Source organism: Anomaloglossus baeobatrachus, chromosome 4 (assembly GCF_048569485.1).
Source record: "Anomaloglossus baeobatrachus isolate aAnoBae1 chromosome 4, aAnoBae1.hap1, whole genome shotgun sequence".
NCBI classification, from domain to species: Eukaryota; Metazoa; Chordata; class Amphibia; order Anura; family Aromobatidae; genus Anomaloglossus; species Anomaloglossus baeobatrachus.
The window spans coordinates 451282420-451526938 of NC_134356.1; the positions used below are offsets into that span (position 1 = coordinate 451282420).

At 45.4% G+C, this 244519-nt stretch overlaps 2 protein-coding genes across 2 annotated transcripts in view; both read right to left on the bottom strand.

The window, feature by feature from the left end:
• Positions 1–395: 395 nt before the first annotated feature.
• Positions 396–143039, bottom strand: LMAN1L (lectin, mannose binding 1 like). Its single transcript, XM_075343580.1, has 13 exons — positions 142748–143039; positions 140442–140596; positions 138614–138721; positions 137578–137639; positions 128863–128962; positions 116764–116887; positions 115512–115567; positions 114854–114971; positions 112819–113006; positions 96334–96401; positions 70872–71013; positions 50356–50474; positions 396–1921 (listed from the first exon to the last, which is right to left on the bottom strand). Exons 1-13 carry the CDS (start codon positions 143037–143039, stop codon positions 1885–1887), a joined length of 1569 nt encoding a protein of 522 aa, XP_075199695.1. The 3' UTR covers positions 396–1884.
• A 35265-nt stretch (positions 143040–178304) lies between these two features.
• The window catches only part of CSK (C-terminal Src kinase), a 163758-nt gene continuing 97543 nt past the window's right edge, over positions 178305–244519 (bottom strand). The window contains exons 5-13 of the mRNA XM_075345604.1: positions 231637–231856; positions 218978–219071; positions 217803–217868; positions 212025–212124; positions 191026–191116; positions 190829–190902; positions 185161–185356; positions 183605–183691; positions 178305–181578 (exon numbers count right to left, since the gene is read on the bottom strand). Of these exons, the coding sequence (XP_075201719.1) occupies positions 181396–181578; positions 183605–183691; positions 185161–185356; positions 190829–190902; positions 191026–191116; positions 212025–212124; positions 217803–217868; positions 218978–219071; positions 231637–231856 (1111 nt within the window). The 3' untranslated portion in view covers positions 178305–181395. The remainder of the gene's footprint in view (positions 181579–183604; positions 183692–185160; positions 185357–190828; positions 190903–191025; positions 191117–212024; positions 212125–217802; positions 217869–218977; positions 219072–231636; positions 231857–244519) is intronic.

Sequence of the window (244519 nt, forward strand, 5' to 3'; positions counted from 1 at the left end):
GTGCTCTATACAGAGAAGCTGTTTCACTTGAGTCATTTTTTTCAGGAGACATTCCACATTATGTACTTAAACTTCATGGGTGCCAATAATGATGGGCAGGACCGTATCTGCACTCTGCAATGGTGATTCCGGCACTGATTAGGCCTCTGATCTAAATACACATGTTGTGGCATCATAAAATGCATCACCAAAACCTAATCCAAAATATTCTGCTACTTTCCTGATTGGTTCATATTGTTTTAGCAGTGAAATAGAGGACACATTGAAGTCTCTTTGAACCTCATATTGAGAGTTTCCATGAACAGTTACTAAATGAAAATTCAACACATGGAATTAACTCCAGAGCATTTATTTCCTTAATGTGTCATGAAATAATGAGGTACAAGACCGCAGTCACATGTTTTGTTCTAGACCCATAGTAGAAGTGTACAGAGGCTTAAACTTGGAGTTTAGTCACTGTCCAAATACTTCTGACCTTGATTCCCAATGTTTCCAGATATAGAAAAAAATAGAAGCTGGAAAAAAGAACCAGATAAAATGTGTGTTCTTGGATGTATCCAAAGTAACTAGTTGACTAATTGTCTAAACTTAACTCTGGTGCCCAGTAACAATCTCTGTACAGTACTACAGAATATGTTAGTACTAAATAAACAATGGAAAATAAAATGAAATAACTTCAGAGTGACTGACTGCAGTCCTAACTTCTTATTTCTTATTGATAAAGGAGAACCAGATCTGAGCATAAACCGTATGTCAAATCCTACAGAAATAATTTTCAATGCCCCACAATGCACTGAAAATAGAAACCTTTCACCATTTTAATATTGACTTATGTTTACAGGATATGTTCCTAGATTAACTTATAATTGATATGAATAACCACATTTTTTATGGTGTTTCTTAGTATTTCCCCCATGTTGATCTCCACTTTATAAAATTATTAAATAATATATTTGTTACATGGAGAAAGGAGGAATGGAGAGTGTTGTAAGACATGTTTCTATTAGAGCGGCATGTAAATGCTTGGACACCCCTGGTCAAAATTACTGTTATTGTGAACGGTTAAGCTAGTTGAAGATGAAATGATCTCTAAAAGCTATAAAGTTGAAGATGACACATTTCCTTAAAAAATGACTTTCATCTTTTACATTTTACAATTAACAAAAAGGGAAAATAGGCCGATGCAAATGTTTGGGCACTCTTCATGGTTAGTTCCTAATAGTCCCCTTATCTTCAGAGTGCTAGGCAGTTGCTTAGAAGAACCCATGGTTGTTGTTTTTTAGCACAAGGTTAGAGGAGGCTAATTTTTTTTGAAGCTGTGCAATTTGCATCACCTGGCCTTTCCTAATGAGGACAGTGAAGAAACCATAACCCAAATGGGCTACTTAAGGTCTGAAACCTTGGTCAAAGTTATCTGAGCACACAAATCTCCAAGGGTGTCCAAAGGTTTGCATCGGCTCATTTTCCTTTTTTGTTAATTTTAAAATGTAAAAGATGAAAATATATATATATATATATATATATTTTGCCTAAACTGCAAAGGAAATGTATCATCGTTAAAGTTTTAGAGATGATTTCATCTTAAAATTGCATAACTGTTCACAAAAACAATAATTCTCCACAAGGGTGCCACAACTTTTACATGCCACTGTATAATGGATTTAGATAATAGGGTTTCAACCATACATTAAAAACATGCAGTAAAGTAACAACAAGGTGCTCAATATGGGGTCAGTGGTTCATTTCTTGTAGCTCCATAAATTTCTGTTTTGCAGGGAAGGATCTTGGAAATGATTTCTTCCCTTCTAGTAGTCCTGTTTCAGGAAAGCCTTTCCTTCATTCGAGGAGCACAAATCCAGATGCTGCATTTCTTTGCTTCTATCTTCAGTAGAATTTCTTAGTGGCTGTTTTCGTTTGGCTTCTAATGAAGAATCAAAAACACATATTAAAGGGAGTACCACCATCACGCTCAAGCTCCACTTATGGAGTCTCTTCATCTGACTGTAGTTATAGCCTGTTTACTGTACAGTTAATTTTTCACTTCACTACTCGTTCATCATAGATTTTCCATTGACTAATTTCTCCATCATTGGCCAGTGTAAATTCTTACCTTAATACCTTACTTACCATAATTTTTTTGTTTATATAAAATATACAAATACTGTAGCCTTATCCAGGTCCATTGGCTTTAATATCGTTATTGCTTATAACAGCATTGCATCTATTCTCGTTCTTGATTATACAGTGTGTCCACCCATATCCTGTCCACCGCCATTAACTTGAGAACGGCGGCAGCTAAAGGCATAGAAGTGGTGTCTAGGTATAGTAAAGAATCCATGCGCTACACAATGAAACCACCTATAGCGCCACCTGGTAGAAAACAACGGAGTTAGCATTTTTATCTCAAAAACGGAACGAGATAGAGAAAAAAAGTGAATTACAAAGTTGTAGGGAATCAACAATTCAATACGAATCGACACCTTGCATACAGAAATGCTATGATATGAACCCCCCCCCCCAAAACATTGAATGCTGGTCACGCATATGGCGTTCATTTAACTTTGATGCTCAAAGTGGCCACTGTCAGCTACAATGCACATCTGGACTCTGGACATCATACTGTATCTTGCTTCTCATTGTACAATATGGTAGGTGACACATTTGCACAAGCATCTGTAATACGTCGTCGTAGGTCCTGCAATGTTGGTGGAGGGGTCGCATACATCTGCTGTTTGATGTGACCTCACAGAAAGAATTCCAATGGGGTCAGGTCAGGTGAGTGTGGAGGCCACTCCACGCAGCCACCATACCCAATGACTTGTAGGAAGGTCTCCATGAGGTATTGCTGGTATCGCTTCACGTCCACAGTCTTGTGAGTTTTACACATTCTAATTATAGCATTTCTGTATGCAAGGTTTCGATTCGTATTGAATTGATGATGCTCTACAACTTTGTAATTCACTTTTTTTCTCATTCCGTTTTCAAGATAAAAATGCTAACTCCATTGTTTTCCACCAGATGGCGATATAGATGGTTTCATTGCATAGCACATGGATACTTTACTATACCTAGACACCACTTCTACGCATATAGCTGCCGCCATACTCAAGTTAATGGCGGTGGACAGGATATGGGTTTACACACTGTATACTTTCTACCTGTGCACTATGATCAGGCCAGTCAACATACAGTCATATGAAAAAGTTTGGGCACCCCTATTAATGTTAACCTTTTTTCTTTATAACAATTCGGGGTTTTGCAACAGCTATTTCAGTTTCATATATCTAATAACTGATGGACTGAGTAATATTTCTGGATTGAAATGAGGTACTAACAGAAAATGTGCAATCCGCATTTAAACAAAATTTGACCGGTGCAAAAGTATGGGCACCCTTATCAATTTCTTGATTTAAACACTCCTAACTACTTTTTACTGACTTACTAAAGCACTAAATTGGTTTTGTAACCTCATTGAGCTTCGAACTTCATAGGCAGGTGTATCCAATCATGAGAAAAGGTATTTAAGGTGGCCACTTGCAAGTTGTTCTCCTATTTCAATCTCCTATGAAGAGTGGCATCATGGGCTCCTCAAAACAACTCTCAAATGATCTGAAAAAAAAAAAGATTATTCAACATAGTTGTTCAGGGGAAGGATACAAAAAGTTGTCTCAGAGATTTAAACTGTCAGTTTCCACTGTGAGGAACATAGTAAGGAAATGGAAGAACACAGGTACAGTTCCTGTTAAGCCCAGAAGTGGCAGGCCAAGAAAAATATCAGAAAGGCAGAGAAGAAGAATGGTGAGAACAGTCAAGGACAATCCACAGACCACCTCCAAAGACCTGCAGCATTATCTTGCTGCAGATGGTGTTAATGTGCATCGGTCAACAATACAGCGCACGTTGCACAAGGAGAAGCTGTATGGGAGAGTGATGCGAAAGAAGCCGTTTCTGCAAGCACGCCACAAACAGTCGCCTGAGGTATGGAAAAGCACATTTGGACAAGCCAGTTACATTTTGGAAGAAGGTCCTGTGGACTGATGAAACAAAGATTGAGTTGTTTGGTCATACAAAAAGGCGTTATGCATGGAGGCAAAAAAACACGGCATTCCAAGAAAAGCACTTGCAACCCACAGTAAAATTTGGTGGAGGTTCCATCATGCTTTGGGGCTGTGTGGCCAATGCCGGCACCGGGAATCTTGTTAAAGTTGAGGGTCGCATGGATTCAACTCAGTATCAGCAGAATCTTGACAATAATGTGCAAGAATCAGTGACGAAGGTGAAGTTACGCAGGGGATGGATATTTCAGCAAGACAATGATCCAAAACACCACTCCAAATCTACTCAGGCATTCATGCAGAGGAACAATTACAATGTTCTGGAATGGCCATCCCAGTCCCCAGACCTGAATATCATTGAACATCTGTGGGATGATGTGAAGCGTGCTGTCCATGCTCGGCGACCATCAAACTTAACTGAACTGGAATTGTTTTGTAAACAGGAATGGTCAAATATACCTTCATCCAGGATCCAGGAACTCATTAAAAGCTACAGGAAGTGACTAGAGGCTGTTATTTTTGCAAAAGGAGGATCTACAAAATATTAATGTCACTTTTATGTTGAGGTGCCCATACTTTTGCACCGGTCAAATTTTGTTTAAATGCAGATTGCACATTTTCTGTTAGTACAATAAACCTCATTTCAATCCAGAAATATTACTCAGTCCATCAGTTATTAGATATAAGAAACTGAAATAGCTGTTGTAAAAACCCAAATTGTTAGAAAGAAAACAGGTTAACATTAATAGGGGTGCCCAAACTTTTTCATATGACTGTACATGTATCATCTATACTTAAATTAAAACTTTTTCAGTTCTTGTCGCCAATTCTTTGTAATTGTTATTTTTATGATTACTATTCTGCTTATTTTCCTATACCATATGTAGATTTTTGTTGTGCCTATATTTTTTCTACTTAATTGTGACAGGTTTCTCTGTAACGCTATGCAATTATTTTGGTTTCTCATCAATTCCGTATTATCTTAGTAATATACAGGTGCATCTCAATAAATTGGGATATCATCAAAAAGTTAATTTATTTCAGTAATTCAATACAAAAAGGGAAACGCATATATTATATAGAGTCATTACACATAGAGTGATCTATTTCAGGTGTTTAGTTCTGTTAATGTTGATGATTATGGCTTACAGCCAATGAAAACCCAAAAGTCATTATCTCAGAAAATTAGCAGGCAAGTAATTGAATTTGAGTGAAGGAGAGATCATAAGTTATGCAATAAAGGTTTTTCCATTTGGTGATCACAGTTATCTGGCATACGTCTAATAATGTTTTCTGCATATTAAAGGGCAGTTATTACATAGCATTTTTGCCAGGTAATCTGAGAGTACCATAATATTAGAGCAGAGTCCTTGATTACAGATACCAGTTATGTGTCACTTTCTGGGCTATGTTTTGCTGTTTCAATACAATCTGCTTTCGGTCAGCAGATTATCATTACAGGGCACTTTCAGGGTAGTCCATCCCCACTCTCAGCACTTATCACCAGCTCTCTGTCACTGTACAATGTACACAGAGAGCTGTGGTGTTGGGCAGAGTTATAGAGCTCAATAACTCATCTCTGCTACATCTGCAGCAGAGAAAACTGTGACTCTATAATAACTACAGCACCCAGTATACTGACACATCGCTGGAATCAGGGTGTCTGTCCCTAGCTCATCGTGCTATCAGGTCACATAGCAAAAACATGCTGACAGATTCCCTTTAAGGAATTGTCAATTCTGTATCACAAAACAGATATCTATGAACATTAAAGACATATTCACATGTACTGTACAATAGCATATTCATGTCCAACTGATGTAGCTCCTATCTCTGGGACTTGTGTCTGTCTCAAAAAAGGGGCCATATAGCATAACCTTGCTAGTGAAGAGGGGGTCACACATGTGGGTCTCTCTCAGTTCAGTTGTATGGGAGCTCTGAAAATTGCAAACCTTACAGTATCCTGAGAATATGCCTCAACTGTCCTACATGGGACACTTAGTGTAAGACAAATGTTTATATCAGTCCATCGTCTGGCTACTTTATTCTCCTTTCCCACTATGGTAACAATAAGATATGCTATCACTTACTGATTAGTGAAGATGTGACTGCCGAACCCTCCACTAATTTAAGAGGTGGTATCACTATGTGGTTCCGTCAGTAATTTTCCCTGCTCTACGATGCTCCTGGGCAATCCACTGTTCATGAGAGTACAAAACAGCATATTCATGGGAATAGTCTCTGTGTTGCAGTAGCCTACACAATGGGTGGCCATGAGTGACACTGTGCAGGGAAAAACTTTAAAGGGGTTGTTCACTACTTGGACAATCCCTTCTCAATCCATATGTCTCCAGGAAAATAACACTTATACTCACCTGCAGTGCTGATGCTATTCCATGCAATCCCTGCTGTCAATCAGCGCTGGCAGGAAGAGCTGTGGCTGCTCTCTTACTTTGTCCAAATATCTATTTTATCCATAGGAGAGGAGAGTGAAGCCAGCACTATTTGGCCAAAGGGATCATGTGACATAACAATGTCACACGGTCCTCGGGAGACCAAGTGCCAACACTGCTAGAACAGCATAAGCACCGGAGGTGAGTATAAGTGTAATACTGGGGAAAACGCAGGGATTGAAAAAGGGTTGCCTGAGTCCAGAACAACCCTTTTAAGGTTTATTTGCGCTTTTTTTTTTTTTTTTTAATTAGTGGCTGTCCAAGAAATGGACCCCCACTGATCATGATGATATCACATATACAAGTAATATCTAGATAAGTTAATGCAACACACAAAATTCAAAATGTGGTTTGTGCTGTTGTTTTTATACAATGATATCAATATTCATGTACTAAAATATAGGGATTTTATTGTTTTTTTCAGATAGTTTTATATTTCTATACAAATTACAGGCATAACCAATTTTGGGGGGGGGGAATTACGGTAACTATGGGTATATGTTAGTGTGTTCAAATTTAACTGGTGGCACAACTGATTTGTGTGGTTATTGCTGTAATACTATATTACCATTTACTATATACAATATATAGTCACATACATTTGTTGTATGCTTCCATGAAGATTACATTTTTGTTTAACATGCATGTATAAAGCGTATCAGTGACTTATCTGGGGGTGGCGGTACCATGGGACAGTACCAAGATTTTTCACCTCAATTACCTCCCTCTGTTGGAACGCACTATGAGAGATCTTAAACAAATCGATAGACAGAAACTGTCCTGGTTTGGACGTATTAATGTCATCAAGATGAATGTTCTCCCTCGTTTTCCATATATCTTTCAAACTGCCCCTATAGCACTACCATCGTTTTTCTTCACCAGAATACAGTCAATTATTAACAAATTTGTGTGGGGAGGGAGGAGCTCTCGGGTGGGGAGGAGAGTGTTGAGTAGAGGTAAGGGAGAGGGGGGGACAGGGTTGCCAGACTTTAAAAAGTACCACAAGGCGTCTCTTCTGCTGAGACTAATGGATTGGCAATTTAATAGGAGCACTAAACAATGGGTGAGTCTGGAGCAGGTTTGGTCCGAAACGCCCCTGCGGTTCCTCCCATGGATCACACTGCTGCGCAGGGGACGGATAGATGGAGAGGTGGAGTTTCTCAGGGCATCCCTGAGGGTCTGGGACGTTAAGTGCAGGCGGGGATCTCTCTCAAGGGGTCCTGGTCCACTCTCACCGCTTTACTCTAACCCGGAGTTCCCCCCAGGGATGGGAGTCGAGCGTTTCTTAGGTTGGAGGAGGGGTGAGGACACACGGATAGCCCAGACTTTGCACAGTTTGGAAGTACCCCCCTTTTCGGCCCTTTTGCTCCCAGAGGGTCGGCATCCAACGGCTTGGCTGGAATACCTTCAACTTAGGTCCTTCTTGATGGTTGACAACAGACTTGGGCTTTTTGCGGCTCAGCCTACAAAATTTGAACAATTGTTTTTGCGAGAGGATTCTCCTGGGCATCTCTTGTCTCTGGTTTACTCCTTCCTGATTACAGAGGCGGACATGGGAGACCTTAAATATATCGAGAAGTGGAATAGAGATTTGGGGACTTTCATTCCTGAGGAGGACTGGAAAAAGTCCTTTATCCTCACTCATAAATTTTCCATCGCCTGTGCAGCACAGGAAAAAAATTATAAGATTCTGACCCGTTGGTACAGGTGCCCGGATACTCTACACGCAATATTTCCCGGGGTCTCAGATAGCTGCTGGAGGTGCGGAAGGGGAAGGGGGACAATGCTGCATATCTGGTGGGACTGCCCATTGATACAACCTTTCTGGAGGTCCGTGTTCAAAGCATACGCTGTGATTTGCGGAGAGCAGTTGGTGGGTTCCCCTCAGCTGGCGCTGCTTTCAATTCTCCCGGGATCGCTTAAATCACAGAAAGCGGGCCTTCTGAGATACTGTCTTACGGCGGCACGCATGGTGATCCCGAGATACTGGAAATCGACTGGGGTGCCATCTGTGAGGGAGTGGTTTGCGGAGATGGCCATCATCCACAGGATGGAGTCCCTAACGGCAGAAACCAATGACTCAGTGGATACATTTCTTAGGATCTGGACCCCCTGGACCCTGGCTCTTGATTCTCTACCATTTCAGAACCTTATTGGTAACGCATGACGCGTGTTACGTTAGTCCAATGTAGCGGCCCGAGTACTGGGGAGGTAATCCCTACCATGCCTTCCTCCCTCTCTTTCTGTTGCTCTTCTCTCCCCCTTTTCCTTCTCTTCTTTTCCTTATCTTTCCCCCTTGCTACTTTTCTTTCTCTCTAGTTCTCGTTAAAACTTCAAATTTTTTCCTTTTCTTTTTTGTTTTCGGCAGTAGCCTCACTTTGTTTGAGGTGTCGTTCTCAATTGGAAGGAGATTGTATTATAAAAGGTGGTTACATGTCATATGCGTGCCTTATGATAGTAAGAGAAGAGGTGTTAGTTAGGATGTGGCTTATACTCTTCTCTGTAAGTTGACATGAAGTAATCACGTATTTGAATTTTCTTTTTTTTTTCTTCCTGTAAATTCTCTTGTTTACTTTAACAAAGAAAGACTAAACATAAAACGTATCAGTGGTTATGTCTTACTCTCATAAAAAAAGCAATTCCTAAAATATATTTACATTTTTTATTTCATATCCATATTTTCATGAAACTGTCTATATTTGTATATTCTATTTTTCATATACAGTATTCTAGTTTATTTACTGTCCTATAGGGAATAGGCATCTTATCACTGATATGAGTTATGAAAAGCAGCCAAAATATATGCTTTAGTCAAATAAAACTCTGACTGCTACAGAACAGTGCTCTGGGAATGCTCTGTGACCTGTGCAGAGGTTATTGTGCAGGGAAAGTCAGCTGTAACCACCACCTATAGTAAATGGTGTGATCCTGTATTATCAGTTTATAGCTTTATAATAAATGTGTTATTTTTCATTGTAAGCCTGCCTGTGATGATAATGAGAAGAATGCTGAAAAGTGAACTCCAAACAGCATGAAGTGTCAGTCAATTAAAATGCTGAGTGGTCAGTGTAAAAAACTGATGTAAGTCTAAACTTTGTTTTTAAATATTGTTCCTAGAAAAGAAAATACCAAAAAGGAACAACAAAAATGTGAACAAAAATCTCTTTTTTCTCTTGAATATAAATTAATATCAAGCCTAAAAAACAAAGAAAACACCCAGCAATGTCAGTGTTACCTCCCAATAGAGCAGCCATTCACGCCTCCTTGCCTCCCTCCTTTCAGTGGTGCTGTGCACTGCTCTGAGACACTGACTATGTTTGGTAACCCCCATATAGGTAGAGAGCACAGCACATTTACGGCAACCTATAATTCATAGAGGCGCAAGATGGAGCTCTTCGTTATGCTTATATGCAGAATCCAAGGAAATAAGCTTCCTAGCCCAAGATACCTCATTAAAACTGATAATTTCACAGACACACGTAATAGTCATTTGACAAGTTGTTGAGATTCTCTTTGTCACAGGGTGTGACAGGATCACTAGGAACAAGGGAGACTAAACTGGCCCTCAAGCTAGGGGAACTCTTTCTGACCCTAATCCCAAAGATATGGCTGAAGGTGGCAATATTTGGGCCACCTTCCTAATCCTAGCTCCTGAACAACCTTGGTCTATGGTCCCCCTCCCTCCACCCAGGAGAGGGCCGGGACAAGAGTTATTATTCCCACACAAATAAACAGACGGGGGGAAAAGTAAAACTGAAACTCACAGCAATCATTCACAGAGGTATAGACAATACATGATCAGGAGGAAACTAAAGGAAGGGAGGAAATAATCAGACACCAAGAGTATTTCCGCAACACACCAAACAGTACACAGAAGTTCACCAGCAAATGGACCAGGATCGCATAAGCTATCAACGGCATAGGAGACCACGCTCCACCATAATAAAAAAAGGCAGAGAGGACTGTGATAGGTCTCCTTCAACATGTGACTCAAGCAGTAATCCACAGACTAGCAGAAACTACCTCCTGCAAGCCCGGTTTCTACAAGAGCACAGCTGTCAATGCCCGAGCCTGTCTGTGCAACTCAAAAGCAGTATCATGTAGAGTGTCTGTCTCTGGTGTGTGAACAGCATCAGAAGTAGTCCTGACACTCGGTGTGTTGAGAGATGGACACTGTATATCATGTGTGATAAGATCCTTAGTTCAGGCTAGCCCCTGTGATCCTCCCTCTCAGTCTTCTAGTTATTTTATTCAATGTCCTCCTTGCTTTGCTGAAGTATGTTTACTAACTGTACACCTGCAAATAACAACACATTTCAGGTCTCGAATTGGTCTTGTTATCTCATTATAAATTTATAAATTGATATACCTCTCTATTTATCTCCTATGCCTGCCCCAGCTTGTCATGGTTTGCATATCTGATAAAGATTCTTAAAATGCATCCAATCATCAGGATTTTCCTATACAGTTAGGTCCAGAAATATTTGGACAGTGACACAAGTTTTGTTATTTTAGCTGTTTACAAAAACATGTTCAGAAATACAATTATATATATAATATGGGCTGAAAGTGCACACTCCCAGCTGCAATATGAGAGTTTTCACATCCAAATCGGAGAAAGGGTTTAGGAATCATAGCTCTGTAATGCATAGCCTCCTCTTTTTCAAGGGACCAAAAGTAATTGGACAAGGGACTCTAAGGGCTGCAATTAACTCTGAAGGCGTCTCCCTCGTTAACCTGTAATCAATGAAGTAGTTAAAAGGTCTGGGGTTGATTACAGGTGTGTGGTTTTGCATTTGGAAGCTGTTGCTGTGACCAGACAACATGCGGTCTAAGGAACTCTCAATTGAGGTGAAGCAGAACATCCTGAGGCTGAATAAAAAGAAAAAATCCATCAGAGAGATAGCAGACATGCTTGGAGTAGCAAAATCAACAGTCGGGTACATTCTGAGAAAAAAGGAATTGACCGGTGAGCTTGGGAATTTAAAAAGGCCTGGGCGTCCACAGATGACAACAGTGGTGGATGATCGCCGCATACTTTCTTTGGTGAAGAAGAACCCGTTCACAACATCAACTGAAGTCCAGAACACTGTCAGTGAAGTAGGTGTATCTGTCTCTAAGTCAACAGTAAAGAGAAGACTCCATGAAAGTAAATACAAAGGGTTGACATCTAGATGCAAACCATTCATCAATTCCAAAAATAGACAGGCCAGAGTTAAATTTGCTGAAAAACACCTCATGAAGCCAGCTCAGTTCTGGAAAAGTATTCTATGGACAGATAAGACAAAGATCAACCTGTACCAGAATGATGGGAAGAAAAAAGTTTGGAGAAGAAAGGGAACGGCACATGATCCAAGGCACACCACATCCTCTGTAAAACATGGTGGAGGCAACGTGATGGCATGGGCATGCATGGCTTTCAATGGCACTGGGTCACTTGTGTTTATTGATGACATAACAGCAGACAAGAGTAGCCGGATGAATTCTGAAGTGTACCGGGATATACTTTCAGCCCAGATTCAGCCAAATGCCGCAAATTTGATCGGACGGCGCTTCATAGTACAGATGGACAATGACCCCAAGCATACAGCCAAAGCTACCCAGGAGTTCATGAGTGCAAAAAAGTGGAACATTCTGCAATGGCCAAGTCAATCACCAGATCTTAACCCAATTGAGCATGCATTTCACTTGCTCAAATCCAGACTTAAGACGGAAAGACCCACAAACAAGCAAGACCTGAAGGCTGCGGCTGTAAAGGCCTGGCAAAGCATTAAGAAGGAGGAAACCCAGCGTTTGGTGATGTCCATGGGTTCCAGACTTAAGGCAGTGATTGCCTCCAAAGGATTCGCAACAAAATATTGAAAATAAAAATATTTTGTTTGGGTTTGGTTTATTTGTCCAATTACTTTTGACCTCCTAAAATGTGGAGTGTTTGTAAAGAAATGTGTACAATTCCTACAATTTCTATCAGATATTTTTGTTCAAACCTTCAAATTAAACGTTACAATCTGCACTTGAATTCTGTTGTAGAGGTTTCATTTCAAATGCAATGTGGTGGCATGCAGAGCCCAACTCGCGAAAATTGTGTCACTGTCCAAATATTTCTGAACCTAACTGTATAACCTAAAGCCAGTGCTATACTGGCACTATCATGCTGATTCTATACATAAATTTAGTGGTCAGCTAGAATGTATAGGTTTTGAAACACAAGCAAGTTTATAAAATGAGCAGTTTTTTGAGTAACAGCAGCTGCCGATCAGCTGATAGTTGGGGTGGGTATTCATAGTGTTTCCCCCTCCCTGCCTGTTGTTCCTCCCCTATTATTTATGCTAATTCTAGTAGAGAATCGTTTTACTATCTGACTAGAAGGACCTGTGCTGATGTCATACCCATGTGACCAGAAGGGGTGGGGCCTCAGAAAAATAGCTAATACCAGGAAACATTATTTTTCTGTTTGCTGAGGCCCCGTCCTCTCTGGTCACATGGGTATGAAATCAGCACAGGTCCTTCTAGCACTTAGTAAAACAATTCTATAATAGAATTAGTATAAATAACAGGGGGAGGATAGGCAGGCAGGGGGCGGTAATCACTATGAATACCCACCCCAGCTATCAGCTGATTTTTAGCTGCTGTCATTCAAAAAGCTGCTCATTTTACAAACTTCACTTGCTTGTGTTTCAAAACCTATACATCCTAGCTGACAACTAAAGATATGTATAGAATCAGCCTGATAGTGCCAGTGAAGCACTGGATTTAAGTTATATAGGAAAACCTGGTGATTGGTGCGCTTTATTGTTTTGCAGAACGTTCCTATTAATTTTGATTGATATCCTGAAAACTTCCTAATTGTCAATGATGGTAACCAAGCTATTTAAAAAAAATCAGGAAGTCCAATTTGGTTTGTCAGAGTGGCCTCACACTTAGGGGTACTTTACACGCTGCGACATCGCTATCATTGGCTATTATCGCTACGGCAGCGCCACACGCACATACCTGCTCTGCGAAATCACTGTGACCGGCAAACCGCCTCCTTTCTAAGGGGGCAATTCGTTCAGTGTCACAGCAGCGTCACTGAACCGCCGCCCAATAGAAAAGGAGGGGAGGAGATGAGCAGCTGGAACATGCCGCCCACCTCCTTCCTTCCTCCTTTTCTGGTGGACGGAGGTAAGGAGATGTTTGTCATTCCAGCGGCGTCACACATAGCGATGTGTGCTACCGCAGGAACGACAAACAACATCGTACCTGCGGCAGCACCGATATTATGGAAATCAACAACTTGTCAACGAGCAATGTTTTTGCGCTCGTTGATCGTCGCTCATTTGTTTTACACGCTGCGATGTCGCTACCGGCGCCCGATGTGCGTCACTAACGACGTGACCCGACGATATATCGGCAGCGATGTCGCAGCTTGTAATGTACCCCTTATTCTTTAAAATCCCATACAAATTGAAATACCCAAGAAATATATTCTTAATATATATAAATATATTTTTATTTAATAAATTGCAAAAATATAATCCAGCAAGAATATATTATATATATATATATATATATATATTTATTTATATATATAAAGGTAGTTCACATTCGGTGCATACCGCTACCTTAAATGGACATTGTAAGAACAAGACGCCTGCACACCTGTACGTTTCGAGGATAACCACCCACTTCTTCAAGCAATGCTTGAAACATCACACATGTGTGGGCATCTTGTTCCTCCCTGCAGAGTCCCAGCAGGTAGGTGCTTCTCCTGTGGATCTACAGCAATGTCTAGTTTAAGGTAACAGTATGCACCGAAACTGAACTACTTTTTGTATATGGCCAAGCTGTTTAATACATGTGACTGATACAAAAGTTGTCACCAGGAGCTGCCACGAAATTGACAGAAGAAGAAAGGTGTTATGGCATGGATACATTTTCTAGTTTTTGACCTAGATTTATGAAGACTATCATTTTGTACACTAGTCCTGATAATGCATTGTCTTGAAGTTGGCGCATCATCTAGCTGCTGTGCGCCAATGTGCTGGCTGCACTTCACTATCCCCCCGTCATAACAAAGGTCCACCAAACGTTTGAAATAATTAGCAGAGATTGCCAGGACTGGCATACCAGGTAGAAACTGCTTGATGAAATGGATCCATGGTCTGTGTAGATTAGGTTTACACCATGGTTTCCAGTTATCGAAACTAAATCATTGTTACTCAACTAACCACTGGAAACACTTTCTCCATTCGTTGCGAGTTCCTCTTTATTTGCCCCACTGTTTTATAACAGGCCTATTCAGAGAAGAGTAGTGGGAATGAAGGAAACTCTTGAAGGTTTTTTGTCACCCTTATGCCAGGATCTGATTCTCCTGCTGAATAGACAGCTGTCCCATACAACCTCCCATCTGAATAAACCCTTGGTAGCTGCTAACATTAGATGCTGTTATTAATCAGCATGGATCATGTACTTTCTAGTCTGTAAATGTGTAGGCTGTCCTGATCCTCATTTGATAAAAGGTGTGATATGCTTGAATCACTTCATGACAATCTTTGCTCTTAAATATCAAGTCACATCTGCGAAAGTCATTATGTCTACTCAACTTGTTATTCCAGGACCATCTGCCACATTGTGTCATATGCAGTCCCATAAATACATTACTTACATCAAGTTGTTCCTTTCTTCTTGTTATTTCTCTATAGTTGAGTAATGACTGTAACGCTGGACTTATTAAATAGTTAATTTGCACTCAATTCACATCACAGGTTAAGGGAACCACACAGCTCAGTGGCTCCAGCTCTATATTTTGGATTTTACGTCATGGGAACATGTGTCACCTTTTCTCACTTAAGCTATTACACATATTTCTAACACCTAGAATTCTTAGCTCCTGCTAAACTGAAATTTCTCACCAATCTATTTCCTCCTGTATTTATCCCAACCTTAATCACCACTTTCAGTGATTAAACAAAATGCTGCCAATATAAGCTACTAAGCCCACAGGAGTGCGGATCCAGTAACCATTCATGCAATATCTTATCTGAATATGTTGTAAAAAAATTATGTAAAACCATATCTACACTCTAGTCACTCTGTATAGCCAAACTAAAAAATGCAAATAAAACTACCTGTAATATTAAAGTACTGATTTTCGAAAATCATTGTCTATTTTAGACAAACTGTTTAAAGAAAAACGCCTCAGTTGTAGTAAAGATGAATTTCACTATTACAATCTGTTTCTTATGTTTTCTCTTCTGTACATCACATAATATAGGCATTTATGAATGTTTCATAGGTGGAGTCCAACATCAAGTACCTCCAGCTATTGGATGAATAGGGTCGATACCACCAGGTAAGTAGACAAGAAGCAGTAGGTGGCACAGTAGGTGTGCATCTTTCTCAATTTACAGGCAAATCTGTCTGATGTAGGGGCGGATTCCAGCAATGTATCACTTACTGGGCTGTTTACTGCAGTTTTCTTAAAATCACTTTTATACAAAAAGTATATATTTATATTTTTACTACAGCTCTACCAGATCTCTGAATGCTGAACTTGCTATAACCCCACCTAAACTATTGATGGCAGCTTCTTGACTATACAAATTGTACACAGAAAGCTCTCAGTTAGGGCTGAGCGGACCAGGACTCAAAGTCCAGATCTGCACGGTTTCAAAGATGCCCAGGTGCCAGACCCGGGCCCGGGTGTACGATCCGGATTTGGCACTGGGGAAATTAAAGGAAAAATAAAGAAAACAAGAATTAAGAGAGTGCTTCATACTTATGGAGACTCGGTGTCATGGCGGCAAACTGCTTCTGGGTCGTGCATTTGTGACGCCCCTGGACTATCAGGTCGTCACAGAGTACTGCACAAGCTGCCCTTCTGTGCAGTATTCCGCCTCCCTCTTGGTTCTGGGTCCCTACTTAAGTGGTGTTGCCTTCAACAGCAAATCAAATCCTAAAACCACACCCACCTGGACACACCAGTGGACGACTTGAGTGGAATAGAGTCGCCCATCTCGGGGGTCAGAGTGGGGAGGTGAGGAGTGTTGTGGGTCTGTCTGTGAGTAGAGAATGAGTTGGAAGTAGCCCTCGAGCTGAGAGGAGCTCAGAGGAGGTCGGGAGTGGTGACTCCTGAAGTAACTGCCTAGGTTGCAGATGGTGGTCTGGGCCTAGAGGAGCACGACCGGCAGCCTAGCCCTATCACTGGTCTGGGACGAAGGCATGACAGGGTACATGGACCCTAAGTCGGGGAGTAGCTTCAGGCAACCCATCAATTCACCTGAGGAGAACTGAGCCTTTACGATCCGTTCCCACCCACTCCAGAATCGGGGCATTAGCGCAATGAGGGGGATAAGACTTTCCAACCAAAATGGTCCAGAAAATCCAAAGCGTGAGCTCTGAGAGCAAGCTCCCATACTTAGCCATGGTAGGGAGCGGGGCCCGGCTAGTTCCATGCTACCGGGCCATCAAGTTGAAGTCAAACTAAGTGCCAGGAGGCAGGTCACAGATCACCAGGCAGCACCACTTGGGGATGGGACCCGGACGAGCTCCCCTCAGCGGCAGCGGTACCCAGAGACTTGGTTTACCCGGTTATCAGTGTCTGCCTATGAACTGACTGAGTACGAGAGTGACCCCTGCATCCCCATGGCATCCCCTCACCGAGTCCCGGGTCACCCCCTACCCGTGGAGGGTTACAACACCTTGCTGCCCCCGCTCCATCATCCCCAGGTACTCCCAACGGCAGCGGTGGTATTCCCAATTACCACACACCACGGGTGGCGTCACGAACTATAACTCCCCTGTAAATACCCCCTTTTCATTCGAGTGGCCGCACGACCCCTGGGTCTGGAGACCCTCGAGCCACAGCAAACCCAGATCCGAGCAGCTTGGCTGCTTCAACGGGGGCGGTACACATTCACTTCCTGTACTGCACAATTGCATACACACAGGGTTGTGGCTAAATCCCAGTGGGTAGAATGACCTTGGGCATGGCTGGCTTTGTTGATGGGCATGGCCGGCTTGGCTGGTGGGCGTGACAATGTTTCCTCCCATCCACTACACTCATGCAAGGGGGGGCTTCTTACCCCAGATCCCCACTTCTGTTATAATCAACTCCGTGCCCACGTAAACTTAGAAAAATAATTTATCTTTCTGGTATCAGCTATGTTGGTGGAGGCCCCGCCCCTTCTGGTCACATGGGCATGACGTCAGCAGAGGTCCCTCTGTCCACTGGGATTTAGACATTAGCATACACACAGCTTTCCATGCTTTCCCCGCCCACCGACCGTCCTGACATCTGTGATTGGTTGCAGTCAGATGCACCCCAGCCTGTGACAGTATCTGCATGCAGTCTTTGCTCATCGTGGCTCAGTCATTGTCTGCACTCACAGCCAGCAATCTTGTTTTATGGCCGCTCGCTGTCAGATGTAGCAGAGCTGGAAGCAGCGTGGGACCTCGTGTGGATTATGCCGGACCTGGAGGGGTGTTTAGGGTTAAAAAGTGGTGAAAGAGGGTGTTTTTTTGTATTTTATTTTAAATAAAAGATTTTTTCTCTGTGTTTGTACTTATTTACTTTCATTTACAGGTTTGTGATGCAGGTATCTCATAGATGCCCGTGCCATCACTAACCTAGGGTTTAGTAGCAGCTGTGCGCTATTATTAACCCCTGCTATTACCCCAATTGCCACCGCACTAGGGCAACGGGAAGACCCGGTAATGCACCGGGATTGTCACATCTAATGGATGTGGCAATACCGGGCGGCTGCGGACTGAGAATACCAGCCTCCAGGCTGGGTATCAAAATGGTTTTTTTTTATTATTTATTTAAATAAGAAAAGCTGGTTTCTTTTAGACCGGAGTCACACTTGCGAGAGACTCACTCGAGTTTCGCGTTGCATCACCCAGCACAGCCGCACACTCTTCTGACAGGAGCGGGTCGGCCGCATGCGTTTCTATGTACCTGCACGCTCATGTTCGGAGAGCGGCAGGCCGTGTCGGGTGATGTCATGCCAGACTTGCATGATTCTCGCATCGCATCACCCGTCACAGTCGTACATTCTCCTGACAGGAGCTGGTCGGCCGCATGTGTTTTTATGTACCTGCACGCTCATGATCGAAGAGCGGTTGGCCGTGCTGGGTAATGTGATGCAAGTCCCCCGCACGTGTGACTCTGGTCTTAGTTTCATACACAGGACAGATAAAGCCCGACAGCTGGAGCCTGCAGCCGTGGACTTTATCTGTGCTGGTATAAAAATACGGGGACCCTGCGCCGATTGTTTTTTTATTCATTTATTTTTATACCACCATACTGACCCGCAGACACTCGAACTGCTTTCCCTGCCCACTGGCTGTCCTGGCGCCTGTGATTGGTTGCAGTCAGCTGACAGGCTGCCACTCAGGGTGAGGGCGCGTTTAACTGCAACCAATTACACGCACCGGTGGGTGGGCAAAGCAGTGAATATTCAATGAGGGTTAATTGTCGGCTCCAGAAGGGAATGCATGACCTGGAAGCAGCTTGACACAGCCTCGGTGAGTACAGCGCGCACACTCCTACCCCCCTATCCCTTCCAACGTTTTTAATCTCCAGATTCTGGTCCCCATAGACTTATATGGGTAACAGATTCCAGACCGGATCTGTTTTTTGTTGTTTTTTTTTTTTTAAATTAGCAGGGTTTTTTGCGAGTTCGACCAGCTCTACTCTCAATCCATGGTGGGCATGGGGTATATATACAAGTACATCTCAATAAATTAGAATAGCATCAAAAAGTTAAATTATTTCAGTAATTCAATACAAAAATGAAAACACATGTATTACATAGTCATTACAAACAGAGTTGTACACCCTCACTTCCCTCTTTTAATTGTGCTCTCTGGAATCCACGGTCCGTATGTAACAAGCTTCCTTACATCCACAACTACTTTCTCAATAACTCTCTTAACCTGCTAGCCCTCACTGAAACCTGGATTTGGGATTCTGACACTACTTCCCCTGCTGCCATTTCTCACGGTGGTTTACACTTTCCCATTCACTCAGGGGCACTTTGCACACAACGACATCGCAAGCCGATGCTTGCGATGCCAAGCGCGATAGTCCCCGCCCCCGTCGCAGGTGCGATATCATGTGATTGCTGCCGTAGCGAACATTATCGCTACGGCAGCTTCACATGCACTCACCCGCCCTGCGACGTCGCACTGGCTGGCGAACCGCCTCCTTCCTAAGGGGGCGGGTCGTGTGGCGTCACTGCGACGTCACACAGCAGGCGACCAATAGGAGCGGAGGGGCGGAGATGAGCGGGACGTAAACATCCCGCCCACCTCCTTCCTTCTCATTGCAGCCGGGACGCAGGTAAGGTGATGTTCCTCGCTCATGCGGCTTCATACACAGCGATGTGTGCTGTCGCAGGAACGAGGAACAACATCTTACCTGTCGTTGCAACGTAATTATGGATTTCCCCAGACACTACACCTATGATACGATTACGACGATTTTGCGCTCGTTAATCGTATCATCTAGGATTTACACACTACAATGTCGAGTGTGATGCTGGATGTGCGTCACTTTCGATTTGACCCCTCCAACATCGCACGTGCGATGTCGTAGTGTGCAAAGTGCCCCTAAGACCTAAAAACAGACATGGTGGTGGAGTCGGTTTACTCCTGTCCCCACAGAGTACTTTCCAAGTCATCCCCCCAGCTTCATCACTCTCATTCCCATCCTTTGAGGTCCACACTATTAGGCTTTTCCATCCCCTCTCCCTCAAAGTAGCTGTCATATACTGTCCCCCAGGCTTACCCACCCAGTTCCTTGACCACTTTTCAGCCTGGCTGCCGCACTTCATGTCCTCAGAATTACCAACCCTCATCCTAGGAGACTTTAACATACTCATGAACAGCCCCTCCTCCCCAATCTGCATCCCAGCTTCTATCTCTCACCACCTCCATTGTCTTCTCACACCTATCATCCTCTGAGACACATGAAGATGGTAACACCCTTGATCCTCTCCTTCAAGCTCACAATCCCTCGTCCAACCCAGCATACTCCACCCTATCACACATTCAGAAACCTACAGGCCATTGACTCTCAGACCCTTACAAACTCTTTACACTCATCGCTGTCCCCTATCTCCTCACTTTCCTGTCCTGATCTGGCTGTAAAGCACTACAATGACACACTCAGAAGAACCCTAGACCAAGCAGCACCCCTCACCCTCAGAACCTCCAAACACAGAGTAAAACAGCCTTGGCTCACATCCCAAACTCTATTTCTCCGGCGATGCTCTAGGAGTGCCAAACGCCTATGGAAGAAAACCAGCACACCAGAAAACTTCATCCACTACAAGTTCATCTTAAGGACCTACAACTCTTCCCTTCATCTCGCCAAACAGACCTACTTCACCACCCTTATTTCCTCACTATCCAACAATTCAAAAAAGCTCTTTAAAACCTTTCACTCCCTCCTCAGTCCCAAAGCACAGACCCCCATCACAGACCTTCATGCTAATGACCTGGTCTCGTATTTCACAGAGAAAATAGAAAACATCCGCCGACAGATCAGCTGTCAGCCACCAAGCGTTGTGAATCCCATCCCTCCCCATATCCCATCCAGCTCACTTTCCACATTTCACCCAGTCACAGAGGAGGAAGTCTCCAGGCTCCTCTCTTCTTCTCGTCCTACCACTTGCCCTACTGATCCCTTTCCCTCACACCTACTCCAGTCCCTCTCTCCGGTTGTCACCACTCACCTAACTAAAATCTTCAATCTATCTCTCTCTTCTAGTATCTTCCCCTCCTCCCTCAAACACTCTATCATTACTCCATTATTAAAAAAACCTTCACTTGATCCGTCCTGTACAAGCAACTACAGACCAGTCTCCAATCTCCCCTTCATCTCCAAACTCTTGGAGCGCCTGGTCTACTCTCGCCTCACCCCCTACCTTTCCACTCACCCTCTTCTAGATCTTTACAGTCTGGCTTCCGCCCTTTACACTCAGCAGAAACTGGCCTTGTCAAAGTGACCAATTACCTATTGACAGCAAAACGTAATGGTGACCACTCTCTGCTTATCCTTTTTGACCTCTCTGCCGCCTTCTACACTGTTGACCACCATCTCCTTCTCTCTATGCTCCATTTTGTTGGCCTAAAGGACATTGTGCTTTCCTGGTTCTCTTCCTATCTTTCTGGATGTTCATTCAGTGTATCACTTGCTGGCTCCACATCTTCTCCTCTTCCTCTCACTGTTGGGGTCTCTCAACGTTCAGTCCTTGGCCCTCTTCTTTTCTCCCTCTACACTGTCCCAATTGGAATGACCATCAGCAGATTTGGCTTTGAGTACCATTTGTATGCTGATGACACACAGCTATACACCTCATCCCCTGAGCTCACCCCCGCTGTACTACAGAACACAAGTGATTGCCTGACTGCAGTTTGCAACATCATGTCTGCTCTCTATCTGAAACTTAACCTTTCCAAAACTGAACTTCTTCTTTTCCCTCCGTCTTCCAACCTTCCTAAACCTGACATCTCCCTCTCTGTGTGTGGCACAATGATAAGTCCTAGGCAGCAAGCCCGCTGTCTGGGTGTTATACTTGACCGTGATCTTGCCTTCACCTCCTACATACAATCTCTTGCCTGCTCCTGCCGCTTGCACGTCAAGAACATCTGAATCCGCCCCTTTCTCACAATGGAAATGACAAAAACCCTCACCATGGCCCTGAACCACTCTCGCCTTGACTACTGTAACGCTCTATTAATTGGTCTCCCCCTAACTAGACTCTCTCCTCTACAGTCCATCCTTAATGCAGCAGCCAGGGTCACCTATCTGGCTAACCGCTACTCAGATGCCTCTGCTCTGTTCCACTGTGCCATTCATTGCACTGGCTGCCCTAACCGCTACTCAGATGCCTCTGCTCTGTGCCATTCATTGCACTGGCTGCCCATATATCACAGGATCCAATTCAAACTGCTTGTTCTCACCCACAAAGCTCTCCACAGTGCGGTACCTCCCTACATCTCCACCCCCTCTCTATCTATCACCCCACCCGTTCTCTACATTCTGCAAATGACTTTTGACTAACATCCACACTAATTCGAACCTCCCACTCCCGGATCCAAGACTTCTTCCGAGCTGCACCAATCCTCTGGAATGCTGTACCCCAAAAACTTAGGATGAGTCACAACGTACTCAGCTTCAGACGCACTCTAAAAACACATCTTTTTAGGGTGGCCTATCACACTCCCTAATCAAATTCAATTCACATAGTCCCTCTACAATGTCTCACAACATAACCCCACATCAAACTACATGGCACCCAAATGCATCTCAAGGTTCTGGCCAACTGGTCCAGGAAGCCATTATCTATCCCCCATTTCCTTGAGATGTCTGGATTGTTTTTGTAAATAAGCACTTGTACCTTGCCCCCCCCCATATCTCATTGTAGATTGTAAGCTCTCACGAGCAGGGTTATCTTTTTCCCTCTAAATATTGTATTTTCTATAACTGTTACTTGTTTGTATATGATCCTCCTGAATTGTAAAGCGCTGCATAATATGTTGGCGCTATAGATATAAAGATTATTATTATGATTTATTTAAAGTGTGTATTTCTGTTAATGTTGATGATTATGGCTTACAGCCAATGAAAATCCATAAATCATTATCTCAGAAAATTAGAATAATTACTACAAAACACCTACAGAGGCTTCATGCTTCCCTCTGCCGACAAGCTTTTTGGAGATAGAAATTGGGACTTGGCACCTGTCCACACTGCCAAAATTACAAATACCTGGTTTAATAACCACATTATCACTGTGCTTGATTAGCCAGCAAACTCGCCTGACCTAAACCCCATAGAGAATCTATGGGGTATTGTCAAGAGGAAGATGACAGACACCAACAATGCAGATGAGCTGAAGGCTGCTATCAAAGCAACCTGGGCTTCCATAACACCTCAGCAGTGCCACAGGCTGATCGCCTCCATGCCATGCCGCATTGATGCAGTAATTCATGCAAAAGAAGCCCTGACCAAGTGTCGAGTGCATTTACTGTACATACTTTCAGTAGGCAAACATTTCTGAGTTTAAAATCATTTTATGATTTTATATCATCACTATTATAGGACTTAGTGGCTGTTCTGGGCTGCCTTTAACTCCTTATTACCCTGATTGTCACTGCACCAGGGCAATTGGGAAAGCCTTGTAAATTCTAATGGATGCGGCAATCCTGGGTGGCAGCAAGTTGCTATTTTTAGGCTGGAGGGCAATCAATAACCATTCTCCCCAGGCTGAGAATACCAGCCCTCAGTTCTCAAGCTTTATCTTGGCTGGGTATCAAAACTGGTTTTGATTATTTAAATCATTTTTAAAAAATCCGCATGCGGTTCCTCTTATTTTGATACACAGCCAAGATAAGCACACGGCTGGGAGCTACAGCATATAGCCGAGGGCTTTATCTGTACTGAGTATCATAATATGGGGGACCCTACACCAATTTATTTATTTTTACTGTACAGGTAAAGTCACACTGCGTATGACGCGCACAAGTGTAATGTGAGAAAATCCTGCATTGCACTCGGTTCCATGTAAGACAATGCTGCAACTCACATCTGGGAGTTTTTCCTCAGCCCTTATGGACTGAGGAAAAAAATTACAGCAAGCTACGATTGTCTGAGTCTCCTATCTCTCGCACCCATAGAAGTCTACGGGTACAAGAAAAACATCGGACTGCACTGGGATGACAATCAAGTGCAGTGCAATATTAAAACAGGCTGACACTGGAGGAGATGGGGGAATTAATCTCTTCCTCTCCTCCGCAGCTGTGATACGACTGCAGGATTAGATTACAGTCACATGACACTCGACTTACACTCGCAGCAGAGCCTGAGCCGAGGGTCATTAGAATATCGTATCCGATGCTCTCGCATCGGATGCCATACACCAGTGTGGCCCCAGCCTACAATATAGACATGTAAAGCGCCTGTGAATGGAAGCAGTCAACGGACATGCTGACACGCTGTCATTCCATGTGGGGGCACGACTGACCGCATCCAGTCACAGGTGCCAGTGGGTGTGGAAAGCAGTACATATTCAATGATTGTTAATTAGCTTCTCCGGAAGTAAGTGCGGTAACTGAAAGCAGCATACTACCATGACAGAGGCTCTGTAGGTACACCGCATGTGTAGCGCCCCTGAGACCCTCAGGGCACTACAGGGAACTGCATCCTCTTGGGGATGCAGAACCTACTCCCTGGGACCTGGAGTACCAGTGCTGATTCCATCAAAACGTGACCAAAATCCTAGTTCTCTACTCCACACTGGGCATAGAGGGTTAACCATGTAAGGGAATGGTCGCCATGGGAACGAATTCCTGGGTATAGCCAGCCTGGTGGGAGGGGTCAGTCAGTCTGTAATGAGTAAAGACTCGAGTAGCACACAGGAGAAGTATGCGGACGTGCCTGAGCCATGTCCGTGTAACGGTGACCCTGGGGCAAAGGAGAGAGGTTGCCAGGACGAGTACTGAAGATACCGCTAGGAGCAGAGCATGCACGGGGCACAGGGCCCTAGGTCAACGTCAGTTTCAAACGGTTTGAGAAATACCTGCCCGGTGAGGATACCTTCACGAACTTCACGAACCAAATAATCCAGGTGCATCAGCAGTAAACTAGGATCGGGGTTCGGACACTTACCTCCCCGCAGGGTCCGCACTGCCCACCGTATGGAGGAGACGGTACCCCAAAGGGACAGTCGGGGCCCAAACGCTCCACGCTACGGGGACCCAATCAACTGAAAGTGCCGGGGACAGAGCAACCTGGGTCACTACATTGGCAGTGGTCCTCCAAGGAACCTGAACCAGCAACTCGAGTCCACAGTGAGTAGAGACTGTTAAAGACAACTTGGTGTCATCTCCCAGTCACAGCCCTACCTGCGGAGGGCCTACCATCACAGCTACTACTACCACCAGCCATGGGAGTACCCACATTCAACAGCGGCGGTTCTCCATCCATAACCACAACCCGCAAGTGGCGTCACATGACAAAATCTCTTAACTCCCCTGTAAATACCCCCCATTACAAAAGGGGCCCAGGGCACGGAACCGGACAATGGCTACCAGAGAGATTTTCCCATTTGTTACTGCCCGGGACCGAGTACCCCATATCCCTGGGCGCTACACATGCGCTCCTATCCCTTCCACCACCATTTTTAATCTCTGGTTTCTGATCCCCATAGACTTATATGGGGACCGGATTTTGGACAGAACCGGATTTTAAAAAAAAGATAACAGGGACCCGCCGGTCCCGGTTATCTGCAAATCTGCTTATCTCTAATTGTTACCCATTTGCTTGTCACTGTTGCTCATGAATATGGAGGACTAAATGGGAACAGATTTACTAGTCCTCTAGTAATAATCTCCAGGATATGGCTGATTATTTGAAACCACAAGAACTCATCTTCTGGGGCTAAACGTTTTGATTATGGTCTTCCAAGAAACATGACTATACTTATTAAAACTAGTGTCCAGTAATTTTCCAAACTTTACAAAATATTGTAGTGATTTGAATAACTATCAGTTGCTTAAAAAAATGTTTCATGATTAAGAGTGGATGCACACCAGAAACGCGTTGATGTACACATTACTATAGCATTATGTTTGTAAATACCTGATGTCTCGTGTACAAGAATTTTTCAAGTAATAAAGAAGTTGTCCATTTGAGCCGGACTATTTTGTTTCTCTTAAAAAAATGTTTCTTACTGTAATCACATCATTAGAAGTGGACAAGGTCTAATAAAAGTCAGAAAAGGTTAGATCAAGGTGAATAGGATAATATAAAGGGAGAAGTAATATTTCTAACAGCTACACACATTACTAATGTTAAACAACTCATTAGTAATTACCATCTATGTCATTATTTTGCATATTGTAAAGGTGGAGTTTTACTTTAATTACTGTTAATTGTGTAAAAGGGAAGTAGTTAACATAGACTCTCAAATTAAAATGGGATGGATGAAAGGGAGGGAGCAGGAAATCTTCTCTCTCCAGATGGAACCCCTAAATAAAACACCATCTGTGACCAGAATATATTACTAACAGCTCTGGCAGGTGTTTATGCTAAGCAGTCGCTAACTTATCATTTTGTACAGATTGTTTCAGGGATCCAACAAGATGTGTGTTATTGACAGGGCTATACCACGATCTTTCTGGCCAACAGACAGTAACATTTCCTGTGCGGCATCACAGAATGGTATAGAATGGAACAGTCTGTCATCAGGAGAAAAACACGAGCATGTGGTATGATAAAGAAAACGTAGCTTTGATCGCAATGGCTTATTCTGCATGATGACCTATAGCAGATGGGTGCAGAACTGACGAAGGGCCTGATCTCTGACTGTTTTCTCCTAAAATGGAGAAAGACAAAACTTGCCCTGTAATCTAATTTAATGACTAATGAAATAACATTACAGATAGCACAATAAACATACTATATATAATACATTGATACACATTGCCTATATAGCAGAATATCCGACACACAGCAGTAGTATTTTGAACATCTACATTGCCATCACATAGTGCACTGTTCCAATATAGCAGTACCACATAAAATCTTGTCGGCATTAGGGATAATCGAATATCACAAATATTCGGCAATATTCAGCTTCGCGAATATTCGACGAATAGGTCGCCACTATGCGAATATTCGATGTGCAATGTTAGTTTATGGGAAGCCCGAATAGTTAGTATTTGGCAGCTACTTGGGTTTCCCATAGACGTACATTGCACATCGAATATTCGCAAAATTGTCGAACAGCGGCGACCTATTCGTCGAATATGGGCATAGCCGAATATTTGTGGTATTCGATCATCCCTAGTCGGCATACATTAGCAACTCTGTTATCTGGGCTATGTAATTTCAGGATTATACCACAAGTTTATAGTACCTGAGTGTTGTTAAGTGATATTTACAAAATAAGTAATAATTCACTAAGGTATTAATTTTGCCCAGGTGCCCCCAAGATTATCTTGCTCCTGCATTCACACTACAAGCAGGTTCTGTGCCCACTGTCCTGTTTTGGACCATAACCACACCAGTTAAGGAAGGCATCCAGCTGACTAATAATAATAATAGCTTACCCAGCCCAATTTCTATCTACACAACATTCATTTATGGAACATTGGAATAATTTAGGCCATCAGATTGTTTCTCATTCCTCCTAAGGAGCAAGAGGAAAGATGGAAACACACAACTATCCAAACTAAGGAAAGAGTGCAGTGGTTGACAAAAACCCAAAGTGAGTAACCATATAACAAGAGCACAAGTGGACAAAGGAGAAATAAAAATACAAGCAAGGGAAACATATAACCAACCTAATAGAAAATAGAAGGAAGGTGAAGAAAAGGCAAATGAAGATCTCAAAAGATCCCAAAAAGATCTCTGTCAATCAGCAGTCAAAATCCCTAGGTGTAAAAGTGGATCTCCTTAGAACTGTTCACACATAAATATACCCAGCACTGAATGCTGAAAACAGGAAATTATTTAAAGCCATACCCAGAATGTGATTGCAAAGACCAAATGAGCAAGTCATAACACTTGTGACCGCAAACCAAACAAAGAGAAACAAATGTAGAAGTAATAGACCTTCAGCATTGGGACAAGGACAAACTAATCTATGGCTCAAAAGAAAAGAGAAGGAAACAAACTCTGGAGGAGAAGGTCACCGAATCAAATCCAGAGGCAGGACAATGGCTTCTAAATATTATTGTCCTACTTCTCCATTTGCATAACCAGACCTCATCTGAATTGGAGTGAAAAGTGAACAAGGCATAGCTCGCAATTAAAACCTTGAGTGGGAAAGATGGGTGATAAGCGTGCTGAGCTCTGGTGGGGGCCACACCCCTGATATGTTCTACAACAAGGAAAGATGCTCATATAATCTTTTATTACACCACTTTTATTTCTAGTGAGGGGATCTGACTGTAAAAAACCTTCTCAATCTCTTATCTTTCTATTAGTAAAATCTGTTGAAACTAAAAATAAATTCAACTTAAATAGTACGGAAAATAGCATTTTCTTTATTGTCAGCAAACTTATTCTAAATCTTCAGCTTCAAGCTCAAACTGAAAAGCATTTGAAACTTCATGCATAAATTTCCTGTAAAAACAGGAAACAAACTACAACCTTTTAGATCTACTGAAACTGTAAGGTTGCACTGGTCTATGTTATAAAAAAATAACTCTTCACTGCCTGCACTTTAAAAATAAATAAATAAGTAAATAAATAAACAAATTTGAAGAAAACTCTCCATAACACAGACCTGGGCACAGTCCAGTCCCTGGACCACACTTGGTTCTTTGGCTGTTACCCTCTGGACTGTGAACCAAGACAGTCTGAGGGCTGAAACCAGTGGCCCACAATCAGCACTATGCGGCCGCCCTTCCACGCCTGGCATTTTGATTTTACTACTATCTGCACCCTGAGGATGCACACAGCAGTGAACACAATGGCAGAGGATGATGCCATTGTCGCCTTCTATCATCATTCAGCATGTACATTGGAAACAGCAGACGCAATGGCATCACTATATTGTATCTATTGTGTGAGCCATCATACTGTGTGGGGGGCTTTGGTGGCCATCATATTGAGTAGTGTACTTTGTGGGGCTTTGGAGGATAACACTGTATTTAGGGTGCCTGTGAGAACCATCATCTATGTGTGGAGGGCTCATGTGTAAGAGAGTAAATTCAAGTAAACATTGCCATCTACTGGCTGATGTTAATAAGACCAAACAGGAACTAAAGAAGTCAGTGTGTGTTTCATAGAGGGAATAGTTTAGAAAACATGTCAGGTGACAGTCGTGTCACAGTGACTAAATATAAAAGGCCTGACTGGGCCAAAAGGAGCAGGAATCAGCATCTAATGATTCAATGTTTCAACGATTGATGGAAAAGTGTCTTGGAGACTTGAAGTTTGAGGCGACGCTAATATACCTCAACGACATCATACCTAATCCACCACATTTAAGAAGCACAGTGTTAGACTTGGGCAGGTGTTAAAGAGGTTTCAGTAAAATAGGCTAAAAATAAAGCCTTACACGTGTCATCTGTTCTAGAAGTAAACTGAATTCCTGGGACATACAGTCTCCAGCCAGGAAGTGTACTTGGCCAAAGAAAAAATGGCCACTGTGCATAAGTGGCTACGCCTGCAACATTGAGAGAATTAAAAGCATTCCTTGGCCTGTCAGGGTTTCATAGAAGGTTCATTAAGGACTTCATAAATACCAGAGGACCACTGCATGAGCTATGGAGGGGAACATCAGGAGATTCCAAGAGTCAGCCGATCCAAGGGGGGCCAAGACAACAAGAGCCCTTCAAAGCACTGAAACTCACATTGACAAATGCTCCTTTCCTGGCCTATGCAGACTTCTCTCAACCCTTTGTGCTATACACAGATGGGGATCTCTATGGTCCTGGAGTGGTGCTAGCCCATGAACGAGTGATTGCCTATCCTAGCCGTTCCTTATGAGACTGAGAGGAATCCCAAGAATTACAGCGCATTCAAGCTGGAGTTGCTAACCCTGGTGTGGGCTGTGACTGAGAAGTTTGCAGAGTATCTGTTGGAGTCGGAAGTCAATTTGCTTGCACATCTGGAAAATGTGAAGTTGGGAGTGTTGAAACAACAAAGGATTGCAAGAATGTCTAAGTACTATCAGATATCTTACCAGTTAAAGACTGAAAATACGCATGCGGAGGCACTATCCAGACTAACCCATGACCGACCGACTCAGGATGTTGATGAAGAGTTGGAGGGAAATGAGACCCCAGACTTCCGACTGTTTGTGACAGGTCTTGTGGCCTCTTAAGAGTCAGGAGAAGAATATTAACCAAGTCCTGAATAGCTGAATGGGTATAATTGCAACAGTCCAATCTAGAGCTGGCAGAGCTGCAAAAGTGGGTGACCCCAGGCCAGAAACCTAACAGAGAATAAAGGGGAGCCCCCCGTGCTTTGCAGACACTAGGCCAATGGGAGCAGCTCTGTATGAAGAATGACCTGTTATACAGGTGGATACAGTTGCCCAGAGAATCTGGAACTACGTGGCAAGCAGTGATTCCAGAAGGGATGATGTGGAGCCTAGAGAAGGAGGCGCATGGGAGGAGCATGCACTTTGGAGCAGAAAAAACCTTCCATTGGTTGCAGTGGCTCGTGTACTGGTCTCAACCAAGTCATGTGGTAGTAAAAGTCTGTTGAAAAATACCGGCAATGTGAGCTAACTAAGCATCCAGAACAGACATCTGAATCACTCGAGGTTTACTATCCCATGATCGGCCCATCTCATAACAGTTGCGAATATTGTCTGGTGATGACAGACCACTTTCCAAAGTTCGCGGTTGTGACTCCAACCTGAGACCATACAGTCGAGTCAGCAGCCCGAACCATCTACCGAGACTTCATTTGTGTGTATGAGTGCCGGAAGAGGATCTATTCCGACCAGGGTGCATACTTCCAGGAAACAGTCATGAAAGAATTACATCGACTCTACAGTATCGGGAAGCCTCGTACAACACCCTACCACCCTCTGGGACCTGGAGCCTGCAAACGCTTCAATACATTGTTACTAAAGACGCTTAGAACACTGGAGAAAGATCAGAAAATGAAGTGGCCCAATTATGTTCCAGAGTTGGTGTGGGTGTATAACAACCGAGTGCACGCCACAAGTGGTTGCACGCCAAACACCCTGCTATTTGGCCATACCAGCCATGAAAGCACAGAATTGGAACTCAATACAGATGAAGATTGCATCAGTATAAGCACATCTACATGGGTGTGAAGACATCAGTACAGGCTGCAGACATTGAAGCGGTTTGTTAAACAAAAGTTCAAGGAAATGAGCCATTCAAACGTGACCCTAAAGCAGGAGACACCATTGCAACTTGGTCATTGAGTGCTCTGGGGGCAAATTAGATTACAGATTGGAGGCAACTCCTCACCGAGTGACAAGAAGAGTACACCCTTACAATCCAGTGAATCAATTCCGACCTGAAGGAGAGGAAGAGGTCCTGGGAAGTGTACTACACTGTAACATGCTCTGTCCCTATGTGTCTGCAAAGGAGAGCAAAGAAATACTGCTCGAGGAAGATGTCCAAATACCAGAGATGAATAGTGGGTAGTACCAGCAGTGTTAAAGGGGTTATCCGGCTTAATTTGCTTTTTTTTATTATTTCCCTATTGGGCTACATTGGGGCAGGTAAGTAGATAGAGACAACTTACCTGCCCAGCTGTCAGCCCCTCTCCCCCGGCTCAGAGCGGTCATGTGACCGCTCCTGATGCAATTTTGCTGCTTCCAGTCATTTCATGTCAACATGGGCAGGGCCATGTTGACATGCAAATGTGGAAACAGCATGTCGCCTCCCTGCTGGGCGGCTTCAGTGCGGTGAGCCCCGCCCCCCTTCCCTGCACCCTCCCACGCATTCCCCCGCACCCCGTACTCTGCCGACAACCTCCCCCTGCACTGCTGTGGGACCCGTGACCTGGGAGAGGGGCCTGGCGGCAGCTGCAGCGGTGTCAGCGCCAGCAACGGGCCCCCTGCTCAGGATCACACATTCAAATATACCGGCATCACAGATCACAGATGCCGGTATATTTGAAAGTGCTGATGAGAAGGAGCGTTGCGCTGCTTCTCATCACTGCACGCTGTCTGTGCTCTCTTCAGCACAGCGGTGACGTCACTACTGTGCTAATATGTCCAGAGCACAGACAGTGCGCGAACGTGCAGGAGTGGCGGGGACCGAGGACGGGTGAGTATGTACTCCCTATGGGGGGGGGGGAGTCGGTGCACAGCCCGATGTGTGTGTGTGTGTGTATATATGCGGTACACAGCCTGATGTGTGTGTGTGTGTGTGTGTATGCGGTACACAGCCCGATTGTGTGTGTGTGTGCGGTATACAGCCTGATGTGTGTGTGTGTGTGTGTGTGTATGCGGTGCACAGCCCAATGTGTGTGTGTGTGTGTGTATGCGGTGCACAGCCTGATGTGTGTGTGTATGTGTGTGTATGTGTGTGTGTGTATGCGGTACACAGCCTGATGTGTGTGTGTGTATGCGGTACACAGCCCGATGTGTGTGTGTGTGTGTATGCGGTACACAGCCTGATGTGTGTGTGTGTGTGTATGCGGTACACAGCCTGATGTGTGTATGTGTGTGTATGCGGTACACAGCCCGATGTGTGTGTGTATGTATGTGTGTGTGTGTGTATGCGGTGCACAGCCTGATTGTGTGTGTGTGTATGCGGTACACAGCCTGGTGTGTGTGTGTGTGTGTGTGTATGCGGTGCACAGCCTGATGTGTGTGTGTATGCGGTACACAGCCTGATGTGTGTGTGTGTGTGTATGCGGTGCACAGCCTGGTGTGTGTGTGTGTGTATGCGGTGCACAGCCTGGTGTGTGTGTGTGTGTGCGGTGCACAGCCTGGTGTGTGTGTGTGCGGTGCGGTGCACAGCCTGATGTGTGTGTGTGTGTGTGTGTGTGCGGTGCACAGCCTGATGTGTGTGTATGCGGTACACAGCCTGATGTGTGTGTATGCGGTGCACAGCCTGATGTGTGTGTGTATGCGGTACACAGCCTGATGTGTGTGTGTATGCGGTACACAGCCTGATGTGTGTGTGTGTGTATGCGGTGCGCAGCCTGGTGTGTGTGTGTGTGTATGCGGTGCACAGCCTGGTGTGTGTGTGTGGTACACAGCCCGATGTGTGTGTGTATGTATGTGTGTGTGTGTATGCGGTACACAGCCTGATGTGTGTGTGTGTATGCGGTACACAGCCCGATGTGTCTGTGTGTATGTATGTGTGTGTGTGTATGCGGTGCACAGCCTGATTGTGTGTGTGTGTATGCAGTACACAGCCTGGTGTGTGTGTGTGTGTGTATGCGGTGCACAGCCTGATGTGTGTGTGTGTGTGTATGCAGTACACAGCCTGATGTGTGTGTGTGTGTGTATGCGGTGCACAGCTTGGTGTGTGTGTGTGTGTGTGCGGTGCACAGCCTGGTGTGTTTGTGTGCGGTGCGGTGCACAGCCTGATGTGTGTGTGTGTGTGCGGTGCACAGCCTGATGTGTGTGTATGCGGTGCACAGCCTGATGTGTGTGTGTATGCGGTACACAGCCTGGTGTGTGTGTGTGTGTGTGTGTGTGTGTATGCGGTGCACAGCCTGGTGTGTGTGTGTGTGTGTGTGTGTGCGGTGCGGTGCACAGCCTGATGTGTGTGTGTGTGTGTGCGGTGCACAGCCTGATGTGTGTGTGTGTGTGTGTGTGTGTGTGTGTGTGTGTGTGCGGTGCACAGCCTGATGTGTGTGTGTGTGCGGTGCACAGCCTGATGTGTGTGTGTGTGTATGCGGTGCACAGCCTGATGTGTGTGTATGCGGTGCACAGCCTGATGTGTGTGTATGCGGTGCACAGCCTGATGTGTGTGTATGCGGTGCAGAGCCCGATGTGGTGTGGGGTGCAGAGCCCGATGTGGTGTGGGGTGCAGAGCCCGATGTGGTATGAGGTGCAGAGCCCGATGTGGTGTGGGGTGCAGAGCCCGATGTGGTGTGGGGTGCAGAGCCCGATGTGGTGTGGGGTGCAGAGCCCGATGTGGTGTGGGGTGCAGAGCCCGATGTGGTGTGGGGTATAGAGACCGATGTGGGGCTGTTATTTGCAATGCTGTAGTGATAACAGGTCAGGTGCTGGGGCAGAATATACTGACAGGGAATATGTGTGCAGGAGCGGGCAGAGGGTGGGGCTGGACACTGAGGCCGGGCGGTGCCAGTTCTGACTGAGGTTTTGCACAGGAAGTGGTCAGTTTGCTGGAGCTGAATGTAAACAAGAAGCTGCAGAGAATAAAGGGTGAATTCAAGAGGAACAAAAGTTAGAAAACAAAAAATAACAATGTAGGGGTGTTTAATATGACAATACAGCACAGATTAGCTTAAACTCAAACATTTTTGTTATGTCGGACAACCCCTTTAAGAGAAGCACCACCACAACTTCAGACTGAAGCAGAGCCACACCCAAGTGTAGTGCTGGACGATCTGAGTGTTCCTGATGAGACAAATCAAGAGGAGCTTCATAGAACTGAGCGCGCCACTGCTGGTGCCCCACCCACGGGTATGCAGAAGATGACTTTATCTGGCAGCATATAATACAAAAGATGCAAGAATGTGAACAACTGCTGGCCACATTGGGCTCAGTTATGAAGAACATCAAAGTATGGAATTACTTTTCTCGCCCAAGGACTAGCAAGCTTAAAGAGAGGAGGAATGTAAAGGGATGCAAAAGTAAATGCAAGTAAACATCAGCTGGCCGAAGGTAAAAAGAGAAAATAAGAACTAAAGAGCTCAGTGTGTGTTTCCTAGAGGGAAGAGTTTAGAAGACATGCCAGTTCAGGTGACAGTTGTGTTGCAGTGACTAAATATAAAAGGCCTGGCCTAGCCAAGAGGTGCAGGAGTCTGAATCTAGATTTGGTAGAGAACAGTTGTGTGAGCAGCGGAGTAGGCTTGCAGCCGAACATCCGTGACCTGAGCAGAGTGAAAGATTCGTTACCTGAGTTGAGAGGAAGATCCGCGACCTGAGCTGGGTAAAAGAACCGTTATCAAAGCTAGTGGAAGCCTGTGACCCACACCAGTAGAAGTCCTTGATTAAGACCAGACTACACCAGTCAAGGTACTGAGCCTCGACTTCGTGGTCAATCTGCAGACTGCACTTATCATGGTAAACAGCATCAACTTCGTGATCAAGCTGTGGAGTACGCAGATCAAGAACTGGGATGTTGCTTCCTGACCAAAGATATGGTATTAAGTGGCAACTGAGGTTGCACTCAGAGAATGAAGGCGGCAACCTGGTAAAGTGTGTGCAGAGATCCCAAGTTTTGGACTTGCACCCTAGCGAGTAGCGTCTCTGACCCCGCTAGGGCCTCTAAACTGTAGAGTATTGTTAAGTTAAGCAGACTACAGTAACAAAGTTTCACTGACGTTTCCCTGCTAGAAGAATCTAGAGTACGATAACGCCGACAGTGATCGTTAGTTAGTGATAGGAGTAATATCGTATGAATGATACTGTGATTATATTCCGGATATCTGTGTTTCTGAGTTATCCTATGTGAAGTACTGTGATTTACCACTGTTACTTGTGTCATATCATTATCTCTCATATAATCCTCAATTTGTATAAAGTGAATAAAACTGTTGGTTCGTTTACCACTGACTCCTCATTCTCTGAGCCGCTGCATCTGATCACCTGCTTTACACATGTGGCCCATGCGGAAAATTAATTGCCCACCCCTACTCCATAGTAATTCAGTGCAAGGCCCTACACACATGAGGCAGTTTTCTGGGTCCAGCATACCATATCTTTTTGTAGCAGATATTCGGACAATGAACATTTGCTTGGCTTAGATTACATAATCAAAACACACATTTGTATTTTGAGATCATTCTGTTATGCCGTCTGTTCTCGCTAAACTCATGGTTGAGATTATTTTCAGCGGATATAAAAAAAGAAAATATTAATAGAGAGAGGTAAGAGATAAACCGCACATTTGTGTTCTTGGTTATAGATATTAGGAAAAAATGTGCATTCACAAATGAAAGGTGATAAACGGTCTTTTTATCATACACGTCAATGAGCAATCTGTTACACTTTTTATCAAAAGATAATCTGTTCATACACATGCGAAAACTGTCAACTGAAGAACTAATTCTCCTGACCCCACTATACACATGCACACCCATTTCAGCTGAGCGTGCATGTTTATCTCAATATAGATCAGTGAATAAGCAACTGCAGGATCCTTTGGACAGTGGCTTAACTTATTTGGGAAGAAAAACATGGATATTTTAATATGTGCCATCATTCCTTTGTTGTAAGGGGACTACAATATTTACACCTGTGGTTGATAAAGGACATAACACCTTTAAAGGCCACGTCTCACTAAGCAACATCGCTAGCAACATTGCTGCTGAGGCATGACTTTTGTGACGTAGCAGCGATGTTGCTAGTGATGTCGCTGTGTGTGACATCCAGCAACAACCTGGCCCCTGCTGTGAGGTCGTTGGTTGTTGCTGAATGTCCTGGACCATTTTTTAGTTGTTTCTCTCCCGCTGTGAAGCACACATCGCTGTGTGTGACAGCGACAGAGCAACAACTAAATGTGCAGGCAGCAGGAGCCGGCTTCTGCGGAGGCTGGTAACCACGGTAAACATCGGGTAACCAAGAAGCCCTTCCCTTGGTTACCCGCTATTTACCTTCGTTACCAGCGTCCGCCGCTCTCACACTGCCAGTGCCGGCTCCCTGCTCTCTGCACATGTAGCAGAGTACACATCGGGTAATTAACCCCATGTGTACTGTGGCTAGGTGTGCAGGGAACAGGGATCCAGCACTGGCAGTGTGAGAGCGGCGGACACTGGTAACGAAGGTAAATATCGGGTAACCAAGGTAAGGGCCTCTTGGTTACCCGATGTTTACCGTGGTTACCAGCGTTCGCAAAAGCTGGCTCCCTGCTGCCTGCACACATAGCAGAGTACTCATCGGGTAATTAACCCGATGTGTACTGTGGGTAGGTGTGCAGGGAGCCAGCGCTAAGCAGTGTGCGCTGGTAACTAAGGTAAATATCGGGTTGGTTACCCGATATTTACCTTAGTTACCAAGCGCAGCATCACTTCCACGCGTCGCTGCTGGCTGGGGGCTGGTCACTGGTTGCTGGTGAGATCTGCCTGTGTGACAGCTCACCAGCAACCCATGTAGCGACGCTCCAGCGATCCCTGCCAGGTCAGGTTGCTGGTGGGATCGCTGGAGCGTCGCTTAGTGTGACGGTACCTTAAGTGTCAACCTCTCTAGGCTCTTGATAATTCGTTATTGTTTACAGTTAACATCAATGCTGATGAAGTGCCATGAGACCAACAAGGATTCATACACACACTGGATTATTTACTGTGGGGCAAGAGAGTTGTATAATGGAGATACTTAGGTGCTAATTCATTAATACAGTGATATAACTGACAACCAGCATGGATTCATGGAAGATAAGTCATGTCTAACCATAATGTTAGGGTTCTATGAGGAGGTAAGTGCAAATCTGGAAATTGGTAATGCAGCTGATGTGCTTTATCTGGACTTTGTAAAGACATTTGCTGCTGAACCACATAACAGTCTAGGTACACTCTTTAAATGGGCTATTGGCAGCAGTTTAAAAGCAATGCAGTGCAGGCGAGGGTTTTGCATCTCAGAAACAAGTTTCCACAAATAAGCTAGGCCAAGATCAAGGATGGAATTTTCGTGGGGCCTCAAATAAGGTAAATTATTAAAGACACTGATTTTGACAAAAGCTACGCAAGACTGAGGCAGTGGCATGAGAGTCGTTTAAAGATGTAAAAATGTAGCGTGAACTTACTTGGCAATCATAAAGCACCAAACTATAGAAATGTTGTGACTGAGTTATTACAATGCTACAATACAGTTAGTGATGGGCGGACTCGCAGATAACCAAGACTGGTGAGTCTCTGTTATCTGGTTTTTAAAATCGGGTTCCGGGACAGATGACGGTCCCCATATAAGTCTATGAGGACCAGAATCCTCAAAATATTGGTAGAAGGGATAGGGGGATGGGAGCAAGCATGCAGTACTTACCGAGGCTCCGTTGCGGCTGTACACTGCTCTCGCGGGTGCTCATTCACTTCCGCGGCCGCGCATTATCGTTCATGCAAATGCACTGTTTTCCCCACCCACTGACATCTTTGGTTGCAATCAGACGCACCCCCACCCTGAGCATTTTTTTAAATTATTTATTTAAATAATTAAAAAAAAAGTTGCTTGCAGTTCCTCCTATTTTGATACCAAGCCAAGATAAGTGCACAGCTGGGTCTGCAGCCTGTAGCCGAGGGCTTTATCTGTGCTGGGTATCATAATATGGGGGGAACCTATGCCAAATATTTTCTGTATTTCTTTATTTTTACTGTACGATATAGACCCGCAGACAGCGCCTGTAATTGGTTGCAGGCAGACGCTGTCATACAGGCTGGGGGCACGTCTGACTGCAAGCAATCACAGACGGCAGAACGGCCAGTTGGCAGGGAGAGCACTGCATATCTAATGGAGGTAATGAGAGGCACTGGAGGTGAATGGGCGGCCACGGGAGCAGTTACAGCTTCACCGGAGCCTCGGTAAGTATGAAGCGTGTGCTTCATTTTTATTTTCTTTATTTTTCCTTTATTTTTTTATTTCCTTAGTTACCTGATATGGATCAACACCCGCAATCCCAGACCGAGGTCCAGCACTCTGGTAAGTTTGAAACCGCGGTGATCTGGACTTTTACCATCCGTGTCCATCCATTACTAGATATAATATGTCTCTCAAGATACATTTCTTGGAATCAAGATAAGACTTTTTCTCCAATAAGGAGATATCAGTGACCAGCACGTGGAGTGGTTTCTGCATGACATCGCACTACTTAAAGGCCGTTATAAAGGGAAATGGAGCCCAAAAATTCTCATAGACTACTGTTGGGGACTAAAACGTGGCGCACCTGGAGCTAAATATTCAAGAAAACTTAAACACATTTTTTAAAAATAATAAAAAAAAACAACTAAAATTTATAGTAAGTAATTTCTGTTACAAATAAAAATTCTCAAAAATGTAAACACATTACTCAAAATTCCTGCCAGATAGAAAAATTCTGAAAGCAGATTTCGAATCAGGGGACGGATTACCATAAGAAACAGCCTATTTCAAGCATTTAACACAAAAAAAAAAATTCTAAGTCAGTGTTATTAAATGAAATAGTTAGACATATACGGTAGTATAAAATTCACTAAGTTTCAGACCTTGAATGAATGGACTCGCTAGAGTATGATTCGCCAAACTCATTAAAGGGAACCTGTCAGGTGCAATATGCACCCAGAACCACGAGCAGGTCTGGGTGTGTGGCGCCCTGGACAAGCCAGGTCGTCACAGGTACTGCAACAACACACCCCACACCCCGGTTAGGCACATCAGCCGCACACACAAATCCTTGTTGCCTCCCTCCAGGGGCTGATGTCCCCACCAGGTGGGGTGGAGCCAGGCGGTTGGCCCCACCCACTGAGGAGTTCACAGTCCTGGAGGCGGAAAAGGAAGTCAGTGCAGAGTGCAGTTAGGGAGAGTGAAGTGGTAGTGGAGCAGACTGACCGTGTCCGGGTACATGGCCCGGGCACCTAAGAGCAAGGTTGGCAGACGGTGGTGACCGTCTGCAGGAGAGGCCGATCGACGCGGAACCGTAGGACCGTGGTCGGGCGGTGGCCCGCCGGTACCGAACCGGGGAGCGAAGAGAAGCCAGCACCATTCGGCAGGGCCTACGGACCCCGACCAAGCTTGGAGTCGCCGTTAAACCGGGGTTTCCCAGCAGCAAAGACCCGACTGAAGGCAACCGTCCAAACCGAAAAGGGAAATACAGCTACCGCCAAGGCTAGAATTCCCTAAACCAGAGCCTGCGGGCAAAGGGAGCTCCTCCGGCGCCTATCCAAGCTGGGGTGGGAAGCCATCGGAACCGAAGGAACTTTACAGGTGCAGGGAAAGGCAGTCACCGCCAACCGACCGGGAGTGACCACCGCAGCCGGCTGCGGGACCCGTCTATCCAGCCATTTGTTTTACCAGAGACTCCGTATACGTTATTGGCTGAGTGAGTACCACCGTGCCCTCTGGCACTGCGCTGCCCCCGCGACCCTGCACCTCACCGTCCCTGCACATCCCCGTCACCTCACCGGGCCCCGGGACCACCAACCCACGGAGGGGAGAGAAACATCTCGGCTGCTCCCTGTCATCGCTTCCGGGATCCCCGTCCAGAGCAGCGGTGGTGTTCCAACCTCACCACAAACCGTGGGTGGTGTCACGAACCGACTTCCCAAACCCCAAAAACTATCCCCTTTCACTCACGGGCGAGGAGCACCACTCGAGTCTCCGGGTCCGGTCCACCGCCCACCCGAGCGTGGTGAGCGCAGTGCCCTCCCCGCCCGCGACAGGTGCATATCAGTGATTCCTGCCTAACCGTCCCTGTATCTAGTAGAATAGATAAAGGAATCTTTAGAAAAAGTATTTCTAAAGATCGTATATTATATGCTAATAATCACGGGGACTAGTCCCGAGGACGTTTGTTCCCTTAGCTAGTTGGTCACATAGCATGGTAGCACACCCCTGTGGGCTTACTAACATGCTAATGAGTATGCAGTGACGCGTACATACCTCACTGTTTATGGCAGCCGGGGGAGGATGGATGTGCCATGCGCATGATCCGGAGTACCCAGGACTTCCGGTCATGCGCACTGTACCTCACTGAAGCCGGGAAGCCTACACCCGGTATCAGTTTAGTGCTCATGATCGGAAGTCCTGGGTACTACAGATTATGTGCAGAGCGCATCCATCCTCCACTGGCTGCCATTAAGAGTGAGGTATGTGCACGTCGCTGTGCATTTATTAGCATATTAGTACGCTCACAGGGGTGTGCTACCATGCTATGCGGGCCGGCTAGCTAAAGGAACAAACACCCTCTGGACAAGTCCCCGCGCTCATTAGTATATAATAAACGATCTTTAGAAATATTTTTTCTAAAGTTCTCTTTATCTATGGTACTGTATACGGGGATGGTTAGGCAGGAATCACTAATATGCACCCAGAACTGCTTGTGGTTCCCATTAAGAGGTGCATGCCTGTTTCTTATAAAAAAGTTGTCTTTTGACCCTACCATGACAAGGTCCGGGATCAGGGATTACTAGTTAGGCTTCTGCTTATTATTTTAATGATACACTTAAAGGTACAGAGCTGTGGACCAATAAAAAATTTTGGGGGAGTCACTAAGTATCACATTTATTATCTAAATCCAGACACATAACATTTAATCACACTAGGCTTACAACGCTGTGCTCCTATTCAGAAAGCAATGACCTTTAAGGGGAACCTGTCTTTTAAACATTTTACTAACCTGCAGGTTTTTGGTTAATCTACAGGTTAATAGCATTCTAAAGCCATGCAGGAGCCATATTGAAAACCTGGCTTCTGGGTTTCAGTCAAAGAAATGCAGTCAACGTGGCATCAGTCATGGCTCAGTACATTGTGAGCGGCAGCTGTAACTACACCCCTACACTGACTAACAGCCGTCTCAGCAGAGCTTCAGTACAGAGCCGGCTGTCAGTTAGTGCCAGGGTGTGGTTATAGCTGCCACTCACTATCACAGAGCAGTGACTTAGGCTAGTTTCACACATTCAGCTTTTCGCCGGATTCGGCGGACTCTAGTACAGTGTATACAGTACAATGGCAGCGCGACAAGCTCCGGTCACATGCTGTCATGTGACCGGAGCATGTGACACGGAAGTTGCCGCGCTGCCATTGTACTATATTACACTGTACTGGAGTCCGCTGAATCCGGCGAAAAGTCGGATGTGTGAAACTAGCCTAAATCATTTCTTGTGTGATTTTCTTTATTAATTATTCAATACAGTTACATTCTGAAATATGAGAATTTACTCTCAGACCACGTTCACACCTTCAGGATTGTATCAGCATTTCGGCATGTGTTACACATCTACATCCCGACAGAATCTTCTAGCAATGTATGTGTGGTGCACAACACGGTAATCATTGCAGAGGATTCTGCACAAAGAAAAGCTGCAGATTGCAGATACAAAAGCATTGGCTTTGGTCCTTAAATTACAAAAAAGTTGATCCAGGTCCAGATCTGCTGATAAATTTGAATAAAAAAAATCCCAATTTCAGCTAGCGACATTCTGACAGCTCTATGGCAGATTTGCCAAGGACAAATTTTGGGCCTTATGATTATGACCATGACCTAAAGGGCACTTTACATGCAACGACATCGCTAACGAGATGTCGTTGGGGTCACGGAATTCGTGACGCACATCCGGCCTCGTTAGCGACGTCGTTGTGTGTGAAACGTAAGAACAACCTCTAATGATCAAAAATACTCACCTAATCGTTGATCGTTGACACGTCATTCTACTGTAATCCCAAATATCGTTGCTGCTTTTGGACGCAGGTTGTTCGTCTCTCCTGAGGCAGCACACATCTCTGTGTGTGACACCCCAGGAACGATGAACAACACCGTACCTGCGTCCTCTGGCAACGAGGTGGGCGTGTCTTTCCTTCGGCTGCTCTACGCCCCTCCGCTTCCATTGGCCGCCTGCCGTGTGACGTCGCTGTGACGCCGCTCAAACCACCCCCTTACAAAAAAGGCAGTTCGCCGGCCACAGCGACGTCGCTAGAAAGGTAAGTATGTGTGACGGAAACTAACGATATTGTGCGCCACGGGCAGCGATTTGCCCGTGACGCACAAACGATGGGGGCGGGTGCGATCGGCAGCGACATTGCTAGCGATGTCGCTGTGTGTAAAGTGGGCTTAAGACTTAAACAAAATTGATGTCACCAAGACCAAATAAATCAACACTTATAATTTATGTATTGACTTCTTAGCTGACAGCAGGAATAGATGTAGGTAATCTGCTTCTGAGTAGAAGTGAGAATATTTTCTTACACTGACACAAACTGATCTTGAAGTTACAATAACTGTTAACGGGAAGAAAAAATGTATAACTTTTCATTTTTAGTAATTAATCTTTGCGTAAAACATTAAAAGCCATAGTGCTGATTTATTAAAGGGGTTTTACAAGGTTATTGAAAACTATTTATATTGCGTGTGTGGTCATATAGTCCAAAATCCTAATATTCTCATTTCATAAATCATCTTTTTATGCTTTTACAGTACCGCTTTGTTAAACAATATATGAGGGACTGCTAATAAGTCTTTGGCTTTGTGATCTTTTGTTTCTATGGTAATGAATGTTACATCACATGAAAGCTTTGTGTCTAATATATGTTTTCAAAATTTTGTGTTTGTTGCTTATAGCAACAGTGCTCTACGCATGCGGGAAAACAAAATGGCGAGTCTAATGCGATATTCACAGCAACTAATAGCAGAGGAGTGATAATATTCTTGTTTCTGCAAGGAAAGTCCACAAAGGATATTCATGGTGAGATGTCGCAGACATTGGGGGATCTATTCCCTTCATATTCCACAGTTAAGAACTGGGTTGACAAATTTAAAATGCGCCACTTCAGCAGCAATGATGAGGAACGTCGTGGATGACAGAGTGATTGTTGTTCCGGAGATCGTCGATGCTGTGCACAACCTCATACTGGAGAATCAACGAATTTCAGCTAAAGGAATAGCAGACATCATGGGGATTTCCCATGAACGTGTTTGTGTCGTTATCCATGAACATTTGGACATGAGTAAGCATCAAAGTGGGTCCCCAAATGTTTGACAACAGATCAGAGAAGCATGCGAGTGAAAACTTCCCGGTCCATTTGTCAGCGTTTCCAGACTGATAATAACTTCCTGGATCGACTGGCCACCATGGATGAGACTTGGATTTATTTGTATGACCCTGAAAAAAAGGAGTATTCAAAAGAGTGGAGGCACAGTGGTTCTCCTCGTCCAAAGAAGTTCAGGGTGCAAAAATCAGCCACTAAGGTGATGGCGTCTGTGTTCTGGGATAAGGAGGACATGCTGCTAGTCGACTACCATCAATGTAAGGTATTACATAGAACTTTTGGAACAATTGAAGGCAGCTCTGAAGGTCAAAATGCACGGCAAGCTGTCCAAAGGAATCTTGTTCCTGGAAGGCAACGACTCCACCCACACTGCACAAGCGACCACAGCAAAACTGGCATAGCTGGGCTTCCAGCTGGTTGACCACCTACCTTATTCATCAAATATAGCTCCCTCCGACTATTATGTGTTTCCAAACCTAAAAAAACACCTCAAGGGTACCCAATTTCACACCATTTCTGATGCCATGGCTGCTACGTATGCCTGGTTTGAGGCAGAACCAAAATCCTTCTTTCTGCTAGGCTAATGTGGCGCCCTGGACTAGCCAGGTCGTCACAGGTACTACAACACAACACCCCCACCCCGAGATAGGCACATCAGTCAGACACAAATCCTTGTTGCCTCCCTCCAGGGGCTGATGTCCACACCAGGTGGGGTGGAGCCAGGCGGTTAGCCCCACCCACTGAGGAGTTCACAGTCCTGGAGGTGGGAAAGGAAGTTAGTGAGAGTTCAGTTAGGGAAAGAGTGAAGAAGTGGTAGTAGAGGAGCAAACGGACTGTGTCCGGGTACATGGCCCGGGCACCGAGAGCAAGGTTGGCAGACGGTGGTGGCCGTCTGCAGGAGAGGCAGATCAACGCGGAACCGTAGGACCGGGGACGGGCGGTGGCCCGCCGGTACCGAACTGGGGAGCAAAGTGAAGCCAGCACAAACCGGCAGGGCCTGCGGACCCCGACCAGGCTTGGAGTCGCCGTTAAACAGGTCAAATCCGTTAGTGACCGGAACCCCAGGGGTTTCCAAACAGCCAAGACCCGATTAAAGGCAACCGTCCAAACAGCGAAAGGGAAATACAGCTACCGCCACAGCTAGAGTTCCCAGGGCCAGAGCCTGCGGGCAAAAGGGCTCCTCCGGCACATATCCACGCTGGGGAGCGGGTTACCGGTGGGAAGCCATCGGGACCGAAGATACACAAAAAGTGCAGGGAAAGGCAGCCACCCCCAACCGTCCGTGAGAAATCACAGCAGCCGGCTGTGGGACCCGTCCATCCAACCGTTTACCAGAGACTTGCATCCATTTGTGGCTGAGTGAGTACTACCGTGCCGTCCGGCACCGCGCTGTGCAGTCCAAGCGCCCCCTGCACCTTGCCCGACCCTGCCTCCCCGTCACCTCTCCGGGCCCAGGGACCACCAACCCCACTACCCACGGAGGGGAGAGAAACATCCCAGCTGCTCCTTGTCATCGCTCCCGGGATCCCCGTCAACAGCAGCGGTGGTGCTCCAACCTCACCACAAACCGTGGGTGGCGTCACGGACCAAATCCTCCAAACCAAACTACTCCCCTTTCACTCACGGGCGAGGAGCGCCGCTCGACTACCCGGATCCAGCCCACCGCTCGAGCCGCCGAGCAGCAGTGCCGGACCCGAGCGTGGTGAGCGCAGCGCCCTCCCCGCCCGCGACACTAACAGAACTTGGAATACTGATGTAAGAAGTGTGTTGAGAGTGGATAGTATGTAGAATAAATGTAAAGTTTCATCATCCTATCTCGTTTTTTAGTGGGCAAAGCCAAAGACTCATTAGCAGCCCCTCGTAATCTATTAGCACAATTAGTGCTGTGCTATCAGTTTATTTTCGTTTTTGTTAAAGGTAACCTGTCACTAGATTTTTGAGGTATAAACCAAAACTAGCACCTTAAGCAGTGTGTTGTGCTTCATTCCATAAAGATGCATGTCATCCCCTGACTTCCCCTGTACAGCTCATAAATACCTTTTAAAAAGCTCCCTCGCTGTATGTAAATCTTTGGGTCCTTGAATGTGGCTCCTGTCCCTCCACTCCGAGCTGATGGCAGTCCTCTTGTGATGATTGACTTAGATGACACTTCCTGTGCCATCCACGTCGCCATGCAAAATCTTGAGCCTGGCAGAGACAATGGCGGCTCATGCAGGCGCACTTCGCTATGCCCTAAAGAGGGCAGAGTAAAATTCATAGGTGCGCATGCGCGAATTGACGAGGTCTCATTTTGACATGTATTTTCTTAAAAAGTACACCAGCCTTAGCAGATTTAAGAGAAATATTTAGTAATGTATGCATTTTGTATTGTACAGGACAGAATCCAAAGTGTACAAGCTGAGATGACTAGGTCTGGTGACCTGCTCAGCATTTTAGTGGGATGGTTGGGCAAGATTAGGACATGAAGGTTTGACAATCTTGTCATCTATTCTTGGGAATTCAGGGATGCCATATATAACTATCATTGGATCCCTTTCTGGAGGATTAATAGACAATGTACCCGTGGAACGCAACATATCGATAGCCTCCTGATGAACCCCAAATATCGTTGAATTAAAAGGGGGAAAACGCGCTGAGGAAGAGGTGGAAGAATTTTATACCCTGGGTGACCTGATAGCGGAGTGCTCTTAATAAATGGGAGTAATTACACCTCATATAAGTTTTATGTGCACTGGAAACCCATTTAGGTCAAATATTGGCGAATGTGAATCTATATTAATTGAACTATGGAGTCTCGTTGAAACTGTGTGATATTAAGATCTGCTGACACAGATGGGTAAATATCCAAAAATCAAGAAACTATCAATGGACTATATGACCGCTTATTGGATTAGGTCTGTCTTGTCTGGATAAGTGTTGCTATAAATGGCTTGCTCCCTGCTTTGCGCCTAATATATCTTTTTTTTTTCTTCTACCCCTGGGGGGCCATTGTCCTAATACCTATTCTATTTCTGTAGACTATCAGCCGAGGGGCCTACGTTTAGGGATAGGTAGGGTTTGAATAAGTACAACCTACGTTTCTCGGGGACACCAATAACGTAGGGTGTTCCTCCGTGGGTAGGTAGCATATTACATGGGATGCTAGCAGAGGCAACTAGCATAGTGCATTGTATTTAGTACTAATTTTATAGTAATACTAGCTGTACTACCTGGCTTCACCCGGGTTTATAACTGCTGTTAACAAAATAGAATGTATTAACAAAAATGTATTCTGCACACAAAAACCACAAAACAAATAGATATAAATGTAATTATAATGTCTGTCTCCCCCTCTGTATATATCTCTCTGTCTCTCTCTCTCTCTTTGTCTGTCTGTCTCTTTCCCTGTCTGTCTCTGTCTCTTTTTCCATCTGTCTCAATCTCATTCCCTGTCTGTCTATCTCTGTCACTTTCCGTTTGTCTCTTTCAGTGTCTGTCTCTTTCCCTCTGTCTGTCTCTTTCCCTCTGTCTGTCTCTTTCCCTCTGTCTGTCTCTTTCCCTCTGTCTGTCTCTTTCCCTCTGTCTGTCTCTTTCCCTCTGTCTGTCTCTTTCCCTCTGTCTGTCTCTTTCCTTCTGTCTGTCTCTTTGTCTGTCTCTTTGTCTGTCTCTTTACCTGTCTTTGTCTGTCTCTTACCCTGTCTGTCTCTTTCCCTTTCTTTCCCTGTCTGTTTCCCTGTGTCTGTCTGTGTCTCTTTGTCCGTGTCTGTCTCTTAACCTCTCTCTTTCCCTGTCAGTTTGTCTCTTTGTCTGTGTCTGTCTCTTTGCGTCTGTCTCTTACCCTGTCTATGTCTGCCTCTTACCCTGTCTGTGTCTGCCTCTTTCCCTGTCTGTGTCTGTCTATTTCCCAGGCTGCATTGTGACATGCCAACATTCCATTTAAGGGCATGGCTGTGCATTCTTCTGAAGTTCTGGCTGCACTGTGGCTATCAGCTCCATTCGCTTTAATGGAGGCAGGTTTTTGGTGAATAACTGTAAAGCGCAGGGTTAAAAATTTCCCCTCAAAACATAGCCTATGACACTCTCGGGGTCCAGAAGTGTGAGTGTGCAAAACTTTGTGGCTGTAGCTGCGATGGTGCAGATGCCAATCCCGGACATACACACACACACACGCATACACACACACACACACACTTAATAATTGCTGTTAACAAAATAGAATGTATTAACAAAAATGTATCCTGCACACAAAAAACACAAAACAAATAGATATAAATGTAATTATAATGTCTATCTCCCCCTCTGTATATATCTCTTGGTCTCTCTCTCTCTTTGTCTGTCTGTCTCTTTCCCTGTCTGTCTCTGTCTCTTTCTCCGTCTGTCTCAATCTCTTTCCCTGTCTGTCTATCTATCTCTTTCCCTGTCTGTCTATCTATCTCTGTCACTTTCCCTGTCTGTCTCTTTCCCTCTCTTTCCCTCCTCAATCTCTTTCCCTGTCTGTCTATCTATCTCTGTCACTTTCCCTGTCTGTCTCTTTCCCTCTCTTTTTAATGTCTGTCTCTTTCCCTCTCTTTCCCTGTCTGTTTCCCTGTGTCTGTCTCTGTCTCTTTACCTGTCTGTGTCTGTCTCTTAACCTGTCTCTCGCTTTCCCTCTCTTTCCCTGTCTGTCTCTTTGTCTGTGTCTGTCTCTTACCCTGGCTGCATTGTGACATGCCAACATTCCATATAAGGGCGTGGCTGCGCATTCTTCTGAAGTTCTGGCTGCACTGTGGCTATCAGCTCCATTCGCTTTAATGGAGGCAGGTTTTTTGGTGAATAACTGTAAAGAGCGGGGTTAAAATTTCCCCTCAAAACATAGCCTATGACGCTCTCGGGGTCCAGAAGTGTGAGTGTGCAAAATTTTGTGGCTGTAGCTGCGACGGTGCGGATGCCAATCCCGGACATACACACACACACACACACACACACACACACACACACACACATACACACACACACACATTCAGCTTTATATATTAGATTGTATTACTCCATTGTTATATATTTTGTATTGTCTTTTGGGTATAATTTTTTAATTATATTAGAATAAAGTAATTTTTAAAAACAATTAGGCTATCAATATATTTGTAGTCTGTTAAGGACCCTAGTTAAATAATCCAAAAATGTTTGGGTACTGTATAGTTTGGTGACAGATCAGTTTTAAATTCAAAGTGGACACCTACTTTAAGACATGCAGTAGTTATTTTAGATACTATGAAATATTTAAGGCTTTGGGCACATCTTTTAAATTCCATGTGTGCCGTCCCCGTGCCAGCAGCCGTGCTGCTCGGATCCGGATCTGCGGTATGGCTCGAGGGACTCTACCGGACCCGGGGGTCGCGCGGACACTTTGAATAAAAAGGGGACGTATTTGTACGGATGTTGTTGAAAACTATCTATTTGTGACGCCACCCACGGTGTGTGGTGAGGTGTAGCACCACCGCTGCTGTTGTGGGGCTCCCGGGGGCGATGGGCTGGCAGCTGGATGTTAACCCCTCCGTGGGTAGGGATGGATGCCCCTGGGCCCAATGTCTCTGTGCAGGGGATGGTAATGGCAGGGGCCGGCGTACCCGGTCAGACCGGGGATGTTACTCACGGTTGAATAAATCACACAAGTCCTTTGGTAAACCAAGGTGATGGTGGCCGGCTGCCGCGGCTGGGGGTGTATTTCTGGTCCCACACCGTGCCGGTGGTCAATGTCCCTTTCCTCTGCACTTTGTGTTTTCTGTGATGGATTTCCCGGTGTGTAACACAGGAGTCTGCTCCCGGTCCTTTGGTTGGGAGCCGTGCTCGTCTGACGCTGACCCGTGGGATCTACCGGGCCCTGGCGGATGCCCTACCCCTCTCGGTGGGTGGTTGTCTACTTTTCAGGAGTTAGGTTGGGACAGGACCTAAAATCGTGCCCTCAATTGGTTAATTAGCTAGGCCGTTGGTGCCGGTCCTGGCCTGGCTTCAGGGTCCAAGTACCCCCTTTGTGTATGGCTTCTGGGTCGGTTCTCCAGTGTCGGTACCAGTGGGCTACAACCCTGCCCCGGTCCACCTCGGATCTTTGGCAGTCATCTTCCAGTCTCCTGCTGGCACTGACCACTGTCTGCCAACCTAGCCAGTACGCCGGGGCTCCATCCCCGACGCCTGTCAACTTGAACCCTCACTTCAACTGACTGAGCTTAACTCCTCCACTAACTCCAAACTCTAAAACTCTTCTCTCTCCTTTTCCCGCCCCGGGTTCTCCAGACCCCTAGGTGGGCGTTCTCCTTCTGCCTGGTCCCGCCCACTGGTGTGTCTGTCCTTCCCTGAGGGGGTGAGTAGGGTTTTGTCGGCTGGTTTAACCCTGTGTGGGAGAGGTGTTATGCGGGGGCCTGTACTGTGTGACTACCTGGTTTTGCCAGGGCGTCACACATGTACTAATGCATCAATTAAGACCATCCATGTAAAAAATAATAGCTAGGAATGTGTGGTGCAAATTAAAAAAAACTAAAATAACAAATTTATTTAGGTATTTTACTAAAATAAAAAAACCCTCACCTGTAGAACATGAAAGCCACTGTGCACACACTTTGAAGAAAGAGAAAAGTCAGGAAAATTCCACTTGACAAACAAGAAGAGTCAGTAGTGCTTGAAGGACATGATGTATGTAAACTTGCCTAGAAGAAAAAAAAAGTTATTGGTCTCAATGGAACACTATACAATCATTGATCTATGAGCTATAGCTAGGGAGAGATCCTTTAATCATAATGAGTAAATGGAGGGAAAGCCAGTGGGGAGCAACCAGGTAGTCAGCTCTCCGACAAATAGAACTGGCCACAAATGTTTAAGCTGTTTTCTCATACAATGCTTTCTGGTAAAACATAGCTTTATATGTTGGGGACATCTGTTACTAAGTCATGCTGCTCGTGTATAGGACAGCATAAATGCCAGGTTAGTTTAAAGGTAGTCTGTTGATCCCAAACTGAAATTGAACTATTTAGTCCTTCATATACTGGGCTTAGCTCCTTATAAAAACTATATTGGTACTGTAGATTTTAGTAAATGTGTTTTAGAAAAAAACAACTGCCTGACATGTAGTTAAGGGTTCATGGCGTGACAAAAGGCTTTCTGCAACTGTTCACCAGCTCAATTACAACTCTCTACTACCCCCACATTCACTGTGTGCAGAATTATTAGGCAAGTTATTTACACTCACAGATAATCTTATTACATCTGGACAAACGGCCTACACCTTGTGCAGAATTATTAGGCAAATTGTATTTTAGAGGATTTTTTTATTATTGATCAACAACTATGTTCTCAATCAACCCAAAAGACTCATAAATTATCAAAGCTTCATATTTTTGGAAGTTGGAGGGGTTTTTTTTAGATTTGGCTATCTTAGGAGGATATCTGTTTGTGCAGGTAACTATTACTGTGCAGAATTTTTAGGCAACTTAATAAAAACCAAATATATTCCCATCTCACTTGTTTAATTTCATTTATAACAGCACAAAATTTAGAAATAAACATTAAACATATCTGACATGCAAAAACAAAACCCAAAAAAATTAGTGACCAATATAGCCACCTTTTTTTATGATGGACACTCAACAGCCTACCATCCATAGATACTGTCAGTTGCTTGATCTGTTTACATTGCGTGCAGCAGCCACCACAGCCTCCCAGACACTGTTCCGAGAGGTGTACTGTTTTCCCTCCCTGTAGACCTTACATTTATGAGGGACCACAGCTTCTCTATGGGGTTCATATTAGGTGAAAAAGAGGGCGATGTCATTATTTTTTCATCTTTTAGACCTTTACTGGCCAGCCATGCCGTGCAGTAGTTGGATGCATGTGATGGAGCATTGTCCTGCATGAAAATCATGTTTTTCTTGAACGATACTGACTTCTTCCTGTACCACTGCTTGAAGAAGTTGTCTTCCAGAAACTGGCAGTAGGTCTGGGAGTTGAGCTTCACTCCATCCTCAACCCGAAAAGGTCCCACAAGTTCATCTTTGATGATACCAGCCCATACCAGTACCCCACCTCCACCTTGCTGGCGTCTGAGTCGGAGTAGAGCTCTCTGCCCTTTACTGATCCAGCCTCTGGCCCATCCATCTGGACCATCAAGAGTCACTCTCAATTCATCAGTCCATAAAACCTTTGAAAAATCAGTCTGAAGATATTTCTTGGCCCAGTCTTGACGTTTTCTCTTATGTTTCTTGTTCAAAGGTGGTCGTTTTTCAGCCTTTCTTACCTTGGCCATGTCCCTGAGTATGGCACACTTTGTGCTTTTTGATACTCCAGTAACGTTGCAGCTCTGAAATATGGCCAAACTGGTGGCAAATGGCATCTTGGCAGCTTCACGCTTGATTTTCCTCAATTCATGGGCAGTTATTTTGTGCTTTTTTTGCCCAACACGCTTCTTGCGACCCTGTTGGCTATTTGCCATGAAACGCTTTATTGTTTGGTGATCACACTTCAAAAGTTTGGCAATTTCAAAACTGCTGCATCCCTCTGCAAGACATCTCACAATTTTGGACTTTTCAGAGCCCATCAAATCTCTCTTCTGACCCATTTTGCCAAAGGAAAGGAAGTAGCCTAATAATTAAGAACATCTTATATAGGGTGTTGATGTCATTACACCACACCCCTCCTCATTACAGAGATGCACATAACCTGATTTACTAAATTGGTAGTTGGCTCTGAAGACTATACAGCTTGGAGTAGGACAACATGTATAAAAGGTATCATGTGATCAAAATACTCATTTGCCTAATAATTCTACACACAGTGTAGTAATTAGGAATGCGCATGCACTGCCACTATGCATGTTGGTGGTCGGCCGCACCAGTGTCACTATGTGTATGGCTGTGAAATTAGATCAGGAAGCGCTCCAAATCATGCACTGAGAACCACAAATAGGGGTGAGGTAGAGTATTGTAATTGATGGGGTGGAAAGGTTCACTGAGCCTTTGTTCATGCCAAGGGTGCACTGAAGACACCTCATCTACATATGTAATAAAATTGTTTTTTTTTCTAAAACTCATTTTCTAAAATCTACAGTACCAGCATGATTTGTATCCCCTATATAAAGGACTAAATCTTTCATTTTCAGTTTTCAGAGTGACACACTTCCTTTGGCTACAGGAATAAAACTGTATTTTCACCAAAAACTGAAAGTTTTTCATACATCAGTTACTCCCTACATCAGATTTTCAGAACTTACAACTCTACAATAAGATTGTTTTATAGATCAGTAAAAACATTGTCTAGTGTAAATTACTTGATATTGAAATTAGATGGCTTCAAAGACAAGGGACTTGGTCTTCTAAGACTTCCCACTGGTTCAAGATACCATCATTGGTTACTTGACATGTAACAATATGATTTCCAAGGGTCTTTGTAAGAAGTACAATAATGGGCGTAAATGTGTCAGAAAGAGGATTTTTTGCAGTTATCATAAAATCTCTTCCTCTTAAGCCTTCATTGGTGCACACTGGAAACCATGGATGAAATACCACCCCGATAACCAAAACGCAAACACATGCTTAATGGGGTAAATAAGAGAGAGAGCTGTGTCCCACAATGAAGGTTAAGAGATTTTACTGGGAGTACCAGAAATCTTCTGTTCCCTGGTGCATCATTGCGGGTTCCAGGAAACCATTGGACATCCTATAGAAGTCCTTGGGGTGGTAATTAAACCTAATAAAAGTTGTAAAGGGGAGTGTTTTTATATGCATATATGTATGGGGATACACCTATAGCTATATACTGGAAATATACACCGATGAGCAAAAAGGTAAGAATGTTTTCAACTTTTGACTTTCAGGTTCCATATCTTACCATCCACTACAGCTTTAAGCGTGAGACTACCTTCATTTCATAGATAATCATCTTGGCTACCTCATACATAAATTTGAATATTTAGCATATGATTAGTTATGCAGATTCTTGTCATGTCATGATTCCTTATTCCTCTCCTATCCTAAACCCCAAGGTTTATTTCCTCTGTATTCACTCTTTCCCCTTGCATTAATCCCTTTCTCTCCAGCCTATTATCCCATCCTACACTTCTCCTATATCCCTCTTCTGATAACTGTATCCTTATATTCTCCTCTAGAGTTAGGCGGCCTTTGCACACTACGACATCGCAGGTGCGATGTCGGTGGGGTCAAATAAAAAATGACGCACATCCGGCATCGCATGCGACATAGTAGTGTGTAAAGGCTCGATGATACGATTAACGAGCGCAAAAGCGTCGTAATCGTATCATCGGTGCAGCGTCGGCGTAATCCATAATTACGCTGATGCGACGGTCCGATGTTGCTCCTCGCTCCTGCGGCAGCACACATCGCTGTGTGTGAAGCCGCAGGAGCGAGGAACATCTCCTACCGGCGTCACAGCGGCTTCCGTAGAATATGCGGAAAGAAGGAGGTGGGCGGGATGTTTACATCCCACTCATCTCCGCCCCTCCGCTAAGATTGGCCGCCTGCCGTGTGACGCCGCAGTGACGCCGCACGACCCGCCCCCTTAATAAGGAGGCGGGTCGCCGGCCAGAGCGACGGTCGCAGGACAGGTGAGTCCATGTGAAGCTGCCGTAGCGATAATGTTCGCTACGGCAGCTATCACAAGGATATCGCTGCTGCGACGGGGGCGGGGACTATCGTGCTCGGCATCGCAGCATCGGCCTGCGATGTCGCAGCGTGCAAAGTACCCCTTAGGCTAGGTTCACATTTCCGTTGTTTTGCATCAGTGACATGCGTTGCTTGACGCTTGTGACTGATGCGTTATACAACGGATGACAAGAATAAGAATTCATTGTCGGACTACATTGTAAAACGTGAGAGAGAGAGAGCGATCAGCTGATCGCTCTCATTAGCCGGCCGCCGGCTTTTGAGAGCGAACAGATGATATCCCGGCAGCCGGCTAATGAGAGCGATCAGTTGATCGCTCTCATTAGCCGGCCGCCGGGTGATCAGCTAATTGCTCATAGCAGCCGGCCGCCGGGTGATCAGCCGATCGCTCACAGAAGCCGGCCACCGGGTGATCAGCTGATCGCTCACAGAAGCCGGCCGCCGAGCGATCAGCTGATCGTTCGGCCGCAGAGAGAGCATACGCAGTGCAATCAAAAAGATTACGCTGCTCAAAAAAACGCTACATGCTGCGTTCCTGCCGCCCGACGGTCAGTCGTTCCACGACTGATCAGTCGGGCGGAGGATGCAACGCAGCATCATCAGTCCCAATCTGCTGCTCATACAAGCATATGCGAACAACGGAATCCGCCAAACGGATTCCGTTGTTTACCAGAGCCGCGGATTGTGACTGATACAAATTGACGGAAATGTGGACCTAGCCCTAGGGATAGTTCTGCAGTGTCACAAGGTAGAAGTAGGGACGTGTGTATGTATATGTGTGTTTGCGGGCATTGGGATGTGGGCGGTTAAAGTGTTTCTAATGGGATGGTGGAGGTTTTATAATCATGCATGATTTTTTGCCACTATAGTACTGTATGTAATAAAAAACTTGTTTAACTTCACCTGCACAAAGTGTGAATCGCCGCGCACATTAAATAGGGTAAAGGAACAGTAACATTTATACATAGGAAAAAGGAGAGAAACTAAACAGTATATTAGAGTTTATTATTAGAATATGAATTTCGGATAACTCTATTACCCTTTTACAACAGTGTTGCAAAAGAAAAATTAACAGTCCCTCATTAACAGTCCCTCAAGCTGCAATCCAAGTAATTGCTGCTTGCAGAACCTTTCTGCCAAGACATGCATCAGCCAACACAAAGGTATGAACGTTGTAAAACTTTGAATAAGTATGGACTGATGATCAAGTTATGGCATCACACAGTTGTAAAACAGATGTCTGTTGACATATGGCCCAAGAGGTTCCCAACGACTTGTCGTAGTGAGTCCTAATGTGTCAAGTAGGAACTGCACAGATAATCTAAAATCATCCAGCAACTGTGGAGTTAAAGCTTCCCTAGCAGACAGGAAATATCCAGCACAGACCCAAGATGATGCTGGGAAGCAGTGAGTGTGTATTAGGGTTGGGCATTCTGGCTCTTTTTGGTGATCAGGTTCCCATAGCTCCGCTCATCAAAAAGATTGGCTCCCTATGAAATGATGAAACCCCGCCCACCCATGGCAAAACCCCGCCCACTTACAAGGGACCAATTAACTATTCAGTGGGCAGGGTTTAGCTGCGGGTGAGCGGGGTTTCAGCGGCGAAAACAGCCGTTTGGAGAATTTAGTGGCTCTCACTGGGGATCCGGCTCCTGTCGGTCACAGCAGGGAGCCGGAGCTCTGTGTGGGATCGTTCGCGAGGGACCGACACATCACTAGTGTGTATTTGCCTCTGCAAAGGAAAGAAGTGTCTGTTTGTCTCTCTGCAAAGGACCAGTGCTAAGGATAGTGTAGTGTAATGTAGTGTGTGTATCCTGAGAAAAGACTAACACTACAGATGCCAGCCAGTTCAGGACAGAGACTGCCAGGAATGGAGAACAGCTCAGGACAATTCAAACTCAAACTGTTGTGCAGGATAGAAGAATGACTCGCCCTTCCCCCTCACATCACTGCATAAGGTACAGTGTTCTGCTCTGTGTACATCCACTGTGTAAAGCTACTATCAAATCAGCAGTATTGTGCCGAAATGCCGGATCTGTCAGAAATGCGGTACAGGTTAATACAGTTAAATGGAATTGCGGCAAGATAAGGTCACATGCATCCAAACGCATGTAAAGTGCGGTGACATGTAGTGCTGTACACCCCTGACAACATTCAGCTTGTGTAAGGACATCTCAGAGGGATAAGAGGTCAAAAAGTAGAAGGAAAGAAGGAAATTATGCTCACTAAAGTAAAGGGCGGAAACCACCTTTTTGGGAGAAAAGAGGATATTAGACGCAAGACCACCTTATCTTAGTAAAGGTCAAGAAACAGAGACGGACAGGAGTGAGCTCTTCGTACTGAGACTTGCCTGATGGAAGTGATCACTATCAATAAGGCTTCCTTACAAAAAAGCCAGAGAGGTCCCATGGATCCAAGGAGCGGCACTATGGCAGCATCAAATGCACCACACACAGAAGGAAAATCTTGGATTGAAGCTTGGCAGCCAGGTTCTTCTGAAAAAGAATTATCAAAGCTGATACCTGGCCCATGAGGTAACAGAGCCAATACAGACTCAAGACTGGACTGCAACAAAGAGAGAAGAACCAGAAGGGAGAATGACAAAGGAGCAACATGGTTGAATTAACACCAATGAAGAAAGGTCATTCAGGTTCAATGGTAGATACACTTTGAATCATGGTCATTGTTTGAATGACCTGATTGGAGAGGCCTGAAGACGTCAGATGACTTGGAGATCAAGTGGCAGTGAAGGCTGAGCACATGGCCAAGCCTTTCACTTTGAAGGTGGACTTGGCCAAGGACTTGACATGTTTGTCCATAGAGTCCTTTAAAGACGCCACCTCTGAGAGGGAAAGGGCTGTGGTTCTTAATATTCGAGAGACCCTATAATCCAAAGTGGGCTGGAAAAGGTCCCCTCAGGCTCTACTGGAAAGGGTATGATATCGATATCTCCATGCACTTTAGGATGTGGAAACTTTCCTCTGGGTGCTCCCACACTTTATTTAGCACCTCAACAAACTCCTCATGGTTGGAGAAACATTTAATAGCATGTCTGAGTCTCCTGAAGAGCCTTGATGACATTAAGGGGTACTTTGCACGCTGCGACATCGCAAGCTGATTGTAGCGATGCCGAGCACGATAGTCCCCGCCCCCGTCGCAGATGCGATATCTTGTGATAGCTGCCGTAGCGAACATTATTGCTACAGCAGCTTCACACGGACTTACCTGCCCTGCGACATCGCTCTGGCCGGCGACCCGCCTCCTTCCTAAGGGGGCGGGTCGTGCGGCGTCACAGCGACGTCACACGGCAGGCGGCCAATAGAAGTGGAGGGGCGGAGATGAGCAGTACGTAAACATCCCACCCACCTCCTTCCTTCCTCACTGCAGGCGGGACGTAGGTAGGGAGATGTTCCTCGCTCCTGCAGCTTCATACACAGCGATGTGTCCTGCCGCAGGAACGAGGAACAACATCGTACCTGTCGCTGCAGCGAAATTATGGAAATGACCGACACTACACAGATCACCAATTTTCGACGCTTTTGCAATCGTTTATCGGTGCTTCTAGGCCTTACACGTTGCGACGTCGTTACCGGCGCCGGATGTGCGTCACTTTCGATTTGACCCCGACGAGATCGCAGTAGCGATGTCGCAACGTGCAAAGTACCCCTTAGGGATTGGTTGACTGCCTAAACAAGACTATCAACAATTTATTTTATCCTCATCATCTCGTCAGAGTCCAAATTAAAGGGGTGGTTCACCCATTTTTTTTTTTTCCCCCAATGATTATCACTTACCATTGTATGCATCTTCTCCATTGTCTTCTGTTTCCAGTTCTGGCACTGAGCGGCGCTATCCTGCATGCTCAGTGCCTGTCACATGACCCCCTGGTGCTGTGGCCGCCGGCATCCTCTGATGTCCCGGCATTTCCGGGCTCTCAAACTAGACGGGTACGTCACAGGATGCCGGCGCCACTCACACTGATTAACTGGGCTGTGGGCGGTGACTACCGCACGTCACAGCACAACATCAAGGGGAGGATCCGGAGGATGCCAGTGTGGAGCGGTGAAGGCAGAGTGTGCTCTTACCCTCCGTCAGCTGTGGGAAGTACGGGCTCCAGTGTGGAGTACAGGGGGGGTTTCCTCCACTGAAATCCCCCCTGTCACGCAAGTATGTGATCACACTGTCCACCCGCCCGCTGTGCTCAGCTGTCAGGAGAGCGGGCGGTGTCGGCAGTGTGATCATATACTCCCACCAGCAGCACAGGTGACCGGACGCTGCATGGGACCAATCTGCTCCACTCTGTCACCTACACAACAAGTCCCACAGTGGAGACAGTTAGTGACATGTAGCATCCGGTCACCTGCACAACAAGTCCCAGAGTGGATACAGTGACATGCAGCACACTATGTGTCAGAGCAGAGCATGTCACCAACTTGCTCTGCTCTGTCACCTGCGGTGCTGCATGTCACGTTTTTGCCGCGATTTGGTGCGTTTTTTGCTGAGTTTTTGCTCACTGCGTTTTTAATCAGTGCACAATGCCATTAAAGATTGTTGATGAAAAAAAAAAAAGGTCTGATGTCATTTCCTTATTCAAAATGTTCATTGTATGCAGGAGAGCAGACAGCAGCTGCAGAACTAGTGTATGCAGGAGGTCAGACAGCAGCTGCAGAACTACAAGACTCAGCATCCTCCATTCACTAGTGTATGCAGGAGAGCAGACAGCAGCTGCAGAACTACAAGGCTCAGCATCCTCCATCCAGGACTGTATGTAGTTTTTTACCCAAAAAGAAAAAAAAATGACATGGGCTTCGCCATATTTTTGTATGCTAGCCGGGTACAGCAGGCAGGTACGGGCTGCCCCCAACCCCCAACTGCCTATTTGTACCCGGCTGGGAACCAAAAATATAGAGAAGCCCTTTTTTTTTTTAATTATTTCATGAATTTCATGAAATAATTAAAAAAAAAAAAAAACGACGTGAGCTTCGCCTAATTTTGGTGTCCAGCCGGGTACAAGTAGGCAGCTGGGGATTGGAATCCACAGTGCAGGGTGCCCATGCTTTCTGGGCACCCCCACTGCGAATTGCAGTCCGCAGCCACCCCAGAAAATGGTGCTTTCATAGAAGCGCCATCTTCTGGCGCTGTATCCAACTCTTCCAGCTGCCCTGATGCCGGGTGGCTAGCTGGGTAATAATGGAGTTAGGGCTAGCTGTATATTATCAGCTAGCCCTAAGCCCGAAATTCATGGTGTCACGCCAATATTAGACATGGCCACCATGAATTTCTAGTAATGATAAAAAAAAAAACACAACACACAGAAAAATATTTTTATTAGAAATAAAACACAACACAATTAGTGACTCCATCTTTATTGAAATAAACCCCCCTCCGCAGTAATCCTGGGTTAGGGTCCCGCGCCGTCCAATCCGGATCCAATATCATCTGATCGGTTTTCTGGAAGGCAAGGCGATCAGATGATGTGTCAGGTTAAACTACGTGAATCGCATCACACAGCAGCTGATTGTATAAAAGCCGATTATACAATCAGCTGATGTATCAGTAGAAAAAAAAAATAAATAAATAAATACTCACGTCTGTGCTGATTACCGGCAGCTACTGCAGCGGAGTCTGATCCTGGCCCATCACTGCAGGAGCTGCCGGTAATCAGCTGATGAAGTCCCCTGACGGCAGGATCAGCTGATAGCCGGCCGGGTGCGAAAAAGCCGGCGACACCGCGAGAATCGATCAGCTGATGCGTCAGGTGACTGTATCAGGTGATCCACCGCCAGGTCCTGCAAGCTTCGTACGTGCCCCGGGGAGACTGCACACAGCCAGAGCGGCGGTACCGAGACAGGGGCTGGAAGCAGGCATGGCACCGGGACCCTGCAGACAGGTGAGTATGACATACACACACACATACACACTCACACACACACTGTATATACACACACGCACACACACTGTATATACGCACACACTGTATATACACACACACTGTATATATGCACACACACTGTATATATGCACACACACTGTATATACACACACACACTGTATATACGCGCACACATATACTGTATATACGCGCACACACACTTTCTTCCCCTGGCTGTGTAGAGCTGCTGCTGTCTCTGTGTGATTGCTCTCAGTGCATCAACTGGGAAGAGGCAGGGAGGAGGGTTTGGTCGGAGAGCAGAGTGGGTGTATTAGACACAATGGGTGTGTTAGATAAGCCAGACACCGCCCTAGAGCCACAAAGAATTCTGGGACTTGTAGGAACTGAACACAGGAAGTCAGAGGAGAGATTAACCCCATCAGAGCTGGAGCCAGCAATGAGCATGTGCTGCTAGTGCACAATAAAAGGTAATTTTGCTGAAAAAACATAATAGATGTGTTGAGGGGCACATATTAGCAAGATTTATCAGAAAAAAAAAATTCAGTTTTGGTAACTGGACAACTTCTTTAAAGTTCGAGTTGGAGCTAGGCTCTGACTTCTGTTGAAACTGGACCTTAGAGAATGGGGAACCAAATAGAGATTGGATCTATAGAGATGTGGAGACAGGGAGACCTGGAAGATTAACTCTTCTGAGGCTGCTTAGACTGCTTATGCATCAAAGTTTAGAGTGCACACACCTAGAGGAGGTGCAAGTGAAACGTGGAGTGGAGTCTCAGGATAGTAGAGAATATTCAATTCATGCAGAAGAGATAAGTTTATTTAAATAGTGCAACTAACAATGAAGAATTTGGCACGGTGGCTCAGTGGTTAGCATTGCAGTCTTGCCGCGCTTGGGTCCTGGGTTCAAATCCCACCAAGCACAACATCTGCAAGGAATTTGTATGTTGTCTCTGTGTTTGCGTGGGACTCCTCCGGGTACTCTGGTTTCCTTCCACACTGCAAAGACATACTGATAGGGACTTTAGATTGTGGGACCCAATGGGGACAGTGTTGCCAATGTATGTAAAGCGCTGTAGAATTAATGGTGGTATATAAGTGAATAAATATTTATATTATTATTATTGTGTTCCTTCATTGAGACTGTTGTGATGTTTCGATTTGACAAAATCTTTTTCAAACCGTCGCTTTATGAAGGGCACTGTAGATAAAAATTAATATATGTGTAAAGCGCTTTGTGGCAGTATATAGTGCCCCATAACATTAATCCATATATTCATCTATATCCAGTGTTCTCCATACAGCCCCGGTTTGAAAAAGATTTTGTCAATCGAAATATCGCAACGATCGCAATCAAGGAACACAATCAAATTCTTCATTGTTAACTGCACTATTTAAATAAACTTTACACTTATGTTTGAATTGAGTCTGCAGTGAATATTCTCTACTAGACTGCTTATGCAATCTGCAATGCTGATACGGAGTAGTTAGTGGGTCTGAGCCACTCTGGGCAGTGGTTAGAGTACCAGGGATGGGAGCGGCGTTTGGCAGTTGTGCTCTATGTGGGCCATGGGTGGGCTCTTGAGCAGGCATCAGTTGAGACAATGAGCAGTTGCAAGCAATGCAGATAGCTATTGGTTGGCTCGAAGGAAGTTTGCATGAGAAGCATGCAAAATAAGGAACCAGGGCAGGCTGGGCAGTCAAGCCTGAGCAATCTTCTCTGAGTTTTGTCAAGATAGGAGATAGAGAAGGCAAACAGGTAAAGAAAACAAAAGAAATAGCCAATGCATTAAAAAATGAGAGAGAGCTGCAGGGGTAACTATAGTGTCAGTCCCCTGGTAGGCACACAGCCTACCCGGTCCTGAAAAGGTGTCCATGCTCTGATGGGGGTGTCTGAAAATGCAGAGCTGAGCTGCTGGTGATATGTGGTGGGGAAGGCAGTATGCAGTGTAGTAGGTTTCTTCCCCTGAGAGCACTTTCCATAGAGCATGAACATGAGAGTGTCCATAGAAAAGGGGAAGGGGTAAAAACTAGCCAAAGGACAGAAGGAAAGCCTACTCAAGCCTGGGACGTGGCCTGCCATGAGCTGACTAGGTCACAATTGAAGCCATGGATTAAATTAGAATCCCAACCCCGCAGGAGAAGCAGGAGTGCTGTAGGCTGTGATGGGCTGAAACAGGAGGAATGATGCCAAACAAGCAATAGAGGCTTGAGTTGGGTTATTGGACCCAGCTGAAGAGGATGTTGACGGGCAATGAGAAACTCAGAGAATGAGCAGTGCAACCCAAGAGGCAATGGCCATGCCACAGGGGTACAGACAAGCAACAGTAAATCGGAAACTGGTGTGGGCAGCAAAAGAGAAGTGTGACGATTGAGGTGTCACAAGGAGCAGTCATAGGGAAGACACTAGCACAATCCAGCACTGGTGTGTGGCACCTATTTAACTATCCTGAAGATGCTTGATCCTGTGGGCCTGGGAGCCCTGAATCCAACTTCTCCTTCTCCTGAATCCAACTTTTCCCCACCATGCTCTGGGGGGAAAAGGGGCCGTTAGAAGTCAAAAGGCAAAGTACTATATGCTTAAGTACATGATTATTGACTACATCAAGGTACTATAGTCCTGCTATCCAAATGAGAGCAGGTACAAAGTGATCACTACAGGCTGTTCTCTCCATCCCTAGTGGAGTGAACACAGTGGCAATTCCTGCAGATTTACCCAAACCTGAAGAACAAAGGAGAGAGAGGTTAGAACAATACAGTCAAATCATAGGTTTACACAGGTATGGATCCCAGATCTGTGTCTGCCGCCTATGGGACACTAAGCTAAAAATTGATTTAATAGTCCAGTTGTAGCCTACTGAAGAGAAAGTCATGTTCTTATGCGGGCGTCACACGGTACGATCTATCGTGCGATCGCACGAGCGATCGTACCCGCCCCCGTCGTTTGAGCGTCACGGGCAAATCGCTGCCCATGTCGCACAAAGTCATTAAACCACCGCAACACGTACTTACCTGCTGAGCTACCTCGCTGTGGGCGGCGAACATCCTCTTCCTGAAGGGGGAGGGACGTTTAGCGTCAGAGACGTCACACAGCCGCCGGCCAATAGAAGCGGAGGGGCGGAGATGAGCGGGACGTAAACATCCCGCCCACCTCCTTCCGTCCGCATAGCTGGTGGGTGCCGCGGGACGCAGGTAAGCTGTGTTCATCGTTCCCGGGGTGTCACACGGAGCGATGTGTGCTGCCCCGGGTACGATGAACAACCGACGCCATGAAAAATAAACGATTTTTTAAAAATAAGCGACATGTACACGACTCACGATTTGTGACCGATTCAGCGTCGCTCGGAGGTGTCACATGAAACGACGTCGCAAAGGATGCCGGATGTGCGTCACGAAAACCGTGACCCCGACAATGCATCGCACGATAGCTCGTCTCCTGTGACACCAGCATTAGTGTCAGCATTTTAGTGACAGTAGATGCCACTCATGGTTTCCTGTGCCCCACAATGAGTTGCATGAGAAAAAGCAATTTTAGCAAGCATAAGCAATGTCAGGGGAAAATAATTTTGTAAACTGATCTAAAAATTAAGACTTTATCGGCAAAGAGTTAATAGCACATATTGGATAACTGCTACTTTGTTTTTGGACTTGATAATAGCATAATCTCCCACCATGTGTTATAATTGAGGAATAACTACATACCTGGAGGTGGGAGACACAAAATACTACAGTATAGTTGGTTTCCAATACAGTGGAACCTTGCTTAACGAGAACAATCCGTTCTGGGACTGTGCTTGTTAACCAAGTTACTCGTTCAGCAGAGCAAGATTTCCCATAGGAAATCATTGCAATGCAGACAATTCGTTCCACAACTTATTAAATGTCCCATCCTGGTCCTCTATTCTATCATTCCACACATGCACAAATGCACAAAAACACGTACAAACACACACAAACTCACACAAACACACAAACACAGAAGCAGGCACGCACGCACACGCACATATATGCTCACCTTACCTTCCGTTCCATTGCCGGTCTCCTGGGACTTGCTGTTCTCTGGTACGGGGCCGGGCTGTGTATCGGGTTACCATGACGACGAGGGAGGAACTTCTGCGGGCAGAGTGCTTGCCTCTGATTGGCTAGCGCGCTGCCTTTGAGTAGCGGTGACAGGAAGTTCCTGCTTTGTCGCTATGGATGCCGATGCACAGCCTGGAGTGGAGCGGCGAACTACAGGACCCAGGAGGCCGGCGATGAAACAGAAGGTACACATATTATATGCTCACCTTACCTTCCGTTCCACCGCCGGCCTCATGGTACTTGTAGTTCGCCGTGAGGACATCCCGATGTACCCGGGAACTACAAGAACCATGAGGCCGGCGGTGGAACGGAAGGTAAGGTGAGCATAATACTGTATGTGTGTGCGTGCATGTGCGTTTGTGTGTGTTTTGTGCGTACATGTGTGTGTTTGTGTGGACTGCAAGTGCGGGTTAGAGCGCGGTGGATGTACGGAACCGGAAGTTTGTACGGTGAGGATTTTGCTCGTCCAGCAAAGCTTTCTCGTAAACCGGGTTACAAATTTACAGAAAGCTTTGCTTGTTAAGCGAAATTCTCGTTAAGTGGGTTACTCGTTAAGCGAGGTTCCACTGTAATTAGTTTTGTCTCTATACTTCTTCTCAAACAGTAAAAAATGACATCTAACTGGATATAGGCACTGCCTAGCTAGTTTACGGTATGTGACGTGTGTAATTGGATCAAAAGTGCCTAATTATCAAGTGGGCGAACTGTGGCAGATAGGCTGCATGTGTTGAGTGAGGTGTTGAGATTGGCGGAGTTTTTCATTACACTTTGCATCTTATTTTAAACACATAGCATTAGTATCTACCACTGGGTGCCAAGAAGCAGGATGTCATATGTTATTATATAAGGCTTGATAAAAAAAAAAACGGATTGTCCCATAAATAATTATCACCTATTCATAGTATGAATGATAAATGTATGATCGCTAAGGATCCAGCTGCTGAAACCCCCACTCATCCAAAAAATAGAGCCCCTAAGTCCATTGTGTTAGTGGAGTGTTAGGCAGCAAATGCAACCACCACACCTAAATAGAGTGAATGGAGCAGTGCTTGCATATGCTCACTACCACTGCATGCACACAGGGACTTGGGTAGCTCTGTTCTACTATTCCAGTGATAGGTGACTGTCACAAGTGATCATCTATATATATAATTGCCTTATTCTGTCTGTCTGTCTGTCTGTCTGTCATGCTCCGAAATTGTGTCCTTACGGTGACACAAAGCTGATTGGCCGCTGGGCTCGACATGGCCCCGCCCCCCCACACGGATTGGCCTCTCTCCCCGGCTCTCTGCAGGCCCCGCCCCCCTCACGCAATGCACGCTCGCTCTGGCCCAACTGACACGGAGCCGCGACTCCCAGGTGAGTACACACACACGCATCAGATCACACTCACTCTCACACTCACTCTCACACACACCTCCCACATCACAACATGCTGGGATATCACTTGCTTCTACACCGGCTCCGTCAGGATCCCGGCAGCGCCAGACATAACCTTGCGATGCTGGGATCTTGACGGAGGCCGTGAAAGCTGGTAACCATTATAAACATCGGGTAACTAAGGTCCCTTAGTTACCCGATGTGTATCATAGTTACCAGTGTACACCGGCTCACACTCACACACACATCACACACACATCACATCGCATCCACAAATCAAGGTCCTGCAGCGGCGGAAAATACAGACACATAACAGCACACACACATAACAGCACACACATACACACAAATCAGATCACACTCACACACACCTCACACATCACATCGCATCCAAATACTCACAACATCCTGGGATATCGCTTGCTTCTCGGCGGCGGTACTGTGCTGTTAGCTTCCAGGACCTGCGGGAGGATCACATGGCCAGAAGCATGTGATACCTCCGGATGTTGTGAGTATAAGCGCGTATGTGCGATATCGTCAGTGTCTGTGTGTGTGAGTGGATGCGATCGGGTGTGTGTGAGTGGATGCGATCGGGTGTGTGTGAGTGGATGCGATCGGGTGTGTGTGAGTGGATGCGATCGGGTGTGTGTGAGTGGATGCGATCGGGTGTGTGAGTGTCGGCAGAGGAGCACGGCGTGCTGGAGGAGGCTGGGAGCAGAGAGGCTGATCATGGGGAAGGCTGGGAGGAGAGAGGCTGATGCTGGGGGAGGCTGGGAGGGGGAGGCTGGGACGAGGGAGGCTGATGCTGGTGGAGGCTGATGCTTGGGGAGGCTGATGCTGGGGGAGGCTGGAAGGAGAGAGGCTAATGCTGGTGGAGGCTAATGCTGGTGGAGGCTGATGCTTGGGGAGGCTGATGCTGGGGGAGACTGGGAGGGGAAGGCTGATGCTGAGGGAGGCTGGGAGGAAGGAGGCTGGGAGGAGAGAGGATGATCCTGGGGAAGGCTGGGAACGGGAGGCTGATGCTGAGGGAGGCTGGAAGGAGAGAGGCTGATGCTGGGGGAGGCTGGAAGGAGAGAGGCTGATGCTGGTGGAGGCTGATGCTTGGGGAGGCTGATGCTGGGGGAGACTGGGAGCGGAAGGCTGATGCTGAGGGAGGCTGGGAGGGGGAGGCTGGGAGGAAGGAGGCTGGGAGGAGAGAGGCTGATCCTGGGGAAGGCTGGGAAGGGGAGGCTGATGCTGGGGGAGGCTGGAAGGAGAGAGGCTGATGCATGGGGAGGCTGATGCTGGGGGAGACTGGGAGCGGAAGGCTGATGCTGAGGGAGGCTGGGAGGGGGAGGCTGGGAGGAAGGAGGCTGGGAGGAGAGAGGCTGATCCTGGGGAAGGCTGGGAAGGGGAGGCTGATGCTGAGGGAAGCTGGAAGGAGAGAGGCTGATGCTGGGGGAGGCTGAAAGGAGAGAGGCTGAGGCTGGGAGGAGAGAGGCTGATGCTGGGGAAGGCTGATGCTGAGGGAGGCTGGGAGGGGAAAGCTGATGCTGGGGAAGGCTGGGAGGACGGAGGCTGGGAGGAGAGAGGCTGATCCTGGGGAAGGCTGGGAGAGGGAGGCTGATGCTGGAGGAGGCTGGAAGGAGAGAGGCTGATGCTGGCGGAGGCTGATGCTGGGGGAGGCTGGAAGGAGAGAGGCTGATGCTGGTGGAGGCTGATGCTTGGGGAGGCTGGGAGAGGGAGGCTGATGCTGAGGGAGGCTGGGAGGAGGGAGGCTGGGAGAGGTAGGCTGAGAGAAGAGAGGCTGATGCACACACACACACACACACACACACACACACGCGCGCGCACTGCACAACACACCACACACACACACACACACACTGGGAACCACAAACAACTGCCCTACACAGACACCCACACATACAGACAACGCTGCACACACACAACACCCAACACACAAACACCGCGGCACACACAAATATACGCACATACCGCACAACACACACATTGCACAAAACATACCTCCCCCCAAAACACACCACACACACACAAACCGCGCAACACACACACACAACGCTACAGACACACAGCGCTCCACAAACAACACAACACACGCAACACACATACAACACCGCTCTCACCCCCCGCCACACCCAGACAACACCCAGAACATGTACAGCGCCTACACAAACACTTGGTAACTACACACAACAACATCCCTATATATATATATATATATATATATATAACAAAAATCATACATGAACTACACAATACGTAAATTCTAGAATACCCGATGCGTAGAATCGGGCCACCTTCTAGTCTATATATATAATTGCCTTATTCTGTCTGTCTGTCTGTCTGTCTTGCTCCAAAATTGTGTCCTTACGGTGACACAAAGCGGATTGGCCGCTGGCCTCGCCATGGCCCCGCCCCCCACACGGATTGGTCGCTCGCCCTGGCTCCCCCCCCACACGGATTGGCCGGCAGCTCGCACAGGCTCCGCCCCCCACACGGATTGGCCTCTCGCCCCGGCACCCTGCACGTATTGGCAACTCGGCCACGCCACGTCCCCCCACGCAATGCACACTCGCTCTGGCCCCGCCCCCCGCACGCAATCCCCTGAACTGACACGGAGACACGACTCCCAGGTGAGTACTGTACCCCCGGGAGCCCACACTAGCATACGCCGCCAACCCAGCCGACACAAACCCTCGCATTGCTGGGGTTTGCCGCCGTATGCTGGTGTGGGCTCCCGTGCGAGTGGGGGACGGGATGCGCTGCTAACCATGGTAGCATAGTTACCAGCGCATCAAGGTCCTGCAGCGGCGGAACATCCACACACACACACACACACACACACACACACATCAGATCACACTCACTCTCACACACACCAGATCGCATCCACACACTCACAGCATCCGGAGATATCGCTTGCTTCTCGGCCGCGATACTGTGCTGTGAGCTTCCAGGACCTGCCGGAGGATCACATGGCCGGAAGCATGTGGTATCTCCGGATGTTGTGAGTGAGCGAGTATGTGCAATATCGTCAATGTGTGTGTGTGTGTGAGTGTATGCGATTGGGTGTGTGTGAGTGTATGCGATCGGGTGTGTGTGAGTGTATGCGATCGGGTGGGTGTGAGTGTATGCGATCGGGTGGGTGTGAGTGTCGGCAGAGGAGCACGGCGTGCTGGAGGAGGCTGGGAGGAGAGAGCCTGATCCTGGGGAAGGCTGGGAGGGGGAGGCTGATGTTGGGGGAGGCTGGGAGGGTGTAGGCTGATGCTGGGGAAGGCTGATGCTGGGGGAGGCTGGGAGGAGAGAGGCTGATGCTGGGGGAGGCTGATGCTGGGGGTGGCTGGGATGAGAGAGGCTGATGCTGGGGGAGGCTGATGCTGGGGGAGGCTGGAAGGAGAGAGGCTGATGCTGGGGGAGGCTGATGCTGGGGGAGGCTGGGAGGGGGAGGCTGATGCTAGGGGAGGCTGGGAGGAGAGAGGCTGATGCTGGAGGAGGCTGGGAGGAGAGAGGCTGATGCTGGGGAGGCTGGGAGGAGAGAGGCTGATGCTGGGGGAGGCTGGGAGGCGGAGGCTGATGCTGGGGGAGGCTGGGAGGCGGAGGCTGATGCTGGGGGAGGCTGGGAGGCGGAGGCTGATGCTGGGGGAGGCTGATGCTGGGGGAGGCTGGAAGGAGAGAGGCTGATGCTGGGGGAGGCTGATGCTGGAGGAGGCTGGGAGGGGGAGGCTGATGCTGGGGGAGGCTGGGAGGAGGGAGGCTGGGAGGAGAGAGGCTGATGCTGGGGGAGGCTGGAAGGAGAGAGGCTGATGCTGGGGGAGGCTGATGCTGGGGGAGGCTGGAAGGACAGAGGCTGATGCTGGGGGAGGCTGATGCTGAGGGAGGCTGGGAGGTGGAGGCTGATGCTGGGGAAGGCTGGGAAGAGGGAGGCTGGGAGGAGAGAGGCTGATCCTGGGGAAGGCTGGGAGGAGGGAGGCTGGGAGGAGAGAGGCTTATGCTGGGGGAGGCTGATGCTGGGGGAGGCTGGAAGGAGAGAGGCTGATGCTGGGGGAGGCTGGGAGGAGGGAGGCTGGGAGGGGGGAGGCTGAGAGAAGAGAGGTTGATGCTGGGGGAGGCTGAGGCTGGGAGGAGAGAGGCTGATGCTGGGGACAGAGAGGCTGATGCTGAGAGGAGAGAGGCTGATGCTGGGAGGAGAGAGGCTGATGCTGGGGGCAGAGAGGCTGATGCTGGTGCAGCATGGGGGATGGAGCACGATGGGGAGTGCGCAGCATGGGGGATAGAGCACGTTTGGGAGTGCGCAGCATGGCGGATGGAGCACGTTTGGGACTGCGCAGCATGGCGGATGGACCACGTTTGGGAGTGCGCAGCATGGCGGATGGAGCACGTTTGGGAGTGCGCAGCATGGCGGATGGAGTACGTTTAGGAGTGCGCAGCATGGCGGATGGAGCACGATGGGGGGTGCGCAGCATGGGGGATGGAGCACGATGGGAGGTGCACACCTCCCCCCCAACATACACACAACACACCACACACACACTGGGAACAACACACACTGCCCTACACAGACACCCACACACACAGACAACGCTGCACACACACAACATCCAACACACAAACACCGCGGCATACATAAATATACGCACATACCGCACAACACACACACATTGCACAAAACATACCTCCCCCAAAACACACCACACCCACACAAACCGCGCAACACACACAACGCTACAGACACACAGCGCTCCACAAACAACGCAACACACATACAACACCGCTCTCACCCCCCGCCACACCTAGACAACACCCAGAACATGTACAGCCCCTACACAAACACTTGGTAACTACACACAACAACATCTATATATATATATATATATATATATATATAAAACAAAATTCATACATTAACTACACAATACGTAAATTCTAGAATACCCGATGCGTAGAATCGGGCCACCTTCTAGTGTATTTATATGTACATAAAAATCTAACCTTTGTACAATTTAGTGATAAATCTTGCAAACTGAGAGGTTTCACCTTGCTCATAAAAGTATAGTATCGACATTATTTGAAACACGTCTTACCGGACTTTTCACAAGACTCTGCAGGCTTTTCCTCATATTGCGGAAATCATCCTTCACCTCACTGATATTCTTTGAACTAGTGGGGGTGTTAACTGACCCCTTAGATGAAGATAGGTCTTTGGCCATTTTTTTAATGTCATTTCTGCAAATATATTAAATGTAATACATGTGAATATAGTACATGGATGATATAGAACATGTAAAGAAGAATGTTTCATGATTGCATCCTTTAGTTATAATAATGATAATTGCAGGGACTACTGCTACTTTTTATTTGTCTAGTGTGGTGCATATTAAAGGCTCTCTTTGTCATTAACCTGCCAAACTCACAATGGTCTATATACCGTATTTTTCCAAAAATAAGATCTCCCCCAAAAATAAGCCCTAGCAGGGATTTTCAGCATTTTAGGGCAAGGCTTAAATATAAGCCCTAGTTGCGGTTCAATAATAAAGTGTCCATGCAACTAAAAAAGTTAAAGTTACTGCAGCACACTTCATTATAGACAGCGGACACCCCACAATCATTCTCCCAGATGCCGAGCAGGAGCTCTTGCAGTGGATCGCACACCTACACACACATCAGATCTCATACCCACACACATCAGATCACACACACACTCACCACATCCAGCGATACCGATTTCTTCTGTCCAGCAGAATCATGATACACAGAGAGGTGGAACGCAAGGATCCGCGGCTGCGGATGGAATGCTTACAGGACCTGTGATGCATAACTTCCTCCCACCTTTCCCTGCAGCCAGAGGCATTTTGTACCTCCGGATGTAGTGAGTGACTAGTGAATGTGTGTATGTGCGATCTGATTGGTGATTGTATGAGTGTGTGTGTGTACGATCTGATGTATGTGAGTGTCTTGGCCAGAAGCAGGGGAGGACAGCATGCAGCATAGCTGCTGAGAGCGCCCGCCGGAGAACATAGGGAGGACCTGGGAGCCAAGCAGACGTCCGGAGTCTGGTAAGTATGAGTCTCCTGGGAAGGGGGTGAGGGTCTGCTTTTTTGGGGGGTAAACTTACCCCCAATCATATTTCTCCAAGAATAAGACCTACTCCAAAAATAAGTCCTAGCGCTTTTTTTGGGGGGGGGGGAAAGTATAAGACAGTGTCTTATTTTTGGAAAAACACAGTAGTATTTTTTTTACCCAAGGATGCAATAAATGTAAATAGATGTATTGGAGACCACAAGACAGGATTTTCAATTCTTTCAGTCAGTTAAAACTAAGAAATTATCACGTGAAATTTACTGGTATTAAGACGGTAATTATTGTTTGTAGCCCTGTAATGACTGAATTTGCACAGAATGATGGTACAATAGAATAGGCTGTATAAATATAATGTTCCACAAGGTCAACACTAAAGTCATTTTTGTTTGTATTGGTTTGTTTTGTTTCTTGCTGCCAAGACCCTAGTTTGTTCCACTCTCCTTCATCCTTTAATGACTCAGGTTGGGCGAGTCACTTTTTGTGAAAGATACGGTCCTATTACAAATCGCATCGCAGTACTGAGACTTATTATATCCTTTATGATGTTTTCATGTTTAGTGAAACAGTACTTCTTTTTTTCTCTTATTTAGATTTTCTACAGATATATGGCTTCCCAATTAAGATATACACTACTCACAAAACGTTAAGAATATTTGGATTTTGGGTGAAATATATGGAAAACTTAAAAAGTTCATGCTACAGTGATATTTTATAAAGAAAGTAGGGAATTTAAGTAGAAGCACCCAACGGTGATTTACTTATCCAAACTTAAATTATTTACCTGTTACAATACTGGTGGAACACAGCTGGAATTCAATGGACAGGGGGGGGGCATGAGTAGAGAACAGCTGGCTGCAGGGCCTTCATCGGGGCATGACAACCATGACTGGTGTATGGGGCCCAGTGAAGAAAGGGGCCCGGCCGGGGCCTGAGGTAATTACTTAGGGTTATTAAGCCCCAGGACCCCCTCTTCACTGGGCCCCAGTTACAGCCGCAGCAGAGGTGGCCAACCATATCACTTCAGCGACTACACATGGCTAATTTGCATGCAAAGCGCTTCAGGTGCATCACATGTAATAGCCATGTGGTGGAGGCAAGCTCAGTGGAGCAGAGCAGGTGTGGAAACCCTTTGAGAAAAACTGTGAAACTTGATAGAAATTAAGCAATGAGAGTCCATGTTTCCTTTTTTTTAACTATATTTTTATTCAAATTTTTAAATAACATATAACACTGGCATAAACGAATTCAGCATTGAAAATTCAATTCAAAAACATTACAACGTCCTGTTTGATCATCATAAATTCCATAACAAAGTTTTAGATTCAATAACCATAACATGGCAAGCCAAAGCAAAGGGAAGGCAGCGACCCCTTAACCTAACATTCTTATCCCCTCTCCCTATTTAACCCTTATGAACATGGTAAAGACATAGAATAAAGAAGTCCCACTCAAAATCGGTTATTCCTCCTCGCCCAACTTGGTTCCTTTTAGTCACCTTTCGGCTTTTCCTCCCCCACCTCCAAGCCATCCAATGTATCCTTCAATTTTTCGGTATGATACCAGACTGTGTCCTTGAAAGGTGACATAATCCTTACTATCTCCTCTCGAGTACAATAGGCCAATATGAATTTCTTCCATTTGTTAAAATGTTCTCTTATTCTATCCGCCCTCCTTTCTGCATCCAGTCCTTCTACTTCAAGAAGATGCATGAGCTGACCAAAGATCTCCTTAAACGCGGGGACGCTAGACTCCAACCATTTGTTAAGTATCGCTCTCTTGACTGCCAGAAGTATCACATGTATAATTTGGGGTGGGTTAGTCATCTTCCCTTTAATATCGTTCCCCTCCTCCCAATGGTGAAAAAGAGCGAACCCATGTGAGAGCCGGACTTCAAGGCTCCACACCTTTCGTATACAACTTGTGATTTGTGACCATAAAGGACTCAAATGGGAGCAGGACCACAACCCATGAAGGAAATCACTTCCACTACTCTTACATTTAGGACAAAAAGTAAGCCTGTCTGGCTTCATTGCTGGTGGAGGGAGATTGAAACCATAAATTGCCTTATGCCTTCCACCCTGCCCTAATCTTTACCCCCATTGACAAGTCCTCAAGCTGTTTCTCCAAAGATTTAAAAAAAAAAACAAAAAACCTCCGGGTCCTGCACTATTAGTAGATCACGCATGGCTCCAGAAAGGGAGGAGATAGATGATGAAGTTATTGAGTTCTTTACCAAACAATCAAAAGAGTTAAATACTACCTCCTGCGTCACATCATGCAACTGAGTCATAATATTACAGTATATCTCACTTGGTCAAATTGGATTAGCTGGTTAGGCCCCAAGCTATACTGCGCTGTAATTTCGTCTCTACTCAACCATCTAGGTTCTGAGGTGTGTAAGAGATTAGCAATAGTCTTTATACCCCTCACCTTCCACTCTTCAAACAGCTTATTGCTTGTCCCTTGTACAAACTGTAGATTTCCCCAAATAGGCAAGTATTTGGATGTTTTATGGGGAAGTTTGTAATTTTTCCTCAACGCCTTCCACGTTACAATCATGTCTTTAAATAAGGAGGAGTGCTTGATTTTCACTGGGAGATTGGCCTGTTTAGTATGATGTAACGACACCAGATCCCAAGGTTGTGCATAGTCTCTCTCAAGCTCCAACGCTGAATAATGTCTAGAGCCTTTAATCCAATCCAATATATATCTAGTCAACAGGCTATATTGTAACCCTGAATGTTCGGCAAACTCAGACCTCCATGAACCTTAGATGCCATCAACTTCTTAAGCCCTATGAAGCATCAAATGAAGTGTGAAAAACCTCTATTTAGCTGGACAATATCTTTATGCTTGAGAAGCAGGGGAAGCGTTTGAAGATGAGAGATTCATTTTGATATCGACATCATCTTAATTAGGTGAACTCTACCAATTAGGTTCAATGGAAGGTCGTGCCATCTTTTAAGATCTTGCTCTATTTGGCTCAGAAGGGATGGATAGTTTAGACTATATAGGGTTGCCGGAACCTTACCTATTTTAACTCCAAATTATGTGATATATGACTTAGCCAATGTAATTCCTTTGAAAGGGTTCTGCTCCCGTGTTTGAACATTTGTCCCTCCCAGGTATAGAAGCTTGCACTTTGACGCATTAATCTTGAAGCCTGAGTACGCTCCAAACTCTCTCAAAATATGTAAAATCTGGGGGACCTGCTGAACTGGATTCAAAAGGAAAAGCAAAATACCATCTGCAAAAAAAGCTGACTGAATTTGTCTTTTATATACAGAAATACCCTGAAAAGTGCTATGTTCAGACAACAATCTTACCAATGGTTCCAGAGCCAGATTAAAAGTAACGGGGTAAGGGGGCAACCATGCCTGGTTCCTTTCAGTAACGGAAAAGGGACTGACAAATATCCTGGAATGTATACTTGAGCCTTCGGATTTGTGTAAATTTCTCTGATGTAAGTAGTAAGTATAAAATGACCCCGAAAAAAGCATTTCATCTAGAACTTTTTAAAGCCATGCCCACTCAATATTATCAAAGGCTTTCTCAGCATCTATTGTAAGCAAAGCAGGAGATTCTCCTTTCAGAGGCCGAAGGTTTACCCTATCCAGGACAAGAAGAATTTCCTAATATTTAGTGTCCCTGATCTTTTCTGAATGAAGCCGGCCTGTGTCGGGGAAATCAGTTGGGGAAGAATTATAGCTAGACGATTTGCCATAATTTTTGACATTATCTTCATATCTAGGTTGATAAGTGATATGGGTCTGTACGAACCAGCATCCTTCGGGTCCATCCCCTGTTTCGGGATCAAATGTTTTCTTTTTAAATGTTGAGTGCAATTGAGGAGATTGAATGGATGACGGCATTCCCTAGAGTCGTTGATTCAGATGAGACTTCATTTGAAAAGTTGGGATCCGCTACCACTGCCACTGTTTTACGTAGTCGAGAAGTGAGGAAGTGATCAGACTTGCCACAATAGACACTGATTTTCTCAAAGCCTCCATTCTCTTCTCTAGGCTCTTTATAGGCAGGCAACCTGCATGGGTTCAGCTTCAGATATATGAGGACTCTTTATTACAAAGTCTCTTGGACTGGTGGTTGAAGCAGGTGTATAAGGGTTACGGGACCAGGTGGAACTCCACTTCTCCAGTCTTCTCTCTGATAACCGGATGTCGATTCGAATGCAATGGTGAATGAAGTCATCAAGATTTGTAGGAGCATCTGTCTATACTAATTAATCTTTAAGTGTGCTGGAGAGTCCATTCTTAAAAAAAGATAATTTTACAGCATTATTCCAATCACCCACCTTCTGAATCCTGTGGCGTACTCTGTAACAGAGCACTTATAGAGCTGAAGCTGTAGCACTATGATTAGGGTCATCAAACACCTGGCCCATAGCTGCTAGAAAGGCCTCCTAGTCATCAAGCTTGGAATCATGAGTTTCAATAAGAGGGCTGTCCCAGTCCAAAGCATTAGGTGTTAGATGCATAATGATACACAGCACTTTTGATCCGTCAGTAGTGAAGTGAGCAGAGTGTACACCGAAGTATAATCTGAACTGGTTGATATATCTGCAATTTGTCACAGTCTCCACTGAACCTGAAAGGTGGGAGCGGGGGAGGGGGGGGGGGGGTTGAGGGGCCAAAGCCGTACTTTGCTTTTTTCGCTGAGGGATCTGCTCTGCCTGCTGAGCAACAACGTTCTGCAGATCCTGTAGAGTTTGTACAAAAACTTAAATATTATGGGATGTCTGTTTCAAATGCTGTGTATTTTGACTTCAATATTTGCATGTCTGCATGAATGTTAGTAAACAAACAGTTTGTTTAAAGGGAACCACATCTGTCACCACATTTGACCAGACCGCCCCTTAAGTGAGTATTATAACAGTGATTTTTATATTATACAGAGCGGCCTGGGCACTTATATGCAGCATTGCAGAATGCTATATATAAGAGCCTACTGGTGGTGGCCGCAGCTTATAGTCGCCAAATCTGGTGACAGGTTCCCTTTAAGATCTGTTTTTTAATCACAATTACATTAAGAAAATGCAATAATATCCATATCTACCTTCCCATTGATAGGTATTCTTAAGTCACAAGGCCTGCAAGGTCTCATAACAGCCCTGTACACATACTTGTACATGCTTGCATTAGTTATTGGTTGTACTTCAATGAAGATGAAAGAAAAGTGGGAGCTCCTTATTCCCACTATTAGTGGGGAGGACTGGGAGGAGTTCTTGGAATCACTCCTTTATATCTCCCCTTCAGGGAACAATAAAAGGACTCAATTATACTTTATTCATCAAGCCTGCCTAACCCCATCAAGGTTGTACGAAATGGGTAGATTACCCTCTTCTGAATGTTTGTGGTGTCACACCTTAAACGCAGATTTCTGGCACATGGTTTTGGCTTGTCCAGTTATCCTCTCTGTCTGGAAGAGTACAGTTACCTTTTAATCTTCCTTGATATCAATTACTGTTCCACTAGATCAGATCGTAAAATATGTTTATTTGGTCTACTAGAGGAAGAAATATGGAGCCATCATACCAGAATCTTTCTGAGAGAAGCTTTATGTCTTGCCAGGAAATTGATAGCTACAAGATGGATGGGTAACTCTCCATCAATGTTAAAGGAGTTGTCCGACATAAACTCAAACATTTTTGTTAAGCTAATCTGTGCTGTATTGTCATATAAATCACACCTACATTGTTATTTTTTGTTTTCTAACTTTTCTTCCTCTTGAATTATCCCTTTATTCTCTGCAGCTCTTTGTTTACATTCAGCTCTAGCAAACTGACCACTTCCTGTGCAAAACCTCAGTCACAGCTGGCACCACCCACCCCAGTGTCCAGCCTTGCCCCCTGCACACACATTCCCTGTCAGTATATTCTGCCCCAGCACCTGACCTGGTATCACTACAGCATTGCAAATAACAGCCCCACATCGGGCTGTGCACCGCACACATATGGCTCTGCACCGCCCACATATGGCTCTGTACCGCACACGCACACATATGGCTCTGTACCGCACACGCACACATATGGCTCTGCACCGCACACGCACACATATGGCTCTGTACTGCACACGCACACATATGGCTCTGTACCGCACACATATGGCTCTGCACCGCACACGCACACATATGGCTCTGTACCGCACACGCACACATATGGCTCTGCACCGCACACGCACACATATGGCTCTGCACCGCACACGCACACATATGGCTCTGCACTGTACACGCACACATATGGCTCTGCACCGCACACATATGGCTCTGCACCGCACACATATGGCTCTGCACACGCACACATATGGCTCTGCACACATATGGCTCTGTACCGCACACGCACACATATGGCTCTGCACCGCACACATATGGCTCTGTACCGCACACATATGGCTCTGCACATGCACACATATGGCTCTGCACACATATGGCTCTGCACACGCACACATATGGCTCTGCACACGCACACATATGGCTCTGCACCGCCCGCCCCCCATCCCCATCCCCATCCCCATCGGGAACACATGTAAGGAATACATACTCACCCGTCCTCGGTCCCCGCCGCTCCTGCACGTTCGCGCGCTGTCTGTGCTCTGACGTCACCACTGTGCTGAAGAGAGCTCAGAGAGCGGGAGGGACAGTGATGAGAAGCAGCGCTGCGCTGCTTCTTATCAGCACTTTCAAATGTACCGGCATCTGTGATGCCGGTACATTTGAATGTGTGATCCTGAGCTGGGGCCCGGTGCTGGAGCTGACAGCACGGCAGCTGCCGCCAGGCCCCGCCCCCAGGTCACGGACCCCACAGCAGTGCAGGGGGAGGTTACTGGAGAGTAATAGAGGTGCGGGGGAATGTGTGGGAGGGTGCAGGAAAGGGGGCAGGGCTCATCGCACTGTACCCGCCCAGCAGGGAGGTGACATGCTGTTCCACATTTGCATGTCAACATGGCCCTGCCCATGTTGACATGAAATGACCGGAAGCAGCAAAATCGCGGCAGGAGCGGTCACATGACCGCTCTGAGCCGGGGGAGGGGGGCTGACAGCAGGGCAGGTAAGTGGTCACTATCTACTTACCTGCCCCAATGTAGCCCCATAGGGTAATAAAAAAAAAAAAAAAGTCAAAGAAGCCGGATAACCCCTTTAAGGGGCCTGAGTTGATTTCATAAACATAATAATCACATATGAGAAAACAGTTTATCATAATAGAGGATGCATTCAGATGTTTGATAAGGTATGGGACATATAGAACTCATCGGTGCAGACGGTCTTTCATAATTGAGGTATTTTTTACACTACAGTTCAAAAGTTTAGGGTCATTTAGATATTTCCTTCTTTTTGAAAGAAAAGCACATTTTTTTTCAATGAAGCTAACATTAAATTAAACAGAAATACACTCTATACATTGTTAATGTGGCAAATGACTATTCTAGCTTCAAACGTCTGTTTTTTTTGTTTTTTTAATGCAACATCTGCATAGGTGTATAGAGGCCCATTTCCAACAACCACCACTCCAGTGTTCTAATGATACATTGTGTTTTGTAACTGTGTTAGAAGGCTAATGGATGTTTAGCAATCCCTTGAAAACCTTTGTCCAAGTATGTTAGCACAGCTGAAAACAGTATTGCTGATTAGAAAAGCTATAAAACTGACCTTCCTTTGAGCTAGTTGAGAATCTGGAGCATTACATTTGTTGGTTCCATTAAACTCTCAAAATGGCCAGAAAAAGAGAACTTTCATGTGAAACTCGACAGTCTATTCTTGTTCTTAGAAATGAAGGATATTCCATGTGTAAAATTGCTAAGAAACTGAAGATTTCTTACAACGGTATGTAGTACTCCCTTCAGAGGAGAGCACAAACAGTCTCTAACCAGAGTAGAAAGAAAAGTAGGAGGCCCCGCTGCATAACTGGCCAACAAGACAAGTACATTAGAATCTCTAGTTTGAGAAGTCGACGCCTCACAGGTCATCAAATGGCAGCTTCATTAAAAAGTACCCACAAAACGCCAGTGTCAACATCTACAGTGAAGAGACGACTCTGGGATGCTGGCCTTCAGGGCAGAGTGGCAAAGAAAAGCCATATCTGAGACTGGCAAATAAAAGGAAAAGATTAATATGGGCAAATGAACACAGACATTGGACAGAAGATGATTGGAAAAAAGTGTTATGGACAGACTAATCGAAGTTTGAGGTGTTTGGATCACACAGAACATTTGTGAGACGCAGAACAACTGAAAAGATGCTGGAAGAGTGCCTGACGCCATCTGTGAAGCATGGTGGAGGTAATGTGATGGTCTGGGGTTGCTCTGGTGCTGGTAAAGTGGGAGATTTGTACAAGGTAAAAGGGATTTTGAATAAGGAAGACTATCACTCCATTTTGCAACGCCATACCCTGTGGACAGCGCTTTATTGAAGCCAATTTAATCTTACAACAGGACAATGACGCAAAGCACACCACCAAATTATGCATGAACTATTTAGGGAACAAGCAGGCAGCTGGTATTCTATCTGTAATGGAGTGGCCAGCCCCGTCACCAGATATCAACCCTATTGAGCTGTTGAGGGAACAGCTTGACCGTATGGTACACAAAAAGTGCCCATCAAGCCAATCCACCTTGTGGGAGGGGCTTCTGGAAGCATGGGGTGAAATATCTCCAGATTACTTCAGCAAATTAACAGCTAGAATGCCAAATGTCTGCAAAGCTGGAATTGCAGCAAAGGAGCATTCTGTGACGAAAGCAAAGTTTGCCGGAGAAAATTATTTCAAGTAAAAAAAAATCATTATTTCTAATCTAGTCAATGTCTGCACTATATTTTCTATTCATTATGCAACTCATTTGATAAATAAAAGTATGATTTTTCATGGAAAAGATAAAATTGGGTGACCCCAAACTTTTGCACTGTAGTATACAGTTAGGTCCAGAAATATTTGGACAGTGACACAATTTTCGCGAGTTGGGCTCTGCATGCCACCACATTGGATTTGAAATGAAACCTCTATAACAGAATTCAAGTGCAGATTGTAACGTTTAATTTGAAGGTTTGAACAAAAATATCTGATAGAAATTGTAGGAATTGTACACATTTCTTTACAATCACTCCACATTTTAGGAGGTCAAAAGTAATTGGACAAATAAACCAAACCCAAACAAAATATTTTTATTTTCAATATTTTGTTGCGAATCCTTTGGAGGCAATCACTGCCTTAAGTCTGGAACCCATGGACATCACCAAACGCTGGGTTTCCTCCTTCTTAATGCTTTCCTAGGCCTTTACAGCCGCAGCCTTCAGGTCTTGCTTGTTTGTGGGTCTTTCCGTCTTAAGTCTGGATTTGAGCAAGTGAAATGCATGCTCAATTGGGTTAAGATCTGGTGATTGACTTGGCCATTGCAGAATGTTCCACTTTTTTGCACTCATGAACTCCTGGGTAGCTTTGGCTGTATGCTTGGGGTAATTGTCCATCTGTACTATGAAGCGCCGTCCGATCAACTTTGCGGCATTTGGCTGAATCTGGGCTGAAAGTATATCCCTGTACACTTCAGAATTCATCCGGCTACTCTTGTCTGCTGTTATGTCATCAATAAACACAAGTGACCCAGTGCCATTGAAAGCCATGCATGCCCATTCCATCACGTTGCCTCCACCATGTTTTACAGAGGATGTGGTGTGCCTTGGATCATGTGCCGTTCCCTTTCTTCTCCTAACTTTTTTCTTCCTATCATTCTGGTACAGGTTGATCTTTGTCTCATCTGTCCATAGAATACTTTTCCAGAACTGAGCTGGCTTCATGAGGTGTTTTTCAGCAAATTTAACTCTGGCCTGTCTATTTTTGGAATTGATGAATGGTTTGCATCTAGATGTGAACCCTTTGTATTTACTTTCATGGAGTCTTCTCTTTACTGTTGACTTAGAGACAGATACACCTACTTCACTGAGAGTGTTCTGGACTTCAGTTGATGTTGTGAACGGGTTCTTCTTCACCAAAGAAAGTATGCGGCGATCATCCACCACTGTTGTCATCCGTGGACGCCCAAGGCCTTTTTGAGTTCCCAAGCTCACCAGTCAATTCCTATTTTCTCAGAATGTACCCGACTGTTGATTTTGCTACTCCAAGCATGTCTGCTATCTCTCTGATGGATTTTTTCTTTTTTTTCAGCCTCAGGATGTTCTGCTTCACCTCAATTGAGAGTTCCTTAGACCGCATGTTGTCTGGTCACAGCAACAGCTTCCAAATGCAAAACCACACACCTGTAATCAACCCCAGACCTTTTAACTACTTCATTGATTACAGGTTAACGAGGGAGACGCCTTCAGAGTTAATTGCAGCCCTTAGAGTCCCTTGTCCAATTACTTTTGGTATGCATTACAGAGCTATGATTCCTAAACTCTTTCTCCGATTTGGATGTGAAAACTCTCATATTGCAGCTGGGAGTGTGCACTTTCAGCCCATATTATATATATAATTGTATTTCTGAACATGTTTTTGTAAACAGCTAAAATAACAAAACTTGTGTCACTGTCCAAATATTTCTGGACCTAACTGTATATTACAAATTAAAGGTTACATATAGTTTGGAAATCTAGGTGTGAATTTTACAGTAGGCAGCAAAATTATTGTTATTGTTAGATTGGAACAATTTACATTTTGAGCCTTCTTCAGGTTTGATAATAGAAGAGTAACATGTTTTTTGTTTTAATGCTTCTTCAACACAGTTTGGGTTTTAATTGATTTGCTATTATCAAACTATGCATTGATACGTAGTACCTGAGCAAGTCCGTTATATATACACCATTGGAAGAACAATGCTTATTACTGTATTATAGTTTCCTACTTATGAATAAGTTTTTTAGAATATTTTTTATATATTTATTAATAATAAACAGTATTTTATATATATTTTAGAACATGTATTGTTGTGTAACAGTTTTCAATAAACAAATTTAAAAGAAAAAAAAAGTAATTTTTCAATTCACTTGTGATTCTCCCCTAAGCCCTGATGTGTAGATTCATTAGTAAGAATTATTTCTACAAAACAAACCATAGATCTGATTACACACATCTAGTCACTGAGGCCTGTGGGTCAAATAATGCCCAGATACTTGGAAAGGGCAATCCAGTATATGCCAAGACAACGCTAGGGGAAAAGTCAGCGACCCAAGCAATACTATGTCAAAACACATTATACAGATATTGCCACCAAAGCATTATTAAAAGACTAACATTGTTTTTTCTTCGGGCTTATGAAACCCATGCAGATTATATTTTCATATATAATTGGGTGTCTACATTCATACATATTGTTCTGCTCTCTAAATGAACCATAGGATACTGTGCTGCAAGTAAAAGCAAGCCAGAAGGCAAAACACTATGATAATTGTGTCTTATGAGTAACTACAATAAATACTAATGTATGCAGCACACAGAAGAGACACATAATGGTACATAGCAAACAGAATGGTGTCTAGTCTACATAATGAACGATACTTAACAGGCATTTCACTGATGGCCCTAGAGTCAAAATTCTAATAGTAAAAAGGAATGTGATATCAGTAAATTAAATGCTGACGATTAGTGTGATGCTAGTCACTACTGAAGTGTTAGCTGTGAGGCTGGGTAGTCAAGAGGTTCGGGGTCAGATACCAGGAGGGCTCGTAATAAAAAAAGGGGTGAGATGAAGGCATAGTCAGGTCACAGTCTGAGGTCATATTTCCGGATAGGTAGAGGCTCATGACAAAGGGGCTAGGCATATGTGACACGTCCCACTAGGGCCGTGGGGCACGCGGAGCGGGACCGGTTCTGTTCTTTTAGGGAGGTCACGGTGGCAGGGCCTGACTCCGTGACCCTGGTGCTGTCGTTGATTAAATTGGGTGAGTTATTTACAGGGGATAATGATTCGTGACGCCACCTGTGGTCTTCAGCCAGGTATGACCGATGCTGCTTAGACAGGATCTCTGGGGAAGATAGTACAGCTCCCCACAGGTGAAGCGGGGACCCCAGGGCAACCATAGACAGTTTTTAGCCAGTAGGATGTTTACACAGCGCGGGGCCGGCGGTGTAGGCAATGAGTCCAGGACACAGCAGGATGCAATCACAAGTTCTTTACTCCCAGTTGTCAGTTCCAAATTATCACGTCCGGACGGTCAAATGCTACCCTTGTAGTGCTGAGTCCTGCGGTGATGGGATCCAGCTGATTTCCAGGTAATTCGGAGGCACAAGACCAGTGTACCTTTCTGTGTCCCTTTCCTGGTCATCTTCCTACGCTGGCTTCGCCCTCCTGCCTGCATCTCACACACAGTGCCCTGAGCCTATGTCCGCGGACCCTGTTTTGGGAGGCTCTTCTGCCTAATCCCCTGGCCCTCTGTGGTCACCTTTTCTGTGGATTTGCGTGTGCTTGTGGCTTCGGCACATGAAGTTGCCTCAACCTCCATTTTTGCTAGCTGAGCCTGGTTGTTCTCCACTAGTCTAGGGGCCGTACCCCTGTACCGCCCCTGCAGCAGTTGGACTGCTTAGATCCGGGGTTGCTGTGGCTCGAGGGTCTCCGGACCTGGGGGCTTACGGCCACTCGAAAAAAAGGGGGACTATTTACAGACTATTTAGTGTTCGTGACGCCACCCGTGGTTCGCGATAAGGGGAGTACCGACGCTGCCAATGGGAGTACCCGGGGAGATGGAGCGGGGCAACCAGATGACGTTCCCTCCACGGGTAGGGGAGGCCCCGGGACTCTGGATGGTGGAGGTGTAGGGGAGCATGGTGCAGGCCAGGCGGGCAGACTCAGGGAAGAGCAGCGTACTCACTTGGGACATGTGGATGTTGGTGTGACCATTAAGCAGACTCTGACGCAGGAGTAAACCAAGTCTCTGGGTGCCGCTGCCACTCAGGGGAGCTCGTCCGGGAATCCGTCCCCTTTGGTATTGCTGATGGTTCTGGACCTGCCTCCATGCAAAATGTTTAGACGTTTCTGAGTGACCCCTTGGCCTGAAGCTTTCGGGGTCCCGCTCCCTATGATTAAATAGAGGAGCTGTGCTGTCGATGGCTGACACTTGGGATTTCTGTGGGCCGCATAAGCTGGAAAGCCCTATCCCCCTTGTTGTGTTGGTGCCTTTGATCTCTGCGCTTTTGGGGAAAGTTCATAAAGAGACTAACCTCCACAGGTTAATTATCAGGTTGCGAGAAGCTACTCCCTGATGGCGGGTCCAGTGCCCCGCCATGCATGGTACCAGTCCGGTTACTAGATTTTCCGGTGCCGACTGTTCTCCAAAACTAAGTCTGGGCACCCTTCTCCAATACCCTGCGACCGGGTCTCCGACTCCTTTGGTCCCAAGAGCACCATCTGCGACCTAGCCAAAGTGTCCCAGGGAGCTACAACTCCCTCAGCTACTACTCAACTGACTATGTCCCTCCCACCCGTCTGTCTGACCCCTAGGCAGGTGGCCCTTTTCCAGCTAGACCACCCACTGGTGTGCCAGACAGGGTGTGGTTTGAGGTGTGGCTAGGATTTGAATGCTGATGGAAGAAATACCAATAGTTAGGATCCCAGAACCATGGAGGGTGAGTTCTGCACCATAAGGAAAAGGAGTGCAGCTCCCTGTGACACCCTGATAAGATCAGGGGAGTCACACCCTTTCTTCCTTTTCACACTAACATGAGCTCCTTCAGCTTCAGTACCCAGGAGCTATCCCCTCTGCTTCCTACTTCGTTCTGCACTCCATTCTAAGTGTCCACTAACTAACCCCACCTCCAGACTGGCTCAGGGACTGTGCTCTCCCTATGGAGCAACTCGCCCTAACCACGGCTTGATGGAGTGTAGCTATTCTAAGAGCGTTTGTGCGCAATATTCTGTGACCAGGGAATGGGGTATCACACCTCTGGTTAAGGTGCAGTACTGCTGTGGCAACTGGACCCTCAGGGGCACCACATATGGATCTTCAGAAGCTAGGTCCAAAGTTAGATAAACAATAGCTTAAACTGAGCACAGGAAGAACAGGCACGTAGACACCACCAAGCTAAGCCTGTGACTGGCAGTAATTAAAGGCAAATACCAAGGTAACCACTCTAAAAAGGAGATATATAGAGGAAACCTCACATGCCCCAGTTCTGATTGGATGACGGAGGTGTATATCACTACACTGACAGCTCAGCATGCGTCTGCTCAAGATTGGACAGCTGAACTGTCACTTACTTTGTCTAGGTACACCACTAGGAGGCATCCTAACACCACCATGTCCATTTCAGCCTTGGGAAAAGGACTGGAGTGCATATACAGCCTCCACAGTAAATGGCAACTACAGGAGTTATGTTAGATTCAAAATATTGAATACAGGCCACACCTGGTTGGATTTGTTCCAGGAACTGGTGCATTGAGAACACTGTGAAGGACAATGAAGACTGCGATGGTGATGACACAGGGGAATGAAACTGCATGCAAGATCAAGGATCCAGTGGCAGTCTGCAATCAACAACCCAGTCCCAAGCAGTCTGAATCTGGGAGTTGTTGGCCATATTTGGGGTCAAAGCCTCAAGTGAGGAGAGGGCTTATGTTCTGGAATCAGTTTTGGAAGTTTCAGTTCTCCTACGACTAGCTACTCGAGCAGTACCCAGTATCCCACTACCCAGCAAAAGCCCCACCAGGTCAAAGGTTTACAAACAGGGCTTCTGACTTGGCCAATTCACTGTGCTTTAATACATGTGGGCGCCTTGGACATATAGACAAAGATTGTCTCCAAAGTCGGGGCCCCATGCCTGGAGCCCATCTGCCGGCTTATTCAGTCAATGTCTGAAGAGACGAGCTATCGAGGTCTGAGGGATGCTATGGCAGAGATACACTAGCAGTGGAGGAAGAGATATACCCTGTCGAAAACCCTAGCCAAGCCAATCTCCATCACCCTATCCAGTCTGTCAAGGTCAGTGACATACAGGCCCAGGGACTTCGAGACACTTGGTCTTCCATCACCCTGGTCAGCCCAGATATTGTTCTCCCAGATATCCTTTATCGGGCTACCAAGTGACCATCTCCCTGGCAGCCAGCGCTCAGATACCCCTTTGGCACGTGTACAGTTGGACAGGGAAACCAACCAAGGAAAGGCTGAAGTGGGGCTCATGGATATTTTGTCACACCTGTTATTTTGGGGAAAGACCTAGGACTATCCAGTCAGTTTGTCACAGCCATCACCAGCAACCAAGTTAAGCAGCACCTTGATGCGGATCCTTTTGCCACCTCTTCCGAGGATAACACACATCCCCAGCCTACATCACCCTTCTTTGAGCCAACGATAGTGAGTACACTTAACCAGACTGTGGCTATTGACTGGGGGGAGAGAGATTATAAGGAGTTTGGGGAATCCCAACTCATGGACCCCACCTTAAAGTTTCTCCTCAGTGCGGCTGCCTGACCTAGGGAGATAATCACAGGGAGGTGTATAGATGGGAGCCTCTGTTGCTGATCTCATCACCATAGAGGCAAAGACTATAGAAGTGCCAGCGGACCATCCCGAGAAGAGGACAGGTATGATCGAGGCCTATCACATCTGGCTGCCCTGTCAACAGGGACACTCACCAGGCAAGGATCTAGCAGTTTTCCGGGGCTAAATAAGAAGGGGGAGGGATATGATGACTCAGCCTTTGGCCACTTGTGTGGGGGGTGAAAGGTCCCTTATTAGGCCAGAAGTATAGTTCTTTTATATGTTAAATCAAGAGAAACTTAGCTATTGTCTCATGCCAGACTGGTTGGAGCCCTATTGTCTGTTAAATGCATACTGTCTGTTAAATGTGTATTGCCAAAAAAAAATGATTGGATGTTGACCAAGTAGAAAGTAGAAATTCTAAGAAGAGATGAAAGGCTTAACCTTAAAAAAATGGGTGTCAAATAAAATTGTTGTATATATAAAATATTGTATTAAAAATTAAAGAAAATGGTAGAGAAGCCTTGTCTGTCAAAGACTGGTAAAACAAATGCAATGAAATTGAGAAATTTCAACTGCTGGAAGAATGCTGTGCTTGGTAGTTGTTAGAGGGAGCTGAATACAAAAAGTTGATGTAACTAAAGATATACAATAGTAAGTAAATAGATAAACATTAGGGCAAGTGTATCCTATAAGTAAGGATGCTGGTGAATATAGTAAGTTAAAATAGAATGACTGTCAATCCTTGTCTTAAGGTAAAAGATGAACTTGTCCCATGTAGCTGTGATGAATGTGCTATGGAATAGTCCTAAGTGAAGATGCTGTTTGGCTGCTTGTCCCAGGTGCCTTGTAGCTATGGAACGAAAATTAGAATTCTCATTATCCTATGTGTCATTTCATATTCAATATTTAATCTAAATACCGTCCTGCAAAATACAACCAGAAAGACAAAAAATAACACTTTTCAAAAACATTCTGTTTGATTAAAAATCTTTCCATATATCTTTATTCGAACATCTAAATTATATACCGTACATAATAGCCATACAAAAGGTGCCTCCAATGCAATAGCTGAGTTAGCTGACTGTATTTACTAAAGCCCTGTCAGTATTTGTATAAATACTCTATCCCCTTCTGATCAATACCACATAATACTATATATTCTAAGGTCTTTTCCCACTATGAATAGTAGAAGGTAACCTCAGTTAAATGAAAATTACATGTCCCTTATTGATCTAATGTAAACAAGGAATTTCTATTAGTTTTAATGTAACATACCAGTATTACAGGGTGTCTAGTCAATGTCTCTCCAGCCGTGATGTGCACTTTAATGTCACTTCCTCAGGGGAAGTGATGTATGAGGAAGTGACGTTAAAACATGCGTCGGGGCTGGAGGGACGCTGATTAGACACCCTGTAATACTGATATGCTGCATTAAGGCTAATAGAAATTCCTTGTTCACCATAAATCAATAAGGAACATTTAATTTTCATAATTTTCATATAACTAAGGTTATCTTACCTCCTTCCTACTATTCATAGTGGAGAAGGACCTTAGAATATATAGTATTATATGGTATTGATCAGGAGTGGATAGGATATTTCTACAAATAATGATAGGGCTTTAGTAAATATAGTAAGCTACCTCACCTGTTGCATTGGAGCTACCTTTTGTAAAGTGTCATTTTTTATCTTCCTGGTTGTATTTTACAGGAAGGTATTTAGATGAAATCTTGTAGCTCTGGAGTCTAAAGGTGGTGTCACACACAGCGACGACGACAACGATGTCGCTGCTACGTCACCATTTTCTGTGACGTTGCAGCGACGTCCCGTCGCTGTCGCTGTGTATGACATCCAGCAACGAGCTGGCCCCTGCTGTGAGGTCGTTGCTCGTTGCTGAATGTCCTGCTTCATTTTTTCATCGTCGCTCTCCCGCTGTGAAGCACAAATCGCTGTGTGTGACAGCGAGAGAGCGACGAAATGAAGCGAGCAGGGAGCAGGAGCCGGCGTCTGGCAGCTGTGAAAAGCTGTAACCACTGTAAACATCGGGTAACCAAGGGAAGACCTTTCCCTGGTTACCCGATATTTACCTTCGTTAGCAGCCTCCGCCGCTCTTGCTGCTAGTGCCGGCTCTTGCTCTGTGCACATGTAGCTGCAGTACGCATCGGGTAATTAACCCTATGTGTACTGTAGCTAGGAGAGCAAGGAGCCAGCGCTGAGCAGTGTGCGCGGCTCCCTGCTCTCTGCACTGTGACATGTAGCTGCAGTACACATTGGGTTAATTAACCCGATGTGTACTGTAGCTAGGAGAGCAAGGAGCCAGCGCTAAGCAGTGTGCGCGGCTCCCTGCTCTCTGCACATGTAGCGACGTTATGATCGCTGCTGCGTCGCTGTGTTTGACAGCTAAGCAGCGATCATAACAGCGACTTACAAGGTCGCTGTTACGTCACAGAAAATGGTGACGTAACAGCGACGTCGCTGTCGCTTAGTGTGAACCCAGCTTAAGATAAGACAATGGATCAAGTACCACATAACACAGGGGTGGGCAATTAATTTTCCCATGGGGCCGCATAAGAAATTGGGATGGTTTTAGAGGGTCGGACTAATATAATTAACTCAGTTTTACCCAATACTGTATATAGTATATACACTATCCGTTCATAAACAAACATTAAGTTACTCACTGTGTGACCCCCTCGTGGCCCTACACGCACATACGCAGACATGTCCATTTTTTCTCCGGCAGCACGGGTGTCACACGGATCGCACACTGATGTGATCCGTGTGACATCAGTGTGACAAGTACCAGAGAAAACACGTGTCTTTTTAATAAAAAGATTTTCTATCTTTACCTCTCTCCAGCTCTGCTGTCTCTGGCTCTGATGCCTCCCGCTCCTTATCAGCGCTCATTATACTCACTGAATATTCACTGCAGTGAGCAGCTAGAAGCAGGGACAGCGCTGGGGACCGCATCGCTGGGTGAGTATACAGGTGTGTGTGTGTGTGTGTGTGTGTGTCTGTGTGTGTGTTGAGAACCTGGAAGCCAGAGCATCTCGGGGACTCGTCACAGTTCCCAATGAACTCTGATAAACCCGTGAAGCTGTAGCGTGGCTGTCGCAGGCGGGTCATCCATTGGAAACTCCGATGACCTCCTGGATGTCAATGTGCTTGCAGAATACTCAACTGTCCCCGCGGTGATGTCCTCAGCGGTGCTGTGCTCGGCGCTGTCACCGCGATGCTCCGGCTTCCAGGTAAATATGGAAAATCTTTTTATTTCACAGACTCGTGTTTTCTCCGGTACCTGTCACATGTACGCAAACAGGTACCAGAGAAATGCAATCAGGCCCTGTAATGGCGGCACGCCGCTGCAGGGGGCGGGGAGAGAGCGCGTGGTACCCGATGTAACCCCAGTACCATTCGCAGTTACGGGCTTTTCTCTGCGCTGATTCTAGGTACCAGACCCGCACTAGTTATGTTTGAGCTCCACACGGAGCTAATGCCGGGAGCACCACAATCAAGTATCTGCTCTCAACAGCAGTGGAGGACACTGACAGCTTGGGGCCCCTGTGCAATTAATTGTATCTGGCCCCCCTTTCTATGGCGACAAAGCTGCATATAGTATAAATACACACACACATATATATATATATATATATATATATATATATATATATATATATATATATATATACATATACAGTTAGGTCCAGAAATATTTGGACAGTGACACAAGTTTTGTTATTTTAGCGGTTTACAAAAACATGTTCAGAAATACAATTATATATATAATATGGGCTGAAAGTGCACACTCCAGCTGCAATATGAGAGTTTTCACATCCAAATCGGAGAAAGGGTTTAGGAATCATAGCTCTGTAATGCATAGCCTCCTCTTTTTCAAGGGACCAAAAGTAATTGGACAAGGGACTCTAAGGGCTGCAATTAACTCTGAAGACGTCTCCCTCGCTAACCTGTAATCAATGAAGTAGTTAAAAGGTCTGGGGTTGATTACAGGTGTGTGGTTTTGCATTTGGAAGCTGTTGCTGTGACCAGACAACATGCGGTCTAAGGAACTCTCAATTGAGGTGAAGCAGAACATCCTGAGGCTGAAAAAAAAGAAAAAATCCATCAGAGAGATAGCAGACATGCTTGGAGTAGCAAAATCAACAGTCGGGTACATTCTGAGAAAAAAGGAATTGACTGGTGAGCTTGGGAACTCAAAAAGGCCTGGGCGTCCACGGATGACAACAGTGGTGGATGATCGCCGCATACTTTCTTTGGTGAAGAAGAACCCGTTCACAACATCAACTGAAGTCCAGAACACTCTCAGTGAAGTAGGTGTATCTGTCTCTAAGTCAACAGTAAAGAGAAGACTCCATGAAAGTAAATACAAAGGGTTCACATCTAGATGCAAACCATTCATCAATTCCAAAAATAGACAGGCCAGAGTTAAATTTGCTGAAAAATACCTCATGAAGCCAGCTCAGTTCTGGAAAAGTATTCTATGGACAGATGAGACCAAGATCAACCTGTACCAGAATGATGGGAAGAAAAAAGTTTGGAGAAGAAAGGGAACGGCACATGATCCAAGGCACACCACATCCACTTGTGTTTATTGACGACATAACAGCAGACAAGAGTAGGCGGATGAATTCTGAAGTGTACCGGGATATACTTTCAGCCCAGATTCAGCCAAATGCCGCAAAGTTGATCGGACGGCGCTTCATAGTACAGATGGACAATTACCCCAAGCATACAGCCAAAGCTACCCAGGAGTTCATGAGTGCAAAAAAGTGGAACATTCTGCAATGGCCAAGTCAATCACCAGATCTTAACCCAATTGAGCATGCATTTCACTTGCTCAAATCCAGACTTAAGACGGAAAGACCCACAAACAAGCAAGACCTGAAGGCTGCGGCTGTAAAGGCCTGGCAAAGCATTAAGAAGGAGGAAACCCAGCGTTTGGTGATGTCCATGGGTTCCAGACTTAAGGCAGTGATTGCCTCCAAATGATTCGCAACAAACTATTGAAAATAAAAATATTTTGTTTGGGTTTGGTTTATTTGTCCAATTACTTTTGACCTCCTAAAATGTGGAGTGTTTGTAAAGAAATGTGTACAATTCCTACAATTTCTATCAGATATTTTTGTTCAAACCTTCAAATTAAACGTTACAATCTGCACTTGAATTCTGTTGTAGAGGTTTCATTTCAAATCCAATGTGGTGGCATGCAGAGCCCAACTCGCGAAAATTGTGTCACTGTCCAAATATTTCTGGACCTAACTGTATATATATATATATATATATATACACACATACATACATACAAATACACACATATATACTGTGTACGTACACACACACACACATATATATATATATATATATATATATATATATAGATAGATAGATAGATAGATATACACACATATACATACGTATACACACACACGCACTATATACATATATACACAAACAATCCCCATATACTACATCACTACACCCCTATATACTACACCTGTAATATACATCACTACACCCCAATATACATCACTACACCCCTTTATACTACACCTGTAAAACTACATTCCCATATACTACATCACTACACCCAAATATTAGTCACCAGTTACCCCCCCCCCCATTGTCTGGTTACTAGTCACCACTCACCTCTCCCTCCTCAGGCACCTCCGTACGGGCCCCCGCCGAGATGCTCCTTCTCTTGTACGGGCCCCCGCCGCTGCTGTTCTTGTACGGGCCCCCGCCATTGCTTCTCTCCGTACGGGCCCTGGCTGCTGCAGCTTCTTCTTCTGCCGGGCAGGAACTTTTCAAATTACACATACACGTGCCGTACTGACGACATCAGGGCGCGCGTGTGTCACAGAGAAAAGTGCCGGGCAGGGAACAGAGGACAGATTCCTGCGTTCCACTGCCGACACTGTGCGGCGCTACAGGTTCTGTCCTCTGCTCCCTGCCCGGCAAGCAGCATGTGATGAGGGCAATCTGACCACGGGCCTCCCGGAGCCTGGAGTTCCGGACAACAGGTCAGATTTGCTCTCATCACTGATCGGCCAGCAAGGACGCCCTTAACCAGGCGGGCCGGTCATAGAGAGTAGGCAGGCCGGATGTGGCCCGCGGGCCACCCCTTGCCCAGGTCTGTCATAACAGAATAAAATAGAACTTAGCATAAGGGAGGGACTTGCCTGCCTGTTAATAGCTGCTGTAGGAGACTCATCCGGCACGGAAAGCTGGAGAACAGGGCTGAGTCTCCTACAGCAGCAATTAACAGGCAAGTTCCTCCCTTACACTAAGTTCTATTTTATTCTGCCACATGATCCTTGATCCATTGTTTATGAATCTTGAAGCAGTTCTGTGATCCTACAGCTGGAACTGTAGATCCTAGGCTAAAGTCTTGTAGAATATCAACCTGGTGACAGAAGCAAGGCCCTAATCAAAGGGGTTTAGGCAATACACGTTTAACAGACAACATGCATTTAATAGACAATACGGCTCCAATCAGTCTGACATGAGACAATGGCTAACTTCTCTTGATTTAACAAACAAAGGAACCATACTTCTCGCCTAATTAAGAACAGTTCACCCCCCACGGAAGTGCCCAAATGCTGATTCATCAAATTCCTCACCATTATTAATTAGCCCTGAAAAAATGATCTTGGTGAGGGTCGCTGTTGATGGGGTGGCCAGATGTGATAGACCTCTGATCATCCCTGTCCTCTTCTCGGGATGGTCCACTGGCATCTCCTTATGGGTGCTTTACACGCTGCGACATCGCTAATGATATATCGTCAGGGTCACGTCGTTAGTGACGCACATCCAGCGCCGTTAGCGACATCGCAGCGTGTGACACCAAAGAGTGACGATCAATGAGCGCAAAAACGTGAAAAATAGTTGCTTGTTGACATGTGCTCCTTTCCCAAATATCGTTGCTGCTGCAGGTACACTGTTGTCCGTCGTTCCTGCGGCAGCACACATCGCTATGTGTGACACCACAGGAACGAGGAATATCTCCTTACCTGCGTCCACCGGCAATGCGGAAGGAAGGAGGTGGGCGGGATGTTACGTCCCACTCATCTCCGCCGCTCCGCTTCTATTGGCTGGCCGCTTAGTGATGCCGCAGTGACATCGCTATGATGCCGAACACACCTCCCCCTTGAGGGAGGGATTATTTGGCGGTCACAGTGGCGTCGCTGACAAGGTATATTCATGTGACGCTGCCGTAGCGATAACGTTCGCTACGGCAGCGAGCACCAAATGTCGCACGAGCGACGGGGGCGGGTGCTGTAGTGCTCGACATCGCTAGCAATCGCTAGCGATGTCGCAGCGTGTTAAGTACCCTTTAGTCTTTGACTTTTTGGTGGTGAGGTTAGCAACAGAGGCTCCCATCTATACACCTCTCTATGATTTCCTTTTTGTAAATTTTACTGGAAAAATTAGGAAATCCTGATAATCTTTAAACCCTTCTAACTTTCTAAAGTAGACATGTAGTAAATGTTATTTAACTATTTTTTGTAACATAACTCTGTGGTTAAGGGCAAAAAAATTCAAAATTTGAAAATTCCAATATTTTCATAAATAAACGAAAAAAATATAATTCTAAATTTAGCACTATCATGAAGTACAATATGTCTCAAAAAAAGCAATCTCAGAATCACTGGGATCTGTTGAAACGTTCCAGAGTTATTACCTCAGAAAGTGACACTGGTCAGAATTTTAAAAAATGGCCTAGTCAGGAAGGTGAAAACCAGGCTCAAGAGTGAAGTGGTTAAAATAAAGTATATTGTGAAAGGTCTTCCTTCAATGTACTCTTTAAAAACAAATAGCATTTTTCTGATATATGTAAAAAAAAATAAATTACAGAGAGTAAAGGAGGAAGGTGTTCACTTGCTGCGCCAAAGAGATCACTCCAGCAGATGTTCAGATTAATGTCACTTTATTAATCATATGGGTCAACGCGTTTCCGGAGCCTCTGCCCCCTTCATCAGGACCATCAAGAACAAGAAACATCAAATCTTTGATTTGATGTTTCTTGTTCTTGATGGTCCTGATGAAGGGGGCAGAGGCTCCGGAAACGCGTTGACCCATATGATTAATAAAGTGACATTAATCTGAACATCTGCTGGAGTGATCTTTTGGCGCACCAAGTGAACACCTTCCTCCTTTACTCTCTGTGATCTGCTGTCTGCTGGTGGCTGCTGCCTGGGATCCGCAATACATGCGTTTATAGTAGTTGTGACTCTCACAACTACATTTGGTGAGTATTCTTACTCCCCCCTCCCCACCCCTTACATATTGGGGTAAAACCCTATTTGCGCTTGGTTTTTCCACAGTCCTCTCCACGTGGTAAAAAAAATAAATTGAAATTTTCCAATTTTCACTCTACTCACTGGAGATTTTTTTAGAGTCTAACTTCCTATTGTTTCAGGAAACCACACATGTATGTAGGGACAATGAAAAGGCTCAGACATTTGTTATTGAAGCATGTAACGAGAGCATGCAAAGGTAATTGTGAAGGGAGGGAAAGCAGGGGCAGCTGTGACCTTACATATTGTGATTGGTGGATCATTGGTTATTAGTAGTGTATAGAGGTGTTACCTGTCATTGCTATCCTGCCTCTGCTGATAAGTTGCCTGCTGAAAATTATTCCTAAAAGAACCGGTAGTGTGAGTCTAAAATTGCCCAAATGGACACTTTTAAAACTGCAAGATTACCAAGTTTTGTGGGGGTTTTTTTACTAAAAAAAATGTGTGTAACATACAAACTTAACTTAAACAATAGATGGTTTTCTAACAACACATTCCGCTTTAAACATTTGTAATGTAGTACAAAAAAAGATCAACTCAACCTCCATTAAAAACATTAACGCTTTTCGGAAGCATGAAAATGACATTCTGTTACGATTCACCAATGTTATTACAAGGTGGTGAGTGATACGATCATACATATGACAACCAAAATCCACTTTGATCCCTACACAATCATAGTCTAATGCAAGTAATAGGTTCTAAAAATGGTCGAATCTGCCCGAGTTGACATTACTCACTTGAGATCCTTTATCATGGAGAGAAGATCTGGCATACCATTCATGACGGTTTCAAGACTATTGTGCGCCTGCGAAACATGAGAGAATCTTACATCACTTTATAGCCTTTATAATACACTGAAAGGCTTCCTGTTTATAGAATATGCTTTAGGTGCTTCAACTGTGTTTATTTTTGCCACTGAAATCTTAAGCCCACTTTACACGTTGCAATTAGTTGTACAATCGCATTTGCGATGTGACACGCCCAGGTTGCATACGGGATCTATGAGATTTCACGTTGGTCGTTCATTTGCTGTCACACGAGCGTTAGTAGTCTATGTTAAATTGGTCAATTGTGTGTGCGATCCTTTAGATCATGTGTTCTGTGACGTATGCATTGGGCACCTTTTTTTTTTTTTTATTTATTGACTTGCCAAGCGTGTGTAATGCGTGTGTAATGTGGGATGCGTTTTTACTATGTCATCTGCCATTCAGCTCTGCTACATGGCCGCTAACAGCAGACACAGACAGCCATGTAGCAGAGCTGAATGGCAGATGACAGCTGACACAGACAGAGCCGCACTGTCAGAATGAACTCGGGTGAACTTCACCCGACTTCATTGTGATGCTGCGGCTCTGTCTGTGTCGCGTCCTGATTAGCGGTCACCAGTGAAGACTCACCGGTGACCGCTAATCTCCTGAGTAACTGAAGTTACCAGCCCTCTCTCATATACTCACCAATCCCCGATCCCCGGCGCTGCACGGCTTTCTCACTGCTCCGGCGGCTTTTACTGTTTTGAAAAAGCCGGCCGCCCATTAAACAATTTCGTATTCCCTGCTTTCCCCGCCCACCGGCGCCTATGATTGGTTACAGTGAGACATGCCCCCACTCTGAGTGACAGGTGTCACACTGCACCCAATCACAGCAGCCGGTGGGCGTGTCTATACTGTGTAGTGAAATAAATAATTAAATAATTAAAAAAAACGGCGTGCGGTTCCCCCCATTTTTAAAACCAGCCAGATAAAGCCATACGGCTGAAGGCTGGTATTCTCAGGATGGGGAGCTCCACGTTATGGGGAGCCCCCCACCCTAACAATATCAGCCAACAGCCGCCCAGAATTGCCGCATACATTAGATGCGACAGTTCTGGGACTGTACCCGGCTCTTCCCGATTTACCCTGGTGCGTTGGCAAATCGGGGTAATAAGGAGTTATTGGCAGCCCATAGCTGCCAATAAGTCCTAGATTAATCATGTCAGGCGTCTATGAGACACCTTCCATGATTAATCTGTAAGTTACAGTAAATAAACACACACCCGAAAAAATCCTTTATTAGAAATAAAAACACACACATATACCCTGGTTCACCACTTTAATCAGCCCCAAAAAGCCCTCCTTGTCCGGCGTAATCCAGGATGATCCAGCGTCGCTTCCACCGCAGCTGCATGGAGGTGACCGGAGCCGCAGCAGACACAGCCGCTCCTGTCACCTCCACACAGCTAATGAACACAGCCGCGCGATCAGCTGCTGTCACTGAGGTTACCCGCGGCCACCGCTGCATCCACCGGTGGCCGCGGGTAACCTCAGTGACAGCAGCTGATCGCACGGCTGTGTTCATTTGCTGCATGGAGGTGACCGGAGCGGCTGTGTCTGCTGCGGCTCCGGTCACCTCCATGCAGCTGCGGTGGAAGCGACGCTGGATCATCCTGGATTACGCCGGACAAGGAGGGCTTTTTGGGGCTGATTAAAGTGGTGAACCAGGGTATATGTGTGTGTTTTTATTTCTAATAAAGGATTTTTTCGGGTGTGTGTTTATTTACTGTAACTTACAGATTAATCATGGAAGGTGTCTCATAGACGCCTGACATGATTAATCTAGGACTTATTGGCAGCTATGGGCTGCCAATAACTCCTTATTACCCCGATTTGCCAACGCACCAGGGTAAATCGGGAAGAGCCGTGTACAGTCCCAGAACTGTCGCATCTAATGTATGCGGCAATTCTGGGCGGCTGTTGGCTGATATTGTTAGGGTGGGGGGCTCCCCATAACGTGGAGCTCCCCATCCTGAGAATACCAGCCTTCAGCCGTATGGCTTTATCTGGCTGGTTTTAAAAATGGGGGGAACCGCACGCCGTTTTTTTTAATTATTTAATTATTTATTTCACTACACAGTATAGACACGCCCACCGGCTGCTGTGATTGGGTGCAGTGTGACACCTGTCACTCAGAGTGGGGGCGTGTCTCACTGTAACCAATCATAGGCGCTGGTGGGCGGGGAAAGCAGGGAATAGGAGATTGTTTAATGGGCGGCCGGCTTTTTCAAAACAGTAAAAGCCGCCGGAGCAGTGTGAATGCGGTGCAGCGCCAGGGATCGGGGATCGGTGAGTATATGAGAGAGGGGGATAGACTGACATGGACAGAGAGTGAGGGACAGAGATAGTGACCGACTGACAGAGATTAGTGCATGACAGACATTGTGAGGCGCTTCAGAACGCAGCTTTTCAGCTGCGCTCTGAAGCAGACCTTTTTTACGCTGCGGTGCAGAGCGCACACCTGCGCACATAGCATCAGACAACAAAATCGTATGAGGGATGTCACACGTTACAATTGACTAGGTTCTTGCAACAAAACGCTCAATTCTAGAGAATGATACGATGTGTTTGCGATCAACGGCTTTGCGTTCAATCCTGATCACATGTAGCTGTCACACGCAGATACGTCACAAACGATGCCGGATGTGCGTCACTTACAACTTGACCCCAACGACGGATTGTGAGATATATTGAAGCGTGTGTAGCGGGCTTTAGATGAGGCATATTGTGTAGTGAAAAAGTACAAAAAAAAATTGCTGTTTTTTTCTTCATTTTACCAGTTGGACAGGAAAAACGAGAGCTTGATGTGAAGGGGATCATGAAAATACTAATGATATAAACTAGGTGTGTGAGTGTTATTTCTAGCTTTCTATCTGGACAAATTAATGAAAATATGTATAAAATTCCTTTAAATATGATTCTAAAAATATTTATACTAATCAATTATGGCCGCCCTTGTAGTTGAAGGGAACCTGTCAGAAGAAATTTTCCAATAAACCTAAAAGATTCCCCCTCTGCAGCTCCTGGGCTGCATTCTGGAAAGGTTCCTGTTTCTACTGTGCCCCTTTTGAGACCAAAATAAAGACTTTATAAAGTCTTACCTTTTTGTATGCAAATCTTTTTTTATGTACACAGGGGCGGGCTCTGTTAGTCGCCCTCCTGCCGCTTTACGCCATCCCCCATTGCTCAGTTCCATAACTGAGGACACCGCCCAGTGCTTCCAAGGTCTCGCGCATGCGCCGTGCCACTCTTGCGAGACTGAGCACTGTGCACAGTGTGACCGCTGGTGACATGATTGTGCAGGCGTGAGATTATGGCCGGCGCTGTGATTGTCATCAGCAAGTACCCACCCATAATCTCGTGCCCGCGCTTTCCCCTCTGCCTCCACCGTGCTGCGCAAGCGCTGGCCAGATGAACCCACTTCACCTCTTACCCATCTTTCCCTGGAGCAGGAAATAGATGGGTGGAGCGAAGCAGCAGAACGGTGGAGGCAGAGTGAAAAGCGCGGGCACAAGATTATGGGCGGCTACTTGCTGATGACAATCACAGCGCCGCCCATAATCTCACGCCTGCGCAACACGTCACCAGGGGTCACACTGCACAGTGCTGAATCCCGCGAGAGTGGCACTGGGCATGCGCGGAGACCTTTGGAGCACTGGGCGGCGTCCTCAGTTATGGAAATGAGCGATGGGGGACGGCGTAAAGCGTCAGGAGGGCGACTAACAGACGCAAGACAGCCCGCCCCCGTGTACATAAAAAAAATTAGCATACAAAAAAGTAAGACTTTATAAAGTATTTATTTTGGTCTAAAAGGGGGCACAATAACAACAGGAACTTTGCTAGAATGCAGCCCAGGAGCTGCAGAGGGGGAATCTTTTAGGTTTATTGCAAAATTTCTGCTGACAGGTTCCCTTTAATATATAGGATTGGATCAAAAAAGTCCCGGGAATATTACAGTTTGACAAGGTAAACAAATATTCCCAATATTTAATAAATTTTATTACAATAAAAATTCCACACCACAGTGTAAAGCAAACATATGACCATAAGGTCATGTACATATAAATAATGTTAAATGACAGATTCAAAATAGGAAGGTAGCAGTGGTTCACAATCAAATTAGAGCATAGGACTTATCTTGTAGGCTGTATTTAATTATTTGTTCAGCACCAAAGAATTTGGGGCATAGCAGTCCATACAGTCCAAGCAGTTATATGCTATTGCTCTTCAAGGGTCCTTATAATAGGAGTGAACCATCAGCCTTCATAATTCCATAAAATAATTCCACCTCAGTAACTCCACCTCGACGCGTTTCCCCACACAGAGAGTGTGGTTCATCAGGAGGCTGTGAGGTAAATACATTATATCAACATGGAGATACATATAAAGTGCGCAGTTTGAAAACATTATCACAATGGCATGAAAAAATGAGAGGAAAATAATGATTAGTACTTGCCCAGAATGATATGGAAGTCAGGTGTGGAGGTCCATGGCGTCAGGTAACAGGATCAGCGATGGTACAGATAATACTGTGCAGATGACCACCACAGTCCAAGTGATCACCATGGATCTGCACAGCCATGTGTGGTATATATATACCCCACATCATTCAAGACACCTGAGGGCAAACAGGGCGGACGCCGTCAGAATACCCGGTGCGCATACCCGATATGGCGCGCGCTTCACGCACGCGCCAGACGGGGGCCTATGAGGATCAAAATTACTACAGGCCGGCTCAACTAGCACCCTCTGGGTTCAGACCGCGCATGCCCGGTATCGCGCGCGCTCTGCGCACGCGCCAGACGGGATCCCACAGGAGTCAAACCTATTGGCAAGGGGTAAAGAGCCACTGCGCATGTGCGTGGTCTCCATAGATGCGGCGCCAGCGTCATTAAGAATGCAGATCACATGACACAATAAGGAAAATGTGGGCACGCATGCGCAGTGCCATAAAATTTGGACTTAGATGGATTCTTCATTCACAAGAGTCAGTTTATAACCGCTGATAAGATTCACTAATAAACAGCGGTGTAAAATAACGCAATTTTACACCGCTGTTTATTACTGAATCTTATCAGCGCGTGAAGCGCGCGCCATATCGGGTATGCGCACCGGGTATTCTGACGGCGTCCGCCCTGTTTGCCCTCAGGTGTCTTGAATGATGTGGGGTATATATATACCACACATGGCTGTGCAGATCCATGGAGATCACTTGGACTGTGGTGGTCATCTGCACAGTATTATCTGTACCATCGCTGATCCTGTTACCTGACGCCATGGACCTCCACACCTGACTTCCATATCATTCTGGGCAAGTACTAATCATTATTTTCCTCTCATTTTTTCATGCCATTGTGATAATGTTTTTAAACTGTGCACTTTATATGTATCTCCATGTTGATATAATGTATTTACCTCACAGCCTCCTGATGAACCACACTCTCTGTGTGGGGAAACGCGTCGAGGTGGAGTTACTGAGGTGGAATTATTTTATGGAATTATGAAGGCTGATGGTTCACTCCTATTATAAGGACCCTTGAAGAGCAATAGCATATAACTGCTTGGACTGTATGGACTGCTATGCCCCAAATTCTTTGGTGCTGAACAAATAATTAAATACAGCCTACAAGATAAGTCCTATGCTCTAATTTGATTGTGAACCACTGCTACCTTCCTATTTTGAATCTGTCATTTGACATTATTTATATGTACATGACCTTATGGTCATATGTTTGCTTTACACTGTGGTGTGGAATTTTTATTGTAATAAAATTTGTTAAATATTGGGAATATTTGTTTACCTTGTCGACAGGTTCCCTTTAACAAGAAACCAAAGGCATGCTTATTGTCATGTACAGTGGGGAAAAAAGTATTTATCAGCCACCAATTGTGCAAGTTCTCTCACTTTAAAAGACGAGAGAGGCCTGTAATTAAAATCATAGGTAGACCAGAACTATGAGAGACAAAATGAGAAAACAAATCCAGAAAATCACTTTGTCTAACTTGGCAAGATTATTTTTGCAAATTATGGTGGAAAATAAGCATTTGGTCAATAGCAAAAGTTCATCTTAATATTTTGTTATATTTCTTTTGTTGGCAATGACAGAGGTCAAACGTTTTCAGTAAGTCTTCATAAGGTTGGCACACACTGTTGATGGTATGTTGACCCATTCCTCCATGCAACTCTAGAACAGTGATGTTTTGGGCCTGTCGATGGGCAACATGGACTTTCAACTCCCTCCAAAGGTTTTCCATGTGGTTGAGATCTGGAGACTGGCTAGACCACTCCAGGACCTTCATATGCTTCTTACGAAGCCACTCCTTTGTTGCCCTGGCGGTGTGCTTGGGATCATTATTATGCTGAAAGACCCAGCCACGTTTCATCTTCAATGTCCTTGCTAATGGAAGAAGGTTTGCACTCAAAATCTCACGATACATGGCCCCATTTATTCTTTCATGTACACAGATCAGTCGTCCTAGTCCCTTTGCAGAGAAACAGCCCCAAAGCATGATGTTGCCACCCCCATGCGTCACAGTAGGTATGATGTGCTTTGGATGCAACTCAGCATTCTGTCTCCATCAAACACGACAAGTTGTGTTTCTACCAAACAGTTCCACTTTGGTTTCATCAGACCATATGACATTCTCCTAATACTCTTCTGGATAATCCAAATGCTCTCTAGCAAAATTCAGACAAGCCCGGACATGTACTGGCAGATCGGAGTCTCTGGCGGCGTAGTCTGATACTGATGGTAGCCTTTGTTACGGTGGTCTCAGCTCTATGCAGGTCATTCACTAGGTCCTCTCATGTGGTTCTGGGATTTTTGCTCACCGTTCTTGTGATCATTTTGATCCCACGGGTGAGATCTTGCGTGGAGCCCCAGATCGAGGGAGATTATCAGTGGTCCTGTATGTCTTCCATTTTCTTATTATTGCTCCCACAGTTGATTTTATCACACCAAGCTGCTTGCCTATTGCAGATTCAGTCTTCTCAGCCTGGTGCAGGACTACAATTTTGTTTCTGATGTCCTTCGACAGCTCTTTGTTCTTCACCATAGTGGAGTTTGGAGTGTGACTGTTTGAGGTTGTGGACAGATGTCTTTTATACTGATAAGTTCAAACAGGTGCCATTACTACAGGTAGTAAGTGGAGGACAGAGGAGAAGAAGTTATAGGTCTGTGAGAGACAGAAATCTTGCATGTTTTTAGGTGACTAAATACTAATTTTTCACCATAATTTGCAAATAAAATCTTGCCAAATCAGACAAGGTTATTTCCTGGATCTTTTTGCCTCATTTTGTCTCTCATAGTTGTGGTCTACATATGATGGCAATTACAGGCCTCTCTCATCTTTTTAAGTGGGAAAACTTTCACAATTGGTGGATGACTAAATACTTTTTTTCCCCCACTGTACATGAGCAAGGCCTCATTCAGACATGAATAAAAAACACGGACTGATTTTCAACAGTGTTTCTGAACCATTTTTGTTTTGTATGTCCATGTCTGCCATCAGTGTGTCATTAATTTTTCTCAAATGTGGAGAAAAAAATTCTACATTTCTTTTAACCATTGAACAGTAAAAAACAGAGATGACGTCCACAGTAGAGCATCCCCCCCTTTTTTTTTTATTAGACTTATTCACTTGAATGGGCACATGTGATCCTCAAACCCATTAAAAACAGTCATGTGAACCCTTCCATAGACTATAATGAGTATATATTCTAGCACAGATAAAACACATACGTGAAACATGCAGCTAGCCAACATGTCATACAAAATTTCCCTTATATGACTAGCTGAAACTTGGCATGGGGACAACGGCATATGGATGGCAATTTCTGAAGCTGAACAACTGGCGATCAGCTGCTTCAATATAAAAATGGATTGTCATATTGTCCCAACTTAATTATTGATATTATTAAATATTGTGCATGACTTCATGAAATCAGTAGTTAAAAATAAAATTAATTCATCATTGGTCTCGTAGCTAAACAAATACCTACAGCCTGTTCATAGCTTTTTTTCATTTACATGATCTGTATATTGGCCTAAGGTTACACTTTTACAGTATGTACAGTTAGGTCCAGAAATATTTGGACAATGACACAAGTTTTGTTATTTTAGCGGTTTACAAAAACATGTTCAGAAATACAATTATATATATAATATGGGCTGAAAGTGCACACTCCCAGCTACAATATGAGAGTTTTCACATCCAAATCGGAGAAAGGGTTTAGGAATCACAGCTCTGTAATGCATAGCCTCCTCTTTTTCAAGGGACCAAAAGTAATTGGACAAGGGACTCTAAGGGCTGCAATTAACTCTGAAGGCGTCTCCCTCGTTAACCTGTAATCAATGAAGTAGTTAAAAGGTCTGGGGTTGATTACAGGTGTGTGGTTTTGCATTTGGAAGCTGTTGCTGTGACCAGACAACATGCGGTCTAAGGAACTCTCAATTGAGGTGAAGCAGAACATCCTGAGGCTGAAAAAAAAGAAAAAATCCATCAGAGAGATAGCAGACATGCTTGGAGTAGCAAAATCAACAGTCGGGTACATTCTGAGAAAAAAGGAATTGACTGGTGAGCTTGGGAACTCAAAAAGGCCTGGGCGTCCACGGTTGAGAACAGTGGTGGATGATCGCCGCATTGTTTCTTTGGTGAAGAAGAACCTGTTCACAACATCAACTGAAGTCCAGAACACTCTCAGTGAAGTAGGTGTATCTGTCTCTAAGTCAACAGTAAAGAGAAGACTCCATGAAAGTAAATACAAAGGGTTCACATCTAGATGCAAACCATTCATCAATTCCAAAAATAGACAGGCCAGAGTTAAATTTCCTGAAAAACACCTCATGAAGCCAGCTCAGATCTGGAAAAGTATTCTATGGACAGATGAGACAAAGATCAACCTGTACCAGAATGATGGGAAGAAAAAAGAAAGGGAACGGCACATGATCCAAGGCACACCACATCCTCTGTAAAACATGGTTGAGGCAATGTGATGGCATGGGCATGCATGGTATTCAATGGCACTGGGTCACTTGTGTTTATTGATGACATAACAGCAGACAAGAGTAGCCAGATGAATTCTGAAGTGTACCGGGATATACTTTCAGCCCAGATTCAGGAAAATGCCGCAAAGTTGATCGGACGGCGCTTCATAGTACAGATGGACAATGACCCCAAGCATACAGCCAAAGCTACCCAGGAGTTCTTGAGTGCAAAAAAGTGGAACATTCTGCAATGGCCAAGTCAATCACCAGATCTTAACCCAATTGAGCATGCATTTCATTTGCTCAAATCCAGACTTAAGACGGAAAGACCCACAAACAAGCAAGACCTGAAGGCTGCGGCTGTAAAGGCCTGGCAAAGCATTAAGAAGGAGGAAACCCAGCATTTGGTGATGTCCATGGGTTCCAGACTTAAGGCAGTGATTGCCTCCAAAGGATTCGCAACAAAATATTGAAAATAAAAATATTTTGTTTGGGTTTGGTTTATTTGTCCAATTACTTTTGACCTCCTAAAATGTGGAGTGTTTGTAAAGAAATGTGTACAATTCCTACAATTTCTATCAGATATTTTTGTTCAAACCTTCAAATTAAACGTTACAATCTGCACTTGAATTCTGTTGTAGAGGCTTCATTTCAAATCCAATGTGGTGGCATGCAGAGCCCAACTCGCGAAAATTGTGTCACTGTCCATATATTTCTGGACCTAACTGTATAAGCTTTTGAAATCCATAACATAATCTTTGTGTGGTAATACAGTATATGTAATAACATGGAATTGCAATATTTCCATCTATGTGCATGCATGTGTTTGCAGATAAGCACATTGCAAAAATATCCACAAAATACTCATGTTATGCCCCCTAATAGCATATGAAATACTGATGAAATTATAAGCATTAAGAATAAGGAAAAAAAACACTATACTTCAATATATACAGTGCTGTGCAAAAGTTTTAGGCAGATTTGGGAAAAAATGCTGCAAATTAAGAATGCTTTAAAAAATACAAATGGTAATAGCTTATTACAGGCAGATATTTATCCATAAAGCAATACCATCAAGGGTGTCGTCTGATTGGCTTTAAATTTAAAATGAGGAAACTGACAGCACTTCCTAACAGACAAATGTGAACAGGTGCAAAACTGAACAAGAAATATATGTAACAAACATACAGCTTCACTCAGAGACACTAAGGTATGCAAACAGTGAATAAAGGAATTTGGACATGCATTACTGCTAAGGGAATAAATATACAAATTGAGACAACTAGCTCATAAAAGGCCAGTTTTATGTGAGTCCAGCAGCCAGTGTCAAGGCGTATCTCTTATACTGGGTCCCTACCTAAACTGCTCTACTCAGGCTGAACAGCCTACAATTTTATGGGCAGGCAGGGACCTGCTAAAAGGAAATTAAAAATGGCCTTAAGCTGGTGGTAAGGAGTACTTATTCAGAATACATGACTCAAAAATCTGAAATTATAAAACTGACAGTACTTCCTAACAGACAAATGTGAACAGATGCAAAATTAAACATGAAATATACTCTTACAAATATACAGCTGCACTCTGAGACGCTAAGGTATGCAAACATTGAATGCAGGAATTTAGACATGCATTACTGCTAAGGATATAGATAAAAAAAATTGAGACACATAGCTCATAAACAAGGGTGGAGGCATTTAGGTAGGGACTAGTATTGAGCCACCCCCCTAGTGTTCGAGTTCGGTTCGTCGAACGGCGGGTTAGTTTGGCGAACGTTCGACGAACATCTTCGAACCCCATTGAAAACAATGGCAGGCAAACACAAACACATACAAACACATTATACATATACCCATACAGTTAAATAAACATTGCCATTATACTTACAGGTCCCCGCGACGCGTCCTGCACTCTGTCTCCCGCCGCTTTTCCTTCCGATCATCGCTGCTCCCTACCGGTAACCAGCACTGATGGTAAGACCTTCCGTGACGTCGTCATAGCATGTGACCAGTCACGTGTCTATTATCTCATTGGCTACAGACTGGTCACATGGCTAGACATCATGCTAGGTCCTGTCAGTGCATCTCTCCGGTACGTGGTGCTCGTTTGAGCATCTCCGTGTACCGGTGATATGCTTGGGCACATGCTTGGCATGTCAGCGCTCTTTTTTCAGAGTCAGCCCACATGCAGGAACTGGATCCCACAGCCGGTGAATAGCGGCACCGGGAATCAGGTGATCGGAGATCACCGTTGCTATAGTAACCCGCCTGTCAGATTACTATAGCAACAGTGGCAGCGGTGACGTCACCGCTTACAACCCGCAGCCTCTGCTCACTCACTGAGTGATTAGACTGCACGGGAGAAGCAGCATCTTCCTCCCATGCAGTGCTGTCTGATGTAGCAGAGCTGCATGGGTTGAAGGAGAAAGAAGACATAAGACCAGGATCGTGGAGGGGAGAGAGGGAGTAATAAACATGGAGTCTCTAAGTGTGTCTGTGTATTTATTTCTATTAAAGTATTTTTTCTCTGTGTAGTGTCTTTTTTTTAACCCTTTATTGGAGATTCTTAATGGCCGGGTCAAATGTGCCTGACATTAAGAATCTTCGGCTTAATACTAGCTAGTAAAACAAAGCTAGTATTAACCCATTATTACCCAGCGAGCCACCCGTCACCAGGGCAGCTGGAAGAGTTGGATACAGCGCCAGATGATGGCGCTTCCATGAAAGCGCCATTTTCTGGGGTGGCTACGGACTGCAATTCGCAGCAGAGGGGCCCAGAAAGCTCGGGCCAATCTGTGCTGCGGATTACAATCCCCAGCTGTCTAGTTGTACCTGGCTGGACACAAAAATGGGGCGAAGCTCATGTCGTTTTTTTTTTTTTTTAATTATTTCATGAAATAATTTAAAAAAGGGCTTCCCTATATTTTTAGTTCCCAGCCGGGTACAATAGGCAGCTGGGGGTTGGGGGCAGCCGTACCTGCCTGCTGTACCTGGCTAGCATACAAAAATATGGCGAAGCCCACGTCATTTTTTTGGTAGTCAAAAAACTCCTGCATACAGTCCTGGATGGAGTATGCTGAGCCTTGTAGTTCTGCAGCTGCTGTCTGCTCTCCTGCATACACTAGTGAATGGAGCATGCTGAGCCTTGTAGTTCTGCTCCCCCTGTCTCTTCCTCCAGCATACAGTCCTGGATGGAGGATACTGAGCCTTGTAGTTCTGCAGCTGCTGTCTGCTCTCCTCCATACAGACAGACAGCAGCTGCAGAACTACAAGGCTCAGCATACTCCATCCAGGACTGTTTTCAAGAGTTTTTTGCCCCCCCCAAAAAATTACGTGGGCTTCTCCATGTTTTTGTATGCTAGCCAGGTACAACAGGCAGCTACGGGTTGCCTGCTCTACCTGGCTATTACTGACTCCATCTTTATTGAAATAAAGAACCCCCTCTGAAGTAATCCTGCGTCAAGGGTCCTGTGCCGTCTAATCCGGATCAAATATCATCTGATCGGTTTGCTGGAAGGCAAAGCGATCAGATGATGTGTCAGGTTCAAGGGCCTGAATTACATGACACAGCAGCTGATTGTATAAACGGCTTTTATACAATCAGCTGATGCATCAGTGTAAAAAAAACAAAAACAAACTACACACTTCTGTGCAGACTCCTGTCCGACAGCAGCAGCTGATAGTTTAGCCGGCCGGGCGGTAAAAAGCCGGCCTCACCGCTCGACTTAGTGTCAGCTGATTCCGTCAGGTGACCGCATCAGCTGATCATCACCAGGTCAGAAAGAGAGAAAAGACAGAGAAAAGAGAAGCGAGAGAGGGAGAGAGAGACAAAAGAGAGAAGAGAGCGAAGAGAGAGAAGAGAAAAAAGGAGAAAAGAGAGAGGAGAGAGAGAAGAGAGAGAGGAGAGAGCAATGCAGCCTTTTTCCGTGAACTGCTCCGATTTTAGAGGTGTGTCCCGCAGCTCACAGCTGATGTCCGGCTCCTCCCCTCAGTGCATAATTAAATTAAATTATAATTATAAATAAATAATAATTATAATTTAAAATTAAAAATAAATTAAATTCTTTACCGGGATGGCTGGGACTTGAACTCGTGAACTAATTCTCCTTAGGCAGTAGCTCTACCCATTGAGCCACTGCCTGTAATGAAAAGCATAGGAAGATTTTGTAATCTTGACCTCTGTATTGCAGTAGAGAATCCAGAAGTGGATTATTCAGCTACAAAGAGAAGAGAGAGAGGGAAAAAGAGAGACGAAGAGAGAGAGAGAAAAAGAGAGTGAAAAAGAGAAAAAGAGAGAGTGAAAAAGAGAAAAAAAGTGAGAGAAAAAGAGTGAGAGAAAGAGAAAGAAAGAAAGAGAGAAAAGAGAGAGAAAAGAGAGAGAGAAAAGAGAAAGGAGAGAGAGAGAGAGAGAGATCACACGCAGGCACTACCTGAGTGAAGTCTCCGGTGACAGCGCGGCTCACTTCAGTTGCTGCGTGGAGCTGACACAGAGCACTCGTGTTCTATGGCGCTCTCTGTCAGCTTCATGTAGCAGAGCTGAAAGCGTTGTGTGGATTACTTCGGACCTGGATTGTTGTTTGGGGATTAATAAAGTGGTAAATGAGGGGTTTTTTTGTCTTTTATTCCAAATAAAGGATTTTTTGTTGTGTGTGTTTATTTACTTTCACTTACACGTTAATCATGGAAGGTATCTCGGGGAGACGCCTGTCATAATTAACCTAACCTTATTACCCCGATTGCCACCGCACTAGGGCAATTCGGGATGAGCCCGGTAGAGTCCCAGGACTGTCGCATTTAATGGATGCGGCAATTACGGGTGGCTGCTGGCTGATATTGTTAGGGTGGTGGGATCCCCATAACGTGGCACTCCCCATCCTGACAATACCAGCCTCCAGCCATGTGGCTTTATCTTGGCTAGTATCAAAATTGGGGGGGACCGCAGGTTTTTTTTTTTTTTGTAATTATTTATTTATTTATTTTACTGCATGATATAGACCAACCCGCCGGCAGCTGTGATTGGTTGCAGTGAGACAGCTGTCACTCAGCGTGGGGGCGTGTCTGACTGCAACCAATCATGGGCGTCAGTGGGCGGGGAAAGCAGGGAACACCAGATTGAATAATGAGCGGCAGCCATTTTCAAAAGAGGAAAAGCCGCCGGAGCTTTGTGACAGCCATGCAGCTGATCGGTGAGTAGGAAAGAGAGAGGGATTGTGCTGGGGACGCAAAACGCATGCAAATACACAAAGTGCGCACATAGCCTTATGCGGGCGTCACACGGGACGATAAATCGTGCGATCGCATAAGCGATCGCACCCGCCCCCGTCGTTTGTGCGTCACGGGCAATTTGTTGCCCTTGTCACATAAAGTCGTTTAACCCCGTCACACGTACTTACTTGCCGGACGACTTCGCTGTCGGCGGCGAACATTCTCTTCCTGAAGGGGGAGAAACGTTCAGCATCACAGCGACGTCATACAGCCGCCGGCCAATAGAAGCGGAGGGGCGGAGATGAGCGGGACGTAAAAATCCCGCCCACCTCCTTCCTTCCGCATTGCCGGCGGGACGCACGTAAGCTGTGTTCGTCATTCCCGTGGTGTCACACGGAGCGACGTGTGCTGCCATGGGAACGACGAACAACCGGAGCACTGAAGAAGGAACGACTTTTTGAAAAGGAATGACGTGTCAACGAGTAACGATAAGGTAAGTATTTTTACTTGTTCACAGTCGTTCCGAGGTGTCACACGGCACGATATGTCTGACGATGCCGGATGTGCGTCACTAACGACGTGACCCCGACGACATATCGCCCGATATATTGTACCGTGTGACACCCGCATTACTGTGAAAAGTCACGCTTTTGGTGATCGAACAGTTATCGAACGGTAACTCGAAGCGCCAAACTTGAAGCAAAACGTTCGAGTTCGTCGAACAACTCGAACACCGCCCAAAATCACTCGAATTTGAAATTGGCGAACGGTTCAAATCGAACATCAATCATTTCTAGTAGGGACCCAGAATAAGCGATATGCCTTGACACTGGCTGTTTGGCTCACATAAAACTTGCCTTTCTTTATGCGCTGTGTCTCAATTTTTAAATTAATCTTTAGCATTAATGCATGTCCAAATGCTTATATTCATTGTTCACACACCTTAGCATCTCAGAGTGCAGCTGTATATTTGTTAGAGTATATATTATGTTCACTTTTGCACATGTTCACATTTGTCTATTAGGAAGTGCTGTCAGTTTTCTCATTTCAGAATATAGGGTCATGTCTTGTGAGCACTTCTATCCACTCAGAAAATTGTAGGCTGCTCAGCCCAAGTAGAGGCATTTACGTAGGGACCCAGTATAAGAGATACACCTTGATGCTGGCTGCTGGGTTCACAAAAAACTGGCCTTTTATGCGCTGTCTCAATTTTTCTATTTCTTAAGCAGTAATGCATGTCCAAATTCCTATATATTGATTGCATTCCTTAGCGTCTCAGAGTGCAGCTGTATATTTGTATAAATGTATTCTGCAGCAGGACAATGGCCGCAAACATACTGCCAATGTTATTAAAAGGGTTGCCCCCTACTGGAACAACTCCTTCTGATTACACGTTTCCCCAGGTAAAATAATAAAGCATATACTCACCTCCTGTATCAGCATAAAACTAACTGCCTAAAACTTTGCACACTACTGTATGTGTCACGGGTATAATAGTTTAGCGACTATTGTTCCATCAATACACTGCTTTGGATGAGTTGCATGTATCACTCAGAACAATGCAGGGAAATGATTACACTCAAAAACATTTATCCTGCTAAAAAAAAAACAGGAACAAAAACAGAAAACCCTTTCTCTAAGCTCTTAATCCTTGAAATCATAAGCGGCTTAAGACCACAGCATCTAAGTAAATGAATGAATGAATAAGTGAATAGGAGGGGGCAGCTCATAAGCCAGTTGCAAGGAGTTTTCCCTTGCACGCAGTCTGTTGTTCTGTGCTTAAATGATCACCTCTATACACACTGTCCATATGAAATTAAAGGGAACCTGTCACGTCGTACCCGCAGTCCAATCTGTGTACGGCATGGTATAGAGAAGCTGAGCAGAATAATATATAAATTTGGGGGAAATGATTATTATAAATTATAATTTGTTCATTGAAATCACTAATGTAAGTGTGCTCATGAGTCCAGTGGGCGGTTCTATAGAGTCATTGACAACAATCACTGCATGCACATTCATACAAGGAAGACTGTCAATCACTGTGTAAGACCGCCCACTGGACTAATACAAACAACAGGGATTTCAATAAGTAAAATGCAAGTTTTACAGAAACTTCTCCCACAAAAATGTACAGTTCCTCCTGCTGTATAACATCCTGTCTGCAAATCATATGCCATTTACAATATGACAGGTTCCCATCCAGAGTGTTGCCTTATACTTACATGTTCCATGTTTATAGTGGTGGTCTCATTGGCTTTAGAGCTGCTTAATATGCCTCGGTGTTTGATCTGGTCCTCTAGAGTCATGTTGAGTCTTGCTTTCAGTATTCTCACCTCCTCGAGCAGCCGAGTCTGTCCAAAAATTATCATCTCTAGTTCCCGTTGACTGTCTGATTCAAACTGATCCTCATCTGACCATGATGAACAACAATAAGATGTGAGGTTATGGATAAGGAGGCACAGAAGTAAGCAGTAAAAAGACAGTATTCTAGTGTTTTTCATGGAGAAATTTAATGGAATTCTGCAGGTCTAACGGCACCGCACAGGGCAAAAGGAAGCCTGGCTAAGCAGCGCCTAAATAATGCCCATAATCTTAGAATACCATCTCTTTATATCTTCAGATCGGCACCTGAGTGCATGCCTTCAGGTTTCTAATGTGGATATAAAAATTAAATGTTCTATACAATGGAGAAAATTGAAGCTCGTAGGCCCTAATGCAAAAATTCCAACACGGCACCTAACTATGGGGGGAATTTAAAGGGGTTGTCCACTACTTTTACATTGATGGCGTATCCTTAAGAAAGGTCATCAATGTCTGATCTATCGGGTTCCAACACCCTGCACCCTCGCCAATCAGCTGTGCTCAGTCCCGGTGGTGGCAGCAGGCAGCCGGAAATGCTCAGTTCCGGAGCTGCTCCGTCTTCTGATAGTAGCCACGGCCGGGTACTGCATATCCACCTCCCATTCCAATCAATAGGAGGTGGATGTGCAGTACCCGGCTGCGGACGCTAGCAGAAGACGGAGCAGCTCCAGAATTTAGCATTTCCGGCTGCCTGCTGCCGTCGTTGGGAATGAGAATATTGGATCGGTGGGGGCAGGGTGTCAGACCCCGGCCGATTAGACATTGATGACCTTTCCTAAAGCGGGCTTTACACGAGACGATAGATTGTGCGATATGTCGTTGGGGTCACGGTTTTCGTGATGCACATCCGGCATACCGCACAACGTCGTCTCGTGTGACACCTCCTAGCAATGCAGTATCGCTCACAAATCGTGAGTTGTGTACTCGTCACTAGGTTTCATATAATTGTTTAATTAAAATGGCGGAGGTTGTTCATCGTTTCCGTGGCATCACACGTTGCTCCATGTGACACCACGGGAACGATGAACAGCAGCTTTACCTGCCTCCCGCGGAACCCGACGGCTTAATGGAAGGAAGGAGGTGGGCGGGATGTTTATATCCCGCTCATCTACGCCCCTCCGCTTCTCTTGGCCGCCTGCCGTGTGACGGCTCTGTGACGCCGAATGTCCCGCCCACTCCAGGAAGTGGACGTTCGTCGCCCACAGCGAGGTCGTCCAGAAGGTAAGTACGTGTGACGGGGGGTAAACGAGTTTGTGCGCCATGGGCAACTAATTGCCCGTGACGCAAAAACGGCGGGGGCGGGTACGATCGATTGTGCTATCGCACAATCTATCGTCTCGTGTAAAGCAGGCTTAAGGATAGGCCATCAATTTAAAAGTAGTGGACAACCCCTTTAATAATATTGGTCGTCTCATATCAGTTAGAAGGACTTTTTGAGCCCTTCTAGACTCCAGGGCCGGGGTGTGACTGCAACCCATGGTTCTATAGTATTTGATAGCTTCATCATATTGCAATCTTCGTGGTTTGTTAGTTTGGGTCAATATAGAAGAAGTATTAAAAGATAATTCACATGATTCAAAGTAATCACCTATCCAAAAGGTGGGGACTTGATTGCTTAGATGCGAGAAATTCCTAAAACTAGGCTCTGAAATGCTCCGTCGGCTATTCCAATGGGACATTTCTGTACTCCTTTTGGCATTGCTGGGGATATTAGAGGTCGGACCTTACTTTTTGAATAGATAATTTTTCAATGATGTGAATAACCAATTAAGGCTGCTTCTGCCCTGTCCCAAATGAACAGATTGCGGACTGCAATATGATGAAGCCACCAGCAGTTGAGTCACCACTGATCCTGAGAGAATGTGACAAAGTAATGGTGAATACTGAAATTCTAACCTTGTACAGGATTTTTCTTCTGGAAGTCTTCCATGCTCTCTTCCAGTGCCTTCTGAAATTCCTCATATTCTTTCTCATACCTTTCCCTTTCGTCCTTTGGGATCTGAGCTCCGGGTGACTTTAATGCAAAACATACAGTTTGCACAGACTACTTGTAGATGTAACAGCTGCCAAAATGACGGCTGCCATGTTATATTAATAGCGTAGTGTGCCGCAGCTGTCACGTTGGAGGATGATACTTCAGTTTATGAAATTGGTCCTATTAATCAGAAATTCCGATAAACCAGTACATTTCCAACACAGAATATGTTCCTAGTAACATTTTATTTTGTGATGCCTTCAGTGCTCTTTACCTTATATGCTATTTTCTATATCGTTTTTAAATAATAAAGCCGCCGGAGCGATAAGAGGCTCAGATGTAGGATGGGTTTAATTTAGGCGGTAAATTACATTAGTTGAGAATGATCAGACTGACACTTTGACACTGACTATGCTAATGACACAATGACAGGTCTTTGATAAGATATCTTACAAAGTTTCTTATTTTCATGCATATTGTTGCTTTAGTGAAAAAAAACCCATGGGTACTCTTTAAATTCAGAGAAGAAAACTAGGATTAAATAATAAATGAGTGATATACAGAAAAATATAATGTTACCTCTTCCCAGGTTGCGCTTAGACTGTATACCATAAAGGAGAAAACATCATGGTCATCTGAAAGCGATAAGAGAGCAATCGAACTAATATTATGCCAGAAAATCTTAATCCCCAACTACTAAAATAAGGCATTAGTAACGTAATAATACATCCATAATTACCAGTCTTTATACACCACCCTATTCAGTGTACTAAACACATTAGTTTTAAGAGTAACAGCGCCACCAAGTGCCACAAATATCAAGATGCTGAAAAGTCACTGTAAGCAGCCGCTTCGTAAATCGAACAATATAAAGTAGATGTTAAAAATTACATAGAAAATAAAATAATTTTTTTCAGTAATATTACCTATATAATTTTGTACAAATATAGCTACAATTTTGTCCTTAGTGCTGAAAATTCTATAACACTACAAGAATGTCTTCACAGTGCCCATTAGAATACTAAGTATAGTAAACCAATAAATGTAGTTATAAATTCTGGACACATAACATTAAAGGCATTATCCGAGACTATTTTTTTTTTTTTTTTTAACAATGTGCCTAGGAATTAATAGGCAGGTAGTTGCTAACTACCTACATGTGGTGCCTTGTTCCGATCTCTGCTGGCGATCAGTGTCTTCCCCCGACATCATATTGACAGAATAGAGGCTTTCCTTCCACACTACTCTAGTGAAGGAGTGTGACTGCCGACGTCATGCCTATTGACAGCCGCCTCCCCGTTGCCTAACCATGGGGAGTCAGCTATCAATCAGTATGTTGGCAGTCGCACCCCTTCGACAGAGTAGAGCGGAAGAAGAAGAGCTGAACTGTTGACATGGAGCAGCTGATTTATTGGCAGGAGCGGTCCGTGATCGCTCTGTGACAGCAGAGATCGGCGCCAGGTACAACAGGTAGGTAGGTAGCGCTCCCTGCCTGTTAGTTTTTAGGCTCATAGTAAGAAAAAAGTCCTGTACAACAACATTAATACTGATAACCTTTATGATATAACTATGTAAAGCCATACTGCTCATAATAATTATTTTGTTTCCTCCATGTACAGGTCCTGTATAGGGTGCTTCACCTTATACCCAGATAATGGTGCAGTACAAGTACTAATATTATACCTAGCACTAGTGGGGCAGGTTGTGTCTGAAGACAAGGACAGTGGCTTGTAAATGTGGACATCTTACATTTTTAAATACATTAATTATAATAACCCTTTAAAAATGACATATACTGTAAGCTTAAAGCAAACAAATATAAAGGTGTCACCTGCTAGTGCGGATGTAGCTGCGGAGATGCCGAAATATCCAGTAGATGGGATCACCATATTGGGTACCTCTACACACTGCGTATATGAAGTATTCCTGGGAGAAAAGCCAACCTGCACAAAGATCTGAACAAATAAAAATCAGATATCAGTAAGCACTGAGTATATTTGGAAACTATTGTTCAATTACCAATGTAAGTAATACAAGTTTATAACTAGTGGACAGACCATATACTAAGATACAAGTGTGTAAAGGGGGCTTTACACGCTACGATATCGTTAATGTTTTATCGTCGGGGTCACGTTGTTAGTGACGCACATCCGGCGTCATTAACAATCTCGCAGCGTGTGATACTTACCAGCGACCTTAAGCGACCTCAAAAATGGGGAAAATCGTTCACCATGGAGAGGTTGTCCCAAAACCAAAAATCGGTAATGATTGATTATCGATATTGTTCGTCGCTCCTGCGGCAGCACACATCGCTGTGTGTGACACCGCAGGAGCGAGGAACGTCTCCTTACCTGCCGCCATCCGCAATGTGGAAGGAAGAAGGTGGGCAGGATGTTACGTCCCGCTCATCTCCGCCCCTCCGCTTTGATTGGCCGGCCGCTTAGTGACGTCGCGGTGACGTCGCTGTGATGCCGAACGTCCCTCCCCCTTGAGAGAGGGATTGTTCGGCAGTCACAGCGACGACGACGACCAGGTAAGTGCGTGTGACGCTGCCGTAGCGATAATGTTCGCTGCGGCAGCGATCATGCGAAATCGCATGCACGACGGGGGCGGGGGCTTTTGGTAGCAATATCGTAGTGTGTAAAGCCTGCTTTTCTCTTTTGTTGGTTAAGCCATAAGGAGCAATATAGTTTAGGGGTTTGTTGGGGACTTTTTATTTTTTTTTGGGCTAAGAACTGACAGGTAGTTGCTAACCATCTGCCTAATCTGCCTGGTGCAGGCTCAGAGCGATCATAGACTGTTCCTGCCATCGATTCTGCTGCTTCACCTTAACAGAGCAGCTCTTTCTCGTCTGGGCTGCTCTATTGACAGGGTGTGACTTCCGATGTCATGCTGATTAACAGTCGGTTCCCTTAAGTTACGCATCGGGGAGCCAACGGTCAAGTAAGCATGACCTCGACAGTGATGTCTTATTGACAGAACACTACGAAAGAGAAACAGCTGCTTTGTCGATGAGACTTCGACAAAAGTCGCAGAATCGCCAGCAGGAGCGGTCTCTGTGACATGCAGGATAGGCAGGATGTTAGCAGCTACCTGCCTGTCAGTTCTCAGCACTATGAAAAAAAAATTGTCCCAGAAAACAACTTTAATTATCATTTTCTTTCACAATGGTCATACATAACTGTTTACCTCATTCGCCACTAGGTGGCAGGATGTGGTAGCATTGATGGTAGTAATAATTCCATCAGGAATAAAAGAGCCAGGCAGTATGGTTTGTGTTTAGCAAACTATCAACACATCTATATTGCTCAGTTATGTAACACAATACTGCCGCATTACACGAGCAACATTGCTTCTTAGAAAGCTTCAACATCTATATAAAACGTTAGACACATAAACTAAAGGTAACATACAGAGCAGCAATAACAGTAATTCTGGAGACTGTGTGTGTTCAGTACATACAGACCTGTCTATGTAAGAAGGCTCAGAGAGGGCGTAGATGAAACACTAAACAAAAGCTGCCCAAACTGCAGCCGGAAGGCATCATATTAGGCTCCTACAAGGTACCCAGTTATTAGACAATTTGTATTTTTAAAGCTCTTATAGACCGGGCGATTTTCTGTTTTTTCCACCCCTTATTCCAAGAGGCATAACTTTTATTTTTCCATCAATACAACAGAGCTGTGTGACGGCTTGTGTTTTAGCTGGATGAGTTGTACTTTTGAATGACACCATCCATTTTATCATATGATGCAATGGTAAACAGGGAAAAAATTCCAAGTGTGGCAAAATAGCAAAAGTGAAATTCTGCAATTGTTTTTTGGCTTCATTACTATAAAACTGATCTGGCAGTATGATTCTCCAGGTCACTACAATGACCTAGATACCAAATATGTATAGTTTTTGTTTTAATTGGTGAAAAAAAAATCTAGCTTGAGTCATGATTTTCCAAGAGCCTTAATGTTTTTAGTTTTTGGGATATGGTCTGGAGCTTTGTGATGGCTTGTTTCTTGCACCCCGTGCTGATGTTTTTATTGCTATTATTTGGGGGTATATATGATGCTTTGATCGCCTATATTACATTATTTTCTATTGTTGCAGCGGCCGAAAAACTGAAATTCTGGTATTTTGATTTTTTTTCCCCTCATTATCCTGTTTACCGATTCGATTAATTTATTTTATATTTTGATAGATCAGAATTTTTATGAACACCCGATACCAAATTTGTATTTTTTTTTAATTTCCTAATTTTTTATGTGGTAAAAAGGGGGTGATTTGAACTTTTATATTAAAAAAAAAAAATCTACTTTGTACTATATTTAATAGTCTCCTTAAGGGACTTGAACCTGCAATAGTTTGATCACTTGTTCTATATACAGCAGTTCCACAGCATCACTATATATGGAAGTAATCACAGTCTCCTATGAACGCTGGCCACGGGCTGGTTTTCACAAGAGTGCTATGATGTCAGACATGGGGGTCATCAGCTGACCCCTGGCTGTCATGGCAACTCATCGATGTCCCGCAATCATGTCATGGGCATGCCGATGAGGGCCTCCCTGCCACCGCAAATTAAATAACATTGTCAGAGATTGACAGCAGCATTTAACAGGTTAACAGTAGACTGAGCAGTTGTTAGAGGCAGATGAAGGACGAATGATTCAGCCTTCATCTGCAGGGAAAGGGATAAATGTGGGCTCAGGGTACAACTCTGCATCAAAGGCAGGGAAACAACTTTTGAAGTGTATAGCATGTCATTAGTCATAAAGGGGGTAATTTTATTATTGAACAATTACATTGCTGTTGGTCAATCCAAAACTTTAATAAACCTGAAATCTCAATATTTAGGTAAGTAAAGGTGAGGTTTTGTCTTTCTTAGGAAAATATCTATGTGTGTAGAATAATTGGGCAATTCTTAGTGTGCTGAATTCTTATCTAAATAACATTTTCCCATCACAATTGTTTATTTTCATCTGTTAAAGTGATGATAATAACTAAACAACCCAAAATATACAAAAATATATCTCTGACATCTCAAGAAAATATCAATGACTAATATAGCCGCCCTTCTTTTCAATAATAGGCATAATTCCTCCATTCATGGAGGCCAACAGTTCCTTAATTTGTTGGCATTCAACTTTTCTGGGCAGCACCAACTGCAGCCTCCAAGACACAGTTCAGAGAATGACGGATTTCCTTTTATTTACACCTTCCATTTAAGAAGGACCCACAAGTTCTCAATAGGGTTTAGGTCAGGTGAGAAATGGGCTTGGTCATTATTCTTGCATCTATAACCCCTTCACCACCCAATGATTTTCCGGTTTCATTTTTTCCTTCCCTTCTTCCAAGAGCCATAACTTTTTTAATTTTCCATCAATATAGCCATATGAGGGCTTCTCTTTTGTGGGACGAGTTGTACTTTTGAATTAATTCTGCCACATATTGTACTAGAAAACGGGGAAAAAAATTCCAAGTGCAGTGAAATTCCCCAAAAAATGCAACTTCATAATGTTTTTTTGAGTTTTTTATTTATCATGTTAACTATATGGTAAAACTGACCTAGAATTATGATTCCCCAGGTCAGTGTGAGTTTGTAGATACCAAACATGTATAGCTTTACTTTATAAGTGGTGAACAAATTAAATAAATTTCTGAAAAAAAATATTGCACTTTTGTCGTCATTTTCAAAGATTCGTAATGTTCTCATTTTTCGGGATCTGGGACTCAGTGACAGGTTATATTTTGCATCTTGAACTGACATTTTTAATTATGCCATTTTTGGTTAGATACAATGTTTTGATCGGCTGTTATTGCATATTATAGCAATGTTGCCAAAAAAATGTAATTCTGGCGTTTTGATTTTTTTTTTCTCTCTACGCCATTTAGCCCTTTATCAGGTTAATTGATTTTATATTTTGATAGATCGGACATTTCTGAAAGTAACGATACCAAATATGTGTATTTTTTATTGTTTTTATGTTCAAAGGGGCAAAAAGGGGGTGATTTAAACTTTTTTTTCATATTTAAAAAAAAAAAAAAAATTATTACCCTTTTTCTTGTTTTTACTAGCACCCTTAGGAGACTTGAAACTGATGTAGTCTGATCACTTCTGTTTTACAGAGCGATGCTTCAGCACCGATCTCCTGTGAATGCTGGAACTACGTCATGTCAATGATAGGATCATCAGCTGACCCCTAGCTGTCATGAAACCCACCAGCACCCTGTGATCATGTCACGGAGTCACTGATGGGAGAAAGAAATGATTCGCTCCCTGCCAGCATGCGTTAAATCTCGCTGTACGAAATTGACAGCAGGATTTAACGAAGTTAACAAAAATTTGGGAAGAAAATGAGGGGTGTGCTTTACAATCCAAAAGTAGGTTACCGGGGGTGGTGGAGAGGGGTCACAGGAGGCAGGGGAGGTGCTGCGGGCCTTCCGCGCTGTGCTGCGGACTTACCACGGGCAGCGGGCTGTGCTAGCCGCTGTGTGGGGCGCTGTGGCAGGGGCCACCATTCTGAAAATATTGGTGGTTCGGGGTTCAAATAATGGAGTCTGGAGTCAGCGTGTGCACAGATGGAGCTCTCAGGTCAAGATCTCATCTGTTCATACACTGCCTCCAGCCCACTGATTCCCTGTAGCGGACTTAAGGAAAATGGTGCCTGGAAGTGGCGCATGCGCAGATGAGATCTTGGCACGCGATATCTTTGAAGCCCACACTGCCGACAGCTTCTGGATGCTTCTCCTGCCTCACAGTGCCCGCAGCGAGCATCTGGGACACCTGATGCACTGCCTGCAGCGAGCATCTGGGACACCTGATGCACTGCCCGCAGCATCGCCCTTCTCCAAAACCGCCCCTCCTGTGACCCTACTCCACCACCATTGCCGCCAACCCTCCTTTAAGACAGCACATTTTTCTCTAAATTTTGGGTGCGTTTTATAATCCGGTGCATCTTATAAAACGAAAAATCCAGTTGTTCAATACAAAAAAGGAAACACATTATATAGAGTCATTACAGAGTTATCTATTTCAAGTGTTCTGTTAAGTTAATGTTGATAATTATGGCTTACAGCCAATAAAAACTCAAAAGTCAATATCTCAGAAAATTAGAATATTATATAAGACCAACTGAAAAAATGATTTTAAACTCAGAAATGTTGGCCTACTGAAAAGTCTGTATAGTAAATGCACTCAATACTTGGTCGGGGCTCATTTTGCATGAATTACTGCATGAATGCGACTTGCTATGGAGGCGATCAGCCTGTGGCACTGCTGAGGTGTTATGGAAGCCCAGGTTGCTTTGATAGATGAAGGACACAATGATGCAGTGGCAGAGTGCCAAGTGATGGAAGAACGAGCGTTTTGCTGGGTCCAACAACCGCTTCGTCAGGGGGAGCATCATTGTGGCCTCAGCATTTTTCCTCACCATTTAGGTATGTTTGACCTCACTTGGTAATTACCTTTTTTGATATTTGGCATTGCACCTCTTTGGTGATTAAGTTCTACCCAATGGGCCTTATGAGAGGTCTCTCCCCTTATACAAATGAGGACTAAACCTGTCTTCTGGCATAGGACAATTGCATTTTTTAAGTGCACTATGACACTTTAAAAATGCATTTGGATACTTTTTAAAATCAGGATTTTCTGACTGGTTTGATAAATAGGTTATTGATCTCTCACAATATTAACCTGTGTGGCATGCTTTATACTTCCAAATGATACTATTATATATATTACTCTTTACATGAATAGCAATTTACTGCTCCCAATCCTTGCTCCTTTTTTCTTCCCTGTTTTTAATGTTTATTGTCTTTTCATGATATAATAAAGTTTGTTTGATTTTCCACATTAATACTCCTTGTCCTCCTCCATTTCTTTTCCCAAATTATTATTTATCCATTAGCAACCTAAAAGAGTTAAACCTTAGGTGATTAACCTGATTTTAGCACCACGAGATTAATGTTAACGAGTAACTGACCAATGGTATTTCTAGAGAGGACTAGGTAAGGTATCATTAAAAAAAAATAATAATAATAAGAAATGGAAGATCTATTAGACACTACAGACTGCCATAAGCTACAACACATGATTTAGGGTTCATTCAGACAACAGTTCTGTCCGTCCTGTTTAGTTCCTGGATTTTTGAGGACCTACTGGCAGGACCATCTTTTCAATGTCTTGTGTAGGATCGGATGGCACAGGGAAACACTTCCGTGTGCATTAGTTCCTACATAAAAAAAACACCGAATGCCGTATGTCCGTTCCGTTATTATGGAACATGTCCTATTCTGTTCCGTAATTGCAGACCGTGACTCAATACAACTCAATGGGTCCACAAAATCCCTAGAAGCCACACGGAAGCACTTCCATGTGACCTTCATCGGGTGCCCCTGCAGTCTGTGTCCCGCTCCCCGCCAGCCCCACAGCCTCTCACACTGCAGCGTGTCAGCATTTACCCGCACAGTAGTGTCAGCAGCTGCAGGGATGACGAGCGCCGAAATCAGGAGGTTAGCAAAGTTCATTACCTAGAAACCATAGTAAAAGTTTAATCAATCTGCGACTTTTTTTTCTGGCTGTATTTATGCACTTTTTCTACAATAAAAAGCAGCTTAAAAGAAAACTATATGGCATGTTTATTTTCCCATCAATTACCTTATATTTACACCGTCAATTACCACTATATTTCTATGGTTTCTCATTAATGTCCTTATGGGGTTAAGGTATTATCATGAGATCTAATTGTCTTGGTAATTTTTTCAAAGTTTATTACCTGTGGTGATGAAGTCTGCTGCACTCCTGACATCTGCGCTCGTCACTGACTTCCATGCCCTCCGTGTTGTCACATCAAGTCTCACGGGTGGCCCGAGTCTGTGACTAGCAGTGATGTCACAGCCCGCTCACGATACTTTGCTTGTGAACGCAGCTGACGTCAGGAGTGCAGCGGCGTTCATCACCCAAGTAATGAACCTAGCTAACCTCCTGAAGTCAGTGCCCGTCATCCCATGCGGTGACCTTGGCTGACCTGATGATGTTAGCTCAGGTCACTGCACTGCTCTCCCAGCCAATGGGGAACATTCTGTTCTTCACTGACTAGGACTGTGAGAATGGATGGTCGTGGGACCCCCTTATTGGATTACACCGAACCCAGATTTGTTTTTTCTTTCCAATAAAGAGGGAATGTGTTGGGGAGTGATTTTTCAAATAAAAATTTGTTAGTTGTGCATTTTTTTTTTTTATTATTACTGACTGGGTTAGTGATGTCAGGTATCTGACAGACGCCGTGACATCACTTCTGCCAGGGCTTGATTGCAGGTGATATTACACAGCTGGTATCAACCCCATATATTACCCCGTTTGTCACCGCACCAGGGAATTCGGGATGAGCTGAGGAAAGCTCCGGGTCTGTCGCATCTAATGGATGCGGCAAATCCAGACGACTGTTGGCTGATATTTTGAGGCTGGGGGCTCCCAATAACATGAGATTACCCAAGCCTGAGAATACCAGCCAGCAGCTGAGGCTTTATCTTGGCTGGTATCAAAATTGGGGGGGACCACACGCTGTTTTATTAAATTATTTATTTATTTATTGTACTGTACGATATATACCTGCCCACCGGTGGTTGTGATCGGTTGCAGTCAGACAGCTGTCACTCAGCGTGGGGGCGTGTCTGACTGCAACCAATCACAGACCACGGTGAGCAGGGACGCAGTGAATATGAAATGAGCCTAATGAGCGGCCGGCTTCAGAAAAACAAAGAGCTGCCACGGGAGCAGTGTGACAGCCGACCCGGTGATCGGTGACTATGTAGCGCTTGCTCCTACCTCTTTGCGCCGGATTCTGGTCCCCATAGACCTTATATGGGGATCAGCATCTGGCCAGATACCCTGGACTGTATAGAACTCTCATTCTGGGTTTTTTTGCGATCCGCATAAAAAACAGAAGTCACACAGATGACACACGGACCGTATATGGAATGGAACGGGATGAATGTGGTTGTCACATGGATGCCACAAAGATGCATCTGTGTGGAAAAACAGAACCGTTTTTGAAGACTGCGTGTGAATGTAGCATTAGAGACAACGAGTTTAATACAAACACAAACCCTATTCAGCTACCAATACAGAAATTCAAACAGAGTAATTTACTGCTCAACTGCTATACCACCCATGATTTACAAAATAATTTCAGAAATACATAAACCGGGCTGCAAAAAAAAATTTTGGATATAGGTGGCAGTTCAATTATACATCATAGACAATAAGTTATTAGAATAAGAGATCATGAGGAAAAAGAAGGAAAATTTCCCTGAAGAGCAACACTACCAAGATGAATACACGCAATTCAAGGGATAAAAAAAATTCTTTAAAAAACTGTGCTAAGGTCACGAAAAAAATTCAATAAAAGCTAGTATATATTAACACTCATGACCACAGGATGGTGCTATAACAGCACAAACATCTCATGTTAGGGTCTGCTAAGTAAAGTGCATGTGCTAATACCAGTGGCCACCGGGTGGTGTTAGAAGCGCACACAAATACATATCACTCATTTGCGTAGCTTAAGTTACAAAAGCAATTATTACTGCTGCTGATAAGCCTAACATACATGCATTACTGAAATCTGGACTCACCCATAAAGTGCACTAGTGCCTGGACGTTTTGAAAAGCCCCAACACGTGTTTCGCGTCTGGCTTCCTCGGGGGGCCGCCAATAAGCTGTTTATGGATTTTGATATTACAAAGTATCATTTTTGTACGTTTGCACCCTCTAACCACACTGATTTACTGTTATAATGGGAAGTAATACACATACACACAGGGTGAATTTGAACATTTTAGCATCTATACATTTGATTTTATCATGAATCTAGAATTAGTTCACATATGCAGACAAGCAATAAAGTACATAGCACTGTTCGGTAGTGACTGGCGGACTGTAAATGTCTGGATCCATGCAGTTTTAAAGGTACCTGAGTGCTGGACCCGGGCCAGGAATTCCGGGTGTTGATCCAGATCGAGCACTCGGGAAATTAAAAATTAATAAAGGAAAAGTAAAGAAAATAAGAATGAAACAAGCGCATCATACTTACAGACGCTCCAACGTGGCTGTACACTGCTCCTGTGGCCTCTCCTTCACTTCCTGGCTCGCTCATTATTGCTCATCCATATGCACTGCTTTCCCCGCCCACCAGCCGTCCTGGCATCTGTGATTGGTTGCAGTCAGACGTGTCCCCCAGCCTGTGTGTCAGTGTATGCCTGCAACCAATCACAAATGCCAGGACGGCTGGTTTGGCGGGGAAAGCACTGTCTGCGGGTCAGTATCGTGGTCTAAAAATAAATAAATAAATAAAATATTTGGCATGGTGTCCCTCCATATTATGATACCCAGCACAGATAAAGAATATGGCTACAGGCTGTAGCCCTCAGCCATGCGCTTATCTTGGGTGTGTATCAAAATAGGAGGAACTGCATGCAACTTTTTAATTATTTAAATAAATAATTTTTTAAAAAAACGGCTTGCAGTCACCTCCAATTTTGATACCCAGCCATGAAATTTCAGCACCAAATCTGCATCTCTTGGCAAAAAACAAACAAACACGGTTTTCTGCCAGGAGATGCAGATCTGTGAACCTGAGTTTAGTGAGTTCAACTGAGGTCCCCTAAAGTCAGTTACCTGCGGTCACAGGTAGAGGACCGTGGGAATCTCCCGCTGTGACCGCAAATAATCTGAGTGACATCACCGCTGATTGCGCGACTCATTCATTCTTTGCCTGAAACTCACAGTGTTTGGATATGTGGACTATGTTGGACCTGCAGGGGTGTTGTGTGGGTAATAAATTGGTGAAAGAGGGTGTTCTTTTGTATTTTATTTCAAATTAAGGATTTTTTCGGTGTTTGTGTTTATTTCTTTTCACTTAATGACTAGTAATAGGCGAGGTCTCATAGATGCCTCCCATTACTAATCTAGGGTTTAGTGGCAGCTGTGGGCTGCCATTAACCTCTTATATTACTCCGATTACCACCGCACCACAGCAATCGGGAAGAGCCGGGTAAAGAGCCAAGATTGTCGCATCTAATGATTGCGACAATCCTGGGTGGCTGCAGGCTTCTATTTTTAGGCTGGGTAGCGGCCTAATAACCATGGGCCTCCCCAGTCTGAGAATATCAGCCCCCAGCTTTCAGGCTTTACCTTGGATGGTTATCAATATTGGGGGGACCAGAGGTCATTTTTTAAAATTATTTATTTAAATAATTTAAACTAAAGAAAGCAACATGCGGTTTCTCCTATTTTGATACACAGCCAAGATAAGTGCACGGCTGGGAACTGCAGATTGTAGCCTTATGCTTTATCTGTGCTGGATATCACAATATGGGTGACCATACACCAAATAAATCATTTATTTTTATACCATGATAGATGCACATAGCATCTGTGATTGCAAGCGTCAGACACAGTGTCACTCAGGGTGGGGAGCGCATCTGACAGCAACCAATCACAGACGCTGGTGGGCGGGGAAAGCAGTGCATATGCAATGAATGTAATAGGCGGCCACGGGAGCAGTGTACAGCCACTCTGGAGCCTCAGTAAGTACAGTGCACTTGCTCCTATCCCCCTATCCTTTCTACCAACATTTTTAATCGCCAGATTCTGGTCCCCATAGACTTATATGGGGACCGAAATTCGGCCTGTGGCACCCCTGAATACATCAGGGTGCCACAGGGAACTGCATCCTTACCCAGGGTGCAGGGCCTACCCCCCCTTCATGGTTTCAGGTACCCAAGAAACCGGTGTCACTCCCATCTGCACCTCAAATCTCAATCACCTCACATCAGACACTGTCAGACACACCAGTAGGTTGGTCTAGCTGGAAAATGGGCCACCCACCTAGGGGTCAAGCAGACTGTAAGTGGGAGATAGACAGGGACAGAAGAAGTAGGCTCCAAAGAGTGAAGAGCTGGGAGAGTGAGCTCCTGGGGAGCTAGGGAAACTGATGGGTCGCAAGCAGTGACTCGGTTCCAGAGGAGTCGGGGACCAGTAGCAGGGACGTTGGAAAGGGGTGTGACTGACGTAGTCTTGGAGGGAGGGACTGCCGGCACCAGAAGGGACCAACAGAACTGACCGGTATCGAGCAAGACGGGGTACAGGACCCTAGGTCAGGAGCCAATTTAACGTCCTGACAATTCACCAGAGAGGGAGAGGATCTTCAAGGACTTCCCTAGATGCTCAGAGATTGAGGGCATCAGCATAACGAGGGGGACAGGGTTTTCCAGACACAGCGACCCATTGAAGTCCCAAGTGCCAGCCCTTAAGAACATGGCTACACTACACATAGTGAGAAGGGCCCCCAATAGCTTCAAGCGACGGGGACCATCAACGTACTATAAATTGTGCATGGAGGCAGGCTCCGAATCACTAAGTGACACTGGTGGGACTGGGTACTTGGACAGGCTCCTGGCAGCGGCAGCTGTACGCAGAGCCTTTGGTTTACCTACAGTATGTGTGTCTCCTTTCTAAACCTCATCCAGCACCACGACTACCCGCAGTGAGTACCCTGATCCCTGCACCCTGTCCTCCCAAATCTACCAACCCCTGAGCCCGGGGCCTTCCCAACCTGCGAAGGGACTGACACCTTGCTGCTTCACACCATCTGCCCCGATTCTCTCTCCAGCAGCGGCGGTACTCCCATTATCGCAACCCGCAGTTGGCGTTACAAACTTTTCCTGTGTAAATATCCCACTTTTACAGATCAAAGTGTCCACCAAGCCGGGTCTGGACCCCTCGAGCCATGACGATCCCGGATCCGAGTAGGCCAACTAACACCGGGGCGGCACACACAGGCCCACAACTGGATTTTAAAAACCGGATCTCCGGTATTCGTCGGTTCCGGGTATCTGTGAGTCCACCCATCACTACGGTGCTTGGGACACTTACTCTTAGTGTTCTTTTATAATAGGTTATCTTTGTTTTGAATGGACGAATTGTGTTCCTGAAATGTTCCACGCAGGTGCCGAGTGCTTGACTCGCTCCATCCCTAAAAAAAAAACAAAGAAAAACATTTTTGACTAGACTTTTTTTTGTCTTGTGGTATGCATTGCATTTTTTTACCAAATTCTTCAAAGTGATGACAATGGGTTTATGAATTTTGCACAAAAAAAAAGACATATTTTGTAATGCAACATTTCGAAAAGTCGCAATTGATGGATTAAGAAAATGAAAACAATGCCCATAATGAGGAATAACAAAAAAAAATACTAAACCAAGTAAAGGGAACTTAAAGGGATTGGCCCCAACTTTATAAGTCCCTTTCATGGGAACAAACTACCATAAATAAGCATTTCACTAAATATTTTGCTTTGTCAAATCCTGCTGTATCCTAATCTGCTCTTCAGGTCACATTACTATTATTATGATTATGATTATTATTATTATTATTATTATTATGATTTCTGGCTGATAATCTCCTGCTTCTTATTATGTCAGGTCAGATTGGCCATCACTTCCAGGCTGTGTAAACTGACATGTGGGTGGAGCTTGCTGTGCCCTGATGGGTGGGGCTTGCTGTTTGGGTGAGCGAGGTTGCATTCAGCAGAGAGACTTATGTACATATTCTGAGCTGCAGACCCAGCTGTCCCTGCAAACATAGCTCTGTCTTCTAGCTATATATATACAGCAGGGTGTATACACATAATTCTGGATATCCTGTGCACCGTCTATACACACTGCATTATTCCCTTTATGATATGAATGTGTGACGCCCTGGGCAAGCCAGGGGTCACAGGTCATGACACCACCACACCCTACACCCCAGATAGGTACATCAAAGCTACACAAAAATCCTTGTTGCCTTCCTCCAGGGGCTGATGTCCACACCAGGGGGTGGGCCAGGCGGTTGGCTCCGCCCACCGAGGAGTTCACAGCCCTGGAGGCGGGAGAACCAGACAGATTAAGTTGAGAGTTCAAAGTGAAAGGAAGGAGCAGGAGGACAGTGAGAGTAGTGACAGAAAAAGTGACAGTTGAAAGCCTGAAGTTGGTCCGGGTGTGTGCCCCGGACTGAGACAGCAAGGTCAGCAGACGGCGGTGACTGTCTGCAGGAGAGGCTGCTTGGAGGTTGCCGAAAGGACCGTGGACGGGTGGTGGCCCGGCGGTACCGGAGCGGTATACGAAGAGCAGTCAGCACCATTGGCAGGTGCCTTTCGGATCCCGGCAAGGGTAGGAGTCGCCGTGAATTTGCCAAATCCGTCAGTGAAGGGGACCTCTGGGTCTCCCAACAACCAAGTCCCGATTGAAGGCAACAGTCCAACCGTAGGAGAGAGACACCGCCACCGCCAAGGCACCAGTTTCTCAGGGCCAGCGCCTGCGGGCAAAGTAGGGCTCCTCCGGCCCATATCCAAGTCGGGGAGCGGGTTACCGGTGGGAACCCATCGCTACCATCATCATCTTAGGTGCAGGAAAAGGGACCGTCACCGTCAACTACTGGGGAAAAGCAACTGCAGCCGTCCGTGGGAACAGTCTTTCCAGCCGTGTGTTTTACCGAGAACTGTGTCCCGTCTCAGGCTGAGTGAGTACCACAGTGCCGTGAGGCACAGCGCTGCCCCCGCATCCCGGAACCCCACCAAGCCCTGTACCGGCCCCGCCATCCCTCATCACCCACCTCATCACTGGGCCCCGGGACAACAACCCCCCTACCCATGGAGGGGAGAACCAACAACTTTGCTGCTCCCTGTCACCGCTCCCGGGATTCCCATACAGAGCAGCGGTGGTGTCCACACAATCACCACAACCGTGGGTGGCGTCACGGACAATAAACAATCCCAAAAACCATCCCCTTTTCACTCACGGGCGAGGAGCGCCGCTCGAGTCCCCGGGATCCGGCCCATCGCTCGAGCCACCGAGCAGCAGCAGGCCGCAGCAGCAGCGGCAGCCGGACCCGAGCAGTGGGAGAGCGTGGCGTCCCCTCCTCCACCCGCGACAACTTGGCGTCACGAACAGGATCTTACCGCTCTGCCGTTGGGTAGAGGTGCGCCTTGTGACTGCCGGAGGTGTCCGGCCGGAAAATTTCGGAAGCCGCCATCTTTGGCGCGAAAAGTTCCCGCTCGAGCTTCTTCTCGAGTAGCGGAGGCGCGAAGGCCAAAACCCCGCCCCGATAGAGGAGGGGTCGGAAAGAGGCTAAGGGGGACGAAATGGCGACTGGTCGCATGTAGCCGCGGCTATAAAAGCAGGGACGCCAGGACTCTGCAGACATCTTGTTCCTGGGAGAAGCCGCCAGCGACATGTGGATGCCGTCCCGCAGCACCGTAGCCCCCGCGCCTGGAACCGCGGCGTGGGTGGAGATCCGGACCGCGCAGCTCTACCAGAGGCTGCAGGTCAAAATGCAGCTCCTCATGGAGGAGTGGGAGACAGACATGGCGGATGTCATAGCGACCGTGCGGAGACGCGAGGAGGAAGCGGAGGAAGGGAGGGTGAGTGACCCACGCCCCGATGCCGTTGATTGGCCGGTCATCGCGGCTGCGGGACCCGGTCTAAACCCTCTCGCCCTGCTGCCTCCCTCGCCACCCGTCTCGGAAGTCGTGACCCCGCCACTAGGCCCGCTACCACCGCAACCGGTAGCGATACCCAGCATGCCCGCCCCGGCGGGCTGACCTGTAGCCGGAGCCCGTAGTCGACCGGAGGTGCTGCCATGGAAAGCCCCGAAAACCGAACCGGAGGCGTCGCCCGAGAAAGTCCCCGAGCCGGAGCCGACAGCCCGCTCCATGCCGAAGGCCCAGCCGCGGAAAGCCCCTGTGCCCGTCCCCCACACCTCGGCTGAGGTTGCGCCGGGTTGCCGATGCAAGGCAGCGTCTAAGGCCAAGTCACCGCGGGACCTGTCGCCCACAGTACCAGCAGTGGGCAATGTCCAACAGGTCTTGCGGGGCCCGACCCGTGCGCCGGAGCTCGCAGCAGCGCCGTACTGGGACAGGGAGCCGGTACCGCTGGGCCTGGAAATCGGTGAAAGAGAGAGAAAGAAGGCGGAGATGGTGGCCCGTACGATCCGGGAGAAGGAGAGCCTGAGACAAGCTACCTTCCGGGTCCGGGGCCCGCTGTATGAAGGGCAGGTGAGGCGGTTTGATGTCCGCCGGGGCTATGGATTTATTTATGAACCGGACCTGGAGGCCGAAGTGTTTATAGCCCGGCGGGATGTGAATGCTCACCTACCAGAAGAGCACCCCGGTCGTAACCTGATGCCGGGCGACATAGTCCAATACATCCGGCACTGTGGGGAGAGGGGGTGGTTCGCGCTGGATGCTAAGTTGAGGGGCAGCCAGGAGTCCCGTGTGAGCGCTGCGCCCCCTCCCTCAGGTGATGTCGAGGACTCTGAATGATGGCAGCGGAGCACCGTTGCACCGTCCCGGTAGGGACCACCAGTATGTTGAAAGTTAAAAGTTTGAAAAGTTTTGAAGAAAATGAGAATAATAACCGAAGATTGACCTGATTAGCTATGTGATTGAAACCGGCGGTCGTTGCCGGCATTGTTGTCCCCGTGGGGACCATCTAGCTGCATAGAAACTTCTATGGACAAGCCCGTGAACTTGCAGGGCAACCAGAAACTTAGTGGCTTGTAACTAAAATCTGTTGTTGCAGCTAACCGTTACCACCTCCGGAGAGGCAGGTTGGAGGGAGGGCCCGCAGTGGAGCAGGCTGGGGCCCAGCCACCACAGGAACCGGTGGCTACCCTCTGGAGGGGAAGGACAGATCCCGCTCGGGTAACTGGTTCAGGACTGGGGTCAAGGGGTGCTGCCTGGGTTTTAGGAGCAGCATCAGGGCCAGGTTACTTGGGTGGGAGAGAGCGGCAGCCGCAACCATTTAAAATGTTAGTAACGTTTAAGAAATGAGCCTCCCGATGTGGGATGAAGTTATTTAACTTGTATGTGTTATTTTTATATCTTTTCAGAAAATAAAACCGGTGTTGGACGGGCAGCCCGCGGACGGTCTGCATTTTGCTAAGGGGGAATGTGACGCCCTGGGCAAGCCAGGGGTCACAGGTCATGACACCACCACACCCTACACCCCAGATAGGTACATCAAAGCTACACAAAAATCCTTGTTGCCTTCCTCCAGGGGCTGATGTCCACACCAGGGGGTGGGCCAGGCGGTTGGCTCCGCCCACCGAGGAGTTCACAGCCCTGGAGGCGGGAGAACCAGACAGATTAAGTTGAGAGTTCAAAGTGAAAGGAAGGAGCAGGAGGACAGTGAGAGTAGTGACAGAAAAAGTGACAGTTGAAAGCCTGAAGTTGGTCCGGGTGTGTGCCCCGGACTGAGACAGCAAGGTCAGCAGACGGCGGTGACTGTCTGCAGGAGAGGCTGCTTGGAGGTTGCCGAAAGGACCGTGGACGGGTGGTGGCCCGGCGGTACCGGAGCGGTATACGAAGAACAGTCAGCACCATTGGCAGGGGCCTTTCGGATCCCGGCAAGGCAAGGAGTCGGCGTGAATTTGCCAAATCCGTCAGTGAAGGGGACCTCTGGGTCTCCCAACAACCAAGTCCCGATTGAAGGCAACAGTCCAACCGTTAGAGAGAGACACCGCCACCGCCAAGGCACCAGTTTCTCAGGGCCAGCGCCTGTGGGCAAAGTAGGGCTCCTCCGGCCCATATCCAAGTCGGGGAGCGGGTTACCGGTGGGAACCCATCGCTACCATCATCATCTTAAGTGCAGAAAAAGGGACCGTCACCATCAACTACTGGGGAAAAGCAACTGCAGCCGTCCGTGGGAACAGTCTTTCCAGCCGTGTGTTTTACCGAGAACTGTGTCCCGTCTCAGGCCGAGTGAGTACCACAGTGCCGTGAGGCACAGCGCTGCCCCCGTGTCCCTGCACCAGCCCCGCCATCCCTCATCACCCTCCTCATCACTGGGCCCCGGGACAACAACCCCCCTACCCACGGAGGGGAGAACCAACAACTTTGCTGCTCCCTGTCACCGCTCCCGGGATTCCCATACAGAGCAGCTGTGGTGTCCACACAATCACCACAACCGTGGGTGGCGTCACGGACAATAAACAATCCCAAAAACCATCCCCTTTTCACTCACGGGCGAGGAGCGCCGCTCGAGTCCCCGGGATCCGGCCCATCGCTCGAGCCACCGAGCAGCAGCAGGCCGCAGCAGCAGCGGCAGCCGGACCCGAGCAGTGGGAGAGCGCGGCGTCCCCTCCTCCGCCCGCGACAAATGCATTCAGGTCTCTCCCCATCCATTGTTCCTTGTCAGTGAGGGGGAGTAGGTAATAATTATGTATTACTACTATTCTCTATACCACTGTCCACAACATATTGTGCTGGGCTGTGTGCGATGCTGGGGGAGGAGTGGGAGCGGTGTAGGCGGAGTTACAGGTCTTTGCTCACTGCTGGCTTGTAGTCAAGCACAAAGGAATGATGGGAAATGTAGTAAGAATGGAACAGAGGATACTGAACAGGAAGCAATCACTATGACAACAAACCTGGTGCCAGGGCAAAGGAAGCAAACCAAAAAGGTATAAAAAAAAACGTGAAATTTGGTAGGAAAGGTATATGGGGTTATTTGGGAGCATTATCCTTAAGTATTTATAGTACTGGACAATCTCTTTAAATTAAAAAATGAATAAGGCGTAAACATAAAAGTCACTGTTAGAACCAATTTTGCTCAGAAAAAGCACCAAGACCATGATAAATCAGAGCCTTAAGGCCACTTTACACACCGCGACATCGCTAGCGATGTCGCTGGTGAAAGCACCCACCCCCGTCTGTTGTGCGTCACGGGCAAATCGCTGCCGGTGGCGCACAACATTGCTCGGACCCGTCAAACTACTTATCCCGCCCACCTCCTTCCTTCCTCATTGCCGGCGGCCTGCAGGTACGATGTTGTTCCTCGTTCCTGCGGTGTCACACATAGCGATGTGTGCTGCCGCAGGAACGACATTAAACGATCTTAACTTATTAAACGATCTAAAAACTAAAGCAGCAAACAAAATTTGTATCAGTGTCAATACTTTTGCATGCTTTCCAAATGTTTAGTGACCACATCCATCCTGATGATGGAGAGAGCACCTTTTGCGTTCTGAGCCAGACTACTCCTCACATTTGCTTCCCCGTCCCTTTTACAGTAGGATATCTCAGACATCGAGAAGCTGCAGCCACCTATTGGCTATTGCTGAATACATATTTTCTTTTGTTTGTGAGGGGTTTTGTGAGTGTCCACACAGAACAATTGGACTTAAGGGGGCTTTACACGCTACGACATCGCTAATGCGAAGTCATTGGGGTCACGGAATTGGTGACGCACATCTGGCCGCATTAGAGATGCCGTTGCGTGTGACACCGATGAGCGATTTTGCATCGTCACAAAAACGTGTAAAATCGCTCATTGGTGACATGGGGGTCCATTCTCAAATATCATAACTGCAGCAGTAACGAAGTTGTTCCTCGTTCCTGCGGCAGCACACATCGCTCCGTGTGATACCGCAGGAACGAGGAAAATCTCCTTACCTGCCTCCCGGCCGCTATGCGGAAGGAAGGAGGTGGGCGGGATGTTACGTCCCGCTCATCTCCGCCCCTCCGCTTCTATTGGGCGGCGGTTCAGTGACGCAGCTGTGACGCTGAACGAACCGCTACCCTTAGAAAGGAGGCGGTTCACCGGTCACAGCGACGTCGCCGGGCAGGTAAGTACATGTGACAGGTCTGGGCGATGTTGTGCGGCACGGGCAGCAATATGCCCGTGTCGCACAACAGATGGGGGCGGGTACCCACGCTAGCGATATCGGGACCGATATCGCAGAGTGAAAATCGGCCTTTACAGGCTGCTGTTAAGAATGGAAGAAGTCCATTTTTCCTTATACAATCTATATATTTCATGTATTTGTGCATGCTAATAATTTAAGATAATCTTATTTTATGTTGAAGGAACCATAAGTAAAATAATAAAATCATGAAGATTACTTCTTCCGTGTGATTTCATCTATTCACAAGGCAGCGCGGGTCAACCCTTTCCTTCTACCCCACATATACCAAAGATACCATAAGAGAAGCTTTAGATAAAGTGACTACTGAAGAGCAATGTGCTTGCGTAGTGAAGTACAGATTGCTTGGGTTCATGGCCCGCAGTCAGGAAGTGGTATGGCGAAGTGCAAGTCTATACAAAATGTTCTCTCTGTATCAACACCAAAGTGTTCCCGGTAATTGTTGTCAGATGCTGGCAAATCAGTTCGTCAGACACTATAAAATCATACTGTGTAGATACATCACTTATACTAGCATTAATATATATTGGCAAAAGCCACAATAACCTGGGTAGAATGATCTTTCGACCAAAAATAGGAAAAACCACATGGGCAATTTCTATGTATCTTCATCAGTTTTTTTTCATGACTCCATTGATACAGTATATCAAAGAACTAACAGATGTTCTTAATTGCAGGCTAGGAAGACATAGTACTGAGTGCTGCACATATGTGCGTGGGGACATTATAACTTGGAGGGAATGAAGGGAACAGCCATATGGCGTGTGTTCCTGTCTCTGAAGAGGGGGCACGAAGCTGCATCTACCAAATATGTACAAATAAACAGAAACAAGTAGGAGATATTGCTGAAAAGCCGCTTCTATTCTCATCATTCCTGCTGTTATTTCTGTAAAAGACATGACAATGCATTTTGTCCTATTTTTATAATTTAACACCAATAAATGGTCGCACAATCTATAGTATTCGGAAAGTTGATAATGTATTTTGTCGGGTTGTAGGAAATAGAGGGAGTTACCGTTCTGAAACCATTCCAATACTGTTTTGGAAAAAAATAAAATACAGAAACGGAAGCACAGGCCACAAATGCAGTTATGTATCAGCCGTACGAAACCACACTGCTATGCAGATGGAAAAAAAACTTGGGCCACATTTGAATGGTAAAGGGAAGCTCCGTACACATACAAGACTCGTGTGATGACGTGCCTGAAGTCAGTGTTAGATATTGAATCTTAATGTTTGCAGAAATCTGAGCTGCTGCATATAACGGTCTATTCATGTATCACACGGGGAACAATTAGGCCTAAGCCACACGTCATGAAAATTGGAGCAAGTGGAGTGCGATAAAAAAAAAAATCGCATTCCACTCGGACCAATATTAGCCTATGTGCCAGCACACATGAGTGATTATTTTCTCAGCCCTAATCGGACCAAGAAAACAATCGCAGCATGCTGCGATTGTAATGCGAGACTCTTTCTCTTGCACCCAGTCAAGTCTATGGGGTGAGAGAAAAATCGCACTGCACTCACGGTACACCGGTGTACTGCAAGTGCAGGGCGAGAATGGCAATATCCGGCTACGGAGGAGAGAGGAAGATAAATCCCTCCCTCCCCTCCGAAGCACCAACCCTCCCCTCCGCAGAGCCGGCCCGCCCCCCGCAGCTGAGGTCCGCTCGCACAGTCGGACCTCAGTCGCAGGGACACTCGCATGACACTCGGCTCTGCTGTACTGCCAGCGTGAGCCAAGTGTCATGTGAGGAGATCGCAGTAATCCCCTTGTGGCCCCAGCATTACTAGATTTCAATTCTGCTATTTACACTTGTGAAAAGAAACCTGTTACATTTCTTGCTTTCACTAATCATCTCTATTTATGGACATCAGAAAAATACTTCTTTTTTTTCTGCACTTACCGCAAGTGGTCATACTGAAGTTTGCCGTTGTTGCCCACAATCACTATAGCTGGATTATTTCCCTGGAATAAGAAAAAAAAAAAAAAAAAGAGAGACTTTTCAGATAACAGGTCTATGAAATATAAAGTGTTTGGAGTAGTTTAAATATATAAATGACTAGCAAAATGGCAAAGCAGAAATGTAACATTCTAGGTGAGAAGATACTAGCAGGGTGGTGTGATGGCTCGGTGGTTTGCACCCACGGCCTTGAAGTCCTAAGTTTGAACCTGAGTTGCCATGGCTGAAAAATGGAATGATAGATTAAGGTAAAAAGGATTAAAATGGGCTGCCTAGTCAGATATATGACCCCAAACACTGCGGTTTGCTATGTGCTGCATGCTTGGTGTATACGGCAGCATCCATCTCAGGCATCCATGAGAAAATGCCTCTGATGTAAACTTTAGATGAATACAGCGTGAAATGGACCCAATGATGTTCACTAACTAAATAGTGTTATATAATATATAATGCGGCCACACCACTGTAGATTCAAGTGGCTGGGGCCAAAACACATCCCAGCAGATTGGATGCCAGAACAAGATGTCATGGAATCATGCAGGGCGCCACTAGGAATTTCAGGGCCCCTGACTGGCATAATTTTGGGGTCCCCTTGAGACTCCACCCCACCTCCACCTCCACACTTCACACACAAGCCAATAAATGAAGTGTGAAGGGGCCCCCCTTCTGTTGGGGTCCCGGACTAGAGTCCTGTTTGTCCCCCCCCTGGTGGCGGCCATGAATCATGGCAGAGTCAATTTATTACACAAAAATAAAACACCCTAACAATTCCACCTGCATGATGTGTTTTACATATTGTTCATTGTGGAGCATAGAATAGACAATAAATATACATTAAAGTGAGAAAAAGTAAAATCCAGCTCATCACCACTGTTTAGTCCAGAATTAATCAAGATGCTTGCACCACGACGCCCATTAGTACACATTGAGCTATACTGATGCAGGAGATGTGTGCATTGAACCTGTAACACTAACTTACCATAGAATCATGATCAAATGTGTCAAAAATAATTGCCACTCCATCCCAAAGATCAGCAGAGCCGAATACTGTGCCTAATCCTCCTTTTTCCCTGGTATACCAAAAGGCCTAAAATAAACGTATCATTATATCAGACATGATGCTACAATGTCACTTCGTCATACTCTTCAGGTTAAAATAAATTATCTCTGTGATTTTTTTTCAGACATTTATTTGCAGTGTAATTCTTGCACTATATGATGTGATTTTTTTTAAAAAAATTACAGGTCCTATGTAAAAGAAGGTGGACCAATGTATAAAGTTAAATACTTTTTTTGAGAGGATCTGATGTTACAATTAAATCTAATAAGTAAAAATTAAAAACTACTTCTACTACTTTCATCTCACTTTGATCATCACCACTGAGAGCACAAAGTCCATGTTTTCCCAAAAATAAGCCCTAGCAGGATTTTTCAGTCTTTTTAAAGTTGGCTTGAAATATAAGCCCTACTCCAAAAACAAGCCCTTGTTATGTACTGAAACTAACAGTATCCTGAAATAGGGCTTGTGTACTCCTGTTTCAGAATGCGTAACTTTTATTGTCCCCTTGTGTTGCTCTAAGCCCCGGCTAAATAAATGATTGAATAGTCACCCTCCTCTCCACCCAGAATCCAGAATATAAGCAATACATAATAAATAAATAGCCAGAGAAAGATCAGTGTAGTATACTATCAATTCTGGTAAAACTCGCCACCTGCTGTGCCCCACCCACAGCTAAAAGGCACCCCAGTCTGTAGTTTACTGGAGTGTAGAAATATACATTCAATCATTTAATTAATCAAGAGTTGCAAAGTCTTAGGAGTACTTTGCACGTTGCGACATCGCTGCTGCGATATCGCCGGGGTCAAATCTAAAGTGACGCACATCCAGCGCCTGTAACGACGTCGCAACGTGTAAAGCCTACATGCGCCGATAAACGATCGCAAGAGCGACGTAAATCGGCGATCTGTGTAGCGTCGGTCATTTCCATAATGTCGCACCAATAGGAGATACGATGTTGTTCCTCGTTCCTGCGGCAGCACACATGGCTGTGTGTGAAGCCGCAGGAGCGAGGAACATCTCCTTACCTGCCTCCACCGGCTATGAGGAAGGAAGGAGGTGGGCGAGATGTTTACGTCCCGCTCATCTCCGCCCCTCCGCTTCTATTGGCCGCCTGCCGTGTAACGTCGCTGTGACACCGCACGACTCGCCCACTTAGGAAGGAGGTGGGTCGTCGGCCAGAGCGACGTCGCAGGGCAGGTAAGTACGTGTGACGCTGCCGTAGCGATAATGATCGCTACGGCAGCTATCACAAGATATCGCATGTGCGACAGGGGTGGGTACTATCGCGCTCGGCATCGCTAGCATCGGCTAGCAATGTTGCAGCGTGCAAAGTACCCCTTAAAGTGACTGTCCATTTGAGAAGTCAAAACGGATATGTGAGCCGTTACCTATGAGGTGGCTCCCTGCATACTTGCTGCTGTGATCTGATTCAGCTCTGGTACAGTGATTACAGAGGGTCTGAGGTCCAGTGGTCCCTCAAGACACAATAGCAAGTACAGAGGTGCTTGGAAGTTTGTGAACACTTCAGAATTTTTCATATTTCTGCACAAATTTGACCTAAAACTATTTCACATTTTCATACAAATCCTAAAAGTAGATAAAGAGAACCGAATCAAACAAATGAGTCGAAAATCTCTTTAAAGATGAAAATGATCCAATATCTCACTTCTGAATGGCAAGCATATGTGAACCTGGAGAGTTATTCTAAAACTTCATTCTCCCTTATACAATTTTAAAATTTGTTTACCAGTCCCTCTGCCCCTTCACGTCCATGACCGGAGATAGTTATCGACATCTCCACTTCCCAGTGTGGAAAAGAAGAATTATTCTTAGCCCACATTGAGCCTTTGAGATTTTTCAGTGATGAAACAAGCCGAACTTCATCAGGACCAGAAACCGCATCTACCAAAATGCATATTATGAGACAACTTAACCGAAATATTCAAAATTACTTTCCTTATTCTAGCATTTGCACAAAGGAGCTAGTTAAAGAGAACCTGCCATCAGGATTGTGTACCCCAAACTAATGGCACTTATGTAAAGGCACTTTAATGCTGATTATATTGTTCCCTTTCTTGTAGAAATTGGTATTGCTTTTTTAGGCCCCCTTCACACGTCAGTGAAAACCACAGACATTCTCCACTGACGTGTAAAACATGCACATGTCCCTCCGTGTTCCGTGAATCACGGCACACGTGGGTTGTCCATGTGCAATCCGTGATCTGTGATCCGTGATTGCATATGGACATTACTCACCTGCCTTCGCTCCTGCTGTCCATGGTGCTGAACGCCTTGGCTCTGCAGCGTCCGCCCACCGCTCTCTGCAGCTACTTCCGGGTTGGCTGTTCCTGCTTTCATGAATATTCATGAGCCGGGCAGGAGCTGCAGAGAGAGGAGGCTGCACAGCGAATCGCTGGAAAGGTTAGTTGAAAATGTTTATTATTTAATATGTCAGTGTTTTTCTGGTACGTGTTTCACGGATCACACCATAGTGTGGTCCGTGGGTCATCAGTGATGCCAGAAAAAAACAGACTTGTCTCCGTGCAGAATCACGGACACGCGTGTACGCTGCACGGAGACACGTTCAGTGAAAAATCACTGATGTGTGAGCAGACCCATTGATTATAATGTGTCTGCGTATGTCTGATTCTGGTACGTACAAAAAAAAGCACATACGTACCAGAATCACTGACGTGTGAAGGGGGCCTTAGAGAAATCCATAGTTAAAATTATATACGAATGTATTACAAGTGCAGTGAGGTGAGCATTGCACTTCCAGCTTTCCTGTCTCAACTATAGATGGATTTCTCTACAACAATAGAACATATTTCTACAAGAAAAGGAAGGATTTAATCAGCATTAATGTGTCTTTATATACATGCCATCAGTTTGTGGTATAAAATTTTGATGACAAGTTCTCTTTAAACTTAAAGTGTAACCATGGTTTTAATTTTTAGTTCATAAATCAATAATACATATGAAAATAGGCAACTTTGTAATATTTCTTATCAGACAAATTTTCTTCTTTCTCTGCGAGAACTGATCTGTCATTATCAAAATTCTCAATTCTAAGGTAAAATCTGTATTCAGTGAAGACTTTCCCATTACTGATATAGGAGATGGCAGTTATTACTGATGAGATTCTGACAGGAGAAGGGAGAAGCTATAGGCAGAGGAAGGAGCTATAGGCACAGGGAGGGGCTAAAGACAGAGCTCCACCCCTCCACTCTCTTCTATCTACATAGAATCTCATCAGTAACGGCTCTCGTCTCCTATCTCAGTTATGGGAAAGTCTTCACTGAATACAGATTTTATCTCAGAATTGAGAATTTTGATAACATGACTAATCCATTCTGGGAGAGAAAGAAGCAGATTTGTCTGATAAGATATTTTACAAAGCTTCTTATTTTCATATGTACTATTGATTTATAAAATAAAAATGATTGTTACAGTTTAACCTCTACATTTGTAGAGCATCATAATCTAAATTTACTATATTAGATTTCACAATACTTGTATACTTTATTGAATAGATCTTTCGAACCTGTTGAAACTGATGTACTTATTTTGAAAATACATGTCAGAATCACTATAATTCTGATAAAAAAAAATTTATGTATGACTATTGAGTAATCCTGTGGCAGGCTATTTTACTTTTCTTTTTTAGAACTTTACTTTTTTGTTTTTTTTATTTGGTGCCATTTGTTACATTTTATATCAGATAAATTGTGGCATATGTAGGGATATGATAATAATGGTGACTATTCTTAGCACAAATATCTAATAAATAGCATATGAAAGAAAATAATAATAATAATTTATTCATTTATATAGCGCTATTAATTCCACAGCGCTAAAGAGAAGGGAATTTCTGCCATAATGTCTCATATAATCATGTGGATTTGGTTTTCATTGGCTTTCTTGAAAATTTGTAATAAAACATACATAATACTACTTCTGCCACCTAAGAGGTTACAGTAGTAAAGCTCTGTTGCGTACTCTAATATATTTATACTGAATACATTTTTGTAGTGCACTGTAAAATATAATTACCTCCATATGTCTCCCAGAAGGGTATAGTTCCATCAGGAAGGGTGACATGAGGTCCCTTGAAACTGTACTTGTACTCAAACCTGCGGTGAGCTGGAATGTCCTGTGCAAGGAAACAAGGTGCAAAGAGGAACAGAAGCAAGAACCAACCGGGGAAACACATCTGTAAGTTACTTAGGACAAGCAGTAGACAATGAATGGAGGAGAACCACACTAGCCACACAAGGCAGAGAAGACAAAGGAGGAGGGCTAGAATCGAAGAAAACACGGCATTTGCTGATTGGGTAAAGGACATATTAATCAGTTAGCAAAATTGGAGCACCTGGACATTCCCACACATGGAGAGTTCATGTGTAACCTATAACTTTCACCTATACTCCAAGGTATTTTGAATACATTCGTATATAAAACTTTCAAATGCATTAGGCGTAAAACAAAAGAATTGTTTAATTTTGACTTAAAACCCTTTATGATAGTATATACGGTATATATATATATATATATATATATATATATATATATATATATATATATATATATATATATATATATATATATATATATATATATATGCAGTACAGACCAAAAGTTTGGACACACCTTCTCATTCAAAGAGTTTTCTTTATTTTCATGACTCTGAAAATTCTAGATTCACATTGAAGGCATTAAAAGTATGAATTAACACATGTGGAATGAAATAATTAACAAAAACATGTGTGAAACAACTGAAAATATGTCTTATATTTTAGGTTCTTCAAAGTAGCCACCTTTTGCTTTGATTACTGCTTTGCACGCTCTTGGCATTCTCTTGATGAGCTTCAAAAGGTAGTCACCGGAAATGGTTTTCCAACAATCTTGAAGGAGTTCCCAGAGATGCTTAGCACTTGTTGACCCTTTTGCCTTCACTCTGCCATCCAGCTCACCTAAAGCATCTCGATTGGGTTTAGGCCTGGTGACTGTGGATGCCAGGTCATCTGGTGTAGCACCCCATCCCTCTCCTACTTAGTCAGATAGCCCTTACACAGCCTGGAGGTGTGTTTGGGGTCATTGTCCTGCTGAAAAATAAATGATGGTCCAACTAAACGCAAACCGGATGGAATAGCATGCCGCTGCAAGATGCTGTGGTAGCCATGCTGGTTCAGTAAGCCTTCAATTTTGAATAAATCCCCAACAGTGTCACCAGCAAAGCACCCACACACCATCACACCTGCTCCTCCATGCTTCACGGTGGGAACCAGGCATGTAGAGTCCATCCGTTCACCTTTTCTGCGTCGCATACAGACACAGTGGTTGGATCCAAAGATCTCAAATTTGGATTCATCAGACCAAAGCACAGATTTTCACTGGTCTAATGTCCATTCCTTGTGTTCTTTAGCCCAAACAAGTCCCTTCTGCTTGTTGCCTGTCCTTAGAAGTGGTTTCCTAGCAGCTATTTTACCATGAAGGCCTACTGCACAAAGTCTCCTCTTAACAGTTGTTCTAGAGATGTGTCTGCTGCTAGAAGTCTGTGTGGCATTGACCTGGTCTCTAATCTGAGCTGCTGTTAACCTGCGATTTCGGAGGCTGGTGACTCGGATAAACTTATCCTCCGCAGCAGAGGTGCCTCTTGGTCTTCTTTTCCTGGTGCGGTCCTCATGTGAGCCCATTTCTTTGTAGCGTTTGATGGTTTTTCCCACTGCACTTGGGGACACTTTCAAAGTTTTCCCAATTTTTCGGACTGACTGACCTTCATTTCTTAAAGTAATGATGGCCGCTCATTTTTCTTTACTTAGAATTTGTATTATGGCAAGAAAAAAGCAGCTAACAGTCTATTCAGTAGGACTATCAGCAATGTATCCACCAGACTTCTGCACAACACAACTGATGGTCAAAACCCCATTTATAAGGCAAGATATCCCACTTATTAAACCTGATATTTTTCACTTCACAGGTGTGCCCTATTTCCGGTGGCTACCTCTTGAAGCTTAAGCTACCTCTTGAAGCTTAAGCAAAAGGTGGCTACTTTGAAGAACCTAGAATATAAGACATATTTTCAGTTGTTTCACACTTTTTTAAGTTTCATTCCACATGTTTTAATTCATAGTCTTGATGCCTTCAATGTGAATCTACAATTTTCAGAGCCATGAAAACAAAGAGAACTCTTTGAATGAGAAGGTGTGTCCAAACTTTTGGTCTGTACTGTGTGTGTGTGTGTATATAATATATATATATTACGCGCACTATATATACAGTGGCAATTAAAAGTTGAGCTTTTTTTTTTTTAAATGTGTGATTACTTCTGTCTGGTTGTTGTGATGTCATTTTCCTGGTGATTTTAGGAAACGGGAATCAAATGGTTGTCAGCAATAAGGATGAAAATTGTGTTTAGCATTGTTTTATCCCTTTATGTGTTAGTTATTCACATGTGCTTGGCCATTGTTTTGCATATTTTGTCATGGATAGCCTAATTTTGCCTATTTTGTTGTGTGTTTTTCAGTTAAAATATGGCAATACAAAGCCAAATTTATCACCAGATGTCAGGAAGCTTATTATTCTGAGATTGAATTCAAGCAAAAGCCAAAAAGAGGTAGCTAAGAAATTCAACTGTTCTCAGTGTCAAATGTCACTTATAATAAAGAAAGAAAAAGAAGGTTGTGGTTAAGGAACAGCTGACAAACCTAGAAGTGGACGACTGATCAAATCTGATCTTATAATTTCTCTATCACATCACGTTTTTGCGCTATAGGTATATATCCCATTTTCATGAATTCCATGAAAAATATAAGTAGTGTATCAAAAGTGCCGGTTTATACGGTTCACGAAGGTAAATTTAGTTTTCGTTTAGTCTCCCAATAAATGTGAGAATATCTTTGTTTTTTTTGAACATGCATAATTCTCATTTGTTATGATAAGTAAACAAACAGTTTTCAACGTACACAACAGTCGTGTGCAGGTTCTGTTTTATTTATTGAAATTTTCAATGATATTTGATATTTATTGTTTTTATCCTGCTGTTTTTCTGTTTTTTGTTTGTGAACGAATACCTAAGGTGTGTGTGTGTGTGGGGGGGAAGAAATTCAATGAACAACTCAGGTAGCTAACAACTTTTATCTTGTATTTCTCTGCAGGATGTTTTGCTGATCTAACAATGGCCTCTACATCTCGCAGAAGGCAGTGCTCAAATGATCCAAATATTTTTTGTTACATCCATCTGTTGAAACTTTACTGTGAAGACTCAGAGGCGCAACATTACTGACTCTGTTAAGAGGGTGTATTTTGCGTACTTCAAAGTAAAACTTAGAGACCAAGACAAGCATTGGGCTCCTCACAAAGTGTACACAATTTGTATTAAGAGTAGAGTTGAGCGCGGTTCGTGGTTCGAGGTTCTCCAGTTCGGGGCTCGAGTGATTTTGGGGACTGTTCGAGATCGAACTAGAACTCGAGCTTTTTGCAAAAGCTCGATAGTTCTAGATATGTTCGAGAACGGTTCTAGCAGCAAAAAGCAGGGCTTTTTACAGCTACAGTGTGCAGGAGCCATCGCTGGCAGCCTGCCAGAAGCTGGTAACCAAGATAAACATCGGGTATCCAAGCAAAGCGCTTTGGTTAGTAACCCGATGTTTATCTTAGTTACGTGCAGGAAGCCCACACTTCCCCGCTCAGCTCGCTCCGCCCCCTCCTGCCCGTGGCATGTACACATACACACTCACACGCACCCCCCCCCCCCCCCGCTCGGCTTACCTGCAGTGATGAAGTCCCGCCATCCCGACCTCAGCGCTGTCACTGTCCTCCATGGCCGCCGCTTGTCACATCACCTCTCGCTTCCGACCCGAGACTGACTAGCGGTGACGTCACGGACCTCTCGCGATACTTGGTGTGAAGCCGGTCATTGAGCTCAGTGACAGGGGCTGTCAGCAGTGCTGGAGATCAGCGCAGGTAATGTACCTCGCTCCTGACAGCAGCACTTGTCATGCCCTGCAGTGACCTGGGCTGACCCATTGATGTTAGCTCAGGTCACTGCATTGCTCTCCCAGCCAATGGGGAACATCCTGCTCTTCATTGACTGGGACAGTGTGGATCGTCATGTTAACCCCTTGGATTACACCAGACCTGGATTTGTTTTTCATTCTAATAAATTGGTTAAAGAGGGAATGTTTTGGGGAGTGTTTTTTCAAATAAAAATGTGTTTGTTGTCTATTTTTTTTTATTACTGACTGGGTTGGTGATGTCGGGTATCTGATAGACGCCTGACCTCACCAACCCCAGGGCTTGATGCCAGGTGACTTACACATCTGGTATTAACCCCATATATTACCCCGTTTGCCACCGCACCAGGGCGCGGGATGAGCTGGGGCGAAGCACCAGGATTGGCGCATCTAATGTATGCGCCACTTCTGGGGCGGCTGCGGCCTGCTATTTTTAGGCTGGGGAGAGTCCAATAACCATGGACCTCCCTAGTCTGAGAATATCAGGCCCCAGCTGTCTGCTTTACCTTGGCTGGTGATCCAATTTTGGGGGACCCCTACGTGTTTTTTTTTTAAATTATTTATTTAATTTAAAATAACAGTGTGGGGTGCCCTCAGTTTTGGATTACCAGCCAAGGTGAGGTTGCCAGCTGTGGTCTGCAGGCTGCAGCCGTCTGCTTTACCCTAGCTGGCTACAAAACTAGGGGGAACCCTACGTCATTTTTTTTTTCATTTTTTTGGCTAAATACAAAGCTAAGCACCCCTTAGTGCCACATGAAAGGCACCAAAGGGTGCTCCACTTTTTCTCCACTTTTTTCTCCACTTTTTCTATGGTCGGTCTACCCATTAGCTCTGCCATGCACACTGTAGCTCTACACCTACTGCACATGTTACTTTATGATTGACATCTCTTTCGTACCAGAGCTGTCTAAGCCTACTCTGACCCCATATTTGTCATTACTATATTGTCCTTGTACTGTATTATGACATTTGTATCATGTGTTTCATTTCTTGCTGTGTTGCAATTTTTTTGCTGCATCCCAATTGTACCTCTACATTGTTCGAGTTTATGTTATTGTTCTCTCACTCTTATGTGATACTGATTATTGTCATTTTTCATAATTACATGCAGATAAGTCCAATCTGACGAAGGCTCAGGCCGAAACGTCATTTGTAACTTGTTTTGGACAAAAACATTTATGCTTATGAAAAAATTTTTTTCTTAATACGGACCAATAAAGAGTGATTTTGCATTACTATCCGTTGTGACTTACTGACTTAGTCTGGGAGATTTAGAGTGCCGAGGTTACTCACTAATTTTATCTATTATTACCTCTGAGCACCTATATACCAGTGAGCAGAGCTTCCTCTACAGTAGTTCTCCTGATTAGGCATGCCCTTACCTCATGAGCAGGGCATTGCAGCTTTGGTAGCAACCATTACGACATGGACTCTGCTGCTGTGGACCCGAGAAGAGTGAGTGCAGATTCATTGCACCCACACTCCTCACATGAAGGGTCCGCACTCCTAGAAAATGGGGGATACGTTCCCTGAGTGTCTCCCTCCATATTCTAGACGGTCCAGAGTCGTCGTGGGACCCCTTTATTTTTTTTCTTACAATAAATTGGTGAAAGAGGAAATGTTTTGGGGACTGTTTTTTCAAATAAATTTCTTTTGTCGATTTTTTTTTTTTTGTTAGTACTGACAGTTTATGATGTTGAGTATCTAATAGACGCCATGACATCACAAACTGCTGGGCTTGATCTCAGGTTACTTTACAGCTAGTATCAACCCGATTTATTACCCCGTTTGCCACTGCACCAGGGCACGGGATGAGCTGGGGTGAAGCGCCAGGATTGGCGCATCTAGTTGATGCGCCACGTCTGGGGTGCCTGCGGCCTGCTATTTTTAGGCTGTGAAGGCCCAATAACTATGGACCTTCCCACCCTGAGAATACCAGACCACAGCTGTCCGCTTTACCTTGGCTGGTGATCCAATTTGGGGGGGACCCTACTTTTATTGTGTAATTATTAATATTTATACAATAATTATAAAAAAGAGCCTGAGGGGACCTCCACATTGGATCCCCAACCACGGTAAAGCTGCCAGCTGTGGTTTTCAGGCTACAGCCGTCTGCTTTACCCTAGCTGGCTATCAAAAATGGGGGGACCCAACGTCATTTTTTTTTTTAACTATTTTTTTAAATAGAAAAAATTAATGGGCTTCCCTGTATTTTGATTGCCAACCAAGGTAACGGCAGGCAGATGGGGGTGGCAACCCATAGCTGTCTGCTTTATCTGCGCTGAGAATCAAAAATACCGCGGAGCGCTACGTCATTTTTTTAAAGATTTATTCTTACAGCACTGTGATGTCCAGCAATCAAAATACAGGGAAGCCCATTTTATTTTTAGTTATTTAAATAAATAATTAAAAAAAATATATATGGGCTCCCGCTGCATTTTTTGTATTGCTAGCTAAGGGTAATCCAAGCAGCTACTGGCTGCTAACCCCCACTGCTTGGTGTTACCTTCACTGGCAATGGAAAATCCAGGGAAGCATTTTTTATTTTTTTTGCCAAAAAACTACAAAAAAAGGACGTGAGCTTCGCCATATTTTTGTATGCTAGCCAGGTATAGCAGGCAGGTGCTGGAAGAGTTGGATACAGCGCCAGAATATGGTGCTTCTATGAAAATGCCATTTTCTGAGGCGGCTGCAGACTGCAATTCGCAGCAGTGGGGCCCAGAAAGCTCAGGCCAACCTGTGCTGCGGATTCCAATCCCCAGCTGCCTAGTTGTACCTGGCTGGACACAAAAATGGGGCGAAGCCTACGTCATTTGTTTTCTAATTATTTCATGAAATTCATGAAATAATAAAAAAAGGTCTTCCCTTTATTTTTGGTTCCCAGCCGGGTACAAATAGGCAACTGGGGGTTGGGGGCAGCCGTACCTGCCTGCTGTACCTGGCTAGCATACAAAAATATGGCGAAGCCCACAATTTTTTCAGGGGGCAAAAAACTTCTGCATACAGTCCTGGATGGAGTATGCTGAGCCTTGTAGTTCTGCAGCTGCTGTCTATCTGTATGGAGAAGAGCAGACAGCAGCTGCAGAACTACAAGGCTCAGCATACTCCATCCAGGACTGTATGCAGAATTTTTTTGCCCACCAAAAAAATGACGTGGGCTTCGCCATATTTTTGTATGCTAGCCAGGTACAGCAGGCAGCCACGGGCTGCCTCCAACCCCCAGTTGCCTATTTGTACCCGGCTGGGAACCAAAAATATAGGGAAGCCCGTTTTTTTTAATTATTTCACTTAGTTCATGAAATAATTAAAAAACAAAACAAATGACGTGGGCTTCGCCCCATTTTTGTGTCCAGCCGGGTACAACTAGGCAGCTGGGGATTGGAATCCGCAGCACAGGTTAGCCCGAGGTTTCTGGGCGCCTCTGCTGCGAATTGCAGTCCGCAGTCGCCCCAGAAAATGGTGCTTTCATAGAAGCGCCATCATCTGGCGCTGTATCCAACTCTTCCAACAGCCCTGGAGCCGGGTGGCTTGTTGGGTAATCATGAGTTAATACTGGCTTTGTTTTACTAGCCAGTATTAAGCCAGAGATTCTTAATGTCAGGCACGTTTGACCCGGCCATTAAGAATCTCCAATAAAGGGTTAAAAAAAAGACACCACACAGAGAAAAAATACTTTAATAGAAATAAATACACAGACACATTAGAGACTCCATCTTTATTACCCCCTGTCACCCCTCCACGATCCTGCTCTTCTGTCTTCTTTCTTTCTAGTGTAGTAGTAGTGACGATTGTAGTCAGGATGAGGTTCACCAGCCCATCACTTGGGGCTGGGGCATCTCATCCTCACTATAATCATCACTAGTGTAGTAGTAGTGACGATTGTAGTGAGGAAGGATGAGATTCACCAGCTCATCACTTGGGGCTGGGGAACCTCATCCTCACTACAATCCTCACTACAATCGTGCAGCAGCGTGCAGCCTTCACTCCGTGAGTGATCAGTGCTGGCTGTCAGCGGTAACAGCGGTAAAGCTGACAGACGCGTTACCATAGCAACAGTGCTCTCGGAGCCGCGGTTAGCGGTGACGTCACCGCTAACTGCGTTGCTATGGCAACGGTGATCTCCGTTAATGACCGGCTGTGTCAGCCGCTCCCTAACGGAACGGGGAGTCGACCGTGTGCTAGAGCATGTCGCCGGTACACGGCGATACACATATGTGCACCGTGTACCGGAGAGATGCACTCGCAGGTCCTACATGACGTGTCATAGTCATGTGACCAGTCTGTAGCCAATGAGATAATAGCCACGTGACTGGTCACATGGCTATTTTGACGTCACGATAGGTCCTGCATCTCTGCTGGCAGTGCAGGTCACCGGGAGGATTAAGCGATCATCGGATGGAATAGCGGCAGGAGACAGAGTGCAGAAGGGATCGCGGGGACCGGTAAGTGTTATGGCAATGTTTATTAACTGTTTGTGTACATTTATAATGCATTTTTATGTGTTTGTGATTGCCTCCCATTATAGCCTATACGTTCGAGTTCGGTTCGTCGAACGTTCGACGAGCCGAACTCGAACGGGACCCCCGTTCGGCGAACCGGCCTCGAGCCGAACCGGGACCGGTTCGCTCATCTCTAATTGAGAGCTTGAAATCAGGGTCTCAAGGAAAGAATGCTAAACTTCAGTTTGGAGTTCCTATGGTTTGGAGAGAACCAGGCAATCATTTAGAAGACTGCTATTTCTGCCTTGTCGATGTAAAAGGTTTCAATAAGAAAAACAATCAATATTTGCAATACCAGAGTATCTGTGGCGCCCCTGAGGCTTCCGTCGCCACAGGTCATTGCACCCCATCCAGCGGTGTGATGCCCCATTCTGAGAGAGGAAGAGAGTGAACTCCGGTCCCCTGGTAAATCCACACTACACCCATTGTTAGGTACATACTGGGACCAGGGAAAGAGGCAGTTACCCCCCCATGCTGCATGCTGGGAGGGGCCGTAAGACCCATCCCTGCTCCTATAGGGGACAGCTTAGCAACTGGGGAGGTGGGAGGAGCCATCTGAGAGCAGATAGAGAAAGGAAGGTCAAGTTAGTTTCAGTCTACCTCAGGGAGTGAGAGAGTGAGCATGTAGTTGGAGAAGAAGAACGAGAGAAAGGAGGGAGGAAAAGGCCTGCTGGAGGCAGGCAAGGAGGAGAAAAGAAAGAAAGAAAGAAGGAAAGAAAGCTCCAAGTCAGACAGGAGCAGAGAAACAGAAGGAGACGCTTCCTGGTGAAGATCCTGGGACCCAGAGGTCCAGGTGACACCACGCAGAGACAGAAGGAGTCGCAGGGCCACGGGTAGTCCTAGAGGTACCACGGGCAGTCCTAGAGGTACCACGGAGAGGTCCTAGAGGCGCCACGGGTAGTTGTAGGCTACGGTGGCCTGTTCCACAATAACATCGGTGGAGGGATCAAGCTGCGACAGGGGACGGTCCCTAGAGACTGGAGGAGTGCAAAATCATCTCCAAACAGTAAAAACCGAGGCCCAGGGAAGGTTGTAGACTCCCAGGGCCAGAACCCATAGCAGACTTCCAGAAAAGGGGTAATCAGCCGACAGGTGACCCCCCAGCCTGGAGGCTGTAGTGGAGGCCAAGCCAGGTGCATCCTAACAAAGGCAAGGCTAAGGAAGACAGCAGAAGAAAGAGACACTAAGAGAAGGGTACCGGCTTTCACTCTCAGAATCACCCAAAAACGGCGGAGGTCCCTGACAGTGGTCCCAGCAGTCCAAGGGTCCCTACAGCTGTGACAAGAAGTGTGAGTAAAAGAACTTGAACTGCACCCTTGAAGTGGTCTCTGTTATTTCCGCTGCATAGACATTCACAAGCACCAACTGTGCCCCGGGCATTGCTCCACCTGTGGGGAGCAGTACCACCATTGCTGCTATATCATCACCCCGGAGGCCCCCACACAGCAGCGGCGGCTTAATAGCCGCATACCACAGGTGGCGTCACGAACACAAACTTTATTCACTAAGCCACATATTTTACTGACACCCACCAGGGTCACGGAGCCGGGCCCAGCCACCACTGACTACCACCGGACTAGTCCGGCCCGGCACCGGGTGTCCCACAGCCCTGGGGTGGGCGAGTCATATCCCTTCAGCTATTCGTCCAGTTCCCCATAGTGAAGACATACCTGTTCCAAAATATACTGCGCTCCCAGAAAACGTTGACACAGATCTCTCCTCATATTGTTATACTGATGAAGAAGACAGTCCAGATATTTTTCAGCCATGTGATGAAGATTGTGACAAACCAATTCTGTTTACTCAGTCTGCTTTGAATGATCTGGTTAGAGATCTTTATCTACCAAAAGAGTCTGCTGAATTATTGGCTTCAAGACTACAAGAGAATCGAATGTTGAAACCCGGTACAAGTGTCTCATTTTATCATAACAGGGAAGCAGAACTGCGTAAGTACTTCCATTCAGATGGCCAGCTTGTCTATTGTACTGATGTTGAAGGGCTACTTCTCTTTATGGGACTTCCAGCATATGATTCAAGGGATTGGAAGCTTTTTATTGATAGTTACAAAAGAAGTTTAAAATGTGTTCTGTTAGGCTAAGTTCACACTTCAGTTGTTTTGCATCAGTCACAATCCGTCGCCTTGAGGAATTACGGTATCCTGCAAAATATTTTGCAGGAATCCTGTTTTTCCCCATAGGCTTCTATTAGTGACGGATTGTGACTGATGATGCTGCGTTGCATCCGCTGCGTCGCGGTCAGTTGTTTTTTAACTGACCGCCGGGCGGGAGCAACGCAGCATGTAACGTTTTTTGAGCAGCGAGATCCGTAGGATTTCGCTGCGCATGCGCTCTCTGGCTCCCCGCCCCCGTAACCAGGATAAACATTGGGTAACCAAGCAATGCGCTTTGGTTAGTTACCCGATATTTACAGTGGTTACGGGTGTAGGGAGCCCGCGCTAAGCTGGTATCCAAGATAAATATCGGGTAACCAAGCAAAAAGTGCTTTGCTTATACCCGATATTTACCCTGGATACAGTGTGCAAGGAGGCCGACACTTCGCCACTCGGCTCCGCCCCCTCCCGCACTCCGCATGTGTACACTCAGACACACACTCACACTCACTTGTCCCCAGCCCTGCAGTCCCCGCGGCACTGACGTCCTCAGCTCCACGGCTCCGCCCCCTCCCGCACTCTCCGCATGTACACACGCATGTAGACACACACACACACACCTGTCCCCAGCCATGCAGACCGCGGCACTGACGTCCTCAGCTCCGCCCCCCGAACTCCACCCCCAGCACACAACGGAGTCCGACAAAGAAATTCTTTTCTTTGTCACCGTTGTCATCCGTTGTACAAGGCATCAGTCACATGCGTCAAACAACGCATGTGACTGATGCAAAACAACTGAAGTGTGAACTTAGCCTTACACAATGGAAATAAGTATGGCTCTGTACCAATAGGTCATTCTGCAAAACTTAAAGAATATAAAAACATCAAGATTGTTCTAGAGAGGTTACAATATAATGTTCATGGGTGGTTAATGTGTGTTGATTTGGAAATTGTTAACTTTCTTTTGGGTCTGTAAGGAGGGTACACAAAACACCCTTGATTTCTGTGCTACTGGGACAGTAGAGCTACAGCAGAGCATTTGGGTGAAAACTGAATGGCCTCAGCGACAGAGTTTGGCATCTGGCGATAAGAATGTCATCCATGATCCTCTAGTGGATAGGAAGAACATTGTGTTTCCTCCCTTGCACATAAAACTTGGATTGATGAAGCAGTTCGTCAAAGCTCTCAATCACAGTGGAGAATGCTTTAACTACAGTGCCTACAAGTAGTATTCAACCCCCTGCAGATTTAGCAGGTTTGATAAGATGCAAATAAGTTAGAGCCTGCAAACTTCAAACAAGAGCAGGATTTATTAACAGATGCATAAATCTTACAAACCAACAAGTTATGTTGCTCAATTAAATTTTAATAAATTTTCAACATAAAAGTGTGGGTCAATTATTTTGCAACCCCTAGGTTTAATATTTTGTGGAATAACCCTTGTTTGCAATTACAGCTAATAATCGTCTTTTATAAGACCTGATCAGGCCGGCACAGGTCTCTGGAGTTATCTTGGCCCACTCCTCCATGCAGATCTTCTCCAAGTTATCTAGGTTCTTTGGGTGTCTCATGTGGACTTTAATCTTGAGCTCCTTCCACAAGTTTTCAATTGGGTTAAGGTCAGGAGACTGACTAGGCCACTGCAACACCTTGATTTTTTCCCTCTTGAACCAGGCCTTGGTTTTCTTGGCTGTGTGCTTTGGGTCGTTGTCTTGTTGGAAGATGAAATGACGACCCATCTTAAGATCCTTGATGGAGGAGCGGAGGTTCTTGGCCAAAATCTCCAGGTAGGCCGTGCTATCCATCTTCCCATGGATGCGGACCAGATGGCCAGGCCCCTTGGCTGAGAAACAGCCCCACAGCATGATGCTGCCACCACCATGCTTGACTGTAGGGATGGTATTCTTGGGGTCGTATGCAGTGCCATCCAGTCTCCAAACGTCACGTGTGTGGTTGGCACCAAAGATCTCGATCTTGGTCTCATCAGACCAGAGAACCTTGAACCAGTCTGTCTCAGAGTCCTCCAAGTGATCATGAGCAAACTGTAGATGAGCCTTGACATGACGCTTTGAAAGTAAAAGGTACCTTACGGGCTCGTCTGGAATGGAGACCATTGCAGTGGAGTACGTTACTTATGGTATTGACTGAAACCAATGTCCCCACTGCCATGAGATCTTCCCGGAGCTCCTTCCTTGTTGTCCTTGGGTTAGCCTTGACTCTTCGGACAAGCCTGGCCTCGGCACGGGTGGAAACTTTCAAAGGCTGTCCAGGCCGTGGAAGGCTAACAGTAGTTCCATAAGCCTTCCACTTCCGGATGATGCTCCCAACAGTGGAGACAGGTAGGCTCAACTCCTTGGTAAGGGTTTTATACCCCTTGCCAGCCTTGTGACCCTCCACGATCTTGTCTCTGATGGCCTTGGAATGCTCCTTTGTCTTTCCCATGTTGACCAAGTATGAGTGCTGTTCACAAGTTTGGGGAGGGTCTTAATTAGTCAGAAAAGACTGGAAAAAGAGATAATTAATCCAAACATGTGAAGCTCATTCTTCTTTGTGCCTGAAATACTTCTTAATACTTTAGGGGAACCAAACAGAATTCTGGTGGTTTGAGGGGTTGAATAATAAATGACCCTCTGAATAAACTTTTCACAATTTAAAAAAAATAAAATAAAAAAAGAAATAACATTCTTTTTTGCTGCAGTGCATATCACACTTCCAGGCTGATCTACAGTCCAAATGTCACAATGCCAAAATAATTCCGAATGTGTAAACCTGCTAAATCTGCAGGGGGTTGAATACTACTTGTAGGCACTGTATATATGTTCAACTTTTCCTGGTCTAAAGCCCGCTTTACACGCTACAATATATCTTACGATGTGTCGGCGGGGTCACGTCGTAAGTGACGCACAACCGGCATCGTAAGGTATATTGTAGTGTGTGACAGGTACGTGCGATTGAACGTTAAAACGTTCATCGCATACACGTCGTTGAATCCTGACGAATTGCACGTCAGATTGTCCAATGTTCCCGAGGCAGCACACATCGCAGTGTGTGACACCCCGGGAACATAGAACAGATCTTAAGGCCACGTCACACTAAGCAACATCGCTAGCAACATCGCTGCTAAGGAACAACTTTTGTGACGTAGCAGCAATGTTGCTAGAGATGTCGCTGTGTGTGACATCCAGCAACAACCTGGCCCCTGCTGTGAGGTCCTTGGTTGTTGCTGAATGTCCTGGGCCATTTTTTAGTTGTTGCTCTCCCGCTGTGAAGCACACATCGCTGTGTGTGACAGCGACAGAGCAACAACTAAATGTACAGGCAGCAGGAGCCGGCTTCTGCGGACGCTGGTAACCACGGTAAACATCGGGTAACCAAGAAGCCCTTACCTTGGTTACCCGATATTTACCTTCGTTACCATCGTCCACCGCTCTCAGCTGTCAGTGCCGGCTCCCTGCTCCTTGCACACATAGGGTTAATTACCCGATGTGTAGTCTGGCTATGTGTGCAAGGAGCAAGGAGCCGGCACTGACAGCTGAGAGCGGTGGACGATGGTAACGAAGGTAAATATCGGGTAACCAAGGTAAGGGCTTCTTGGTTACCCGATGTTTACCGTGGTTACCAGCATCTGCAGAAGCCAGCTCCCTGCTGCCTGCACACGTAGCAGAGTACACATCGGGTAATTAACCTGATGTGTACTCTGGCTAGGAGTACAGGGAGCCAGCGCTAAGCGGTGTGCGCTGATAACCAAGGTAAATATCGGGTTTGTTACCTGATATTTACCTTCGTTACCAAGCGCAGCATCGCTTCCACGCGGCGCTGCTGGCTGGGGGCTGGTCACTGGTTGCTGGTGAGATCTGCCTGTGTGACAGCTCACCAGCAACCCGTGTAGCGACGCTCCAGCGATCCCAGCCAGGTCAGATCGCTGGAGCGTCGCTTAGTGTGACATCTCACCAGCGACCTAGCAACTTACCAGCGATCCCTATCAGGTTGTATGTTGTTGGGATCGCTGGTAAGTTGTTTAGTGTGACTGGGCCTTTACCTGCGTCCCGCGGCTCCCGGCCAGCAATGCGGAAGCAAAGAGGTGGGCGGGATGTTTACGTCCTGCTCATCTCCGCTCCTCCGCTTCTATTGGCCGGCTGCCGCGTGATGTCGCTGTGACGCCGAACGTCCCTCCCACTCCAGGAAGTGGACGTTCGCCGCCCACAGCGAGGTCGTATGGACGGGTAAGTACGTGTGACGGGGGTTAATCGTTTGTGCGGCACATTCAACAAATTGAACGTGCCGCACATACGATGGAGGTGGTTACGATCGCATACGATATTGTATGCAGAATCGTAACATGCAAAGCAGGCTTTAGTGAAGAGAAGAAAAAGACTGGAATATTTGATGGACCTCAAATAAGAACACTTATGAGAGACCCAAATTTTATCACATCAATGAATGAGACAGAAGAAAGAGCATGGAATGCATTTTGTAATGTGGTGCAGAATTTTCTAGGGAATGAGAAAGCAGACAACTATGAAGAGATTGTGGAAGAGCTACTAATGAGTCTGCGAAATCTTGGATTTAGAATGAGTATCAAGATTCACTATTTACACAGCCATTTGGACTTTTTTCCAGAGAACCTTGGGGATGTGAGCGAGGAACAAGGGGAGCGTTTTCATCAGGACATTAAAACAATGGAAGAACGGTATCAAGGCCAGTGGGACTCACATATGATGGCTGACTATTGCTGGAGCTTGATGAGAGGCAACCCAGAAGCTGTACATCACAGATCAGCCAAGAAAAGAAAGTTCAAATAACTGCCCTTTGCCATTCATCTGTGTGCCATATATATGTGTTTTTATATTTTGTTGTTTAATTCTTTAAGTATATTTGATATGCTGTACATAGACTTTGTAATCTTTGTTATTCCTTGATTAAAAATATACAAAATGTAGTACCTAAAATCATGTGTTTTTATCATAAAACATTCGATGAATAATTTTCATCAAATATTGAAAATATCTTGAAATCCTGATGTGATAGCCAAAAACGAAGTTCATATTCGTAATCAGCATCAGCATCATAAAAAATTGCGTTGACCAATGTTATTAAAATAAAGTCTGTATCTGATGCCTATTAAAGTGCTGAACAGATTTCACACAAAATGAAAGAAGAATATAGGGACAAAGCGAGTCACCAAACTGTGATGCGTTTGCTAAGATTATATAATCATATATATATATATATATGTCCCGCCACAGGGCTATGGGGTACTCGGTCCCGGCTCGTATATATACGGGGAACAGTTCACTGGGAGGCCATTGACCAGTTCCATGACCCTGGGGGTTGCTTTAAAAGGGGGGAATATTTATGGAGTTTATATCGTGACGCCACTTGCGGTTATAGTGATGAAACCGCCACTGCACAGTTCCTCACCGCTGGGGCTGGTTGCAGCCTGGATGTTGGGCCCTCCGCAAGTAGGGCCGGGGCCCCAGGGGGGTAGGTGATGGCGTTAGACACGGAAAGAAGGTAGTCCACACACGTGATTGCAGTTTAACTGGGTTCTTTACTCACAGTGGTTTGGTGGCTGGTACCCGGAGGAAGTCTGGTCTTTACCACTGGTCCCTTTAGTCCCAGTGCTGGTTTGGCGGTTTTGTGACCTGTTGGCTTCTTTCCCCTGCACCCTTCTCTAGTTGGTGGATCCCCGTGGCTTGGAGCATCTTGGGGTCCCCTCCATGTAGTCTCTCAGTCTTTAATCCGTACGGCAGGCAGTTTGAACCCTGTAGGGTAGGTGTTCGGTTCCGGTCCCTGGTTCTCACATCACTGCTGGTGCCCTCAGACTTTACGGTCAGTGAGGTCCTGGATGGTCCCCCTCACTGTGCAGATTTTATCAGGTCTGCCTGGAGCGTTTGCCTGACCTAGGATTCTGTACCCAGTCAGTGCTATGCTTCTGACAGCAGTCCACCGTACTCCACCGGCAACCACACACCTGGGCCCTCAGGTCACTGTCACACACTCCAGTCAGTACAGTGCATCAGTCTCCTCTCACTTCCACTTAGACTCCAACTCCCTGTCTGACTGTCCGACCCCTCCTCCCCCAGTTGTCGTCTAGTGCAGAGGTTCCCAATTCCAGTCCTCAAGGCACACATAAAGTTTTCAGGATTTCCTTAGTATTGCACAGGTGATAATTTAATCACCTGCAAAGGTGCTGAATCCAACACCCATGCAATGCTAAAGAAATCCTGAAAACATGCACTGTTGGTGTGCCTTGAGGACTGGAGTTGGGAACCTCTGGTCTAGTGGACTGGATCGGCTCCCCCCCTGGATGGCCATCCATTGGGTCCAAGTCTAGTCTGTCACCAGTCCTTGGGGAAGGGAAAAACTGGCATGAAAATGTGTTTTGCTGTTACCGGCACTGGTCTTCCAGGTTCCAGGTGTTCTTTTCTTTCTAGGTCTCATTCCATTTTCGGTACATAGTAGAATTATGCACTTTACCAACAAGCTCTATTTTGGTCTCATTTGTCCACAATATGCTTTCCCAGAAGAATTTAGGTTTACTCAAGTAAATTTTGGCAAACTGCAGTGTAGTTTTTTTTTTATGTCTCAGTGTCAGTAGTGGCATCCTTCTGTGTCTTTTGCCATAGCGTTTAATTTAATTCAAATATCAACGGACAGTTTTCTCTTACAAAGGAAATAAGCATATGTATGACAAAACATGTATAATTGTAATTATCTTCTGGGAGAAATATTTCATTTTCTGTAAAAAAAAAAATAAAAAATCAAGGGTGCCAACACTGGATACAATAATTTCCTATGATGTTGCATTACGATCTGTGATACACTGTAAGGCCTAAGCCACACGACGAGAAAAACAGTGCGAGTGGAGTGCTATAAAACATCGCATTCCACTCGGACCAATTCTAGCCTGTGTGACAGCACACATGAGCGATTATTTTCTCAGCCCTAATCGGACTGAGAAAACAATCGCAGCATGCTGCGATTGTAAGCCGAGACTCTCGCACCCATTCAAGTGAATGGGACGAGAGAAAAATCGCACTGCACTCGCGGTACACCGGTGTACCGCTAGTGCAGTGCGAGAATGGCAATAGCTGGCTATGCAGGAGAGAGGGAGAGAAATCCCTCCCTTCCCTCCTCAGCACCGGCCCGCCCCCCGCAGCTGAGGTCTGCTCGCACGAACGGACCTCAGTTGCAAGGACACACGCATGACACTCGGCTCTGCTGTACTGCCAGCATGAGCAGAGTGTCATGCAAGGGGATCACAGTAGTCCCCGTGTGGCCGCAGCCTTACTAAAAGTCTCAAATGTTTCCAAATGTGCTGGATTTTCCCACTTTCCATAGATTTTAATGCAAATTGCACACATCATACAACTACAACATGCCCAATTGTTTTTGTATGGCAACAATTAACACAGGAAACTCTATTTGGCCTTAAGGCCCCTTTACACACTGCGATATCGCTGTAACGTCACCAGTTTTGTGACGTAGTAATGACCTCCCCAGTGACATTGCAGTGTGAGACACGCATCAGTGACCTGGTCCCCGCTGTGAGGCCACTGATCACTACAAGTCGTTCTGGACCATTCTTTGGTCCTTTGTTTCCCGCTGTGCAGCATGTATCGATGTGTTTGACACCGTTACAACGACATAGTTAGCAACCCAGCCCATAGGCATGCTATAGTTCCCTTTCCAGCGAAGTCTTTCTGCAGGTCCATATCGCTGCTGCGTCGTTGGCCAGATCTGCCTGTTTGACAGCTCACCAGCGACTGTTAGAGTCTTTCTAGCGATCCCGGCCAGGTCAAGATCGCTGGTGGGATCGCTAGAAAGTCTCAGTGTGTAAAGGGGCCTTTACACATTGTTTTAACTCTTGATGTATAAAATCAGATATCATACAGATGTCAAAAACTGACATAGAGATGGCACATGGAGGGCAGTTCAAAACTGTCCTTTTTTATCAGAGTTAGGAACAGAAAATTTTTCATACACGTACTAAAATTCAGACCAGTCATGTCCACATATTGGACGAATGCATAAGTTGCTTGTTATTAACTTGCACTAGGGTGGTGAATCTATCAAACCAGACTAGTGCATGCTGTGATATATGGTGTAAACTTGAACACCCATTATTGGTTCAGTGTCCATTTAGCAAACAGCACACTGACCGAAAAATATGGCAGTCTGAATGAGCCCTTAGAATGCGGTGAAACACTCGGGATTGCAGATAAAAATGTGAAGCCAAAATCTGATGTGGATCATAAGAGGAATAACAAAGGACATATTATCTGATCCAGAAACCATAAGACTAGTGCATGCTACAACTTTTCATTATAAAAAACACCAAAAACACTGATCTGTAACAAAAAAAAAAACAGTAAACATGCAACATTACAAGCATGCAAATGGCAGCCTCTAGACAAGAAAAAAACAAGAAGAAAAATTATATGAAAAATACCCTGAATAATAATGAATAAACTGCAAGTGCTTAATAACAGAATACTTAGTATATACATTTTTGCAAAAACGTAAGAAGCCATCCCACCTCGTCACGGTGTACCCATCTTGGACGGTCCCTAACCAACTAGAGTTAAACCCATTATACATACCTGACTTGTGTCTATCAAAACTCCATTGTGAATGGTAACAAGTGGTCAGCTGGGTCCCAGATTAAATACACAGCAAAGTGGGAAGCAATTAATTGTTCAGCCTCAGTATGAGGGCTGCGCCCCCAACTTGCAACTTACCATTCACATTGGAGTTTTGATAGACACAAGTCAGGTATGTATAATGGGTTTAACTCTAGTTGGTTAGGGACCGTCCCAGATGGGTACACCGTGACGAGGTGGGATGGCTTCTTACGTTTTTGCAAAAATGTATATACCAAGTACCCTGTTATTAAGCACTTGCAGTTTATTCATTATTATTCAGGGTATTTTTCATACAATTTTTCTCTTTGATTTTAACTTTTCATTATATACAGACCATGTGTACTCCCCATTTATTTGCATTGGTCCATGTGCTGTCCGTTTTGTATTCAGACAACCCATAACAGTAAAACATGTGATCCTGACCAAGCCCAAAGGGGATGCATTTTAGTGCAATAATCGTAGCAGTCAGGCGGTAGCTTTGTTCTCGAGTATAATAACAGTTATGCTCACATTACAGTCATATAAAAAGATAAAAAAATAATCCCTCTGAGGAGCCACATGTGACATATCTGAACTTGCTGAGGTAACGCACCTCAAGTTTTAAAATGTGCAGGGTTGCAAACAAATCTTTATATTAACACATTAATAACCACTCAACATTACAGTTCAAACAGTCACTTAGGTTATGTGCGCACGTTGCGTAATTGCATACAGTTACGCTGCGATCTGCACCGCAGCGTAACTGCATGCGTCCTGCGTCCCCTGCACAATCTACAGAGATTGTGCAGGAGACGTGCGCACGTGGCGTATTAGAGCGCAGCACTTCGGCTGCTGCCCGAAGCGCACGTTCTAAGAAGTGACATGTCACTTCTTTCGTGCGCTCTGCATGAAGTCCCTGCTCTGTCTATGGCAGGGGCTGGGAGGGGCTACATGCAGAGCGCATGAAATCGGCTTTTGTTTCTGCAGCGATTTGAATCGCACGTGTGCTGTTCAAATCGCTGCAGAAATTTCTGCAGGGCCAGTACGCAACGTGCGCTCATAGCCTTATTCTTAGATGCTGGACAGAGAACATACATTCTAATAGTTTGCATTTTGTCAGCTACATTTTCATGGTGCAACACTTTTTTTTATATGTAAAATCAATACTGTGCTCTATGAGATTGTCTCATTTCAATGGCTCCGATGTCGCATCACTGCTTTTAGAAATTCCTTCCCCACTGCTGAATTCAAATAGTCCCTTTCTACATTCCAACTTACCTGAAATCCTTGGTGTGTGTTCATTATTTTATCTCTAAAAAACTCTATCATCCTCTCTCTCTAATACGTATATACATGCACATATATACACACACATACACACTGACCAGCAAAAAGGTAACAATGTTTTCACCTTACTTTTGACTTTCAGGCTCCATATCTCACCATCCACCACAGCTTTGAGACAACATTAATTTTATAGACAATCATCTTGGCTATATTATACATAAATTTGACTTGCAACTATTTAGCATATGATTAGTGATGCATATTATTGGCATGTCACTGCATTGTTACTGTTTTGTCAACAAATCAGCTCATCATAGGGACTATTCATTCAAGCGCGAGAAACATGGCAGTGGAGGTAGCTCAAATGAATCGTAACAGTGAGATTACAAATGTCCGTGCAGGCGCTGTGCGATGCATGTTACACAAGTCTGGAATGGTGGGTTTAAAAAGGGTGAAGATGCCTTGACTTCAATATCATAAGACACAGCAGCTCCAGTTTGCAAAAAAGTATTAAAAGTGGACAGTAGAAGAATGCAAACGGGTGATTTGGACCGACGAGACTAGTCTTTGATGGGTCTAGAAGAAACAAGAAAAAAAAAAGGGGCTAACAGATTGAGAAATTGAAGGAACTGTGAAGTTCGGTGGAAGAAGCCTAATGATATGGGATTGTTTCACAACCAAAGGCATTGGATACTTAACCAGTATCGATGGAGATCTCAATGCTTAATTTTATGTGAGTACCCTACAAGATGAGTTACTTTTTACACTTAAGTACTATGGGTATGAAAAGGACAAGTGTTCCAGCAGGGCAACAATCCAAAGCACGGGTTGAGATTGGCGATGAAATGGTTCAATGGTTCAGACCCAACCCAATCGAACACTTGTGGGTAGAGTCGAAGAAAAGGCTGTATACTCAAGTGAGTCGACCAGTATGCACCAACAATGGGAATATATAGAGAAGAGACATGGGATCAGATTTCGGTTGATTCAGTTGATACATGCTTGAGAGCATCCTCAGAAGTATTTCTTGGGAAAGCTTCTTCATGGCTGCTCCTCAATTTGAAACAGTGACCTTTTGCTTGGGAATCAACCTAATAACACAGTGGGCTATTAGGGAATTTGAAAACAGGTTGTAATTTGTAGTATACAGGAAGAAAAATATTTTTCAAACAAAACAGTCAGGGTATGTACGCACGCTGCGTTTTTGGTTTGACAACAAAACTGCACCCTCTGACAGACTTTGACAACAGTAAACACTATTTGATAAAAAAAAAATACGGTTAAAAACATGCGTTTTTGTTATTGCATTTTTTTTTAAAGGAGAAAAAAAAATTATGATAGGATATTTGATAGAAAATTATCTAAATAGATAGATCAAAAGAACATAGAATAGATAGAAAAAAAGAATATATAGAATAGATAAGAAAGAACAGATCGAAATAACAGAATAGCTCGATAGAGAGATAGCTATCTTGGCCAGCTGTTTTTTTTCTTTTTGTGGGGGGGGGGGGAATGACGTGGTAACCCCTTGTTTTTCATATCCAGCACAGGAACAGCAGCAGCTACAGGCTGCAACCCTCAGCTGCCTGCTGTACCTTGGCTGCTTATGAAAAATGGAGAGGAGCCCGTGCTTTTTTAAAATTATTTGATTAAAAAAAATAAAATGACGTGGGGTCCCCCCATTTTTCTAAAACCGGCCAAGGTACAGCAGACAACTGGGGGCTGATATTATTAGGGTGGGAAACGCAATCGTTATTTGGCCCTTTCCAGCCTAACAATAGCAGCCCACAGCCGTCACAGAATTGGCGCATTCATAAGATGTGCCAATTCTGGTGCTGGGCCTGACTCTTCCTGGTGCCCTGGTGCACTGGCCCTCAGCTGCTACTAAGCCCTAGCTTAGTGATGGCATGCATCTATGAGACACCCCCAATCACTAATCTGTAAGTTAAAGTAAACACAAACACACAAAAAATCCTTTATTTGAAAGACGACAAAAAAGTATCCTCTTTCCCCACTTTATTAACCCCCCAAACATTCCCCCAGGTCCGACGTAATCCACACGAGGTCCAACAAGGCTTCCAGCACTGCTACATCTGATGCTCACAGCGAGCACCATAGAACATGACTGCCACCGAGTTCCACGCAGCAACTGAAGTGAGTCACGCTATCAGTGGTGACATCACTTAGGTTAGCCGCCGCCACAGCTGGGGTCCTGCACCTGTGACAGCAAATCACCTGAGTCACTGAAGTGAGCTGTGCGATCAGCGGTGATGTCACTCAGGTGATTTCCGGTCACAGCTGAAGTCCTCCACCTGTGACAGCAAATCAGGCCACGACTGAAGCGAGCCGCAGGTGGAGGGCTCACCTGAGTGACGTCACCACTGATTGTACGGCTCACTTCAGTTGCAGCCTGAGCCTCCCAGGGGTGAACCGGTGATGACACAAGCCGTACTGTGGAGCCCGCAGCTTTGACGTCAGGGGTTCACCCGAGTTCATTCTGATTGCACAGCTCTGTCTGCACTCACAGCTGGCAGTCATGCTCTATGACGCTTGCTGTGACAGGACAGGAATGTAAGAGCTGAATCGCCGTGGGACCTCATGTGGATTACTTCGGACCTGCAGGGGTGTTTGGGGGTTAATAAAGTGGTGAAAGAGGGTTCTTTTTATTTTATTAAAAAAAATCACCTGAGTGATGGTACTGCTGATCGTGCAGCTAACTTCAGTCACTCAGGTGATTTGCCGTCACAGGTGGAGGACTCGAGCTGTGGCTGACCTGAGTGACGTCACCGCTGATAGCGCGACTCACTTGAGTTGCTGTGTGGAGCACACAGCGGGCAGTCTTGTCCTATGGCGCTTGCTGTGATTGTCAGATGTAGCAGTGGTGGAAGTGTTGTGTGAACCTCGTGTGGATTACGTCAGACCTAGAAAGGGTGTATGGGGGGGGATTAATAAAGTGGTGAAAGAGGGGGGGTTTTTTTGTCTTTTATTTCAACTAAAGGATTTTTTGGGTGTTTGTGTTTATTTTCACTTACAGATTAGTGATGGGGGGGTGCCTCATAGATGCCTGCTATCAGTAATCTAGGACCTGAGAATACCAGCCCTCAGCTGTGAGGCTTTATCTTGGCTGGGTATCAAAATTGGGGGGGACCGCATGCTGTTTTTTAAAATTATTTTACTGTACGATATAGACCCATGGCTGTGATTGGTTGTCATTAGATGCACCCCAACGCTGAGTGACAGATGTCCGACTGTGACATATCACAGACAGGGGAAGCAGTGAATATGTATGAGCCTAATGAGCGGGTAAGGGAAGAAGAATGAGAGGCTGTGGGAGCAGTGTGAAAGCTACGATTGTGATTGGTGAGTATGAAGTGGAGAGAGAGAGAGAGAGATTTTAACTCCTGCAATGTTTTTTATCCTGGAACAAAGTGGGTGACCAGCATTTTTTGTGACAAGAATGCAGGTACAATGCAAATAAAAAACGCAACCCATTTGTTACCATGCATTTTGCCATCCATTTTTTATCCCCTCATTGAGTTCTATGGGTGACAAAATGTAACAAAAACGCAAAAAGAATTGACATGCTGCTTTTTTTTGTCCAAGATTTTACCAAATATTTGGCAAATAAAACATTGACAAAAAAACTGCAACGTGTGCATGGAAATTCTGATTTCTCAGACTTTGCTGGGGAAGCAAAAGCATGCAGTTTGTCATTGACACAGTGCAGCTTAAAGTACAACAAAAACGCAAAACATGCGCACATGTGCACATGGCCTAATACTGCATTAACATTATTATTATTATTGTTTATTTATAGAGCACCATTGATTCCATGGTGCTGTACATGAGGGGGTTACATACAGAATACATATACACGTTACAATAGACAGACTATCACAGAGGGAAGAGGGCCCTGCCCTTGCGGGCTTACATCCTAAAGGATTTTGGGGAGGAGACAGTAGGGGTGTAGGTTGGGCGGCAGCTCCGCACGGTGGTGGGGCGGCAGCTCCGCACGGTGGTGGGGCGGCAGCTCCGCACGGTGGTGGGGCGGCAGCTCCGCACGGTGGTGGGGCGGCAGCTCCGCACGGTGGTGGGGCGGCAGCTCCGCACGGTGGTGGGGCGGCAGCTCCGCACGGTGGTGGGGCGGCAGCTCCGCACGGTGGTGGGGCGGCAGCTCCGCACGGTGGTGGGGCGGCAGCTCCGCACGGTGGTGGGGCGGCAGCTCCGCACGGTGGTGGGGCGGCAGCTCCGCACGGTGGTGGGGCGGCAGCTCCGCACGGTGGTGGGGCGGCAGCTCCGCACGGTGGTGGGGCAGTGAGGTCATTGTAGATTATAGGCATTTCTGAACAGATGAGTTTTCAGGGTCCGTTTGAAGTTTGCAAGTGTAGTAGATAGTCTGACGTGTTGAGGCAGAGAGTTCCAGGAGACTGGGGATGCTCGGGAGAAGTCTTGGAGTCGGTTGCATGAGGAGCGAATGAGAGAGGAGGAGAGAAGGAGATCTTGGGAGGACCGGAGGTTACGTTTTGGAGTGTAGCGAGAGATTAGTTCAGAGATATATGGAGGAGACAGATTATGGATAGCTTTGTAGGTCAGGGTTAGTAGTTTGAATTGGATACGATAGAAGATTGGGAGCCAATGGAGGGACTTGCAGAGAGGAGAAGCGGGGTGGTATTGAGGAGAGAGGTGGATCATTCGGGCAGCAGAATTAAGGATGGACTGGAGAGGGGCGAGTGTGTTAGCAGGGAGACCACAGAGGAGGATGTTGCAGTAGTCGATGCGGGAGATTATGAGGGCGTGCACTAGCATTTTTGTAGATTGGGGATTGAGGAAAGGGCGGATTCTGGAAATATTTTTGAGTTGAAAACGGCAGGAGGTGGTGAGGGATTGGATGTGTGGTATGAAGGACAGGGCAGAGTCAAAGGTCACTCCGAGGCACCGAACTTTGGGTGCTGGGGAGAGCGTGATGTTATTAATTGTAATGGATAGGTCAGGTGGAGAGTGCAGGTGAGATGGAGGAAAGATGATCAGTTCAGTTTTGGCCACATTAAGCTTTAGGAAGCGAGAGGAAAAGAAGGAAGATATAGTCGATAGGCACTCCGGGATTCTGGACAGCAGAGATGTGACATCTGGACCAGAGAGGTAGATCTGAGTGTCATCGGCGTATAGGTGGTACTGAAAGCCATGGGACTTTATGAGTTGTCCCAGGCCAAATGTATAGATAGAAAAAAGTAAGGGTCCCAGGACAGAGCCTTGAGGGACACCAACAGAGAGAGAACGGGATGAAGAGGTTGTGTAGGAGTGGGAGACACTAAAAGTGCGGTTGGAGAGGTATGAAGAGATCCAAGAGAGGGCGAGGTCTCTGATGCCAAGGGAAGAGAGGATCTGTAGTAGCAGGGAGTGGTCAACAGTGTCAAAGGCTGAGGATAGGTCTAGAAGTAGGAGTACAGAGAAGTGGTTGTTAGCTTTGGCAGTAAGTCATTTGTGATTTTAGTCAGGGCAGTTTCAGTGGAATGATGTGGACGGAAGCCGGACTGTAGGTTGTCAAAGAGAGAGTTAGAGGAGAGGTGGGAGGAAAGTTCAACATGGACGTGCTGTTCCAGGAGTTTTGAGGCAAGTGGGAGTAGTGATATGGGTCGATAGCTGGTAGTAGAGGTTGGGTCGAGGGAAGGTTTCTTTAGGATAGGTGTGACTGTTGCATGCTTAAAGGCAGAAGGGAAGGTACCAGTTGTTAAAGATAGGTTGAAGAGATGAGTTAAGGCTGGAATAAGGATAGTGGTGAGGTTGGGGAGGAGGTGGGATGGGATGGGGTCAAGTGCGCATGTGGTGAGGTGTGCTTTTGAGAGAAGATGTGAAAGCTCTCCTTCGGTGATGGTGGGGAGGAAGTTTATGGGGGAGGAGCAGTGGTCTGTTATATGAAGGGGTTGTGGTGGTTCAGCAGAAAAGACTTGTCTGGTTTGGTCGATCTTATCTTTGAAATATGTGGCAAATTCTTCTGCGGAAATGTGGGAGGTTGGAGGGGGCAGTGGTGGGTGAAGGAGGGAGGTAAAAGTATTAAATAGCTGTTTGGGGTTGTGTGTTAAAGAGGATATGAGGTTTCTGAAGTATTCCTGTTTAGCGGAGGTAAGGGCCAAGCGAAATGTGTGAATTGTATTTTTGAATGTGGTGAAGTCTTCCTGGGAATGCGTTTTCTTCCAGCGCCGCTCTGCAGCCCTAGACACTTGCCGTAGTTTTTTAGTGAGGCTGTTGTGCCAGGGTTGTCTATTGATTCGTCTTGCTCTGCCGTTCACAAGAGGAGCGACTGAATCAATAGCTGATGTGAGAGTGGCGTTGTAGAAAATGGTGGCACTGTTTGTGTCGTGGAGTGAAGATATGGAGGACAGCGGTAGGATAGAGTCAGAAAGGGTGTGTATGTTGATGTGTGCAAGGTTTCTGCGGGGGTGTGTTAGGTGCTGGACAGGGGGGGCAGGTGAGGAGGACAGGGCTGAAAAGGTCAGCAGATGGTGGTCAGATAAGGGGAGAGGGGAGGTGGTGAGGTTAGATAGAGAGCAGAGACGGGTGAAGATAAGGTCTAGTGTGTGGCCATCTTTGTGGGTGGCAGAGGCGGACAACTGAGTTAGACCAAAAGATGAGGCGAGGGAGAGGAGTTAGGAGGCTGCTGACTGGCGGGTGTCAGTGGGGATGTTGAAGTCACCCATGATGATAGTGGGGATGTCAGCAGAGAGAAAGTGTAGAAGCCAGGCAGAGAACTGGTCGATAAAGGCAGTGGTTGGGCCCGGGGGTCTGTATACGACGGCCACTTGGAGGTTGGAGGGAGAATAGATGCGGACAGAGTGCACTTCGAAGGAAGGCAGGACAAGGGAGGGTAGAGGTGGCATTGGGGTGAAGCTGCAGTTGTTAGAAAGGAGGAGGCCCACTCCTCCACCCTGTCTATTGCCAGGGCGAGGAGTGTGGGTGAAGTGGAGGCCGCCGTAGCACAGCGCAGCAGGGGAGGCAGTGTTGGTGGGTGTCAGCCATGTTTCGGTGAGGGCCAGAAAGGATAGATTGCTAGAGAGGTTGGTAAAGAGGTCGTGAATGAAGTGCAGTTTATTACAGACGGAACGGGCATTCCAGAGCGCTCCAGAGAGGGGGGGGCTGCAGAGTGGCAGAGAGGGGAATGGATTTTATGTTGGAGAGGTTGCGGTAGTTACTACTAGATAGGGAGCGATAGGGGGGTGATAAAGAGGAGTGTCCCATCTGTGGGGGTCCAGGATTGGGAGATATGTCGCCAGCAGTGAGGAGAAGTAGAGAAAGGGAGAGCAAGTGGGAGAAGGAGAGTGGACGGCCTGGTCTGCGCGATACTAGAAGCGATCTGAGGTTTAGGAGCAGATCAGCAGATGAGGACAGGTGGGGAGAAGAGGGAAGGGGAGATGAATATTTGTTTGGAGAGTGCTGGGGTTTGGGGATAGCGAAGGAGAGTGAGGAGGAGTGGAGCAAAGACTGTGAGGGCATAAGTGAACATGGTGCGAATTAGGTTTTCAAGTGGGAATAAGGGGGAAGGAACAAAATGCAAGTGAAAGACACACAGTTAAAGAAGTAGAATTCACCTTCTGGTCACTTCTGGGACATTTCTGGTATATTTCTGAGCACTTATGAAGCACTTGTAGAAGTACACAGACCAAGGTAACATAACAATAATCTGCATAACTAATCATATGCTAAACAGTTGTAAGTCAAATTTACGTATGAGATAGCCAAGATTGTTGTCCATAACATGATGGTAGTCTCACACTCAAAGCTGTAGAGGATGGTGAGATATGGAGCCTGAAAGTCAGAAGTTCAAAACATTGTTACCTTTTGCTTGCCACTGTGTGTATACAGTGCCTTGTGAAAGTATTCGGCTCCCTTGAATTTTTCAACCTTTTCCCACATTTCAGGCTTCAAACAAAGATAAAAAATGTAAATTTTATGGTGAAGAATCAACAAGTGGGACGCAATTGTGAAGGTGAACGATATTTATTGCTTAATTTAAATTTTTGTAAAAAATAAAAAACTGAAAATTGGGGCGTGCAATATTATTCGACCCCTTTACTTTCAGTGCAGCAAACTCACTACAGAAGTTCATTGAGGATCTCTGAATGATCCAATGTTGTCCTAAATTACTGATAATGATAAATATAATCCACCTGTGTGTAATGAAGTCTCTGTATAAATGCACCTGCTCTGTGATAGTCTCAGTGTTCTGTTTAAAACGCAGATAGCATCATGAAGACCAAGGAACACAACAGGCAGGTCTGTGATACTGTTGTGGAGAAGTTTTAAGCAGAATTTGGTTACAAAAAGATTTCCAAAACTTTAAACATCCCAAGAAGCACTGTGCAAGCGATTATATTGGAATTGCAGGAGTATCATACCACTGCAAATCTACCAAGACAAAGCCATCCTTCAAAAATGTCATGTCAAACAAGGAGAAGACTGATCAGAGATGCAGCCAAGAGGCCCATGATCACTCTGGATGAACTGCAGAGATCTACAGCTGAGGTGGGAGAGTCTGTCCATAGGACAACAATCAGTCGTACACTGCACAAATCTGGCCTTTATGGAAGAGTGGCAAGAAGGAAGCCATTTCTCAAAGATATCCATAAAAAGTGTCGTTTAAAGTTTTCCACAAGCCACCTGGGAGACACCAAACAAGTGGAAGAAGGTGCTCTGGTCAGATGAAACCAAAATTGAACTTTTTGGGCACAATGCTAAACGATATGTTTGGCGTAAAAGCAACACAGCTCATCACCCTGAACACATCATCCCCACTGTAAAATATGGTGGTGGCTACATCATGGTTGGGGCCTGCTTTTCTTCAGCAGGGACAGGGAAGATGGTTAAAATTAATGGGAAGATGGATGGAGCCAAATACAGGACCATTCTTGAAGAAAACCTGTTGGAGTCTGCAAAAGACCTGAGACTGGGATGGAGATTTGTCTTTCAACAAGACAATGATCCCAAACATAAAGCAGAATCTACAATGGAATGGTTCACAAATAAACGTATCCAGTGTTAGAATGGCCAAGTCAAAATCTAGACCTGAATCCAATCTAGAATCTGTGGAAAGAGCTGAAAACTGCTGTTCACAAACGCTCTTCATCCAACCTCACTCAGCTCCAAGCTGTTTGCAAAGGAAGAATGGGCAAGAATTTCAGTCTCTCGATGTGCTAAACTGATACACATACCCCAAGCGACTTGAAGCTGTAATCGCAGCAAAAAGGTGGCGCTACAAAGTATTAACTTAAATAATATTGCACTCCCCAATTTTCAGTTATTTTTTACAAAAATTTAAAATTAACCATAAATATCGTTCACCTTCACAATTGTGTCCCACTTGTTGATTCTTCACCATAAAATGTACATTTTTTTATCTTATGTTTGAAGCCTGAAATGTGGGAAAAGGTTGAAAAATTCAAGGGGGCCAAATACTTTTGCAAGGCATTGTACATATAGCCCTTGTGTGTATATAGCCTTCCATTTCTTTTCATCATGTATCACAATATGCGAGTCCTTTTTGTAATTTAAAATAAAGAAAAAAATTTATTCAGAAGCTAGAACCAAATCATTTCCATTTTTCAGCCAACATTTCCTATTTGGTCAAACCACAGTTCTGTGCTCACTGGACTTTCAAGTACACGGTGGACTGTCACTTATTGTCAATATTTGCAATTTTAAAAGTGTCATTATTGTTCCACTATATCTGAGAGCATATATTGAAGACTGACTTCTATCATCTTGCGTTAACTCGCCAATAGTGTATGACATTTATGTCCTTTTTAATATTTTTGTCTATTATAAAGTAATTTTTTTTTCTTCAGCTTTGTAATTAATTTCTTAATTGTGTGTACACAGAAACAATTGTCCCTTAAGATTCTTTTGGATGGAGCATCGGCAAGTTTAGCTTCAAGGTCTCTTCATTGGGTGGTAATTAGGTCGATTGGTTGGCTCTATCCTTGTTAATACAGGAACCTAGGGCTATACACTTACCCATAGGCCCCCTTCACATTTCAGTGATTCTAGTACATATGTTGCAGTTATTATACATACCAGAATCAAGGACATACGCAGACCCATTAAAATCAAAGGCTCTCCACACACATCAGTGATTTCTCACTGACAGGTTTCCGTGTGTTCCGCATGGAGACAAGTCTGTTTTCTTTCTGGCATCACTGATGTCCCACGGACCAGGTACCAGAAAAATCACGTACATTTAAGATAAACAACTTTTTAAACTTAACCGTCTCCAGCCGCTAGTATCTCCTGCTTCCAAGCCGGCTATCTTCATCCATACACTGCAGTGCATACATGCACTGCACAGCCTACCCGGAAGTAGCTGCAGAGGGGAGACAGCCGCAGCCGGACACTGCATCGCAGGAGACCTCAGTACCACAGAGAGCAGCGGCATGGACAGATATAAGTGCCTGATCTTCCTGTATTATCACGGATAGCATACTGAGATCACACGTGTGCCAAAATCACGGCACATGGAGGGACATACTTCCCTTTATCACGTCAGTTAAAAACGCGTGTTTTTCACTGACGTGTGAAGGGGGTCTTAAGAACAACTTTATGTGCTTCCCATACAGTTGAAAAATATTGGCAACTGACTATTTGTTAATATCAAAGTATTCAGCTATTTTTCTGGCCTTGTCCTCTTTATGTATTGGTCTCTTAAGCAGGAACTCTGAGTCTCCAATGGCATATTTTAGTCTGTGTTGAAGACTGAGTGAGGGTCAGCTTTACAGGCGCATGATCTAAACACAATATTACTCAATTGTCTGTGCCTAATGTCAATCTGAGGGTTTGTATAATAGAAAAAAAAAAAAAAGTGGAAGGAGTACTGTTTAGATGGGAGAAAAAAAAAGTGTAGGTTTTCTGAGTGGGATGATTAATATGCCAAAGATTAAAAAGGCCAAATTTGAGTATGAGTTTCCTAAAATTTGGAGATAATCTATGTTGAGATCTGTTTGGCTGTATTTTGTGTATGGAGATCCTATCCGATGTGTCAGAAAAAACAACAACATTAGATTCCCCTCCAATAACCCAAGCGGTAGGGGGTAGACTGCAAAACTTCAAAAATATTTGGTTAAGAAGGGAAGTTTGCAAGGTATTAGATAAATATATGTTACATAGTGTGATTGGTATCTCCTTGTAAGTATCTTGCAGTATAATATATCTTCCCTGCAGGTCTAACATCTCTGATCTTATTTGTAAAGGGCATGTTTCGGAGATTAGTAGGGCCACACCTGCATTTTCCTGACTTGAGAAGCTAAGTAAATTTTGGAAAATAAGTGATTGGCAAAATTGCAATTTCCACTAGAATTTAAATGGGCTTCCTGTAAAAAAAGCTAAGTCTGCACGATGTGCCCATAGATCATGGAGGACCATACACCCCTTAGTGTTAGAGTTTAGAGAATTTACATTCAGTGTTAATATTTTAGCCATTAACCGGATTTAAAAAAAAAGAAAGTATAATACACATGAGTTTTTCCCAGGATGACATGGAACGATTCTCTGCTCTGAGGGTCATCTGGATGAAAGAGAGGAGGGAAAGAATGAGTCGGTCACCTCATCTCCTCCCCTTGTGTTTCAGTGCTGGAGAGGGAGAACGGGGTTAATGCTGCGCTGCTGCCAAATGAATAAACTCTTAATATATTAAAATATTCTTTTATTTCATAGGTCTATGCGTTTCAGGGATCAAAGTCCACTTCAGGATAAAGACAGAAAATCCACAATACAAGAACAGTGGGTACAGAAAGTATTCAGACCCCTTTAAATTTTTCACTCTGTTTCATTGCAGCCATTTGGTAACTTCAAAAAAGTTCATTTTTTTTCTCAAATGTACACTCTGCCCCCCATCTCGACAGAACCCCCCCCAGAAATGTAGTAATTTTTGCAAATTTATTACACAAAAAACATGGAATAACACATGGTCATAAGTATTCAGACCCTTTGCTCAGACACTCCTATTTAAGTCACATGCTGTCCATTTCCTTGTGAGCCTCCTTGAGATGGTTCTACTCCTTCATTGGAGCCCAACTGTGTTTAATTAAACTGATAGGTCTTGATTTGGAAAGGCACACTCCTGTCTATATAAGACCTCACAGCTCACAGTGCATGTCAGACCAAATGAGAATCATGAGGTCAAAGGAACTGCCCAAGGAGCTCAGACAGAATTGTGGCAAGGCACAGATCTGGTCAAGGTTACAAAAGAATTTCTGCAGTACTCAAGATTCATAAGAGCACAAGTGGCCTCCATAATCCTTTAATGGAAGAAGACCACAAGAACTCTTCCTAGATCTACCGTCCAGCCAAACTAAGCAATCGTGGGAAAAGAGCCTTGGTGAGAAAGGTAACGAAGGACCCCAAGATCACTGTGGCTGAGCTCCATAGATGCAGTAGAGAGATGAGCGAAATTTCCACAAAGTCAACTATCACTGCAGCCCTCCACCAGTCGGGCCTTTATGGCAGAGTGGCCTGACGGAAGCCTCTCCTCAGTGAAAGACACATGAAAGCCCACATAGTTTGCAAAAAAACAAATGAAGGACTCCCAGACTATCAGAAATAAGATTCTCTGGTCTGATGAGACGAAGATAGAACTTTTTGGTGATAATTCTAAGCGGTAAGTGTGGAGAAAGCCAGGCACTGCTCATCACCTGCCCAATACAATCCCAACAGTGAAACATGGTGGTGGCAGCATCATGCTATGGTGGTGTTTTTCAGCTGTAGGGACATGACGACTGGTTTAAATTGAAGGAAAGATGAATGCCACCAAGTACATAGATATATTGGAAGCAAACCTCTTTCAAAGTGCTCCGGACCTCAGACTTGGCCGAAGGTTCACCTTCCAACAAGAAAATGACCCTAAGTCAACAGCTAAAATAACAAAGGAGTGGCTTCAGAACAACTCTGTGACCATTCTTGACTGGCCCAGTCAGAGCCTGACCTAAGCCCAATTGAGCATCTCTGTAGAGACCTGAAAATGGCTCTCCACCAACATTCACCATCCAACCTGACGGAACTGGAGAGGATCAGTAAGTAAGAATGGCAGAGGATCCCCAAATCCAGGTTTGAAAAACTTGTTGCATCATTCCCAAGAAGACTCCTGGCTGTACTAGCGCAAAAGGGTGCTTCTACTCAATACTGAGCAAAGGATCTGAATACTTATGACCATGTGATATTTTAGTTTTTCTTGTTTAATATATTTTCAAACATTTCTATATTTCGTTTTGTTTTTCTGTCAAGATGGGGTGCAGAGTGTATATTGAGAAAAAAAATGAACTTTTTTGAATGTACCAAATAGCTGCAATGAAACAAAGTGAAAGGGGTCTGAATACTTTTCGTACCCACAGTACATGAAATGACATGTATATACACACACGTGTCAATAATAGGACTGCCTACTACAAGGTAAAAAAAAAAAAAAAAAAAAAAAAATCGGAGGGCAAGTGAATGCCCCTATGACAGTTGGCAGTCACTTGCCTGACGATTTTTTTGGGCAGCCGCCATTAACTCAAGCTTTCATAGGGGTTGGGACTTTCACAACCCCAATAGGTGTTATTTTGTGCACACTTCACTGTTATACCTGATAACCTATTTTGTGATTTTTCCACTCAGCTTTATATATCTTCCCCATATGGACAGGGTAGGCATACCCAACCTTTCCTAGTAGTTTTTCCAAGAAAGGAAATGGGTAAAAAACCCAAAACAATCCTGAGTAATTTGTGTTAAGAGGCACCCGACTATGGCGCCTACCAATACATGTGAGACGATATTATAGATTTTTAACTTTCAGGGCACTGAGTAGAGGCTTCAGGTATCTTCTTCTTTGGAGAGTGATCAATGACAGGTCAGGGTACAGTTGGATAGGAGGTCCATTAAATTGCGGCTTACAGAGAGTACGAGCCTTGAACCTGATGGACTCTTGTTTGAAAACCATGGAAGCAACAAATCACATCTCGAGTTTGGGATTGAGTTCCCTTGGGGCGGTTGGCTCTATTCAACTTTATTTTGTGGGATGGAGTTTGACCCAGTATTGAATTGAAGATGAGTTAGAGAACTGTGTGCAAGTCATCTGAACCTGTTGCTTCAGGGATACCCCCCTCACCCTAAGGTTATTGTGGTGCCCTTTATTGTCCAAGCCCTCCACGCTTATCTCACCCAGCAACTTAGCACATGACACTACATGGCATTGAATGTTGGAGATGTATTGTCTAATACAATAGTGTGCAGTTTCTACAGCATCCACTCTATCCGGAATCAATGATGTGCATCGGCGGCAGCAGGACACACACACACACACACACACTGATGTGGTCTAAAAAAACCCACAAAACAAAAAAAGGCCACTAATCATGCCATCCAATACTGATCAGCGCTGGGCGGCAGAAAAGTGGGTGGGGAGGGAGTTAGGGAGAGGGACTGAGGTGGACTGGAAACAAGCAGGAGATCAGAACAGGAAAGGAAGTGCTTTCTTCAATCATCAGCAGCAATACAAGAAGTAGTGGCACAGGCTAAAATAGTCTGTGGTACCACAAATTCTAGCAGATTCAGAAGCAGGATAGCACAGTGACAGCTCAGCACAAGCCTTTAAGCTAGAGAGGTGATGCAGAGGGCACACTGAGGTCAGACCAAGCCTCTGCTCACTGATCAGTGCGATGTGGCGTCATTGTCCAATTGTTCCAATCAGTGCTGGGGCTGGTGACGCCACCAGAGTACTTATAGCACCGATCACAGATATACTTCAAATTTTCAGACAATTTAAATTTACCGAAACATTGAAATCACTGTGATTGACTGTTCGCAATTGCAATCACTGTGATTGACTGTTGAATTGTGGAGGGGCAGCGAAATACCCCATTGCTACGAGTCCCAGTACCCTGCTGTCAGAAACAGCAGGCACCTTCATGCGAGCACCATACCTTCAGTGACGGTGGCTGCATGATTACTAGGATGTACCAGTAAGTCCAAGGTCACTTAGGCACCGGATGGATTAAAAGCAATAATCGACAAATACAGTAAAGGTCTACTGAGCAAGTAAACAGGCAACAAGAACAATTTCCATATGGAATGGTTTATTACATTTTTATCCCACCAAATGCAGCATATACATGTGTTTAAAGCACTGGACAGGAATGAAGAAAGGAAAGGCCTTTGGAAATGAAGACACAAGACAGCATGCACACAATTTCCACAAGATTAAATCCAAGAAACATCACCGTTCCAGAGTGATTGTATCTTTTTCCCCACCATCTTCCCCAAACCATTTTTGTCTTTGTATACAATAAAAATAAAATTCGTACTTCAGTAAAACACCTCCTAACCAAAAAAAGGCAGTATTTTGTGATTTTTAAGAAAACACGAGTAAAAAAAAAAAAATAAATGACAAAATGGACCCTCCTGTACCCCCTTTAAAAAAAATATGGCAAATTATACACAAAATACAAGTACACAATCAGACGAAAATTCAGGACTTTTCATTTGGAAGTATTCCTCCCCTCCCCTGCCAAAATTCATAGTGGATATAGTACAAAACACATCCTAAACTTTGATACCAGGTTTTCAGCCATTTAAAGAAATGATTCTCAAACATTTTAAATGTTCACACAACCACGATGAAAACTTAATGGACTCCTCTATAAATAAATGTGGTCGGACATGATTTGTTGGGATCTATTTAAAGTGAGCCATCACAACCTTTATAGCTGTTACTAAATTAGTTCACAACGCAGTGTGAACAGAACTGTAAGACCATGTGCACACCGAGGATTTGGTGACTTCACTATTTGTAAGCCAAAACCAGGTGTGGGTGATAGAAACACGTCCCCACTTCGGTATCTATTATACTTCTCCTCTGATTCTTCCACTCTTGGGTTTTGGCTACAAATACGAAGTTAAAATAAACCTCACCAAATACTCAACATGTGCATTTGGCCTAAAGGGAACTGGTCACTAGCTTCATGCAGCTAGAACCACAGGTTATTGCAACAGTGTATGATTTCAGAGAAAACATATTTGAAAAGCAGGCAGGGGACTATTAGTAGACACCTGACTAGCCCATTGTGGCCACCGGTTTCTCCCCATCCAGTTTCAGTTGATTAGCAGATCTCTCTTTATGGAAGAGACCTGACAATCATCTAGAGCAGGGCAGGAGAAGCCGACCAGAGGCCGCACCGGACTGATGAGGTTTAGTCCCATATGTAGTTCCTATCCAGCTATTCAAACTGCAATCTTCACTGACAGGCTGCAGTGTTTCAGATAAGGCATACCTAAGCTGCAATCGTACAGCAAGAGTTTAGAGAAAACTTCCCCTTTAAAGCATGTATGCCGAAAGTAAAAGCCTGAAGGGACGTATTCCGCAGGTACAAACATTTCCTCCACCTTCCTATTGACAGATAGGGGTACCTGGCAATTTCCAAGTGAGACGTGTTTTCAATAAAAGGCCAGCAAAGGTTTGGCTGAATCATATATCTTCTAGCTTTAATAAATCTTGACTGTCTTGACTAACATCTAATTTCATTAAAGAAGGCAGGAAATCTTGTAGGCCAATAATTTAGATAATATATCTTTAAGGCTCATAGCAGAATAGTTACATTTTCGTGAATGGTTTATTTTTATAAAAATGTAAGTAACAGAGACATGGGGAGGGGAACATGGATAAAGTTGTGCCGGCTATGCCACCATCGTCCTGGAAATTAGCTGAAAATTTTAGATTTGATCTACCCTTTCCCTGAGCAAGCTTGAAAGTTCTAAATCACTGTATGGATCACAAAACTGCAAACCATTATCCTCGAATTGACTGAATATAGACTGGCTAAAATGAAGACGACTGAGCAGCCAGCCTTGGAGGTCATGATTCATGAGCACTTCTGTAGACTCTCTCCCCTATAGTAGACAGACCTGAAGATGGGCCTGTGTTACGATGTATGACCATCTTCATCGTAACTCATATTGGGTCCCGGCTGCAGATTTATCACACTATTATACATCATTAAAAGCTTTTGGTATATACACCAACAAGAGGAGTCTGAAGAAAGAATTCTGAAAGATGCTTCATGGCGATGTTCTCTGCTACAAAGGGAAGCCAAATATAACCCCAAAGAAATAATTATTGGAGCCTGCCAATAATTTGTTTGCTGCAAAATTTGTGAAAAAACTGCATGAAGAATAAACATACCAAAAAAACGCGGCAGATGCAAAAATTAAAATATATTACCACCTGCTCCGTCCGTGACCAGGTTACCCAAACCCGTATCTGTGGTATGTGATAATTGCTCAAATAATGCTAGCACCTCCCTCACTTGAAATGATATTACCAAATATACTTCCCAATGAAATGTTTGCGCACTTATTTGGTACTTAGGTTTATTCATCTATATAGAAAGTACTAGGGTCATTAAGGGTATTAATACCGAATTCTTAAAGAGTGGTACTTTCCAAATGTCGGAGGGATTGTGCTAGCTTTATGACATGTTCTGCAGGAAGGTTGGCAAGTAAAGGATACAAAAGGCATTATGAATTGTATAACCCATGATTTTGCTTTCCAGCTCAATGTCAGTTTATAACCTATTAAGTAAGGCAGAGAAGCATCAGAAAAGAAAAGTTCCTGGTCTGAAGCATGCATCATTATTTGCATTATATTATACAAGGACTTCAAAAGTACCCATTGCTGATTGTATGTAGCAATGATTCCCCTGGTCTCTGTGATGATTTTATAACAAGTATAGCATTGTGACCTAAAAAACAACAACAAAACAACAAAAGAAAAAACTAAACAGAATTAGAATTCAAAATAGTTTTCAGTGTTGGTCTCTATAGCTGCTGTAGCTTGGCCATGTAATCTTCTCTTCCAGAGCATAGCCACTGAGGGGTGCCCATGTATCAGAAAACCAAGGGCAGGAGGAGATGAAAAATGTGACAATAAAACCATTTTTTTTGGAGAACATCCAAATCCTTCTACAGACCAGCAGGGCTCTTCCGCTGGTGTCTGGGCACACGAGTGGTAGGTAGTGCAAGGCAGGGGGAGTTTGGAGAGCCCAACATATACTTACTGTACTCACAAAAGTCCTTTTTCTGTGCCCATATCCACAATTCAGATATGGATGAGTCACTGTCTCTTGCTCTGTGGTTATTCGTGGCCTCCTTGCCTTCACTGGTACAGCTCATTGTCTTTGATATGCTCTAGCTGTTCCCTTAGTTTCATGAAAGATGGTCGCTGGTTGGGGTCTAGATGCCAACACTGTTTCATCAACTCGTACACAATAGCGGGGCAACCATCTGGTGCATCCATCTTGTATCCTCTCTCCACCCGAGGGACAACATCTTTAAGGGCCTAGATAGCAAACAATCAATAGGTCAAGGTACACAACTACTAGAGTGTGAGAGAATACAATCAATTTTGCTCTCATAGAAACCATCTTGTCTTATAAGTGAATGATATCATAGGGCTCAGCTAAGGGGTGCTTCACACATGCCAATGTATGTAAAGTGCTATGGAATTAATAGCGCTATATAAATGAATAAAATTATTATTATTATTATTACATAGCGAGATCGCTACCGAAATCGCTGCTACAGCACGGTTTTGGTGACGCAACAGTGACCTCATTAGCGATCTCGCTGTGCGTGACACTGAGCAGCGATCTGGCCCCTGCTGCGAGATCGCTGCTCGTTACACACAGCCCTGGTTCGTTTTCTTCAAAGGCGCTCTCCCACTGTGACACACAGATCGCTGTGTGTGACAGCGAGAGAGCGACAAAATGAAGCGAGCAGGGAGCAGGAGCCGGCATCTGACAGCTGTGGTAAGCTGTAACCAGGGTAAACATCGGGTAACCAAGGTGGTTACCCGATATTTACCTTAGTTACCAGCCTCCGCAGCTCTCACGCTGCCTGTGCTGCCGCCTCCGGCTCTCTGCACATGTAGCTGCAGTACACATCAGGTAATTAACCCGATGTGTACTGTAGCTAGGAGAGCAAGGAGCCAGCGCTAAGCAGTGTGCGCGGCTCCCTGCTCTCTGCACATGTAGCTGCAGTACACATCGGGTTAATTAACCCGATGTGTACTGTAGCTAGGAGAGCAAGGAGCCAGCGCTAAGCAGTGTGCGCGGCTCCCTGCTCTCGCGGTTATGATCGCTGCTTCGGCTGCTGTGTTTGACAGCTAAGCAGCGATCATAACAGCGACTTACAAGGTCGCTGTTACGTCACAGAAAATGGTGACGTAACACCGACCTCGTTGTCGCTTAGTGGGAACCAGCCCTAACACTGATGGGCGGGGAAGTGTCACATTGCTACACACACCCGTGCGGCTCTTATTTGTGCATCGTTCTGAGAAGTTATTTGTTTGGGATACTATATAAACTGGTCACATGATGTAATAAAGCAGAAACTTTCAGTACACCACAAAGCGTGTGTACTGCATTGATTTCCCAAGCGCTTGTAAAACAAATCTTATTAATTTTGAGTTCCAATGGCATAGAAAGTGTATTTCGGCTAAAGAGGTTTGGGTTTTTCTAATTATGTTATTCTGATGAATTGACTGCTAATCTCCGCTGCTTTATAATGAATGAATTGAGATTACTACAATGCCAGTAGTTTTTTCACGTTTTCTGCACCATCCTACCCAAGGGCAACTAAGTATAGCTTGGAAGATTCTCACTCTGGAGATATGTAGTTTTCTAATGACTTCTTGTAAATTCATATAGGGCAAACTGTGTGGTCATAGGAAACAGGACTAAAAGGGCAAAGTTTTATATTATTTTCAGTAGCGAACCTAAGAACAGGGTATGCCATGTTCAGATAGGAAAGCTTAAAAGGGTATTCTCAACTTAAAGTTATTCATTAACCATGGGATAAGCCGAGCTCACTCAATCTCTGGCGTTCCTCTTAATAGTGAATGGAGTAGTAGGGAGCATGATCAACCACTGCTCATTCAGTAGGGGCTCTTCAGGGCCGCAGCAACTAGACTCCCATTGCTTGAAAAGTTATACCCTATCCCACGGTTCAAGGATAATTTTCAAACTTGAGAATACCCCTTTTCCAATAAATGAGTGTTGCACAAATCCACCCCTTCCTGTAGGAAGCTGACTGACCAGTGATTAGAAACGTTCAGTGGACATGACCATGACATCTCTTATTTTTGGCACACTATAGAAGGCACGCTACTGTACTAAGCCAAGTTCTAAACCATACTAGAAGAAGTATTCACATTCAGCTGTGTGTATGCATGAAAATAACGGTACTCCTGAAAAGATATGGATATGCAATATTAATCATTTTATTTCAGATTTTCTCATTCCTATACGAATTTGACTTGTGGTCAATAGCCTTTTCAACTGATAAGCAACAGGCAAAATACTTACAATGCGTGGATAAGGCACTCGCCCAAATGAATAGATTTCCCACAACAGTATTCCAAAACTCCACACATCAGACTTTGTTGAAAAATTCTGTAAAAAATATACATTATAAAGTTGTAAATGATGCATATAAATTAACATTTGTACTCCCAATCTCTAAACATTGCAAGAAATTTCACTGCGATATTCACTGTTTCCTGGTATTAAAATGTCACAGAAAAGAACTATAAGCCAATTGTGGCACAATCCCTTTATATTTTCACCTACCCCCAAGACATGGGATAAGCTGCTGATCACTGGGGGTCTTACCACTATGAGACCCACCAAATGCGAGAAAAGGTGCCCCGTGTTTCCAAATTTGAAATGAGCAAGAATCGAACAGGCGCACTGTTGCTCCATTCAAAGTCTATAGGACAGACGGGCATACCAAAACACCGTAATCGGTGATCTCTGGATGTCTCACAGACTTTGGAAGGAGGGCAGTGCTTATGCTCCACCATTCCCGTATTTAAAAGGAGGGTCTAGTAATCTACTGCTCGTGATTTCGGATAGGGGATAAGCTATTTAAACATTGAAAAATATATTCTTAATTTTTGTTTTTACGCTTACGCTTAAGCGTACGATTACGCTTGCAATGTGTGTGTGTATCAATATAATATAATATATACATACATATACACACACACATATTATATAGATACATACGGGTAATATGGATTGGTTACACTTCTGCTCCCCTCCCATTCCCGCTGAGGAAGCCTACGGAATACACACGTCCGGGATCTGAGACCTCCTTGCCCCACTGATTGCTGGCAAAGGGTGCTCTTTACAATGGATAAGCTCTATTCTTAACATATGGCCTGATTTACTGTTCGACTTTTGTGGAAGGCTGATTGTGGACGGTTATTATATGCCCTGTGAAACATGAAAGTGTCTGACATATGGAATATCACTATAATTATATGATACTTTCACAGGGGCAGTTTTATACATAGGTTTTGAGCACAGGTTGCTGTCTGTTCAGTAGCTGCAATTATTGGGGTCCTCCTTTTATACCGCATATTTTAATGATTTATGTTAGCACATATGTGTTGTATGTTATTGTACTAATAAAATTTATACATTTTTGAATATGGTTCTCTAGGTGTGGTTTATACACAAGGTGCAAGTAGTCAGTGCATGTTGCAGCCAGAGTAGAAGTCTGCTCTGATGGAATAATGAAGACTGCAGCTAATTAGCTGGCTGAACCCATAACCCCTTTAAGACACATAATTAAGTCCGCAAGTGTACCTTGGGCAATATCTATAGCAATGTCCACACCCACCAAGTGCCACTTTAAAAATTCAAGTGTGTTCCTACAGCCTTTTGGGACCTAGAATAACCAGTGCCCCAATACCACTGCAAACTCTACATCCCCTATGTCATATTTGTGAGAGTAGTATAAAAATTATATGAAGACATTTAATGGAATCTTATAGTTTGGAGAGCATTGATGTTTTTCACATATCCAGCCACGTGCCAAGTCATGATGTTGCAGACTATGGGCAAACGCTACTTACCTTCTCTCGCAGAGCCTCGGGTGATGTCCACTTCACAGGCAATTTGCTGGTGTCTTGTGTTGCAGATGCTTCTTTTGTGAGTCCGAAATCACTGACTTTGGCAATATTGTCCTCTGAGACTAACACGTTACGTGCTGCTAAATCTCTGTGCACAAAGTTATTGCCTTCTAAATACTCCATACCCTCCGACACGTCTCTAAGAAAAAGAAAAGCATTTATAGTGATCAGGGCACTGCAAAGACTTATTCTACCTGTGGTTGCGAGCGATACCATCGTAGGCTAGCTGACATAAAAGTGTTACAAACCGAACAATACACACTTTATAGTCTGTAAAAGGCTATGGTCCCACAATCAGTGTTTGTTGAGTTTTTGCACCTTTGTTTGGGTTTGTTTCATTGCGTTTTCGACGCTCCGTTTTTTGCCAGTTTGGTGTATCATGCTTTAAATAAAACTGCTTTGTTTTTAGAAACTTCCTGGTATTGACGTTCTTAGGTGCGTATTATGTGTGTTTTTAATGCACTTATGCTTCAGAATCCACTAAAATACACATGTACATTTTTTACCTGCGGAATTTCTGCATCTAATGCAAGTCTATGAGGAAATCTTAAACAGAAAATTTAGACTATCCGCAAAAGAAATGGATATGCTGCCGGTTTGAAGAATGCACCGCAGGTGAGTTTACACCAGGGGTGGGGAACCTTTTTACTGCCGAGGGCCATTTGGAATTTCCTACTAACCTTTGGGGGCCGCACAACATTATCAACCTGAAAAATAACCCTGCTATATTTGGTCAAACGATTAATTAACTCACCCCTATTGTGGTGGCCGGAGCTGCTTCTCTTTGGTGCGATTGTGATGTTCGGTGATATTGATCATCTTGTTTCTCACAGCTGCTTTTCCAGGTTTGTCTCTGTCTGGAGATGCTGGGGGCATACACATCACAGGAGGGGCCGGGGCGCATAAATTACAGGAGACACTGGGAGTACACATCACAGGAGGGGCTGGGGCATATACATCACAGGAGGGGCTGGGGCATATAGATCACAGGAGGGGCTGGGGCATATACATCACAGGAGGGGCTGGGGCATATACATCAGTAGGGGGCATGGACAGCCCTGGCGGTGGCTCAGACATGACTGGGGACACGCACAGCACTGGGTGGCAGAACGCACTGCACTGGGTGGCAGCACGGACTGCACTGGGTGGCAGCACTAGGGAGACAGACAGGTCTGGGGGAACATTGACATCAACAGGAGAGCACGGACTGGGGAGCATAGAAAGCAGTGGGAGGGTACAGACAGCAGTAGCGAGTTAAGAGCACTGAGGGGTGGCACACAGCACTGGGGAGCATGGACAGCATAAGGGGGGCACAGACAGCACTCACCGTGGCATGGACAGCACTGGTGGCAGCATGGACAGCATTAGGTGGTGCGGACAGCACTGGTGGGGGGGCATAGACATCACCCAGGGGGTACAGACAGCACTAGGGGGGGCACGGACAGCAGTGAGGGGTTACACCGCGCTGAGGGGGTACACAGCACTGTGGTGTACACAGCATTAGGGGGTACACACAGCACCTGGGGGTACACAGCACTGGGGGGTACACACTGTACTAGGAGGTACACAGCATGAGGGGGTACACACAGCATGAGGGGGTACACACAGCACGAGGGGGTATACACAGCACAAGGGGGTACACACAGCACGAGGGGGTACACACAGCACGAGGGGGTACACACAGCATTAAGGGGTACACGCAGCATTAAGGGGTACACACAGCATTAAGGGGTACACACAGCATTAGGGGGTACTCACTGTACTAGGGGGTACTCACTGTTCTAGGGGGTACACACTGCACTAGGGGGTACACACTGCACTAGGGGGTACATACAGCATTGGGGGGTACATACAGCATTGGGGGGTACATACAGCATTGGGGGGTACACACAGTACGAGGGGGTACACAGCACTGAGCGGGGGGGGGGGCAGCGATGGGTTGAGTACTCGCAGTGAGGGGGAGGGAGAGTCACACACACACAGCAGGTCCGGGAGGCTGGTAAACCTGCTGCAGCTCTTCTGTGTGACTTTATCGCAGCGTGCTGCTTACCCGCCCACCAGAGCACACAGGCCGGGGATAAGCCTAGAATGTATGGGCTGCAGTCAGGTCCTGGAAGTCAGGATCTGGAGAGAGCCCGTACATTCTAGCATCTACCCACAGGGCATCAGGCAGTGGGATTTAAAGGGCCGGCAGCCGGGAATAGCGCGGCTGCCACCAAAGCACAATGGTCCCCGGGAATGTGCCCGGGGGCCGCATAAAAAGTCGTCACGGGCCGTATACGGCCCGCGGGCCGGAGGTTCCCCACCCCTGGTTTACACAGTGTAAAAAAGAAAACTAAAATATGTAGCATGAAAACGGCGATAAAATCCCATCGTTGGCACACAGCCTAAGTGACAAAGTCAAAAGTCAGTAAAAACCTAAAGCCACCAGATGACCTCTGCTGACTGCTATGGCTGGTCTCTAAAAGAGATTTTGGCAAAGCAAACAATCAAATGTAGAACATATTGTGATAACCACTAACACTTTACTGTGATTTGAACAAGAGTGACCAATGCCATACAACAGCAGATTATCTGTCAAAAAGTTGATCTGCCATGGTGGATTTCTTTGGTACTTGTTGGGTGCTGCATTTGAAAATATATTGTGGTTAAACATCGGCATCCCATCAATGTAATCCCATACTACGACTCAAAGTATCACAGGTTGATCAGTGAATTGTCGTTTTAACTAGTGGTGAGCAAGCAAACTTGGCACAGTTCAATACTCAATCAAGCATCAGGGTGTTTGAGACGCTCTGCCCTCGATCTTGTAAGTGTTTAACGACAGAGAAAGACAGAATTTTTCCATCTCCCATAAAAAAGATTGAATTTTCCATCTCTGGAACTTGAGTCAATAGCGTCCTACCTGTTCAATCCGAATACTAAACAGTTTTAGCCCTTTAACATGACACAATGTATAATTATGTCATAGAAAGTGAAGTGTTCCAATGAATATGGGTTACTTTTAAATTCCGGGGTCTAAAAATGGTTGACCATTTTACTATAGCTATTAGAACCTGCCAGAAGATATGCCATAAATGTCTAACATGGCAATATCTCTTAAAAAAAGGTTCATCAAGAAGTTATGCTCAGTTCAAAATAACGGCACTGAAAATTACAACTCCTTCCACAAAAAAGTCCTCACATGGCTGAACAATTGGAAAAAAACCCCAAAAAGTTATGGCGTGCAGAATTGCAGTTATGAAACACCCCCCCCCCCCAAAAAAACTAGAGTATATCCTGAAGGCTAAAATGTATCCTTAACCCCTTCAGCCCCCGGGCACTTTCCGTTTTTGTGCCGTAACTTTTTTATTATTCCGTCAATCTTGCCATATGAGGGCTTGTTTTTGCGGGACAAGTTGTACTTTTAAATGAAACCATAGGTTTTACCATATAGTGTACTGGAAAGCAGCAAAAAATTCCAAGTATGGAAAAACTGCAAAAAAAGTGTGATCGCACAATAGTTTTTGGGATGTTTTATACACAGTGTTCACTATATGGTAAAACTGATGTATCTATATGATGCCTCAGGTCGGTGCGAGTTTGTAGACACCAAACATGTATAGGTTTATTTGTATCTAAGGGGTTAAAAAAAAATTCACAAGTTTGTCCAATAAAAGTGGCGCCCGTTTTGCGCCATTTTCCGAAACACGTAGCGTTCTCATTTTTTGGGATCTATGGCTCAGTGACTGCTTATTTTTTGCGTCTCGAGCTAACATTTTTATTGGTACCATTTTTGCGCAGATGCTACATTTTGATCGCCTGTGATTGCATTTTGCGTAAAACATGCGGCGACCAAAAAACGTAATTTTGGCGTTTGGAATTTTTTTTGCCACTACGCAGTTTACCAATCAGATTAATTGATTTTATATTTTGATAGATCGGGCATTTCTGAACGCGGCGATACCAAATATGTGTATATTTATTTATTTTTTAACCCTTTAATTTTCAATGGGGTGAAAGGGGGGTGATTTGAACTTTTAGGTTTTTTTTTATTTTTTTATTTTTTAAAACTTTTTTTTTTACTTTTTTTTTTATTTTACTAGTCCCCCTAGGGGGCTATAGCGATCAGCAATCCGATCGCTCTTATCTATCTGCTGATCACAGCTATACAGCTGTAAACAGCAGATTCAATCACTTCCCGTTTCCCTCTGATCCGTGCCGAGGAAAAACGAAAGTGAAACTTCGTAGCTGCAGGCGTCATCACATGACCCTGTGCTACGATGGCAACCACCGAAAGTCACGTGATCACTCACGTGACTTCCGATGGGAGCGGCGGTAAGTAAAAAACATGACCGCGCGTATATAGATCTCGCTGCCAGACTTTGGCAGCGAGATTTAAGGGGTTAAATGTTGTGAGTGGAAGCGATTCCACTCGCAACATGCAGGCACACGTTAGCTGTTGAAAACAGCTGATATGTGTGCCGACCGCCGCCTGCCCGCGGCAGGGGGCGGGGCTTAACGGGACAAGATTCATGACGGATAGATCCATCCAAGGTCGTGAAGGGGTTAAAGAGGTTGTTTACTAATGAACAACTCCCAACTTAAAGGGTAACTGTGCTTTCAAGTAACTTTTCAGAGTAAGGTGTTCTGTGTATGCATACTAGGAATAACACCATTTCTGGCCATTATGTAACTTCTGACCAGTTTCCCCTCTTCATGCTTTTTTTGTAATATGCAATCTAGTATTTGCTGGGGAATGGAGGCGAGTGGTAGTGACCTCTCAAATAGACATTCACTTTTTCAGCTCCCAGAGACGAGCTGTAGCAACATAGAGGACATACAGCAGAGCTCAACAGTATTGACCTGAATCCACCTCTGATGTGATGTAAGGTATAACACTTGTTACAGAGCTCTGCCTGATCACATTCCTGCTGCTCACTCATCCTCCCTTTTCCCTAGAGACAGAGGAAGACAAACTTTTGCTGCTTTTTCAGAGTTCAGAAGGCGGGATAAGAAGTGTCAAACTTCATTTTCGTTTTAATTATCTCAGGACTCAAATTAAATAAAAATGGTGTACACTTGTAGCTTGCAGCAGTCTTGTTCCTGTTCTTTCCCCGGTGGTGGCGAGGCATTGTTGTGTCATGTGACAGCATCAGCCAATGAGCTGCCGCTCTGAGGTTACAGATCATCAATATTCCAGCAGGGCAGATGTTCACTCAGAGGAAATCGTAAAGGTTGCAGCTGAGGAGCGGCCGATAATTGTCTGCAGCTGACATGTGACTGCACTGTAATGTCACCACCAGACCGGTGCCTCTGCAGGAGGGAAGTCTAGCGATGGCTCTGGGAGATCAAATCGATGAAATCAATCATGCCAATCGACTCTTGTCTGACGATCTGTTGTCCAGGGACTTCATACAAAAACTGTGGGTTGAACGCGTTGAGATCAGCAGTGTCCGCAGTCTAGGGTGTATGTGGGCCTATACTATTTAGACAGCTTTACTCTTTACAGCTATACCTGATTGGAAAGCACTTGGTTTTATTGGAGTTTTACAACATCTCCATGTGGTAATAGCAGCAAATATTTGACTTTACTTTCACAGCAAATAAGGGAATATTTAGGAATACTTACAAAGAAAACTTCAACAAACATTCCCCTCCCAGCACCGATCTTCCTCGAGATCTTAGATAGTCTACTAAGCTGCCCTACGAGACACAGACATAAAAACACTGGTCAGAACAATGGGGCTCACAAGTAATACATGGGTCACAAGGTGACCAGATCAACATAATGGGAGCGTCATCAGAGCCAACACGTTTCAAATTTACCTTTGCCATGAACTCTGTAACGATAAACAGGCTGCTCCTATCTTCTACAATCACTCCCAGTAACTGAACCAGATTCTTGTGTCGTAATTGCCTGAAAATACAAATCATTCCTTCAGTGAAAGAATAGCCACATTATCTACTGCGGATAGAGAATACATGACTAGGGATGCCCAGGCTGACCAGGAGAAATGTTTCAGATCTGCCAATTGTAACTTTATGTGACAATAACTCATTCCAGTAATTTTGAGAATGTTTTATTGTGAGACATTTTATGGTAAATTTGGGTCAATATTTTTATAAATAAACACAAACGCATATATATTTATATAACCTTCGAAAAATGTGAAACTTTTAAACTGTGGATGATTATCCCGTTAAGGCTGGATTCACACGATGGTATGGCATCTGATGCGAGAGCATTGTATGCGATATGCTAATAACCCTCGGCTCCCGCTCTGCTGCCAGTGTGAGCCAAGAGTCATGAGACTGGATCACCGCTGCGGAGGAGGTGGTGGGAGCTGCGAAGGAGAGGGAGGGATTAATCTCCCCATCTCCTCCATTGTCAACTGATGCGATTATCACACTGCACTCGGATGTCATCCGAGTGCAGTCCGATGCTTCACTCACACCCATAGACTTGTATGGGTGCGGGTAACACATCTCTGACACTTCGCTCATCCAGCATTTGGATGAGAAAAGCTAACCATCTACTCTCCCTCAATGAATAACAGTGGTCCAAGTGCAATGCAAGATTTTCTTGCATTGCACTTGTCCAAGTCATACACTCGTTTGAGCGTACCCTAATCCAGATAATCACACCACACAAAATAGTTAATAAATAACATTTACCTTCTGTCTGCTTTAAATCAGCACCATGTGCAAAATCTTCTCTTAGTTTGTTACAAGCTTTAATATTATAGTAGTAATTTTTCATCTTTTTAGGGAAATTTACAAAACGTTTTTTAACCCCTTCAGCCCCAAGCCTATTTTGACCCTAAAGACCAGGCCATTTTTTGCAATTCTGACCAGTGTCACTTTATGAGGTTATAACTCTGGAACGCTTCAGCGGATCCCGGTGATTCTGAGATTGTTTTTTCGTGACATATTGGGCTTCATGTTAGTGGTAAATTTAGGCCGATATTTTTTGCGTTTCTTTGTGAAAAAAACGGAAATTTCGCGAAAATTTTGAAAATTTTGTAATTTTCAAACTTTGAATTTTTATGCTCTAAAACCAACGAGACATATGACACAAAATAATTAATAAATAACATTTCCCACATGTCTATTTTACATCAGAACAATTTTGGGAAAAAAAAAAATAATTTAAGGAAGTTATAGGGGTTCAAAGTTTGAGCAATTTCTCATTTTTACAACAAAATTTACAAAGCCACTTTTTTTAGGGACCACATCACATTTGAAGCAATTTTGAAAGGTCTACATGACACAGAACACCCAAAAGTGACACCATTCCAAAAACGGCACCCCTCAGGCTACTCAAAACCACATTCAAGAAGGTTATTAACCCTTCAGGTGCTTCACAGTAACTAAAGCAATGTGGAAGGAAAAAATGAACATTTTACTTTTTGCAACAAAAATGTTAATTTAGCCTCAAATATTGCATATGCACAAGGGTAGCAGGATTAAATGAACCCCCAAAATTTGTTGGGCAATTTCTACTGAACACGCAGATACCTCATATGTGGCGAAAAACCACTGTTTGGGCGCACGGCAGGACTCGGAAGGGAAGGAGCGCCATTTGACTTTTTTGAACAGAAAATTAGCTGGAATCGTTAGCCTCACCATGTTGCGTTTGGAGACCCCCTGAGGTGCCGAAACAGTGGAGCTCCCCCACATGTGACCCCATTTTGGAAACTAGACCCCTCATGGAATTTATCTAGATGTTTATTGAGCACTTTGAGCCTCTGGGGGCTTCACAAAAGTTAATAGAGTTGAGCCGTGAAAATAAAAAAAAACTTTTTTACCACAAAATTGTTACTTCAACCAGGTAGCTTTTTTTTTCACAAGGGTATCAGGAAAAATTGCACCATAAAATGTATTGTGCAATTTCTCCTGAGTACGCAGATACCTCATATGTGGTGGAACTCAAATGTTTGGGCGCACAGCAGGGCTCGGAAGGCAAGGAGTGTCATTTGACGTTTCAAACGCAAAATTGTCTGGGACAATTAGCGTATTCCATGCTGTTTGGAGACCCCCTGAGGTGCCAAAACAGTGGAGCTCCCCCACATGTGACTCCATTTTGGAAACTAGACCCCCATGGCCTAGAAAAAAAAAAAAACAGCGAAAGATGGGGGGGGGGCGGCAGCAGATGGGGGGGCAGCGGCATATAAAGGGAGCATCTGTGATTGTGAGACGGCAGCTGGGATAGGGTGGGGGCGGATGGGAGAGGGCGCAGTGGATGCAGGAGCGGCAGAGGATGGGGGGAGGGGGCGGGATGGGTGGGAAGGGGAGTGGGAGGTGAGATTGGGGATAGTTACCCTACAGGATGAATCTAGGCAGCTGGATCATAGGAGATGAAGGAGGCAGCAGATCGGGGAGGGTGAGAGGTGGGGGAGGGAGCGCAGCGCAGATCACGGAGGAGACAGGTGAGCAGAGCACAGGTCACGGGGGTGAGAGGTGAGGGAGAGCGGACAGCAGATCACGGGGGTGAGAGGTGAGGGAGAGCGGACAGCAGATCACGGGGGTGAGAGGTGAGGGAGAGCGGACAGCAGATCACGGGGGGACAGGTGAGGGAGCACAGATCACGGGGTGACAGGTGAGGGAGCACAGATCACGGGGTGACAGGTGAGGGAGCACAGATCACGGGGGTGACAGGTGAGGGAGCACAGATCACGGGGTGACAGGTGAGGGAGCACAGATCACGGGGTGACAGGTGAGGGAGCACAGATCACGGGGTGACAGGTGAGGGAGCACAGATCACGGGGTGACAGGTGAGGGAGCACAGATCACGGGGGTGACAGGTGAGGGAGCACAGATCACGGGGGTGACAGGTGAGGGAGCACAGATCACGGGGTGACAGGTGAGGGAGCACAGATCACGGGGTGACAGGTGAGGGAGCACAGATCACGGGGTGACAGGTGAGGGAGCACAGATCACGGGGTGACAGGTGAGGGAGCACAGATCACGGGGTGACAGGTGAGGGAGCACAGATCACGGGGTGACAGGTGAGGGAGCACAGATCACGGGGTGACAGGTGAGGGAGCACAGATCACGGGGTGACAGGTGAGGGAGCACAGATCACGGGGTGACAGGTGAGGGAGCACAGATCACGGGGTGACAGGTGAGGGAGCACAGATCACGGGGTGACAGGTGAGGGAGCACAGATCACGGGGTGACAGGTGAGGGAGCACAGATCACGGGGTGACAGGTGAGGGAGCACAGATCACGGGGTGACAGGTGAGGGAGCACAGATCACGGGGTGACAGGTGAGGGAGCACAGATCACGGGGTGACAGGTGAGGGAGCACAGATCACGGGGTGACAGGTGAGGGAGCACAGATCACGGGGGTGACAGGTGAGGGAGCACAGATCACGGGGTGACAGGTGAGGGAGCACAGATCACGGGGTGACAGGTGAGGGAGCACAGATCACGGGGTGACAGGTGAGGGAGCACAGATCACGGGGTGACAGGTGAGGGAGCACAGATCACGGGGTGACAGGTGAGGGAGCACAGATCACGGGGTGACAGGTGAGGGAGCACAGATCACGGGGTGACAGGTGAGGGAGCACAGATCACGGGGTGACAGGTGAGGGAGCACAGATCACGGGGTGACAGGTGAGGGAGCACAGATCACGGGGTGACAGGTGAGGGAGCACAGATCACGGGGTGACAGGTGAGGGAGCACAGATCACGGGGTGACAGGTGAGGGAGCACAGATCACGGGGTGACAGGTGAGGGAGCACAGATCACGGGGTGACAGGTGAGGGAGCACAGATCACGGGGTGACAGGTGAGGGAGCACAGATCACGGGGTGACAGGTGAGGGAGCACAGATCACGGGGTGACAGGTGAGGGAGCACAGATCACGGGGTGACAGGTGAGGGAGCACAGATCACGGGGTGACAGGTGAGGGAGCACAGATCACGGGGTGACAGGTGAGGGAGCACAGATCACGGGGTGACAGGTGAGGGAGCACAGATCACGGGGTGACAGGTGAGGGAGCACAGATCACGGGGTGACAGGTGAGGGAGCACAGATCACGGGGTGACAGGTGAGGGAGCACAGATCACGGGGGTGACAGGTGAGGGAGCACAGATCACGGGGTGACAGGTGAGGGAGCACAGATCACGGGGTGACAGGTGAGGGAGCACAGATCACGGGGTGACAGGTGAGGGAGCACAGATCACGGGGTGACAGGTGAGGGAGCACAGATCACGGGGTGACAGGTGAGGGAGCACAGATCACGGGGTGACAGGTGAGGGAGCACAGATCACGGGGTGACAGGTGAGGGAGCACAGATCACGGGGTGACAGGTGAGGGAGCACAGATCACGGGGTGACAGGTGAGGGAGCACAGATCACGGGGTGACAGGTGAGGGAGCACAGATCACGGGGTGACAGGTGAGGGAGCACAGATCACGGGGTGACAGGTGAGGGAGCACAGATCACGGGGTGACAGGTGAGGGAGCACAGATCACGGGGTGACAGGTGAGGGAGCACAGATCACGGGGTGACAGGTGAGGGAGCCCAGATCACGGGGTGACAGGTGAGGGAGCCCAGATCACGGGGTGACAGGTGAGGGAGCCCAGATCACGGGGTGACAGGTGAGGGAGCCCAGATCACGGGGTGACAGGTGAGGGAGCCCAGATCACGGGGTGACAGGTGAGGGAGCCCAGATCACGGGGTGACAGGTGAGGGAGCCCAGATCACGGGGTGACAGGTGAGGGAGCACAGATCACGGGGTGACAGGTGAGGGAGCACAGATCACGGGGTGACAGGTGAGGGAGCACAGATCACGGGGTGACAGGTGAGGGAGCACAGATCACGGGGTGACAGGTGAGGGAGCACAGATCACGGGGTGACAGGTGAGGGAGCACAGATCACGGGGTGACAGGTGAGGGAGCACAGATCACGGGGTGACAGGTGAGGGAGCACAGATCACGGGGTGACAGGTGAGGGAGCACAGATCACGGGGTGACAGGTGAGGGAGCACAGATCACGGGGTGACAGGTGAGGGAGCGCAGATCACGGGGGTGAGAGGTGAGAGAGCGCAGATCACGGGGGTGAGAGGTGAGAGAGCGCAGATCACGGGGGTGAGAGGTGAGAGCGCAGATCACGGGGGTGAGAGGTGAGAGCGCAGATCACGGGGGTGAGAGGTGAGAGCGCAGATCACGGGGGTGAGAGGTGGAGGGAGAGTGGACAGCAGATCACGGGGGTGACAGGGGAGGGAGCACAGATCACGGCGGTGACAGGGGAGGGAGCGCAGATCACGGGGTGACAGGTGAGGGAGCACAGATCACGGGGTGACAGGTGAGGGAGCACAGATCACGGGGGTGAGAGGTGAGAGAGCGCAGATCATGTTGGTGAGAGGTGAGAGAGCGCAGATCACGGGGGTGAGAGGTGGAGGGAGAGTGGACAGCAGATCACGGGGGTGACAGGGGAGGGAGCGCAGATCACGGCGGTGACAGGGGAGGGAGCGCAGATCACGGCGGTGACAGGGGAGGGAGCGCAGATCACGGCGGTGACAGGGGAGGGAGCGCAGATCACGGCGGTGACAGGGGAGGGAGCGCAGATCACGGCGGTGACAGGGGAGGGAGCGCAGATCACGGCGGTGACAGGGGAGGGAGCGCAGATCACGGCGGTGACAGGGGAGGGAGCGCAGATCACGGCGGTGACAGGGGAGGGAGCGCAGATCACGGCGGTGACAGGGGAGGGAGCGCAGATCACGGCGGTGACAGGGGAGGGAGCGCAGATCACGGCGGTGACAGGGGAGGGAGCGCAGATCACGGCGGTGACAGGGGAGGGAGCGCACATCACGGCGGTGACAGGGGAGGGAGCGCACATCACGGCGGTGACAGGGGAGGGAGCGCACATCACGGCGGTGACAGGGGAGGGAGCGCACATCACGGCGGTGACAGGGGAGGGAGCGCACATCACGGCGGTGACAGGGGAGGGAGCGCACATCACGGCGGTGACAGGGGAGGGAGCGCACATCACGGCGGTGACAGGGGAGGGGGCGCACATCACGGCGGTGACAGGGGAGGGAGCGCACATCACGGCGGTGACAGGGGAGGGGGCGGGTAGCTGACCACGGGGGTGAGAGGTGGGGGGAGCGTGCAGCACATCACGGAGGGGAGGGGGCGAGCAGCACATCACAGAGGGGAGGGGAGAGGGCGAGCAGCACATCACGGAGGGGAGGGGAGGGGGCGAGCAGCACATCACGGAGGGGAGGGGAGGGGGCGAGCAGCACATCACGGAGGGGAGGGGAGGGGGCGAGCAGCACATCACGGAGGGGAGGGGAGGGGGCGAGCAGCACATCACGGAGGGGAGGGGAGGGGGCGAGCAGCACATCACGGAGGGGAGGGGACGAGCAGCACATCACGGAGGGGAGGGGAGGGGGCGAGCAGCACATCACGGAGGGGAGGGGGCGAGCAGCACATCACGGAGGGGAGGGGAGGGGGCGAGCAGCACATCACGGAGGGGAGGGGAGGGGGCGAGCAGCACATCACGGAGGGGAGGGGGCGAGCAGCACATCACGGAGGGGAGGGGAGGGGGCGAGCAGCACATCACGGAGGGGAGGGGAGGGGGCGAGCAGCACATCACGAGGGGGAGGGGCCGGGCAGCAGATCGGAGGGAGCGGTGGCACTATGACAGATGGAGGAGGACAGGGTGCACGATCCCAGTCCTCCTCCATCTGTCATAGTGCCACCGCTCCCTCCGATCTGCTGCACGGAGGTGAGGGGCCGGGCAGCAGATTGGGGGGAGCGGTGGCACTGTGGCAGATGGAGGGCGGCAGCGGATCGGGAGGTGTGGGGGTGAGGGTGCGGGCAGGAGATCGGGGAGACAGGTGGCAGATCGCGGAGGGCAGCGGCGGCGGATCGGGACGCTTTTCGTACAGTGCAATGGCAGCGCGGCAACTTCCGGGTCCCATGCTCCGGTCTCATAACAGCATGGGACCGGAGCTTGTCGCCCTGCCATTGCACTGTGTGTACACTCACTGTGTGTGCTGGCGTGCTGCAGGGACGATGACGGGGGCGGTCACCGGCAACAGGTCCACTGTGATTGGAGAAATCGGTCACAAGGCCGATCTCTCCAATCAGAGCATTGGAGCTGGGGGAGGGTGATCCAGTGAGGTCACCCAGCTCCAGCCAATGGCCAGTGCTACAGCTGCACTTGCCAGGGCTGGATTTTAATGTTTCAGTCATTTTAAATGGCTGGAACATTACAGTGGCTGTGATTGGTTGAGCGGCGTTCGTCAGCCAATCACAGCCTCCGTAGGTCCGGGGAGGAGGCACCACCCCTCCTAAGGTCAGGAACAGGTCCCCTCCTCCCCGAATCTGCGGTTTTTGTTACCATATTGCAGTCACCGGAGGCTCCGGTGCCGCGATTCCGCCATGACGGAAAGATCCGTCCTTGGTCGTTAAGGCCCAGGGCACAAGGACGGATCTTTCCGTCCATGGTCGTGAAGGGGTTAAGGGACCTATTCAGACTTGAAGTGACTTTGGGGGACCTACCGTATTTTTCGGACCATAAGACACACTTTTTCCCCCAAATGTTGGGGGAAAGTTGGGGGTGTGTCTTATGGTCTGACTATAGGGCTGCGGCCGGGAATGAGGGTGCTGCGGTGGAGCGGGTCATCGGGGGCAGGAGCAGGCTGCAGCAGCCTGCTGTGACCACGTGGGCCCGCTCATTACATATGCACGCCCATCCTCCCGCCCATCTCTCAGCGCAGAAGCAGACACTGACAGGTGGGCGGGAGGACGAGCGGGGACGCGCGCATAGTAAAGAGCCGGTCCGCATGATCACCCCTGGCAACTACAGCCTGGAGTGATCATGGCAAGCTGTATACACTGCTCCCCGTGCGTCATCATCAGCGCGGGGTGCAGAGAATCAGTGTACTCACCCGTCCCAGTGTGTGGAGCCGTCCCCCTGCAGGACGCGATGTCTTCCTGTCTGTGCCGGTCAGCTGATCTGTGCTGATCAGCTGATTGGCACAGACAGGAAGACATTGCGATGCTGCAGGGGAACGGCTCCACACACACAGGTCAGTGGCGCAGAGAGGAAGATGATCGGTGCTGGAGGGAGTGAGGAACAGGTGAGTATAAACATTTATTTTTTTTCCTCTGTGCTATAGGATACAGGCCATATACCAGGATGGTATATGAGCACAATGGGGGCATATAGCAGGATGGGAGTATATGAGCAGGATGGGGGTATATGAACAGGATGTGGGTATATGAACAGGATGGATGGGGGGGGGAATATGAGCAGGATGCTGGTATATGAACAGGATGGGGGTATATGAGCAGGATGGGTGGGGGAAATATGAGCAGGATGGGGGAATATGAACAGGATGGGGGTATATGAACAGGATGGGGGTATATGAACAGGATGGGGGTATATGAACAGGATGGAGGTATATGAACATGATGGAGGTATATGAACAGGATTGAGGTATATGAACAGGATGGAGGTATATGAACAGGATGGGAGTATACGAACAGGATGGATGGGGGAATATGAGCAGGATGGGAGTATATGAACAGGATGGGAGTATACGAACAGGATGGATGGGGGAATATGAGCAGGATGGGAGTATATGAACAGGATGGGAGTATACGAACAGGATGGATGGGGGTATATGAACAGGATGGGGGAATATGAGCAGGATGGATGGGGGAATATGAGCAGGATGGGGGTATATGAGCAGGATGGGGGTATATGAGCAGGATGGGGGTATATGAGCAGGATGGGGGTATATGAACAGGAAGGGGGAATATGAACAGGATGGGGGAATATGAACAGGATGGGGGTATATGAACAGGATGGGGGTATATGAACAGGATGGGGGTATATGAACAGGATGGGGGTATATGAACAGGATGGGGGTATATGAACAGGATGGGGGTATATGAACAGGATGGGGGTATATGAACAGGATGGGGGTATATGAACAGGATGGGGGTATATGAACAGGATGGGGGTATATGAACAGGATGGGGGTATATGAACAGGATGGGGGTATATGAACAGGATGGGGGTATATGAACAGGATGGGGGTATATGAGCAGGATGGGAGTATATGAGCAGGATGGATGGGGGAATATGAGCAGGATGGATGGGGGGTATATCAATAGGATGGGGGTATATGAACAGGATGGGGTATATGAACAGGATGTGAGTATATGAGCAGGATGGATGGGGGAATATGAGCAGGATGCTGGTATATGAACAGGATGGAGGTATATGAACAGGATGGGAGTATATGAGCAGGATGGATGGGGGAATATAAGCAGGATGGATGGGGGGTATATCAATAGGATGGGGGTATATGAACAGGATGGGGTATATGAACAGGATGGGAGTATATGAGCAGGATGGATGGGGGAATATGAGCAGGATGCTGGTATATGAGCAGGATGGAGGTATATGAACAGGATGGGAGTATATGAGCAGGATGGATGGGGGAATATGAGCAGGATGGAGGTATATGAACAGGATGGGAGAATATGAGCAGGATGGATGGGGGAATATGAGCAGGATGGATGGGGGGGTATATCAATAGGATGGGGGTATATGAACAGGATGGGGTATATGAACAGGATGGGAGTATATGAGCAGGATGGATGGGGGAATATGAGCAGGATGCTGGTATATGAGCAGGATGGAGGTATATGAACAGGATGGGGGTATATGAGCAGGATGGATGGGGGAATATGAGCAGGATGGGAGTATATGAACAGGATGGGGGTATATGAACAGGATGGATGGGGGAATATGAGCAGGATGGGAGTATACGAACAGGATGGGGGTATACGAACAGGATGGGGGAATATGAACAGGATGGGGGTATATGAACAGGATGGGGGTATATGAACAGGATGGAGGTATATGAACAGGATGGAGGTATATGAACAGGATGGAGGTATATGAACAGGATGGAGGTATATGAACAGGATGGAGGTATATGAACAGGATGGAGGTATATGAACAGGATGGGAGTATACGAACAGGATGGATGGGGGAATATGAGCAGGATGGGAGTATATGAACAGGATGGGAGTATACGAACAGGATGGATGGGGGTATATGAACAGGATGGGGGAATATGAGCAGGATGGATGGGGGAATATGAGCAGGATGGGGGTATATGAACAGGAAGGGGGAATATGAACAGGAAGGGGGAATATGAACAGGATGGGGGTATATGAACAGGATGGGGGTATATGAACAGGATGGGGGTATATGAACAGGATGGGGGTATATGAACAGGATGGGGGTATATGAACAGGATGGGGGTATATGAACAGGATGGGGGTATATGAACAGGATGGGGGTATATGAGCAGGATGGGAGTATATGAGCAGGATGGATGGGGGAATATGAGCAGGATGGATGGGGGGTATATCAATAGGATGGGGGTATATGAACAGGATGGGGTATATGAACAGGATGGGAGTATATGAGCAGGATGGATGGGGGAATATGAGCAGGTTGCTGGTATATGAGCAGGATGGAGGTATATGAACAGGATGGGAGTATATGAGCAGGATGGATGGGGGAATATAAGCAGGATGGATGGGGGGTATATCAATAGGATGGGGGTATATGAACAGGATGGGGTATATGAACAGGATGGGAGTATATGAGCAGGATTGATGGGGGAATATGAGCAGGATGCTGGTATATGAGCAGGATGGAGGTATATGAACAGGATGGGAGTATATGAGCAGGATGGATGGGGGAATATGGGCAGGATGGAGGTATATGAACAGGATGGGAGAATATGAGCAGGATGGATGGGGGAATATGAGCAGGATGGATGGGGGGTATATCAATAGGATGGGGGTATAGGAACAGGATGGGGTATATGAACAGGATGGGAGTATATGAGCAGGATGGATGGGGGAATATGAGCAGGATGCTGGTATATGAGCAGGATGGAGGTATATGAACAGGATGGGGGTATATGAGCAGGATGGATGGGGGAATATGAGCAGGATGGGAGTATATGAGCAGGATGGGAGTATATGAACAGGATGGGGGTATATGAACAGGATGGGGGTATATGAACAGGATGGGGGTATATGAACAGGATGGATGGGGGAATATGAGCAGGATGGGAGTATACGAGCAGGATGGGGGTATACGAACAGGATGGGGGTATACGAACAGGATGGGGGTATACGAACAGGATGGGGGTATACGAACAGGATGGGGGTATACGAACAGGATGGGGGTATACGAACAGGATGGGGGTATATGAGCAGGATGGATGGGGGTATATGAACAGGATGGGGGTATATGAACAGGATGGGGGTATATGAGCAGGATGGATGGGGGAATATGAGCAGGATGGGGGTATATGAACAGGATGGGGGTATATGAACAGGATGGATGGGGGAATATGAGCAGGATGGGGGTATATGAACAGGATGGGGGAATATGAACAGGATGGGGGAATATGAGCAGGATGGGGGTATATGAACAGGATGGGGGAATATGAGCAGGATGGATGGGGGAATATGAGCAGGATGGGGGAATATGAGCAGGATGGGGGTATATGAACAGGATGGGGGTATATGAACAGGATGGGGGTATATGAACAGGATGGGGGTATATGAACAGGATGGGGGTATATGAACAGGATGGGGGTATATGAACAGGATGGGGGTATATGAACAGCATGGGGGTATATGAACAGCATGGGGGTATATGAACAGCATGGGGGTATATGAACAGCATGGGGGTATATGAACAGCATGGGGGTATATGAACAGCATGGGGGTATATGAACAGCATGGGGGTATATGAACAGCATGGGGGTATATGAACAGCATGGGGGTATATGAACAGCATGGGGGTATATGAACAGCATGGGGGTATATGAACAGCATGGGGGTATATGAACAGCATGGGGGTATATGAACAGCATGGGGGTATATGAACAGCATGGGGGTATATGAACAGCATGGGGGTATATGAACAGCATGGGGGTATATGAACAGCATGGGGGTATATGAACAGCATGGGGGTATATGAACAGCATGGGGGTATATGAACAGCATGGGGGTATATGAACAGCATGGGGGTATATGAACAGCATGGGGGTATATGAACAGCATGGGGGTATATGAACAGCATGGGGGTATATGAACAGCATGGGGGTATATGAACAGCATGGGGGTATATGAACAGGATGGGGGTATATGAGCAGGATGGGAGTATATGAGCAGGATGGGAGTATATGAGCAGGATGGATGGGGGAATATGAGCAGGATGAATGGGGGGTATATCAATAGGATGGGGGTATATGAACAGCATGGGAGTATATGAGCAGGATGGATGGGGGAATATGAGCAGGATGCTGGTATATGAGCAGGATGCTGGTATATGAGCAGGATGGGGGTACATGAGCAGGATGGTGGTACATGAGCAGGATCATATACAAGGCAGGAAGATCATTACCAGGATGGGGCACCTTAGTAGAGAATTTGGGGACATTAACCCCATAACAGTGTCAGCAGCAGAACCTCGCTCCGTAACAGTGTGTCATGACCACATTTTTTTGCTTAAAGTTTTATTTTCCTATTTTCCTCCTCTAAAACCAGGGTGCGTCTTATAGTCCGAAAAATACGGTATATATTGAAAAATCCCCAAAGAGACACCATTTTAAAACAGCCCTCCTCAACATATTCAACACTGTCAGGTAGTTTATTAACCCTTCGGCTACTTTTCAGAAGTTAACGCAAGGTGGCTTGACAGGAAAGAAAAATGATATTTTTTCCACCTAAATGTTGCTAACTTTTGAACCAGTCATTATAGCTAGTACTAAAGCGAATATTTGGTGGTGAATTGCCAGGGCAACTATCAGGACCACACAATCATGAACTCAGGATGTCAATGGGGTTAAAATTGGAGCCCCCTTACACTGTTAACCATCTAGAAGCTGTAGTCACTATTGACAGCAACATCTAAGGGGTTAAACGGCCATGATTGGTGGCAGCCCCAATTGACTGATGCAGCGTGAGCTGAGTGTCATTCAACTGTGATCCAATCTTGTGATGGGATCACAGCTGCAGAACAGAGGGAAGGAGCTGTGGAGGAGTAAATCTCCCCATCTCCGCCATTGTCTGCTGATGCGTATACTGTACTGCACTGAGATGTCATCCGAGTGCAATCTAATGTTTCACTCACACCCACAGATTTGTATGGGTGCAAGTGAATACGGATCTTGCATACACCCGTAGCATGCTGCGATTGCTTTCTCAGTGCGATTACGCCTGAGAAAGAAAAAAAATTGAAAATGGAGTCTGCCTAATACAGTAATGTCGATCTAAGTGTAATGTGATTTTTATCACATTACACTCGTCCAATTTTACTTGCTGTATGTCCTAGGCCTAATGATTAGGCAAATTAAAGAGTTGGATTGCTGTGATTTGGATATTTTTATTACTGTAGTGGTCTATCACCAGACCACCACTATTAAAGTAGAGCTTCCATAATACTCTAGAACAATATATCTAATATAGTTTCACGGCTATATCTGTAACTGTACTAAAGCACAAAAGATCTACCTTATGGAAAGTTGTACTTTGTTCAAATTAGCACTAAAAACCTCTGATTTGGCCTTCAGCGTTTTTTCTATGGCAATAAAAAAAAACAAAAAAAAACAACACAGCACTATTCTTTTATAGATTCTATTATAAATGATATGACACCAGTTTATAGCTTCTTCTATAAGCATAGCCTTAAAGCCCCACTCCAGGGGTTTTTTTTTTATTCCCCATTTGAGTGGTATCACTTACGCATAATACTGGCGCCAGTAATATGCGTACCAGCCACCGTCTTCTGTTCTAGTCTTCTGCTAGTTGTGAACAGCCAGATTGCTTCAACGTTTGCTGGGTGCACCGAAGGTAACTGGTAAATGTAAGTCTATGAGAACCAGAAAGAGGTTCTCATAGACTTACATTGAGCGCTTGTGACCGTTAAATCTGACTTACTGGGGCTGCGGTCACAAGATGGAAAAACGGGATTGGCTGGAAAGAGCAGAAAACGACGGCTCAAATATTTTACTAGGAGCAGGGAACATACATTAGTGTTACCAATCTGGCAGGGAAATTATAAAAATAAAGAAGGGAATTTTGTTACTTACCGTAAATTCCTTTTCTTCTAGCTCTTATTGGGAGACCCAGACGATTGGGGTATAGCTACTGCCTCCGGAGGCCACACAAAGCACTACACTAAAAAGTGCAAGGCCCCTCCCCTTCTGGCTATACCCCCCCGTGGTATCACGGGTTCTCCAGTTTTAGTGCCAAAGCAAGAAGGAGGAAGCCAATAACTGGTTTAAACAAATTAACTCCGAATAACGTCGGAGAACTGAAAAAACCGTTCAGCATGAACAACATGTGTACCCGCAAACAACAAAAACATCCCGAAGGACAACAGGGCGGGTGCTGGGTCTCCCAATAAGAGCTAGAAGAAAAGGAATTTACGGTAAGTAACAAAATTCCCTTCTTCTTCAGCGCTCTATTGGGAGACCCAGACGATTGGGACGTCCAAAAGCTGTCCCTGGGTGGGTAAAGAAATACCTCATGTTAGGGCTGCAAAACAGCCCTCCCCTACGGGGGTGTCACTGCCGCCTGCAGGACTCTTCTACCTAAGCTGGCATCCGCCGAAGCATAGGTATGCACCTGATAATGCTTGGTGAAAGTGTGCAGACTGGACCAGGTAGCTGCCTGGTACACTTGTTGAGCCGAAGCCTGGGGTCGTAATGCCCAGGACGCACCCACGGCTCTGGTTGAGTGGGCTTTTAGCCCTGAAGGAACCGGAAGCCCCGCAGAACGGTAGGCCTCTAGAATTGGTTCTTTGATCCATCGAGCCAGGGTGGCTTTAGAAGCCTGCAACCCCTTGCGCGGACCAGCGACAAGGACAAAAAGTGCATCGGAACGGCGCATGGGCGCCGTGCGGGAAATGTAGAGTCTGAGTGCTCTCACCAGATCTAACAAACGTAAGTCCTATTCATACCGGTGAACCGGATGAGGACAAAAGGAAGGCAAGGATATATCCTGATTAAGATGAAATGAGGATACGACCTTAGGGAGAAACTCCGGAATGGGGCGCAGCACTACCTTGTCCTGGTGGAACACCAGGAAGGGAGCCTTGGATGACAGAGCTGCCAGCTCAGACACTCGCCGAAGCGATGTGATCGCAACGAGAAACGCCACCTTCTGTGACAGGCGAGAAAGGAAACTTCCTTCAGAGGCTCGAAAGGCGGCTTCTGGAGAGCAACTAATACCCTGTTGAGATCCCATGGATCTAACGGCCGCTTGTACGGGGGTACGATATGACAGACCCCCTGTAGGAACGTGCGCACCTTAGAAAGACGTGCTAGACGCTTCTGAAAAAACACGGATAGTGCCGAGACTTTCCCCTTAAGGAAGCCGAGCGACAAGCCCTTTTCTAACCCCGATTGCAGTAAGGAAAGAAAAGTAGGCAATGCAAATGGCCAGGGAGACACTCCCTGAGCCGAGCACCAGGTTAAGAAAATCTTCCACGTTCTGTGGTAGATCTTAGCAGAGGTGGACTTCCTAGCCTGTTTCATGGTGGCAACGACCCCTTGGGATAATCCTGAAGACGCTAGGATCCAGGACTCAATGGCCACACAGTCAGGTTCAGGGCCGCAGAATTCCGATGGAAAAACGGCCCTTGGGACAGTAAGTCTGGCCAGCCTGGTAGTGACCACAGTCGGCCGACCGTGAGATGCCACAGATCCGGGTACCACGATCTCCTCGGCCAGTCTGGGGCGACGAGTATGACGTGGCTGCAATCGGATCTGATTTTTTGCGCAGTACTCTGGGCAAGAGTGCCAGAGGTGGAAACACATATGTGAGCCGGAACTGCGACCAATCTTGCACTAAGGCGTCTGCCGCCAGAGCTCTGTGATCGCGCGATCGTGCCATAAATGCCGGGACCTTGTTGTTGTGCCGAGACGCCATTAGGTCGACGTCCGGCACCCCCCAGCGGCGACAGATTTCCTGAAACACGTCCGGGTGAAGGGACCATTCCCCTGCGTCCATACCCTGGCGACTGAGGAAGTCTGCTTCCCAGTTTTCTACGCCCGGGATGTGAACTGCGGATATGGTGGATGCTGTGTCCTCCACCCACATGAGGATTCGCCGGACTTCCTGGAAGGCTTGCCGACTGCGCGTCCCTCCTTGGTGGTTGATGTATGCCACCGCTGTGGAGTTGTCCGACTGGATTCGGATCTGCTCTCTTTCTAGCCACTGCTGGAAAGCTAGTAGGGTAAGATACCCTGCCCCGATTTCCAGAACATTGATCTGAAGGGTGGACTCCTGCTGAGTCCACGTCCCCTGAGCCCTGTGGCGGAGACAAACTGCTCCCCACCCTGACAGACTCGTATCTGTCGTGACCACTGCCCAGGATGGGGGTAGGAAGGATCTTCACTGTGACAATGAGGTGGGAATAAGCCACCATTGCAGAGAGTCCTTGGCCGTCTGGGAAAGGGAGACTTTCCTGTCCAGGGAGGTTGACTGCCCGTCCCATTGGCGGAGAATGTCCCCTTGCAGTTGGCGCAGATGAAACTGCGCAAAGGGAACTGCCTCCATGGCTGCCACCATCTTCCCTAGGAAGTGCATGAGGCGCCTTAAGGGGTGCGACTGGCCTTGAAGGAGAGACTGCACCTCTGTTTGCAGTGAACGCTGTTTGTTCAGCGGAAGCTTCACTATCGCTGATAGAGTGTGAACTCCATGCCGAGATACGTTAGTGATTGAGTCGGTGACCGATTTGACCTTGCCAAATTGATGATCCACCCGAAAGTCTGGAGAGTCTCCAGCGTAACATTCAGGCTGCGTTGTCATGCCTCGAGGGAGGGTGCTTTGACGAGTAGATCGTCCAAGTAAGGGATCACCGGGTGTCCCTGAGAGTGCAAGACTGCTACCACTGCTGCCATGACCTTGGTGAACACCCGTGGGGCTGTCGCCAGACCGAATGGCAGAGCTACGAACTGAAGATGGTCGTCTCCTATCACAAAACGTAGAAAACGTTGGTGCTCCGTAGCAATTGGCACGTGGAGATAGGCATCTTTGATGTCTGTTGAGGCAAGGAAGTCTCCTCGAGACATTGAGGTAATGACGGATCGGAGGGATTCCATCCGGAACCGCCTGGCGTTCGCATGCTTATTGAGCAGTTTTAGGTCCAGAACAGGACGGAAGGAGCCGTCCTTTTTTGGAGCCACAAAGAGATTGGAGTACAAACCCTCGCCCTCGTTCCTGAGGGGGAACAGGGATCACCACTCCTTCTGCTCTTAGAGCGTCCACCGCCTGCAGCAGGGCATCTGCTCGGTGGGGAGGTGGGGCCGTTCTGAAGAATGGAGTCGGAGGACGAGAACAGAACACTGTCCTGTGCACGTGAGCACAATGTCCGTCACCCACCGGTCTGTGACCTGTGGCAGCTAAATGTCGCCAAAGGCGGGGGAGTCTGCCATCAACCGCGGATGCGGAGAGAGAGAGAGAGCTGAGAGTCATGAGGAGACCGCCTTGGTAGCGGTTCCTCCGGCTGCCTTCCTTGGGCGTGATTGAGCCCGGCCGGAATCTGAGCCCGTCTGAGGTTTTGTAGCCCTTTTGCACGAGGACAATTGGGACCTGCCCGAGCTTGGGAAGGACCGAAACCTCGACTGTACTTTTAGGACAGCATTAATAGGGTAAGTCGCAGTGCAGACATTGCGGAGTTACGGACGCCTCTGCGGTACAGATGTACATGTGCTCAAGGCCAGCTGCGCAAGAACAGCTGAAAAGGTTAGGTTGCCTATACGGCTGTGAATGCCGGAGCAACCGACATGCCGATAGCCTCCTAGACAGATTTCAACCAGAGTCCATCTGTCTGTGAATGGCATCTTTAAGTGAAGCCCCATCTCCAGTGCAACTATGGCTCTAGACGCAAGCCTGGAGATTGGAGAATCCACCTTTGGACCCTGGGTCCAGCGCTTGACCACGTCAGGGGAAAAGGGATAACGTGTATCTTAAAAACGTTTGGAGAAGACGCTTATCTGGTAAGCGTGGTGTTTCTGGACTGCTTCTCTGAAGTCAGCGTGGCCAGAAAAATACTCAATATCCGTTTGAGATACTGAAAAGGGACTTCTCCTGCTGTGAAGCTGACTCCTCCACTGGGGGAGCTGAGGGAGAAAGATCCAACCTTCCATTGATGGACGCTATAGGATCATTCCGTATGGCGTTACCATCCGGTGTATCCGGATTGATAGCGATGTCAGGATCAAAGTCCTGGAGAGCTGCCTTATCATACAGAGAGTCCTCCTGGGACCCCCCCGTTCCAAATGAGGTTGGTCAGGAAGATTGCCCATGGCCTGTCAGGACTGCAAGTCTCTATCTTATGACAATATATCTGTCGAAACTGCAACTCCGTCCCTGTCCTTGGACAGGGATGACAGGTGGTTTCTTTGGCCACGACTAGTAGAGACCCCGGCAGACGAAGTGCTAGAGACCCCGGCAGACGAAGTGCTACAGGGGAGCATGCACACAATGGGACGGTGTCATGAACAGCATCCCATGTAGTAAAAACAGCACTGAAAATCTGTGTTGCTTTTTTGCCGCTGCCGACTAGCCATCTAGAAGTATATAGCCAAGATTGGTGACCGTACAGTGCAATGTATAGCATACAAGCATAAAGTACAAATGAACACTGCAGCACAAGCAATACAAGCAGCATAGAAGCCTGTGCCCTGGCACCTCTGCTCTTCTGCTGCTGTAGACTAGTCATCTAGGGGAATATAGCCCAGAAGAGTGACCATACAGTGCAATGTATAGCATACAAGCACAAGTACAAATGCACACTGCAGCCCATGCAATACAAGCAGCATAGAAAAAAACCTGTGCCCCAGCACCCTTGGTTTTCTGCTGCTGTAGTCTAGCCATTCCAGGAGAATATAGCTAAGACTAGCGACTGTACAGTGCAGTGTATAGCATACAAGCATAAACACAAATGAACACTTCAGTACGTGCAATACAAGCAGCCTAGAAAGCCTGTGCCTTAGCACACCTGCTTTCCTGCTGCTGATGTGTCGCTCTCCAAGCGGGCATATAGCGACCTATGCAGTTAAAATACACATGTACACACTGCAGTATATATTGGGGTCAGCACTATGTGTGCCGCTTACCGCCCGCCTATAAGCGGGTGTATGGTCGCCACCGTCCTGCCTGGTTGCCGAAAGTCCGAGCTCGGACTGCAGTAATGGCTGCCGGCGTCTTCCCCAGCTCGTGTGAGGAGGGGCGGGCCGTGGGCGTGCCCCAAGTCAGAGCGGGAATCCGGCGTCCGACAGTGTGCAGTGAGAGGGCTGGAGCATGTAAATAAGGCTCCAGCCCTCGGCGCTGCTGATTGCTCAGCGTCTGTCCCCTTCCCTGAGTGACAGGGAGGGGGCGGGAACGAAGCGGCACTAGGCCGCAGAAGCCGGGGACTGGATTTATAAGCGCCGCCGCCGTAAAAGCGCGGTCGGCGCCCAGTCCCCGGCGAACTACAAGTCCCAGCCGCGCCGCCGCTCCCGGAGCGTCCGGCGCGGTAGTTCCCAATACACAAAGTCACTCAGCAAAGCTGCAGTGACTGTAACCCTTTACTGTCCCCGGCGCACTAGCACACCCAGCAAGTCTGGAGTGTGCTGTGCCTGTGTGTACGGGGACACAGAGTACCTGTAATGGTGCAGGGCCATGTCCCTGAACGGTACTCCAGCTCCGTATCCAGCAGGTTCAAATGGGTCTGTGGATGGAGCCCGGCGTCAGAGCTTTGAGGCCGGCAGGATCCCACTTCCTCAGAGCCCCCCAGGGGGATGTGGAAGGAAAGCAGCATGTGGGCTCCAGCCTCCGTACCAGCAATAGGTACCTCAACCTTACAACACCATCAACGGGTGAGAAGGGAGCATGCTGGGGGCCCTATATGGGCCCTCTTTTCTTCCATCCGAAATAGTCAGCAGCTACTGCTGACTAAAATCTGTGGAGCTATGCATGGATGTCTGACCTCCTTCGCCCAAAGCTTGAAAACTGGAGAACCCGTGATACCACGGGGGGGTATAGCCAGAAGGGGAGGGGCCTTGCACTTTTTAGTGTAGTGCTTTGTGTGGCCTCCGGAGGCAGTAGCTATACCCCAATCGTCTGGGTCTCCCAATAGAGCGCTGAAGAAATGTTGGAGTGTAGCTTAAAGCGTAAATGTTTTGATTTGTATTTCATAAATCAATCGTGCACAGATATATTACAACTTTGTAATATATCTTATCAGACAAATATGCTTCTTTTTCTACCAGAATGGATCAGTCATCAAAATGCTCAATTCTGGGGTAAAATCTGTAATCAGTGAAGACTTTCCCATTACTGAGATAGGAGATGGCAGTTGGTACTGATGAAACTATATGTAGATTGAGGAGGGAGGAGCTCTGCCACTAGCTCCTCCCTCCATTGTCATAGAATCTCATCAGTACCAACTGCCAACTCCTATCTTGGTGATGGGCACATTTCAAACCATCACTTTTACCGCTAAATCGTGTGACAGTACTCACGTTACAGGACCCATAGTGCTCAAGCAGCATTTTGAAAATGTACCCAATGTGTTCTCTCGAAAACATATAGTTATGAGAGTTTAATAGGACATATGAAATTTAGGTTTTAGTTTTACAGGTCAAGTGAGAAAATTGTCCTCGCTACCAAAGAAGCATAAAAAGGTGAACAGACCCGGAAGTGATCTCGTTATGTATCTTCAGCACTACATGAAAACTATGCACCCTTACAAGGAGTTGTGCACTTACGTCATCACCAGAGCTTCCGCGACAAATGCTTGTGCTGTTGCATCGTTCTTGATACATTTGACAGCTACTTTTGATCCCCTGTATTCACCCAACATGACATCTGCAGGAGAAATTAAAAACTCCGTTGTTTAAGGTTACAGCCTGAAAATTTTAATAATGAAAATGATTTACAATAACAAAATGCTACTTCTCTAGGCAAATAAGCACTGTATGTATATACATTATACATGCACTGTCCATTTTATCATCACATTCAAAAATAAGAATGTCTTGCAAGGAGCTTTAGAGACGATCTTTCACTGATTTAATTTTTTTTTTTTTAATTAAAACAATTCAGAACCTCCTCCAATTGGCGCTGCTCTTACGGATTCTGGAACAGATTTTCTTCTGTGCCTTGTGTACCATAGATATGCCTCAGGTAATAACGGAGTAAATGGGCATATATCACAGACCTTCTCTTTGCTTTTTCTCCTGATGCTGGCTAAAGAAAACATGGCTACACCCACACTAGTTCTTGGAGGGAAAATTTACACCACTATTGCCAGGGACGCATGTGTGTGCGTGTATATATATATGTGCGTGTGTGTGTGTATATACAGTACAGACCAAAAGTTTGGACACACCTTCTCATTCAAAGAGTTTTCTTTATTTTCATGACTCTGAAAATTGTAGATTCACATTGAAGGCATCAAAACTATAAATTAACACATGTGGAATGAAATACTAAACAAAAAAGTGTGAGAAAACTGAAAATGTGTCTTATATTCTGGGTTCTTCAAAGTAGCCACCTTTTGCTTTCATTACTGCTTTGCACACTCTTGGCATTCTCTTGATGATCTTCTAGAGGTAGTCACCGTAAATGGTCTTCCAACAGTCTTGAAGGAGTTCCCAGAGACGCTTAGCACTTATAGGCCCTTTTTCCTTCACTCTGCGGTCCATCTCACCCCAAACCATCTCGATTGGGTTCAGGTCTGGGGACTGTGGAGGCCAGGTCATCTGGCGTAGCACCCCATCACTCTCCTTCTTAGTCAAATAGCCCTTACACAGCCTGGAAGTGTGTTTGGGGGTCATTGGCCTGTTGAAAAATAAGTGATGGTCCAACTAAACGCAAACTGGATAGAATAGCACGCCGCTGCAAGATGCTGTTGTAGCCATGCTGGTTCAGTATGCCTTCAATTTTGAATAAATCCCCAACAGTGTCACCAGCAAAGCACCTCCACACCATCATACCTCCTCCTCCATGCTTCACGGTGGGAACCAGGCATGTAGTCCATCCGTTCACCTTTTCTGTTGGATCGAAAGATCTCAAATTTGGACTCATCAGACCAAAGCTCAGATTTCCACTGGTCTAATGTCCATTCCTTGTGTTCTTTAGCCCAAACAAGTCTCTTCTGCTTGTTGCCTGTCCTTAGCAGTGGTCTCCTAGCAGCTATTTTATTATGAAGGCCTGCTGCACAAAGTCTCCTCTTGACAGTTGTTCTAGAGATGTGTCTGCTGCTAGAACTCAGTGTGGCATTGACCTGGTCTCTAATCTGAGCTGCTGTTAACCTGCGATTTCTGAGGCTGCTGACTCTGATAAACTTGTCCTCCGCAGCAGAAGTGACTCTTGGTCTTCCTTTCCTGGGGCGGTCCTCATGTGAGCCAGTTTCTTTGTAGCGTTTGATGGTTTTTGCCACTGCACTTGGGGACACTTTCAAAGTTTTCCCAATTTTTCAGACTGACTGACCTTCATTTCTTAAAGTAATGATGGCCACTCGTTTTTCTTTACTTAGAATTTGTATTATGGCAAGAAAAAAGCAGGTAACAGTCTATTCAGTAAGACTATCAGCTGTGTATCCACCAGACTTCTGCACAACACAACTGATGGCCCCAACCCCATTTATAAGGAAAGAAATCCCACTTATTAAACCTGACACCTGTGAAGTGAAAACCATTTCCGGTGACTACCTCTTGAAGCTCATCAAGAGAATGCCAAGAGTGTGCAAAGCAGTAATCAAAGCAAAAGGTGGCTACTTTGAAGAACCTAGACTATAAGACATTATCAGTTGTTTCACACTTTTTTGTTACCGTAAGTATTTCATTCCACATGTGTATAGTTTTTATACCTTCAATGTGAATCTACAATTTTCAGAGTCATGAAAATAAAGAAAAGTCTTTGAATGAGAAGGTGTGTCCAAACGTTTGGTCTGTACAGTATGTGCGTGCATGTTTGTGCATTTGTGTAGGGGGGGGTTGGTTGGGAAGGTGTTTAGTAAAAGTTTTGGAACAGCAGTTCAAAAAATGAAAACTATTAGAAAGAGGAACAGCACCAAATGGAAGGGGATACTCAGTTGGAATGAAAAAAAAAAATCCACTGAAAGGACCTTTTTAACAAGGAGAATCTGTCACAAGGTTGTTGCTGCCCCATCTGACAAACATAGAAGTTTAGGTAAAAATTCTATTCTAATGTTGGGTCACATACCGGGTTTCGTGCTGTAGTTTTAAAGCACCAATGGAGTGGGTTTTGTTTTTTTTAATTTCACCACTGGAGTGGGGCTTTAATCTAAAATTAAAGTCCCCTGCTCAGTCTTATACTCATCTGCCACCGTCTTCTTTTGTTATCGCTGCCGCTCTGGTCTGTTTCCAGTGATTTGTGACCTGCCGGCAGGTCCTGTGTTTCATGGAGCGCTATAATTCTATCAGAACCTGGTTCTGGCTCTCAGAGTTGCATTGAGAGCTTATGACGCAACTTCTGACTTCCGGGCAGTCAGATGTTACGAGCACAAGATGGCGCTGAAAAAAAAGATGGAAACGCTGGAGGGAGAGTATAAAACCAGGAGCAGGGGACTAAGATTTAAAGCACCACTCAAAAAAAAAATAAATGTGCTGGAGTGGTGCTTTAATAAAACACTTATTTGCTGCAGATCTGATCGTCATCTCAATGATTATCTTCTGCGATGTAGTTTTTGACATTAATGAGCCTTGGCTAACCACAACCCCCTACAATTAATTTCCAGCTTTCTGCCTATGCACAGTATAAAAAGAAAGCTGTCAGTCAATGACTTGGGCAGGGTTAGATAGAGTGCATCATTGAGAAGACTTCCAAATCTGCAACAGTAGTGATTTGAGCAACAAATACAACAAAGAACCCAGTGAACGCTTTTTCTGCTGGAATCAGTCTCATCTCTATACTATGCTGCCATCAGATGCATAAATGTGGTGACAGATTCCCTTTACATCTCTATGGGAAATGGAGCCTGACAGCTGATCTATAATGTCTATGAGCGGCTTCATTCTCCCCTTCTCGCAGAGTGACATCACGTTTATAGTAGGTTCAGGAAAACAGCTGATGGTAAGCTATTCGGTATGCACAGTGATTCCAGCCTCCAGGAGCGTGGTATGCTTGCTGGTGCCTGATACGGTGTCACCTTTATCAGGTCTGCCATCCTGCTACTGAACATTCATGCACACATTTTGTGTATTTGCAGAGAAAACTGTGGCAAAAAGGTTTAGTCAAATTGCTTTGTGCTTTCAAAACTCAAGTCAAAGAAAATAGAAACAAACATCAGGTAAACAGACTACAAAAACTGCCCCCAAAAAGCATAGCAAAAAGTGTGGAGCTCGGTCAAAGTGCTACTCATCACACCTGGTCACACATGGGCTTTTAAAGGTAGATAAGTGCAGCACCTTCCTGTTTTGTCTGATAGAATCAAAGATACGACTGCTGCAGACACAAAATACCAACAATCAATCTTAAAATTGTAATTTACAATGGCAAAGCCCAGTAACTGACATTAGAGCAGATCTGTCACTTTAAGGGGTTTTCCCATAAAGTTACTTTTAAAGTTGATTCTAATCAATAGATCTCCTGAGTATACAGATATTCCAGAACGGGATCATACCCAATTCCTTTTGTGAGGTAAAACATTTCCCTGCCTATTTTTAAAAATGTGTAACCTCAAAGAAAGAATCATTTGCGATCCCATACTATAATGTCTTTATACCGTTTTACTTCCTCCCGGCCCAGGAGTTGTGGTATGATCAGACCATGTCCCTGTACAGTGAGACACGGCCATTACACAGTACGGACACATATACAGTACAGACCAAACGTTTGGACACATCTTCCCATCTCTAGAACAACTGTTAAGAAGAGACTTTGTGCGGCAGGCCTTCATGGTAAAATAGCTGCTAGAAAACCACTGCTAAGGACAGGCAACAAGCAGAAGAGACTTGTTTGGGTTAAAGAACACAAGGAATGGACATTAGACCAGTGGAAATCTGTGCTTTGGTCTGATGAGTCCAAATTTGAGATCTTTGGATCCAACCACCGTGTCTTTGTAGAAAAGGTGAACGGATGGACTCTACATGCCTGGTTCCCATCGTGAAGCATGGAGGAGGAGGTGTGATGGAGTGGGGGTGCTTTGCTGGTGACACTGTTGGGGATTTATTTAAAATTGAAGGCATACAGAACCAGCATGCCTGCCACAGCATCTTGCAGCGGCGTGCTATTCCATCCGGTTTGCGTTTAGTTGGACCATCATTTATGTTGCAACAGGACAATGACCCCAAAGGGCTATTTGACTAAGAAGGAGAGTGATGGGGTTGCTACGCCAGATGACCTGGCCTCCACAGTCACAAGAGCTGAACCCAATCGAGATGGTTTGGGGGTGAGCTGGACCGCAGAGCTAAGGCAAAAGGGCCAACAAGTACTAAGCATCTCTGGGAAATCCTTCAAGACTGTTGGAAAACCATTTCCGGTGACTACCTCTTGAAGCTCAAGAGAATGCAAAGAGTGTGCAAAGCAGTAATCAAAGCAAAAGGTGGCTACTTTGAAGAACCTAGACTATAACACATATTTTCAGTTGTTTCACACTTTTTTGTTAAAGGGAACCGGTCATCAGAAATTTAGCTTTAAACCTAAAAGTTTCCCCCTCTGCAGCTCCTGGGCTGCATTCTACCAAGGTTCCTGTACTTTTTGTGCCCCCTTTGAAACCAAATTAAACACTTTATAAAGTTGTACCTTTTTGTCTGCAATTCTTGTAAATTATCCATGGGGGCGGGCTCTCTTGCGTCCGTTGCTCTCCCTCCTGCAGATTGACGCTGTCCCCCATTACTCCATTTCATATCTCTGGACACCGTCCACTGCGCCCGAGGTCCCGTGCACGCGAGGACCGCTGATGACGTGGTCGCAGGCACGAGATTATGGGCAGCGCTGTGATTGCATCACAAGGGCCCGCCCATAATCTCGTGCCCGCCCTTTCCCCTCTGCCTCCAGTGTTCTGCGCAAGCGCTGGCCAAATGACCCGACGTCACCTCCTTCCCATCCTGCAATGCAGCAGGAAATAGATGGGAGGAGCGGATCAAAAAAAGTGCCAGGCAACGTTCTATCTGGCCGCCGCATGGGCTAAATATGCCGCAGCTGGCAAAAAACGGACGCAACACAAGGCCATGCGGTACAATACGGCGCTAATGCAAGTCTATGTAGAAAAAACCGCAACCGGCGGCAAAAAAAAAACGGTTGCATTTTTTCTGCAAAGCGCCGTATTGTGCCGCTCAGCAAAAACCGGATGTGTGAAAGCAGCCTAAAAATGTAACGACTGCAGAAAACCAAAATAAACCTTCCCATTCTAAATCTCAAGCAAACACATGATGGTAAGACCCCTCTCTATGACCATATGAGCTCAGGATGTGAGTATTAGCCGGATAGGAGATAATGAACCAGTATTAAAGTATACCCATATCTCACAAATACAAAAAGTTCCATTCTTTAATGACTATGAAAAGAAAAATAATTACCTCCAAATTCTCCTCTCCCAATAGTCTGCAAAAGGGTCAGGTCTTTCATCTTCAGTGCCCAACCACCTGTTTAAAAAGAAAAAATAAAGTTGGTGATTTGTGGGAAGGTAGAGTAAAAGCAAGCAAGAAAAAAGTGTTAAAGGGAAAAATACATAAAAAAAACAAAGCAAAATGAATAGGAGGAGTAGACTGGGTAGATTTACAGAAAATAAAAAGAAAGGCCCAAACCCATGGAAAATCAAAGCGTAAAAAAAAAAAAGTAGAAGGAAAGCATCTATAGATAATAGAAATGCTAGAGAAAAGAGTATAAGATACAGGAGCCAAGAGAAAAAAAGGAGTACATGCCAGTAAAAATGGGAACATGTCCAGACCAGATATCCTTTGAGAAGTTATCTACTACTCTAACTCATTTCATTTTTTAATTCATCAATCGTGCTATTATGTGCCACTAAATGCATCCAGACCCCTATTATAGTACTATAAACCTACATAACTTGGTGACTGCAGCTGCAGCTCTGATGTTTACATCCATTCTTTCCTCTCCCTAGGCTTATTGTGTTCTATTACTACAAGTTCCATCATGCATTGCAGTAGCCTGTGAACCAACACTTAGCACGCCCCCTCCATTCTCCACCCTGTGCTGCTGAAGATATTGGGAGATACAAAGTGTCATGCAACCTAAGGTAGGTACCAGCCCATTTGGCAATTGCCAGTACGACCATGCCATTGTTTGTTATGCAACTCTCGACTTCCTTTCATTTGGACTGATTTCTCTGCCGGAAAATGAAGTATTGGACATAACAGAGGAGGAAGAAGAATCTGCATAACAATCCAGTACTATATGATCCTTGTTGAGATGCACTCATAGAAGCTATTCATCTAATATAAGTATATTACCAAAGGTATTGTTTTGAAGAGCTATTATGTATGTCAAGGAGGTGAAAAAGTAGTGGAAAACCCCTCTAAGATTTTCAGTTCCATCACACTCTTGCTGGCCACCTTCTTTCAGAGGGCCACCAATCTTAAGTGCTATGTTGGGTGGACATATCTAAGGGGTTTCACTGTATTATTCAGTACAGAGTTCTAGCTACATAGTTAATGGGCTACAATTCGTTACAATAATATAACACCAAATTACTTTACAGAATGTGTATTAAAGCATCTCTGAAACTTACTCCGAAAAAACTCTTCTTGAGCAGCCACCGTTCCCTCCATCAATTTGGGCTTCATTAAACTGGTGCAGAGGCCATCAGCATCATTAGTGTAGTGCTGAAAATAAAATCGTAAAAGGTTACTATGGCACAAGAAACCTTTCACATCCACTACAGGCTAATAAAACAAACAGTAGTAATATTGTATGGGCACATTCACTTAGGCTACTTTCACACATCCGGATTTTTGCTCTGCGGCACAATACGGCGTTCTGCAGAAAAACCGCAACCGGCTTTTGTAACGCCGGTTGCGTTTTTTTTTTTGCACAGACTTACATTAGTGCCGTATTGTGCCGCAGGGGCTTGCGTTCGGTCCGGTTTTTGCCGCATGCGGCAGATTTAGCCGATGCCGCGGCCGGATCGAACGTTCCCTGCAACGTTTTTTGCTCCGGCAAAAAACACCGCATCGCGACGCATCCGGCCGCTGCGGCGCATTTTTCAATGCATACCTATAAAGGCCGGATGCGGCGCGATGCGGAAAAAACCGCATCCGCTCGCCGCATGCGGGTTTTTCCACTGCGCATGCTCAGTAACATGCCGCAACCGGAAAAAAACGGACGGGCCGCATGTAAAAACTTATGCAAAGGATGCGGTGTTTTCGCCGCATCCGTTGCATAGTTTTCACAGCCGGATTGAGCCGCAGAGCTCAAACCGGATGTGTGAAAGTAGCCTTAGAGAGACACACCCTCCAAAATGTTTGTAAGTCCCACTGCAATAGGTATGGTGTATACACAGCATGTGTTTATTATATACTCCACAATCACTTCTCCCCTTCCTCCTCTCACACTCTTTCTGTACTCCCCTCTTCTCTGGGTTTACACTGCCTAGATTATATTTGGCACTTACTCAGTAATATCAAAACCAAAAGATTGTTACCAACTAGGGCTGAGCGGATCCGGACTGTAAAAGTCCGGATCCGCACGGTTTCAATGCTATCTGGGTGCCAGACTCAGGCATAGGATTCCAGGTCCACGATCCAGGTTCGGCAATTAAAGTAAAAATAAAGAAAGGAAGACATAAGTGAGAGTTTCATACTTACCGAGACTCGGTGTCATGGCAGCACACTGCTTCAGGGTCGCGCATTCACTTCCTGTACTGTCCATTGCATACACACAGCTTTCCATGTTTTCCCCGCCCACCGGCCGTCCTCTCGTCTGTGATTGGTCCCAGGCTGACACGCCCCCAGCCTGTGACAGTCTCTGCTGCAGTCATGGCTTATCACAGCTCAGTCATAGGCTACACTCTGGCAGAGTTGGCAGTCTTCTCTATGGCTGCTAGCTGTGAGATGTAGCAGAGGTGGATGTGTCATTGTGGGACCTCATGTGGATTACGCCGGACCTGGAGGGCTGTCTTGGGGTTAATAAAGTGGTGAAGGAGGGTGTGTGTTTTGTATTTTATTCCAAATAAAGGATTTTTCTGTGTGTGTGTTTGTTTACATTCACTTACAGGTTTGTGATGCAGGTATCTCATAGATGCCTGTGCCATCACAAACCTAGGGTTTAGTAGCAGCTATGCGCTGCTATTAACCTCTTATTACCCCAATTGGCACTGCACCAGGCCAACGGGAAGGGCCGGTATCGCACCGGGATTGTCACATCTAATAGATACAGCAATAACGGGCAGCTGCGGGCTGAGAATATACCAGTCCCCAGCCGGCGTTATGGCTGGGGATGAAAAATAGGGGGGAACCGCACGTCATTTTTTTTTAAAATTTATTTAAATAGATTAAAAAAAAAAAAAAGCCGAAGTCACACTTGTGAGGGATACACTGATTTACCCGCTCACTGGCCATCCTGGCATCTGTGATTATTTACACTCCGGTGACACGCTGCCACTCAGGATGGGGGCGCGTCTAACTGCAACCAATTACACGCGCCAGTAGGCGGGCAAATTAGTGAATATTGACATGTCGGCTCCAGAAGGGAAAAGCGTGACCCGGAAGGAGTATGCCGCCAAGAGCGCCTCGGTGAGTATGACGCACACGCTCCTACCCCCCTACCCCCTCCATAAATGTTTTTAATCTCCTGATTCTGGTCCCCATTGACTTATATGGGCACTGGATTCCGGAGCGGATCGGACTCTTTAAAATCTGGCAGTGATCCGTCAGTTCCGTTTTTTTGGGGAGTTCGATCAGCTCTATCACCAACCTGTACTAAATACAATAAAGGGTATCGGTCACTAGGTTTTTGTTACTCCATCCGAGAACAGCATGCTGTAAGGGCTGAGATCCCAATTCCACCTATGTGTCACTTACTGAGCTGTTTTCTGCAGTTTTGATAAAATCCACTGTTTTCTCTGCTGCAGATCTAATAGCTCTCTAAATGCTGAGCTCTGTATAACCCCACCCACACTACTGATTGGCAACGTTATGCCTATGCACAGTGTACATAGAAAGCTGTCACTGGTGGGTGGGAGGTTGTAAAGTTTTCACAAATCTGGTAGACTACATGGCAGGAAGTTATCCAGTCTTAAAGAGAATTTCTTGATAATAAAACAATTTCATCAAAACTATGGCAAGAAGCTTAATAAGGGATACATCGCGGAAATAAGGGTGTTTGTCTCTACGTTATGCTTCGCTCAGATTAGGTAGCAAAAACCTGGTGACAGATTCCCTTTAATTTATTCAATGGTAACCAAGGTTGTGCAAAAAGGATTGCCAGCCCCAAAATTGGGGTAGCCAGGTCTGATTGTTTTACACACAGTCTGGGTTCCAACTAACAAATCCAGGGCTGTCCAAAAAATATGATAAGGCATTAGGTTACAGTATAGCTAAAGTATTTTGATGCATTCGTATAATTAATATTTCCGAAAAATAACGCAGAAACACATATATATATACATATATATATATATATATATATTATAAATAAAACACATACATACCTATTTCTTCAAGATGAGGTCACTGCAAGCACTTAATATATAAAATAAGGAAGCTTACACAGTTTCACTTGAAAGTTGTGCCATTTGCTTTACACCAGAAAAAGCAGAAATGAAACGCATTTGCCTAGGCAGGATGCATCACCCGTCACATAACAATAGAGGAAACTGTACCTGTACAGCACCAGCAACCTGGAAATATGCATGAAAGTGCAAGAAGGTCAAAGAGGGGTCCTGGGAATTACTTAGAATTTCAGGTACAAAATGTAAAAAAAAGGTCCAGAGTTATTTATATTTTTTCCATGTAACACGTCAGTTTACACCCTTGAGCCCCTCAGCTGAGAACAGCGAGGCGCTCCCTTACTCTGCTGCATTTATGCATCAAAGCTTAGAGAGCTACAGGAGAAACATTCTGCATATCACTCCTGGTCCAAGCGCTGAAGAAATGATGCTTACCAGCCATTTACCTTGAATCTCTGGGATCATGTTGTACAAGTATATTATAATAGAGAGAAAGTTCTGACTAGCAGACACATTATTTCATGCAGAAATTCAGCATAATCAGGTAGCCCCTCAACCACATTAAACACCTAAAGGAACGCAGGCAAAATGAGTGGATGTGGCTGACAAACCTAAAGTGTAAATTTTTATCTTTGGTTGTTAAAGGGAACCAAATCACCAGGATTTCCGTATATAAGCTAAAGCCAGTGCTATACTGGCACTCTCAGGCTGATTCTCTACATACCTGTAGTGCTCAGCTCGGATATTTAGGTTTTCACATCCAAAAAAGTAAAGTTGATAAAATTATCAGCTTGTTGAGTGACAGCAGCTGAGAATCAGATAATATATTCATAGTTATCACCTCCCACTGTTAGAATTAGCATAAGTATTATACAAACGACTCACTTTGTCTCTTACAGGACCTGCGTGAGGTCATACCCATGTGACCTGCTATCCAGCTTTGTTGGCTGAAGCCCCGCCCCTTCTGGTCACACGGGTATGACCTCACACAGGTCCTGCAACAGACAAAGTGAGTCGTTTGTATAATACTTATGCTAATTATAACAGGGGGAGGGGATAACTATGAATATATTATCTGCTCCTCAGCTGCTGTCACTCAACAAGCTGATAATTTTATAAACTTTACTTTTGGATTTCAAAACCTAAACATCTGAGCTGACCACTACAGGTATGTATATAATCAGCCTGATAGTGCCAGTATAGCACTGGCTTTAGCTTATATACAAAAATCCTGGTGATTGGTTCCCTTTAACCCCTTCACGACCTTGGACGGATCTATCCGTCCAGGATCGTGTCCCGTTAAGCCCCGCTCCCTGCCGCGGGCAGGCGGCGTGGATCGGCACACATATCAGCTGTTTTCAACAGCTGACATGTGTGCCTGCTAGCCGCGGGTGGAATCGCTTCCACCCGCGGCCATTAACCCCTTAAATCTTGCTGCCAAAGTCTGGCAGCAAGATTTAAATGCGCGCGGCCATGTTTGTTACTTACCGCCGCCCCCACCGGAAGTCACGTGTGTTATCACGTGACTATCGGTGGTTGCCATCGTAGCACAGGGTCATGTGATGACGCCTACTGCTATGATGTTTCACTTTCGAAACCAAAGTGACTGAATCTGCTGTTTACAGCTGTATTGCTGTGATCAGCAGATAGCGATCAGCGATCGGATTGCTGATTGCTATAGCCCCCTAGGGGGACTAGTAAAATAAAAAAAAAGTAAAAAAAAAAAGTTTTAGAAAATAAAAAAAAACCAAAAAACCTAAAAGTTCAAATCACCCCCCTTTGAAAATTAAAGGGTTTAAAAATAAATAAATATACACATATTTGGTATCGCCGCGTTCAGAAATGCCCGATCTATCAAAATATAAAATCAATTAATCTGATTGGTAAACGGCGTAGTGGCAAAAAAATGCCAAACGCCAAAATTACGTTTTTTGGTTGCCGCAAGTTTTACGCAAAATGCAATAACAGGCGATCAAAACGTAGCATCTGCGCACAAATGGTACCATTATAAACGTCAGCTCGAGACGCAAAAAATAAGCCATCACTGAGCCATAGATCCCAAAAAATAAGAACGCTACGTGTTTCGGAAAATGGCGCAAAACGTGCGCCACTTTTATTGGACAAACTTGTGAATTTTTTTAACCTCTTAGATACAAGTAAACCTATACATGTTTGGTGTCTACAAACTCGCACCGACCTGAGGCATCACATAGATACATCAGTTTGATCATATAGTGAACACGGTGAATAAAATATCCCAAAAACTATTGTACGATCCCACTTTTTTTGCAATTTTTCCGCACTTGGAATTCTTTTGCCGTTTTCCAGTACACTATATGGTAAAACTTATTATTTCATTTAAAAGTACAACTCGTCCCGCAAAAAACAAGCCCTCATATGGCAAGATTGACGGAATAATAAAAATGTTACGGCTCTCGGAAGAAAAGGAGCAAAAAACAAAAACACAAAAACGGAAAGTGCCCGGGGGCTGAAGGGGTTAAAGGTGAACTTAAATTATAAAGTGGCCAACCACTTAAACACTTGTGTTGGGTCCATGGTTTTGTCTCCTGCTGGATAGTACAACCTGCTTTACAGACTTCACAGCTATCCCGACAAGAAAATGGCTGCTGGCGGAAGAGCATGTGACCAGACCTGTCCATCATCCTCCAATTGTAAAACAGCTTTCCCATGCACCATGTTACTCAATGAGAGGTGACTGATGTACAGGTTTGCTCACAGGTGCCTTTTTCAAGGCTAGGACAGCTAAGAAGGCTATAAGAAAAGCTGTATTACAAGGAGAAAAACCTGCACTATATTTAGTGCCATAAAACTACACTATGTGCAGAATTATTAGGCAAGTTGTATTTTAGAGGATTTTTTTTTATTATTGATCAACAACTATGTTCTCAATCAACCCAAAAGACTCAAATATCAAAGCCTAATATTTTTGGAAGTTGGAGTGGGGTTTTTTTAGATTTGGCTATCTTAGGAGGATATCTGTTTGTGCAGGTAACTATTACTGTGCAGAATTATTAGGCAACTTAATAAAAACCAAATATATTCCCATCTCACTTGTTTATTTTCACCAGGTAAACCGATATAACTGCACAAAATTTAGAAATAAACATTTCAGACATGCAAAAAAAAACCCCCAAAAAATTAGTGACCAATATAGCCACCTTTCTTTATGATGACACTCAACAGCCTACCATCCATATATTCTGTCAGTTGCTTGATCTGTTTACGATCAACATTGCGTGCAGCAGCCACCACAGCCTCCCAGACACTGTTCCGAGAGGTGTACTGTTTTCCCTCCCTGTAGATCTCACATTATATGAGGGACCACAGGTTCTCTATGGGGTTCAGATCAAGTGATCAAGGGGGCCATGTCATTATTTTTTCATCTTTTAGACCTTTACTGGCCAGCCACGCTGTGGAGTAGATGGATGCATGTGATGGAGCATTGTCCTGCATAAAAATCATGTTTTTCTTAAATGATACCGACTTCTTCCTGTACCACTGCTTGAGGAAGTTGTTTTCCAGAAACTGGCAGTAGGTCTGGGAGTTTAGCTTCACTCCATCCTCAACTCGAAAAGGTCCCACAAGTTCATCTTTGATGATACGACCCCATACTAGTACCCCACCTCCACCTTGCTGGCGTCTGAGTCGGAGTGGAGCTCTCTGCCCTTTACTAATCCAGCCTCTGGCCCATCAAGAGTCACTCTCATTTCATCAGTCCATAAAACCTTTGAAAAATCAGTCTTAGGCCCTGTGCGCACTAGAAAATGGAATTTTCTTATGAAAATTCTGCAGGTTCTGAAAGATTTCCGCATCCGCGAAAAAAAAGAAACAGGAAAAACGCACCGAAATCCGCATGCATTTTGGTGCGTTTTTTCCGCGGGTTTGGTACATGTGTTTTAATGCATTCAATGCAATAAAGCACATAAAAAAGAAAAAAGGTAATTTCCTTCTGATATAGAGAGATAGATAATCGATATAGAGAGAGAGAGATAGATAGATAGAGGGATAGATATATGGATAGATAGATGGATAGATGGACAGATGGATAGATGGACAGATGGATAGATGGACAGATGGATAGATAAATAAATGGATAATGGATAGATAGCTAGCTAGAAGGATAGATAGCTAGAAGGATAGATAGTTAGAAGGATAGATAGTTAAAAGGATAGATAAGATAGATAGAAGGATAGATAGATAGAAGGATAGATAGATAGAAGGATAGATAGATAGAAGGATAGATAGATAGAAGGATAGATAGATAATCAATAGATAGAGGACAAATCAATCAATCAATAGATTGATAGAGTCCCTGTGAGGACACACTGCAGTTCTCGCGAGCGGTAGTGTGTCCACATTACCGACCATGAGAAATGACCTGTAATTACCTCTGCAGTCTCGTTACGAGTCTGCATGGAGTATGTGTCAGTCGCGGCTGGATGCAAGCGTCGTGGGACCTGCGTGGATTACGCCGGAGCTGTGTGTTGGGTGGGTTAATAAAGTGGTGAAAGAGGGGGCTTTTTTGTGTTTTATTTAAAATAAAGGATTTTTCGGTGTGTGTGTGTTTCTTCACTTTACTTACGGGTTAATCATGTGAGCTTTCTCAGACGCTGCCATGATTAAGCCTGGACTTAGTGGCAGCGATCCGCTGCCATTAACTCATTAGTACCTGGATTGCCACCGCATTACGGCAATCTGGAAGAGCCGGGGACACTCCGGGACTGTCGCATAATGGATACGACAGTCCCGGGGCAGCTGCGGGCTGATATTCTCGGCTGCGGGAGGGGGGGGGGCATTATCCCTGGCCCTCGCCCTCCCCAGCCTGAGAATACCGAGCCGCCGCTGTGTGTTTACCTCGGCTGGACGGTAAAAAATACGGCGGAGCCCGCGTTTTTTTTATTTTTACGTTTGATTTCTATGTGTATTCTATATTTCTGTGTCTGTGTGTGAGTGTGTGTGTTTACTCTGCTCCGCTTCCTCTCATAATGACATTACTTCCCTGCAAAACGGCAGGCAGTGATGAACATTATGTTCCGAAAAAACGCGAAATAGCGCAGGGAATAACGCAGGAAAACGCAATGAACCGCACAGAATTTTCTACCTGCGTTATTCCCTGCGGGATTTCACTATTACATTACAGTCAATGGAGTGAAATCCCGCAGCTACCTGCGGAAAAGAAGTGACAAGCAATTGTTTTTGCTGCGGGAATCCCGCAGCAAAATATGCAGCTGTCAAAATCCACCTAGTGCGCACAGCATTTTGTTTTCCCCATAGGATTTGTTGGTGAATCACTGCAGAGATGTTATGAACATTCTCTGCAGCGAAACATGCAGCAAATCCGCGGATAATCCGTGGGAAATTCAGTCTAGTGCGCACAAGGCCTTAAGATATTTCTTGGCCCAGTCTTGACGTTTTATCTTATGTTTATTGTTCAAAGGTGGTCGTTTTTCAGCCTTCCTTACCTTGGTCCTGTCCCTGAGAATGGCACACCTTGTGCTTTTTGATACTCCAGTAACGTTGCAGCTGTGAAATATGGCCAAACTGGTGACAAATGGCATCTTGGCAGCTTCACGCTTGATTTTGCGCCTTTTTTGCCCAACACGCTTCTTGCGACCCTATTGGCTATTTGCCATGAAACGCTTGATTGTTTGGTGATCACGCTTCAAAAGTTTGGCAATTTCAAGACTGCTGCATCCCTCTGCAAGACATCTCACAATGGAGAACCCATTCTCCAGCCAGCTATAAACAGAGCAACACAAAGGCTACAGAAGACAAATTGTGTAATAGTTTTACTAAACCCCAATAACATTAATTTAAAAAATATAAAAAAAATTATATATATATATATATATATATATATATATATATATATATATATATATATATATATATATATTCATATTCAAAAGCTGGACCCCCTTTATAAAGAGTGCAACAGAAACTTTGTAGCATTCAGTTTCATTCAAAAACATGACATGATATACTGCGGCTGCAAGCATGAGGCCCATTACATTGTATATGTCAATGTAGATTCCTGAAGACACGGCTCTCCTATATTTCATCCCTAGAACATGATAATGTAGCTCTTCCTGCCACTGACAGCATGCCTGAGTCCCTCAGGGCTTTATGTACCAGCATGTGAATGCAGCAGTGCTCAGCCCATAGAGGAACTGGCTGTGCTGTTTCGGCCTATCTCAGTTCCTGGCACAGGAAACCGGGGTGAGGTTAAGTCATGCTCAGGAAAATGTTCGCACCACATGGTTATATATAATGATACTGGTTTTTGCAGAAAACGTTTGCATAATTCAATTTGTTGTGTCTTTCTGCAGGGAGAGAATAGTACTAAAAATTGGGAGAAATATTTTCTCTCGTATCTTCAGTTATGTGGGACATTTATTCTGTTTTATTCTTAGTGCAAACATACAAGACAGTGTTAAAATGGGACAAATGTTTCAAGCGGATTCCTGCTAAGTTGATTAATGTGGTGCATCTGTAGGCTGTCTTGTCTAAGGTCAAAACACCTATTAGTTGGCTTACTAAGTAACAAAAAATGGAGCTAAAAGTTTGCCACATGTTTTGGGGCATGGGGTCACCAGTTAAACCACAAACCCTCCCATTAAGCCAGACCCCTTTTTATCAGATCTATGCCCTCTTGTCAGAGAAGGCACAATATCCAGACCTCTTTTTCAGCAGAGCTATGACCATTGTCGGAAAAGGCACAGCAGAGCAATGGGTTTTTCAGATAAAGCACAGTAGGCAGACCCCTTTTCAGCAGAGCTATGGCCCTTGTCGGACAAAGCAGTGCAGCCAAACCCATTTTCAGCAGAGCTATGTCCCCTTGCTGGATAAAGCACAGTAGGCAGACCCCTTTTCAGCAGAGCCATGTTCCTTGTCAGATAAGGCACAGTAGCCAGACCTTTTCAGCAAAGCTATGGCCCTTGTCGGATAAAGCACAGTAGCCAAACCCATTTTTAGCAGAGCTATGCCCCCTTGCTGGATAAGGCACAGTAGCCCACACACCTTTTCAGCAGAGCTATGCCCCCTTGCTGGATAAGGCACAGTAGCCCACACACCTTTTCAGCAGAGCTATGGCCCTTGTCAGATAAGGCACAGTAGCTGGACCCCTTTTCAGAAGAGCTATGCCCCCTTATCGATAAGATTCAATAAGTGTGTAAAACACATACTAAATTTGACCAGTTATGAAAGACAATTTTTGGAGAAAATGGAGTCAGAATTCTAAATTGATGAATCTTCCCCCGTCTGTACTTTTTATATTACCTGTGCAGCTATGTGTGATCAGTTCATCAAGAACACAGCATATAAAACTAGTTTTATGCTTTTTATTATGTGAACACACATGTGCCAACTGCAGTCTAAAAATGCTGGGCCACGCAGCACCCACGTTTGACGGGAAATCGTGCACATCAGATTCAGCACTTTATACTTCAATAAAGAAATCCACATCGATGAAACAATCATTGCTAACTCTAGATAAATATATTAGGGAATCACATATATAGCAATAGGGTTTATGGCTGCAGGGAATTTGTATTGGAGAGTAAATTGGTCAGCAAAAGTAGTTTTTATACAAGACTAATTTCTCGTCCAGGGGCCTAGTGATTAATTTGTCACTATTACTTATTATTACTAAATTATAATGGCAGGGCTCATTGCAATCCGTTCCAAGCATTTACTTGCGGATTCCACTAAGGGGAGATTACAGTGTAAAGATTTGTCTGTTATTCAGTCCAATATCTGCTGGATAAATGCACTTGCAATTAGCACCTCCTAGTGGTGGCTGAATGCAGGTAAAATTATAGAAATTATTAAATCAGAAACTAAGGACATCAGACACTATGAAATTAATTGCCACAAAATATTGGAATAGTGGACATAACTGGGAATAAATGTAATAACATACTTGGCAGAGCTCTTGAGGGTATTCTTTTAGGTTTTGCTTTGGGGGCCCTATGATTGATGTCATCTACTCTTTGTCTTGGGAATTAAAACGTAATTCTAATTTTAACCATGATTTAACAAGGCATAGAGACTCGTGAGAATCAACTGGCGTCTATGCTCTGAAAGCTACCAATCAACAAAGTTCTGAAAGGACACGTTATGGAAAAGCCCTGCAATCTCCTTTGTTGTACAGATCAGCTTATAGACTCCAACCAATTCAAGCAGCTCACATAGTCATTAACATGATGAAAAGTAGTTAACACCAGAACTTACAGTATACCTCCAGTTTCACAAGAAAATAATTATAGTGCAGTACTTTGTAGTATAGTTATTTTCTTAACATTTTTTGTCGATAACCCAGAGCATGGATCGCCAACAGTCTGTGATGGGGCTACATTAAACTAAACAATGTCCTCCTCCTAGCCTGCTCTCTTTAGTACAGGAGCGAGAATCATAGATTTTGACCGCGTTCGCTCCCACGATGAAAATGGTAGCCAAAAGTGACAAGCAGAACATTGCTTAGTTTTCCGGATAACCACCAGCATGGAAAAATATACCCAAAGTCTGTGTGCCAACGATCAGTGTTCACAGCGTTTTAGACTCCGCATGTTTCAGCTGCGTCTAAAACGCTGCCTTGTACAGTACAAGCACAGTCGATGGGATTTATTGAAATCCCATGCCCACTGTGCATGTACTGACTGCAGCATAATGTGACCTGCGGTGCAGATTTCCGTGCCGCAAACAGGTAAATTCTTTGCTGCGGAGTCTCAATCATTCTCCGCAGGGGGGACACAGTGGGACCGCAGCGCCCCAAACCCTGATCGTGGGCACGAGCAGCTGCGGTCTCCTGCAGAGGAGACTCACGGCCCCGGATGCAGTGGGTCCTGATTGTGGGCACATACCCTTAAAGGGTTGTGAAGTGGGCTTACAACAAGTATTTTATTTAGAAATGCACGAAACAGCATTTAAAGGGAACCTGTCACCAGATTTGGGGCCTATAAGCTGCGGCCTCCACCTGTGGGCTCTTATATACAGCATTCTAACATGCTGTATATAAGAGCCCAGGCCGCTGTGTAGAACATAAAAATCACTTTATAATACTTACCTAAATGGTTGCTGCGGTAGAGTTGGGTCATATGAGCATCTCCGGTCTCCAGTGTCGGCGCCTCCTCTTTCGGCCATCTTTGTCATCCTTCTTCTGAAGCCGTGGTGCATGACGCATCCGACGTCATACACACTCACCGGCATTCAGGTCCTAAGCAGGCGCACTTTGATCTGCTCTGAGCAGGGCAGATCAAACTATTGTAGTGCGCCTGCGTGGGACCAGCGAGTGTGTATTATGTAGGACGCATCATGCACACAGGCTTCAGGAAGAGGACGAAGATGGCTGAAAGAGGATGCGCCGGCACCGAAGAATGGAGACGCCCATATGACCCAACTCCACCGCAGCGACCGTTTAGGTATTATAAAGCCAATTTTACATTCTACACAGCAGCCTGGGCTCTTATATACAGCATGTTAGAATGCTGTATATAAGAGCTCACGGGTGGTGGCCGGAGCTTATAGGCCCCAAATCTGGTGACAGGTTCCCTTTAATGGATTGAACAGGGTTACTGAACTAATGAAATTAAAAAAATGTCACTATGTAGTCTCTGAATACCATAAAATGATTCAAGTCACACGCATCAAATCACACTGAATTAAGGAACTGAGTCATGAGTGATCTGAGTAAACCCCCTTACCTCCACCAGCTGCATGAGGTTATCAAAGTATGCCTCTTCATCAATCGTCAGCTTGCCAGACTTGTAGATGATTCGGTAATGCTCCACTTTGCCCTCACAGCTCACACACAGTGTGTAGTCTCCGGGATAGTTTGTGCTCTCTCGCACAAGGAACAGGCCCGTTTCTGGAGGGTATAATAGTCGCTCAGCCTGTTCTCTAGTAATCTTGCCATGAAACCATCTGCAAAATGATTAAAAGGTAGATTTAGATGTGGTATGGCTGATGGCGATAGTGACGTTATTTATAGGTGTCATAAACTGCATTGATTACAATCATTAGATACTGTTTTTTATTACCCTTGATTTATTAGCAAAAACTCTACAATGAAAAAACATGGCAGAATACATGTAAAATCATAATTTCTAATTCAATTTTAATGTCATTGATACCATAATTGGAAATTTGTCAATTCTGCAGCTGCACAGGGCATAAGATTAGAGGAACTTGCAGCAAGTAGGAAATAACATATGTAATAAATAGATGACCTAACTTACCGTACTGGGGGAAAATACGTCTTATAAAACTTGTAGAATTGCCAGAATTTTAAAGTCGCTTTACTTGGGTCAGACATGTTACACAACCGCTTTCAACACTTCAACCCCCATGGATGACATAGTAAGTCGAGTTCTTTCCATCGAGGACTTTAGTTATCACAGTTCTATCAGTTTATATTAGTCTAGATCAGTTAGCAGATAAGCAAGAATGTTTCTCAATAGCCCAGAAGATGCCTCATTAAGAGTCATTGGAGGTTTTATTTCTTGATATATTTTTGTTGCCAGAGGTCAGAGCCAGATCTGTATGTCAGACTTCAATCATCTGTCTCTAACCATTTTCAGGTCGGATAATGGATTTTTCAGTTGAGAAAGAAGACAATGAAATTAGTCTACTGTCCTTATTTCCATAACCACTTTCCATAATTGATTCATCACAAAAAAAATATATAGATCTATCATTTTTAAATATTTTAGTTCTTGTGTGTATACGCAACAGTGTGTTGTGTGGTTTCGGGGAATACAGTGAATTGAGAAAGTATTCATAGCCCGTGAATTTTTCCACATAACACCCACAATCTTACCGTAAATTTATTTTATTGGGATTTTATGTGATATACAAACAGTAAGGGTACTTTCACACCTCCGGTTTTTCTTCTGCGGCACAATCCGGCACTTTGCAGGAAAATCGCAACCGTTTTTTTTTTGCTGCCGGTTGCGATTTTCCTGCATAGACTTTAATTAGTGCCGCATTGTGCCGCATGGCCTTGCGTTCCATCCGGTTTTTGCCGCATGCGGCAGATTTAGCCGATGCGGCGGCCGGATGGAACGTTGCCTGGCACGTTTTTTCGTGCGGCAAAAAAAACCGCATCGCGCCGCATTCGGCCGATGCGGCGCATCTCTCAATGCATGCCTATGGCGGCCGGATGCGGCAAATACCGCATTCGGCCGCCGCATGCGGTTTTTGCCACTGCGCATGCTCAGTAGCATGCCGCAAGCGGCAAAAACCGGGCGGGCCGCATGGGAAAAACTTATGCAAAGGATGCGGTGTTTTCACCGCATCCGTTGCATAGCTTGCACAGCCGGATTGAGCCGCAGGGCTCAAGCCGGATGTGTGAAAGTAGCCTATGTAGCAAGTATCTCTGCCGTGTAAAGAAAATGATACATGGTTTTCTAAATATTTTTAAAATAAAAATCTGACACTTGTGACGTGCATTTGTATTCAGCCCCGAGTCAATTCTTTGCAGGATCACTTTTTTGCTGCAAGTCTTTTGGAGGATGGAGCAAGTCTTTTGGAGCTTTCACATCTAGAGGCTGAAATGTTTGCGCCTTCTTTGCAAAATGGCTCTAGCTCAATGAGATTCGATGGAGAAGTCTGTGAAAAGAAAGTTCCAAGTCTTGTAACAGATTCTCAATGGGATTTTGGTCTGGACTTTGACATTGACACACATGAATATGCCTTTATATAAAATCATTCCATTGTAGCTCTGGCAGGATGTTTAATGTTCTGTCTTGGTGGAAGGTGAATCTAAGCCCCAGTCTCAAGACTTTTGCAGCAGGACTACCCTGTATTTAGTTCCAGCCATCTTCCCATTAACGCTAACCAGTTTCTTTGTGCCTGCTGAAGAAAAGCCTCCTCACAGCATGATGATGCCGCCACCATGTATGACAGTGAGGATGGTGTTTTCAGGGTGATATGCAGTTTTAGTTTTGCAACTCACATTTGTATTTAAACCTAAAAAGTTCTACTTTGGTCTCATCTGACCTGAACAAATTCTTACAGATGCGATGTAGAGGACACAGTTCGCATGTGGAAGAAGGTGCTGTGACCAAATGAGACTAGAGTAGAGCTCTTTGGGCTAAAGGCAAAGTGCTATGTATGGTGGACAGGTAATACTACACATCAACCTGAAACCAACATCTCCACTATCAAACATGATGGTGGCAGCATCACGTTTGATCAATATTGTAAATGCATTAACACGACAGCAAGTTTTTGGGACGAGAAGGTATAATGTAAGCATCAGGAGTGCGGACACAGAAGAGCACCACTGTGCAAGAACAGTATGTGAACCCTTTGCAGTCCAATAACACACCCCTCTAAGCATCTGTAACAGAAGCTGCTTGCTGCTTTAGAGGTGAAAAATACCCTCACCCGCCACTTTGTGGGCCCCTGTGCTACTGCACAGGTTGCACCAATGGTGGGCATACACCTGCTATGAATATGTACAGGGTAGTTACAGCAAGGAGGAGTTTATATATAAAAATATAGTTTAGTACAGCTCTCTGGAGAAATATAGGACTCAATTCATCAAGGCTAGGGTTGTTTAGGCCGGTCTTGATGAGGGGCTATGCTAGAGTCAGACTTTCCTAAATCACGAAGAGCATGCATGTCTCTTCATTAATCAGGATAGTCAAAGAAGTGGCACAGAGGCAAATCCTACTCCAGTCCCTGCAGAAGAAAGATATGTGGCGTAGCAAATGTTACAGTCATGGTAAATTTGATGAGTTACATCCCTGTCCCAGCCCAATTCCACCCACTGACAAAGCTGGGCGAAACAGAAGTGAGAGCGGCAAAATATGCAACATTTTACTGTAGCTGAGGGTGCCAAAACGAAGACTTTTCTAAAGCATTTTACAAAACGTTTTCATGAATCAGCCCATATAGTGTCCAATTCCCATGGAACAAGAAAAGTGGGGTACTACCAGAGGTGCCCATCAGTGTTTTAATTATATACTAAATATGCCCATAAAAGTTTCATCTGTAACATGAATTAAGCAATGGGGAAGGGTCTGATCGAAATAGTGGGTAAACGAACCTGAGATATAAGTGTAACTGAGCATCAGGACATTTAAATGGAATCTGTCACCAGGTTTTTACTACCTCATCTGAGAGCAGCATAATAGAGACAGAGATTCTGATTCTGGTGATGTGTCACTTACTGAGCTGTTTGCTGTCATTTTGGATCAAATCAGTTTTCTCTGCTGCAGATCTAGCAGTTATACCGAGCTCATGAATATGCTGGACTACCTGATTACACTAAGCAGCCCAGTAAGTGACATCGCTGGAATCAGGATCTCTGCCCTTACATTGTGCTGCTCTCAGATTAGGTGGAAAAAACCTGATGACAAATTTCCTTTGCATGGAGAACTTTAACAGTTGCTTTAGTAGAACTTGCAGCATAATGTCTGTGTCTGTATCGTGCTCCGCATGCAGGTAAATAGCATTGCTGGGAGACTACAAGATCCCTTTAAAAGGACTTGTAAATTGCCATTGCAGAACAGCTCCTATTCAAAATCCATGTAAAAATAAAAGAAAGACAGTCAAAAGAACAGACATTGTTCTGCAGTACTTGGCAGCAGCAGCTACACATTGAAAAGTGTTTCCTTCCGGAGGCCGCTGGGGCACAAAACTGATTGGTGAAGTGTGCCAGGTCTTGGACCCCAACCAATCTAATATTAATGACCCCTCTATTGCACATGCCATCAATATATTTTGACAGTCAACCCATTTAATCAAAATAACTGAATAAGCAAATATGAAAATAGTAGTAATAATACTTCTGTCCTTTTGATCCCCAACATTCATGTATCCACTGTAATAGACTAAATGTACAAAACTCAAGTAATTATAAAGACATTTCAAACTGCACAAAACTTAATATAAACAAGCCTTTAAAAAAAAGTGCAAATATTAAAATGGCTTTTACAGATTACCTGGGCCCTAAAATTGCAGAGGAAGATACTGGCATGTCAGACATTGCTGCTGCTCCTGTACATGAATCATATAGTATCACATGAATAAAGCAACAATAGAGAACATTCAATACTGCACCAGGAAGTTTTAGGAAATGTGTATGCAAATTAAGTTCAAAGGGCAATAATGGGTATGATTAGCTGTAATAAGTAATGACGAGGAAAAGGAGAAATCAGGAGCTGGGACTGACCGTAATAATAGCGCTCGAAGGTGCATTCATAGTATTCTATTTATCTAATGTACTTTTCAGTTTTTAAGATCCATTCAAAAGAAACCTTTCCCCCATATGCGGCAGGCTTTTTAGCCACAGATTTCACTGTGAATCTGCAGCAATTCATGTTACATACAAATGTGCACATGGATTTAGCGCTATCTAAATAATAAATCTAAAGCAGAAGTTCTGAGGATAAGGCAATCTGCAGGTGCCTTCACTTCTGCAATTACTTTCTTACTACATGTGGGTGTTGTGCATGAATTTAGTCTTATTTTTTTACTTTTCAAATTAATTTGGGCCAGGTCACATAATCACAGTTTACTGCAATGACGGCACAATTCTCAGACCTCCGCTTCATGACAAGGTGGGCATTGGTATATCGATCACATTACCATTATTAAGAATCCCTTAAACAGTTAAGCTATGTGCACGTTGCGTTTTTGAGTGCAGATTTGTCAGAAAACCTGAAGGGCTTCCTGATACCAGCAAAGTCAGATTTGGTGCGGATTTAAATGTGATGCAAGTCAATTCTTCCTTTGTTCTTGCTGCAGATTTCAATCAATCATTCTAATATACCCTTAGGCTGTGGGCCCACGCTATGTCTAGGAGAATACTGAATTGTTGTGCACATGTTGAAGACTCTTTCCTTGCATATTTTGGTGCTGAAACAATCTGCAGCATGTCAATTCCTTCTGCGTTTTTTCTTGAGAATAATACAAGTGCATCTCAAATTAGAATGTCATTAAAAAGATAATTTATTTCAGTAATTCAATACCACAAGGGAAACACATACAGAGTCATTACACACAGAGTGATCTCTCTCAAGTGTTTATTTCTGTTGATGTTGATGATTATGGCAATGAAATTATGGCAAAAGTCACTCTCTCAGGAAATTAGAATCATTACCACAAAACACCTGCAAAGGCTTCCTAAGGGTAAGGGTTTAAAATGGTCCATTAGTCTGGTTCAGTAGGCTACACAATCATGGGGAAGACTGCTGACTTGAGACATGTCCAGAAGGCAGTCATTGACACACTCCACAAGGAGGGTAAGCCACAAAAGGTCAGTGCTAAAGAAGCTGTCTGTTTACATAGTGCTGTACTGAAGCATATTAATGGAAATTTGAATGAAAAGGAAAAAAGTGTGGTATAAGAAGGTGCAAAAGCAACCAAGATAACCAAAGCCTTGATAGGATTGTTAAGAAAAGGCCATTAAAAAATTTGGGGGAGTCACACCGTCATTTAAAACCGCAATTCTTGCAATTCTTCCCGGCCCCATCGGGCAACAGAAAAGAAGCCTTTTGCGGTTCTGCCTGATAGCAGCTCGGGCAGTCATTCAAAGGCACTGGAGATCAACGAGGTGACCTAGTATGACAGAATGGCTGTCAGAATTCTCCCATATATTTCATATGGAGGAACTCTCGTCAGTGCTTACGGATTCACATGAAAAATTTGTAAGGCTGTGGCAGTCTTGGATATTATTTAAGGAAAAAGCTGATTTTCCTAGTATGTTTCAGTAGCAGTACCCGGTCCCCCCGTCTATTTTGTCTGTCTTTAGCTTTCTCTCTTTTTCCTTGTTCTGCTGTGTTTTCATTTTTTTTTTTCAATATGGTATAAATTAATGTTTCAGTGCAATAGATACAGTTAGAATTATAGCAGACCCTGAAGCAGAGTTCAGTACTAATACCGTGTAAACAGTTCATATTGTAGACTGGGAAGAATTGGAATGAATATAAAAGAATATAATATGCATGATGTGTTTTATCACCATTGTATTGTCTCTTTACCCTCTTTCTTTTACTTTATTTCACAAAAAAGTTAAATAAACACTGATTGATTATAAAAAAAATGTGGGGGAGATTCACAAGGAGTGGACTGCTGCTGGAGTCAGTGCTTTAAGAGCCACCACAAAGACATATCCAGGACATGGTCTACAACTGTCGCATTCCTTGTGTCAAGCCACTCATGACCAATAGACAACGCCAGAATTGTCTTACCTGGGCCAAGGAGAAAAATAACTGGACTATTTGCTCAGTGGGCCAAGGTGTTGTTTTTATATGAAAGTACATTTTGCATTTCATTTGGAAATCAAGGTCCCAGAGTCTGGAGGAAGAGTGGAGAGGCCACAATCCAAGCTGCAAGAGGTCTAGTGTGAAGTATCCCCAATCAGTGATGGTTTGGGGAGCCATGTCATCTGCTGGTGTAGGTCCACAGTGTTTTATCAAGACCAAAGTCAGCGCAGCCGTCTACCAGGAAATTTTAGAGCACTTCACGGTTCCTTTTGCTGACAAGCTTTGTGGAGATGGAAATTTAATTTTCCAGCAGGACTTGGCACCTGTCCACACTGCCAAAAGTACCAATACCTTGTTTAATGACCACAGTATTACTGTGCTTGATTGGCCAGCAAACTTGCCTGACCTAAACCCCATAGAGAATCTATGGGGTACGGTTAAGAAGATAAGAGACACTAGACCCAACAATGCAGATGAGCTGAAGGCTGCTATCAAAGCTGGGCTTCCATAACACCTCAGCAGTGCCACAAGCTGACCGCCTCCATGCCACGCCGCATTGATGCAGTAATTAATGCAAAAGGAGCCCTGACCAAGTATTGAGTGCATTTACTGTACAGACTTTCCAGTAGGCCAACATTTGAGTTTAAAATAATTTTTTCAGTTGGTCTTATATAATATTCTAATTTTCTGAGATAATGACTTTTGTGTTTTCATTGGCTGTAAGCGATAATCATCAACATTAACAGAACTAAACACTTGAAATAGATCACTCCATTTGTAATGACTATATAATGTGTTTCCCTTTTTGTATTGAATTACTGAAATAAATTAACTTTTTGATGATATTCTAATTTCTTGAGATGTACTTGTATAATCCACTGCAGTGGTCGATCACTACAGTGGATTATATCAGTCAATGCTGCACTCACAGCACTGACACTTCACCTCACCTCACCTCACAAACCATGCATCCGGCATGGTCTGTGAGGCGATCCGTAGCTCAGTAACCTGGGGTCATCATGATGACAATCCAGAGTTGCCATAGCAGCGATCTGGTCCGTGTGATTGCATTACAGGGACCCAATCGCCAGGGAGAGGTAAATGATTGCTCTCCCTGCCTCCTCAGTGCTGCAATCACGATTGATCACAGCACGTATAGGGTTAAACTGCAGGGAGAGGCACGGGCACAGCTCGGGCAGTGAGAGCTCGGTCTCAGCTGTAACATCAGCTGAAAACACAATGGCGACCGCAGGGGTATAGCACAGGAACCCCCAAGATCGCCATGATGTAAAAACACATGAAAAAAAAACATTAAAAAAGCGACAATGTGATTAAAAAAAAACCGTGCTTTTGTCTGCCAAAACATGCAGTTTTGTGCGCAGAAAATCTGCACACAAATCTGCTACGTGGGCACATACACTTACATAGTCAAGGACACAGTGTGTTTAAAGTCATGACACAGTAAATAAAAACTAGAGCTTAGTATTCCATCGCAAAGTTTTAAAATGATACCAGGCTCAATATTCTTGGTGACATATTCAGAGATCTCTCAATCTAGGAAACCTCTTTAAAGGACCATAATTAATAAGAAAAAGAACAGGCGCTCCAAGCGTGTCACCCCTATTATAAAAGGCACATCGAGCAAGAGATTGTATATGCTCACCTGTCCTGGGATGTGACGCGGCACAACTCCACACTAGTAAGAATGAAGGGTTGCTGCTCAAACCGCTGATCCACACACACCGGTGGGAAGAAACTTATTTAAACCAAACCGGAAAAAGAGCGATGATTCCCGGGCGTATGTTCTCTGGATCGATATTCATACGTAATTCACATATTAGGAGTAGAAATCCAGAAAACTTGTAACCCTGGTCTTCACTCTGTGGCAGCGCCCAGGAATCACCTTTTTTAATCGCATTTTTTGAGCAGTTTTGTCACAATATTGCATGCAAATCCATATGCCCGCAAAGTCCATGAGAATACTGAAGTTTTGTGCACATGTTGCTTTTTTGTTCCCTTGCAGAGTTGGTGCAGAAATAAATCTGCAGCACTTTGGCACTCCAGATTGCAAACTCCGCAAAATTGACTTCATTTTTTCTGCCAAAAGATGCAGAAATTTCTGCAACCAAATACCGGTATATTTACTATATTATATTTATAATTTAGTGTGTGTGTGTGTGTGTGTGTGTGTGTGTGTGTGTGTGTGTGTGTGTGTGTGTGTGTGTGTGTGTGTGTGTGTATGTATGTATATATAATAAATATAAAATATATGAATGCACTAGCTGACAGCAGATCTATTACTCTTCTACCGATAATCCCCATGATGATAAAGTGATATATATTTTTTTTTAATTTTATAATATATATATATATTTATACACACACACAAACACATAGAGATATATATATATCTTATCTATCTGTGTGTGTGTGTGTGTGTGTATATTATAAAGTAAAAAAAAAAGGATAAGATATATCACTTTATCATCATGGGGATTATCGGTAGAAGAGTAATAGATCTGCTGTCAGCTAGTGCATTCGTATATTTTATATTTATTATATATATATATATATATATATATATATATATATATATATATATATACGGTATATATATATATATATATATATATATATATATATATATATATATATATATATATATATATATATATATATATATTTTCCCCATTCTGTCTGTCTGTCTCCAAAATTGTGTCCTTACGGTGACAAACAGCGGATTGGCAGCTCGCCTCGCCTCGGCTCCGCCCCCTCGCACAGATTGGCCGCTTGCCCAGGCTCCGCCCCCCACACGGATTGGCCTCTCGCCCAGGCTCCGCCCCCCACACGGATTTGCCTCTCGCCCCGGCACCCTGCACGCATTAGCAACTCTGCTACGACCCGCCCCCTTCACGCATTTTGACGCTCGCTCTGGCCCCGCCCCCTGCACGCATTCCCCAAAACGACACGGAGACCCGACTCCCAGGTGAATGCTGTACCCCCGGGACCCCACATCAGCGTACGCCGCCAACCCAGCCGACACATACTCTCACATTGCTGGGGTTGACTGCGTACGCTGGTGTGGGCTCCCGTGCGAGCGGGGGGCGGGGTACGCTGGTAACCATGTAATATTGTCTAGCATGGTTACCAGCGTACAGCGGCTCCCAGGTGAGCGCATCAAGGTCCTGCAGCGGCTGAACACACACACACACACACACACACACACACACACACACATCAGATCGCATCCAGACATTCACAACATCCCGTGATATCTCATGCTTCTCGGCAGCGATCCTGTGCGTGCAGTGATCTTCCAGGACCTGCTGGAGGATCACATGGCCAGAAGCATGTGGTATCTCCGGATGTTGTGAGTGTGTGAGCGCATATGTGCGATATCGTAAGTGTGTGTGTGCGTGTATGCGATCAGGTGTGTGCGTGTATGCGATCAGGTGTGTGCGTGTATGCGATCAGGTGTGTGCGTGTCAGTAGAAAACAGAGGAGCACGGCGTGCAGCACAGCTGCTGGGACCTCCCACCGGAGGGCACAGGCAGAAGTGGGGTGTGAGTGTATGCGATCAGATGTGTGCGTGTATACTGTCTGATGTGTGACTGTGGAGCACAATGGGGGGTGCACAGCATGGGGGATGGAGCACGATGGGGGGTGCGCAGCATGGGGGATGGAGCACGATGGGGAGTGCGCAGCATGGGGGATGGAGCACGATGGGGAATGCACAGCATGGGGGCTGGAGCACGATGGGGAATGCACAGCATGGGGGATGGAGCACGATGGGGAATGCGCAGCATGGGGGATGGAGCACGATGGGGAGTGCGCAGCATGGGGGATGGAGCACGATGGGGAGTGCGCAGCATGGGGGATGGAGCACGATGGGGGGTGCACACCTCCCCCCAAAACACACACACACACGCACTGCACAACACCACACACACACTGGGAACCACAAACACCGCCCTACACAGACACCCACACACACACACACACACACACACACACAACACCCAACACACAAACACCGCGGCACACACATATACGCACATGCCGCACAACACACATATTGCACAAAACATACCTCCCATCAAAACACACACACACACACACACCCCCCACACCCACACAAACCGCGCAACACACACAACGCTACAGACACACACCGCTCCACAAACAACGCAACACACACAACGCAACACACAAACACCGCTCTCACCCCCGCCACACCCAGACAACACCCAGAACATGTACAGCGCCCTACACAAACACTTGGTAACTACACACAACATATACATACATATACATACACATACATACATACATATATATATATATATATATATATATATATATAAAACAACAAAAATCATACATTAACTACACAATGCGTAAATTCTAGAATACCCGATGCGTAGAATCGGGCCACCTTCTAGTATATATATATTATATATATATATATATATATATATATATATATATATATATATATATATATATATATATATATATATATATATATATATATATATATATATATATATATATATATATATATATATATAATTATAAAATAAAAAAAATATATACCACTTTATCATCATGGGGATTAATCGGTAGAAAAGTAATAGATCCGCTGTCAGCTAGTGCATTCATGCCCCCACCACTGATTGGCAAATTTTGGCCTATGTACAGTGTACAGAAAGCTGTCAATCAGTGGTGTGGGCGGGGTTATGCAGAGCTTAGCATTCAGAGAACTGAGATTTGCAGGAGAGAACAATGATTGTATGAAATCTGCCCAAAGCAATAAGTGACACATTGCTGGAATCATCTATATCTTTACATAATGCTGCTCTCAGATTATATAGCAAAAACCTGGTGACAGATTCCCTTTAAAGGGGAACCTGTCATGCTGGATTGCCAACCAACTGTAAATTTATCAACAGTCCATAAAACAATGCTTTTTTCTGCCGTCCAAAGTGTCTTTTTTTTTTTTGCAAAATTTGTACTGCGCATGCACCAAAGAAAATATGTGCAGTAGAAACAGGATCCTACTGGAAAAAGAATGATGTGAGGAGAGAGGATCCTTCAATCACCGCTAAGCATGACAGGACTGCATTTGAATCTTCTGCCATCATCATTGCAGCTGCTCACGGCTGGTGAGTATAATCTGTGCGTATGCTTCCCCGATCCGGTTTCCAGCTCATACACAACACTATACTGTATATACAGGTCCACGTTATATCCTGTATTACAGTTTGCCTGTATATAGTATAGGTATATAGTGTGGACCTGTGTGTAAAGTAAAACGCTGTGTGTACACTCTAAACAGCCAGCAGCCTACTGTATATTATATGCACATAGCCAGGAAATAGTAGGTCACAGTTTGGCTGCATAAAATGTTCCCCTTGTGCAGCCTCATGTTGCCTCTATATTATCTATATGCATCCAGCAGCCTGTATGCTCTAGATTATATACACCAATGAGCAAAAAAGTAACAAATGTTTTGAACTTTTGACTGTCAGGATCCATATATTTGAATGTGAGATTACCTTCATTTTATAGACAATCATCTTGGCTATCTCATACATAATTTGATTTATGTCTGAGATGGCCTCAACAAGGGAATTTGCAATGTCTGTAGACTTGAGCCCCAAGCCTGGATAACCCCTTAATGGCTGCTCACAGTAGCACAAGTAACTTTTGTTGTTGTGTTGAGAAATGGATCCTGGGACACTACGTAGAAGTGGCCGCACCACTGGTGCCACCATTAATCCATTCTGTACTGCAAGTAAAAAATGTTCGGCTGTTGCATACCAAGACTATGACATCAATCTTCATACAAACCACTAGAAGGACTTTACATGATATTAGGCTACTGATCTCAAAGGCTGTCATGGTACAGAGGAAAACGGCAATGAAGGCTAGAAGAGGTCTTTCCTCTTCAGTGAGGACTCCAAATTTTTTCTTGAATGCAATAATTGCTGGAGATTGGCCTGGAGACCACAAGGGCAACATATAAAGAGGCTTTCCAAAGAAACTGTCACACCGGTACTACTCCTAGGATTATGGTGTCGGGTGGCATAATGTACGGTAGCCGGAGCCCTCTAACCTTCATTCCAGGTGCACAAACAGGTAAGCATTCTATTTGCTTTGGCCGTAGAACCCATGGTGCGGCCATTTCTCCAAAGTGTCCCTGGAAACATCATTCAATATGACAATGCCAGAGCACGTTACTGGTGCTGCTGTGAGCAGTCTGTGTGGCCTACATAGGCGCTGTGGATGCAGCATCTCTGGACCTGTCTCCATTTAGCTTATCTACGACTTCTTTGGTCGGTGATTACACAGGAGGTGACAGCGGTGG

Coding starts and splice junctions, on each gene's coding strand:
- LMAN1L (XM_075343580.1), bottom strand. CDS start 143,039: ATGTCCTTTACCCAATCAGCAAATGCCGTGTTTTCTTCGATTCTAGCC. Junction 114,972..115,511: donor TAAGCGCAACCTGGGAAGAG/GTAACATTATAT, acceptor TTTGCATTAAAG/TCACCCGGAGCTCAGATCCC. Junction 113,007..114,853: donor GAAGAAAAATCCTGTACAAG/GTTAGAATTTCA, acceptor CATCATGGTCAG/ATGAGGATCAGTTTGAATCA.